At 38.0% G+C, this 273,405-nt stretch overlaps 37 protein-coding genes and 3 pseudogenes across 56 annotated transcripts; 23 read left to right on the forward strand and 17 right to left on the reverse strand.

The window, feature by feature from the left end:
• Window positions 1-254: 254 nt before the first annotated feature.
• Window positions 255-5,926, reverse strand: LOC131790394 (uncharacterized). 3 transcript variants are annotated; one of them, XM_059107600.2, is made up of 3 exons: window positions 5,686-5,926; window positions 4,433-4,895; window positions 255-3,966 (listed from the first exon to the last, which is right to left on the reverse strand). In XM_059107600.2, exons 2-3 carry the CDS (start codon window positions 4,848-4,850, stop codon window positions 1,802-1,804), a joined length of 2,583 nt encoding a protein of 860 aa, XP_058963583.1. In that variant the 5' UTR covers window positions 4,851-4,895; window positions 5,686-5,926; the 3' UTR covers window positions 255-1,801. The 3 variants fall into 3 exon arrangements, with proteins under 3 accessions (XP_058963583.1, XP_058963584.1, XP_066022264.1); XM_059107601.2 differs by having other exon boundaries at window positions 5,678-5,926; XM_066166167.1 differs by having other exon boundaries at window positions 5,455-5,926.
• Window positions 5,927-6,160: 234 nt separating this feature from the next.
• On the forward strand, window positions 6,161-7,636 carry LOC131790309 (ras-related protein ORAB-1). Its single transcript, XM_059107497.2, has one exon. It carries the CDS (start codon window positions 6,398-6,400, stop codon window positions 7,019-7,021), a length of 624 nt encoding a protein of 207 aa, XP_058963480.1. The 5' UTR covers window positions 6,161-6,397; the 3' UTR covers window positions 7,022-7,636.
• A 196-nt stretch (window positions 7,637-7,832) lies between these two features.
• Window positions 7,833-8,875, forward strand: LOC131790312 (ras-related protein ORAB-1). Its single transcript, XM_059107502.2, has one exon. The coding sequence runs from the start codon at window positions 7,955-7,957 to the stop codon at window positions 8,591-8,593; it is 639 nt and encodes a 212-aa protein (XP_058963485.2). The 5' UTR covers window positions 7,833-7,954; the 3' UTR covers window positions 8,594-8,875.
• A 174-nt stretch (window positions 8,876-9,049) lies between these two features.
• On the forward strand, window positions 9,050-13,485 carry LOC131790350 (uncharacterized). The gene is made up of 11 exons (XM_059107551.2): window positions 9,050-9,234; window positions 9,639-9,690; window positions 9,875-9,933; window positions 10,115-10,194; window positions 10,616-10,689; window positions 10,856-10,926; window positions 11,318-11,424; window positions 11,767-11,831; window positions 12,148-12,242; window positions 12,319-12,377; window positions 12,481-13,485. The coding sequence occupies exons 1-11, from the start codon at window positions 9,174-9,176 to the stop codon at window positions 12,586-12,588; spliced, it is 831 nt and encodes a 276-aa protein (XP_058963534.1). The 5' UTR covers window positions 9,050-9,173; the 3' UTR covers window positions 12,589-13,485.
• Window positions 12,661-18,715, reverse strand: LOC131790349 (ubiquitin-like protein 7). The gene is made up of 9 exons (XM_059107548.2): window positions 18,507-18,715; window positions 17,970-18,083; window positions 17,013-17,095; window positions 16,826-16,910; window positions 15,668-15,725; window positions 15,344-15,497; window positions 15,093-15,264; window positions 14,573-14,742; window positions 12,661-14,088 (listed from the first exon to the last, which is right to left on the reverse strand). The coding sequence occupies exons 1-9, from the start codon at window positions 18,637-18,639 to the stop codon at window positions 13,969-13,971; spliced, it is 1,089 nt and encodes a 362-aa protein (XP_058963531.1). The 5' UTR covers window positions 18,640-18,715; the 3' UTR covers window positions 12,661-13,968.
• A 102-nt stretch (window positions 18,716-18,817) lies between these two features.
• Window positions 18,818-28,228, forward strand: LOC131790354 (PWWP domain-containing DNA repair factor 3A-like). Its single transcript, XM_059107555.2, has 15 exons — window positions 18,818-18,937; window positions 19,490-19,566; window positions 19,921-19,997; window positions 20,477-20,548; window positions 22,157-22,717; window positions 23,053-23,117; window positions 23,496-23,569; window positions 23,663-23,726; window positions 23,911-23,998; window positions 24,195-24,242; window positions 24,596-24,716; window positions 24,838-24,886; window positions 25,276-25,407; window positions 25,685-25,780; window positions 27,367-28,228. The coding sequence occupies exons 1-15, from the start codon at window positions 18,869-18,871 to the stop codon at window positions 27,562-27,564; spliced, it is 1,791 nt and encodes a 596-aa protein (XP_058963538.2). The 5' UTR covers window positions 18,818-18,868; the 3' UTR covers window positions 27,565-28,228.
• Window positions 28,229-28,802: 574 nt separating this feature from the next.
• On the forward strand, window positions 28,803-30,452 carry LOC131790384 (activated RNA polymerase II transcriptional coactivator p15). The gene is made up of 5 exons (XM_059107590.2): window positions 28,803-28,944; window positions 29,040-29,117; window positions 29,712-29,820; window positions 29,947-30,045; window positions 30,244-30,452. Exons 1-4 carry the CDS (start codon window positions 28,882-28,884, stop codon window positions 30,027-30,029), a joined length of 333 nt encoding a protein of 110 aa, XP_058963573.1. The 5' UTR covers window positions 28,803-28,881; the 3' UTR covers window positions 30,030-30,045; window positions 30,244-30,452.
• A 906-nt stretch (window positions 30,453-31,358) lies between these two features.
• LOC131790385 (SAFB-like transcription modulator) lies at window positions 31,359-33,358 on the forward strand. The gene has a single exon (XM_059107592.2). It carries the CDS (start codon window positions 31,371-31,373, stop codon window positions 32,814-32,816), a length of 1,446 nt encoding a protein of 481 aa, XP_058963575.2. The 5' UTR covers window positions 31,359-31,370; the 3' UTR covers window positions 32,817-33,358.
• Window positions 33,359-33,495: 137 nt separating this feature from the next.
• On the reverse strand, window positions 33,496-37,317 carry LOC131790386 (survival motor neuron protein). Its single transcript, XM_059107593.2, has 10 exons — window positions 37,253-37,317; window positions 36,767-36,841; window positions 36,432-36,481; window positions 36,081-36,138; window positions 35,435-35,665; window positions 35,170-35,342; window positions 34,913-35,054; window positions 34,685-34,777; window positions 33,929-34,057; window positions 33,496-33,731 (listed from the first exon to the last, which is right to left on the reverse strand). The coding sequence occupies exons 1-10, from the start codon at window positions 37,292-37,294 to the stop codon at window positions 33,597-33,599; spliced, it is 1,128 nt and encodes a 375-aa protein (XP_058963576.2). The 5' UTR covers window positions 37,295-37,317; the 3' UTR covers window positions 33,496-33,596.
• Window positions 37,318-37,545: 228 nt separating this feature from the next.
• LOC131790320 (pyroglutamyl-peptidase 1-like) lies at window positions 37,546-40,850 on the reverse strand. 2 transcript variants are annotated; one of them, XM_066166179.1, is made up of 7 exons: window positions 40,770-40,850; window positions 40,156-40,208; window positions 39,897-40,013; window positions 39,419-39,545; window positions 39,015-39,120; window positions 38,688-38,899; window positions 37,546-37,980 (listed from the first exon to the last, which is right to left on the reverse strand). In XM_066166179.1, the coding sequence occupies exons 1-6, from the start codon at window positions 40,801-40,803 to the stop codon at window positions 38,737-38,739; spliced, it is 600 nt and encodes a 199-aa protein (XP_066022276.1). In that variant the 5' UTR covers window positions 40,804-40,850; the 3' UTR covers window positions 37,546-37,980; window positions 38,688-38,736. The 2 variants fall into 2 exon arrangements, with proteins under 2 accessions (XP_066022276.1, XP_058963496.2); XM_059107513.2 differs by lacking the exon at window positions 37,546-37,980 and having other exon boundaries at window positions 38,025-38,899.
• Window positions 40,851-40,853: 3 nt separating this feature from the next.
• On the forward strand, window positions 40,854-43,630 carry LOC131790318 (DNA-directed RNA polymerase III subunit RPC7-like). 2 transcript variants are annotated; one of them, XM_059107509.2, is made up of 7 exons: window positions 40,854-41,007; window positions 41,335-41,464; window positions 41,661-41,723; window positions 41,833-41,898; window positions 42,259-42,323; window positions 42,965-43,078; window positions 43,488-43,630. In XM_059107509.2, exons 1-7 carry the CDS (start codon window positions 40,885-40,887, stop codon window positions 43,572-43,574), a joined length of 648 nt encoding a protein of 215 aa, XP_058963492.1. In that variant the 5' UTR covers window positions 40,854-40,884; the 3' UTR covers window positions 43,575-43,630. The 2 variants fall into 2 exon arrangements, with proteins under 2 accessions (XP_058963492.1, XP_058963494.1); XM_059107511.2 differs by lacking the exon at window positions 41,833-41,898.
• A 524-nt stretch (window positions 43,631-44,154) lies between these two features.
• Window positions 44,155-48,825, reverse strand: LOC136280614 (uncharacterized). 2 transcript variants are annotated; one of them, XM_066166174.1, is made up of 13 exons: window positions 48,569-48,825; window positions 47,920-48,037; window positions 47,784-47,816; window positions 47,640-47,666; window positions 47,367-47,423; window positions 47,129-47,236; window positions 46,872-46,907; window positions 46,582-46,694; window positions 46,418-46,472; window positions 45,890-46,070; window positions 45,156-45,415; window positions 44,713-44,819; window positions 44,155-44,377 (listed from the first exon to the last, which is right to left on the reverse strand). In XM_066166174.1, the coding sequence occupies exons 1-13, from the start codon at window positions 48,637-48,639 to the stop codon at window positions 44,155-44,157; spliced, it is 1,389 nt and encodes a 462-aa protein (XP_066022271.1). In that variant the 5' UTR covers window positions 48,640-48,825. The 2 variants fall into 2 exon arrangements, with proteins under 2 accessions (XP_066022271.1, XP_066022272.1); XM_066166175.1 differs by lacking the exon at window positions 48,569-48,825 and adding an exon at window positions 48,177-48,367.
• A 2,821-nt stretch (window positions 48,826-51,646) lies between these two features.
• On the reverse strand, window positions 51,647-56,701 carry LOC136280422 (mitochondrial import inner membrane translocase subunit TIM44-like; annotated as a pseudogene).
• A 137-nt stretch (window positions 56,702-56,838) lies between these two features.
• On the forward strand, window positions 56,839-58,420 carry LOC136280613 (uncharacterized). Its single transcript, XM_066166173.1, is given in 14 exon segments — window positions 56,839-57,015; window positions 57,017-57,137; window positions 57,140-57,211; window positions 57,214-57,245; window positions 57,247-57,562; window positions 57,565-57,711; window positions 57,714-57,830; window positions 57,833-57,868; window positions 57,871-57,962; window positions 57,964-58,078; window positions 58,081-58,152; window positions 58,155-58,196; window positions 58,199-58,309; window positions 58,312-58,420. Coding segments are annotated over 14 exon segments (1,530 nt in total). The 3' UTR covers window positions 58,392-58,420.
• Window positions 58,421-59,529: 1,109 nt separating this feature from the next.
• LOC136280615 (RNA-binding protein 8A-like) lies at window positions 59,530-62,838 on the forward strand (annotated as a pseudogene).
• Window positions 62,839-66,684: 3,846 nt separating this feature from the next.
• On the forward strand, window positions 66,685-72,996 carry LOC131790400 (betaine--homocysteine S-methyltransferase 1). The gene is given in 12 exon segments (XM_059107610.2): window positions 66,685-66,753; window positions 66,755-66,836; window positions 69,697-69,815; window positions 69,912-69,983; window positions 69,985-70,104; window positions 70,346-70,493; window positions 70,908-71,060; window positions 71,063-71,110; window positions 71,393-71,523; window positions 71,792-71,807; window positions 71,810-71,888; window positions 72,316-72,996. Coding segments are annotated over 12 exon segments (1,221 nt in total). The 3' UTR covers window positions 72,500-72,996.
• Window positions 72,997-73,420: 424 nt separating this feature from the next.
• LOC136280616 (dimethylglycine dehydrogenase, mitochondrial-like) lies at window positions 73,421-82,078 on the reverse strand (annotated as a pseudogene).
• A 251-nt stretch (window positions 82,079-82,329) lies between these two features.
• On the forward strand, window positions 82,330-89,148 carry LOC131790313 (S-methylmethionine--homocysteine S-methyltransferase BHMT2). Of its 4 annotated transcripts, none has more exons than XM_059107505.2 (7): window positions 82,330-82,533; window positions 83,719-83,857; window positions 84,290-84,951; window positions 85,318-85,457; window positions 86,001-86,131; window positions 86,230-86,327; window positions 88,560-89,148. In XM_059107505.2, the coding sequence occupies exons 4-7, from the start codon at window positions 85,409-85,411 to the stop codon at window positions 88,567-88,569; spliced, it is 288 nt and encodes a 95-aa protein (XP_058963488.2). In that variant the 5' UTR covers window positions 82,330-82,533; window positions 83,719-83,857; window positions 84,290-84,951; window positions 85,318-85,408; the 3' UTR covers window positions 88,570-89,148. The 4 variants fall into 4 exon arrangements, with proteins under 4 accessions (XP_058963488.2, XP_066021753.1, XP_058963486.2 ...); XM_066165656.1 differs by having other exon boundaries at window positions 85,318-85,618; window positions 88,560-89,147; XM_059107504.2 differs by lacking the exon at window positions 82,330-82,533 and adding an exon at window positions 83,594-83,646 and having other exon boundaries at window positions 85,318-85,618; window positions 88,560-89,147.
• On the reverse strand, window positions 86,168-94,108 carry LOC136280461 (polyunsaturated fatty acid 5-lipoxygenase-like). Its single transcript, XM_066165654.1, has 11 exons — window positions 93,978-94,108; window positions 91,704-91,970; window positions 90,609-90,946; window positions 90,159-90,315; window positions 89,933-90,042; window positions 89,228-89,417; window positions 88,521-88,885; window positions 88,154-88,260; window positions 87,582-87,663; window positions 86,917-87,135; window positions 86,168-86,740 (listed from the first exon to the last, which is right to left on the reverse strand). The coding sequence occupies exons 1-11, from the start codon at window positions 94,063-94,065 to the stop codon at window positions 86,507-86,509; spliced, it is 2,157 nt and encodes a 718-aa protein (XP_066021751.1). The 5' UTR covers window positions 94,066-94,108; the 3' UTR covers window positions 86,168-86,506.
• Window positions 94,109-98,257: 4,149 nt separating this feature from the next.
• LOC131790368 (SH2 domain-containing adapter protein F) lies at window positions 98,258-107,891 on the reverse strand. Of its 3 annotated transcripts, none has more exons than XM_059107572.2 (6): window positions 107,755-107,891; window positions 106,404-106,890; window positions 101,540-101,946; window positions 100,518-100,949; window positions 100,101-100,220; window positions 98,258-99,836 (listed from the first exon to the last, which is right to left on the reverse strand). In XM_059107572.2, the coding sequence occupies exons 2-6, from the start codon at window positions 106,761-106,763 to the stop codon at window positions 99,614-99,616; spliced, it is 1,542 nt and encodes a 513-aa protein (XP_058963555.1). In that variant the 5' UTR covers window positions 106,764-106,890; window positions 107,755-107,891; the 3' UTR covers window positions 98,258-99,613. The 3 variants fall into 3 exon arrangements, with proteins under 3 accessions (XP_058963555.1, XP_066021969.1, XP_058963556.2); XM_066165872.1 differs by lacking the exon at window positions 107,755-107,891 and adding an exon at window positions 107,533-107,667; XM_059107573.2 differs by lacking the exon at window positions 107,755-107,891 and adding an exon at window positions 103,494-103,557 and having other exon boundaries at window positions 106,404-106,686.
• A 21-nt stretch (window positions 107,892-107,912) lies between these two features.
• Window positions 107,913-114,338, reverse strand: LOC131790367 (dolichol kinase-like). Its single transcript, XM_059107571.2, has 13 exons — window positions 113,346-114,338; window positions 113,021-113,087; window positions 112,783-112,898; window positions 112,530-112,682; window positions 112,022-112,185; window positions 111,801-111,884; window positions 111,407-111,477; window positions 110,655-110,808; window positions 109,636-109,857; window positions 109,014-109,188; window positions 108,574-108,672; window positions 108,400-108,477; window positions 107,913-108,058 (listed from the first exon to the last, which is right to left on the reverse strand). Exons 1-13 carry the CDS (start codon window positions 113,446-113,448, stop codon window positions 107,913-107,915), a joined length of 1,632 nt encoding a protein of 543 aa, XP_058963554.2. The 5' UTR covers window positions 113,449-114,338.
• LOC131790371 (probable UDP-sugar transporter protein SLC35A4) lies at window positions 113,603-119,050 on the forward strand. 2 transcript variants are annotated; one of them, XM_066165873.1, is made up of 13 exons: window positions 113,610-113,719; window positions 114,378-114,434; window positions 114,904-114,999; window positions 115,325-115,433; window positions 115,569-115,733; window positions 115,907-115,965; window positions 116,081-116,143; window positions 116,493-116,638; window positions 116,952-116,977; window positions 117,224-117,335; window positions 117,659-117,708; window positions 118,419-118,608; window positions 118,830-119,050. In XM_066165873.1, the coding sequence occupies exons 2-12, from the start codon at window positions 114,397-114,399 to the stop codon at window positions 118,605-118,607; spliced, it is 1,053 nt and encodes a 350-aa protein (XP_066021970.1). In that variant the 5' UTR covers window positions 113,610-113,719; window positions 114,378-114,396; the 3' UTR covers window position 118,608; window positions 118,830-119,050. The 2 variants fall into 2 exon arrangements, with proteins under 2 accessions (XP_058963559.2, XP_066021970.1); XM_059107576.2 differs by lacking the exon at window positions 114,378-114,434 and having other exon boundaries at window positions 113,603-113,719; window positions 118,419-119,043.
• A 363-nt stretch (window positions 119,051-119,413) lies between these two features.
• On the forward strand, window positions 119,414-120,504 carry LOC131790369 (transmembrane protein 163a-like). The gene has a single exon (XM_059107574.2). The coding sequence runs from the start codon at window positions 119,658-119,660 to the stop codon at window positions 120,441-120,443; it is 786 nt and encodes a 261-aa protein (XP_058963557.1). The 5' UTR covers window positions 119,414-119,657; the 3' UTR covers window positions 120,444-120,504.
• Window positions 120,505-121,821: 1,317 nt separating this feature from the next.
• LOC131790370 (transmembrane protein 163a-like) lies at window positions 121,822-123,601 on the reverse strand. The gene has a single exon (XM_059107575.2). It carries the CDS (start codon window positions 123,159-123,161, stop codon window positions 122,376-122,378), a length of 786 nt encoding a protein of 261 aa, XP_058963558.2. The 5' UTR covers window positions 123,162-123,601; the 3' UTR covers window positions 121,822-122,375.
• A 1,598-nt stretch (window positions 123,602-125,199) lies between these two features.
• Window positions 125,200-143,423, forward strand: LOC131790351 (scavenger receptor cysteine-rich type 1 protein M160). Of its 2 annotated transcripts, none has more exons than XM_059107553.2 (16): window positions 125,200-125,489; window positions 129,799-129,972; window positions 130,398-130,663; window positions 131,198-131,456; window positions 131,844-133,669; window positions 134,029-134,197; window positions 134,348-135,064; window positions 135,594-135,947; window positions 136,223-136,477; window positions 137,801-138,006; window positions 138,122-138,245; window positions 139,262-139,564; window positions 140,147-140,416; window positions 140,889-141,188; window positions 141,586-141,873; window positions 142,206-143,423. In XM_059107553.2, the coding sequence occupies exons 1-16, from the start codon at window positions 125,408-125,410 to the stop codon at window positions 142,505-142,507; spliced, it is 5,895 nt and encodes a 1,964-aa protein (XP_058963536.2). In that variant the 5' UTR covers window positions 125,200-125,407; the 3' UTR covers window positions 142,508-143,423. The 2 variants fall into 2 exon arrangements, with proteins under 2 accessions (XP_058963536.2, XP_058963535.2); XM_059107552.2 differs by lacking the exon at window positions 125,200-125,489 and adding an exon at window positions 127,825-128,113.
• A 1,141-nt stretch (window positions 143,424-144,564) lies between these two features.
• On the forward strand, window positions 144,565-159,874 carry LOC131790311 (nephrocystin-1). 3 transcript variants are annotated; one of them, XM_059107500.2, is made up of 27 exons: window positions 144,565-144,770; window positions 144,915-144,976; window positions 145,490-145,550; window positions 148,049-148,123; window positions 150,324-150,385; window positions 150,977-151,063; window positions 151,321-151,399; window positions 151,654-151,748; window positions 152,002-152,071; window positions 152,292-152,361; window positions 152,587-152,626; window positions 152,959-153,004; window positions 155,193-155,277; window positions 155,556-155,647; window positions 155,959-156,034; window positions 156,470-156,528; window positions 156,617-156,691; window positions 157,067-157,130; window positions 157,277-157,314; window positions 157,407-157,489; window positions 157,586-157,662; window positions 157,976-158,075; window positions 158,227-158,339; window positions 158,584-158,657; window positions 158,927-158,974; window positions 159,293-159,409; window positions 159,539-159,874. In XM_059107500.2, exons 1-27 carry the CDS (start codon window positions 144,687-144,689, stop codon window positions 159,665-159,667), a joined length of 2,061 nt encoding a protein of 686 aa, XP_058963483.2. In that variant the 5' UTR covers window positions 144,565-144,686; the 3' UTR covers window positions 159,668-159,874. The 3 variants fall into 3 exon arrangements, with proteins under 3 accessions (XP_058963483.2, XP_066022093.1, XP_058963484.2); XM_066165996.1 differs by lacking the exon at window positions 145,490-145,550 and having other exon boundaries at window positions 144,699-144,770; XM_059107501.2 differs by lacking the exons at window positions 144,565-144,770; window positions 144,915-144,976; window positions 145,490-145,550; window positions 148,049-148,123 and adding an exon at window positions 149,220-149,401.
• A 2-nt stretch (window positions 159,875-159,876) lies between these two features.
• On the reverse strand, window positions 159,877-169,724 carry LOC131790310 (CST complex subunit CTC1). Of its 3 annotated transcripts, none has more exons than XM_059107499.2 (22): window positions 169,587-169,724; window positions 169,195-169,450; window positions 168,584-168,714; window positions 168,362-168,455; window positions 167,382-167,520; window positions 167,029-167,085; window positions 166,730-166,808; window positions 166,335-166,421; window positions 165,766-165,864; window positions 165,407-165,574; window positions 165,090-165,151; window positions 164,785-164,884; window positions 164,543-164,620; window positions 164,135-164,253; window positions 163,892-163,930; window positions 163,229-163,556; window positions 161,863-162,887; window positions 161,319-161,581; window positions 160,792-161,194; window positions 160,520-160,691; window positions 160,297-160,441; window positions 159,877-160,121 (listed from the first exon to the last, which is right to left on the reverse strand). In XM_059107499.2, the coding sequence occupies exons 1-22, from the start codon at window positions 169,641-169,643 to the stop codon at window positions 159,970-159,972; spliced, it is 4,053 nt and encodes a 1,350-aa protein (XP_058963482.2). In that variant the 5' UTR covers window positions 169,644-169,724; the 3' UTR covers window positions 159,877-159,969. The 3 variants fall into 3 exon arrangements, with proteins under 3 accessions (XP_058963482.2, XP_066022091.1, XP_066022092.1); XM_066165994.1 differs by having other exon boundaries at window positions 169,605-169,688; XM_066165995.1 differs by lacking the exons at window positions 167,382-167,520; window positions 168,362-168,455; window positions 168,584-168,714; window positions 169,195-169,450; window positions 169,587-169,724 and adding an exon at window positions 167,562-168,304.
• LOC131790348 (scavenger receptor cysteine-rich type 1 protein M130) lies at window positions 169,586-182,365 on the reverse strand. The gene is made up of 16 exons (XM_059107547.2): window positions 182,263-182,365; window positions 180,866-181,051; window positions 179,805-180,070; window positions 179,340-179,598; window positions 177,243-179,056; window positions 176,997-177,168; window positions 176,106-176,822; window positions 175,373-175,729; window positions 174,833-175,090; window positions 174,547-174,752; window positions 174,280-174,403; window positions 173,743-174,045; window positions 173,267-173,539; window positions 172,784-173,053; window positions 172,015-172,308; window positions 169,586-171,557 (listed from the first exon to the last, which is right to left on the reverse strand). The coding sequence occupies exons 1-16, from the start codon at window positions 182,345-182,347 to the stop codon at window positions 171,307-171,309; spliced, it is 5,835 nt and encodes a 1,944-aa protein (XP_058963530.2). The 5' UTR covers window positions 182,348-182,365; the 3' UTR covers window positions 169,586-171,306.
• A 448-nt stretch (window positions 182,366-182,813) lies between these two features.
• LOC131790353 (uncharacterized) lies at window positions 182,814-187,510 on the forward strand. Its single transcript, XM_059107554.2, has 9 exons — window positions 182,814-183,187; window positions 184,561-184,731; window positions 185,178-185,252; window positions 185,475-185,562; window positions 185,700-185,762; window positions 185,972-186,018; window positions 186,132-186,320; window positions 186,660-186,726; window positions 187,062-187,510. Exons 1-9 carry the CDS (start codon window positions 183,060-183,062, stop codon window positions 187,209-187,211), a joined length of 978 nt encoding a protein of 325 aa, XP_058963537.2. The 5' UTR covers window positions 182,814-183,059; the 3' UTR covers window positions 187,212-187,510.
• A 6,242-nt stretch (window positions 187,511-193,752) lies between these two features.
• LOC131790391 (nuclear receptor subfamily 2 group F member 1-A-like) lies at window positions 193,753-197,238 on the forward strand. The gene is made up of 3 exons (XM_059107598.2): window positions 193,753-194,113; window positions 194,940-195,452; window positions 195,789-197,238. Exons 1-3 carry the CDS (start codon window positions 193,834-193,836, stop codon window positions 196,064-196,066), a joined length of 1,071 nt encoding a protein of 356 aa, XP_058963581.1. The 5' UTR covers window positions 193,753-193,833; the 3' UTR covers window positions 196,067-197,238.
• A 2,467-nt stretch (window positions 197,239-199,705) lies between these two features.
• On the forward strand, window positions 199,706-202,372 carry LOC131790326 (extracellular calcium-sensing receptor-like). The gene has a single exon (XM_059107524.2). The coding sequence runs from the start codon at window positions 199,706-199,708 to the stop codon at window positions 202,370-202,372; it is 2,667 nt and encodes an 888-aa protein (XP_058963507.1).
• A 1,420-nt stretch (window positions 202,373-203,792) lies between these two features.
• LOC131799348 (uncharacterized) lies at window positions 203,793-205,902 on the forward strand. Its single transcript, XM_059117066.2, has 2 exons — window positions 203,793-204,240; window positions 204,469-205,902. The coding sequence occupies exons 1-2, from the start codon at window positions 204,102-204,104 to the stop codon at window positions 205,629-205,631; spliced, it is 1,302 nt and encodes a 433-aa protein (XP_058973049.2). The 5' UTR covers window positions 203,793-204,101; the 3' UTR covers window positions 205,632-205,902.
• A 249-nt stretch (window positions 205,903-206,151) lies between these two features.
• On the reverse strand, window positions 206,152-218,930 carry LOC131799354 (structural maintenance of chromosomes protein 5-like). The gene is made up of 32 exons (XM_059117075.2): window positions 218,751-218,930; window positions 218,517-218,578; window positions 218,118-218,197; window positions 217,687-217,739; window positions 217,393-217,495; window positions 217,016-217,078; window positions 216,853-216,915; window positions 216,656-216,727; window positions 216,224-216,364; window positions 215,923-216,084; window positions 215,386-215,457; window positions 215,131-215,192; window positions 214,857-214,932; window positions 214,230-214,347; window positions 213,907-214,061; window positions 213,135-213,248; window positions 212,805-212,899; window positions 211,904-212,036; window positions 211,649-211,696; window positions 211,371-211,432; window positions 210,811-210,877; window positions 210,613-210,714; window positions 210,018-210,209; window positions 209,625-209,747; window positions 209,317-209,442; window positions 209,116-209,211; window positions 208,886-208,939; window positions 208,674-208,735; window positions 208,338-208,443; window positions 207,344-207,529; window positions 206,956-207,051; window positions 206,152-206,707 (listed from the first exon to the last, which is right to left on the reverse strand). Exons 1-32 carry the CDS (start codon window positions 218,900-218,902, stop codon window positions 206,573-206,575), a joined length of 3,231 nt encoding a protein of 1,076 aa, XP_058973058.2. The 5' UTR covers window positions 218,903-218,930; the 3' UTR covers window positions 206,152-206,572.
• Window positions 218,931-219,029: 99 nt separating this feature from the next.
• Window positions 219,030-234,777, forward strand: LOC131799353 (leucine-rich repeat serine/threonine-protein kinase 1). Of its 3 annotated transcripts, none has more exons than XM_059117073.2 (26): window positions 219,030-219,187; window positions 220,133-220,808; window positions 221,133-221,414; window positions 222,379-222,682; window positions 222,809-223,051; window positions 223,194-223,426; window positions 223,762-223,871; window positions 224,074-224,177; window positions 224,289-224,432; window positions 224,524-224,694; window positions 225,239-225,496; window positions 225,692-225,851; window positions 226,293-226,516; window positions 226,600-226,749; window positions 226,858-227,112; window positions 227,278-227,416; window positions 227,702-228,146; window positions 228,417-228,618; window positions 229,123-229,347; window positions 229,745-229,969; window positions 230,202-230,371; window positions 230,706-230,869; window positions 231,031-231,239; window positions 231,418-231,561; window positions 231,932-232,102; window positions 232,390-234,777. In XM_059117073.2, exons 1-26 carry the CDS (start codon window positions 219,178-219,180, stop codon window positions 234,049-234,051), a joined length of 7,080 nt encoding a protein of 2,359 aa, XP_058973056.2. In that variant the 5' UTR covers window positions 219,030-219,177; the 3' UTR covers window positions 234,052-234,777. The 3 variants fall into 3 exon arrangements, with proteins under 3 accessions (XP_058973056.2, XP_066021927.1, XP_058973055.2); XM_066165830.1 differs by having other exon boundaries at window positions 220,133-220,308; window positions 220,531-220,808; window positions 226,600-227,112; XM_059117072.2 differs by having other exon boundaries at window positions 226,600-227,112.
• Window positions 234,778-236,289: 1,512 nt separating this feature from the next.
• Window positions 236,290-238,502, forward strand: LOC131799356 (trace amine-associated receptor 13c-like). Its single transcript, XM_059117078.2, has 2 exons — window positions 236,290-236,590; window positions 237,543-238,502. Exon 2 carries the CDS (start codon window positions 237,553-237,555, stop codon window positions 238,420-238,422), a length of 870 nt encoding a protein of 289 aa, XP_058973061.1. The 5' UTR covers window positions 236,290-236,590; window positions 237,543-237,552; the 3' UTR covers window positions 238,423-238,502.
• Window positions 238,503-240,036: 1,534 nt separating this feature from the next.
• LOC131799351 (trace amine-associated receptor 13c-like) lies at window positions 240,037-242,820 on the forward strand. 2 transcript variants are annotated; one of them, XM_059117069.2, is made up of 2 exons: window positions 240,037-240,162; window positions 241,277-242,820. In XM_059117069.2, the coding sequence occupies exon 2, from the start codon at window positions 241,302-241,304 to the stop codon at window positions 242,181-242,183; it is 882 nt and encodes a 293-aa protein (XP_058973052.2). In that variant the 5' UTR covers window positions 240,037-240,162; window positions 241,277-241,301; the 3' UTR covers window positions 242,184-242,820. The 2 variants fall into 2 exon arrangements, with proteins under 2 accessions (XP_058973052.2, XP_058973053.2); XM_059117070.2 differs by having other exon boundaries at window positions 240,078-240,167.
• A 708-nt stretch (window positions 242,821-243,528) lies between these two features.
• On the reverse strand, window positions 243,529-247,685 carry LOC131799350 (large ribosomal subunit protein mL37-like). The gene is made up of 2 exons (XM_059117068.2): window positions 247,067-247,685; window positions 243,529-245,224 (listed from the first exon to the last, which is right to left on the reverse strand). Exons 1-2 carry the CDS (start codon window positions 247,668-247,670, stop codon window positions 244,677-244,679), a joined length of 1,152 nt encoding a protein of 383 aa, XP_058973051.1. The 5' UTR covers window positions 247,671-247,685; the 3' UTR covers window positions 243,529-244,676.
• Window positions 247,686-248,533: 848 nt separating this feature from the next.
• Window positions 248,534-250,582, reverse strand: LOC131799352 (adenylate kinase isoenzyme 6). Its single transcript, XM_059117071.2, has 3 exons — window positions 250,370-250,582; window positions 249,673-249,818; window positions 248,534-249,088 (listed from the first exon to the last, which is right to left on the reverse strand). The coding sequence occupies exons 1-3, from the start codon at window positions 250,559-250,561 to the stop codon at window positions 248,908-248,910; spliced, it is 519 nt and encodes a 172-aa protein (XP_058973054.1). The 5' UTR covers window positions 250,562-250,582; the 3' UTR covers window positions 248,534-248,907.
• Window positions 250,583-251,344: 762 nt separating this feature from the next.
• Window positions 251,345-258,982, reverse strand: LOC131799347 (NADH dehydrogenase [ubiquinone] 1 alpha subcomplex subunit 9, mitochondrial-like). The gene is made up of 12 exons (XM_059117065.2): window positions 258,903-258,982; window positions 258,495-258,535; window positions 257,501-257,618; window positions 257,197-257,294; window positions 254,758-254,849; window positions 254,174-254,315; window positions 253,501-253,603; window positions 253,303-253,373; window positions 252,679-252,755; window positions 252,252-252,347; window positions 251,939-252,005; window positions 251,345-251,742 (listed from the first exon to the last, which is right to left on the reverse strand). The coding sequence occupies exons 1-12, from the start codon at window positions 258,934-258,936 to the stop codon at window positions 251,560-251,562; spliced, it is 1,122 nt and encodes a 373-aa protein (XP_058973048.1). The 5' UTR covers window positions 258,937-258,982; the 3' UTR covers window positions 251,345-251,559.
• Window positions 258,983-264,436: 5,454 nt separating this feature from the next.
• LOC131799355 (forkhead box protein D2) lies at window positions 264,437-266,290 on the forward strand. Its single transcript, XM_059117077.2, has one exon. The coding sequence runs from the start codon at window positions 264,465-264,467 to the stop codon at window positions 265,557-265,559; it is 1,095 nt and encodes a 364-aa protein (XP_058973060.1). The 5' UTR covers window positions 264,437-264,464; the 3' UTR covers window positions 265,560-266,290.
• The last annotated feature ends 7,115 nt before the right edge of the window (window positions 266,291-273,405 follow it).

The raw sequence follows: 273,405 nt of genomic DNA on the forward strand, positions 1-273,405 counted from the left end.
TTCCGTTCATCAGCTCCCCATAGTTATACGATGTTTACGGTCAGTTGTATCTTACGTCATGAGAAAGTAATTGTTCTGTTGCCAACACTTAGATGTCAACACTTTCTTCAAGGAGTTCGTACGATCGTAGAAAACTCGGAAGTTTGTGGGGCACGTGGTTTAATTACCAAGAAAAGTTTACTTTGGCGAGATCTCAATTTAGCTGACGTTTTTATTAGATTTCTTTCTTAAATTATCATCTTCGTCCTGAATAATTCAATCTATCATTTCTTAATCCTTTTAATGGAATCCCTCTACTTTAAAAGTAAAACTTTAAAACTGTAATACTACAATAGAGCATAGATTTAGTTACATACTTCCGAAAGGCTGGCTGTGGGTTAAAATGTCCTGCCTAGGAAAAAAAAGAATTGATAAGAATTGACAACCTTGAGACAGTCTGCGAGTGCGGTGGCTCAGTTTACACTGAAGGATCATCTCAACGTTTTCTTCCTGATTTGCAGCCCGATATTTTCCTTCAGCGAACTAGGAAATTTTTAACTTCAATCTGCAGATCTGCAGACTGAAATTAATTACTTTGTGAACCGTATTGTTTAAATAAAAAAAAAAAGTGGGGAGGGTGGACAAATTACCTTGCTGATTCTTTGCACTATATCAAAGAAATAATTAGCTTTTGGATTTCAATTTATTGGCAAGATTGTGCGTACCTTGTTACAAATTCAAGAGGAATTTTTTCGGATTTATCATTATTGCTGTATATTCATGGCAGATGGGGAAAGAAACAACTAATCAAGATGTTTTCTTACTGGTGATTACACCAAATTTTCGACGATCAAGGTTTGTACGGTTTTTCAAAAAATGAGGGGGAAATGGTAAAGTAAGACTTGTACTTGATGCTCCAACTGAGCTCAGGATCGAGAATTGACCAAGCTGTTATAGGATTCAAGGAACAGTTGATATCGATCCCATTCTTTGTGGTACAAAAATGCTCCATAAATTAAAACGCAGCTGTTAACCTGCCGGCGATACAGGGCAACCAAAGTGTATCGCAGACAATTAAAAAATTCTAAGTATCGTTCAAGCAATCTCGATGATAGAAATATTCTCACAAAGAAAGAAAAAAAACACGTTTACAGAGGGTCTCAATAGGGTTAACCGTGAGCCGGAAAACAGCCAAAAATTAGCCGTCAGGTGTAAGCAATTGACAAATTTAACACTATAACCCCTAAGAGTGACTAACATCTTGATTCTCCTTACAAAATCACCCTTGAATCAAACATTAAGGTCATGAGAATAAAGGAAATGATCACCAACTAAAGAAGCTCTTGATAGTAGAACAAATTCTCCTTGACAGAACCCTTGGAAATGTCTAGGGAGTAGTAAGGAGAATACGGATACTGATGTTAGTCGTAAAAAGAAAACAACCGTAAAACAATTTATGGAGACAACAATGGGAAGATATCAACCGTTAGCCCAAAATTGGCCAAAATTTTAACCGTTAGCCGTAAAAGCCATCACTCCATTGAAACCATCTATATAGTCTTAGATATTCGTATCTTGATGGAGTTATTTTTGCCCGTTTACTAATTTGCGCCCATCAATTGAAAAAGTTATCTACAGCTGCTTGATCTACTAACTACTGTTACGATTGAAAAACGTTTTTGAAAGTTACGCTATATAAACGTGAATTGCATAGCCCGCGAGAATAGGTAGGTTTCCTAGTCAATTTTACGTTACAATGAATCAGTCCACTTCCCATTGTTTGAACTGAGCTGAGCTGATGCATAAAAAAGCCTTCTTGTCTCTATACATCAGCCAGTTTTAACCATTTTTCATACAGTTCATCCTTTTCTTTTCGGAGCTCTGCCATCTTCACTCGAAGCTCACTCAATTCTGTTTTCATCTCATCACAATCTCGTTTTATCTCTGCCGCTTTGTCTTCATTAATTGAGTCAATATTTTTCTCTGTGCAGAGTCTGGTGTCCAAGAGTTTTTGATATTTATTTCCGTCAGTACGAATATTCTTCTGGTAATTCTTAATGAGCGATTGCAACGACTGACAAGAATTTTGCAGCGCGTGGGATTCTTCCTTCAACTTACACTCCGCGATGTTAAGGAAATGTATGAGTGCCTCTACGCTATCGATGATTATCGCACTGGAGGGATCTAGTTCACATGTCCTACGATAGTATTGAACAAGAAAACCAAAATCACCACGAATTTTGCTCAGTCTTGTCACTACATCCAAGAAACGAGTGAGCTGATCACATGCCTGGTCTAGTTGTTTCTTTCTTTCGCTTGAACTTCCACCTTGAGGAAATTGAGTCCAGGGTTTTGGTAATATTTCCTTATGACTATTCCTTAAAGGAGCAGCGTCCGTGTTGACGGGGGCGGCCCTGTTCTGATTCAGACTGCTGCTGACTGACTGAGCAGATGGCTCAGGAATATCAACGCTGTTGCTCATAGAGGACCCTCTCACAGTGGCAAAATGAAGACGTTGCACCAAGGGATACACAGGAGTTGGTTGTGGCGCCACAGAAACACACTGAATGCTAGGTTGCTGCCAGCCTGACGGTGAAATGAAAGGGATTGCTACTAGAGGATAAAACCGCTGGAGACTTGCTGGGGGTGTTTGAGGCGGCACCGTATTCACAGTAACAGAATTTCCTGATTGTGGCAAACGGCTTTGCTGTGCGTTGACAACTTCTACTGGCCTGACGTTTGAAGACGCCATACTGTGGGATGGTGGAAGATTACCTGAAGGATGCATGTTTGGGCTGCTCAACGGCACGACGATGGAATTCCCTGTATGTGCCGTGGTTATTGCAGGCCTGACATTTGAATACACCACACTAAGGGATGGTCGCAGATTACCCGAAGGATGCATGCTTGGGCTGCTAAAAGGCATGACAATAGGGTACATTGTTTGTGCCGTGGTTACTGCTCGCCTAACGTTTGAAGACGTCATATCTGGAGATGTTCGCAGATCGACCGGAGGAAACAGTTTGGGGCTGCTCAAAGGCATGCAGACGGAATCCCTTGTACGTAACGTGGTTACTGAGGATGACAAACGGCATTGTTGTTTTTTGACGTCTTCCACTTTTACTGGCCTCACGTTTGGAGAGGGTGCTCTAACAAAGGGTTGCAGACTATCTGGGTTGCTTAAAGGCGCGACAATGGGATTTCCTGTTTGCACCGTGGCTATTGAGGAAGGCAAACGGTAATGTTGTGCGTTGGCGTCTTCTAATTTGACAGGCCTCACGTTTGAAGACGCGTCACTAGGAAATGGTCGCAGATTGCTCGAAGGATGCATGTTTGGGCTGCTCGATGGCGCGACAAAAGAATTTCCTGAATGAGCCGTGGTTATTGAGGATGGCGAATAATACTGTTGTGCGTTGGCGTCTTCTACTTTCACTGTCCTCACGTTTGGAGATGCAGCACTAGGAAATGGTCGCAGAGTTGCCGAATGGTGCATGTTAGGACTACTGAAAGACAACGAACTCATCTCTTTTACAGTGTTTATTTGAGTAACTACATCATGAACCTTATGAGGCACACTATCTGATGCTGACGTCTTTCTGTAATTGGATGCCTCAGAAGAAACACAAGAAAAAGACGATTCTTCATTGGCCGTAGCTGAAAATGTCCGGTTACAGTTATTTTTACTCGCTTGTTGAGGTATTACCCCAGGTAATAACAAGCCATGAGAGGATCTTTGTTGTTTCAACGGACGGCTTGGCATTTCAGGAGGAACTGCGTAACGCTGATTACTATCTGAATGGCTGGAATTTTCACCACTGCCAGTTACCAACCTTGATGAGAGCGTAAGGCAAGGAGTGGCCACTTGAGAAGTCGGTGTTGCCATGTGCATTGGCTGCTGCAATTCTCCCTCTCCCAGGAAACAAGTAACTTTGTCTGCAGGCATGTTCGAAGACACTTTACCTTTATTCAATGCAACAGGCATAGAACCTAGAGAGAAAAGAGAGAATAGAAATGTAAAGTAAGAAAAATAATTCTAAATCAACAAAAGATATCATTGAATGGGAAGAAGAACCATAGTAAATAGTATAAGAGAGATGGTAACTTTTGAGGTCGGTAAAGAAATAGAGAAAGATGTTTTTCGTCTTGTCACGAGCGTGGGACAAAGAAAAAATTCAGAGTCCCCGTGAGGAATCCAACATCAGAGGTTCGCATTCCGCGCACCTATGCTCTACTACCGAGCAACAGAGACTCTAATGTGAGCGAAGCCTATAACGAAGTTCATATGACACGAGTCCTGCATACTGCTTGAATCAGCATATGTCGATAGCGTCATGTTCGTAAATAGAATAAGAGAGAAGAACCACAGTGCCCTTAAATCCTGGGTCAAACAATTGAGTTAACCAATTGGAAAATAGTACAGTCCATTTTAAAAAATATCCTTTTCTCTACTGACCAGGACGGGATCTTGCAAGATTCTTCTTTCTTCCAGCGCTAACACTCATTCTTGCCGCGTTCTTTACCCTTGGATCACGTCGCTTGACTTTATCGCATCTCTCTCCACTTGTGCACCCAAGACAGGTACTAGAACAACACCTGCTTGTAATCAAAATTCGTCTAGATTTCCTCTGTGTGGAGTCTCCTGACACATCATGACCCACTCTCTTCTTGCCAAGGTGTTTTGCAGCAGATGGCAAATACTGTATTGAAAATCCAACATTCCCTGGCAATGGAATACACTTTCCAACATCAATTTCATCCAACACAACCTTGAAGTCACGTATCTCTCGGTTCAGACTTGAGCGCAATGTGTTCTGTTTTATGAAGGTATCCACAGACACGCCTTTATCAGCTTTTTCCCTTCTGCTGTTCATTATTGCTGGACAGTCTGTCTACCCAAGACCTAACAGGCTTTTTAACTGTTGAGTGTAAAGACAGTAAATGAAACAAAAACCAATTTGAATAATAATAGTACTAATTATAGCAATAATAATGTTAATGGTAATAATTTTAAAAAATGATGATAGTAAAAATAATAATAATGATAGTAAAGGTAAAGAAAATAATTACAAAAATTATCATGATGATAACAATAATATCACTTAGATTGATTTCTAATCATCTGTGATGGTAATGGACTAAGTGGAGTCTAATTCGGTCTGAAATCATACCAGTGATAACAGCTGTATAACAATAACAGTATTCACCATTAATATTAAAGGTAAAAATAAACTGTCATCATTCATTTACTAAGAGAAATAAGCTTCGAAACTGTTGTTGTAAATATGCGAAAAATCTTATAAGTATTCTTATCATCCAATTTATTACTATGAGAATAGTGTAATAGGGTTTTCATGGGGATGCTTTTAAAAGATTTCCAAGCATTTGAAAGTAGATTTTACTAATAAACAATACTTATACATTGTAGGGAAATAAGATCGAGTAGCTATCGTATATAAAATGAAATTACGTGTGCACCTTTCATTTGTCCCAAACTTCGAGAAAAAAAATACATCTGGTGCTGGTCCTTCGAAATTAAAAAATGCTGTAGGGTTTTTAAGCATATCTTTGCGATAACAAGGATTCGATCGCCTGTTTAGAGATTTGGTCACTCGCTTCTGTCGAACTACTCAACATAATAAACTCAGCAATACAAAGATTTTTTCTAAGTAATACGCAACAGCTAATACTCAAGACATACTTACGCACCAAATACTTCTCGAGACTACAATAGCCATTTGCGAACCATTCGAAAGGATCGACAAGATATATCTATGCTTCTGGATAATATGTAAAATGGCGGTCAAAACAGTTTGTAGTTCCCAGGAGACATCGAGGAAAGCTCGAACAGATGTCAAGGGTGCCTTTGTCACGCAACACAACAGGTCACTTTCTCACCACCTCTAGTAGGATTTGCAAAATTTGATTTGCCTCTTTTATTTTTAATTCAGACTGAGTTCCTATATGAGTAAAAAAATAAACAGGTAAATCAATTAAAAAAATCAATCAATCGGTGAATACAGCCGCGGTGTCATGACAGAGTACTAATTTTTCCTTTGACTTTACATCTGTTTTTTTGTTGTTGTTGTTCGTATGCGTTTAATATTGCATGTGCTCAGCTTGTGTGTCTCCTGCACTCACAAATCAAGCAAAAGAACTTACGTAAATGAGAGTTACAATTATCTTCCCATAGTCCCGTATAATTATACTAGCAACGTGGCCTCTCTTTTCTTCTGACGTCACCTTGCGCAACAGCAGGTACCCTTAAAAATTTCAACAAAGCCAACATGACAAATGAAATTTTATTTTCATGGATATGGAAATTAGCTCATGATTTGCCACAGATAAGGCAGTTACAACTAAACCATTGAAAAAATATTGCTTTAACGAGCAGAGTCAAGCGTACTTATATATTTTCCTGATGAATGCGGATTACGATTATTTGTTTAAACTTCTCCTGATAGGGGACTCCGGCGTTGGAAAATCATGTCTCCTGATCCGCTTCGCAGACGACACGTTTACGGACAGTTTTATAAGCACAATAGGAGTGGACTTCAAAATAAGGACCATAAATGTTGAGGGAAAAATCGTTAAGTTACAAATTTGGGACACTGCTGGACAAGAGCGCTTTCGCACGCTAACGACAGCTTATTATCGAAGCGCACACGGGATCATCATGGTATATGATGTGAATGAAAAGGAAACTTATTTACACATCGATCAGTGGCTGGAAGAAATAGAAAGATATGCTTGCGGCGGAGTGAACAAACTTCTTGTGGGAAATAAATGCGATTTGTTGGGTAAACGCCAAGTTGAGTACGAGGTGGCCAAAAGTTTCGCGCAAAGACTTCAGATTTCGTTCATTGAAACAAGCGCAAAGGACAGAACCAATGTTGACAACGTGTTTTATACAATGGCGGAAGAACTAAGAGAGAAGCTTGGGTCACCCCTGACTTCTCCCGATGGTGGAGGTGAAAATTTAAGCTTGAAAGACAGTACTCCGGTTAATACAAGTAACTGGCCGAAATGTTGCAGTTTTTCATGATTGAGTGGTAGTACTTGCGATTGTTACGAATAATAAAAAGGCTCGATATTTGCTCATAAACAAGACAATCACTTCAAGAGAGATTACGATTAAAAATATTTGTCTTCAAGGAGTATGGTGAAACTGTAACCTGCATGCGCAACCACTAGGAAAGTGTAGTGTTGTATTCGAAGTAAGGGACATTGTAAAATGGGTAAAGAAACACTTTCGAAAGCTTCCATTGGAAAATCAAAATTCTTGAGAAAGACAAAGTACTATTCAATACATAATTGTGGAAGGAATATGGCTTTCAAATGTTATATGCAAAAAGGGAAAAATTTTTAATTTTTGGACAGATACAGTTTGATTTCAACATTTTGGGTAAATTCCAAGTGCGTATATGTGTTTTTATCATTGTTATTATTATTAAAAATAACAAAAGATGAAAAGTAGGGATTCAGACTGACCAAGTTAATATTTTGCAGCTTTAATATTGGGAATTGGAGGAGGTCTTTTATTCCCAATTAGAACGAATCTCAAGCAACAACTATATCGGAAAATCTAGAATTTACATCGACATGAAAGTACTGACGCTTTACCTTGCATGATAGTTGGCCGTTTTGGTAGGCAAATAAAAAAGCAAAATATGCAATGTCAGGAGGATTTTTCCAAGGGTTAAGGCTCTCCATCTCTCTTAGGAGGTGCACAGGAGTTAATCAGTTGGAGGATATAAGGTTCAAATGATCTTCTTTTTAAGGGCCTCTGGGCTATATAAATTTGCATGTGTGCATATTATATTGTGGCACTGGACCGCAAAATATATTCACTGACAGCCGGCATATAAATCGGCAAGAAGCCAGTGTTAAGGGCTATTCAGTTTTCAGTTATTTCTGGTTCAGATGAACGACAAACCCTAACGACTGCGTTCAGAGACAAGATAGATATCTCTTCGTAATGAATTCTGATTACGATTACTTGTTCAAAATCCTTGTGATAGGCGACTCTGGTGTTGGAAAATCGTGTCTACTGATGCGCTTCATAGACGACAAGTTCACAGAGAGTTTTATAAGCACCATAGGAGTAGACTTCAAAATACGCACCATGAATGTGCATGGAAAAATTGTCAGATTACAGATATGGGATACCGCAGGACAAGAACGTTTTCGTTCGATTTCGGCGACTTATTACCGGAACGCGCATGGAATCATCTTGGTCTACGACGTCAATTGGATGGAAAGTTTTTTGCACATCGATCAATGGCTAAAAGAAGTCGAACGAAACGCAGGAGCCAGAGTAAGCAGACTTCTTGTTGGAAATAAATGCGATCTGGAAGGTAAAAGACAAGTTGATTATGAAGTGGCAAAAAATTTCGCTGATGACATTGGGGTTTCGTTCGTTGAAACAAGCGCGAAAAATGACACTAACGTCGACATTGTTTTTAACACAATGGTGGAAGAACTTAACGAAAAGTTGGCGAGTGGTTTACCTTTAATGGCCACTTCTCCCAACAATTCGGCCAAAAGTTTAGGTTTGAACGACAATCAGTTACCTGCTGAATCAACTAGTCGGCAGAAATGCTGTAGTTTTTCCTAATTTTTTACATAGTAGATCAGTGGTCGAATAGGAATTACTGTATTGTCTTAAATATTGTGAGATGCCGGTCAATGATGATCGATGAGCAGATGTTTTCGACTCTCGCACATGATGCTAAGTGTTTCTTGACAGCCAAGTAAAGCCCTCAAAGAGGAGAGCTGAACACAGTATACTACATACACTGTATACAAAAATGAGATAAATGATTCGGTAAAAAAAGTGAATATATTAATAAATATACAGATAAATAAATAAACGAACAAATAAGTAAATAATTAAAAACCACCGCGGCAAAAATTTTAGTTCAAATTATCTTGATCTTCGCCGAGCTCTATATTGACTCAGCGTATTCCCCTTGATCTGCGTCACGATTTGCGTGACATCTGCGGGTTGTGTTGAGCCTTTAAGAACCAAAACATGGCTCAGCGGAGTTAAGTTTGGCTATGTAACATGCACAAATAGTACACTCCACGTGAGGGAACAGGGCCAATATTGACGTGAAGGCTTTCGGAAGTAGACGTCTGGATTACACTCTTTTTACCTTTGAGATTGCAAGACATCCGAATCGTTTCTTCGAATAATGAGCGATATTGTAGAGCTGCAAAGTCCTGATGGAGATCATGCAACTATTCAACTTCACGGCAAGTGGATAATTATGAAAATTTTGTGTGCTGTTCATCACGTGAAAGAACTCCTTAGGCACCATCTGTCGTTTGTTGCTCCAGTGAAATATTCGTCGGAGAGAGAACTAGCTGCGAGGGGAAAGAGAATTCCGCGTCTCCCAAATTCCGGATGAAAAAAAAAATGGACTATACCCTGACAATCAAATCAGCGTATTCCAGACTTGAGTGGAAAGCTTCCCACTTAATTTAACTCCGGTTTTACGTTGAATTAACTGTTTTCGAGAGAGTTTTTTCTTTCTTCTCTACGTTAAGTTTTCTGTCCTAGTAACTTATGTTAATAGGTTAATATCAAGAGCATTTCTTATGTCAATCTGCGACTTGTAGCTAAAATAATAATGATTGGGTTGGTATGATTTCTACAGGTGCAACTGTGACGTCATGGAAGTGCAAAGGACGGGAAATGCTGTTTGTAAGGTAAATAATTCAAATTCTTTCAAACCTTTCCATCTAGCGATACCAGCAGACTGGAAAAAAACTTGATTAGCTCTTTTTTAAAATATTACCAACGTTTGACTGAAAGAAAATAAAAACTTTCCTTTAGAAGCCACTCATTGCGACATGTTTTATAATCGATCTTTCATAATTTATTTTTTAACAGTGAAAAGGCGGTTTTTGACAAGAAGAAGGCGATCAGAGGCGGAATTCCAGTAGTGTTTCGTAAGTAATAATCGTATATTGTGAGGACAGGAATCAGCTGCTATATATTGGAAGCTAATCCAGTCAGATTTTACGTGAAGGATATAATGCTTTGAAAGAGCCAGGATCAAGATTGCGATATAATTTATGCTGTTGCAATATGTCTTGAGGAACGAATCCTAGAATGGTTTCTGTTCAACAGCAAACTTTGGACCATGGAGTCTTGGGCCTCAGCATGGATTTGCCAGAACTAGCCAATGGCACATCAGCCAACATCCAAAGGTTTGGAAAAAAATCAAATGGGCCTTGCAATTTAAGCTAACCCTCTACACTAGAACTTCAGTATGTATATTCTCCATACCATTCGCTCGTCATTTCCTAAGGTGCTGACAGGGAGAATTTGTTTAACAATCAAGAGCCTCTTTAGTTGGTGATCATTTCCTTTATTACTTTGACTTTAATGTTGGATTCAGGGGTGATTTTGGAAAGAAAAGTTAGATGCTAGACTTACTCTTAGGGGTCAAAAGGGTTAATTCACTTTCTATGTTAAGCACAGATGTAGGGGAGATATTTGGAAGACTGGATGGCTAACAAATTGTACATCAGTTTTAATCAAAGGAGATGGAGGTTATTTCCATAGGTATCAGGATAGGTCTGTGGTATCTCAAAGGATTTAAATTCATTAGGTGCTCATTTTTTCAAGGAAGAGAATGGTGAAACAAGAGCAGTGTTTTCTCTAGAGGACAGTGAAAGTACAAGACAAATGTGGGATTATAAGTAAGTGTCCCACTCTTATCATGGACCCAGTAAGGTGCTTGGGTTTGTTGTTGTTGTTGTTTTTTTATGGCAGGTGCAAATATTTATTTTGGAATCTGGTAACTTTTAAAATTTTTTTTCCCTGTGAGACATTTCTCTTAAAATTCCACAATTATTACTCTTGAAGGTTTAGGGTTCTGTATGAAGTGACTGTGGGAAAGCAGCATTTAAAAACCACCATCACAGTTGAAAACAAAGGTAAAATAAAATGTTCTAGATAAAAAAAAAACCAAGGATACAAATACAACATTAGTAACATATTTTTACTTAGTTGTCTAGATTAATAGCTACCGCCTGTTATTTTTCTAAGCATTTATTTTGTCCTGGATTAAAAACACTGTTGTCAAAATCAGGTCAGTCAAATTTTAAAAATATTTCTGAAGGTGACAATGATGTTGGAAACCTTGGAAAATATGTTAAGTTACATTGAAGGAACTTTGACCATTGGTTTAACTAATTAATTTTGATTAATGCTGACAGAAGTGAAGGAAACCATCTTTGTTAGACCTATTTAATAAATATTTTAGGATCTTCATTTGAATTTTTTATGCAATTCAAACTAGACAGTTTGCACTCGTGATCTTTGCAGACGAGAAAGCCTTTGCCTTTACCACCCTTCTACACACTTATTTACGAGTTCCTGATGTTACCCAAACTACAGTTTCTGGATTAAAGGGCTTAAACTATGTTGATAAGGTGGGTGTTCCAACTTTAATTAATGCTTTTTTGACCTGAGTTTAACAGGGAATGTACACAGCCTCATGTCTGAACCCCTCTATTTCCCAGTGATTAACATGTAACTTCTCCTTATTGTATCTACACACTATCCAGCAAACAGGTAATGAGAATACTCAAACTTATCAGGTGGAAGTTGTTATCTTACTCTGACATCAAATTCTTGAAACTAATTTACAAGGAAATATGTAGCAGCTAGAGGAGAGAATTAACAACCAGAACTTGGGTTAACCTCTCAAGTCCTAAGAGAGAATGTTTATTTTAGTGTTTTAGTGCTGAGTACTCTGAAATTATTCTTTGTAGGTTCTTGGTGGAAAAACATTCACAGAAAGCAATGAACCTGTGAAAATCAATGGGTTTACAGATAGGTAAATAAATGTAAATAAATGTAAATAAATGTAATTTTGCCTAAATTATCAAGTTGAAATTCAGACACATTGTATGCATAATTTCATTGGCAATTCTTGATCAATTTTTTTTTTTCAATTTCCATAATTTGAAAATCTAGTCATGACTAATAATAACCTGAATAGAACATTACTTAGAATGAAAAGGTTCATATGTGAGCTGAGAAAGTATTTGTTATTACATCATTTGATTAAAGGCACTCATGCTACTTGTCTAACAATTAGGCTGGACCATATGGGTGAAAGTTTTCTTTTCTTTTCTTTTTTTTTTTTTTAGGGTTTACCAGAACTCTCCAAGTGAACACAAGATAACAAATGTTGGCTCTAAAAATTGTCATGTAACTCTCTGGAAGGAAAATTTTCCAGATACAGGTGACATCAAAAAATTAAATTGTAAGCGACTTAATTTCTTTTGGTAGACTAATGCATGTTTTTGTTTATTTTTCAGTTGTGTGGAATCCTTGGGCTCAAAAGGCCATTTCAATGGCTGATTTTGGAGATGATGAGGTTTGTTCCTCTTTACCACAAGTTGAGTACTTTGCTGCCCTTGAGGGACAAAGAAAATGATTTGGAATGATTTTTAAAACTATTTCCTTTTCATCTCTTGTAGTATCCCAATATGCTATGTGTTGAAGCAGGATATGTCAGCAAGCCTTTTGTACTTGAGCCAGGAAAGAAATTTGAAGCCCAGCAAACATTTTCATGTTCTTGTGTTTAGCCTTGAATTTTCATACAATAGGTAGTGACCAAAATCAAGTTAGAAATGAAATTAATTGGTAGCTCTGATAGCATTAGTGCAGTTTGAAAATAAACTACTACCAATAAAAAATGTAGGGATGGTAAAAGATAAGACTAATGATAGATGTGGGTAAACAGGAAGATAGGATTAGGATATTTTTTGTGAACTAATAGATGTAATGACTTTTCTGTACTCTACCTGTTTAAATCAATTTTAAAAGGATAGGGATTGTTTTTATCAGTTTATAAGGGTAGTCAGAGTATAATATACTGTAAACCGTTTTTCTAATGTAGGGCTAACACTCCAATCATCAGCTTTAGAAATCCTTCATGGGGGCCAATTTACATAATTAACTCAGTTGAAAAAAAAAATCTCTGTTCAAACTATGTACTGTTATACACCAATATGAGTGATGAATTTTTTTTCTTCAAATCAAGATTGTATTCTACAAGCTATTCTCAAATTTCCAATACTCTCAAAAATTTCATGTCTAGGTGTATAAAACAAAGTAAAATATCAGCCTGGAACTACTAACAATAACTGTTCAAATAGACTAGAAGTGTGTAGAGCCAATGAACTGAAATCCAAACAACAACATCGATCTATTTGTGCATTCAGTTAAAATCATACATCACTAGAAAACTGTTACAAAGACAGTTTCCTTGCATTGTATAAAAATAATTAAACAGTAAAAGAAATTGCATTCTAAATGGATATTCACAATGGTAGTAAAATAAAAAATGTTATTTAATTATCCTGAAATATTGAATAACAAGGATATAATATCGGCTTATAAACTAAGGATACCAGCTGGGAAAAAAGACAGCTTGCTGCTGCAATGTTGTGTGTTATTTCTAATAAAAAAGTACCCTTGGAGACTGTAGTTTTTTTTTCAGTTTGAATTACTTGTCCTTTCTTACTTTGAACATTTTCTTTCTCCCTCACCTTCAATACTGTAAGTTTTTCATATTTTAGTTTTTTGGGGGAATGATTAACCTGAGAGGATTAATGCCTACAAATAATATGCGTATTTCACAAAGTCACAAATAAAAGTGTCTAACAACTCACACTTTTCCCAACCATAGCAGCTTAGGTGACTTACCTAAGCTTCTTTCTGTAATCTTTTTAACAAAATTTAAATAGTATTCAGTGTCATCATACATTCAACCTGGTAAAAGATAGCCTGTACTTGACCTACTACAGCTATAACACTGGCTTCAGCCAATACTGCATTCCACAAAAGTCAAAAGAATAACTATTTTGAACAAAACCACTTGAGTAAAGAGCAATGAGCTTTAAGTTCTTTTTTCTGAAATTCAAAAGACATGGAACTCAGACACAGGAGTGGGACATGTGGGTTTATAATCCTTCAAATATCAAGTCAAGGGCAGCTTGGACGTTACCACCAGTAGCAGTGAGAGCCTGGATACTGAGTGCATCATCTGTGATTCCCATATCTCTGAGTTGCTGCAACTGTGACTGGAAATATTCCAAAAATGGTTATCACTTATCTTTATCAACTGATAGATTAATAAGTGGCTCACACATATGTGTGAAATAGTATCAGTTCCACTCATTAAAATTATTATGATCTAAAATTAAAAGTTATAATAATTGTTTCAATGACTCAAAAGGGCTGGGATCTGAACAACCATATAAGTAAATTTGTTGGAATGTGAACAAAAATTGGAATACATTTAAGTTAAGGAGGTCTTGATGGGAGTTAGAAGGTGACAAATATCACTTAATGAAGTTGATATAATTATTGCAAAGAAATGTTTAAAGTCAGAATGATGTGATGCAAAAGTTCACGAACCAACAGCAGTGTCGGATAAATTCAATAGAGATTATTCCTTTCTAATTGAATGGATTCACAAGTAACAATCAAGTTAAACAGAAAAAAATAACTTAATATCGATATTAGTCCCCAGAATGTCAACAGTGAGATCAATGAGTTTCTAACCTGAAGCTGAGATGATTGCTGAGAAATGTTCATGACAGATGCCACCGCTTCACTGACCATATCTCTTGTTATGGTTGGTCGTGAACTTGACGCTCTTGTACCTCTACTTGTTGATGGGATGACTGGTGAGAAAGCTGATGTTGAAGCACCTCTGCTTGTGGATGGCCCAGCTAAAAAAGTGAATTACATTTCCCTTAAAATACAATACAGTCAAGCCTTTATGGCCAATCCTATGGAAAATATTGACTTCTAGTGATGCCAGCAATTATGTAGTGGAAAAAATTATAGTTTGCATGGAAAAAAGGAGTTTCTTCATCCTCTCTTCCATAATGTAGTTGTTGTTTTTGTACACATCACATCTTCTTGATAACAAATAGTGTGCATGCCATCAGAATTCAATGTAACCAACAATCAGAGCTCAAAAGGATTATTGTGTCAGCACACTGTACATACATGACAGCATAATTTTGAACTTATACCCTCACTTACATCTTTTATTTACAAAGGACGCTGCACAAACCTTCACTGCGTGTTGAAGAACCTGGAGAAATTCCTGCATTAGCTAAAGCCGATGATAATAATGATGATGTGACTGGTTGCCGAGATGATGATGCTCCTCTTGAGGCCGCAGCAGATCTTAATGCTTGGATACTCTCTTCATTTGCTGCCACCAGTTCAGCTTGAGCAACAAGCTATGGATGAAAGATAATACTCAAATTAACATCTAATAAAAATTTTAGATGTGATAGGACACAAAACATGATATCTCACCCCTGGATCCATGCCTCGCAGTTCATCATCAGAATCATATGTGTCACCAGCCATGTGACTCCTGGTGGAATGTTTACCTACCCCTCCCTCCTTGGCAATTGCTGCAGCAATGTAGGAAGCTGCCTGAACCAGGCTTGGATGTTCTCGCATTACCCTGTAAAAGATGATTACAAAAAGCTTCAGTTGGTAACAATTTGCACAGAGAGTTCAAGATCACATTCAATTTATGGCTGTTATTAAAACTATTGAAAGGTTATTGTAAAACAAGAAGACAGAAATTTGTAAACAGTGAACAACTTAGAGAGAAAAGTTAATTTCACTTACGTCTCAACGTTTGCTGTCTGTACAAGTTGTTCAAGAAGTTCAGGATCTTGAAGAAGAGCTAAGAATTACATGGAAAAACATATGCACATAAAGTGATTCAAATGTTTAACTTTATTCTTCAGTAGCACAGAAATAAAAAGAAGTAAATATTAAAGAAGAACCACAAATAAGTAAATTACAGTAAGAGAAAAAGGATTAGCATTTGGGCAGAAAAACATTTAAAATATCTCTGACGAGATCATTAACCACAAGGAAGGTCAACAGATGTATATGTATGGTACATGAATAACAACCTATGATCAGAAATTGAGAAAAGTGTTTTTTTGTCTTGTCGTGTGTGTGGGACAAAGAAAGAATTCTGAGTTCCCTTGAAGAATTGAACCTGAGACCTCTGATGCTCTACCACTGAGCCACAGAGACCCTACAGTAAGTGAGATCTATTACGAAGTTCACATGACACACATCCTGCATACTGCTAGGATCAGCATTGTCAATAGCATCATGTTTGTAAAGAATAAAAGAGATGGTAAGTTTTGAGCTTGGTAAAGAAATTGAGGAATATGTTTTTTGCCTTGTCACAAGTGTGGGACAAAGAAAATAATTCTGAGTCCCTGAGTTCCTGTTAGGATCAGAACATTAGAGGCATTATGCAGGACACATGTCATATGAACTTTGTAATAGACCTTGCTCACTGTAGAGTCTCTGTGGCTCAGTGGTAGTCTAGTGGAGCATCAGAGCATGAAATCAGATATTCACCAAGCTCAAATTCTTTACATACAACCTATGATGTACACAAATATTACATAGAATTTACATTTGGTTGATAAGTAGTGAGAGATGCTGAGGCCATGTGGTTGTAGTGTGTGGGCTTGGATCACTAAGTCCAGGGTAATTCAACCACTAACTAGGTTCTTAAGTTGGATTCTTTGGTAAGTCACTACTGTCAGAGGATATTTCTCCACCTAGGATTATCAATGGGTACCTGAAAACTGTTTGGAAAACCTGGCAAATTAAAGGACAAGGGGGGTGACTTTGAAATATGCTGGTATCTTGTGCAAGGGTAATTAACTATACTATCACAGCATGAACCCTCTGCCTTATAAGCTGACATTATGTCATAAACAGTTATAACAATTCATTGTAATCAGAAATACTCACTCATAGCAACATGATCAGATGATAATCCTGGAGTGGCTACAGTCAGTTGTTCAAGCATGTCTGGATTGGTAAGAATTTTTTCAACCTGACAACAACAAAAAAAACCAGTTGAATCAGAAAAAAAATACTTTTTACTCCTAAAGTTTTTTATGAAAAACAGCAAATTTTCAAGAGATCTGAAACTTACTGTATTTCTGTAGGAAGGGCTCTTGATGGCTGCCTCTAAGACAGGGATCACTTCAGTGATTGGCACATCATCTGAATCAAGTTCTTTTGGGTGAAAAATTAAATGACATTAAACAAAAACCATGGATGTGTTTGCTTTAATTAACAATACTATATTAAGAAATTGAACTGAAAAAAATTAAAATAATTAGGAAGTGGCCTCTATATACCAAGCTATAAAGAAGAAGAGACATTCACAATTAAAAGTAGAGAGTCTACCTCTGTAGCATTCTTTGTCTCAGAAATATTCAGAATTTACAATTTCTGACCCAAGATATTTCATAGCATCCAATATGAATTAAGTATTAAGTCTATTCTAACACTAGATGAGCTAAGGAGCTCAAGCGCATAGCAAAAAGGTCCTATTGTACTTGCTCTGTACTTTATCTAGTTAGGTGATCTTGCCTCACTTTTTTGAAAGGGGATAAAACCCTCTCCACTGGATTTATTACTATCCAGCCTAAAACTGTCCACAGAACAAACCAGATAGCAATTGATCTACTGCTTGTCTAATCATCAAACAACTTAACTTGGATGACTGAATTTTCCAAACATAACTTGATACAACCTGACTTCCTGAATAACTGAATAAAGGGGGTAAGTTTCTAAGGAAACTGTGGTGCTGCATCAGTGGGAGAGTATAGCAGGTAATTTAGTGTTGACAACTGAGTTGAAAATGTAAATTGGTCACGATAAAGAGTGAAAAGGCTGACATTTCAAGTATTAGCTCTTTATTAGAGTGATTGTCCCCAATTCCTCCGACAAAGGGCTAATGCTCGAAACATCAGCCTTTTCAATCTTTACGGTGGCCAATTTATGTTTTCAACTCAGTTGTTAACACTTAATTACTTACTTCCTGAATAACTGCCTTTAATTTGGCAAGCACATATATTCTAAAAAACAAATGCGTCATTTTCACCTATGGGTTCTGGTTCAGGGTTCTTTATCATCACATAAATAGTAAATCCATCTTTGATTCCATAAGAGTCCAGAGTTTTCTCGTCCTTAAGCAGTTCTCCAGCAAATATAAAATCTAAAGAAGACAATTTATAGCTTCAGTGAATCTATCGTATGGGTCAACAAAGTATAAAATATAATTTGTAAATCTTACATCTCAATACTTAAAATATCTGATAACCATCTTAAAATACAAGGGATCTGATATAATATTTCCAACTACTTGATGAGCTAAAATATTTTCAACAAAATAAAAAGATTTCCTTCGATCGAGTGTTTTCTTTGGCATTTTTACAGTTTCCCGGCATCCACGACAGCTGCACGCTTGTTTCACAATGATGTGTTCCTTGACTTTTCCTATTGACCGCTTTTAAATGAAAGATGGCAGACTGGTTTTTTTTTCAAGCATCAAATTGAGAAGTTTTATGGAGGAAATGGGAGGATATAGTGGTAAAAATAGACACTTTTATGGGTTAAAAAAGTCCAATGATCATCTCACTCTGCTGGTCAATCGGTATGTTCGTCTTCGCTGCTGCCTTTTCCTTCAATTCCTCAACTTTGCAACTTAACTCGATGTCATCAATGATATGCTTAGTATTGTGATAAGCTTCTTTGATTCGAACACACGGCATTTCTTAGCGTTCTTGTAAATATGTCAATGACTTTTTTGCCTGCAGACGTCGTCACCTATTGAAATTTACCTCACGGCTATTTTTCGCAAGGCATCAAAAGTGTCGACTACTTGGAGAATCTGGAGCTAGCGATTTGATTGGATAATGGTAGCTTCTAAACTTCGCGCGTCTCGTTAGACGCAAATAGAAATCAACAAGGAATGGAGTTCCTTAAGTAAGTTGCCATCTCATGGACCAGTTCCCAGCTGGATCAATCGTATGGGCAAGTGCCCGTAGAGACATTTTTTGGCCTGGCGTGGTAAGTTTTCATTGTCATCATTTGTTTCCTTCCGTGGTCTCAGTAGTTAACGTTCTTTATGTCCTTTGATCGTACGAAGTTGCTGCAAACTTGGGAAGGGTAGCTTAAAGTTTGAAGAAATGAAGTTAAGATCGAATTACTTTTTTTGTATGGAACGCTTAGAAGCGAGGTAACCATATGGCTATTGACTTGCAACTATCATGAAACGAGCAATTGCCCTTGCATTCTGTCAGAGTCTTAATACTGTACTCAGATAATCAGAGTATTTGACATGATCCTGCATGGTCACAACTGTAACATCAAGTTAATTTTAATTAGTAGGTCAGATGCCCAGATTTGTTAAAATACGTCTTTTAAGTCAAGCTCAACGAACTCCCTCCCCTTCGCCTCTATAGCTCACCAGAAAAGACCTTTGATTTCAATGTAGTTTTTATTGTTTTTCTTTCTGTCATTGTAATTGATTGGTACGCAATAGCTCTGTTACACGCAGTACCATTCCGAGGACAAGTAAATAACCCACAGTGTCATCTTGCCACTGTCAATGTATTTCAGGTGGTTGACGCTAAGGACACTGCACCTATACCAGCTGAAAAATATGTTAGCGTAAATTTCCTGATTGAGGATTCATAGTAAGTACCTTTGTTGCTAGGTCAACTTCCTCTAATGTCAATTCTTGACCCTTACAATCCAAGGAAGGACCAAAACTAATATATATCTTCAATGTCAGTTTTATATCAAGCACACAATTGACAAGAATACAGGAAGATATGAACTAGGAGATTATTTTTTGATCAAATGCAATAGGGTTACTTGTTTTGGCAACAAAATTTCTTGTTCGGAATTTAGTTTTGTACCTCAAAAGTTTTAACTATTCTGCATGATTGTAACTGATTGGCAATCTATTGGGTATTTTGATCAGTGCACATTTTAGGATAAGTTCATTCAAACATTTAATCAAATTTTCCTCTGTAAATATATTGCAGTGAAGACATCAAGAGTCCCAGCAAGATTTTCTTGTGGAACTGTGAAAAACAAAATACATTTATTGAAAAAGGCAGAGGTAACAAATTATTTTCAACTTTTTCACTTGGGCATTGGGTTTTCAGATTAAGATGTGAACGATGAAGTATGTGAGATTAAAAAAGATTATGAACTAAAAAAAAATACACTGGTTTTAAAGCAGGTGAACTCTGGGAAGATTAATAAATCAACAAAAACAGAACATTACTATCCTTAACAGTTTACATGAAAAATGAAATATTTTATGCATGTAACCAAAGTTTACAAACCTTTGTTCTGTAATCCAGGTCTCCAGGATTAACATTTTTCAAAGGCATTATTTGGTGAGCTAAGATCACAATATGGTCATGGGAAATAATGTAGTTGTAGTACCCAGGAAAGATAAAAACTATCTAAAACTACACTGATAAGCGGCTGCTTGCCATATGACTGCCAAATGCAAGTCACAAATTTGTTACTTTAGTTGCAAATAACTGATAATTGTGACAATATATGTTTATTTTTGTTATCATGTCACAGCGTTAAAGAGTGAAGAACGAAAAATCATTTTTAATAGGGCTGTCGCAAAAGCAGATAATCTGTTGAAGCAAGGTGAGATTAAGTGTTATGGTCATAGCAACATCAACATTCTTTGACCCTTTGACCTCTTAGACTGACAAGCATCTAATTTCTCCTTACAATGTCACTCCTGAAACACATTGAGGTCACAAGAAAAAATGGAAGTGATCATCAGCTAAAGAAGGTCTTGGTTTTGAATGAAATTCTCCTTGTTAGTAGTCTTGGCCAAAAAGGACGGACAACTCATAGTTTATACAAAATAAGTCAAAAGTAAAGCCTTTATACAGGCCCAAGTGGCCCATGGGGCTCTTGCTTAACTTCGGTTTCAATAGCATGAAGTAGCTAGGAGTATTGCTACTCCCTCCTGGATGGGATGCTAGTCCGTCACAGGGTTACCCCCAGCATATTTGCTGTTACCCATTTGTACACCTGGGTGAAGAGAAGCACTGTGAGAGTAAAGTGTCTTGCCTAAGAACACAACACAATGACCCCAGCTAGGGCTCTAACCCGGACCACTCAATCTGGAGTCGAGTGCACTAACCATGAGGCTACCGTGCCTCCACACAAAATAGGGTATTGTGCATAATTTTACTCTTCCTAAGTAATGGTTGTCTGGTTGTGGGTCACTTAGTTTATAAATGACAATGTTCTGCTGTGATATTTGTTGGTTGTAGTCATCTTTGTTTCATGCAGTTTAACTGCAAAGTATTTCTAAACACCATAACAGACAGAGACCAGTTTTGGCAGTAGACAGTTTATTAAATGTATATATCCAACATAAATAACACACTAGATTGTTATATAAAAGATATTGGATGAATACACTAAACCGACAGTCCAGTAATCGGTAAAAGTGAAGAACAGTTCCCAAAAGATACTGTTGGCCATCTGTCAGCCAACAGTTGGCCAACTGTTGGCTTACCATTGGCCGACAGATGGCTGACAGTTGGCCAACAGTTTTCATAATGTTGCAGACAAAAGTGTCAGCTGACAGTTGGCCAATAGTTGGCTGTCTGTTGGTGACCTGTCGGCAATGTGTCGGTAAGTTGTGTGCTGAAATGATTGCAAACAGTTACTTATTTATCGCTTCAACAACTACGTCGAAACAGGAAAAATTAATTGAAGAGAGATAGTTAGTATGGCTATTGCCTAACTTGCTTGCATTGGCTAGTGAAACATGCCTGTATTAGTTCGATTTCATTTGTCAGCCATATTGAAAATTTTTCCTTGTTCCCAATCCCCTAAACAAAATTTTGATGTCCTGCCTGCGAAACCCCATTAGGATTAGTTAGGAAGTAGGTCCAATTCCACTTCACAGTTGCTACCATTCTGCTCCAACTTTCTTAAAGCTAGAAATAATTGCTTGCTTGCTAGATTACTAATAAGACATGCACAGATACCTTAGCGGTAATATACTAAAGTAATTTCACAATTAAAATGCATTAGCATAGTGAATAGCCATTGGCTCTACCCAAGTCATATGACTTGCATGCTGAACAAATTGCTCAATCTTAAGAAAAGAGAATTAGTATTAATATGCACCCTACCTGTACCCAGTCCAGGCCTCCCAGTTATCAATGTCTAGATTCATATTAATAGAAATTAATATTCACAATAATTTGTTATTTATTGGGATTTCAGACGTGGAAAGAAGAGTTGTAAATTCCTCAGAAACTCAGAAGATTCCAAATGTGACAAATAGAAGAAGTACGATGAAACAACATTTGGAAAGTCTGGATGGAGCATTGGAGCAGAATGGTAGCAACTGTGAAGTGGAATTGGACACAGCTAAAGCAAATGAAGAAAAAGGAATAATGAAAAGTCAGAAAGAACATGTGTTGAAAGGGCAGTCAAATTACTTAATGTCAGAGGCCAGTGAAACCAAAGAGCACTCACAAGCCTTTCAAAGACATCAGAGCTTGTCAAAGGAAAAAAGAAAACGAAAGGAAAAAGACCCTTGCAAAAAAATATTACCAGCAAAGAAAGCAAAATCAAGTGATCAAGTTGTACCAAGTGAGGTAAAACCAGAGCAAAATGAAAAGAATGTGGAAGAGTTGGATCTGAGGACATCAACTTGTAACAAAGATAACCTTGTTGCAAATGCAATCGGTACAAATGGTAATAGTAGCATCACTTCAGAAGGGAGCTCTGATGATGAAGAACTCATGTCTGAACTATTTTCTCCAAGCCAAGAAGCTGATAGTAAGTTAAATGTTCTTGCCTTTAAAAGAGTTCTTTTTTACCAGCGTGTTCAATCTTCAAGTAATCTGTTGATCCAACAAAAGTGTTACGCTTAACCAGGAATACTAAATACTTTGTCTTAAGTTTTAAAAAAAAGGTAATGCATGCAATGTTGTATAAATTAAAGAAGATAGATGATGATTGATAATGACAATAATCTGAACAATAATGATAATGATAATGGTTTCACTTTAACAACAAAATCAGTAATCTGTGGATTGTAAGTGAAGTCTACATTAAATTTATTCACAAAATTAACGGCAATCTCATTAATATTGTCTCCATTTTCTGTCAAGATCATTTTTCAGTTGGTGATATTGTTTGGGCAAAATATTATCGTGAACCTTATTGGCCTGCTGTGGTAAGTTTTCCTCATTTATTTGAATCATTATATCATGTAATTACTTTTATGAAAAGAAGAAATTCCTCCATGAAGCTTTCTATACAGACCATGTGAAAAAAAAATAAAAACCCACTTATTTTAAGCATGTCTTTGTAATAATTTTACGTTTGCAAACATGTACAAAATTTTGAGTTCACAGACAGACAGTAATGAACATCATAGTTGTGTGTTCATATAATTTCACTAAAGTGCATTTACTCAATACATTGAAAATGTAATATTTAGAACTTTAAAATGTGTGCAAGAAACTGAACATTTTAAAAAACGTTTGTGTGATATTTTGAATTGTGGTCATAATTGTATTTTACACTTAAACTTTTATTATTGACATTGCAGGTAAAAAAAATCATTGGAAAAACAAAAAAAGAAAAGAAATATGTTGTGAAATTTCTTGGCTGGAATGATGACCTGTAAGTTTCAGGAATGCCCTAGTGGATTTATAGTATAATTGATATTGATTTAGTAAATAACTTCACCTGTTACTTGTCTTCAAATATGTATAGGTTCAAAGTCCAACCCAAAAAGTTAGAACATTATGCTCGGGATCAAAATCGAGAAAAATTCATGGTATGTCAAATGAAGAGTGTTTAATATTTCAAGTACATTAAATTTATATCTTACTTATTGAAAGTATGTGCAGTTTGGATTTGTCTTCTTACATTACATTTTTCACATTTTAGTGAATGATGCACACATATAGAGAACTATGACATGGGGTGAAAATAACGGGTGTGTTTTTAACTGTCTGTAGCCTGTCAGAGACACCCTGAATGATAAGGACTTGGTAGTGCAGTTTGATCTAGCTGTTGATGAGGCTGACGATTTTCTAACAAGGAAAGGTCTGAGATTTTTGATAATTGTTATGCACTTCTTTGTATTTAATTTTTGATACCCAAGTACTTGAAGTCAACTGTCTATAGCTGCTGTTAATTGCAGAAGTATTATATCAGAATCATTTGACTTGTATGTGTTGTATAACAACGATTTTAAGATATTTGGCACTATTTATTATTTTGTTTAAATCTGAATCATTAGCACTTGGTGAAAGTCTTGATGAGGAGCTTGATTCAAAGATTGACAAAGGTGAGCTGCAAATATGTAGGACAGATTCTACTCTTGGGGGTACCTCATAAGTATGAACACTGACTGGTAGTTACACCACGTCAGGTTGTGAGACGCATGTAGCTAGGTCAAAGGTGAAAAGTTGACAACTGTATATACTATCCAATTAGCCCACTAGACGGGAGATTACCCAGCAAGCTTAGCATGATACAACGTAAGGGTATTGCTATTCCAATTTGAGGATATGCCCAACCATTGTAGGTTAGCACAGTGATTGTTGTTACCAATAGATAAGAACCATACAAGACATACAATAGAAAGGTAGTGACTGTTTTACACCGCTCACAAACGATATCTTGGTTTATGTTTTCCAGACGAAGAGGAAGAAATTGAAGAAGAGGATGAAACGCAATCTGCTGGTGATGGACAAGCAGAGGAAGAATATCTACGAACTCACAATCCCTCTGAACGTAGGAGGTCATACCGAAAAAAAAGGTAAGTTTAGGCGACTTTCTTTCACGCCATTGCTAAAAAAGGATTAAAGTGACAAAGTGCAGGGCATAATCGTTACTTGTCTGGCAATATATAAATGACGATCTCAATATTATTTTTTTAGGCAAGTGTCGCAGTACGGGGACATATTATCGTACATCGGGCAGGCAAAAGTGAGTATCAAAACGCAAAATAATGAGCAATTATGTCATAGATAATGATATGATGTTTCAATTTCAAGTGGTTTTTCATTTTGGTGGTTTCCTAAACGGCCTTAAGTATGGCATACATGTGAAAAAGAAAAGCTTAAAAAATGTCTTAGCTTGTGAAGAGAAGCTGTTTCGGTGTGAGCTGAAGGATGTTCACACGTAACACCGAAATATGTTACAAAGACTGAAAGCAGATCTTTTCTTTTTCAGAACTTTTTACTTTAGGGAATCTAAAAGCTTTGTGTATAGAAAAAATATATGCAACTTCTCATGTAACATGGTAACTATGATTCCAGCTTTCCGTCTGAAATAGCTAATTAAGTTGACTTTTTTGTTCGATTACTTTTGTGCAGCCAATCTTGAAACAGATTTTAGATGGCAAAAGATCATCCGAGCGCCATATGACTTTCATGAGTGGAACAACTAACGAAAGGAATCAGTTAAAACACCGAGCAGGGTTTGGTCCTATCGGGAATGAGGCGGTGGTAAGATTGAATTTTTTTTCCATCTCTTTATGCTTCTAAATTATACAAAAAAGTAGCTTATTTTGAGGGCTTGATACGAACGTGAGTAACGCGCGCAAGAGAGAGCAGACGCGTGCGTGCTTGACGTTTCTCGCGTGTTTTACATGTAGTCTAAATCATCAGCGGCTAGTTGAAACGAGCTTCTGCTTAACAGGTTCTGCAAAAATATAATAGGAAATATTTTTTATTTCTTTATCCATTTTTTTGTTAATTGGTTTTGTTTCTTTTCTTTCAACAGCGAAATCAGATTATGGATAGACTTGTGGAATTCTTCAGAGAAATAAAAGGAAACACGCTGGGTATCTCTTACGTATCAGAGGTGTGGTTACCTGAGGTACGCACACGATTTGTTATTTTATTAATTGTATATGTGAAAACAACTACGCATGTCTGAGAGGCTGAAAACAAGCGCATGTAACACTATGGCAGTGTTGTAACACGAGTGCAAACTACAAATAGCGTGCGCTGTCAAAATTTCGTCTGTCTCGGCTGTCTGTGATGCTTTCTTCATGTAAATTATTAAAAAGTAACGACATGATTTCGAGTGCACTTTGGTGTTAATAGGCACTTGTAAAATTTTTCAGTTACTACAAAATTGCACTCACCCCGTGGGCTCGTGCATTTTTATTTATTACAATTAAATGGCAATAAACAAAATAAAATAATTACCTATAACAAAGGAAATGCCATAAGGATGGTCTGTAAAAGAGTCCAAGACCCCATCCTCAGACAGACCACCTAACTAAATATTTATTTTAAAAGTATAATTAATATAATTAATATAAATAATTAAAATCTGATTTAAAAAATTCCAAAATATGTGACTATGAGTTATTAATTAAGAAGTTTCTCACGCCACGCTTAAAACTTGAGATACTAGACACTGATCTACTTGAAAATGGGAGTGAATTCCACATATCAGCAATGCGATTAAAAAAACTAAACTTGAAAGTGTTTGTACGGGCATAATTCTTCTCTAAAGTAAGTCCATCTTTCTCTCTCAAAGGGTACCTAGCAAAATCAGAGTCAAATTGTACAGCTGAAGAGATTTCAGTGTCAACATAGCCATTCAAAACTATGTTCCAAGGACAGCAAATTAAGCTCAGAGTTGCGAGTATCGTAGTCATCTTCACATTTTGTAATAAACTTCGTAGCTCCACGTTACACTCTTTCCAACGTCACGATATTTCTGGTAGTGAAGGTTGACCATACAACAGAGCCATATTCAAGTTGAGGCCTAACTAGGGCGCAATAAAGAGTTCTAAGCGTAGAAATATCTCTCAAATCTCTGCAATTTCTTTTGATTAAACCAAGCACCTTATTCGCCTTGCTGGCGATCTTGTCTTTGTGAGAGTTCCGGGACAATTTGTAATCAGTTAGTAAAGCAAGATCAGAGAACTCAGTGGTAGCTTCAAGAGGAGTACTACCCAGTAGTAGCGGAGCAGAGATTGGAGATCGTTATTAAAGCTCCTTTTATTTTTTTGAGCCGAGGAGGCCAGATTATTGAGATCGTCCTGAAATGATTCATGATCGTATGAACGTTGGATAACTCTTTGAAAAATTTACTCGTGCTTGATGACACTAAACTGCTCTCGAAATCATGTCATTACCTATTCTAATTAAAAGCCAGAAAGGGTAGCTATTAGTAGTTTAAGGTTCAAATTCTTTGAACAGCATGAAAAAATCCAATTTTCAGAAGGGAAGCTTTTCTTACCTTGACCATTTGCGTTACTTCTGTTTAAGGTTTAAGGTACTAACTGCTCTGAAACTTTCATCTATACCAATAGTAAATTAATAGCTATGTTAAATTTATATCCCAGGGTGGCGCGGCTTAAAATCCTAAATCTTACATGTTCGGTTTTTTTTTCTGTTAATAACTGCATGTACAAGAGATTATGTTATCTTTTTACCATCCCACAGGCAATAATTTGGTCAATACAAGAGATCAATCACGTGAACAGGGAGAGGGCTGAGGAAATGTTTCTGGAGGGAAGCAAGTCCACTGTGACAAATGCTGAAGTCGAAGAGTTTAAGTCGACGTTAAAGAAAAAAGGGAGAGTAAACAGAGAAGAAGCAGAAAAGAGGATAAGGCGGGCAGAAAGAGCAATGGCTTGCTGAAAGCTGAAGATCGCTGTACCCGTAGTAAATCCACGCTCCTTTGCGTGAAAGTCTGATATACTTACGCCGCGTTTCGGTTGTTCAGTAGCCGTAGCAACGTCTCTACAAAAGAGATAACATGCACTTTCAGGATATTTTAGCGCTGTTCTAGAATGCAGAGTAGATTTAAGATAGTCTGACAAGTGGCAGATTTTACTGATTAAATAGCCCTTGCAATCTGTAGGACATAGCCACAGTCTCTAATACTCTTGGGTATAAAGTTGCCAAGATGAACAATAAATAGTCAGTCATAGGACAAAAGAAATTTAATCAATGATAAGGCTCACCTTATTGTGAGATTTAGAAAAAGTCCCTATAGGGTGTGTCTTGTAGAAATATCGCATCAAATGTGTATTTTTAAGCAGTCGTGGTTGCAAGTATAGATTAAGTTATCTTTATTATAGGATTGTGATGAAAAAGATCGAGTTTGGAAAAATTCAATTTCATTCTGCACCTTACGTTAGTTGACTAACACGACTAAATAACTGAGCACACTCTTACAATGAAAAGGAACAGATTTCCTTTTTAAGTGCCATGGACCTTTAGTTTGTTAACTAACAAAAAATTAATGTTTTATAACAAGGGCATTTTATCCTACGTTACGGATAATAAAGGACCTACGATGACGCAACATTCTTGACTTTTTGTGTGTGAGATGATTGCCTTTCAACTGTTACTGAGTGAGTGAATCCAGAAATTGAAGAAAAGCTCTCTTGTGTATGTACATCATTTGCCGAAAACCCAACAAGAACGTCATTTTCATCACTCATTTGACATAGGCCTTTTTTTTTTATCTCAGTATTTTGGAATACTCTCTCTGAAATTCATCTTGATAAGGAGGCTTGGGGCTGAAACTGGTTTTCTCACGTGAAGATTCACTGACGTTATTTTTCGCATGAACGAATAGTTGAATGAAGGTAGGATCTGCTTCCTCAATGTGGAAGACAACAGTTTGGATGACAAAAATAACGAGGTGTGAGATTTTTATTTATGTTTTAACTCCTGGCCCAGGCTGTTCCCGACCATTATTTGAGCCTAGAACACCAAACGTATGTTGTAACGTGGACTAGAATGTCGAGGTGGACTGGATTCCTATTAGAGTTAGAGTTATGCTGAGAAGACGCATAGAATGTCGTGACGGTCCACGGTTGACAAAGACTGGGCTGGAGTGGGAGGTTACCTAGTTATTCGCGCGCATTTTCTTGGAACCCAGACAGACTGAAATAGGTGAACTGAGTTGCTGTCCTAAGTCCTTGTAAAATTGCTTGCTTTCGCATTATGTCGAAAAGAGTTACATCGAAGCCAACTGTATCAGATAGTAGCGATTCAGATGAAGAAGAGGTAGGCGCTTGTAAGAAAGAATCAGTTGATTGCACAGTTTACAAGTTGTAAACTCAGGGTTTTATTTTTCATCTTGGCTACATTTTCTGTCTCAGATCAAACCAAGAAAGAACAAGCCTAAGAAATCGAAAAAGGAGAGTGGTACCGAACATACAGAGCCGGGTGTGTTTGAGGTTAGTTTAGACGTTTTAATACGTAGCAATGCTTGCGCTGTCCATCGTACGTAACATCGAACTAAGTGGGATTTTTTGAAACTACTGCTATTTGGCAAACAGTTAAAATTTTTCTAATCGTAAGAAGAGAGATTGATTTTTAGATTTGGGTGGAAAAAGGTTGGATTTCCTTTCCCTCTTCTTGCCTCACGTGAAGGCATCGCTGAGCGAAGGTATGGCTTAGGGAAGAGAGGGTGGGGTGGGGGAGTTTTGCGTGAGAAATTGTATGCGTTTTGAGGTTTAGGGATTAGGGTGACTTAAAAATGAATAGAATTGTTATATTCTCGCCCAAATCTAAGACAAGTAGAAAGTGGAAGTTATTCTAAAATTCCATCAAAAGCATGTGCTAAAGATCCCAAGGTAGGGCTCACTGGGTTTCAATTGAGTCTCTTAACCTTTTTGATGTCAACATTCAGGGAAATGTACGCCAAGTGGATGTCTTTGATGGCATGAGTGAGGTGATCTAGCATGTTACACCCAAGGTTAACTATCATACACCTTAGGCAGGTTCTATAACTAAACACAGTTTTTTTTGTTGCTGTTTTCCTTTTTCAGTTAACTAACAAACGTAGAGTAACTGTGCGAGAGTTTAAAGGCAAAATCCTGGTTGACATTAGGGAGTTCTATGAAGATAGCGCTGGTGAAATGAAGCCAGGAAAAAAAGGTAAGACAAGAATATGGAATCTGAGTAGCTCAGAACCAGTTGTGACTGTCTACTGAAAGATAAAAATCCAAGAACAAAATTAAGCTCAAAATGTATTAAGATTTAAATAGTGCTTTTCATTATTAGGGATATCACTGCAGCTGGATCAGTGGGAAACTTTGAAGAATCATATAGCTGATATTGATGAGGCAATAGAAGAGATGAAGTAATATTTGTTAGTACAAGGTACTGTGTTTGAAATCAGCCAAATGGCTCATCATTAGTGCTTTAGAAAGCTTAGCCATTGATTATCTTGATAGGAGTTAACAATCCTAGACAGCTGAAAGACTTAAAAAGGAATAAAAATAGGGACTAAAATTATTCAACTCAATTCAAGTGCTAAATTAGCATGTAATTTTGTTTGTGTTTTTAATTTTTTTCCAGGTCTTATATCACAGCTCAATGTGACATTGATGTCAACAAGTCTGGATTGATACCTAGATTATCACCTCTTTCATTTTAAGACAATTTTCAAAAAGTGTATCAAATGTTGTTTCACAATTTGTTTTGTTCAGGTATTGAAAAGTCCTCTTATTGTGACCTTGGATAGTGTGTGGCTTTTTTGGTTTTGAATAAAAAATGTTAAACCAATAAGTGGACAGATTTTGCCATAACTTACACTCACTGTTGTCCACCTCATATTCAGCACTCACACCTTTGGGGTCATAGGTTACTTAGGTGCTACACATAAAGAGCCAAACACTCTTGAAAGCCAAGGAGTATTGAAATCTTAAAACCCCATCATTAGACCTTGCATGTGTATGGGAGGAGGGCAAAAAACTTGAGCATCAAAGGTACTCCTTCCCTGATCTATTCAAAATTGACCATTTTTTCCTGCATCAAGAAATTTGTTACTGCTCCTACACTTCTTTGGTTAAAACATTGTCAAAACATTGAAGATGGTAGTTCAGGAGGTGATTTATGCTTATCTAAGATGCAAGGAAAGAACTTAACATTATTTTCCTAATATTAAATCCTAATTTAAAGCTAAATGTCAGTTTTGGGGAAAGACTTGACAGAAAAAGTATAAACCTCAATGCAAAGCTGTAATATGGAATAAAAAATAACTGAATATTTCTAATTTATACTCTGGTTTAGAGAATTTTTTTTTAACAGACCAGCTTAATAGGCCAGCATAATATGGAATAAAAAATAACTGAAAATTTCTAACTTATACCCTGGTTTAGAGAATTTGTTTTGAACAGACCAGCTTAAAGGAGCACATGCAATTGATCTGTTCAGATCTAGTGATAAAATTTATTGACAGCCCTGTCAGTAACTGAGGTCCATAAGTAAAATACTGTTAAAGGAATACATAAATAAGCACTGTTGTGTTGGAATCTTGAACAAGATTAAAAGTGCAATGAAATGATACATAGTCACGACATTTTAATCCACGATTGTTTGAATTGACACGAATGTCACGCCAAAAAAGTTAATGTTCTACTGAGGAAATAACCGCTGACCACCTACTCTTGTTTTTTTGAAATTTCAACGGTAAGAAGAGCGGTATGAACATGGCAGCTTCTATCGAGTTTAGAGTGCCTCAAAACAATCCAATAAGAGCGAACCTGCAAGCAAAGAAAAAGCTGCCGCAGAAAACGCGATCGAAGGGACAACTTGAACATCGATCTTCTGCAATCTTGCCATTTTCGGCTTGGGTAGAACCGCATCGTGGACCAACTCATGGAAGCTCACTTGGAGCCCGTGAAGAAGAACTCCGACTCAGAAAAGTTATACAAGAAAAAGAAGAAAGGCTCAAAGAATTCCAACAGGTGGTAAAAGCGAGAGTCAGAAATATTGAGCATATGAAACGAGAGGAGCAACATGGCATGTCGATGGAGGCTTTTGAAGTGGAGCGCAATGTTGTGCGCCAAAGTTCTTTACCAAGTACTATCAGACGGGACAATTGTGTTTATCGCGACCAATCTGAGCTCAAAATCCAAAGGAGCGTGACTCGAGATTTCACAGCAGTAGATACTGCAAGTCAGCTATTGGATGAACATGCGAAAAAGATCAGAAATTGCTCGAAACATGCGAGGAAGGTTCTCAGTTCCAAAAGTCTTGGAGCAGAAGTTGAGCACTATAGTAAACTCCTTCCTGGAGGCTTGTGGCGGACGTCTCCAACTAAAGACCATGGTTTATCCAGGCAGCCAGTTTCTCACTCAGAACAACAAATTCTCAGTAGTGATTCACTAAAAGAAATCGGTGATTATTGGATTGGAGAAAATGCCATACAAGATCAAAGTTTGGACAATGATCACTTCATTCCAGAGAGAGGTCTGCCGGTAAGTGGAGACCAGGCATCACCTGAAAAACATGTTCACTTTGAACATGGCGAGAATGCAGAGATTGAAAACCAGGACTGGAAAAGCCAGCTTCAAAAGATTGATGATGCATCGGTCAAGAAAAAAGACAATTATGTTGAAATGCTCTTACAGCCCTCTAGGCTTTTGGAGGAAAAGAGGGCACATGCAAAATCTCAAGTTGCTGTGTACAGGAGGCTGTTTATGGACATTGAAAGGGAGCAAGTGAGGGAAAACATTCGAATGAGGGAGCATCGTAAAAGAATGGAAGCTCTGAAAGTTGAAAAAGAAGTTGAACGCCTTGAGGTGGAGCAACAGGAGGTCAACAAGCTAAAAATGCAGAGAGTCAGAAAAGAAGAGGAGTCTTTTCTCAAAGCTCAAAAGGAAAAGAAAAAGGAAATGGATTTGGTTAGGAGACAAAAAAAACTTCAAAAAGAGAGGGAAACAGAGAGATACATTGAAGCTTTACAGGCTGTTTTAAGAGACAAGGCCCAAAGCAGGAACATTGTTCTTCCCCCCTTGTGTTCCTGCGGGCTAACAATCTGGGACACGAACCCTGATACTTGTGCTAACAACTGTGTTTTTTATAAAAACCCAAAAGCTTATGCTAAAGCTTTGTCCACAGTACTGGCATCCTCAAACCTTGATTGATTATAACAAAGAACTCACAGAAATACTGTTATAGGCCTTCATTACTCTGACATCTGTAGAAGATCAAGAAGTCAGGGTTTTCATTAAGAAAAAAAGAAGCAAGAGAATACTGTAAAACAACTGGTGAATGTTCTTCCTTGCTAAATGAGGAGGAGCTTATGCAATTAAAATTTACCCGGCAGATAATTTTGTCCAGCAGATGGACAATTTTCCAATCTTTAACACCCAATGAACAGCCAGTCAATGAGCAGTGGTATAAAACTAGAAATCATCACCGGTTTATATTTAATTACCAAAAACTTCAGGTGCAGAATGATGTTGTCTGTGAGAGCAAAAAACTTTTTCAGCAAACTGAAAAAGGTGTCTGCTCTCAAGAGTAGAAAAAGATGCAACAGCAATCAAGTCTAATTTCTACATTATATCCAAGTAGACAAATGATCATCAACATCTCCACTCAATTTTTCTAATCCAGGTAAAGGTAAAATTCTTATATGTAGCTTCGCACACCTTTCACCAACTTGCTTTGATTGCTGGCCTGATCTATCGGGCAAAGCTGCTTGTCTACCTGAGCCAGAGAAAGCCTGCTTGTAAGCTATCTTATACATTCTCTTTGTCAACCAATCTCTATCTTTTAACCATATTTGTGGGTAAAAATGAAATATAATGAGCTTACCCAGCAGTTAGCTAATAAATTTATTAGTGATTAAATGTTACAAGTTCATAATTTTTTTCATTGCAAACATACACTCTAAGAAATAAACTACAAAATTTAATAAAATGTCACAACTGCTGTTTTGCTCCAAAAGGAAGTTCATCTGTAGTCTGTTCACTAGTATCTGCATCACAAGCATCACTTGTAGATACTTGAGGTTCATTAGATCCAGGGTTAGAGCTGTGACGCAGATTTTGCATTGCCTGTGAAGTATGCAAAACAACTAACATTACAAATAGGGCACTAAATGTTTTTTTTCTGTCTTTGAAAACAAATAAGTACCACTTATTTTAGTCCAAGTGTTTAAAGAGTGCAAACATACCTTTTGGATGACTTTATGTGACTGAACTATTTCTTTGTAATTATTGAGTGAACTTCCCTTTGCAAGTTATCCACTCACCTGATAATAACCTGTGTGGTAGCCACTCAAGTACCAGGCCATTAACATACTGGCTAGTGCATCATTGTCATGAGAAACATCACTACTGTTTACTGGAGCTGGAGGAGGAGGCATAGGTGCATGTGGAAACTGTTGATAAAGAAGAAGTACTAACTGTAGAATTGACACATTTAAGTAAATTTGCGAATAACTAGACTTAAGACCTAGGCATACAGGTTTGTGATCTGACTGACAGAACATTACTGATTCTTGTCCTTAGGAAGGTTGGCACTTCTCCAATGTTTACTATCCCATCTATTTTTCCTTTCTGTTTGCTCTCAGTTGTAAATTAAAGGACATTCAATTCTACACACATTCTAGCTCTATTGGTAGATGGAAAAAGCCCTTGGTAGATGGCACAGGAAAGAGAGAGGAGTAAACTGAAGTAGAACTAAAGAAAAGGAACAATGTGGTTCACTCCTATGTTATACCATTAGTTGGACAACCCGGGTTCTAGTCCTGGCCAGGGCAAGGTGTTGTGCCCTTGAGACGTGTGGGAAAAAAAAATGCGAGGTCTGCTTTTAGGCTTGGCTAAATCTATATATTTAAGTTTGAAAATAGTGGGTCAAAAAAATCTTGAAAAAAAAAAAAAGATAAACAAGTAGCTATTACTCTATTATAACTTGCCATTCCTCACTGAATTTAGCACAGTTATTTCATAGATCCTGATGCTCTAAACACTTGTATGGGTTACAGTGCTGTTAATGATCTACTTACGGAGTTTGTAGGTACTGAGGGTTGTGATCCAACAGGAGGAAGGAGCACAGGGGGAACAGGAGGAGGAGGAGGACATGGTGTAAAGAAATTCATCTGAGAAAATGATTTAATAAATGGTAAATATAAGGAACAGTAGACAGTCAGTATTTGGAGTCATTTAAAGATCTCTCTTTCTCATTGGTGAATAAAAATGCAGTACTTTTCTCTTCTAATTCACTGAATACTTACAGGAAACTGATGGCTGGTAAATGGGGCTCCTGACACAGGGTATCTTTGGTCAGTTAAGTAAGGATGATGATGATTGTGATGGTGGGGGCGTACTTGGCGCGACGAGTGTGAAGGCCTCAGTGTTGATAGGTCTACATCTTGTCTGAATAGTAAACATTGAAGCTTATAAACTCAACCAGTGCTACTTTACTTTTCGCTTGGTAAAACTTTGATACTGGAGTCTTTTTCAAAACTAATACAAACATGATGGTTCTAACCTTTGTCTGGATCTGAGGAAAGTGACCTTGCAAGTGTATGGTGTTGGAAAAGAGTTAATAACTGCTTCATGTAGGTGCTGACTTGGTTGTTCTGGAGCTAGACACAAGTCACTTACTTGCCATCTGATGGGTGACTGGCCCCCAGTACTCCAGTCCATTTCATTATCACCACTCTAACAAACAATCACAACGAGAGTTATATTGAACTAGAAAATGTAGAGCACTGTGTACCATCAGTAAACTCAAAACTATGGTTAACAATTACATTTTGTTCAAGGGAAGCCAGCTGAGCACAATGATGTCCACTTTGTCTGGGAGACTTAAAATCTCTTTTGGATGGTGGCAAAAGATCATCTAAGTTCTTTTCTTCTTCATTACCATAGCCAGAAAACCTGACTACACAAGTATTGGAACTGCCATCAAGCGAGATTACCACTGCATTATAAATCTGTTCATCTTCAGAGTAAAAAGCCCGGCATTTGTCACCAACATGCCACTGAAAGAAAAGTTTAATACATCAAATTTACACTTAAATGTATATAAGATTCATTTCTCAAACTCTAAATGATATAACATTTTTTACATATCAAAAACTTTATCAAATGCATTTGTACCTCCTAGTGTTAGGATGGGTTACTCTACTAGTTCTGTTGGAACTCACACATGGATATTGAGACTTGACATTAAGTTATAACTGACTCCATCTCCATTGTCATAACAAAGTTAGCACAGGAGTATTTAATTCTCCCTACCAAAATTGAATTTCTTGCTTTTCTAACATTTGTCCCAACTTTACCTACCCTAAGATTGTCTAAAAAAGTCTAAGAAATCATCCCTTGCACTTCTAAACATTTCCTAATTACTATTTCTTTCTTAGCATTCACAAAATAATTTTCAAAACTAACTCTTGCCTCAATTGTCTGCCCTGTTGTTTTATTCTTGTCCTTTTTCTTTGAGGACTGTTGTTTCCTAAAAAGTAAAGTTTGGAAGAAATAATATGTGCAACACTTAACATAGAATGAGGAATCCTCTGAAACAACACAGGTGTTTAGGAACATCCTGAAGGAGTTTAAATGCAACTGGATGAATTTCAAAGATTATCAAAAGCCTTAGTTAGCAACTTGTTAATAGCTCTCTACTTTAGGAGCAACTTCAGCTGTTATTGTTGATATCATTCTCACAGTTTTACATATTTTCTAAACAGAGTTTTCATCTCTCCCCTGATGATGAAAACAGAATTTCTACAATTTTTTAACTTGTACCTGTTTTTACCACCATTCTTTCCTTTTGTGCCACTATTCTTCCCTCCATTCTAGTTGATGAAACAGTCATTAAAAAAGGGATATTACTGAACAACATGCCATACATTAAAATCACAGGCAGAAAAGAAGAACATTGTTAACAGAAAAACCAATGAAACTTAGATGTATAGCAAATTATAAAACTAAATATTAGTAATTTTACCCATTATAACTGAGAGGTTAAAATCAAGCTGAGCAGAGAAAAGTAATCTTAAGAATTTATGAACACTTGCAACGAAGTAATAAGTTAAGGCTTCCCACTGTCATAGAGAAAGTAAAGAACAACTTGCAAATACCTTAATAGCATTTATTGCTCGATCGTATGCCTCTATTAGTGCGGTGTCATCCCAGATGTCTGACGTGTCAGCCTGCTAGAAAAGTTGTCAACAAACTCAAAGATTTTAGGACACATTCTCAAAACTAAGTCTCTTTCACTAACCGTAGACGATCTATGACTAAACATTTCTGGAATAAACGTTTACGGTTTGCATTGGTGATGTGGATCTAGGTATGAATTATAAGGCTTCCAAAGGTATTTTCTTCGAGTTAAGGAGAAAAAAAATATGGTTGTATTCTGTCAAATAGCCAGGGCATTAAAGATGGTCAAACAAAATTGCATCCAGTGCTGGTATCAGCTGACGGCTGTGTTGTAACATCTGTGTTTGAGACGGTAGCCTTGAATATACAATTGTTTCTGAAGAGATGTAAAATCACTCAAAATAAAATATTAACATAATAGACCTAAAGTCCCGAAGATTGTTTAAAACGTCGCGCTTTCATACCTCGCCAACTCTGAAAATTACATCTCCACTCTTGGCCGCCATTTTACAATGACTTCAGTACCAAGCCTCGCGCAACAGTTAGTTATTGGGAAAACTTGGGAAAACTGGCTCTAGCAGCACGTGGACTCGCTAGACTGCGAGCTATTATTTTCTCATTTTGCCACTCAGCTTTCTGAGATTTTGCTTTGATGTTCACCGTCATCCTCAACTAATGTGGGTATTACTTAAGGTGGTGAGGATCTGGTAATAACAGTTGGTCATATATGTGATTGTCCGGGTTAGGGTATCATGGGTAGCTCTGAGAAGGTTCGTTGTACAAGAAAGTGACGAAGTTTTAACCAGTTTCACCGGTCTTCATCATCAAGAAGAACCGTCAGTTAATGTTCACAACTCCCGAAAGTCATGTGGCCTAAAGTCATGTGGCCTGGAACCTGAGTCACGTCAACCGAAATTTTAGTCATGTTACTTTTCACTTCAGGCGACACGACTAAGATTTCGGGAGACGAGACTAACGTTCCGGGCAAATTGACTTTCCTCTTCCTTAGCTGTCATGCAAAATAGCAAAATTGTAGCAGCAACGGTAGTACTCCATTGCAGACAATTTAATAGTATTATAATAATGTGATATCAGCTTTGTATAACTGTTCTCAATTCTGTTTTTCTGCAAGATTTTTTTATAATTACAGAATAGAAAAATACAATGGTATTGTTCAAGATGTCCAAACAACTACCGTATTTATTCGCCTATAAGCCGAGCGATTTTTCCAACAAATTAAACTGAGAACAGGTAAATTCTCGCCAAGGTAGGGGGTTCGGCTTATAGCCGAGTATTTTCGCCAAAAAAAATTTACGGGTGCTTAACAAGATTCGAAATTTGACAACATGAAAAACTGGCCAATCAGAAGCGGTCATTCCCACGGTTTGTGTAAACATTGCAACACGATCTGACAGATATCAGCTGATCGAAGCTTTTCATTGTTTTAAAGAAACGAAAGACTTACCTTGACTCCTTTTCTCTGAAAACCAGTCCAGTAGTGTTTGATCCAATTCAGGATACTTTGGCGAAAAGCAGCCCATCGTCTTTCGCTTTGCTGACATTTTAAGCTCACCATTAAACAGGTTCGCTTGATCTTTTCGCCAGCGACGCACCATCGATTCACTGATTCCGTAATCTCTAGCGATCTAGAATGATCTATGTTTATTCACAACCTACTTTTTGGTTGCATGTTTCCCGAGAGGGAAGCTCCTTTTGTTTTCGGTTTATGTTAATTCATCTCAGTTCACGACACGCGTGGAGTACTTTGCAATTATTAGGTCTCGGCTTATAGCCGAATGTTTTGTGTTTATTTTTTATTTCAATGCAACAGCTGCTGACATGAAAAAGTTTAGGGTCTCGGCTTATAGCCGAGATCGGCTTATAGGCGAATAAATACGGTATTTTGAGCAATCCTTCCCCCCTCAACAGGCTTGAAAGACTAGTTCCACTAGCTGATTTGCTTTAGCATAGCAAAGATAATAAGTCTTAGTGAGATTACTAGATCCTCAAGGCTATAGGGTGAGTCTGCACGGGGTACATGAACAAATGCCACAGTGCCCCTGCCATGTCCAAGATGAAGAGATTTGTAGTACGAATAATCACACAAGAACCTGAGAATGGAAAGCAAAAATACACATGATTAATACATCAACACTACAGAGCTGACAAATCATTTTCCAATGCTGTTAATGTTTCTGCAAACACCAAACAAAAAAAAATATTAACCTTCCTGCATCATCAGAAGTTCCTACAAGACATGGGCTTTTAGCTGTCATCACTTCAGAGCACAGTCTGTCCAAATCAAGAGAAGTAAACAGGCACTCCTCTCCTCCTGAACAAATCACATTTATTTTAGTATCATGAGGTATCACAACTGAAACATTTACAATCTGTGCAGACACAAAGCAAACTTTTTAAGGCCTCCATAGCTATTTGCTGACTCACCAGAGAAGCAGAAGAGGACAAGGAAGCCTGATTCTAGGGGTGATCTCAAGGATGAAGGCAGTGGAGGGGGGTTGGGGGGCAGAGGCACTGTCATAGGAACATACTGAAAAGTCAGGCTTTTGGTGAGAACAGCTGTCAACCCTTTTTGTTGTCTGCAGTCAACTTAAAGAGGAAGAACTACTCACCATCAACACAGCAGCCTTTTTCACATTTTTTGCCACTCTCATCAGGTCTGTCGTAGCCATAGTTATGACCACACATCTCCAGTTGAATGCTGTCTGCAAGACCATGGACACCCACATGTACACAGAGCTGATAAAGGGAGGAAAATCAGTGCTTTAAGTTACCCAGTTTTGACATCAATGCTACAATGGTGTAAATAGGGTTGGGTATGGGTGGGGATCCCCAGGGGCATGCAATATCTCTTTATAAAGAAAATATGATAATATATATCTTCACTGTGATAACAGTGATCTTTAGCATTATTGTCATCATCATCATCATTACTGTCATAATTTCTTTCCTGAAGCAGAGTTGTTGCACTGTCCTATTCTACATCCTCTTATTCATCAAATTATCTAAAATCCTCACTATATTTGAGGTCAACCCTCTGCATGCCAAGAAGAGGTATCTTCTAATGATGATAAAGATCTCTGAAGTTACCTTGGGTTTTACTTCATTCCATAACTGAGGAACCTGTTCATCCACTGCATTGTACTCCACAGGAATCTCCTTTATCACCAAATTGACTTCTTCTGCAAGATCAGTGTTTGGTAATTCCTAAGATGTTAAAACAGATTTACTGAACATGGAGATCTCTACTGTCACAGTCTGAATATGGCCAAAATCACATAAACTATATGTAAGTATAGGAATAATAAACAGTATGATAAAAGGAGCATTTAAAAGCATCATGGTGTACCTTGACAGCCTCCCAACTGGTATTAACTTGATGCAAACCAAATGGACCAAACCCTGCCAGATAATAGAAACACAAAATGATAGTGACCCTTATTAGTAAAAATAAAATTGCCACAACTGTTTACTAACATGAGGCCCTAACTTTGGAGAGATTCTGGGTAGACACCATACTTTAAAAATTTTCCTTCAATAAGCCAAAGCTCTTGTAAATAAATTCAATTTTTTTAAATGGATCTATCTTAAAACATGCACGCATTATCCTGAACCCGAATATTTACATAACCCTTCTATTCCGAGTCGGCCAGCGATTATCAATTAAAATCCATAGGTCACCACCAATTTTTTTCAAAATCACAACTATATAATGTCATACGAGTAATCGTAACCTGGTAGAAAAAAATAGCCCGGAAAGGTTTCTGCATAACCCCACACTATTCTGAAACAAAGTATTTGTCCCAGTCCAAGTCCTTTTTAGTTTTCATTTGCTTTTATTAAATACCTGTATGCATAATCAAGCAAGGCTTCATACAGAATTCTAGTACACATACCTTTGCGAAGCAATTTTTAAGTGGGAAAAACGATCGATCTGGTAGCAAATCATAACATGTGCCTCACCTGTTACTAAAACCGTGGCTTTCTCTACGGCCATGTTGACAAGTGTGACCGGCTGAAAACTGAGAAGGAATAACGCAAAATTCGTACCCAGTCTCTCATCCAAGCCTCTTCCAAGATGGCGGGTCGAGGTCGAGGAAGAGGCAGAGGACGAGGATTTTCCTTTGACGTAGGAGTCATTGGCTTTAAGCGTGGGGAAGCTTTACCCGCTACAATACAACAGCCTCCTCCACTTTACCCGGTTGGTGAATTTGTTGTGTCTTTCTTACATTGAAATTACACCGATAATTAATTCAATCATAACGGGGTTCGGGCTCTTGTATTGTTAAGGAATGGTTATCGAGGCCATTTGTAAGGTCTGCGTCAGACACACTCTCCACTCCCATTCACTTCCATCTCGCTGCCCCACACTTAGTCTGCAATATACTACACAGCTGCCTATTTCTCTTATTTTTACCATTTCCTTGACTTTGCTCTATTTTCCCGGCCGAACGCTGTGATGATGACGATGATGATGACGATGATGATGACAACGATACCTATATCACCTGATCTCTGAATATTTTAGCCTTTAGATGTCAAACCATTGCCATTAAGACAGACAGATGCCGATGAATACATGCTTGCATTGAAACAAGAATTAAGAGGGTGTATGCGTGAACTACCTTATTTCGTGAAAGCAGAAATTAAGTCCAAAGGTAAGAGGCAGTTTTTTCGAATTTCGCTCCTTTTTTATTCAGTAAAAATCATAAGCAGATTTGGAATAAAACACTCCATCAAATGACCTCGGAAACATGATTGTCTCTTTGGCTGTTTAAAATTGTCTAATCTGAATTTCAGATCTTTTTTTACAAAAAATAATAGGTTTCTGGCGTTTTTCTTTTTCCACATCAGATATTGAGAGGTTTTCAGACAGATACAGAGAAAAGAAAAAGGAAGAATTAGAGTGGCAACCAGGTAAAGGCAATTTTCATAGGGTTTTAGGTTTAATGGTGCATGCAAGTATACAAGAATATTTATTTTGGAAATATATGATCATCAACAAAATTTGTCTCTTTCATTCCAGACTGGAGATTATTTCCAAATGAGTTAAAAATAAGAGTGAAAAAACACAGGAATCCTAGCAATGCAAGTATGAATAATTTAAATCCTAATCAGAAACAGTCCTCAAATTAGCCATTCTCACTTATGCCAGCCCTTTCCTCTCATTATTTTCTCTTCACTTCCAAGATCTGGGATTTAATTTTCTCAACTCGTGAACCAATCCTTTGTTGTTGGTCAAGAAAAAGACTTAAGTTGTACATCTAAACATCTTTAACTTTTGATGACACTGATTCTCAACACTTTTTCACTTCACTTTATATGATATTGAAAAGCATTCAATTTATATGTTATTTGGTAGGGTATTGTTAAATCCTAATACAAGAAAAAATATGACTGATTTAAAAGAAACATCTCTATGGGATTTTTTTTTTTTTTACCTTTGTGGAAGGACCAAGAATTGGCAAACCAGTTAAAAAGAATAGTGTTGGTGTGGAGGCTTTGAAGCAGCTTGAGGTACCAAAAATTTAAAATATAAATTCTTCTGTGTGTTTGTTGACTTATTTGTATACCTGGTTCTTAGCATTTAGAATGAATGGAAACATTTAAGAGGATAAAGTGTTATCTAGACTCACGGTAAAAAATGGTTCCATTTTTAAAAATTATTATAGCGGAGCTTGCAGAGCATAGCCCCATAATTATACAAAATAGTAGTAACCCATCAAGCTGAAAAAATTTGGATGTATGACCATACGACCATACAAGGTGCTACTTTTAACATGCGTGGTCAACTGTACCGTAGGCACGCCAACACCACAGCTTTGTTCAGTAGCCCAGTGGTCAGTGCACTGGGCTCTGAGTCGGATGATACAGGTTCTAGTCCTGGCCAGGGCAAGGCGTTGTGCCCTTGAGACATGCGGGAAAAAAAATGCAAGGTCCACTTTTAGGCTTGGCTAAATCTATATATTAATTAATTCAAAAAGTTACCTTCTGCTTTCATGGCAGGTGATTATTGTTATTGGGCAAATAGACTCACCATGCAGTACTTATGCCACATAAACATTGCTTATTGGAAGGAAATTTCACCAATTTGTTAGGGGGGGGGGAGGTAAAGTTATGGTGATTTAATTGATTCTGCATCTACATTGCCTCTCCAGGAAATGGTCCAGAAAGAGGGTGATAATGATCAAGCTAATGATCAAGAGGAAGAAGGAACAGAAGGAGAAAGTGGCGAGGAAGAACTGGAATATGACGAAGAAGAACAGGAAGAGGTAAAAAAAATAATCAACACTTGAAGCATATTTGTTTTCTTTTATCTTCACCATAACAAAAAATCATTTTTGGATGGTATGGGTTTTCATGAAAAGATAGTGGTAGGAGGAGAAAAATGTTAAGGAACAGGTTTATTTCCACATCTGAATAAAACATAGCTTAGGCCATTGAAATTTAGTCTGATGGTTCTACTTACTAATAGAGGGTGTAGAATTCTCTGATTTAAATGCTTAATGAACACACTTTGCCAAGCAATAGCTGATGCAAGCTTGAACAAAACTAAATATCTGCCTGAAGAGTTCACTTCTCAAAGAAGTGTAGTACACACCCCTTTAATAAAACATACTGAGCCATATCTCAAGTAGATACCACTGACTGACTGGGTTTTACATTTTCTAAATCTTGCAGGAAAATGATTACTTGGTGTCACACTTTGATGATGATGAAGATGCCTTTATGGATGATGATGACATGGATGAAGGGCCAATCTACTGATGCTTAACATCATGAAGTGAAAGAAGAAAGCAATTGGGGACAGCTTGTTTAGCTGACCTGTCCAGCCAATTGAGATTGTAATAGATTAAAAAGAGGCCAGGAGGGAGAGGCATGCATCTTCACAAATGACTCGACAAAGGATTGACAATGGGCTCAACTGGAAATCAAGTGAAGGAAAAGCACAGTTGGTATTGTGTTACTACTGCTCTTTCACATAAAAAAGTCTTCTATCCCTTTCTGAGGATTCATTTTTACATGGCTCAATGACTGCACAGTATCTTAATGATCAATCAGAAAATGATAGATGGCAATCTTTATAAAGAAGAAGGAAAGTCACGAATACCAAGTATACAATTTGCGTACAATGCACCAGAAGATTTTGGACTATGGCAAATAAAAGGTGGTTGAATGTATGAAAACCAATGATAAAGAACTGATGGAAATGTCTTTTAAAAAACAAATCATCTGATAAAAGGAAAGGAGAAGCATTGATCTTGCCTATGTTGTGGAAAAGTGATGACTGAACTCACTAATTTTTTCTTACACCTTTTGTCTTTGATGCTATTTGGCATTCAGAGTTCTACGGCGTGTTCAAGTTGATTGCCCTTGCATAACACAGCTGCTGGTCTGTAGGAGAGTACTGAATTGCTTTGTCAATTATATAGAGATTGTCAATCTCTACATTGGTTTTCAATCCATTATTTCCACTCCACCATGTTCCAATTTGAGTTTTTCCACTCATTCCATCATAGGAACTTCCCCCTTCCACAGAGTTGTCTTTTTTACCATTGACAAATATTTTTCTGAGGAGATTAACAAGATTGGTGTAACTAAAATTAATAGTTATTTCTCAGTTAAAACAAGTTCCTTTTCTTGTAGACTTGACAAGGACTTTCTGGTATAATAAACAAATATAAATAATTATCAATTGACCAATTTGGCTCTCGCTTGCTTTTAATGAAAAGAATTCCTGTAAAGAAAATTCTGCCATGAGGGCCTTGCCCACTGTACAAGCAGGGGCCAGAAAAGCTGCACAGCCCAGCATACTAAAAAAGAGGAAAGAGGAAAGGAAGGAAGAGAACAAGTAGTTGTCACGTGACAAAGTGTTTATAAAGTGAGCATAGAGCATCTATCTCACCGCATTCCATTAGCTTTAGTCCAAGTCCATGTGATGTGGTACCATCTTCCATATTCAAGTGCATCTTTTCCCATAAGGTCATTTGTATAGAATCCAAACACAACATTCTGGAGAGTGCAATCCATTAACAAAAGAAAAAAATACATTTTTTTTTCAATTGGGCAAATTTAAGTCACAAAGCAAATAGTAAAGGAATCTGAAACCTTCCTCTTGGTCATCATTTTACACAGAGAAGCTTTCTAATGGCAATTTTAAAACAAACATTATTTATCTTGAGGGTTAATTCGTGGATATCTTTCATGGTGAGCCTACTAGTTATGGTTCTTTTTTATTCATGTATCTTTGCCCACTTGGCATAACATCAACATGAGAAAAAAACAATAGAGGTTTCACTCAAAACGGCTACTTTGCTGTTGCAAAGAGGTGTGGCTGTCAGATTATACCTTGTTTTTCAATCCGAGGTGAAAGCCCTTATTTTTTGCTGCTTCTCCATCTCCAAGTACAAGAACCTCTTTGTTAATTCCTAGAATGCCATCATCGTGAGACCTAAGTAAGGCCATAACAGACCATTCATCACCACTCCAGAAATCCACTGGGATGCCATGTAAATTGATGTATTCCAGGCCTTTGAGCCATACTGCTTGACCCATTACACTGGTGATATATTGAGTGATGTTTTGCCCTCCAGCATTACCTAGGTACTCTAAGATTAGAGATATAGATGTCTTTATCCTAAATGATGTGTTACAGTAATTCCATATTTATTTTAATTGAAATCCATTACCATTTTGCATTTTTTTGTATGTTGATTACTGAACCTTTCACATTGTCATTAATTTAGTATTCATATTCTTCACACTGATCTCTTTACATTTCTTATGGTTCTGTCAGGAGAAGTTGTTTGACAATCAGAAGCTGCTTAAATTGGTGATTCAAGGGTGATACTGTGAGAAGGAAGGAGAAGTTATAAGCCAGTCACTTTTAGGAAGTCAGTTATTTTAACAAAAGTAGAGAACATTTGCAATGTAACAGAACTTACATAGTATCTATTACACTTGCTAGCAAACACCTCTTTATGCGCTTCCTGGGTTCTAATCACTGAAGAGTCATGTAAGGTCTTCACAACTTACATCTTACTGCACAGAATTGAAGGATATGTTTTTACCATTAGATTTACCTGTAGTGATATTATTTAAGGTTGTGTTAGGACTGAGATTTACATCCAGATTTCCATTAAACTGTAACAGCAGGCCAAATGTTGAGCTTTTAAAAGCTTCATGGTTTATCTGTGGTACATTCAGCCCTTCACACACACCTCCCTGATATACCAGCTTCTGCCAGCCTAGTTTAGTGCAAACCTACAGCATGTTTGAGTGATTGTTAGTGAATTTTGCCAAATTATATTTTGTCCTTAAGAGGTCACTACACTTACTTCACTTTCAGAAATATTCTGTAATTAACCTTTTATGACTGATATATATTCCTAATTTTGATCATACAATCATGGATGCCGTTTAATTTTTTGGCCAAGACCAGAGAAGAGAAGTACCGGTACTGGTAATATTAAAAAAAAAAACATTAAAAAAAAAATTCGTGTTCTATTCACCTAAATCTCTTATGGTCTGCAACTACTTGACTGGACCCATCAATTTATAAATCAGATTATTTGTTATTTTGAGTTAATGAAAAAACATTCAGTAACTACCTGAAGAAATCCTGATATAAACCTAACTGAGCCATGATCACTTGCATTTTCACATCTGAAAAGGATACAGAGACAACAAACATCACATGGTTCCACCAGAGAATAATAAAGACTAATTATGTTGTGATGATATTTCATCCACACTTATCAGTAAAAGGACCTACCTCAAAGTGGTCTGATTCGAGGTGTTCAATAATGACCCTGGTGGGCCATGCTGTCCAGGTTCTCCTTTTGTTCCTTTTGTACCAGTAGCACCCTGAATCCCTTCAGACCCATTCTATCCAAAAAGTGTATATACCAACAGTTTACTTCCAGATGATTTTTCATGTTCACACTACTTCAACACACCACTCTTATTAGTGTTTGCATTACATTTCCCTGCATGCAAGTTAGGAGAACTTTTAATTAAATAAAAAATTAAAATCGACAATTTTGCATGAAGTAAACCTTATACCTTCCCTGGTACTCCTTGAATGCCTGGTTCACCTTTCTGGGTAGAAAAATTTAAAATAATTAAAAAGAAAAAACCAGAAACTTAAAGTCATAAGGGGTGCATTAAATACAAGTAGATAGTGAATCACACTAATTCTGTTGAGACATTGATTGAATCTAATCCTAAATATTTTCTATATTCTTTTTTGTCAACAAACGGGTCAATATATTCAATTTACAATTTTTGTAAACTGAGGTGATATAAAATTGATTCATTACCTGCCCTTTGGTCCCATTTAGACCTGGATTTCCTGTCTTGCCTTTTATTCCCTCGTCTCCCTGTTCTCCTTTTTGTCCAGGAAGCCCAGTCATGTTTGCAGTTCCATTCTGATTTATAAAGACATGCAAACTTGTGAAGGGATCTGTTGTTATGCAATCCAAACTATCAACAGTTTCCAGTGTTAAAAATCAACCATACAATGTGATTGATGACATTGACAATAATGATGATGATTACCATAAATGTTGTTTGTCCTGGTGGCCCTGTTTCTCCTTTTTCTCCTTTACCACCTGCCTACAGTTGAGAAAATTATACCACAATGAATAATTTAAGTGACTACTATTAATATTAATTTACACAATGATGTAATGTTTTCCCACTTTTTAGACTTTCAAACGTTTTATGTAATTAACACTTATTTTGGAATAATGAGTGTCACTAACTAATCATTGAACATGAAGAAATTAATTTTAAAATCAAGTTATAGTTTTAATGAATTATGTTACTCACAGGTCCTTGACCTCCTTGATCCCCTTTCTTAAAAATTCAAACAGTTTTGAGTTAGTAATAATATTATACTGCTAATCTTATGTAATTTAAGTCGTTATTCATTATTAAAAAACACCAAATTTTGGAGTAAAATTGTCAAAATACCTCTCCTTTAGCAACAGAGACTCCAGACATATTCTACCAAAAGATGACAAAAAAAAATTATAAGTACTCAGATAGATTAGCTACTAAAGTAGGACGGCAAAAATCTAAGGTTACCAAGAGAAAGATCATTACTTACCAGTGCATTTTTTCCAATGAAGACTTGTTTTCCCTGACCTGGTTCAAAAATGATATCACCTTCTTCACCAGCTTTTAAAACCAGGCTGCCATCTTTAGTAACTATTTTTGGAGGATTCCTAAGACAGTGAACGAAATGAAGAAAAGTCACATCTATTATAATAAACAAGATTGTGCCCTGGAGATTAAGTTATGTGGAAACAACAGTAATTTGTCTATATTTTTTTCCCACACTGTGCGGGCATATTTATTTCTTACTGGTATGAGGAGAGTTTTTTTTTTGTCCTTTTTCGCTTTAGCCTTCATCCACTCGACCACTTTCCTAATAGTACATTCCTCACTGTTCTGAATGACTACGAAAAGTTTCCGTTCACAGTTGTGTGGTTCCATTACTGAAAGAGCAAGCTACATGTAGTACGATAGGAAGTTATCATGTTAATAAATATGGAGTTTGTGAACAACGCTATTCTGATCATGAACGCCCACTTCGTTTATTATGCGTCAAGGTAAACGAAGATTTGCATAATACTTAACCTACTTAAACCTGCAATTAGCTACAACAGTACACCTGGCACAAAGCAGACAAAGCTGTCTGTAGATCTCAAGAGCAGGCGTCATTCACATGTCATACAAGTGAAATCTTAACTTACCTTTCGTTGTTTTCTGCCAAACAACAGATTGCCATGTAAACAAATACGACAGGGAAAAGTTTATTAGCCATAATCGCGACCGATTTTAGCTCGATTTGTAACAGACAGCTGCAATCCAGGGGCGTTCTTACGGTATTTCGTTTTCACAGCAGGAAACACGAAATTTGACCTGTCCCCACTGGCAAAGATTGACGGGTCAAAAAGGATTAAAGGATATCCTCCGAGACATCTCTGCTTCCAAAATAAACAAGTCAGGATTTTTTGAGCTGCCAAATGAACTGTACGATGGTTTACTTTGGCACAATTAGAGAATTATATTCGGGTGGATAGATAACAGACATTCTCGCGCGCAATTCGCGTGCAAAGAAGCCCCAAATTGATGCGGGAACGAAATTGCGTGACTTCGGCTACCAAGGATAGGAATTCGCAAATAAATAAAAATATTTTCGTCATGCCGCAAGATTCCGGTATGAAAACTACTGCAGCTGAGATTTGAGTGCACTTATATCCGTGGGGCCTTGAATTTGACTGAGGAAGGAGGAGGGGAGAGCGCCACATAAAATAAGGAAAAACTCGTAAACAAAAGTTATGTTCTTTATTGCAGTATGAAAAAATAATCCAAAACCAGCAACTACGCTGAACTTGTCTGCAGGTCTCACTCTTAGTTCTAATTCACAAGGATATAAGCAAATGGATAAATCTTCAAAGGATTCGACATACCATAGCAATCAGTTTAGTTTGTTCTCTCTTGGTAAAAAACAGTTCACTTTTCTTCAGCAGAAAATCACAGGAGCTTAAAGGATGTAGTAATTTAGTCATTACATACAAAGTTGCATTCATGCAAAAAGTGGTTTGAATACCAGGTACTGATCAGGAAATGATCCCTCACTCCTATGCAAAAAAATTAATTTTTACAGGTTTTGGACAGATAGACAGATGTGTCCTAGAGCATTTGATCTCCTCTAGCAAAATGATTAGGCCATGATAAGGACACATTCAACATTTGTGAATCACTCTCTCTTTTTCTGCTTTGGTGGAGCCTCTGCTAACAGTGTTATGAAATTGATTACAAGCAGGATTGAGGAAACTGCTCCAGGTACAAAAACAACAGCAGGTTTTCCCAGCCAATAGAGTCCCTGCATTATCATTGCCATGATGATTAAAAGAATTACTATGCCTAAAAACTTTAAAGGCCTTGGTGCAGAATACAGAACAAGAGCACAGATTACTTCCAGGTAGCCAATAACAAGACAATACATGTCTGAGTTTACATCATGATGAAACCACACCTTCAAAGGATTTACCTTTGCCAGGTCAGCAAAATCACGTTTCTGGTGAGTTGAAAGAAAACACTGTCATAAATACCATGTTCTCCAAAGAAACATAACAACTAACCCATTAGAGGCATTCCAGAAGATTAATGACCCTACCCCCCAATTTGATATCTCTTTGAGCCACCTGAATTGGGGTTAATGAGGTGATTTGGTCTGACCAACTGAGTTGATAACGTAACTTAGCCGCTGTTGAGAGTTTCAAACCTGCCATTTTGAGCATTAGCCCTTCATCAGAGCAAATGAAGTTATTTCATTTAAAGTTACCTGAATTGGGCTGCAAAGGGTTTATACATGACAAAAGGTTTAATGTTAGAGCTAGGGACATGTGACATGTGATTTTACAGGATTACAAGATAAGGTGCAATCAGAAGTTTTCCTTTTAAAATGAGTGGCGCATGAAAAACTGTGTGAACGTCAGCTGTAAATTCAAGCGTGAAACAGGATCAAGACCCCCCCTCCTGCTGTTTGCTAATCCTGATTACTGATTTTTTAAACATTTGACATGAAAACCCTGCATGATTAAGAGAACCAGTTATGTGCAATCAAGGAAAAGAGGGGTGAACAACAAAGCGTGTACATTAAACACAAGCTGAAGAAGTAATACGCTTTGTATTTTGCAAGGGCTAAGTTTAATTAATGTAAACAAACGAAAAGCGATATCAGAAATCAGTTATTCACTGCTAAATATCAACTTGTACTCTTGTGTAAGTTTTGGAAACAACAGACTTCCACGATAGCAAAACTGCTCCTGAAGAGCTGGTATAGTGCTTATCAAAACCAAAACAACTCAAGGGGATTGTCTGAGATTCGCGTGATCGCTGTTCGGGTCGTGGAATAACAATTTTAATGAAAGCAGAAAGGGCTACTCAACATCAACAAGACGGTAAAGACGAGGGTAAGTGGTAAATTAATACGTAGCAATAAAACAAGAAGACATTAAAGCATAAGGTGTGAGTTTTAACTAAACTGTATTCCCTGTAAACGCAAGATAACTTAAATTTTAACAATCAGCACCTGAAACTTAAGGATCGAGCCTGCTTACCATTTGGTGGTGGACTTTAGGAGAAAGTTTGTCTGTGATTTTCGCGATGCCTGCGAGGCAGAAAGCAATCACAAGAAGCCCCGTGACAGTTTTCTTAATAATTTGACTGACCATGTCTTCGCACGATATTATACCAAGACCAAAGTGCAAATACTGAAAGACTAAGCCGCGACCAGGGAAGAACCGTCACGTGACGTCAGCTCGCGCACAAATAGAGGCTCGTCGGAAAGAGGTTTGAAAGGTTTCTTGCCAAGTTCACTGTTCTTTTCAACTTGCAACACAGGAGTAAGCACAAGTAAGAGTGTAATGTAAATTAAGTTGTAACTTCCAAATTGAGATCCAGCTCTCCCACGGTTCCCTCACCCAGATGAGGCCCATAGTACTTTTTGCACTCGATACGGTGGATAGCTCGTTGCGTGACATTTTGGGGGAAAAAAGGTAAATTCAGACGAATCTGGTGCTACACGTTCAAGATTAAACATTTAAAATCGATCGCACCATAGGTAAATACAAATTAAAGAGCTGAAAATGTTTTTCCTTCTCCCTCCCCTCCCATTCTCATCCCCTCACCTCATCATCCTTACCCTGATTCAAATTCTTACACCGTTCTTAAAATAATCAAATTGGCTCAACTAGGAGGTCTAGGTACCTTCAAGAAAACATTTTATCATTACATTTGGTTCACAAAATTCACAACACAACTTCAAATACATTGTGCCTCAGATGATGGTAAACCAAGACAAACAATGTTTATTTCAGTGGCATTCATATCTGCTTTCATAAATTAACTCTACCCAAATTGGTCACAAATCCTACTAGTAGTATCATTAATCTAGATATTACAATAATTGTGAACATAAGAATGCATTCAACATCATCAGGCATAATGTATGCCAAACTGGAAGCACCAAAGTATAATAGTCAATTCCTCATAAAAACTGTCCAACTGTGCATTATATTTACAAATCAACAATTTGATAGACAACCAAACTGAAGCTTACCACAGGTACTGTATTCTTGCTGATTAAAATAATTGATTCCTGTTACTTAAATTTGTTTCTCCAGTCTTGAAGAGCAGGTGAAATTGAGCCTTAAATAATCTCTGCTCACTAAAAATTGGTTGAGCAACATAGAAGACCACTACTAGATGGAAGATCATTATCACAACAGTGTCCATGCAAAATAACACGAGATACATGGTGATGCAATATGTTAGCAAATATTTTTAATAAAATCATGTAATAAAGACACACAGCAACAGGCAAATAAGAGGACAAAGTTGTCAATGGTTTTTGTTTTTCAATATTTTGTACAATTGAATTAAAAGAAAATGGAAGTTCCCCATTCTTCAATTTTGGGCTTGTCAAAGATAAGAGCTGCTGTTCTGAATTCCAAACTCTAACACCCTCCACGCAGATCTGTGATCCAATATGCTCTGATCACGACACAGTGCCCACACATAGCTTACATTTTCAATGTTATCCTACAAAAAGAGAAACAACAATCAATAATTTATACCCTACACCAAATAAAACCTTATGAATATTTCCACTCCTCACTTTCAACTTTTACTTACTAGATCCATCAACAGATACCCCTGAGAGACTTCGATGCACAGCTTGTGCTTGTAATGCCACTATAGACAATGAAACTGTTTAAGAAAGATTTCTTACCTCACCACCTTCAATAATATTGCCAACAGCATCTTTAAGGATCATTATTTGCTGAACCATAAAGGTGAGAACTAAGACTGGTCCTTGCTCCATGACTTTGGCCATTGCCACCTAAGAATGTAATGTAGAGTTACGATTATCAGGGCTTTGCTTCTTGGTAAAATACTCATCTTTATCAATCTCTCAGCCACAGACATATTAACAACTAAACATGTCACTAGAGTAACAAAATTGACACACACTTCACTACTTACATCAACATCTCTGACATCAAGGATTTTTGCTTCCAATTTCTGTCCCAGTTGTTTAGTTTGCTCAATCTGTGCAGCTAAGACATTGTACGCCTGGACAAAAAACAAAATTTTCTTAGGTTTTAGACTTCTTTGAGACACCTAACAGTATACAAAGGGTGTTTTAATTGCTGCAAGTATGATTGCTCAGAATTCAGAACAAAGGCTTGGTTTTACAGTGTCATAAAATTATCATCTACTACAGTTTTTATCCGAGGAGTTGATAAATAACTTACCGGTTCATGGCACCAGTCTTTTAATATTTCCAGGTCACCTTTTAAGAAAGCCTTGGAAACAAAAGAGATAAAACAATATTTTTTATAATTGTATGTAAAAATATGACATGAAACCATGTTTATAAGCAAGTAACACATTTTCTCACTACAAAAGCCATCTGATCAATTACCTCAAGAACTGATGGAATGATTTCAAATTCACACTCTTTTAGGAAGCTGTCTTTGTTAAACTGTGGATCAATTCTTGTTATTTCAGCCATTGTTTTTGCTGTATCCGACTGGGAAATACATCACCTGAAAAATTGGGAAATTATTGAGAACTTATTAAAAACATGAAAACTTTACTATTTAAAGTTGCTATTAATACAATTTATCTTTGTTATTATCCACATGAAAACTATTCAAAATCAATCAGTACCATCATGATCCTTATCCTAGTCATAACCATCAATACTTCTTTAAAATTTTTTGTTACTAATTCTGGTGCAACATCATTTGAACAGAAGGAGAGAGAAAGTATTCACTGGCTAACAAGCCTTCTTTACTATGCACTTTTCCTTTGTGGACAAGTGTGTTAATACTGTTTACTTACTAAAAATGTCTTGCAGCTTATCTGTCACAACTCTTGATGCTCTCACAGCCACATTGTCACTTTCATCATATTTTGTTTTAAGATTAAAAAGCCCTGATGAGAGACCAATAATATAATCACATTATATTTGACAGCTTAAAAATCTCAACACTACATCATGAGGAGGTATGAAGGATGTTACCTGTCACAACAGGATTGTTGTCTTTAAATTCTTTCCACTGCTGGTACCATTTTGAATCCTTGTGAAGCACCACTCCTGTTGCATCCCTGCAAGGTATGACAATTGTTATTAGTAATTACCATTATTAATAACAATAATCATCTGTTTTTTATAGACGCCGCTGCAAAAGAAACACAACAACTTTCACAACAGCTTGTTCCTTAGTTTGATCATCTCTGTAAATTGTTGTATGGAAATTAAATGGAAGTTTCGTGTAAAAAACCAAATAATATTTGATCAAATTGTGTTTTCAACAGCTGCCTATGAATACATAGATACCTACTCATTTGCTTCAATTCTCCTCTCTTTCTTCATGACACCTCCTTCTTCCTGTTCAGTACGCCGTCTTAGTTTCTCTTAATAATCCATGAAAAAATACATATAAATATTAGTCATATGAATATTACCCCAAAAAGAACGAAAAAAGGTGTATGTACACAGCACAGTCTGCCAAGCTTCATCAGCTTGACCAGTGCACTGATTACAATGATAGCATAGTTTCTCAAACCTGGTGTTCTATATGGCTTTGATTTTTCAAGTTCTTCATCAAGAACCTCATGCTTGAAAGTTTTAAAACCCTGCAAAGAGGTGGGAAAGATTCGACAGAGGCAAATACTGAAATAACAGCAAGTTAAAGATAAATTTTAAGTTCATCTAAATTTCCAAACAAGGTTATCTCTGAAGTAATATTCTGAGGTTTTTAAGCCATCTCACCAAAAAGAGTCACAAATTACAGAAAGTGGTACAGTACTTTATATTATGAGAAGTAAATCCCTCTGAAGACAATAAAACTGCTACCTATGCAGTTTACTCACAGTGGACACAGCCTTAAATGCTTCTGTTTTTCCAAGGATTTCACTCTGTTCTTGGACCTTTGAAGCAGCTTCCTTAGCAGATTTTGCAAACTAAAAAACAAGAACCATATATTACAATCGTATACAAGATTCATGCTCCAATCATGTCTGGTTTGGTACCTGCTTATTCAAATGGTCAGTGAATCTGTCAGTTGGTCAGTCTGCCTAACAATCACTCAAAATGTTGCTCACTAATAAGTAAGCCTCTGACTGATGATCAATCATTTCTAGTATTTCCAGTTATTGTGGTTGTTGTTTTTCCTTTTTACTCCACATACCTCTTCAGTGACCTCAATTCCCTTTTTAAATGCTTCACTTGATGTTGCTTCATCGTATGCCTGACGAAACCAATTTTAACACTTAGGTCATTTTTATATACATATTATTAAATAACTTATCAAATGATGAGACATTTCTCTAGGTAACAACACATATCAAGTTGAACCAACGAATTCTCTCCAATCAAACCCTGCCAATAAATACACACTGGTGTACAAACAAACCTTTGAGACTTTTGTTGAAAATGCTCCTGAAAAGCTCTTCACAACTGCTGAAGTTTTCATTGATGCCGATGACACATTATCCTAGGAATGACATATGCCACACCTTCTTGTCATCACATTCAACTTTTTATAGATTGCATAATGTAATATAGTAAAAAGGTTGAACCTTTAAGTAACAGTTACTTTATCACATAAACAATGACTTCTTAGCTGGTAGATGGATAGTCAGTCAGAGCATCATGAACAGTGCTCTTAAGGACTACCCTTATTCAGATTACCTCACTTACAATGGAGCTGTAAATTACATTTAGGTTACTTCAAGTGGTGCAGTTTGTGGCATAATCCTCTGTTTAAAAAGTACACCTTAAGACTCACCTTAATCTTATTGACAAGCTTGACTCTCCCTGACAATGTCTCTGTCTGCTCATATTTTTTGTTTCTGCTTGAAATTTTCTAATATTTTCCTACATGATGAAAAAAAACCAATCTTTCATTTTCGTCTTAAGTAATATTCACTGTATACAAATTACAAATTTGACACACTGAAAACAAACTCAAACTTTGAAATGATTCTTACTATATGAACATATATTTGATAACTTTGACTGAACACATTCTTTGAACAAACCTGCATTTCTTTGTTTCTCTCAAAGCCTTCCTTGATATTTTCTATAAACCTTCCAATTAACCCAGGTTGTTGGTCTGGTCTTCTGTAAGCATACCATCTGATCTGTGATGTAAAGGCATCAACACCATCATCACCTCTTTCACTCCAAGGAACAATCTTTTAGCACATTCACCAAACAGTCTTAATGTATTGTCTCGATAGAAATTAAAAATTCTCATTGACTGTCAACTAGAGAGATTAGTTCTCATATCATGTGTGTGAAATTGTCATGTCACACCAGATGTCTTGAAAAAAAAACCATGAAGATTTATACAATTTACATACAACTTCAAAATCAGTCGTTCAAGCAGCAAGTAATTAATTTATCGTGAAATACCTGATGATCATAGTTATATAATCGCCTAATCTACTAGCTAGCAACGTTACACTTCCAAAGGACTGTGGCGCTAACTTAATGCGCTACAACACACAAATCTACACTGAAAACAGTACCTGTTGAGAGTTGCATTCTCCTTGTCGAAGTCTACTTGGAAGAATGGAAGAACTCACAAGATATTGATTTGCACGTGTATCTAACAGACCAACACGCGCAAAGTTACGACAACTTTGACAGACTTACCTTCCGAGTAACATTTGCTGTAGCAAACAGAATCAAAAGCAGAATTTTTAGCTTATCTTCCGCTAGGGTGATGAAGCTTGTAGAGGAAAGGAGACAATCTAAGGAAATAAAACTTAAGTATTTCATCACTAACCTGCGCCATCTTTAAATTTCGTGACAACTCGAGGAAACATCGAAGCAATGCGCGAATGCTCAAGTGCAACCTAATGCGGGCTCATGTGCCGAAGGATTTGAGCTCGTGGCGTTATAAAATTGCTGCTTGATCAAAAATCCCTTAAAATGAAGATCGCTGTTGAAGGTTGCTGTCATGGTGAATTGGACAAGATTTACGAAACCATTGCACACCTGGAAAAGAAGGAAGACATCAAAGTTGACCTGCTGTTGTGCTGTGGAGATTTTCAAGCTGTTCGTAATGAAGATGATCTTTCTTGCATGGCAGTCCCTCCAAAGTATCGGCAATATGCAAACATTTTACAAGTACTATTCCGGAGAGAAGAAGGCCCCTGTACTTACAATCTTCATAGGAGGGAATCATGAGGCTGCCAATCATTTGTGGGAACTACCTTATGGAGGGTGGGTACCCAAAATATCTACTATCTGGGGTATGCTGGGGTGGTCCACTTCGGTGGTATGAGAATTGGTGGTCTGTCAGGCACTACAAAAGTCATGATTACAACAAAGGACATTTTTGAGAGGCCACCATACAACGATTCCACTGTTCGCAGTGCATATCACATTAGAAGTTTTGATGTCTTCATGTTGAAACTTATTTCACAGCCAATTGATATTTTCCTGTCACATGACTGGCCTCAAGGAGTTTATCACCATGGAAACCTTCAAGAATTATACAGGTTTAAGGACTTTCTTAAACCAGAGATTGAGAGCAACACATTGGGAAGTCCTCCAGCAGCAGAGTTACTGACTTCACTGAAGCCAACATACTGGTTTTCAGCACACCTGCACACAAAGTTTCCAGCCTTAGTACCACATGAATCCCAAGAAGGATTCAATTCACCAAGTTTCTTGCCCTTGATAAATGCCTTCCAAGACGAGAGTTTCTGCAGGTGATTGATGTTGGTCCTTCGCAAGCACCCCTAGAGCTGACTTATGATCCTGAATGGCTTGCAATAACAAAGCTTACAAGTTCCCTTAACATTCAACACCAAGGACAACATTTATACCAAATGCAGAACAAATATCACAATACATACCTGATGGTCAGATGGTTGATGAAGTTGTTAAAACATTTGGAAGCCCACCAAAGATTACAGACAATTTGAGATAACTACCACTCCATACAATCCAGATAAACAAAAAAGGTTTACATGGCTCAAATACTGGCTGTTATGAACCCTCAAACTGAGACTTTTTGTGCTAAACTTGGAATTAACAATCCCTGCTGTTTCTGAAAAGTCTGTTACTCCTTGCCCCAATCCCGAAGAAATAGAGCTAAGTGATGGAGATGAAAATAACTCCACCTTTCTTGGTAATCCTGATGAAATTATCGTTGATGATGATGAAGTGATGTGACTGAAGCAGAACCCAACATTGATTCATCTGTTGTCAGTATTGTTCCAACTCCTGATGTGAACAACTGAATCAAAACAGGTCTCTTTTGGAACTTCCAAAGCCTGTGAATATTTTACTAAAAGTGAAGAGCACTATGCATTGTGTGAAGATGACTCTCCTCACACTGAGGGTAGAAATTGTGAGCATGAGGAGGTAACTCATGACAGTTCACGTTTAGAACCTCAAAAAAGGTTTTGAAAATTATGAGGAGAAATCAGACACTCTACGCTTCAAATGACAATGATGAAGACAGCGATGCTTGATTCTGAAGCAGGGACATTGTCACTATTGTTATTTCATGGACTAATTTTTTAACCATTATCATTAAACTGCACTTCTCCTTCTCCTAGCTGCTTGTGAACTATGATCTTTATGAACTTGTTATTTAATACAATAACTACTAAAACAAAGAAAAGATGTACTACAGTAGATCATTCTGAAGAAAAATAGGAATTTCTGTCAAAATATCTTGTGAGTGTAACTTTATTTGAAAAGTGTTGTGTGCAAAAATGCAACCACAGTACTGTTTATAACTTTTATCACAATGCTGCAAAGGACCTGTACTAAGTCAGGAGACATGGCTTGAAACCTCTCTTACTCATCCTGCTCTCCAGCTTCCTTTACCAATAAGCCCTATGTCCCATCTTTTTTTCACCAGACACAAAGGCCAACTGAAGTCTAATCAAGGTTCACAATACACTATTTTACAGATGCCAACCTGTGGAGATATGAAATCTGGATTTTTCCTTTATGCTACTACAGCATCAACTCAGCACCACCCCTCCCCCCAACTTTAAAATATGGTTCCCCCCCCACCCCAAGAAAATGGATCTCCCTTCCCAAATTACAGAGATTGCTATGTTTGAGTGTCTGTCAAGATGTGGTTGCATGAAATGCTGTAAGAAATGGTAAGACAAGTTTGAAAAACCAATATTGGTTTGATTTGGGTAATCTGGGGATACAATGTTAGTCTACAGTGGAGCATAATCTTTAAAAGCTTGTTCATCCCTTTCACACAGGAGATTTGGTGAACCATATGGGGGAGACCGGGGGAGATTCGCTCTGTATCCGGGAGACTTCCACGATAATGGTATTTCCTTCCCACTTCACACCCCCCATGAATGTTGTATCTCTTCTCTCCCCATTCCCTTAAGCTTTGCGTGCCAGTGCCCTTCCAGTTCACTGGTCCTCAAAAAAGATTTACATGAGAAAAAGGCTCTTCATAATCCTCGTCACAAACAGTAAAAAAAAGAATTTAAATATGACAGAAAAATCGTCTCATTTCTAACAGGGGAAGTCAGTTTCATTGGTGGGCCGCGTTACCCTAAACTGACTAGCGTTGCGGTTATCATCCGCTGAGCATGCGTTTGGTCAACTTGATGACCACGCTTGAAGAGCAAAATGGCAGGATGGTTTCTTGATGTGGATGTGGAAGTGACAAAGGTGGTTTTTCAGAAGACCGAAGGCGATGGTAAGCAGCTTTTATAGACGATCAGACAAGAAAATAATATTAAGGTTATGCGAGTTTCAAAGGTAATTTTGTTATGATTTGTGCTGCTTTGCAGACGGAATTCAGAGATTGAAGTCTACTGTCACAAAGCGCAAAGGAAGAGGATTCCCCAAAGCGAGTATTTAACAGAACAACTTTTCGAGTCAGTAACGTTAAGGTTTGAGCCGTGGTGACTGTCAAAGAGTAAATCAAATTAACACTTCGTAGTATTTGAGCGGTCTCGATATCTGGTTCGCGATAAGCTCACTGGACTTCAGTTAAGGCGTCAAAATGTACAGTCATTATTCCTAAGGATCGCTCGAAGACACCAATCAACTGAAAGAAAACTTCCTTTTGATAAGGAGGAGAGAAACTGCTATTTGGCACATTGAGCCGAGATATTTTGTCCTGTACAACTCACCGCTAACACAGCCTTTACTGGATTAAGGTCCATGCATTGCTGACTTATCTTTGTGGTCAAATATTCCAGGTGATTCAGCCTCACGTGCCCAAGAACAGTATGAATCCCATGAAACTGATGAGGCTAGTGGAACAGGGCCCCAGCAGGATGTCTGTTTTCTTTTTTTTAACCATATCTGATTTTTAATGAATTTCTAAAAGAAACTTGACTCAGCAACTGTCAACCTACCACTCCCAGTATGCATACGAATGCTCAAACTATGGGAACAAAATAATAACTTATCAAATTATAAAGTTGGCTTACAGAATTGGTTTTCAATCATTTCCAACTGCACTCATGCCCTGAATGTAGCAATAATTAATCACATTGGAGCACTTAAAAGTTTTTGCATTAGTTTGCAGAGACTTCACCGACATATGAATAGAGACATATAAAGTTTTTTTGAGATTCAGCAAACAACATATATCTTGTTGCTATGTTGGCAGTCCTGCTGGCCCTGTTCAGCATAATTTCGAATGTTGTAGATCTTTTTACTTAAACTTTCTTTATCTTGGAACCTTCAACAAATATCTCTAATTAAGCAAACTATGAAAAAGAAAATTAAAGGACTCTACAAGTTTGCTGTTTTCTTTCAGCTGTTTAGGTTGGATGCTGTTTGTTACCAATGTTCACGAAGAAGCTCAAGAAGCTGACATTCATGACTTAGTCTCTGATATGGAGAAATAAAAAATCTTCATGCCAATTTGGATATCAGAACTGGCTTTCCCTGAAGGTCCATCAAAGAGTGTTACTGAGTACAAACATTTAGTGCAATTAATCCTGTACTCTCTGATATCAATATGCATATTAGAATGTCCATAACTGTTTCATTTGAATTAATTACCACTGCTGTTTGCTAAGCCCCAATGTCTTGTTCAAAGAGCTGCACTTTCATGGGAGAATTTGGACAAATGTTGGCATGTTGGATAGGGTGCACATTTATGTGCAGTGCCTTTTTGACAATCGATTTCCTTTGTTGTTTGGCTCCCCCTCCTTGCCAAGCCATTGAATTACCATTTGCTTATGCATTTCCTCAGATACTGACAAGGAGAATTTCTATGAAAATCAAGAGCTTTTTTAGGTGTTGATCATTACCTATATTCTTGTGACCTATTGTGGTGATTTGGGGGAAATTGGAAGGAGAAATAAGATGTTAGTCATTCTTGAAAGGTTAAAAAGGTTAAGACAAAGTAGATTATTATACTCCACGTACTACTCAAATATTTATGTCAAGAAATTTGGGTGCGTCCTTGAAACCCCTTTTGCTTTTTTACTTCTGCGATGTTAGATTCTCTAAGGATATACTTCTTGGTAAGTTGAGTATGTCACTAACAGATGAGCTTGTTCACTGTACTGTAGGGTTATGCACTGGTGGAATACGAGACATTCAAAGAAGCCGAAGCGGCAATGGAAGCCTTGAATGGGTCAGACCTTCTGGAGCAAAAAAATATCTGTGGATTGGGCATTTGTGAGAGGGCCAAGAAAATCTGCAGGGTAGATGAGTACTTTAGATTTCTATGACTGTCTGTGTCTATTTCAGAGTATGAACTATTGTTAAGCTAACATGATTGGCTAAGTGCTTTTGAGCTAAACAAAAATACTCTAATTTTTCATTGTCATGTTTCTTCTATTGCACCTGCTCTCTAAGAAGGGTTTCTCATTTAGAACAAGCACATCATAGAACTGTTTTGTGAATCAAGTTGAGATCACTGTTCATGTATTCCCCAGCTAATGTCACCATTTAAGTATTAAATCCTGCATTGTATCTATTGCAATTAGTGCAAACAGTTTGTCTAGCATGCAATCAAAACCTGCAAATGGAAGACTTTTTTAAGGCTTTGGACTGTTTTTCCAAAATGTATTCTGTTTCAACTCATTGAACAATGTTTTTTGACAAAAGTTGTTACCCTTCCCCACCCCCAAATTTAGTCTGCCCTGTTTATCAGTGAGCCTAAAACCTTTTACAAGTTATATAGACCGTTTTTGTTTTGTCAGGTATGATAATTATTCTCTGAGGTGCTTGCAGAAGTACTTGTAGCCAAGGAAGGCTAATTTATATGCATATGAGTCAATAGCAATCAGCGCTAGGATTGATGAAATACATTGCAAAATTCAGAATATATAACTAGATTTTAAGGGATATATCAAAGTGTCTCTCAAGCTTACTTACTCCTGATGTATTGTTCTTTTTGTAGATCTGGGAGAAGGAGAGACACAAGAAGATACTAGACCATTGTTTAATTTCCACCTAAAGTACTGATTAGTTTGTTTTTCTTCTCATGTGTTTTGTAACAAATGTATCAACTGTACAAATGTGATTCTCACATGTTACTACTGAGTAGGGATATTGATTTAGAGTTGCACATCTTGATGCTTAAAATATCATCACTAAGGTACATGAACAAGGACTGAAGCTTTTTGATATCATGAAACATTATTAACTCTGTCTCACTGTGACCAAATATAAGTTTATCCTTTAGTTATGTCTTCAACTTCGATTCTGAAGCCAGACTATGGCAGTCACAAACTAAGGTGGATAAAGAAAGTGCAGTAGAGCGCATGAAAAACAAAAGAGTCTTATGGAAACTTGTTATTCACACCCAACTGTATTTTAGCTCTGATTGCTGTTATAAAATTGTTAAGTATCATACTGCAGTTAATTACTCTACGCATTTTATTATCTTCTGTCGTAAATCTTCTCACATAAAATATATGCTGGTTACGTAGAGATTTTAAATTACTTGGAGAATTCACTGCTTTTAGTTTTTAATAAATTTCTTGGAGTTAATTTGGGAAACTAAACTATTTGTGCAACTAAACAAAAAAGCAGACAATTTGTAAGAAAGCCTTATTTCTTGCTGTTAATCTGGCCCTCGTTGATCTCATATTGAGCTCTGTAAGTTTGTCCTATTTCATTTACAAAGTCGGGAGTTATTATTAGCTTTTCTATTTTCTTCATGATCGTTGATACCGTTTCCTCTAAAGCCTCCCTTATTTCCTCAGCCTTTATAGCCTTGGATGTTTCATCACATGGTGAACATTTTGGATTAGTCCAACTCGTTTGTCAACCCTGTTGCGTATGTTCTTTGGATTCCTGAGTTCAGACGAGTGTTGGGTTTGTGTTCTTTAAAAACCGCGCACCGGCGAAGAGGAAACTTACCAATAGCAGTAATAGCATGTATTTTTTCCAGGGGCTTAATCATTTAAATCCCAAGATCTGATTGTTAACTCTCCTCTTAAACTGTTACATATTTCCTTGTAAATTGATTGCGTGAATGTGGTTTTTACCTCTGTGGATTTGTTTTTTCACCTCACTATCGACGTCGAAATTTCCGAGTCATCCATTACAGACATTGCATGACACGGTGACGCGAGCAGCGATGTCTGTACTCTTATCGACAACGGCCAATTGACCAATCAGATTGGGACATTACTGCCAAATGTGTTAAAAATATATATATTTTCTTTGTGGTTTCTCCAAAATTATTTCCGTCTTGAGCAAGGGGGGTCAGAGGCAGGAGAGCTATTTCGATGTAAACGTCTTTAGGATTTAAGTACTAATTTCTCTAGCAGATGCAATGACTTAAGGGCAGTCTAATTGTCAAGTTGTCTAGTCAAACTAGTTGAGCTTGTTTTGAACTCGATAAAACAAGTTTTTGCTTAGGGTTAGGGCTACTTTGTTTTTAAGCTGAGCATAACTGAAAATTTTTAGAATCATTGCGCTTGTTCTCGTTTTCCAAAATAATGTTTCGGTTTATGCAATGTCTTCATCAAAGAGAGGGATTTTAGAGCGTCTTGATGCAAGCGAGGTTATTGTAGGAGATGGGGGCTTTTCGTTCTGTATGGAGAGAAGGGGTTATGTTAAAGCTAATTTTAAATAAGCTCAATCAAGTCCGACCGATGTATTAAAAAAAGCCGAAGTTCAAAAAGAGAAAATAAGAGAAGGCAAGTGAAGAAGGCAAGAGAAAGTAATGTTCTATCATGTTTTATTGTTACTTTTCTGATTTTCAGGGTTCGCCGATTTCATTGCCCACTAACGGTCGGCCGTTCAGTAGCACTTTGCGTGAGCTGGATTCACAATGGGGAAATCTTTTAAGATTACTTTAAAAAGTGGCAGACAAGACCTTGATTCAGCAAAAGACTCTGACTATTAACGAGGAACCACATAAGCTTGCCTGCTGCATACGCAGAAAATCACTGAACCATGAAACTGAGTGTCAGTATTCTGTTTGCATTAATTAGGGCTTTTCCCAAGTCTTACTTTCGATGTCACAGTATTGCTGAGTCAGCTTGCTAATGACGTACTGTGTGCTTGTATTTTGGTTTAAAGCTCGGAGGTGCCAAGAGACTTTTTTGAAATTTTATTTTCTTCAGCGATAAGTTTTTGTTATCAATAGCTCTGCACCAAATTTTGCAAAACGGTTTGTCATAATCTAGGATCTGATCCAGTAAGTTACTGGGAAAGTATAATTATATTTTAGTTCGAATGGAATCTTATTAAACCTACTTAGATACTTAGCATAAAATAATGGAAGCGATACAATGCCATGAAAGTTAGAAAGATCTTGTTGTGCATTATAAGCGCTAAAACGTGTTATCCTTGTAATGCAGGGCTTGTCGCATTCTTTGTGCACTCTTGATCGCCATTACAATGAATTGAGAATGAAAACGCTTTGATATACTAGAGTTTCAGGCGTGTTTTCCATTATTGGACTGTTGGGGTAGACCAGCTCCAACATCCACGCGCAATCGGGAGGCACCAGGAGTCTGATCCAGAACAGTTTATTTCACTCTCTGAAACTGTCTCCTTCCTCTTTCTCTTAAATTCAGCCCTAAGTATATGCTCTTAATTACCCTACTGGTAGGCATGTTTTGAATTATGGGACAACTGACCTTGGCAGAGTACACATATTTTTAGAGCGCTAACCGAAAACATCTCACAAGACATTCGAACAACAAAGTATTTGAAAAACACCCAATCTTCGAGAACTAAAACCAAATCAAAACTTCCTGTGAGGATTCTGAGCAAGGTCAAAGACAAACCCAAACTCGACCAGCAATGACGATCATTGTACGAGAATGAAGCCTCAATACGGTCAAGGACACATCACTCAAAGGTTAAAATAAATGAGTGGCCTTGCAGCAAATAACAAACCAAGGCTCACAAGTGAGACTCGCATAAGGATTTCAAGATAGTGTAACTGGCCTAAACAATTCCTAAACATTCAGCCCAGAACATTCCTTATTTAAGTAGTTACCAAACACTCGTAATTTTAGTAGTTCATGATACGATGTTATTTGCGCGCATAAATGTTTTTGTAGGAATGATATTTGTCTCTTTTTTTTTTTTTTTACCCAAACACTAATGACAGAGGTCCGTGTGACCTCTTGACGTAGGGAAATTGAAATCCAAGATGACTTTAACTCGGGTAAATTCAGGTAAATAACTATTTTATGTGGGTTTCCGTGAATGATTATATTTTCCTTGCATTTTCTCGCTCACAAAACATTTACGTTCGTCTAGACAAACCACCGCATGAAATTCTGGCTGAATAAAAAAGAAATGGACCTTATTCTACTTGGAGAACGAGTCGAGTATCAAGTTTTTTTTATACTAAATAGATATTTTCTCTGATGCCTGTCATTCCGCGTTTTATGATACACCTCTTCCGATACCTAACGCTTTCGTGGAGGAACATAATGGTATTTTCGAATGATAACGATTTTATGCTTAGCTGGAAGATAGGAAAGTGTACCTCTCATGCTAAGCAGGATTGAAGTGGGTTTCGCGTAAATGATAGCCCACTAAGTATGGCCAAATAGTGCCGACGCGAAGGAGGGAGGAGAAGATTATTTCAAAGGGGTGAAAGCTTGATCCTTTGACGTTATCGATTTTTCCGTTGCACGTTCACTAACTACTGATGAGATAAATGTTTCAACGCAATAAACCATCATTTTCCTTTAAATCAAATAAATCATAGGGACTATAACATGTTTGTTCACATTGATTAACAGTTCATTTTTAATATTACTGATTAAATTTGGAAATCTGAACATTGTTTTTTCAATTGACTCAGGTTGCTGCGTTGCGCTTCATGTTAAGTTTGCATGACCAAATCCTTCTCTGAACTAAACATGGAGATACGGGAACAGTTTCCAGATTTCCTTGTTCCAGCTTCAAATTTTCATGATTTGCACTGTTACGTGTTGACTGGTGCGTGACACAGAAAAGACACAAAGGCGTAAAATACATTTAGCCATTATTATTAAGTTTGACTTTTATTTTTGTGGTTTCTTTCCTTTCTAAAAGTATGTTGTCTCCAAAGTTATGATGCCTTCAGCAAGGTGACTCAGAGGGAAGAAGTTCTCTGAATATGTATGAGTTTTACTCGCTTAACAACGTTTTGAAATCACTATCAATATTTTTGGTGCAAATGTTAAAGATGCAGCGAACAATCTGGTTTACATCTGGTCAAACTAGTTGCAACTTGTTTTGAAACTGGAAAAACATGACGCTTTGATTAGCTACAAATTTTTTTTTTCATCTTGCGCTTGTTTACTTGAAGCGTAAGAACACGTTTTCCCAAGTAACAGTTCATTTTATGCAATGTCTTCATCAAAGCGAGGGATTTTTAGAGCGTCTGACTCCGGCGAGGTTATTGTAGGAGATGGGGGCTTTTTTGTTCTGTATGGAGAGAAGGGGCTATGTTAAAGCGGGAGTGTGGACACCAGAAGCTACAGTAGAGCATCCAGAAGCAGGTAAGATCTATTCCTTCTGTTTTCGAGGATTGATCGTATGTGTCGAATCAATTTCAACACAATGCCCTATTTGCATATGTATAGTGGAAACCCTAACTTTAAATGCGACCAGCGTCGATCTCAGACACCACATTCCATCGCCACATACAATCAGGAGTGCGTTGCAGTGAGTATAGGAGGTGAAAAACATAATCACTTGCGAAAAATAAGAAACATCAAGGTTTGGCCTGAAGTGACCTTATAAGTAGAGGGAGAGGGTCCTTAAATATAGTAAACTGATAATTCGAACCCTGTCTAGATGCTACTGGATCCTTGGAATCAAGTGTAGTGATACTATGGGTGTCGGACTAGTATACTGAAATAGTGAGCTCAAGTCTGGCTAAGGCATACACCTATTTCAAAACACAGGCATGCTCGCATGCAAGAGTTATTTTTTGTAGGGTGGGTGGATTACTTGAAACATTGTTAGTGGTCTACATTTACAAAAGGAAAGAAGAGTATTAACGCGGAAAAGAACGAAATGTCGAATTACCTCACACACAGGTATTTTGTGGTAATTATGTGTGTTGCGCGAATAAATGTCACCAAAAAAATAAACTGTATTGGTGCCACGGATACCTGTTACTACAAAATGCAGACAGCAGACTGCAGACCGGATACAAAATATAGACTGCAGACTGCAGAGTGGGTACAAAATGCAGACGGAGAATCTGAAGAGTTTTTACGTCTGGTATATAATAACATGTCATCTTGCAGCTTACCGAGCGTCACGCAATCGCTTTCCCGCGATCAGCCTTCACCATTATTTGCACTATTGTGGAAAATTCCTGGCCCATTTCTTGATGAAAATCGATCGTAATATAATTTCAAGCCTTTAATATAGTCTTCTTACTTTGCGCGCGAGTTGGTTGGTGTGATGTCTGTACAGATTTTACCAACGTAATAAAAGTAGATGACGTGAATAACAGTAATGGTAAAGCAAGCTTAAAACGGCAGAAATCGCCAGAAACTACAACGGATACACAGGGTATGAGTAATTTTTATTGATTTTATGAGAAAAATGTTTTATTTCGAAATATTTATCGTTGTAAATCGACCATATTTCGTTCCCTGTACACTGTTATCGTAGCTACGTTCCCTGGCATCAAGTGAATCCAACATGCCGTCTTTCTTCACTATCAGTTTGCATCCGTTAGAGTTTTGTTCTTTAGTCTCACGGTAAGAGTGTTGTTCAACAGATTGCATAGAGTATATGCAGTTTGGTTTCAGATTTTGCTTTTTACAACAAGTGTACGTTTTTCAACTAAGACATTGGCATACTTGGCATACTTGGCATACAAGGCATTCAAGGCTTTCATGGCTTTCAAGCGTTGGCGACTCAATCCGTTCGAAAATTACCGCTCAATAACATCTTTTAGCGTGGATTGGCCGCGAACAATACGACTTGTATATGCGTCTGTAAGTATTTTGATCGTTTGCGCCGTGACACTCCGGGTGATCGTAATCTAAATACGTTGAAATATAAAACGACTGACAAAAGAGTTTTATACGTCAAATACGTATACTTTTATACGTCCCGTGGTTCGTCATGTGATCCGGCCCTGTCTGTGCATGACAACGTCAATCATCATCAAGATAACACGCGTGATCAGCATGTGAACACTTCATTGGATCACAGTTGGTTGTCATGGTGTTGAGAGCCCATGACCACTGGGTACTATTGCACAATTTTTCCATTTTGTGGCGGAGGAAAAAAAAAAAAAAAAAAAAAAAAGGCAAATGACTGGGCTACCACAGGTAAAAAAAAAAAAGACGACAAAAAAACAAAGGCATTTTATGACTGGGCTACCACAGGTATCCCAGTAAATTATGACTGGGCTACACAGGTCTCCCAGTAAATAAAGGGGTAAGTTTCTAAAGAAACTGTGGTGCTGCGTTCAATCGCTCTGACGAAAGGCTAACGCTCGAAACGTCAGCTTTTTTACCCTTTACGGTGGTTAATTTACGTTTTCAACCCAGTTATTAACACTAAATTACCTGCTAGTTGTTAACACTAAATTACCTGCTAGTTGTTTACATTGGCGCGAGCGTAATGACGCAGATAAATGTAATTTCTGAATATTCTTTTGTAAGAGCATCAAAAAACTTGTTCAACCGGATTTTCAAGATAAGTCTGTTCAACTACACCATGTTATCATATGGAAAGAGAGAACCGATGAACTGTAGAACCGAGTAACTGAGGAACCTGGGGAACGGGCAAAGGAGAAAGAAGAATGGTGTTCGGAGAACGGGATATGAGGGTCGGGAGCAAGAATTGGAGTACAAAGAGCGTAAAGGAAGGAACGGGGAAAGGGAATGGCAGGGGGTAAATGGAAAATCGTTGAAAAAAATGGCATCTGTGATAATGTCAGTTATAGAGGGGCAATCAAAATTTAGAAAACGAGAAATGGAGAGCGTGTGTGAGAAGAAGTTGGAGCGAGAAAAAGAGGAATACAATGTCGAGACTACAGAAGGAAAAATCCCTATTGGAGGTTGGGAAATGTAGAATGGGGAATGACGAAGCGGAAATGCTGCGCAGAATGGCTGCGAGAGAATGTGCAATGGAAAAGGCTGAATTGAAAATAAAATAGGAAACAGAAAATAAAGAATAAGGACCGGAAAATATGTATTGGCATGGAAATTCAAAATGTCGAATGTCAAATACGAATAAAAAATTTAAAAGAGGAGGAAAGACATAAAAGATAAGACGTAAGGGATGAATTACGGGCCATAAAAAATGAGATGGATGGAAACCGAGAGTCTTTTTTGTTCCAATGGTTAAAGGAAGAAAATAAATGTTTCTTACTTCTGTTTTGTTTAGTCTTGCAACTGCATCGAGAGTTTCTTCGGGCAGGCGCCGATGTGATGCAGACGTTTACTTTCTACGCCAGTGATGACAAGTTACGCAATCGTGGTAACACGGCTTCCGAGAAGATTGGGGTAAGAACAACTCAGTTGAAGTTTCTTTCAAATCGATTTAGGGTAGTGATTTAAAAATAAACTTTGATCGAGTTGTTTGTCTTCGTTCTGTTTAAGTGCAAGCGCATCAATCAAGCTGCGTGTGATCTCGCGCGTCAAGTGGCCAACGAGGGCGACGCCCTCGTAGCAGGGTAACATCTGCCAAACGCCCTCATACATGTCAGGACTTGGTAAAGAAGCCGTTCAGAGAGAGTTTCAGGAACAAATCGACATTTTTGTCAAGAATGACGTGGATTTTCTGATCGGAGAGGTAACGTTACATCTTCCTACGCTTTGCATTACTTGAACACTAATCAGTACCGTAATTCCGCCCCAGTAACTAAGCAACACAAGAGTTTCTGTTCATAGTAATTTTGAAATAACTTTGGTTTACCCTTTTCACAGCTTTCCACATCGCTTTCACATCGAAATTATCCTATGTGCAGCATATGGCTTGTTTCATGAACTCTGGTTAAAATAGGGAATGTGAACTGATTAAATGTCTTCGTTAGTTGTTTTTCTATGTAGAGGAGGCAGAATGGGCCCTTGAAGTGATGAAAGCCACAGGAAAAACAATTGCCATGTGCCTTAACATCTGTTCTGCCGGAGATTTGGAAGGAGTGTCTGTTGAAGAGTGTGCTGTGAGAATCGCTAAAGCAGGTAACAGTTATCTGAAGCTCTGCTAGCCTTCCTTCGATGCCTTACTACTTCGATGCTTTAAACCCGCCCAAAGACTGGGTTTGTCTCAAGTGTTTGTCTCATGGGAGCTATACTAAGGCATGAGTTTCTCAATTTAGTTGAATGAATCTGCGTCTGAGTCTGGAACGAGATTTTCTTCTCTAACAGCCGAGGAAATCACGCTGGCTTTTTCCGCACACGATCACGGGCTCAAGCGTGAATGAGCAAAATATTATACGCATTACGTCTGGAGCAACAAGACACAATAAACGGTATCATGCATGTATATGCAGTTATCTGCAGGCCACATTCTAGGCTTAGCCAAATAAAAGGAAGAAAAAACTACCATGAATTACAAAATGATACAATTTTTTTGTTTTTCTTATTTTTCGGCAGGTGCCGACATGATCGGTGTGAATTGTTACTATGATCCGGACGTATGCTTGGAAACCATGAAGATTATGAAACAGGCCCTGGAAAAGGAAGGACTCAAACGTCATCTGATTGTTCAGCCAATGGGTTACAAGACACCGGAGTGTCTCGACCACACTAACCAGCCAGACGAATGGGGATTACAGGACTAGCGGAGTTTCCTTATGGTGTGATAGTTAAGATACTGCAATTTTTAATTGACTGTCGAGAGTGATTTGGAATGCGCGTGGTTCTGCTTTACTTTGCTCTCTATTTTTTTTTCGATTTATTAACAAACTGTGAAGCCTAGAACCACCTTGTTAACCTTGAAAGTGCCACTTCACTACTCCTAAGTAATGTAATTTGATTGATGTCTAACTCACTTACCTGAGAACTATTATTTCCGGGATATTTCCCCGTTTGACACGTTCTATTGGCGCAAACACTCTTTATTTTCCCTTTTCTTTTAGCTATGGAGACTCGTTTGCTCACTCGGTTTGACATGCACAAGTACGCTCGTAAAGCTTATGATATGGGCATTCGATACATTGGAGCATGCTGTGGAATGGAGCCTTATCACGTTCGAGCCATAGCTGAAGAGGTCTCTAGTTTCATGTCATGAGTAACTAAGATAAATTAAAGTAAAATCCGTCGTCCCACAATGTATCTACTTGAACATTTTTGCAGAGAAAATACAAAATGCATCAGCGAACAAAATGAATGAAACGTGAATGAAAATGCTTGGGTTTGCAAGCTTTCTTTCAATCTTTGTTGTGGATCGTGCATGTTTTTGACAAATAAGAAAGAAGAGATATTCAAACTACAATCAAAGCTCGACATATCTTTTTTTTTATTGTTGCTGTTACCAGCTTGCAAAAGAACGTGGTAATTACCTCCAGCTAGCGAGAAGCATGCCCCATGGGGAGACGCCCTACGGCAGCACACCCATCCTTGGGTTAGAGCCAGGTAAGAGAACCCCTCAGGGATTAAACTAAGCAAAGGTTAGTTGTGATGAAAGGCATAGCCTATGAGGAGGAGAGGCCTTTCGGCAGCACATTCGCCGTAATTTAGGGCCAAATGAGATATTACCCCTGGGATCTGACAAAGGAAACGTACAGTACCTCTGATGACAAGCTTGGTTTATAGGCACTCGCAATCCTGCAGCAAAACTAAACCCGAGGGTTAAAGATCGAAAAAAAAAAATTGAAATCCCAGGGGTAAAGTAACTAATGCTAATAAGTGATGCCTTCGATAATTTGTTCGCAAATGCTGATCCAAGAATGAACATTTTAGTCTTTAAGCCAAATAAGTTCTGGCAAGTGCAACTGATACAAAAAAATTTAAAATATGCCGAAGTTCCAAAAAACTTTTTTTTACCGTTAATGATTTTCAGGGCTCGCCGATCTCATTGGGAGAACTTGCAGCCCACTAGTGGTCGGCCATTCAGTAGCGCTTTACGTGAGCTGGATTCACAGTGGGGAAATCTTAAGGTGGCAGACAAAAACATGATTCAACAAAAGACTCTGACTACTGACGAGGAACTGCATAAGCTTGCTGCATACGCAGAGACTCACTGAACCATGAAACTTGAATGTTTTGTACTCTGTTTGCATTATTTCGGCTTTTCCAAAGTCTTCCTTTTCATGTCTTGAATTCTCTCGCTAAGTCATCGTTTAGATACGTTTTCAAGGGACATTCAATGACACATTGTGTGATAAGATATTTGTCTTAAAACTTGGAGGTATCAAACGACTTGTTAAAATTTTTTTTGTTAATTGTGGATTTTTCGTTGTCAATCGCTCTGCACCAAAAAGAGTTTGTCATAATTTAGCATTTGATCCTTAGCGTTTCTGGTTATAGATAATTCAATTAGGAACTACCCCAATGGACTTCTTCATAAACTAACTTAGCATAAATAATGATGGTGGTGTCTGAGTAACCGACCCGCCTTCGGCTCGCTGTGGTTGTTTGCGGGTCAGCCAATGTGTTGATATCAGAAAATTAGATTAAAACGAATGAACGTGAGCTGTAAAAGTCAATAGGATGCATAATAAACGCTGACACCTTTCTTTTGCTCGAAAGATTTATCTATTCACAAGCCCTGAGGCAGGTTGAAAACTATTACAATGTTCTTTTAACATCACAACATCACATTTTTAGTGTGTATCTTAAAAAAAAAAAACCATAGGAATGAGTTCTGATCAATGCGAACTCAAAATCACACACTGTACAGAATATGAACGTGTTAGGTCATCCAAACCGTAATGGGTTTCGATGTATAGACACGAGAAGGAAGGCACAAAGCGTGTTCTATCTGTCAGGATTAAATCCTCTAAGGAAGGCTTCTGATCGGAGGGGTGTGTTGCTGTATTCAATCTTTAGCTTCCTCTTGCGAAGACAAAGAGCCGTGTAAACGTAATGAGTTATTTCTTAGAACTAATGAATAGGAAAGGGAATGTCTAATGAGAGGGGAGGGGGGATGATAGTGCTTTTTGTCTCCTTATACATTATAAAGCAGCCTTTCCTTTGATTAATTTGGCAGCTTTTAGTTGCCGTCTTGTGCGCACAGGTTCTGTATCGAACAGTGGTTCTTTTACTACTGTTGCGGGGCATTTGGCTCCCAAAAGCTCCACTTCAACCCGGGATCCAAGTTCCGTCAGTTCAAGAGGTAAGTAAGCCATTGCGATGCTCTCCTTAAGTCTGTAACTGTACGCTCCAGATGTCGTGTTACCAACAACCTGCCAAAGAGGTTTGCTTTAGTGTAAAGTTCACAGAGGTACGATTCCAAGGAATATGATTGGGAATATATGGTCAGAGAACGGATAGGGTGGTGAACGAGTAACATGGACTCTGGGTTTTGGGATGGTGGAGAAGGGAAAAATGGAGCCTGGGATGGCTGAAAGGAAATGGTGGAGAACAAAAATGACGAGAGAAAAGCCGGTAGAAAGCTTGTCAGACAAGGACCATGAGGCAACGCGGTGAATTAATATGTTTCAAAATTTTTCGGCTGTTCTGTGAGCTCATAAAAAATGTTGAGGTCGTAGTGATTCCTTTTTTCCTTGATTCAATAAACTTTAACCGATGGTCCTGAATTGATAAGGTGCGGCTGTAACTTAAACTCGTGTGATCATGAGTTCGTGAAATCATATAGAAAGATGATTTTACCATAAACAATTTTGGAGGTGTGGAAAAGGAAACGAAAACAAAAGCAGAATAACAAGTAACATACTTTTCCTCCAAACCAAATAGTTCATTTCCTTCAGGATCCACATCAGTTGTGTCCCACTGTTAACATGCAGAGTTTCTTTTTGATTCCATTCTCCTTGTGTTGTAAGTAAACTTTTGTCGCACCAATGAAGGTCCACGCCCTACGAACAAACTACGAGCGTTGCTTTTTAAGCTTGAGTTCAGTCACCAAATGTAATAATATAAAACGTTCAGCTATGTCAGTGTTTAGTTTGACCTTCTCAAATTTGATGAAATAATCCAAGCCAGCCCTCCAGAGGGGTGGTGTCCATTATTCATCTATTGAAAAGTGAGATATAATGAATATATTTTTCCCAGTCAGCTCAAATAGAATGTAGCCTATTGAGTTTCTACCCTGTGCCGGTCTGAAAGGGTCCAGCGGATCCGGAAGGTGGGGCGGAGAAAAAAAATGGCGGGATTATTACAGCAGAAAGTCACATGGAAGAGAGAGAGCCTTCTGTCTTCCTCCTCTTATTACTTTCCTCTCGTCTCGCTGACGTGCAATCCCGATTTCAGTCAAGTCTTTTTCATAGGACGTAAAGAGGAGAAGCCACAGAGATCTCAAACTAGGCGAGGACACTCCACAAAAAACTCACCAAACGAACAACAAGGATCATCAGATCAACTTATCACGCCTTATATCTATAGCTTGACCTGAGGATACTCGGCTTTGTGAGAAGATTGAATTGAAAGACACACGTTACCTCTTGTCCCCAGGCCCTAAATCCTGGTGTTTCAATCTCAGCGGCCGTCCATCGGCATAAGTACCAAAGTCTCCAATACCAAACTCCTTCCCCAGCTCTCGGGAGAACAGAGCTTCGTACAGTTCAGCTGTGTGTTCATTCTTGTGGTATAACTCCCAACCGAGTTCACCTACAACCCAATGAAAATATCAGAAGAACACTTGTCATTTTCTAAATAATGCAAAGTGAGTCGCTAAGAGGTCGAACCTGGAACATACTCAAAAAATTTATGGCCAAGAAATCAAGACCAGATTTCCACTACCCAAAGTTCTACTCACCCGAGTACGAAATTCGCATAGCACGCACAGGAAGACCAGCTAGTTCAATGTCCTTAAAAGTCAAGAATTTAAATTGGCTGTTGCTCCTATCAGTGGGAGTAAGTTTGGACAGGACGCTGCGGGAGTATGGCCCTGCTATACCCAACAATGATATATCATCTGTTACATTTTCAATAGTGACATCAAAATTCCCCTTCCTGCATGGTCTTTTAACCATCTACAAAGAATTGGAGAACAAAAAAATAGCATTTAACGAACATCCCGTCTCTCTCCTCCCGCAATGGAAAGAGCGCAGATTACAATTCCTGTTTATAAAAAAGAAAGGTAAGGATTAGTGAGTAGGGAGTGGTGAATGATAACGAATGTAGAGCCTCTACCACATGTCAAATTGTTGCAGGTAAATTTGATTAAAGTCTTTTTTTATGAGAGTCAAAGAGGCGCGTCACAAAATACCGCACTGTGCATCCTGTACTTCGCGCATCATAACTTTTGGAATTAAGCGTAATTTGCAAAATTAAGATGGAGTCCCATCTTGCTGGTTAGCTTGCTTGGCATAAAACGGAAGTTTTGTGAAATCATCATTTGAAAAAAGACTCGACATTTGTATAAAGGAAGGAAAAGAAAATTTAGCATTGGAAGTGACGGTCAGTCAGAAAAGAAATACGAAATAGAACCACAACACAGGTAATCGGTGGTGCACAGTTGTGGTGGATTCCCTCAGCAACGGACACGTACACTATATCATTCATTAAGTTGTTTCAGAATAAAAATTGATAATTACGTTACACAGTTTTTTTGGTTGATGAATGCAGATGTGTTATGTACACAATGTACAGCAGTGACAGCAACTTAAAGCGTCGCACTAACCTGAGATCATGAAACTCTGAAGAACTTCCTGTCAACAAGAAATAATGCTCAGGTGACACAGTGGAAACAGTCAGCTCAGCATATACTCGGCCTCTTGGACTTAGCATGTGGCTGATGTTGGTGCAGCCGACCTGAAAGGAGCAAAAAAACTTAAACCTTTTTTAAAGTTCTGTTTTCCAAGTTCTCTATTGCCCAAAGACAGACCTTAGAAAATGCTTACGGAATTTGCTCGTTCATAAACTCAAACTTAAGTTTATAGATTTGTTTCACGTGAAATTGGCATGTTTTTTGTTCTGTTAAAAGACAACAACACCTCTAGTCCTTTACCTTGGGTAAAACATTAGCCACCACTTATATCCATGAATTTTGTAGCATCTTCCTTTCACTTCAAACTTTCCAAATGGTGTCAGATCGATAACACCAACTTTGTTGAGAACTAATTCGTATTCTCGTCAACTGGTTCAAACCAGTTTGTCCTCCTAAAGCTCGGCTTATAACCACCATCATCACCTGACAGAGCAAACCAGTTTGGCTGCTCCCAACCCACATGGAATCCCATTTCTGCTCCTCGTTCTACAAGACGCGGCAAATAAATAAAGGGTTCTTAAAAGTTTGAAAGGTATAAAATTATTTATTGGTTTGTGCATGTTTATCAACCCGAAAAATTGAAGATAAGAGAAATCTCGTCTTAACACAATACTTGAATACTATCGAGCAACAAACAAATGAGCATCAAAAGGAATCCGGGATATAAACACTTTTGCTTCAGTAGCCTAATACGTCTAAAAAACTTAAACAGCTACATTTCCCGTGTTTCAGGCAATTTCTTGTTTTAATCTGTGTTCTTACTGGTTCCTCGTGATGACTTCTTTTCCTCTGATTGGCTTCAAGTCTAGTCAGACTTTTAGATCTAAAGACAGACCTTACCTCAAAAATACCATTCTTTCTGACTGGTAGTCCTGCAGGCCTTTCTATTTTAGGATGACCAATTTGGTTATTTAAGCCATACGATTCCCTCGTTTTAGCCATCACATACTCCTGGGATGTCCAGTGCCATAGCGACCCTGATCTAGTTCAGTCAAATCATAAGGTGGCTCTCCATCTATCATCCAGTCCGCAATGTATTTACCAATGCCACCTTATATTAAAAAATCCAATGCGTTGGTTTGAGGTTCATGTAACTTTATTAATTCAGGGGTGCTATTAAGCTGAGATGAAGACGCACAGGCCCATTGGTTAGTGCGCTGGACTCAATCTTAAAAAGTCAAGTTTGAGAACCTGCCAGGTCATTGTGTTGTGTTCTTGGGCAAAAGTCAATAGCGTCACGGAGCCTATCTCCAGCCAGGAGTATAAATGGGTACTAGTGAATGGGGAGGGAAGCCTGTTAGAGCAGCAGATGGAGTAGTCTCCCATTCAGGACAGAGCAGTGATACGCCTAGTTGCCTCATGCTAAGGAAAACTGGAATAGGTCCAGCTGAGGGCAGGGCCTCTTGCCTTGAGTAAAGACTTTACCATTTTTTTAAACAGGCTTAAAGTACACAAGAGCTCATGTGTTTCAACTAAATTTTCAAGAGTTAAGAGCCAAGAGACTGTGAGTTCAACTAAGTGAGTAAACATGTGGTGACCAGGCAAAATATCTAGGAAACTTATAGCAATGCTCATGTTGCACATATAAGCATGCAATACCTGCATGGATAATGCCATAACCAGTGCCCATAGCCAGCCACATATTGGGCAGATCAAATGCAGGCCCTATTACAGCACTGACATCAGGACTGTAAACTTATAGGACCAGACACAACACTTGCAATATTGGCATCTGCCAGAACTGGAATGCGTTCCATTGCCATAGCAACATTATCACTAATTCTGTCCAGGTCACTTTCAAACAGTTCCTTTCCAAATCCTGGTGTCACACCATCCCACCTGATAAAAATGTAGATAATCATTTAATTTTTCTGATGTTGATATTACCACTCATTAAAAAATTGATGCAAGTTGTGAAAAGCTGTGGTTCTTCATTATGGTGAAGAAGAACATAATGTTTTTGGTTTGATGACTTCATTCATGTAACTTTGAATGGAATATAAATAATGTTCATCAAGGAAAAGTTGGATTAATGTCAGTATCTGGGCCACAGTGTACCCACCCCTCCCCTAGCTCAACATTAACCCCACCTGTTATATATTAACCTTTGTTGGGTTAGGGGAGGGGTAGGTGCACACTTGCTGAGATACTGACGTTTAAATTAAATCTGAAAATTTTATGACATAAAAATCATATTGCTTTGCAAGAGTTGAGCAATTTAAGTATAAATAGGATACCATTCATCTTGCAACTTCATCAGGTCTGCATTTTCATATGGTCCAAATAACAAGCCTTTTCTCTCTTGTCGACAGTAGTAAGATCCTTCAAGATCCCTTATAACAGGTACTTCATGCTCTAGAGCTGCAAATTCAGGAATGGTAGATGTGACAATGTATGATGGTGAATGGCAACCATTGGAAGCTCATGTCCTGCCATTCGACCAACTTCGCGACCCCCGAATCCTAATGCAACAACAATAAAATTATAAGTAGCATAAAATAGAATAACAAAAATAAAAGTAGGTAACCACTTGATGGTGTTTACTATCATGCTGTAAATGCATTACATTCCAAATTGCATGCATTGTGACCTCAGACCTCACCAAATTAAAGTGGCTCTGCACCCTAAAATACTTACACTGAGAAAATAATTAATATTGTTTTGACAGACAATATATCAGCTGACCATCATAACGAAATGTCTTATCAAGCAACTTGAGGTGTAAATTTTATGCAGAGATTAGGAATTTCTCGCATACTACTAATTTTTGCACGTGTGAGCCACCCTAACCATCAACACTTTAACATCAGAATGTATATTCTCCATACTGTTCTCTATACATTTCATAAGGTGCTGACTAGGAGAATTTGTTTAACAATCAAGAACTATTTTATTTGGTGATCATTTCCTTTATTCTTACAACGTATGTTTGATTCAGGGATGATATGTTTTGCTGAGAAATAAGACAGTGGTCACTCTCAAGAGTCAAAGGGTTAAAACAACAATTGCAGATGTTGAGTACTCTGAAGGAAAATGAGAAAATGTAATTTCATGTACATGACTTGCAGACATTCTATTTTCATTTTTATTACCTGCAGCATTAACCACTTGCTTGGCTTTGATGGTTCCATGTTCAGTGTGAACATCCCAGCTGCCATCAGTTCTATGGTTCAGCCCTGTGACAGGTGCTGGCAGGTAAAGACTGGCTCCATAATTTCTTGCTCCAATTGCCAGGGCTTGTGTCAGGGAGTAAGGATCAATGTGGCCATCATCTGAAGAATTTTAATATAAAATAATGTTACACTACTATAAAATTACAGCCTTTATATCTAGCCTGACACACCTGACTATCACCAGATCTAAATAAATGTAATACAAGCAATTGAGCATGCTTATCTGCCAGGTTAAATACAGTCAAACTCATATTAAGTTATCACCCACAGAAATGGCATGGTGACCCCTTAATACAGGATGAATGCTCAATAAAGGTTCCATAGAATAGGGGTAATATAAAAAAACATGATTAAAAACATCACATTTTATGCCATTTATTTTCATAAATTTTGCTTGAAAGATAAGTCTTTTTAGTGGTTCCCTTTGATTGGCTCTTACAATACATGTAGAGGACAATACAAAAAGCCAGTTGGGACTCCGGAAATGGTGACCATAACTGCTTAATTAAAGTGAAAATTACAGTAATTAATGGGTAAATATATCTGGACTTTGAAAAGCGCTGTTAAATACAGGGTTCCACAGCAAATAATTTTCAGATATACTGTAGTCACTACAGTAAAACTAACCAGGATTAAATAAGCCACCCAAAACATCATCCATTTTAAGGAGTGGATGCATCTTTGCAATTTCATCAGGAGTAACCAACCACTGGGGTGCCTTATGCCATCCTTGTCTCTGCATCTGGTATTTTGCTTCATCCATGCGTTCAGGTGTTGTACACAGCCGCAAACTGCCTGGAGTATGGAATCCTACATTCTATGAGAAATACCAACATAAACTTATTACTTGTTGTGTTCACAAGAGCTAAGATTTCAACATTTCCAACCTTTCATCAATATTTTCAAAACCCATTTCATTAAGTAAGCCTTTTTCCCCATACTGTTCTCTATGTAATTACTAAGGTGGTGATAGAGAGAATTTGTTTGATAATCCAGAGCCTCTTCACTAAATGATCATTCTTATTATTCTTGTGACCTCAAGGTGTGATTCAGCAGTGAAACTGTAAGTAAAAGTAATTACAAGCTTGTCTTTTATAGAGATCAAAGGGTAGGGACAATTTTATTCAAACAACTAACCAAAAAGTATATATTACCAAATAGATTCCAAGTTGCCGTGCTTCTGTTCAGTAATAGATCACAGATGACGTCAAAATGTGGTAAGATCTGTGGTAAGTGATCTATTACTGAACAGACGTATGGCAACTTGGAATCTATTTGTTTTATATAATAAAGAATTAAAAAAAAAGTTTTAATGATGATGTCATCTATACGCCTGTCCTTCAATAGATCATAAGTGAGAACCAATCAGAATGCGTGCATAACTGAGCTTATTATATAAATATATATACACTTTTTAATTACCAACCTCTTGACCAAAAAACTGAAATGTGATAATGTTGACCAAACATTTATAGTTAAATCTTAATTACCTGCCCTGTTTCTTCTTCTAAGTTTGAGTAAAGCTGAATGCTGTAATAGTGAAGATGTTTGACATTTATTCCAGGGTTGAAATATGTTGTCAGCCCAGCCTGTTAACAGATATGAAAACAGAAAGATGTTATTCAATCTCAAGCATGAGTTCCCCTGAGGATTCAAACCTAACATGTTCAGATTTTGCAGTCAGATGCTGTCCCATTGAGCTACAAAGGACCTCTCACTGAGATAATGCCTTGAACTAAAATTATATGTGTCAGATACCTGTGTGCAAGAAGGCTCAGCCATGCCAGGAGCATAAACTGAAGAATGATGGTATACTATGGCTAGATTCCCTATACTCAAGTCCATGTACATCAATTTTTTGCTACCCAATGTGTAATTACAGTTCAACATGCAATAATTTACTCTTGCACAAATATGCAATCTACTTACTGCATGCCACGTCGATCCTGCTGTTAATTCTGATTTTTCTAAGAGCACAACATCCTTCATGCCTTGTTTGGCCAAATGGTATGCAATACTGGTGCCCAGAACACCACCCCCAATGATAACAACTTCTGCATCTTCCTTCAAACGTTTGCTCAGTTTAGAAGAGCTTAAATGGAAAAATTAAAATTAAAGTACTGCACAACACATTAAAATAATATCACTTTTTTTTTTGTATACAATTTAATTTTTTTCCAATTTTAGTGAAGCTAGAATGTCAGATAGCAATGTTCCTACCAAACTTTTAATCAAGGAAAGAAAAATTCTATTAATCCACATTTAGCTGAGGCGATCGCAAGTTTTGTATGCTGCACTTCTTTTGTGAAGTCTTCTCAAACTTTTAGAAACATTTTACTTTGTGTAGGTGTTCATTCAATAATAATGTGCAATAAAATACAAAATTTTTATTGAAACGTTTCACTCTTAGATGCGATGGTCATCGTGTAAATATTTCGTGAGTTAAAAACTAAACTTTCACTCGAATCGATCTAGAAGGTTTGACGACAATTTTCGTAAATTAATAGAAAGACATGGAAATGTATGACATTGACGTGACCAGTGATCAGAGACTCTCTACGTGCCTGTAGCAATTTCGCCTCCGCGAAGTTTTGAAAGAACGAACCATCTACCTTGAATCTGAGCTTCCACGGCGTCGCGAAATAGAAGATAGGTAAGCACATCGCCTTAAACTGATTTCAGCGCAACTACTTCGAAATATTCCACGCAGTAGATTACCAGCATTGAGTACGCTCGCCATATTTACATCCTCTGCTCTGTTTCCGTAGAGCAAGTTTTTAGCCAGTGTAGTACTTGATTGGATTAAATACCGTCATTCATCACAGATTGACCAATCATGAGGGATTTCTAGAGCATCAACCAATGAAAGCATCGCTTTAATGAGAAACCTCAAAAACGCGCTAAACAAGACAAAGAAAAGCAGGAGTGGAAACCGGACAAACACGTACAATTGAGCATAAGTCAACCGACAAAAATTAACCAGCAACGTTTGCCCACGAGAGTCTTAGAAAAATACGGCTGTCTGTAGAGTGATTTCACACATGCATATTTATCCTATTCAGAAGTACGGAAATAAACGCAGGAAGCAAAAAATGAACTGAGCAGCCTTTCAAGAACAAATAGCAAAGTTGCACAAGAGAGTATGGGAGTAGGGAGCGGAAGGACTCAGGAGAAAATGAAATAAGAGGCAAATCACGACGAGTAGTTGTTATAACGAGTAAGATGAAATCAGAAAATTAACCATTTCGTCAGGCGTTGACTGTTCAAAATCTGTACCAGGAACGTATGCCCTCATTCAAATCCAGGCTTCAAGATTGTTGTTCGCGTGATTTGAAGCTGTTTTGTTCATTTTGGTTGATCTTTATCACAATCTCTTTTGGGCTTATTTTACACATTCAAGGTTTAAACCGAAAAACGAGAGGTTTCATTTTTTACCAGCCACTGGTATATGATGATAGCTAAACAAGGAAAATTATGAGCCACTGAGTCGAAAAAAAATACTCATTGGCCTTGCAAATAATCCATCTCTCTTATTGGAATTGCAAAACACAGCGTATTTTTTCGGTTTGCGCACTCTGATTGCGTTACATCATGGTCGTAACACAAAAGTGAGTTATTTGCATCCTGTCACGGTCGAGTGAACATTCTTGGTGGCTGCGAAGTAGCGTGAATATAAGTGGATGTAATAGGGATTCACTGTTTGTTGCCGTTTCTTCGAAAGTTTAAAGTGTTTTCGGGCCTGTGCTATCCCTGTCATTCCTCCTTGACTAATTCGTTTTTAGGAGGCAGCTGACGAGACTGAGAAAGAATCGAAACTGCAGTCTTGCCTAAGAATCTACACAAATGGCTGCAGTTACACTCACAGCCGATGGCTGTGTGAATAACAACAAATTCATACCTAAGCGCGAGTTATGTGTTAAAACGCATTACATTTCTAATCTTTGAAAGGCTTCAAACTATGACGTTCATCGAACGCTCGAAAACGGGTTTCAAGTTACAGAGTAAAAAACAGTGATTGCGTTTGTCCTTGAGAATTATTGAATACGCGACAAATACGTGCAAAAAATACTTCTACACATTCAGAATCATCAAATTTCTTGTAACTATGGTGAAAGGAAAAAGGAACAGCATAACTTTTACCGTCAAGTCAAACTCTGCCGATTTCCTTCGCGTTCTCACTGCCACATTGAAAAAAGAACGCTACCACAATGCAGCGCAAACGGAGTGCGCAAACCGTCCGTCTTGCATGCACGAAAATATTCACCGAATCATCAGAAGGTCAAACACCTTGAATAAATCATGTCAGCTGAGAAGATTCGCCTACCTTAAAGTAAATTTTCTTGTGGCGCTTGTTTTCACACTAAGATTTATCTAGCTTCTTATCTAATAATCCACCCCGCAGAAGCATGGAGTTCTGAAGAGATTAGACACTGTCGAGGTTGTCATTGGGGATGGCGGCTTCCTTTACTGCATGGAGCGGTGTGGTTATGTTAAAGCAGGCGCCTGGACACCAGAGGCTACTGTAGAACACCCAGAAGCTGGTAAGTAAAGGGAAATAAGTCAAATGTTACCCTGCCGTCGAGCCTTGAAGCTTGAGGTTTGATTAAGATGCAAATGACCTCATCACCTTCAACAAGAGGCGAAGGTGTTACGGCCCTTGCTGCCTCTCTAATCATCGGATCAGCAGACAATATGTTTCTCCTCTTTAGACTGTTAATCTTTGTTTTGACTTCATTGTACGAATGAAAAACCCTCGTGTATTGCCCTTGTCTTCCAATAATTTCACAAATGCAAATTTCTATCGAATCGTTCAGTCATGACCCCGATCAAGAGATTGTAATAGAACAAGAGAATATCAGCTGTTGATACTCTCTTGAATGTAATCTCTTGCCCCGATAGACGACGAGTAATTGATCTGGGGGAATGCGTGACCAAACATTTCACTGACAGGATGAATCTCTAATTTGTTGCAGTTCGACAGCTTCACAGTGAATTTCTGAGAGCCGGAGCTGATGTAATGCAAACATTTACATTTTATGCCAGTAAAGACAAGCTGGAAAATCGCAGCCATTCAGCTGGACAGATCGGGGTTAAAAAAAGGGTGTAACGCTTTAAAAACCTAATTCATGCAGTTGTGTGATTATTCCATTGTCAACCGGTTCTAAGCCCGACGATCCGCCTTCCCCATAAGATCAAACCATTCACGCCAAAAACAAAATAAATACATAGATAAATGAACATGTTAATAGATAAGGTAATAAAATTTAAGAAGTAAAGAACAGTGGGCTAAGTTTTAATCTTGGACCTAAAAATTTAAGAAAAACCTTTAGGAACTTTGAAAGAGCTTGAACCCAAACTAAACACTTCAGACATGACTAGCACATAGTGAAAGAACCGAAACAGCCAAACACCTCTTGATTCTGTACTCTACATATCTATTTGATTTATAGTATGAAGCCATAAACCAATCTGCGTGCGTACTGGCAAGGGATGTGGCCAGCAAAGGAGATGCTCTGGTGGCGGGGAACATCTCACAGGTGCCGGATTATCTAAGCGGGCCTGGAAAGGAGGTAGTGCAGAAAGAAGACAAACGGATATTTTTGTCCAGAATGACGTCGATTTCTTGATAGGGGAGGTATACAACTAAAACTTCCAACTATTATTCCCAATCGATGTGTACGCAGAGCCAAGAATTTCTTATTTTGGCACTATGTAATCGCCATAGACAATTACAACTACGTTATTTTTTGTAGTATCTCACTTTTTTATTTTTGTTATTTTGTTGTTGTTCTCATGGAGAAGGGTAGGGAAGGGGAAGGTGAGATCACATCAGAACAACATCTCTCCATTTCAACTGATAAGGAGAAATAGTTTCCAAAGCGTTGAGTTTTTCTCTTCTCTTTTTCAGTTGACTCTCTTGGTCGCACAGGAATGAGTATATTTCAATTTTGTTAACAGTTTAACTTGTTGTGGTTCATTGTTTCATTTATCAACTGTTTAGGTATGTTGAGCAAGCCGAATGGGCAACAGAAGTGATAAAGACCACAGGGAAACCAGTCGTTGTGTGTCTGTCCATCAGTTTAGCCGGCGATATGACTGGTATTCTGCCTGGGAAATGCGCTGTTAGAGTAGCACGTGCTGGTAAAATCCCAGCATTTGTTTAGCTGTCATGAAAGAAATGAAGACTGCTTTGGAAAAAGAAGGTCTTCAACGCCATCTGATAGTGCAACCTGTTTGTTATCACACCCCTGAGCTGACATATGACCGCATAGGATTGTCTGGTCTGCCTGAGTTCCCATTTGGTATGGTATAGTTTCCAAAAAATTGATAGTCGAGATAGCTAGGAGGTGAACAATCGAATGCCACATCTCAAGAAAGGCGTTGGCCCATGGTTATCGCGCTTTTTTTACGGATTTAAGCCCTGTATTACTGGTTTCGCCAGCTTGAAATGTCAAGGCATCTCAAAAATATATTGGGTGGTCAACGGAGATTCAAAGAAATTTTACCTGGTCTCAAAGAATAATATCATGCCTTGTTAATTAATGCCATGCTAAGCCGAGTTCAGCTCTGGTTTTGCAGTACGCTCGCTTTTCCCTCCTCTTTACTCACTTTTCCACACTTTCGTATGCTACTGATACCTATATATGATATCAAAACATCTTTCTTCATTCCCTTGCTACCTAGCTCTTGAATCTCGCCTAATGAGCCGCTGGGACGTGCAGAAGTACGCTCGTGAGGCGTATGACATGGGAATTAGGTACATTGGAGCCTGCCGTGGATATGAGCCTTATCGTGTTCGAGTCATAGCGGAAGAGGTGAGACAAATATCATTTGCCATCAGTTTTTTTCTCTTTCATAACTTTTAATTTAGTTCTACTCGGTATGTTTAACTTTTAATGTCACTTTTTTCAAGCTCACTAAAGGGAGGGGTAAATTACCTCCAGCTAGCGAGAAGCATGGCCTGTGGGGAGACGCCCTACGGCAGCACACTCATCCGTGGGTTAGAGTTAGGTGAGACAATGACCCATCGATATAGCTACGAATAAATATGGTGATTTACCTTAGAGAAAAGCCAATTATATTTAGAATCATATTATTTGAGAGAGACAGGAAGGTTTTAAGTGTCATACGAAAAAAACTCTCTAGCTAATTAAACCAAGTCTCTCCCAATCTCCTGAAGTCCATGCGGCCTACGTATGAATGCTATTAGCTATCCAGGCTGGCAGGAGATAAGGATAAGGCAGGTGACCCTCCTTAAATCTCTGCTTATTCCTTTGGGTTATTTTACTCGTGACTTCACCGTCCAGGTAGTCGTGGTATTTCTGAAGGACAGATTTTCCTTTTTCCTCCGGGAATTTTGGTACGAAGTCTAAGAGACGGTCGTAATGCATTGCTGCCAGAGTCATGGATAGGGCTGATTGAGTCTGTAGACAAAAAAAATTTAAAAAATGATGATCACAGAGTCAGCAACGCTCTTCAATCCTGAGTAGAGGCGCTCAGTAGCTGGGCGAATGAATCGGAAAGGAGCACACTGCAAGGACACGAGTGTTCAGCGTTGTCTTTGGTATACAAGTAGGCGACTTATGTAAGAAATACTCACCATACAAGTGAAACTCCTAGGGAGGTTAGTGAAGCCGTAATGACCCATGGCTGTCATCTTATCTTTGTACAGTTTTGTCGGCGAGTTAAACGTCAAAGCACCGTAATGATTCACGGGATAATTGATCACACTATGTTGTGCACTTGTCATCCACATAATGCGAACTAAGTGACTTGCTAGACAAAACTTGGAAGTAATTTTTGTTGGAAAGCCCTTCACCTGCGGTAAATTTGTACAGAAAGCAGAATACAATAATTTGTAGGAAAAACCAAGAGTCACAATACCTCTGTATGAAACAAATATATACACCTAATTCGATGGTTTAACTTATGATACGTGCGTATATTATGCGAGTCGAAGTGAATCAAGCGATGATCTTTTCCTTTAACTCTTGAGAAGATATGATACACATTCAAAAAGGTTTTGTAATAGTTCCAAACATTAAGGGAAGACCTAAACATGAAAAGACACACGAGAATATCTTTGACGCCCTTCGAGGTCCTTGGAAATGTTGTTGAAGGATTTGTTGTCAATGGAAATTTTAGAACTGACGACAAGAACGGAGAAGAAAGATCTTGAATTCATTGAATAACTTTCAGACAATTTTTTTCATTTCCTCCTCTATTTCCTTTTGCCATTCCTCCTCTCCAGTCACGTGACAATACCTTTCCAGATCCAACTGAGACATCACGTGCGAAATCTTGCAGCTCTTTGTCAATCATAACTTCTCTATTGGATCTGTAATACCTTCAACCACACCACGAATGTTAGAGATCGATGGAATAAAACTAGGAAATAATCCAGATTGACCTACTTCGATTGCAAACTGTACGCAGAAACCCCAAAACTAATAGTTGAAAATCCCCAATTTGATAGTTTCCATAGCATGGTGCTGGCACTTGGTATTTCGTTTGTTAGATCTCAGATGCAATTATAGCTTTTCCATCACACTGCCAATAAAACTGCAATTTCCTTTCGTTAGAATTTTAACCCTCGAAAATCAAGTTCAGTTATGAAAAAAATAGCGAATTATTGATTGCCAAAAACATCACGGTACAAGGACCTTAAAATTGCATTTGAATGTTCAGTCCTAAACATTAGCAGTGACACAGACTTTTGTACTTGAAACTCATACTAAACCTTCGTAGTAACTTCTGGAGGTGACGTTTAGAGATAGAAGGGCCTTTTTCCCTACCTTTTACCTTTTCCAGGGATGAAATAACCCTTAAAAACTTACTTCCCAACGAATTCTTTGACCATATTCGACAGCGAATGATAAATCAGAAGTCCATCATCTCTGTAGGGAAAGTAAGGCAATTTCTCCTTGTCTCCTAGGCCTCGTTTCTTTGAAAATTAAAAAATTTTTTCAGAGGAGTTTGGTGCAGTCTTGTTAGATTTGCTTTCTAGTTCCCTTTATTAGAAAATGTCTCCCGTAATTCACTATATTTTAATTCTCTTTTTTTTCTTTTGTTTTTTTTTTTGCCGTAAGTGCTTTTTACACTTTCTGCAGTTATCCACTACAACCGATTTGGTTTCTTTGTTACTATTACGTTTTAAGGAACAAAATTCTAATTAAAGCACCAGATAGATAACTCAGCACCAACCTTGATATTGACTAAAAAGTCTGTTTTTTCCCACGAAAGGTCATTATAGGCTCTTCTCATCATTGTCATAGCCCCTTGTCGACCAATTAACATGAGCTTATCGATGGAACCATTACCCGGTGCCATCAAAAATGGATATCCAAGCGCGTTCGTTCCAAGCAACCCCCTACAATGGTGCTTTAATAGCTGGTGAAGAGGGTGCAATTTTGACAGGCGCCGATGCACGCAGACACAAATGGGCTCCATATACAAATGAATCTTGAACAGATGTTCTACGATTTGAGTTTGAGCGTAGTCTGCAACTTGGAGCACATGTTTTGCCATCTGCCATAACTGGCTATCTTCTGGGGTATAAACTGGAGAGTCTAAAGGGAATACAATTAAGAAGTGATTTTTGCATGCCTGATCTCAGCAATGTAACAGAACACAGCTTGCTGAGGGTTTTCCCTATTTCCGCGTTCAGTGGTGTCATAAGAAATCTTGTCATGTGTTGAATTAACGACCATCATTATTTGGAACAAAGAATAGTAAATTATGGTCTTTATGGTTGGAACAAAGAATAAGACAAGAATTTTTTTTGCATATACTTTAGTAAAGTGTGAAATCTATCCTGCATCTTTGTTGTGATCTGTTGTTCGAAAGTTTTTCACAATTATTGCGTGGTAATGTAGTAACTATGCAAGTATAAAACTCTGTAGATATGATACCTGGAGAACTGTTTATCTGAATGGCCACTGGTTTTAGTCTATTTGGGAGCCGTTGATGACTGGGTTTAGATGCAAATATGGCGATGGGTGAGTTTGCCTCCATCAGTTCTCCAAAGGGATCGTCAGTTATCGGATTCAGTCCGTCGTATAAAGGATAGTGTACCACATAGATATAACCTCTGCGTATTGCCTGTTCAAGGTGCAAAAGCTTTTAATTAATCTTTGTGGCTGGCACATTTGAGACAAAACGTTTTGAACAAAATTTTAGCGCGCATTTCTCTGGATTCATACATTCATCGTACAAGGCGTTCTCTTTCCCCATTGGGGGGGAATTAACTCATTATTTCCGGGATTAGGCGGCCAGATACCACCGTTTCTAATTTATTGAATGTCGAGGAGGACATTTTCAGCTTTAGCGGTTAAAAATGGGAGTGATTTAACTTCTAACAAAGCTTCGGTCGTGACGCGTGCATCATCATGCGCACTCAATCTCGTCCCAAGCACTGAATTTTAGAGAGATGACACAATCAAGGGAAAGCACCTTAAGGTTGAGTTTAGCGGGCACCCCTAGGAAATGTAAGCCGCGAAAACAGGATTCGTTCACTAACCACGTCCAAAACCAACCCCATTCCCAGCGGAACAGAGCTATAAAGAGAGACGAAGACTTCAAAGCCCATAAATAATGTCCTAAACTGGTGCACGTACCCAATACATTGAAATGCTCTTCCCAAGCACGTCTTGTATCGCTCCTTGCCAGTCGAATGTTGGATTTAACTTTCTAAGCAGTGTTCTCCAGCTTACTCCTCCTCGCCTGCCTGAAAGATTCAAATGAAAAGGAATATCTGCGAGGTTGAAAATCCTCTAAAAGGAAATGATTAATGCTATAATCTCTATGAGTGCACATTGTAAGTTATCGCACAGGCCTAGTCACCTGAATCCAATGAAACCCTCTGAATGGCCATTGGATTCATGCCAGCCAATCGCTGATCAGTAAAGACATCATCATCTCTCCAAAGAGACAGATCAGATACATCTTTGAATGGGCTGGTTGTGTCTTCAAAGGCAAAACGAAAAAATTTTTGGTCTTCCTGCAGAAAAAGGAAATAAGCTCATTAGACACCAAGACAAAATTGCTGAAGAAAGTATATGTAGACGTAATTAACGTAATGAAATTATGACAGTCATAATTGACAACAAATTTAAGCTAGGGGAGCAACTCCTCAACAACATGGCACAACTTACTTCCTTTGGGGAATTTTAAAAGTCAGCTACACGAGGCCCAATACACAGGTAACTGCGGGTGATTTAAACTATCAAAACTCGATTTAAATACAGAAGCATTATCTAAATGTTTAAAACTGTCGCTTAAAGTGATCCATACCGGAAGAACAAAGCGTGGGTCTCGTTGACCTGCAACGAAGAACTTGTATATTTTGTTGTAGTCAATATCTTTTCGTCTAGTTAAATTAACGAGAATTCGGAAGAGGCCGAAGTTTTTGTAAATAGTTTGGTTGTATAATGAAATCCAGTGATTATCCAGGAGGTCTTTTTTCAGCAAGAGGAACACTTCCCTTATGTTCTTGTTAATGCGTGGAATCGGTAGGTAGTCATTGCCTTTGTCGAGCTCGTAGTCTTCTCTGGTTTTAGCTGTTTCTTGTTGTCTCTGGGACTGGCATTTTTTACTGGCCTTGTCGGAAGACTCAATTGGACAGGCAATGGCTGTAAGGGAGGAAATATCAGTTTCGAGAATTTCATGGACCAAGTTCTTTATTATTTAGAGGAACGTGTTTCAGTTGTTCCTTAAAAATATTCGTTGCTCAACACTTTTTCCTTACAATGAAATGTTTGTATAGCCATGATCTAGCTATGATAAGGAGCACTGAATCTAACTTGACTTTGGATCTTCCATCAATTCAGAGGCCATTTCCCACAGAATTACATAGTTAACCAAGGTAAGTTAGGCCTGGAAATTTCAGTTTTTCGATCTAAATTTTTTATATTCCTTCATACTAAGACAAGCAATACAACGTCGTTCCTAATCACTTTTCAGTTCCATTCTACCACTTTCTTCCTGTTTAACAATCATACTGACATATCTCAGGATAACCATAAATCCCACATTGAACTCGAGCCTTGAGAGAAAAGGCTAAAACAAACTCGTTTCAATACAACAACTCAATTTCACCAACGGCAGTTTTCAAACGTCAGTTGGAACAGTATTGGTTTTATTTAAGTTGTCACATGATTGATCTGGATGACTGGCGTCATTTCTTAACTAGTCAGATGCCAACTGAAGGCATCGCAATTTGGTCTCGCGAGTTTTCTTACGCTTTAGCCAGTCATGTGGGTTATCAGTTATCTTTGTTTTAATAGCGTGGTTATCGGACCCCTTCTTGCGATTATTATTATTTTGTTTATTGACACCCAATCAGAAGGCGCTTTTAACTTCGTATAGGAAAACAAACTGAATTCTGACCTGACGGCTTAAGCGAGTACAGTTCCACAGAATCCTCTCCTCCCACACCATCTCTGCAGGTTACAGAAGTTTCAGAAACTTTCCCTTGCAGATTGTCACCACCTTTACACAGACCTCCATGTAAAAGACCAAACTCGGCGAAACCCTTTTTTAAGGCAAGCTCAGCGCATTCACCGATATCAGAAGAACTAAAGCGTCCAAGATTAACACCAGCATCTTGTATTGACTTTGCTCCGTAGCAGCCTTCACTTTGGAATAATTGTGGCTCTAAAGTAAACGGAAAAGATTTCCTGTTTGTCAGCGGAAGTTTAAGCTACTGCTTTTGACTGTTTACAATGCTTGACAGCCTTGTAAAAATGTAAGATTACACAGGAACAGTAAGCGACAATGTCTCTATTCTACCACTTTGCATTATTTGTGAGAATATACGACGTGTTACACTTAGGGTTAAAACGAAAGAAATTATGGGCTTAATGAGGTGCACTGGCTATTTCTGGCCAGAAGAGCTTCTAAAAAACCTAAGCCTCTTCACTTCTCAGCAGTTACCATTTGAAAACTAATTTAAGATGGTGAAAAGAGCTCATGAATTTCATCAAAATTAACCGGATACAATTGTGTAAATAGCTCAAGAACCCCTGCCTTTTTTTAATCCAAAAAAGTTGTCTACTAATTACAGAATCGGTCAATTTGAAAGTTCACCATTTTCGAACCTGGATTAATATTTTTATGTTCCACTGACGGAACAATGTGTCGATAGTCAACTAAGATAACAATGGGGAAGTGGCCTTACCCACGAATTAAAAATTTAGTAAAAATTTATTCTGATTTTGATGTCAATGCAAATTATGAAAATGAAACTGATGTCCTTTCCGAAACATTCATGAAGTTAAAGTTGACGCACTGAATTTTCCCCAATTAGAAGAAAAAGCGGTCTGATTCAAGTTACATTTCCATTCGCAGGCTATGTCAAATTACCTCAGGTCTTGGAGAGGATTGCGGCAAATTCTCTCGGGGTATACTGTTAAACGTTCTTCTTGAAGAAGATAATGAACACCCACAAACATTTTGCAGAACTGTTTCAGTGAAATTGTCCACTTGCCGGCAGATGATATAAGGCGGCTTGTTATACTAGAGAACAGGTAACTGATGTTTATTCAAGTAATTTTGTCTTATCGAATGAATGCCAAGGCATTAAAAATTCACTAAGGAAACCTTGAAGGAAAAAATCTAAGTAAACTGTGCGAAAACCTGAAATTTTCAATGTTTGCCTTAAAAGTATTGTATTGCTTTTTAATTTTTTTACAAATTTGGATAAACGTGCCATTGTTCTGTGTTGAGATAATATGCTTAGTAATTGATTCTTCTGCTTGGAATCGTAACGGTAGAATTTATCAAAATCCAAAGAGCCGGCTATCGTTGCATGCTCTTTTTACGTGATTGCAGGTGACATTGGAGAAAGTTTCATGAAGTAGGAAGCAGTCACGAAAATTCAAAACAAGTATCTTTCAAACTGAGGGTGGAAATGATGGGACAAAAGGTCACGTTGGTCGCAGTTAAGGTAGACGTGTACCCAAGGAATATTATTTACAGTGAACAGATGCATCCAGCATGGAATAATCTAATAAAATATCATTTCTTAGTTTTCTTTGACCAACTGTTATTTCCAAACCGTTGATAATGCAAACAATTTCGGACAGAGACAAAGTCGGTGTTTTTCACTGTTACTATCTTTGAAGCACGAGTTCGACCCTTGCCTGTTGCGCATAAAACTCATTGCGGGTCATTATGACTCGAATGATATCGAGTGGGACTCACGCACAGTCTTCGACTGAAGAATCTGTTTAGTTTGATTTTCTTCCCCTACCGTGAACACTAACATGAAACCCGCTTCTGAAAACTGGTAATGCACGCAATAAATAACTTAAGCGTGACTTCTTGAAAGGCGACCAAAAGTAGCCGAGTTCCCGAGAATGATTTTTGGTATAAGTATGACTAGATATACTTTTGAAAATGACAGGCTTTCAGTCATTCACTAAACGATTGGAAGACAAGTAAGGAGAAATGCGTCAAAACGGGTTTTGAACACAAGGCATCATGAAATAAGATCAATTACAAAAGCGAAGTAGCACGTTCTGTTTTGACTCGTCCTAAAACTACAAATCATGATCCGAGATCGTTGTGTTTGGGTTGGTTTTCATATGCGTAACTAAGTAAAAAATTTGATACAATATGTTTTTTCCGTTATTGAAAAAAAAAATCAAATTCTCGTCTTACCCGAGTCTTCGAGAGCTCCTTTGTCGACAGTATCAGAAGTTTTTGTCTGGGACACTAAAATGAAAAACAACGTTATCTTACTTAACATGATGGTGGAAAGTAAACTGGAGCATGGAGGACTCGAGAGTTTAATAAAACTGTTTGCCTCTAGTGTTCGCTTTATAACTTTGACAACCTGTCAAGGACCAGAGGTACTATGAAAAATTGAAAGTAGACTATTGGTTTTTGTCGTCTCCTTTGTTTTCAAGGCCCGGCGGGTGACAAGTTTGAATCTATTTCTTGAAGAATCAGCATGTTTGAAAAATAATGAATGACTCTGCATTTACATATTTCCAGGCCTTAGTTTTGCAGTGCAGTTGTTATGTAGAATTCTGATGAAAGTAATAAAAGGTTTCCGCAGAAACTTAACAGTCGTACTTTTACTAAAACTCGACAGCGTCATTCGCTGTAGTCAGTTCAGCAAGAAATTTAGGGTAGCTTGTAGAGGAATTTATTTTTTTATTTGTGAGTATCTTGCGTGCCTCAAAAATCAGTAATAAAGCGACAGCCACCAACGTTTAGCTTTTTTTTCATTTCGCCAGCTGCCCTGTCATCTTCGTTTCTTTAACTCTCAGCAAACAAAGCAAAACAACATTTCAAAAATTAAGTTTATCGTTTCATGAACTATTTCTACTACAAGGTAAACATTACACCAAATTGTTACCACAGAAATTTCGCTAGCTCATGGTTGGACAAGAAATGATCACAAATCCACAAACTCTTTACATCTTGCTGGTCTGCTGCGATCCACAATTTAATATCACTTTCAAAAGAAAAGTATAATCGTTTGTCTCGCGATGTGGTCACTTCGAAAATGGATCACGACATTTCGACTGCATACTGCTGGTCTTTTTCAGGCGATGAGGTCCATTGAGCACACGTCACTTATAGATTGGATGGAATTCCATGTCTGTGGTTGGCGCATCTTCGGAAGGTTCCCTTAGCCGTGGAATTCCATCCAATCACAGCTGAGCACAACTCTTTATGGGTGACGTATGCTACTCCCCACGGTGTCAAATCCTCCATTTACCTCGTGAGACAAACGATTAAACAGTTTGATTTGCCTTAAGGTTACTTTCCACCTTCGGAGGCCGAAAGAGTAGCCTACGTGTAGCCGTACCCTCCCCCGCAAGGTGAAACCTACACGTAGGCTACCGAAAGAATAGATTTTTCTTCTATTTGACTAGACTGAATTCAAACATTCAACCTAAGGTTTCCATACAAAATTTTTCAGAAATCTTTAAAAGCGTCCGAGTTATTTAGAAAAACGTATTTTCAAATAAAAGGTAATCAATCTGAAGGTTGCCATCGGACCTGGGCGAATCCCCCTAAGAGAATTTTCGCAGCAACCGCTCCTGTTTGGGCACGTCATCATGTTATTTCCATACTTTGTTTACATCACGCACATTACAAAATTCACACGTGGAATGTTTGCTCATGGAAAAATCTTTGCTCATGGAGATCAAAAGGGGAAGAAAGTCCATGGTACAAAGAGAAAGAAAAAAAAACAGGCCCAAAGAAGAAAGAAAGTACCATTCTGTCAAGAAAAGAAAAAATTTCTTTGTGAAAGTGACTGGTACTGACGGAGCTCCACGCTGGGGTCCAGATTTCGAACAAAGAAGTCGCCGTCAAACCAAAACTTGCCATACATGATGTTTAAAATGAGGTTTCCTCTTCTGTATGCAAGTACCAGCCTTGAAACAAAATCTTTAACAATCACCTCGAATTGTGATTTTGAAAGCTGTATGGCGATTCGTTGTCTCGCCTCTCAACACATTTTCCGGTTTTACCATTTTTGCCGCGGGTTTTTCCTTTGCTTTTGGCAACTTTGCTCATTATTGTGTCGTCCTCCTCAACGTTCTTTGAGCGATCGAGATAAAACAATAAACGTGTCTGCTATAGTTACTTTTCCCAGGAAATCTTGATCCATCGTCATTGGCGCCAAGAGGTTCTGTTGTCCTCTTGGTTTGCGGTTTCAGGAGGCGAGATAATCTCCTGGCCTGGCGCTATTGTTTGCGAACCTTTATGAGGTAAAATCTCGCATTTCTTTTGGGAGGAATACAACCACTTTGAGCGAATTTATAGGATATATAGATTTGACCGATTTTTTCACATTTCGCTGAAACATTCTAGTAATAATGGCAAACGAAATTGTGTCGGGAAATTTTGATATTTGAAATATTTTTCCTGTGGCGTTTATTTTCGCAACACACCTCGCATATTTTTAGCTACTCCAACTTTAGATGCCCATATCTAGACAACTGATCAGAATACCGAGAAAGCGCGACGCACTTTCGTTGATTGATGCCTTGTGAATAAGACTGGCAGCCATTTTGCTCGTGCTGCGGCGTCGTTTCACGCCTTCCCGGCTCCTGACACTTTCTTAAAAGAAATGTCGCTTAAATTTTATTTTCATCATAAACTGCAGTCAATAAGCTTTCTTCTGATACATAGTTTGCTAGGATTCTAGTGAAACCAGCGCTTACGAATCTTTTCCCGAAGGACACCCACGAAGGTGGGAAGTAACCTTAACAACGAAATTTTAGCTTTTCCGTCTCTAAATATGCTGCCCTTTTACCTAATTATTTTGGTCCCTCAATTCAATTTTGTTTTTTAGCTTTCTTATCAAAAGACAAGAATAATGTGTAGAAATTTATTTCTCATCTAATACAGCAGCACGAGGCCCCGAGAAAACGATGCAACTAAATAGCTAAACAAATTTTATAAACATGGACGAAGAGTGACCGACCCATGGTAACCTATAAATTTCCCGCCAAACACCTAAATATACAAAGAACTGATCTCATAAAAAAACCCCGACCCTGGTGCGTTAGTCAGAATATGATTTCACACCAATTCATCCTCACAAATTTCATATTCTCAGCTAACAGTTAAAATTTTCGCTGACACTCGCCCGTCTGGTAAATTATACCACATTCACGACTTTGCTCGTAGAGTCTTTGATTGTATTTTCGATTCCCTTCAGGCTCGTTTTTAGGTTAATTGCATGTCAATTTCCTAATCAGGATAAAAATTCTTAATTTTTTATTCAGCACGTCCAACACCTCTTTCTTTTAAGGTGACTCTAACTTATACCATTTATCCTCCGCACTAAATTTGTTATCAGGTAAATTAAACGAACAGCACGTAGCTCTTTGAGGGGCGGTACCTTGGGTACGTACGCTATTTCTTTTCCAAATTCTCTTTTCATTCTGTTGTTATTTAACAGTCTCCAAAGGCTAGATATCCGTTTAAATATCTTTTTCGGTATGATTCTTATTCTGTCAATAAGTTCACTATAGTCTTTATATCACCAATCTTGTGTTTGTTTTACCTGAACTTAACTGAAAATGCAAGCCATTTAAGGTAGAAAGTCATTTTGAAAAGAGTTAATACCTCGAAGGAAAGTAGGGTTAGAGCAGAACTAGATCGCAAAGTTGTGCGTTGAGTGAAGTTGTAAAATATAAATCCGATATTAGTCTAATAGCGGGTGAAGAAAATGTTATTTTTCGTTATTCAAGTCCAGTATTTGAGAATATCTTATGGTTACTCATGAGATGAAGTGTTTTTTCAATTTCAAAGCCAACTGGAAATCAAATCCCCATCAAATGATGAGTCAATACCTTACGCTTTTTCATGTAATCTGCGTAAAAAATCAGAGGTACAGAAAGGAATTTTACATTATCATGATTAAGTTCCAACAAAATACGCTAAAATTAAGTTTTTCGTCAAAAGCTACCTTTCCTTTATTGCTGAATTTTGATTGCATCCCAGGCCTCCACCGGACAATCAAGTCGACATCCGTGTTCTCGTCGTCATCATTTGCAAAGGCCCTTTATCGACAAAATGCGATCTACATCCTCTACACAGCCTAGCTTTTGTGATGCTTCTCTTGTTAAGTCTTGCATGGAAAAAAGCGATCATTACAGCTTTAACCCTACTTTGACCTCATGGCATGATAGTAAAGAAAAAACTATCAACCAAAGTTTAATAGATATGGCGGATATGGATTAAAAGCCACTAGAAAGACAGATGCTGTAATACAGAATTAAGTGAAATCGCTGTTATCCGGGACATCTGTCTTCCACTTGCTCTAGAAGTCGCAGTCTTTCTGGATCTGTTCCCCAATTGATGGCGGTAGTTTTAATTTTGGAAAATGTGCGTTGATTTTCTAGCTGGTGTGATGTTGTGGTATCTCTAAAATTTGAATTACATAAACATCAAGAAATCTATCGAAGTCCAACAGTTAGTTCAAGTTTTAATATTCCAAGTTTCAAAATATACTTATTTAGCTTTATCAATATTCCTAATGAATTCGGGACTTTCGAAGACGAGAAGCCAGATTGGTGAAATTATCTCGAGAATGAAATCTTAGCTAGAAATCGAGGTGATCAAATGTCGAGAGAAGAATGACTAGTGATGATTACATGTAAACAAATTCCTACAGCTATCTAAAACCCGGTGTTTAAAGACTTCTCACTATTTCAAGCATGATTTTTACATTATTGCTTATTTCTATATGTTGCATAGTATCATATAGGGTCCATATTACATTAATTATATTTGAGAATTCTGGATTTTATTGAAATTCCTGGATCTGGTATGTTTCAGACGACTTTCAAGGGGTAAATTGTGTTATTATTACTAGCTACTAAAATGACCTTAAATGATTGCTGGTAACATTCCCAGAGTCAGTGTCAAAAGATTACCACTGCTACTTGATCCTTGATTTGAGAAACAATTCTACATCAAAACTTTCATTTATATTTCAAATGAACCAACTGCACAGTGTACTGCAGAACACAGACACTAGCACAAGTGATATATTTCAGGCCATTCATTTCAATTCTTTTCTAAAGAACTTCACCCTTTCATTAAAATGGTAAATTTCATTCATTAAAACAAAACTCAAAGGTTAAAAGTAACAGTTTCAATACCAAATTATTTCTCCACAACTACATGGAGCTCTAAGACTACTCCTATTGACACTATTATAATACAGACTTTCCTTTTTTGTACATTCTCCCTGATGGTCTGATGGTAAAACAAGATTTAACTAAATGGTAAATCAGTCGAAATTATCTTTTACCCACAATGGGCAATATGCAACACTAAAAACAACTAAAATAGCAAAACAAAGATTGCTCCTTCAAAAGGTAAAACACTATCAAGATAATAATTAAGTCTTGAGAAAAATCTAGAAATGAGCTTGCTACAACTGAAAAGTGTTCTACTATGAACACTACTATCAAGGATTACTTCAAAGTCAACTGAAATAAAATCGAACAATAATTCCACATGTGTTGGCAAACACTTAAAACTATAATACTTGTGTGAAAAGACTAACTCTACTCATGATCCTGCTTGTTTCATTTTTTTTTTAATGCCAACTATTCATATAACAGAATTTAAATGAAATTAAAATACCATTCCCTTAACGTTTGTCACTGATGATTAAAAAAAAATTTAAAATTAATTAGATTATTTTAAATTCACTATTTCAATACAGTGATCTCTGCACTTTGACTTTCCAAGGCTTGTCAGGAAAGCTTTTCCACCCATAAGGGCCTTCATGATATGATGCAGGAATGTGACTCTCAGCTTGCTGTGGGATATCCACCTGGCTCCAGTGTAAAATACTCAGGGGGAGGTACCACTGGGTGTAAGAGTTTTTTGTGTTCAGCTCCTCGAATGTTGAGCTTGTTTAGGGAATAGTAGTGAATCATTTCAGGTACAGTGTTGAATGGCTTACTAAATTGTCCCAAGATGTATCTATTGCCTTGGCAAACAATCTTTAAATGCATGAAGGAGTTGTTATTTCTAAACAAAAATAAAACAGAAAAATATTTAAAATGATGAAGAGGGCAAAGAGCTTACACTTGGGGTAAATCAAATTAACAAACTTGTTTAGAATTCTCTCATGTTCCTCTTGAAATAATGACTTTAAAAATGATATTAACTTTAAAAATAAGAACAGTAAATTTTCAGTTAGTGTGAAGCAAAGTGAATTCTTATGGTGTATTGAATGGATAAAGTTGTACTGAAAATAACAAATAGGCAATAATTGATATAACAAATCCTTACTTGACAGACAGAGAGAAGTCATTTTTACTACTCTCAGATTGTCGCAGTAAGAAGCTGCAGTCTTCAGCAGATTGTAGGAGTCTCTCTGCTTCCAGTCGCTTTAAAGGTCCATGATACCAGCTGTATTTCAAGATTTAAATATGAAAATTAATGATCAGGACAGATACAGTACAAACAACCCTCAAAACTTGCACTTCTTCTAGGCTCAAAGCCCATGCTTTCTTTAACAATCAAGAACTTCTTAACTTGGTGATCAATTCCTTTATTCTTATGACCTTAATGTGTGATAGAAATTAAAGAGTCAAGTCAAAATTTGGGGATGTCATCTACATCTACATGTCATAGCAAACACAACATTCACAACCTGGGGTTACTTTTCTTGTACATATGGAATAACAATTCAATTATATAACTCACCCCTGTCGTGACAGTGGCAAAGAAGGGTCAATGGGGGATCCATCTTCAACAAATGTTCTTGGTGGCTTAGAAGGGGCAACTAAGGCCATGCCCTGTGCCTCTCCTTCCCTTGGACCCTTCACCTTTGATGTAAGGCCAGATTTTGACCACTCCCAGGGTGCATCATAATCATCTGGATGCCGAGCGTCAATTTTAGGTGACTGAACAGGTTCCTGTTGTCTTGGCCCTTGTGTATGGCCATTCAGATTAATATTCTTGTTCCACTCCCATGGTTTGTCATAATCATCAGATGAGCGTGTATCAGTCACAGGAGCTTGAGGTCTCTCTTGGGGTAAGTTTGGAGATTTCTGCTGCATTCCCAGAAAAGATTTGCTTTCCCAGGGTGAGTCATAATCATCTGCTGATCTTTGATCCCTGCTAGGAGACTGTTGTCTGTTGAAAAATGGATATTGATCAAGATAAGATATTAAGTACAATTGTACACACAATGTGTTTCTTTGATTCAAAAAAAGGCAATAAGTCTTATGTTTCAACTTTACTATTTAGCTAATATAGGATTCTGACATGTTATAGTTTATCAAAACTATAACAAAAGCAAAAAATAATTTGCAATGAGCATTGAGTGACAAAATCAAATGAATGTGGCTGATTTTCACATGGTTTGTCATCACAAGTATGTTTGTTATTATGTAATGAAACTGACAAGACCACAAATAAGAAAACATGTTCAGTATGTGAATCTAAGAAATACTCACATAGCTAGCTGTAGGAGTCTTACCATGCAAACACTTCAACCAGAGTCAACATCTTTCAGACAATCAAAAAAACAGTTCCAAAGGAATTTAGGTTCAGTTGTTTTATGGTTCAGTTGGACTTGACAAAAAAAATTGTTTTGTTTTAAATTTGTCTGATGACTGGCCACAAATACTGAATGACACAGGCTGAATTTATTGCATTAAAAATTAAATGTACCATAATCTGATGCTAGAAAAGGACAATTAGTTACAGATCAAAATTATTACTTTTTTGCTCCAGTATCACTGTGTTTTCTGAATCTGTTTTCCTCCTGTTCAGAAAATGTTCCGTCTACAGATGATGGACGCATTCCCCTCAGAGACATTCTCTTAGCTTGCTCATCTAACAATGTGACTTTGCCAAGGTCATAAGGTTCAGAATAACTTTCTTCATCTGAGTCTTCATTACTCTGATGCTTAACTTTCTCAACTGTTACCCTTTCCACCTGTGTTTTTCCATCCTGCTTTGCATCCCAGGGGTCTATATAGTCATCTTTTGAAGTCTTTCTACCAGCCTTAGTGGGGTCAGTGAGTGCCCCTGGTTGGGTGTTTGTAGCATCCCAGGGATCGGAATAGTCTCCACCAGGGGACATTGCTTTTTTGGCATCCCATGGATCTGAGTAGTCATCAGGCATCTAGGAAGTAGCAAAACTTGATTTAAAAAAAGTGGTAGGTTAACCATTAATCATGTTGTAACAAATATTATCATTATAGAATTTTCAATGTACAAATCTTCAACTTCTCAGGATACATGGCTTGCTACAAAAAAATATTTTCATTGAGAACTGTTGTTGCAAGGAACAGATTAGAGTAACAGGAGAACATACTACACATCTGGATAAAAAATTAGAACTGAGGCCACATAAATTTAGCCAAAGAATTTTCTGATTTACAAAGCCTAGTGAAAAGCATCCTACCCAAAGATTCTTTTGTACAGGAGATTTTTGGTAAGGCAGGTGATTCAGTGAAGCACTTTGGATTTTCCTCTCTTCACCGACCAAATAAATATGAACAAAGAAAGAAAGAAAAGTAAAAGATGACCAATAGAGTCTATGTTCTTTTACACCATTTTACAACACACAAGTACAGCATAACACAACATGTGCTGTTGTAGCAAGTTATTCATCCTAAACATTAAAAAGAAAGCCACAAACACCTGCATAGCTGAAACAATGTTGTCCTTTGAGGAAAAAATTGTTTCTACAAGATTCCTATGCTTCCAACCAATAATTCTAAGAAGTAAAAGATGTGCCTAACTATAAAATAATTATCCACCAGTATCCATGTGGTTTTAAATTTTAAAAGGGAGTCAGAGTGGAAGCAGTAATCAGAGTAAAGTGCCACATGTTGTATGCAAATTATGAACAAAGCTCTTTGACATAAAATTATGGAAAAAGTCAAACAAATATTTGAGATCAACAAGGTCTGGCTAAATGGAAAAAATATCACACAAGCATGATGAATCAATTTTAGTTTGAGACATTCTAAGCAGATAAAAAATGTAGCAAACTCTATAGAGTATAGAGCAAAGAGATGAAATATAAACTAGTCAATATAATATACAAAATACAATTTGAACTCTGTCTGATAAAACATGTATGCATGCATATAATAGCTTCATGTATGGTCTTGAAGCAATAAACAGAATATTGTGAAACACTAGGTTCAATTGAAACCAGAGCCCCTTTATGAACTGGATTGAAAATACGAAACATGTAGAAATTTTTCACTCTTGTAAGACTAGGAACGTAATTTATCTGATGAGTGTAGGAAAAAGATTTATTGAAATCTCAAACTCAATTGAAAAATTTATGAATGAGATTTCATTTTAAGAGATAAAAAGTGTATCATATACAAGTAATATAAATGCAGCCAACTGTCACTAAAATATCATGGAGCTGCAAGTATTTTGTTTGTCACGGGAAGGTTTATTCAAAAAATAATTATTTTGAAAGAAATTAAATGACATTAGCCCCTGAAAATTTTGCCAAATAATTACCAACGTGCCTTGTAGTCCTATACTTTCAACAGTGGTTGAATACAAAACATCTGTGATTATAAATTACTACTGCAATAAAAATGTCTGCCAAAATGCTTGTGAATCACCATTTAACCGCCCAGAATACCCAAACAATTTTACCAGAATTATCATACAGAGAACCTAAATAAAGAATTCTTTTACCTTTTTCTTGAAATTTCTGTCCGATGTACAACTTCGCACACAGTTACATCTTTGAAGGAACATGCTGATGAAGAAGCCGAGAATCAATTGTCCTTCAGCCAGGGGGCAAAATGTATTGTCTCTTCTGAGAACACGTCCATCAATTAAATAACAGGCTATTTACATAAGGTTGTGGTTTCAAACTGAATTCCAATTACTAACAACAGAGGCTGGCTTGCTGCTTTCTCTGGTAAATTTTAACTCAGGTATGATCCAGATCTAACTACAGAAACCTTCAGGTACTTAAAAAGTATTTCTTTTAACCACAAAATGGTTTGGGAATTTCTTATTGAATGACTGACTGCTTGACATAATAAGTAATTAAAAATAAAAATAGTGCCACCTGAAAGAACAAATTTACCAAAACAGACTGATTTCAAATATGCAAATTTTTAGTGAAAAACTGAAAGTCAAATTCACATAATCTCAGTTAATAATGTAGTCCAAGCAGTTTAGAAGGGACAAGGAAGGAAGGAAATCCACAGAATACACAAGGTTTACTTTGTAAGTCTTGCTTTAGTAAAAATATGATATGATCAAAGATTTTTTCAGCTCAGGTTTAAAGGTAAATTTAAAGATAATGAATTCCCCTAAATTCAAAGTTATTCATCTTCAATCTCTAAAATTATCAGCTTTTGATGGCTTTTTCTGAATACAGGGTATGGTTTCATTAAGGGAAAAAAATTATCAAGAACAGAATTAACATTTGATTGGTAAAACAAGCTACCTAGTTGAAATTAATTTTTGCTACCATGGTAAAAAACTATAAAATGCTTATTCAAATATTCAGTGTCTCTTGAACAATATTTGCCTGTAAATTTATCATACTTGATAGAGTTTGAGTCAATTGTCAAACTACATACAGCTGTACATGTATGATGTAAGCTGGGTGTTGTGAAGCATGTGTTTATGAAAAAGCAACACATGTTGACGCAAAGACTGATACATTAATAAACTTTTACAAAAAGACTTATCACAGCCTACTCAGGTAACCTTATACACTGAGTATAATTCATGAATCCTGTCATTGCTTTGCCTGTGTTGGGTCAAACTGAAATAAATTTATGCTCACAAAACTTTACAATCAATTTGTCCACCATTAAAATAAAAAAAAATTTCCTGTTGAAAGATTTTTATTTCTTCTGGTACCCTCAGGAAGAAATATGCTGTTACCTGCATGACAATAGAATCTCTATCTTAATTTACCTCTGCAAAAATTCTCAACTTTTTCACTCAATAGTATGAACAACTCAAAGCAACTCTCATATCAAACATTAACTACATACCAGCGCAAGTCAAATATTTAAATATGGTTCTGGGTTTGAAAATAGCAAATTAAGGAAATGGAGGGAAATTTCCTATTAATTTATTCTGATCAAATTAAAAGTTTTACTTTTCTCTATTGTACTGTCACTGAAAAGAAGTTCTAATAAATATGTGAAATGCAAATCAAAAGCATCTTACTAAACATCAGTACCTTAAAATGTTTCCTAATTCCAAATCAAGGTTTGTATCTCACGCCAATAAAGAAATAATTTTCCTGTGAGGAAATAAGCCTTTATTATTCACTCAAGACGTGTTCTAAGATTATTGAATGTGGGAAATGGCATGTTCTTTCTCTCTTGTTCTGTCTCTTACCAAGTCAAGGGATGTTTATGGCAAATGTGCTGGCTTAGATTCTTTCTTTTCCAAAATAACCATTATTCCATGTAGTCTGCACAATTTTATACATGAAAATTTAGGTTAAGTCACACAGCATCCTCAAGTTGCATATTTTTTTCATCTAATCACTAACTGCTGGAAAATACATTGATATTTGAATAAGAAATTCCAATTTTGTCACTCCTAATAATGACAGGGTTAACTTTGTCCGTGGTGCAGATATCAGTATTGTTACAGTTAGTATATGAAATGTTAGGGCAAAAACTAAGGTGAACAGAGAGAAACCTTTGCAATAAGGGCTTGAGTTTTCATATGGAAGAATTCATAGCATGGTTGTAAACTGAGATCTTTAAAACTGGGCTAGCCATGGACAATAGCAGTCAGAGAGGAAGTTGCATGCCAAATCAGCCCGGTTGACACAGCTCAAATGCTGCAGCAATGAGGAGACAGGAAAGTTACCATTTCTACCACTAATCAACACCTAAATTGATGTATTTCAGGGGCAATGACAATGCAATGAAACTGAATTCATCCATATTTACATTTACAAAACATAGTCTGGAAAGCTTTAAAATAACATAAAAAATGAAATAAATGTTATTTTTAGTTGATATTTGTCTATGACTAAATATGTCAGTGGAAATACCTTTATATTGTGGAAATTTTCATATCCGTTTGAGAATCATTATCGTGTATAATATATTATAATTATAATATTATATCAAATAATGGAAAATAAACATCAACCTCGTCTGAAATTCGTAAACAGACACAAGAAGACAAGTACATCCAAGATGCATGTGACATTGAGTTGTGTGGAATGTTCCATTAATAGCTATATCGTGTGTGGAATCATCATAGGTCGTTGTACACATTTATAATTGATATTTACCCCCACATCGCCCACAAAAAAGTTAATGGATTAACTTATTTAAGAAGTGAATGTGTGCATGCTGAAATCTGCGAAGAGGTGAATATTTCGCAACTGCTCCATGATCAGCTATTCGTTCATCAAACTAAAGTACGCTACATGGTGTCAATTCTTAAAATATTTCGTTCAAACTTTACATTAAATCTCGCTGGGAAATTATTTACATTTGAATGAAAAAATGATGAGATCGAGGAATTAAAATAATTAAAATGATACGAGCAAGCTTACATAAGGCTTGCGGGCGGATATTAATAACAACTCAGAAAATAATTTCGTACCTTCGAGCCGAATCTTGGCCCAGGTACAGGCATTTTTCCCTGCTGCAAAAGCTCTGCACTTTGTGGTCTCTGTGATCTGGTAGGTTTAATCGACTGGCCAAACGTAACAGGCACTGAAGCCCTTTTTCCTGCATCGTGAACGCGGCGATTAGCGGGCGAATGGTTTGGTCTCGGAGGAGGGTAACTGGGCATTACAGGACTCTCATTCGGCGATAACGTTGGATGGACAGTGGCCGGGTCTGAATAGCTTTCATCGTCTTCAGAGCAATCACTAGAACTCCTATTCTCATCGTAATCCCTCTTCGGTGGCCTAGGAGGTCTAGTTCCTTTAATTTTGAATAGTTTTCCAATATTAGACATGTTTCACCCGAGCTCCGTGATCATAATGGCTACGAGAGGATGTGACGACACAAGCTCGAAAGCTGCCTTATCTCACGTGACTTTCTTGCTAACTTCCGGCTGACGAACTCTTGAAATAATGCTGCATCTATAAAAGGAATGGTAGCTTAAAAATGTGCAGTGCTATATGACGTCAAAGGGGAAAAGTCGTCATAACATACGTGCAGTTTCATACGTAAACAAATTGTATGTGAACGAGAAGTAGTTGAATAACTTTCGTAGTTTCTGAAGTAAAAATGACGGTTCCCCTGAGAAAGTTTTCGTTCAATTTCAGGTTTATTCTTGGACAAAAAGAAGCCTGTACTAAGTGTTCCATGAAAGACAATTTGTCTCTCTTTACGCTTGGTGAAATTTAATTTTTCAGTTTCCGTAAAATATTAACCCTTATAAGGAAATACGTATCGAAGTTTCGGATTCTGAGTAATCATGATAAGTGTTTTGTATGTTTTGTTGTTCCTTTTGGCGATCAACTTCCTGACTTTCATAAATAAGTGGCGGATGGTCAAATTTCAGAGGTCTAATGGTACGTTGAAGGGTATTGGGAATTTGGTTTCAATCGTTATGATTAAGGTTCTTAGCGTGAAATGCTACGCACAAAGTGATCTGAGAGACTGCTTCTACGAAAGATCCCAATGATGCATATTAAAAAGAGACTAATTGAACTCAGTGCAAACCATAATACAAAAACGAATGTCTGCATACTTAAATCTTTTATATTTCCATGGTTTACCGTTGTGACTTGTTTTCACTTTCATGTGCTGACCACAAAAGGATCAAGGTGCCTAGAATTTTGACTCATGGTCTATTGTAGAGTATCGACCATCGATCTATGAAGTCACAAGATAATTGGACACTTGGTCAAAATGAAATACTGTATGAAAGTGCCAACCTACATTAAAAAAAAAACAAACAAACACAAAAACTGATTTGCATCCTGCTATTTGGATATTACCACAATTTCAGCATCATCTGCCGAAAATGACAGCGAATATTTCACGTGAATGGTGAATGGGGATGGTTGGGGAAGTACACACATAAACAAACGCGTCTGTTTGTTATAAATATCAGCATACAACGTTCTGTTCTCCGCAGCATTGGTTAAACAATGTCCTATCTACATTTGAACATTAGAAGCGAGCATAAGAAAGGCGAGAGTACGATGTTATCAATCTGTGTTGTCCATCCCTCGAGCACAGACCCGGAAATTATCGCCATGGATACTGGTAACCATCGTTCTTCTGGTAAAAATAGAAAACCTGGAAAAAAAAACAAAAAAAAAAACATGATTTGCAATACAGAAGAGAAAATGTTGATATTTCCCGAAGGCGAGAGAGGGGTGGGGAACCTTGGGTAGCTCACTTACATTTTCTTTCGATAAGAACTTGAGGGCTCTAGTGGAGAAATCTCAGTTTTGCCTTCTTATTGTTGCGGAGAGCTTCATAAGTTTTATATTGCTTGTCTGATCGGGGCCTTAATCAGACAGGATTCGCCGGGAGAGAGAAGTTTATAAACCTCGCAAACGTCTCTAACAGCTAATATTAAGCAAAATACAAGAATTTAATGTCTGAAATATGATACGAAATAGATAGTGTTTAACCTTTATGATGGAGACTCCAAAGAAACAACATTTGCGATGCGATACCAGCTAATGTTCCTTCCACAGTTTTCACTCCACCTTAAGTGAAATAAGGCAAATTTTTAGCCCATAAACAGAAACAAAGGCGCATTTAAAGCAAATCTTAGCGTCTTTAGGAAGTTTTAAGATACTCACCCGGCCAGCGACAGCGTCCAAATCTTTTCCCAACAACGGATGCCATCGTGTCGCCAATACCAAGGGAAAGGATCCCAGAATACAGTGCAAGCTTGCAGCCTGTGATTGGACAAATAAATTCACAATAACCTGACGAGAATAGATCCCAGGCCAACCGCGCCCTAACAAGCATTAATGGAACTTCCATGTAATAGTGTAGTTTGATCGTCCGGGTGAGTGTAGTCCTGAGAAGGACTGTTGTCGGAGTGATGACTGACGTTTCTCAGGTTGTCCAAACGTCAGTCACCACTACCGACAACAGTCCTTCTCAGGACTACACTCACCCGGACGATCAAACTACACTATTACATGTTACCCCCGGGTTCAAACCATTTACTGTAATGGAACTTCCGTTCTTTTTTCCTCTATCGGAATGGATCTTATCGAGAAACTGAACTTACCAGTGGAGTCACTCTTCAGGTAATCGACAGGATATAACCACAACGGCACAGCAAAGCCCAGTAACAAATACAAGTGGGTTAGAATGAGTGGCCCAGAATCTTTCTCATCTAAAAACACCTCAAGTGCTGAGTGAATTGTTTCACCAAACGGTCCTATTCTGTACAATCGGATGTACTGGGAAACAAAATTCAAAACATGTTCACAATTTTTTTTCCAGGGTTATGTTCTGATATTTCACGTCCAACGTATTGGCCTTGACACACGTTATTTCGAGTTTGTTATGGAAAGGGGGGGGGGGGCGGTGACAATACTTGTGAGCCACAATTTGGGATAAAACTCAGTAAGGTTTGTGAAATTAATGTTACAAGGCAACAAGTAAGTTGAGTAACTATCCACATTAGATTATTCAAAGAAGATTTACAAGAGAGTATCTCTAGAATGAGAAAAAATGGATTTACCTCCATGTAAGTACTGAAAGATTTTTACCCGTTTTGTGACTGTTATCTATCTGAGCCCTGTTCTTTTGGATTCTACGTGAACGAAACAGGTTCTTAGCCGAGGATAAGTCAAGGAAAAGGTGATCAAGGACGGCACAACAAACCAACATCCTCCTTCACTTACCTCTATAAATAGAAAAGCTGCAACAGCGACGGATGAAGCTAAATGGGTTATGTTTGGCTCGTAAATCACGCCTGGTATGTAGATCGCTAACGCCAAGAGGTGGAAAACTTTACGAGTTATCGTGCCAGAGGCATTTGGCGATGATTGACGTCGCAGACTTTTCCATGCAACAAACCCTACAGCTACAAAAACGACACAAAACCAGTAACGAACTAGCGGCATCTGCAAGAAATACAAACACAAATTTAATTTTTTTAAAAAAATAGAAATAAACAAGATCGGGAAAAACTAGGTGTACTTTGGCATTTACGATTTAGAAAAAACGGTTTGAGGCTAAAACCTTGTTCTGTGTCTGTTTGAAAAGTCAGTACTAGGAGACAGTTTGCGATACAAAGTGATCAAAAGAGCAAACGCAACTCAAACTCCTGTTTTTCTTGAGACTTGTTTAAAACTTATGATTATTCCCCGCCTCATTGCTCTCCAACAACACAACGAACAAACGAGACAGTGAATCTGTTTGGGAATCTTAAATGATAAATTAATTACAGACAAGTGTGGAAAAGGAAGGTTTAGCATTGATTTACATAAATAAGGTCCAAACAAAGCCACCGACGCACCACCGACACACAGGCGACGCACCACCGACGCACCACCGACGCACCACCGACGCACCACCGACGCACCACCGACGCACCACCGACGCATCTTGTACGGAGGATAAACAGAAGGATAAACAGTGGCCAACGCGTCGGTTGGATCGGATTCTTTACCTTTACTTTTTTTTATTTTTATTTTATTTTACATTTTAATCATTCAGCTATGAGATTAGAATCACATTACATATCACTGTTAATAATTTAGTGATCATTAATTAGGATTAACAAAAATTCAAATTTAAAATGCTTTGTTTGTCCAAAACAGAATAGACTTTGTAAGATTTTTCATTGCAGTTCACATACAATGACTGATGGATACAATTATATTTAAATAATTTGTAGAAGTTTAACAGGCAGCTTTACCCTAATGTTCCCAGTGTCTAAATAGTCCCATAGCCACACAAATGGATTGATACCACCCAAAATTAGCACAGACCATGGCAACAGGAGAGCAAAGAATGTAAACAACAATACAGCATAGAAAGCCATGTAACCAGTTAATCTCTCCCAATAGTCCCTAGAAAGCAAACAGTACATGTGAATAACTGATCAAAAATCAAGCTCACCCCAGAAACAGAGGCCTGAACTACCATAAGGATAATGATTTACTGTGACTACTAAGTAAGATTATGTAAAGACAATCATCTATATGTGACAGTTACTATCAGGGTGACACATTTCTCTGTTCCAAAAGACCTTTTTTTCTCTCTCTATTCTTGAGATTCAGAAGCAAACTCAAATGAACCACACAAATATGATGCTTAACCCTTTAAGACCAGAGAATGTCTGGCTTCTCATTTCTCCTTACAGTGTCAGCCTTAAATCAAATGTAAAGGTCATGAGAATGAAGGAAATGGTCACCAGGTTAAAAGGCTCCTGTTTGTCCAACAGAACAGTGTGAAGAATATAAATACCAATGTTGGGGAGCAATTAAAATAACCTTGGACAGACTATCTTCCCATTCAGCACTAGAAACAGTACTTCCAGATGCAACAGATTTTGTATAGTAAGAAGGCTAATTTGATGTGCCTAAGTAACTTACCAAACCTATGCTGTTCCTATCACAAGCTTTTCTTTACATCCAGTTACAAATTTTACCTCATATCAAGACTCACCTTACTAAAGAGAGATAGTAAAACACTGGTAGAAGGAGAAGACCAGTTGTCAATGATCCAACCAATAAAAGCTGAATGTCAAGATAGAGATTATTGAGTATAGAGAGATTTCTTAAGTAAACAATTGACACATAAAAGTAATCAGTGGACACGATAACAATCGGTAGACTTGTCTGTATTCAGATTTTTACACAACCCCTGATCATCTGTTCTCCAGAAATAAATTTTATGTTGGGTTAGACAACCCAACCTATATTCAGAGGAAACTTGCCTTTGTCCTAAAAGTTTTCCCTGAATGGAGATTCCACTGTATTTAATTTGAGCCATGAGGATTGATTAGTACTAGTATTTGGAGCCAAGTAAACAAACACAACATGAATAAGGTATATGTTACCTGCATCCACAAAGTAAGAGTTCCTCTTGCAACCTCAGCATGAATTCCAAACAGATTATAGAAGGTTGGTGAAATGTATACTAACTGAAAACAGATGATTCTGAATTTCAGTATGAGCCTAAAATTCCAATGAAAAACTTTGGTCAAAACTTTACTTCCTACACATATAGCATTCCTAAAACTGTTTCTAATGACACTTAATCTTTTACTTGCATGTTTACCTTTATTCCTAGGTTTGCATATGAATCAATTGCCAACAAAACAACTGCTTGTGTCACAATCATGGCCTCACCAATGGTAAAACATCCTGGTATCCACCACAAGATGGCAAAGAGAGCAACAAAGTATAGCAACACACTTATGGACACCCACACAATATCAACATCTGTAATGAAAAAGGCCATAAACCTCATATTACAAAATAAATGCAGCCACTTTTGGGGATTACTTGTGTACAATATAGCATCAACACACATTTACTTACCTGACCCATCATTCTTTGCATTTTTCCCTTTTACAGTACCAAAATACTGCAATTGGCATTTGGATCCTACCTTCTAAATCTAATGTTACTTTAGATCTGTGTCCCAAACCCTCATAAGCAAGTTCAAACACAAGAAAGTTTTTGCCATGATTTACAATGTTCCTGTAAAAGGTTACCAGAGGATATACCTCAAATTAATTTTTCAATGCTCAATGATGGATAAACTAAAATTGAACTGTGCATACCCAGCTGAACACCTATTGTAGCTGCTATACAGGCCGTGACCATAAAAAAGAAGACTGATGACATCATAGGTTTCACATGATTTATAATCAGCAGAATGGAGGCAGTGAACATGCCCATCAACTGAGAAGCCAACAGATAAGATCTTTCCACCTCTAAGGGAAAAAATTTGACAAAAACCATTTATCAGTAACTTTGCAAAATAATACAGACAAGACTCTGTCAGATTATGTATGTGGTAAACTTGGTTGTTACCTGTGACTTTGAGATACATGTATTTACTGTCCCATTTCTCGAGAAATGCCATTTGACTTGTGATCACCATGGGAACTAGAAGTGAACCAATTTCCATGCCGTCTCTAGCAATTGGCCTAAATATTGTACAAAGTGCTCCTCAAAATAAGCGATTAAGATAAGATCTAATTATTCAGTTTGAATCCATGATCAAGACAGGCAATCACATACTGGATAAAAAACCAAGAGTGTTACTCACCTTAAATCAAACCATTTTCTTATCCCTGCGGTCCACTTCACCGATGGAATACAAGCGACCAAAAAAACTAAGACAAAAACAATGGAGAGCATTTAAACGCATATATCAGAAATTAAAATGAAAGTTAAAATTCTTCCGACTTAGTGAGAGGCGATTAAAATTTTATATATATAGGCCAACAGAACGACGAGATTTGTGATTATCATACTTCCCCATATATTTACTCATATGATCTTTAATCTTTAATCGAGATACTCCTGAAACAGTAATAACTATACCAGGAGGATGATGAGGGAATGCTGCTTTCACTCGGTATGACACTTACCTGTTACATGGAATAGGATGTAACCAGCGCTTTGTTTCAACTCAAACTGACTGCAAAACACGTATAAACTACATCCAACCACTACTGCCGACTCCCCAATCATTCTCAATAACTTATCGCTACCGAAAATCTAACGAAACCCGCAATTTCAATCGTTGACCCCTTGGATGCAGAATCCACTGGGCACATAACATCACCAAGGTTAGTTCCAGTCCAATAAGATGAGGAAGATCTGGGACAAGTGTTACACCGGAAGGAGAATGAGAATGGTTGACAAAGAAACAGGTGTTATCCTTTGGCTTGAGCATGTGTGTGGCTCTTCTTTAGATTGCGAACGTTTTTCTGAGCATTTTTCGGGACGTTTTTCTGCGAAAGTAAGTTACCTTTGTATTTACTCTCATCTGCCCTCTAGAGCGGGAAATCGGGAGAAATCGAGGTTCCAATGCACTTCCATGACTTTCGCCCGATACTTGCAAAAGTGTTGCAAAAAACGAGCATAGTTCGTGCATGTCACACGAGGGAATTACATTTCGGAGTAGACAGAGGGTTATGTGTGCTTGAATTTGTGTAAAAGGCCTCCCCCATTCCTCAGTAATCCTTAGCCAGATGCTTTAAGTAAATGTCTTCTATGTAATGTCGACGTTGAATAGTGCTGATATGGCAATTTTTCCACGGGTTAATTACGAAAATATGTTATCGCCTTTTCCTCCAACGATTGATTTTATCAGCACTACAATTAGGAGACTTCCTTGCTGGCGACTGGCTGATATAGTTAAAGTCTTAGAGGCCGATTTGCCGTAACTGTCGTTGCCGTTGACATGTGTCATAGTCATGTCATGGCAGGTTACCCTCTTAACAGTTACTGTACCAGTTCTCATCCTTAGTACTCCCCAGTTAGTTGCAATGACACTGTATTAGGGCCATTATAAATCATCCTCGAAACATGAACTGCTCCCAATAACTTTCTCCATGCAATACTTTGACACATTGTCATAAGCACTTTGTTTATTACTCTCCCTTCTACTCTTACAGGCTGTCATTGGTACTCTATATGTTACACACCATTCATGGCAGCACTATCTTAGCAAGGTGTCTTTCCTTAAAAACACAAAGGCACAATGACCTTGGCAAGAGTTTAATGAAGGGCTCTTGATGCAGATTCTGGTGTTTAATCAAATCATTTGCAAAGTTTCACCCAAGAGTGCATATACCCTATAACTGAGATGTTGACCTGTGATATGTGCATTCATTGATCTGATTACATATGGCATCTTGGGCCGTGCTATTTGAATCACAAATAGCGATTACCTAGATTTAATTGCCTTGGTAACCTGTGATTAATAAAGGTATTTTACTCAGGGTTTTGAATAGCAGATCTTAATGGGAGGGGTGCTGTACTTCACATCAAGAAAAATTGTAAGGACCTGTAACAGTCATATGGCAAGGTCGTTGGGGGTCAGGGTGAGTTTTAGTACCCCAGGATTAAAGGGAAACCTTCTCAACAAGCCAATTTGCTGTAAACACAGTTTGATTTTATTTATGCCATTGTAATTCTTAGATTGCTACAATTTATTTTGGTCATGATTATGTCAAGATCAGAGCAGTTCTCTAATTCTCTTATGAAAGTTCTATGGAAAGTCATGATTGTTTCAGGGTATGTTTTATCTAACAGTGATTTATTAATGTATGTATAGGTATGATCACAGTATTATCCACAAATGAAATTCTAGGCAGCCTTCACTTTGTAAATTATTCTCCTAATTTTTTCATTCTTTTCTTCTGTCTCTCACTCCCGATCATAAGTTTAACAAATAATTGAAAATGTTCCAACAGAGAAAAAAACCTTGCTGGAGAAAACCAGCTGAATTACAGAGTCATTTTTAGAGTGTCCTTTTTTTGATAGTCATAAAAGCGAATGGTGTAGTGATCTTTATGAATGTCGATAACATCTTTGTCTCAATTTATTTGTTTTTTTACAGAGTATTGATCTATGGATCTCATGCTATATTGATCAACTTGTGTAAAAATGAAAATGGGAAAATTCCATTCAGTTCTGCATCAGTGGTCTTGTTGAGTGAAGTCATGAAGGTACTTAATTGCATAGAACTGTATGTTACAGTTGAAGAAGCATTTTTCTTTTCAATTTTATTCATTAATGTTTGTCATGTTCATTGCTAATTATGTTAGCTCTGATTTTGTGAAATTTCCTCTTTCTACATGTAGTTTGTCTTCTCTGTTGCCTTCCTAATTCCAGAGATGCTGCGTGGTGCTGTGCATTTTCTGCCATTAAAAACCCTTGTGTTCTTTTCCATCCCTGCTCTTCTGTACTGCATCAGTAACAACACAGCAGTACATGTGCAAGTTTACCTTGATCCAGCAAGCTTTCAGGTATAGTTTAAGTATAATCCTCAAATTCTTCATTGAAGTAAAGATTTAGTATGAGATTGTAATTGTAAAAATGAACAATAATTCTCATTTGCCCAGGTTTATAAATTGTATAATTTTTTGCCTGTTGGAAGATGAAAAACATCTCCAAAATTCTTGAATTTGTTATGGTTTAGGTCCTGTGTAATTTTAAGATAGGAATCGCAGGCATTCTCTACTGGCTTGTTATCAGAAGGTAACTTTTAAGGAATATTTTGAATGTTATTATTATGCTCTTGTTTGTCCTCCTCATCATCAACAAATGAAAAAAAAAAAGTAAAGTAAAATCAAAATTTGAAACTTTTTATCAGGAGCATTTCAGAGAAGCAGTGGATTGCACTTGGACTGATTACTTTAGCTGGGTGTTTTAACAGGTCAGTTTTAACTAATTTAAACCTTACTTAACTTTTATGGGGTTAATTCATGAAGAAATGTGGTTGCAGCAGAGTGTGTTAAATAACAGAAGAATATTCTCTATATTTGAATAAAAATAGGTTGGCTCATCAAAATTCAGCTGTACAGTATAATATTTTGGAGTAGCCAGATAGTTCTGGAATCTTTAGTGCTTAATAAACCTCAAGTAAATCTTATTTTTAGCTTGGGTTTCATCTTGTAACCTATGCAATTTGAGTTAATCAACTGTTACAAGAGAAAAGGTGTAAACTTGTGATCTCAGTCAATCGTGCTAAATATTTCATGAGATAAGTACTTTTTCTTGCATAGTTATGGCGGACTGAAAAATGCTCAGGACATAATACAAGTGCGTAACAATGTTAAAAACAGTGGAAAGCAGATTAACGTTACTGTTACTGGCATCCTCTTGATGATATTTTACTGCACAATGTCAGGACTGGCTGGAATTTCAACAGGTTATTTCCATTTGAGTCATTAGATGCAATGTACTTATTTTATAATCATTCCATTGAGTTTTGTCCATGTAGCTTGCTATCATGTTAATTTTTTTTTTAAGTGAATATTTTTTCCCTTTCAAAAACAATCATACATTAGATTATAGTCCATTAATCATAAGTATAAAGTATGTGTTCCCTTTCCCAAAGAGAATTGGAATGACTGTGAAACTCACAAATCATGGCCAGTCAATTTGAGTGAGTGTGTGTGGATCTTTGCGTGTACCAAGTAACAACTGACATCCTATAGCAAAATGTTTTCTTTATCTATCAGAATACATCTTGAAGAGGCAGTATAAGGTAAGTTTGATGCTTAAGTTATTTGCATACAAGTTTATTATACCTTAATATTAAAGCCACTTTCATTCTACGTGTCAAACTACCTGTCATTACTAAGTATATGGATATAATTCAAACCGAAAAATCATAATTTAAAAAAAAAGATTAGAAAAGTGAAATTACTTGTGTTTTGGTTTCCAATATTCCAAATTTCATATTTCAAATTCCATATTTCCTAATTATAAGCATGATTTCATCTTTTGCCAGGTTTCTATTCACTTGCAAAACACTTTGATGTATTTGTATGGAATCATTTTCAATCTTTTGGCTTACACTTCAACAAATCACTCAGCAGGAACCATCTATGACACATCTGCGGGTCAGTTTTATGTTGTTTGCAGGTGCTGTGTTAACTAGTATGGCAGTGATAGTTTAGAGAGAACAAGCAGTGGAATCCAAATTTTTGAAAGATATTTTTTTTGGTTGCAAAAGTCAGAACTGGATAATTACTTCATGATAAAATTGTTTGTTCAAAGCAATTAAGAAATATTGAGAAAACCACTGAAAGTTTTGAATTGATTTGTCAATTCATATACTTTTTTTTTTTTGTTTTTTTTTTTTTTTGGAGAGATGGGTATGAACTCATATTATTTATTGTCCAAGCTTCTCATTGACGTTTTTTTCTGTCTTTTTGTGTGTTAGGATTTTTTCGTGGTTATTCAAAGTGGACTGTGGTGATCGTTTTCTGCCAGGTAAGTTGTGTAAGCTTTTACATGACGAGATTAAAGCAAACGACAAATGGATAAACAAATAAACAAATAGATAAAAAAAATTAATAACTTAAGTCAAACCAAGGGGCACTCATCAAACGTTTGTACAAGGATGTAACGCCTAAAGCTTCATATCGTTACTTACCCCTTTCTCCGACATATACCTTTCAAAATGTTCACACAATTACTAGCTGGTTTTTTCCTCTGGTTATGGAGAGAGAGCTTGATGCGGGAACAGATTAAGATGATGCGGGATGAGGGCTGTAAAGGGTGTGTCCTGGCCAAGAAGAAAACGTTTTTCTGCGGTCTCGACCCAGTCTCTTCCCGTTCGTGTGTCAACACGTCAATGCGTAGGACCGTGAGAGAAAAAGAAATAACCTTTTGTTAGTCAATTTAACTTGTAGCACATAAAAAGCAGGGATGAAGAGACGCGTTTTATCCAAAACTGAGAGATTTGTACTCACTTCTGTTCTGAGCACTCCTTTAAAAAGAGCGGTTGACCTTTTAAAATACATGAATGACTTTACCTCACGAAATCCTCAGCCTTGTAGTATGGCTGAAAAGGGTTCCACTACCCGGCCGAAAATCTCTATAGTGGAAAGGGGGGGGGGATGGTACCTTACAACTACGCCAAAGAGTTAAATGATGACAGCCTTTATAAGGAGAATAATTCTTGCTTCGTTAAATTTCAGGCCACGAATGGACTTATTTTATCAGCGGCTATGAAACACTCCAGTAACCTGATCCGTTTGCTAATCATAGCTTGTGCAATGAGCGTCAATACAGCCTTGTCCATGGCTATATTCTCACTACAGCTCAACCTCTACTTCAATGTTGCTTTCATTTTAGTCATTGTTGCTTTGAAACTCTATCACAGCTGAGGTAAGGGAGTAAAATTAACAACTTGTGAAAGAGAGTTATTTCATAGGGTGTGTTTCTTAAGCTAGTGAAAATAGCAGAGTAAAAGAACGAGTTTAAGTATCCGAGAGAATTCCTTAAACTGAACCATGCAACAATTTCTGATGATTAATTTTAATGTATTGTAATGTATTATAAAATATTCGTAGCTTGTATAATTGTTTTGTTTTTTTCATCTCTGTAAGGAAGCACTGTGAGCTTAAAGAATTTTGTTAACAAAAGAAAAAACGACTGTACTTCTTTATCGAAACATTATAGATGAGGCGGTGGAGTTCGAAAGTAGTCATAAATTTATCATTCTGTGCTTTTAGTTTGTACATATTTTGCCACTGAATTAGTGGATTGTATGATCTTATGTGATATAGTGAAAAATTTGTAATTATGTTCATAAATAAAGGTGTACAGTAGTTTCAATAAATTTAATATATTTAGAAGTAACGATTTGGTTGTGGTCGCGCTTTTCGTACTTCGTGACCTCGAGCCAAATATTTTACCTTATGCCGCCCTTCGTGTTTGGAAAAGAACAAAATGTTTAAGCTACAGAGCTAAGTAGAAAATTGTCCACGGGGAAATGATGATGGTGATACTTTTCGCTGTTGAGATAAAACAGTTTCTGAGACGAGGACTTAAGAAGGAAAGCTTGCTAGTTTTCTATCTGGATGACGAAAATGTATGTTAATTTTATCCCGCCCGTCGGTCACGGATCGCATATTGTTTAGTTAAGTTACCCGTGTGCATCTTGATAAGCTGATTGTAAAGACACCCCAATATTTATTGTTTTCTAAAATCAATATAGGTACAAGTGTTTCTGTTACTCGGCTGAGAGCAGCGTAGTTTGGTAATTCAAAGAATAACTTGCAGAAGCTTTCCAAGCGAATTAGAGATGACTATAGCGCATATTGGCTGTCCGGCGAAAAGATTATAGCAACGCGGAAAAACTGGAGTGAAATCATGCAAGGTTATACTTGAAGTCGTTTAATAGAGTTGTTTTCACAAACATAAGCTTGACGTCGATGGCAAAGGAAAGCCTCTTGGACAGTGACAAGGTCGTATACTCATCGGAAGATGAGGATGAAGAGACCAAAAGGGCTCGGGGGTGCGCTACTTCATATTTAGTCGACGAACGTGAGACTTCGGGCAAGTTGCCTCCGAAGTTTCGTCAGCGCTGGTTTAGAGCCGCTTCAATGCTGGCGCTAGTTTCATTTATATCGGCCGTTGGATTTAGCATAGCGTCGATTATAATTTCACAAACAACTGAAAGTTCAGCGGTGTTTGCAACAGGTTTCGACGCATTCTTCGCGGCTATAAATGTGGTAGCTGTCTGTTGGAGATTTCGTGACGAACTCAACGGAGAAATCGGAACAATGAGAGAGAAGAAAGCCAGTACAGTGATAGCGACTTCATTCATACTTGGTGGAATTGCAACTATTGTTATTGCTCTTCACAATCTCGAAATTGATGACCATCCCACCAAGACTGACGAAATGAAGGTAGTTCTTGGTGTGGGTGCTTTATTGTACGCAATTCTTACTTTTCTCCAGTGCTATGTTGCACAATTGGTAAACAGTCAGTCCATGAGAGCGCTAGCGGTGGATTCAGCCCAAGGTGCGTTTATGTCTGTTGGAGTGTTGGTATCTACTTACGTTTATACCAAATTTAAACAATTTTGGTATCTGGACCATGTAGTTGCGACAATAGTAGGTGTTGTGTCTTTAATATACGGTATAAGTTTATTTGTGGAAATACTTGGGTTAAGTATAAAGGAAAGATTAATGTTAGCTTTCCAGAGAGAATTTTAAGATTGTTTGTTCAGCTTTGATATAGTTGTTAAAATTTGCATTAAATAAAATTATCAAAGTATATTTTTAATCTTGGTCAGTTAAAGTTTTCTACTCTCAGAAATATTAATGAAACAACAACGAATATCTCGTAAAAAGTAGCTCAGAATTGCCTTCGGAGGTAAACTGTTGTTATCAAAAAATAACCTGACTTAATTTAAGAACGGCTATGGGAGACGTGCTTTTGTGAAAAACAAGTAGATGTTTTATGACTTTTGAACTCGGATACTCCTAATGCATTTAATTCGAACAAGTAAGTTAATAAGTGGATTGTGCCGGACACACATTCCACAATCACGTCTTTATCACATGTCTTTAACACATGGATTCCAAGATATAAGTATTGTCATATATATTTCACTTGTTGTGCCGAAGATGTATGTTCATTTTATTACAGCAGCAAAAATTTTTTTGTCACGTAATTCATAGGCGTGCGTTAAGATTTTCAGAGTTTTGACTACAAAACTGTGCAAAGTATGATCGCATCGCGTGTTTTGTGCCGGGGCGCCGATACCGCAATAATCAATGGATGGAAAATTGAAGTTACATTTAATTTGCACGATAGAAAAATTTTAGCAACAAATGCCCTCTGGGGCCTTTTACCTTATTCAAGTAAGTAGCAATTATTCGTCAGAAACTGAATATGTTAACTTTGTTTGTATGAATCAGGGCCTAAAAAAGTTAAATAAGCTGATCACGCTTTTTCCTTTTATTTATATGCGGAATCGGTACATCTTTGCCACTGTTCACAAAAATCATTACGCAGGTTTTAAATTATCATTGAAAAGTCACACAGTGACAATTTCTTTTAATCTGGAAACAGCCTTGCCGTAAGACATACGCAAAGACTTCATTTAACAATGAACAGGTTTTAACACACCACAAGGTTCGCCTCCTATGCTGAGATGTCTACTGAACTCGGAAGGTAGAGGTGAACAGATTTATGTGGCAAGAAATCTACTATGCACATAGCTTTGGTGCTATTCTCATCCAGGTGTGCGAGAAACAAACAAACAAACAACCAAACAACAATAAAAGCGATTTTAAGAAAGTCCATGTGAGTAATTTGCACGCACATTCAGTCTCGTGCCTAGACTTCTTTCGCTGCAAACAAGAAGGCGGACAGTTTAGCAGTTTGGCAACTCAGCTGTTTTGGTTGAGAGATCTTTAGGCCATCACTTCTCTTCAAGCCAGCCTCAGTGAAGATTTCTCCAGGCTATGATATGGATCCCACAAACACTTTTGAATCGCCCGCGCTGGGTAGTACTTGTGACTCCAAAAAGATTACATTTTAGTGTTGAATTGGAAACGTAATAGTTCGTTAAACCAGCAACAGTGCTCAAGTCTAACCATTTATTTCGAATCGCTTGTCCACAAACATCTCAGAACAAAGAAATACACGTTATTTATTGTGCATATACGATACATGATAAGACTTGATTTGCATCCTTAGCAAGCCATGGAAGCAAGAAAGACATAATTGCAACAATAAAACTACGGTACTTTTAACTTTTCATCCTTTTTTTTGAGCGACGATGCTGTAAACACAACAATTAACCTTGAAATACTTTTGCAACTCTCATTTTATAGAATGAGTAACTAGCATGTTGATTTAATTCAAGAATTTGATAGCGCGAAAATAAACAAAACAGTCCTTTCTATTGACCAGCTGAACTCGGAGGCCTGCGAACGCAGTCACCCCCTCTGTTCTCGTCAAAAGAACAAGATACTTCACATTGGTTATTTTAATTAGGTATCTGGATGTAAGGTTTACGCGAAATCACAATTTACCACAAAAAGGAGCGATTTCCCATTACATTTCATTGACACATAAGGAAAAAAAGGGGGCCACTGAAAAAGTAATCTTTGGAAAAAAACTCGGTTTTTCACTCTTCAACAAAGTTTTGGGTGTTTCGTGCAAAATGCTATTTGGACTATTAGATGGATGCCATATATGACGGATATAAAACCAATAAATACCGCCACTGAATGATCCAACATCCAAACGCTTTTTCCGACTTGCCTGTAGATGAACGTAGAAACCAGCACTCCCAGTGACATGCCTGCCGCAAGCCATGAATCGATAGCGAATGCTTTTAATGAGATACTCTCGAGTTTCTTGGCGATGCAGTCCTGAACGAGAGCAAGAAAGAAATAACATGTGAAACTGGAAGCTAGAATAGCAATAAGTTCGGCGGGTTTCTCAGGGTAGTCTTTTGCCATAAGATGTAGAATAGCAATTGAAGTGGTTGCGCTTCCACTCAACATGAAAGTTACTGCGATTCCAAATGCGGCGATCTTCTCTCGCTTTGGTGCAACTTCACCATTGGACGCATCTCGAAATCTCCATGCCACGGCCAGAGAGTTGAAAGCCCCCATAATCCCATCTAATGCGCTGGCAAAAATGGATGAACTTTCAGTGCTTTTGGAAGCCACGAACGAGAGTACACTGAATATAACAGTGACGAATAATGAAGCAATGGAAGCCATAAAAGCTGCACGACTCCATTTTTTGCGAAATTTCTGAGGCAGAAATGTTTTGCTAGGCGCTTTAGTTTCCTCCAGATATGACACGCAATGTTTGTCTTGGAGAGGTTGTTTGTCTTCTTCGTCCTCATCAGAGAATGCCTCCATTGTTAAGCTTCGTTGAGATGATGGAGAATCGCTGCCACTCGCCATTTCTAATTCAGGGTGGATTTTTAAATCAGTTGTTTCAATTCTTGTGCTGTTTTTCTGCTGTTCTCACCATTATGGCTATTGGTTTAAGCCATCTTTACCAGGAGGGTACTTTTAAAGTGGTTGCGTATCAACCTATTTCGGCATTCATTCACCTGAATTAAATCGACTCTTTCGGTTCAAGTGAGCGAAATTCTAGAGCCTCTCCGTTGTAATGCCCTTTCTATAGTTCCTCAGTTTCCATTAAATTGATCAAGAGCGGCTCTTTCAAACTTAAAACAAGCCAAATTTACCAAACGTCTCCGGTAATTTACTGTTTATATAGAAAACTACATCCGGCAGGCAGCCATGAGGGATGGAAATTTCGAGGGATTAATATTTGTTTTCGCCCAAGTCAATGCTAAAATGGTAAACATTTCGTCAACGTAAATACCCGATGCAAATAAGAAAGGCTGTGTGACAGGGTTGCCATCGACGCCCTTACTTTCAAGAGGAATGTTTATTCAATGCCTTCCCTTTTACAAAGGCATAATCACGAGACTTCGATCTGTAAAACAATGGAGAAAATGTGCTTTACACAGTGGGAAAATAGTCAATCAAAATACTCTTAAGAACTGGAATATTTAACTTAGATGTTGATCGCCTTTTTAAGCGCTCCTACAAAATGATAAAAATGGATTTAAAACTCGTCGTAAAATCATGTGTGGTGTGAGTTGCGGTGAAATGGCTGTCTCATTTGAATGTTATTTTTATACTAGCACCGTATATTTCCACATAGGTGATAAGAAAAAAGCTTCTCTGATTTTGATATTGCATAGTACGTTTACAGAACTGTACATTGTACATCTAACTTAGGGTGGGTGTATATATGTTGCGCCTCATAATTGGGGCTTCTGAACAGGTTGAAGAAATGACTTGTAATGATTTTTGCCGCATCGGGATGCTTCACACATCAAAGAAAAAGCGAAATGAATTGTTACTTGGATCCTGGATGAAGTACTTTTTAGTGATGACTGTAGTATGGATTTTATGGTAAGCTTATCAATCTCGATAGTTTAATAAAAGATAGAGCGAAAAGGCTGTGTAAGAATTAAATGCGGGATCTCACTGGCTTTACCGTTTATTTAAAAAAAGGACTGAAAACCAAATGCAAGCCACTCAAACCGCCATGTTTGACAGCCGCGCAAAGTCTTCGCTCGTCAGAGGTACGCCCCTGACGATAGGTAAACTTCCGAGAGGGTGTGGAGAGGGTGGAGAGGGGGAAGGTAATCTGCTCCCCTGCCGGGTGCCTAGCCGGGTCGAGCTTGAATTCATTATTTATTAACACGCACACGAAGAAGTGATACACTTTGAAAGTTCTACGATCATGAGTGACAATGTTTACAAGCAATCGAGTTGATAGAATTGCGTTTCACCCCCGGCAAACTCTCTCTGCCTGCTCTCAAGCCATTTGACGCCTATTTATGTAATAATTTAGATTTAATGATTGATTGATTGATTTGTTCTGTGGTTGATGAGCGACGTTAGCCTATTGTTCAAAGGGGCGTTTGAGGTTTCCCATTACACGGGTAGAACGAAGGTGTGCTAGAGCATGATAGGACATAATATGGCACAGTATTTTTAGTGCCGTGAGGACCTGGCGGTTTCTGTTTGTGCATTTAATAGGAAGCAAATAAAATCCTTTTTGAACTGATCATTTCACGCCTTGATATTGAACTTCACGGACGAAAATTTCTCAATGAATGCTTTCGTAAGGGATATTGGCGGTTCTCACCTCGTAGGCGGCGGGGATTCAGTTCAGTTGAATGGATGAACACTGATCGATCACGTAAAACACATTTCGAACTTGCTTCAGCCAATCTATTTAACCTGTTATAACAGAATTGTGAAGTTCACGAGATTGATAAGGTTTTTTTTAGGGTTTCCTTCCAATTTCAACTTATGAATAAACACTCGAAAGACATGTACGTCGGAAATATAGTGTTTACGTGATATTTTCGCGCCATAATTTGGAGATATTTTGACCAGCGGCGAACCTCTTGCTGACTATTCGCGCTCACCAGCAATCAGGGATCCGTGGAGTTTGATATTTTGAGTTTTAGCTGATTTGATCGAGTTAAGTGTTCTTGTTCACGCTGTTACACGTCTGGTTGTGTTTGCTGCTATTTATTTTGCCCTACAGCGACCTAAGTCCGCGAGAAATTGCCTCATGAAGTTTTAAATTCCGTTAAACTGCAATCGACAGCGAAATGCAACGTGCGTCAGTCATTCACCATGCTTTGCTCTGTTCTTTACTGGTAATATTTTGGGATCGCGGATCCAGTCATACAGGTGAGTTTTCAATTTACGATTCATTCTCATAACGGGATGTATTTCATCAGAGACATTTGTTCGGACTTGTTGTGGCGATCAGATCAGACTTGCTATCCATGTGTTCGCTTTGAAAAACGGACAGGTCCGTTCGATTCTCTGTACTTTTTTATGAAGCACAATGTGCGAATATGTTTTGTGCGCTACGTTGCTTGAAAGAAAAATCGTATCATCACTGTGCCGTAAAACGTATAGCTGTTTAGAGATCAAGCCGTGTTTCTAGTTGCATGGGATAATCAAGCTTACATAATATAACACAATTTAATTATAACGCTGTGTAATTTAACCTTTAATTGTGGTCAGGCAAGTGGAATAATTCTCTGATGATGAACTCTCTTACTTCCTTTCCAAAGCTGTACGTGTGCTTCGCGCATTAACGATGGAGTGGGACATTAGAAAGCATTTTTAACAGGGTCATATCTGTTTATGCAAATCAAGAGAACAAAACATGTGACTTCAGTCATATTTTAAGTGGTGCTATTCCAGTAGTTCCATGAATGAATCGCCCGATTCTAACCTTAAGTGAGGCCCTTTCTTATTGATCAAGTGTTCCACCGCTTAGATCTGACGAAGTTCGCTCGTGGAGTCTGTTAATGAATTTTAGAAGCATATAAGGCCATTTTAGTCGCTGAAATCATGCCTATGCTTGAAACAGGAGCAGCTGTCAATTCTCACGCTTGATTGATCAAGTGAATCGAACACAAAAACCTTCCGTTGAATACCTTCTCGAAGGATGACAATATTTTTTATTTCTATGGTGACATATGGTTTTCACATCCTGTCTTCCGGCTCACCTCACAAACAGTTAATTGTGTTTAATGGTTGGTATCTTAGTCAGTCGGGTAAGCATTTGAAGTTTCATTGTCTATTTTACGCTGATGTCTAGAGGTTAATTTGTCCCTTTAAATAGGGACAAACCGATGATAAGAAAATTGAAAAATGCCATGGTAGTGCGTGGAAAGGGAAAAAAGGTTGATTTTGTCGTTAATAATTTCCACCAAAATACAAACCACTTGATAACTTGGCGGAAACCATACTAAACCGAAAAAACCCGTGTGCCTTCTTTTTTCGTCATATTTTCTCGTTTTCGTGTCGTGTACTTCCTTTACACGCCGGAAGGAGATATCTACAAAGTTCGAAAAGGGCAAGTCATTTAACCAAAAACAGGACGAGTATGATGAAATAAGCATTTATGTTTACGAGATACCCCGGAGGATGACCCAAGATAAGAAAGGAACAACAAGCTTAGGGTTGGTGACCGCCCAAGCTTTTCATGTCTTTCTAAATTAATCTAATTAAGCTAAGATTAAGAGGATCTTTTATTAAAACTGCGAGAGACTTCAAGACTGGCTCTGTAGAGTGTGAAATTTGAACTGAAATGAACGGTTCATCGAGCTGTAACTCATCCACAGAAAAACCGCATGGCATGAGAGTAGCTGGAGAAACCTAGCACTAAGCCACTTGCCATATGCGTTGTAACAAAAACAGAAAAGAAGGAAGATGTTGTTTAAGACTGAAAAGTCCACACGAGTCCGTATTTTCGATTTGAAAATCCTCCCTTTTCTCTCCCGTAGCCATGAATCGTGATGTCACGCAACACTTTCTCAAATTGTATGACATCGTACGGTTTAATCTTGTCATTCTAACGAAGCCCAGACATTTGGTACAACCTTACAGTTGTATGAAAGAATTTAAGAGATAATCCTTGAGCACTTTATGTCCGCATAAAAACTTGAAATAATCCACCTTATCCGTAGCTAGGTATTATTGTAATACTGGAACTGAATAGAAGTGGAAAGGAATCAAAGTCCATCAACAGTAAATGCAGCAGCAGCAATTTACAACAATTTATGGATTTTCTATCTTTTAGTGATCGGTTCAATTTTTTGTGGGGAAAATTTTTTTCACAAGTCTTACAGTATCTAGGTTGTAGAAAGCACAAATTTTTTCTCTTCTTTTTGTTCAAACTGACCAGACCAAAGAAGAGGGAAGAAAAAGAAAAGTTAAAAGCTTTTAAAAAATAGAAATACCTTTTACTCGTGGGCCTGCTTTGTATTAAAACAAAAGCGACTACCGTGAACATTTACATTTCAAAAAAATTATTTTTATTGCGTTAAACGTGCCCCAGAGACAAGTAAACATAATGGAACAAATATGTGTAAATTTCTTTTGCGTAGGCGGCACCACGTGGGTTTAGCCGTGTTCCTTTCATGTCACATGACCATTGTTATTATAAGTTGTGTTTTTCGTTTTTCGTTTTTTGTATTTACTACTCTTGACTGATAGGAGTCTTACTCGATTTGTTAACATCGTCAACAGACTTAAAGTTTAAGAGCATTTGTTCACATTTAAGCAAAGCTTTTGTTGGTTTATCAAAGATCTAGAACAGAGAACAAAATCATACGGTTGTGTATGGTTGACGAATCACCGAGTTCTTTCAAGGCCTCAAATCCACTTACATAACTTAGGGTTTATCTGACACATAATGTGGATTTTTCCGAATTCTTTGTACATCTGCAACTTAGTCTTCCTTGTTTGGTTATTTTGTGCGAATGGGGACTCAAGAAGTCGACGGTCTCCAAGCGGTAAGACAGTGCAAGGTTTTTTTCTTTGTCAGTATTATTATTTTTTTTAGTTTGAGATGAAGTTTTCCAGCACGTGCTCTCTGTTTTGTCGCGCTCTGATGCGTGTATCCGAGTGCTGTCTGCTGAATACTTTTTTGTAAGACCTAATCTTTCCCGTTCAAAAATAAGACATTGGTGTTAACGCATTGTCGATCGAATGGTATGTACAGTGCATGTAGCAATAATTTTCCCCATCTTTGTTTCAGTTTCTTCAGCCACATTCAACATTCTCTAGCGTCGGTAAAAATATACTTCATGCATCTTTTGTGTTGACACAATCATTTGAAATTAATTATGAAAGAAAATAGCTTTCTTTTGCCAGCTGAGTAAACTTCACATTCACATGACGTATACTCGATATCAGTTGCCAAACTCTTTTAACATCTTACGCCATAGATAAACCAAAACAACTTGTCGGGTTGCGGTGGTTGTTTGGGTTTTTTTTTTTTGTTATCAAAATCCTGAATAAAGGTCAGTTAAAAATACCTTTACTCATTTTTAAGTGAAATTAAAAAGATAAATATCTTCCCGTTAAAGCCAATTGTAGAGACATGATTGATTGATTCGTTATCAAAAGAGACATTGAAATTAATGTGGCTACGAAGTATAGACATTACAAGCAGTTTATTATGTACGTAGTGCAGTTTGTTTAGGCCTCTGTTCGCAAATGTAACAGAACTATAACTCGCCTCAGATCATCAGGCAAATTCAAGAGGGAATCTAACCACGAACTGAAAATTTTATTGTACAAGGGAGTATTTTGTTCTTCTCACAGACGTTTTTAATCAGACGAGCTTTTTTTTTTTCCTTGTAATGAGCTTGAAAACCCATAATGATGTTGCTCCTACGACAAGGTGTCAAGGAAGAAATTATTATGCCCAAAAAGAAATGACAATATGTACCAATTGAAAAAACCGAGGAAAACCCTAAGAAAAATGAAAGCTAGAAAGCTTTTTAGGATATGTGAAGAGGCGGGCAGTGTTTTGTGAGAGATGTCTCTAATTTGGGGTTAAACGTTTATGGGCAAAATATTGAAGTAATTACCTGCAATTGTATTTCCTTTTGTCTGTTTATGGGTCGGTCTTTCCACCAGGTGTTTTTTTCCTCAGTTCATTTGGTCTTCTTTCTGTCCAACTGTCGGTCTGTTCGTGTTGAAATCAATCAGTCTGTGTTTCAGTCATCCTTTTGAACTCGTTTGTTCATTCTGTCGTTCGCTCGGTCAGTCGATCCATTCGTTCTTCTATCAACTGATCAGTCTGTCTGACTGTCCGCAGTCAATCAATCCGTCAATAAGTTAGTCATTCAATCAAGACTGTTCATCTGCCAGTCAGGCAGTCGGTCGTTCAATCCGTTTGAACTCTTTCATTTTGTCGGTTGCTCTGTGTGTCTGTCGATCCGTCCGTCGGTCCATCGATTAGTCACTCAATCAGTTAGTCTAACTGTCTTTCTGTCTTTTTGTATGTCAGTCTGTCTGTCAGATTAAGTCTTTGTATAGCATTGCCTTAGAGATCAATTAATCTCACTTAAGCTGAATCGGAGCTAAAGCCCAACTTGCAGGCAATATGATCATAATATGGTGAGGTATTTTATTTTGTTGGCCCTTTTTTTGTTTTTATCATGATTGTGTCAAAATAATTCTTTTTTAGCTTTGTGTAAGCCTGGAAGGTTTGTGAAGAACTCACTCTGCGTGTCGTGGTGTGGTTCTGGTTACTATGGCGACGACGAGAGTGGGAAATGCGAAAAGTGCGATGCCAGTTGTAAAACATGTATCGACGGAGCAAAAAAATGTACGAGCTGTTATCCACCGCTATACATCAAAGGTGAAGTAGCTATGAACTTTAATGAACTGTAATAAAGGTTGATGAGTTCTTACGCGGTTAATTTTTACCATTGACTCTTAGGATCTTAGAGTGTCCTTTTTATTGTTTAAATTAATTTGGTAACACAGTAAATGGGCTGTTCTGGTGCAGCGCCAGAATTTTAATAAGTTTAGTGCTCCCTGTTATAATTGGAAAGTCACGTTTTTTCCTCTCACGCAAGACTGCTGGAATAGTTAATTTTTGCTAACAACTTAAAGTTCAAGGCGAACAAAAAGTAAAATCGTTGCATTCATTTTTTGAAACTTAACATAACTGTTATAAAATTGCTGGTGAGAAGCGCAGCTTCCTGTTTACCTGAGACCGGGTCGGAGGTTAAACCCACTTTTTTCGTGACGTGACGTTTGATATAATTTCTTCCCGTTAAGGAACTTTATGTGTGCCGTCTTGTGGTGACCAAGTTGCTAAAGGACCTCCAGATCGCCAAATAAGGCTTGTTGGGGGAAATAGTCATTTTGAAGGCCGAGTAGAGGTATTCTATGACAACCGTTGGGGTACAATTTGTGATGATTCATGGGATATCAACGATGCTAAAGTTGTCTGTAGAGAGCTGTTGCTAGGTGACGCTTATGTGGCGGTCACATTTGGAAGACTGGGAAAAGGTTCAAGCAAGCAGCCCATCTGGCTTTCAAAGGTTAGGTATCCTGTGGGGTCCTCACAGCGGTTATGTATCTTGTAAATCTATTATCATAATATTATGACTGTAGAGGACTTCCCTTTTTGACTCCACATAACTTAACGCGAGACTAAAAAATGAAATTAAACCTTACTTCGAAAATACAACTGTACATAAAACCCAACTCATGATTGTTTGTCTTTGTTATTGGCATGGATTGACAAACTGCACAGGTTATAATTCCCGTGAGAAGCTTTTACTTGCGTCACTTTACTTATTGATATACAGAAGCCTGAGAATCACATAAAGTAGAGTCAAACACAAAAAAGTTGTTCATCCTTTATAGATGACAACGAAGTTGATAAGTTCTCAAACACAGCAGCTGACGTCATCATTCACTGCACTAAGGCCGATTGTTGAATTTTTTTTTAGTCGTAAAAACGTTTTCTCTCGTTTATTGTGGAGACTTCACTTTATTTAAATGAAGTCTCCTTCAGTGTTGTCTCTCAAGGATAGATGTTATATTTTACGCTCTTTTATGATCCCTTCCAGGTCAATTGCCTTGGTAATGAGACGCGACTGCACAATTGTCCGCATCCCGGGTGGGGCGAGCATTCTTGTGGTCACTTTGAAGATGCAGGGGTTCGCTGCGCGGGGCCTGATACTACACGGGAATGCACAGACCAGTGTGGAGACGGGTACTTTAAAATGAGGCTTCAAAATAAATGTGGAGTGTGCATGGCTTCTTGTTTAACTTGTGCCAAATCTGCAAGCAATTGTACATCTTGTGATAAACCCCACTTCTTGAAAGGTAAAGAATCTCTGGAGAAAAAAAATTCGAGCGGCTAGCATTGCAAAGCTAAAAATAAAGCGATGTTTTTGTTGGTGAAATGACACGTTTTGGCATCAGGTGAAAACCATCAAATGTGACGGCGACTAATAAGAAGTTGATTGAAAGAAGATGAATTCACCCCAGGTACCTTAATTCTAGAATTTTATCCTTTGAATTGGACAAGCTGATAACTCGCTTCCTTGATGAAAACGTCAGTTTTCAAGGAATCTACCGATCAGATTAGATTATTATCAACCAAGCGTTTCAGTTACTGTAAATGCAGCACTACGTAAGAAACTTGTAACTTTACCTCAAGAGAATTTTTGACCAGAACACATAAAACGATCATTTTTATCTTCGTTTTAGGGAACACTTGTACAACATATTGTGGAGATGGTTTCTATGGAGATCCCGCAGACCGAAAGTGCAAATTATGCAGTTCCAATTGCCGCACATGCGCTGATGGAACTTATCCTGACGTTTGCAAAAGCGAAGGTGCAACGCCTCACGACGTTTGCACTAGTTGTCATGACGACCGATACCTTAATGGAACTGACTGCGTAGGAAGTTGTGCAGAGCTCCACGTTGGGCAAAAGCGGCGAGTGCGTTTGGCAGGAAAGAGACCGACTGACCTAGAAGGTCGTGTCGAAGTATACCGTGCGGAAGCCTGGGTAACGATATGTGACCAGACTTTTGATTTCAGAGAGGCGACTGTTATTTGTCGCGAGCTCGGTCTGGGTCCGGCCCTAAAAGCTGTGAAGAGATCAGCATATGGTCGTGGATATGGACGAATATGGACGGACATTCTTAACTGCACTGGACGAGAAAGCACGATTTTTGATTGTCCGCTAGTCAAGCGAAGTTTTAGTTCTCGTTGTTACCATAGCAATGATGTCGGAGTGCAGTGTGCAGGGCCTATTGGAAAGCATCTCACAAATCGGTGCCAAAAAACGTGTGATGCGGGTTGGTTCAAAAATGACGTGGATGTTTGCACAATGTGTGCAGCTCAATGCTTGGAATGCATAGGTACAAATGTGCGCTGCACCAAGTGTGCAGCACCCAAATTTTTGAAAGATAATACTTGTGTAGATAAGTGTGGCGATGATGAATTCGGATATACACCGAAACGTGAGTGCCGAAAGTGTAACACTGATATCTGTGTCACGTGTAGTGATGGATCTGATGACAAGAACTGTACCTCTTGCAAAGAGCCAAAAGCGCTCAAAAATGGCAAGTGTGAAGACGATTGTGGACCAAATATGTACAAGAAGAGTGGTCGCTGCGTTGAGGATTGTGGGATTTCCATGTTCAAAAACCCAAGTAATTATTCGTGTCTCCCTTGCCCCAGTGACTGCATCACTTGTGAATTCCGGTCAGGTAAAGCTATTTGCACAATCTGTCACCCTCCACTTGTTCTCGACGAGGTAAGGGGAGCATGCTTACATAACTGCACCTCAGGGATCGCTGTACCTTCCGTCAATTTCACGTTGAAAATCACACCAACAGTTAGGCTGTCCAACGGCAGAGATTACTTAGAGGGTCTGTTGGAAGTTTATCACATGGGCGTATGGGGAACTGTTTGTGATGATGGTTGGGACGTGTCTGAGTCGACTGTCATCTGCAGAGAGTTGTATCTTGGAGGCGTCGACACCTCTGTGTCTCTAGGCCATATTCCGAAGGGAACAGGTAAGATGTGGCTGGACGATGTCTTCTGTACTGGAAAGGAGAAATCATTAAATGATTGTCGCCATCGTCCGTGGGGACAAACAAACTGTCAACACAAAGAGGACACCGTCTTGCGCTGCAAGGGTCCAGGAGTGCGTACGTGCAAAGGCAGTTGCCCAGATGGCTTCTATCCGATGGGAAGCGAGTGCTTGCAGTGCAATGCCTCGTGCAAAACGTGCAACGAGACTGCTGATAAGTGTCTCACCTGTGCAACGGGTTTCTTCAAAAAGAACGACTCCTGCGTGAAGGATTGTGGCCTTGGTTATTACCTGGACAGTTTTTGTAAAAAGTGCAGCATAAATTGTGCCGACTGCCAAGGAAAAGCAGATAACTGTATTTCTTGTGCACCCCCATTGTTTAGGAAGGGATCATCTTGTGTTAAAAATTGCACCAATGGCTTTAAGCCCTCCTCAGTACCTCTGATCCGCCTTGTTGGTGGCAACACACCGTTGGAGGGCACAATTGAGGTAAGGCCTCTAACATTCCGCCAGGTTTAACCATCATTTTAAGTACTCAGTTATGTCGTAAGGAATTTTTTACATGTTAGCTGCTGTGTTTTGTTCCCCTTTGATCTTTGATCTTTTCTCCGTATGCTGAAAAATGTCTGAAGAACAGTAAACATGAGAGTCTATGTCAATGATATTATCTATCTATTTTCTGAAGCTTGCAGTTTGCTCGAGCTTCGGTGTGGAAAACCTGTGTCCGAAGCAGATTGTCTATTGGAAACAATGCAAGAACTATGGGGGGGGGGGGGGGGCGCGGAGTTACTGTTTTTGTTGTTGGTGTTGATTTTTATTTTAACTCGTGTGCGTGGTTTTCGTAACAGATCCTTCATGATGGGAAATACGGTACAGTGTGTGATGACGCCTGGGACATTCGGAATGCTCACGTTGTGTGTAGGATGTTAAACATGGGAAATGCTTCTCGATCGGTCGAACGAGCTGGATTTGGAGCAGGGAAAGGCCGCATATGGTTGGATGAAGTTCAGTGCTTTGGTAAGTTATCCTCTTCTATTGAATTTCTTTTTAATGGCCATCATTTCCGGTGCCCAGGTCCTAAATCAAGACGTGCAAGTCTCTCTGTCTCTTTATTTGGTGAACCCTGTTAGTTATGAGTTAGCTCTCGACCCTTTGATCCTGTTTCAGGGAATGAGTCATCGTTACTTGCTTGCAAGCATCTCGGCTGGGGACAGGAAAATTGTGACCACAGCGAAGACGCTGGTGTTGTCTGTAAGGGTCCTGATCACTCACGTGATTGCTTAGATAACTGCTCCTCAGGGTATTTCATAAACCCTCTGGATAAAAGTTGCGGTCGATGTAGTCCGAATTGCAAGGAATGCTTTGGAACGCCAGAAAACTGCTCGCGCTGCGATGAGGACAAGTTCCTTAATAGAACTGGAAACTTGAGTTCTTGTGTCTCTGATTGTAAAAGGGGACAATTTGGAGACCCCATTACTAGAATATGTCGGGACTGCTTGCCTGTCTGTTCGGACTGCATTGGAGAGCCGAACAAATGCACTGAATGCCCAGTCGGGAAACATCTCTTGGAAAATTCATGTGTGGAGAATTGCACACGGCTGGCAAATAAAATTGTCAGCGGTGTCCCAAACATAAGACTTGTAGGTGTCAACTCCTCAACAGAAGGGCGCGTAGAATTGTTCTATCAAGGAGAATGGGGAACAATATGTGATGATAACTTCGACCTAAAAGAAGCTATGGTGATATGTCGACAGCTCAAATTGGGAAAAGCCATTGCCGTCTACCACTCTGCAAAATACGGACAGGGGACCGGGAAAATATTAATGGATGATATACAGTGCACTGGGAACGAACGGAAACTTCAAGATTGTCCTTTTGACACTGGTAGGTTGAATCAGTTTGCACAGATGAACAAGAGAACTCGAGAACCATGTCATTACTCTAATAGTTGGTTGAATATCAGCCGCCATGGAAGAGTATGAACAGCTGACGGTTTATTTGTAGTTCTGCTAATTTGTCTAATTGAGTAATTCGATTGATGTTTATTTCAAGGCGTTAAAAATAAGCGGAATGTTTCACTCGCCTTCCGACTCAACCAAACTTCACGGTGCGTACATCCACCGGAGAAATATCAATAAGTCGATCAAATGAAATATTTGAATGATAACACGCGTTGGATCAGCATACCTCCAAGGATAAAGTATTTTCCTGTTTGATCTGCAACAGAAACCAGCCCTAACAATTAGTTTTCATAAGAGTCCCATCCAATGGATGTTAACCTCAACTTTGTCTGCCCCTTCCCCCTCACCTGGCGGGTCTCCAACAAAATGGATCTTGCCGTGATTATCATAATAGTCCAGTACTTTTGTAACAGTGCTTGTTGTAGTAAACACGCCGCCAAAACTGTTTTCAGGTGGATTTGGGTCTCACAACTGTTATCACAGCGAAGACGCCGGAGTGAAATGCTCCGGTCCTGATCTGTCTACAAGGTGTGTATCCAATTGTGAACCAGGTTTCTATGATGACAAAAACACATGCAAACGCTGTCTTCCACAGTGTAAAGAGTGTCTTGGTAAGGCAGGGCGGTGCTCCAGCTGTAACCCGCCATATTTCCTGGAGTTTTCTGATTGCGTGAAGGAATGTCCGTTTAGTAAATTTGGCAACACAAAGAATCGGAAGTGTGAGCCGTGCGACAAACAGTGTCAGTCGTGCTACGATGGCGAAACCAACAACTTGTGCAAGTCTTGCCGTCAGGGGCTTTTCTTGAGTAAGTATTGAAACCGTTAATAACATCACTGTTTTTCATAACAAGAAAAACGCGGAGCCGAGGGCTCCATTAGTCTTGATGAACGAAAAGAAAAGAAAAACAAAAAGCTGCTGGAGGATTTAAGTTAGGGACAGAGAGAGAATCCCTATAGGGGGTTAAACTGATTTTCTTATTGAATGTAAAGAAGCCGTTTACGGGCAACTGACCTCTTTCCTTCACACAGAGTCGTCTTATTAACTCTATGTTCACGAAAATAATGTTCCCATTTTCGTCAGAGGGAATGCAATGCGTGGAGGATTGTCGTGAAATGAAACCCGTGTCTTCCCTGTTTCCGCCAAAGCTGAAAAAACCTTTGGTTCGTTTGGTGGATGGCAGTAGTAAACAAGAGGGAAGAGTTGAAGTTTTTTACGCCGGCATGTGGGGAACAGTTTGCGATGATGACTGGGACCTCAAAGAGGCGTCCATTGTTTGCAAAGAACTCGGCTTTGGAAAAGCGAAAGAGGCTCCCAAGCACTCGAAATTCGGGCAAGGTGAGTAGAAGATTCAGCAAGACTCTTTTGATCAATGTGGAACATAACATCAAGTTGGTAGGGGGGTTTTTGCCCTGTCCGAACTACGAAGTCAATTACGACCCATGCCCTTCTTTTGGATTGTTTACTGCCCAGGTAAACCCTTTGCGGGAGGAAAATCAAAGTGCTCTATGAGCAAACTCGTGAATTGACACATGATCTTTTGGATTATGTTTAATGTTATCTGGTTTAGGGAGTTTTGTGGTTGATTGTCGTATCTAGAGTACAAGCAGTAGTTCAGTGTTCGCTAATGTAGCAAAAAAACAAAGTAATTGAAATTGAAATGATCATGCTATTACATTTGACAATGTGGATGATGTCATGTGTTTTAAACGTCTATCATTTTTGTTTCTGGTTCAAAAGAAAAGGTTGGAAGTAAATGTGGGTGAAAAGTGAAATTTACTGTCTATTATTGTAAAAATTAGAAAATCAAGGCAATACTGTCGTAATGAAAACATTAACGATTCCCTCTTTATCAAATGAGACAGACGGGAACGAGTTTTGAGTGATATAACTAAGCCAAGACTGCCACCGTCATTTTGGATCTCCGTCTGGGTAGATTTTAGTCACGTGCTAGGCAACGTATAATCAATAACAAGATAGAATTTCATTTCAGGCCTATTTATCAATTTTGTGGTGTATAACTTTCACATTTTAGTACGTAATACGTATTTTGAAAACACACGATACGAAAAGTAATGATCGATTTTGTCCTCAATCTCACGCTATAACAGAAAAAATTTGGACATCTGTAAACTCTGTGCGCTTCGCAGTAAGTGATATTTTCAATTAATCTTCGGATTGTTTTCAAGTTCAAGGATTGTGAATTACAATTTTATGAAAAACGAAGGTTTTTCTGATATTTCAGTGTGAATCCTTGCATGCCTGCCAGTCGCTGGCGCCGCTTGTCGAAACTAAAACGAAAAAAAAACACTCTTTTAAGATTATCATTGGCTTCTTTTTCACCCCACCACTATTCTTAGCAACAAAGGTCGCCATTTTGTTTGTTTATTGCTCGCCAAAAACTATCAAATGCACTCAAAAGCCTAAAATCGAAAAGAAGTTTACAGGAATCGATCAATCGAGCGAGCGAGCGAGCGAATGCTATTCCCCTCATCGTATCTATAACTCGCTCTTGCGCATGCGCGCAATTCACGAGTTAAAAAGGCAGTTCATATTAATTTGAATGAAAATAACACTTACCTTTCAGTTTATGCATTACGTACTTTGACGGTTGTGGTTTGATTTTTATGAAAATCAAAATAACTCATTTTGTGTTTGTAGGAAGTGGCATTATCTGGATGGATAACGTGAATTGTCTTGGTTATGAGACATCTCTTACCCAGTGTAGACAAATTGGCTGGGGTCTGACCAATTGTGACCCATTCCACGGAGAAGATGCCGGAGTAGTATGTGATAATACAACAGTAGAGGAAATTAGCAATAACTACTGTAGAAGGGTCAACGACGGAAAGTGTGAAGATAAAAAGGTGCAAGACATTTCTTATTTTCATAATATTCTCATTAAAACTTTCCGGTGGGTTAATCTTGTTCATGTATATAAACTCAAAATCATTGTAAATGTTCATTCTCTCTGTCTTCCAGGAGTGTGATTCGGTCAACGGTGTTACTTGCGTGAATCTTAATTTTCTCGATCAGAACGGTGTAGAGGAGTCAGTTTGTCTACAATGCCCTGATGGTACAGCTGGCGATGGCAGAGAATGTCGAGGTACGCAGCATTCCCTCGTCTTCCCCTCCATTCCTCACCTCCATCCCTCCCCTCTATCCCTCCCCTTATCCTTCCATCCCACCCTTTCCCTCCCCTCCATCCCTCCCCTTATCCTTCCATCCCACCTTTTCCCTCCCCTCCATCTCTCCCCTTATCCTTTCATTTCCCCCTTTCCCTCCCCTTATCCTTCCATCCCACCCTTTCCCTCCCCTCCATCCCTCCACTTATCCTTCCATTTCCCCCCTTTCCCTCCCCTTATCCTTCCATCCCACCCTTTCCCTCCCCTCCATCCCTCCCTTTATCCTTCCATCCCACCCTTTCCCTCCCCTCCATCTCTCCCCTTATCCTTCCATCCCACCCTTTCCCTCCCCGTATCCTTCCATTCCACCCTTTCCCTCCCCTCCATCTCTCCACTTATCCTTCCATTTCCCCCTTTCCCTCCCCTCCATCCCTCCCCTTATCCTTCCATCCCACCCTTTCCCTCCCCTCCATCCCTCCCTTTCCCTCCCCTCTCCCTCCCCTCCATCCCTCCCCTCCATCCCTCCACTTATCCTTCCATTTCCCCCTTTCCCTCCCCTTATCCTTCCATTCCACCCTTGCCCTCCCCTCCATCCCTCCCTTTATCTTTCCATCCCACCCTTTCCCTCCTCTCCATCCCTCCCCTTATCCTTCCATTCCACCCTTTCCCTCCCCTCCATCTCTTCCCTTATCCTTTCATCCCACCCTTCCCCTCCCCTCCATTCCTGCTACCCTACCTAACCTTCCTCTCTCTCTATCCCTGCTACTCTTCCTTCATTTTTCCCTTAATGCCTTAATGTACTTACTACCCTCATCCCTCTCTCCGTCACCTTCTCTTACGTCGATCTCCTCGTTATCAGTTTCTCCCTTCATTACCCATACATGTCTCCATCCGTGACCCTTATCCCCGTCCGTTCATTTGTCACTCCATCCTTCGCCTCCCCTTTCGTTAATAGCACAAGCAAATAGTAAGTGATGTATTTTTCTTCCACATTTAGCTATCGCGTCCAGTCCTCCAATATTCGAGGATTTTCCACCGAGTAGGAAAGAAGCCAATGCAGAGGATGTGATAAGCTTACCGTGTCGCTCGAAACCTCCTCGGGTTTATCCAACCGTGCGGGACTGGCGAAAAGACGGAAAGCCCCTCCTAGAAGAGGATACAACTTCTAATCGTATCACCTCGAGTGGTGGTCAGCTGCTAATTAAATCAGCCACAAGGGAAGATAGTGGAAATTACACTTGCAGTCTTGTTAACAGTGCAGGAAATGTTACCAGTAACAGCTCTCAAGTCATAGTCAAGGGCAAGTCTCATTTTACTGACTGATATTTGTTTGTTTACACTAAAGGTTTCTATTTTCGTCACGGGTAGTAAATACAACATAATTCTTTCTTCTTTTTGCTGTTGCTGTGGATCGAGATTTTTTGACGAACGTATCTTTTATGTCCATTGATGACGTGGTGCTGTATGGACAACAGTAAACAGTTTAATGATTTTAGATATATGAAATTCATATATTTGCACTGCAGTGAAGAAACGAATTTACGAGATCCTCGCAGCTAAGAACACTACTGAACTAGTAGTTGAAATAGGACCTGAAAAAAATTCGGGCCCGTACGGGATTTGAACCCATGACCTCTGCGGTACCGGTGCAGCGCCCTACCAACTGAGCTAACAAGCCAACTGGTAGCTGGTCAATATGTTGGGTCCAAACAGTAAACAGTTTATTTGAATAGAATGCAGAAGTAAAATCAAAGAATGCATTCTCCCTCTTGGCCCCCCTAGTATAAAGATGTCGCTTGAACGGCTTCTCGTTTTGAGTTCTTCTTCATCACTCAGCGAGAGATTCCTTTATTTCAACTCGTATATTGTTCTTCCTTAACAGAGGCACCGCGAATACTTGGAGTCGTGTCAACGGATGTCAGAAGGGGTGATGATGCGCTATTGGGCTGTGTTGTGTCCAGTTTTCCTCCAAGCAATATAACATGGACGTTAAAAGGAAAGACTCTGGAATCCTCAGATAAATACGAGTTTTTAGATGACGCCTATACTCTTAAAGTGAAGGAAGTGATGTTTGAAGATGCTGGTTTTTACGAATGTTCTCTTATGAATGAATTAGGAGAAGCCCGTGCTAATGCTACCCTCACTGTGGGGCGTAAGTATTATTGATGTGTTCACTGAATTGTTCTGATGGATTTTACTCTCTTAAATGCCAGTTTTTATTCAGCCAGCAGAAGTGAACAAGTGCATCAGAGGGTAGAAATCCTTCTTTTTAAAGCTCGTTAGCGAGTACAGATTTGATATGGGCATGCGAGTGAAACGTAGCAGTAATTTCTAAGTACGCGCATTAAGGCAACATGAGGAAGCCTGATACAACATCATTTACTCTCGATGGGTATTGTGGGAAAAACCCACTAAATACAAAGTGGCTTGCACCCTTTCATAATCCTTTAACAGTTTTTTCAAAACCTGCTCGAAGCAGGTAGCATTCTAGTAAGTTGAATTTTTCTCTGGTCAGTAGATCCTCGCATGTATCTTTCTGAGAACACTCACCAATAGATCGCTTAGTGTTCAACGGACTGTTTAAAAAAATATGGAGATTTAAGGTCATTTTCAATCCTTTGTAGTGACTGTCGAGTTCCAAGTCTTTCCAACAAACACTGTCGCGAAAGCAAAAGGAGAAACAGAAAATTTCGATTGTAAAGTGACTGGAGTTCCCATCCCTCAAATTGCTTGGAAGAAAGATGGTGAATTGTTAATGAATGACAGTAAACACGCCATCACTACAGATATCTTGGTCGAAAAGAATACTGTCACAAGCAGGTTATTAATAAAGGACTTAAGCGAGGAAGACATCGGGATTTATTATTGTATATCATGGAATCGTGGCGGTATTCGTCTCACCAAGGCGAGCCTTTTGTTACCTGGTAAGTATCTTATGTTGGTGCTGGCAAAATGTATTATCTGTGACCATATGCATGTATCAAAAAGATAGAATGTACACCATTAATCTTCTTAACTCTCCCTCCCTTAAAGTGCAAGGATTACGTAACTGAAGGTAAGGTAAGGTAAGGTTGGAGCATTTTATTAACACCCTATGATTTAAGCAAGGCCGTTCGAATTTTTGAAATTCAGTGAAGGTTGTTAATACCTGAAGGATACTTTACCGAGCTTATACCACGTACTGTTGGTTGCAACGTGAACTGTATTTTGTCTTGTGCGAATCAGTATTTTCACAAACAATTCTCGAAGCGCGCGCCGGTAATGTTATTTGCTTGGTTACTTGTTTTTTATTTTAACATTTCTGTCTTGGCATATCCTCAGGTCCACCAATTATCACTATTCCTCCAGAGGACGTTCATATTCTCTCACGAGCTAACGCTTCTTTCTTTTGTGATGGTGTGGGTTTCCCAAATCCTTCGTTAACGTGGCTCAAGGATTCTAAACCTATTCAGCAGTCGAAGAGAGTTCTGATAACGGAGGAAAATGCACTCTGGGTACTTAGTGCTACTGTCGATGATGTTGGAATATACACCTGCGTGTATGAAAATAAGAATGGCGAAGTCAGCGCATCAGCTTCGCTTTTTGTAGATGGTATTGCACCAGGAAAACGTAAGTCTACAACTTGAGGGGTAGAATGAATTGAGTCGGGCTGGGTAGGGGTTAGATTTAAGGGTGGGAAGATAATTGAGTCGAGGTAGAGGGTGGAACTGGGCAAGTGGAAAAGATGGTATAGAATAGAATTGGCTGGGATGCGATGGAGAATGGAAGAGTAAGGTAAGGCCGCAGAGAAAAGTAAGTTGGGTTTGATTTGGGAACCGTGGACAGTGCAGATAGTGGTGACCAAAAAAAGGTTCTTGAAAAAGTTTGTTGTAGGGTCATAAGAAACTAGAAGACACTGGGTTTCTTACTTAATTTACCCAATCTTTTATCTGTTCAAACAGAATCCGTGTCGCCGCCTTTAGCATCCAAGCGACCGATCTCGACTGGGACAATAGTGGCTATTGTGGTGATTCTGGTTGTCGTTTTTGTTGTCATTGTTGGTATCGTGTTGTATCGCTACTGTCGAGCACGTGATCAGGCCTTCAAGTTTTCAGTGGATGATAGAAATCTGAAACCATCTCTTCGCTCACGGGTCAAAAAGGCCATAGGAAAGAACCACTCTGCCAATCTGTACTACAATCATAGCCAAGATGAAATTAATTTTGACGACAGTAGACCGTTTGCGGACCAGGACGAACTCTGATGAATTTAATTGGAAGAGTTTGACAGCTGTCACGCCAGAAGACTTACAAACAATATTTACGAATTGAAGTTGTGCTTACAGTCATCATGGAGAATGACAATAAGCAACTTTGTATATGAAATACTTGTTAATCAAACCCTGTTCATTAACTTTGTGTAAAATGTCTTAAATGTTTCGGATTTAGGGGTCACATTAACAAATACATTGTTTACTTGGGATATGGTAAGATGTACCCTAGAAGTTACGATTTCTTTGCCCCCTGAGGTAAAATTGAACAACCTCAGGTTTTATCACAAGTTGGGATAGACTAAATTTTATCCTTGGGGTTACAAACTGCACCTCATGGATATTACGAGGATTCGGGTTACTATGTGCTCAGGGTAGCAGACCAAACATTTAACCGGCCTAGTGAGGAAAGGGGTGAACCCTGGGAAGAAAAGGTTGGATGTAAGAGTTACAGGTACAATGTCGCTCGTGTATAGGACAGAAATCACAGGGTATGCGATCACTGTGGTACGGCTAGTAAAGAGTGAAGACTGATATACGTTTATTCTTCGAGGATGAGGGTTTTCTTATGGATAAAGGTGTCTTGATTCCCATCAGGACAAGTTATCGATGGCAGGCAGATAATCGCATTATATCATGATTTATCGATACTAGGTACTAGTTATTAATCTATTGTTCTTTTAGTTGAAGATTCATAAATTTTCATTCAGAGACTCGCAGATCATATTTACAAATGCCCCTTCCCCCTCGATAATGTCGTATGCGCGGGATTTTTGGAGATTTTACAAAGGTTTACTGACTGCTTATTTAAAATTAATCATTTTTGTTTGTTTGTTTTTAATGGCACCAGGCAACCAATTTACATTGTCACTGTACAAGTTGGCCGTAACAATAAATCTTCCGTGACCTACTGAAATCTCATATACATGTAAGCCGGAACTTAGCTTGAGAGCGACTCTGTCGTTAGGTGAATATCAAATGGCGGATATTTAAGTATTCTCTCTCGCAACTGCTCTGTATCGTGTCCCAAATGCACCCTGAAACACGTATAGGACCTACCATGTGAGGAGTAAGAACGCTTTCTTGTTCAGAGACTGAAAGCAATGCGTTTAATGATCAGCCTGGAGAACAAGTCGATTACAAGGAGTATAACAAGGTAATTTGGTATTATCAACAGAGTTGATAACGTAAATTGGCCACAGTTAAGACTTTAAAAGCTGACGCTTAGGGCGTTAGCCCTTCGTCAGAGCGAATGACGATGGGCTAACGCTCGAAACGTCAGCTTTGAAACTCCTAACTGTGGCCAATTTTGGTATTATCAATTCAGTTGATAATACCATATTACCTTGATATACTCCCACCGATGCAGCACCACAGTTTCTATAGAAAGTTATTCCCTTGATTACGAGGAGTAGTTTTGAATTAAAGATAAGATTCCACTGATGTAAAGTCCGCCTCCTCGTGGTTTATCTTCCCTCCGTCCTTTTAGTAAAAGGGTTGAAAGTCGCGCGGTAGTTGCCCTTTAAAGTCGAGCCCAGCACCATAACGAGCATTAATTATCTGATACACAAAGTATTCTGTAGCACTTTAACATTGTTCATACCATCAGAGATTATTTTTTCGTCCGACAATCCCGTTTGTTCTTTAATTGAACATATGACATAGTAATAGAAATGCTCAAGGTTTTAGGGAGAACTTGTTTAGAGAGAATCTCACAAGTCGAGAATATTGTATTGTTAGTTATGTCGTATTAGAATACAACTGTTGCAAAAATTTATCGTTGCAACTTTTGAAGAAAATAGACAGTTTTTGACATCATAACAAGTTTCATTTTGTTGTTGGATATTCAAGTGTCCCAAGGGGATCACAACCAACTCAGCCCTTAGTTTTAAATGGGTCGAAAAGTTTAATGGCTTTCAAGTTCGTTCGAAATTTTTTGTGCTACATGTTTTCGGATTCTAATGGATATAGTGAGAATGCAGGCTAACAGAAGGCCTGGCTGCTCGTTTGTATGCTTTTGGAGCTTGGTGCCTGGGTTTGAGTGTGAATAAAAATGGCGGAAACTTAAATATTGAGATGAGTGACAATTGACTCTTACTTCATACTGATCGCATATTGCTTGATTTTTGTTCAAATTACTGTGTTTGTGATGAATTAAGAACATTTGACTTAAATGTCTCGCAATAAAGCAAAAAAATCGTCGAAGACAGGCGGGTTTGGATCAGTGCAGAAGAGAGTGAATTCCATTTCTCGACGGGTAAGTTTGAGAAGATGTGATGGTCATTATGACTTTGATGTTTACTTGGTCCGATCTTACACTAAATTTACAACGCAATAATTTATTGTTTTCCTTGTTCAGAATATAATCCACAATGTGTTAATTAAGGGGATTTGATTTAAGGTTGAAGACCTGGATGTTTCGTCATCAATTACAGCACCAGAAAGAAAGGACAATTATGACAAGTGGGTAATACATTAAGGTTTTCAAATAATTAACTCATCATAACTTTGGACATTTTTCATTAAAAGCTCTTACAGTAGCTTGACCACTTGTCGAGTATGTCATAGCTATTGCTTAGAAGTTTTAGAGCTGTAGGTAGCAACTAAACTTAGCGTTTCTTTATAGTATGGTATAGTTCCTATCGAAGCTAACTGCAGAAATTATACATTTTCGTAACATGAGCTTCACTGTGGCATATTCTTGATAGTTTCGTGGAAAAGTTAGTGCATGTAAATTACTGTTTGAGATATGACACAAAAAAGGGTTTAGATTGTCATATGAAAGAAATTTCTAAATTATAAACTAAGGAACCCATGAAATTGTTCATACATTACCCAATTTTTATGCAGCTAAAATGAAAATTTGAAAACTACCGGTACACATTCAAAGTTTGGATATTCTGTGTGATACATGAACTTTGCTATTATGTAACATGATATTTAATTCTGATTTTTGCATTAATTATTTTCTGTCAGCTGTGTAAAATTAAAGGATGAAATTGAACAACTGTCCAATGAGCTCTTCAGTCTCTCCAAGGTGTGGAACAAAAATTCTTTGGTTATATTATTATTATTGTTATTATTATTATTTATATATTTTTTATTGCAATGTTTGCCATGTTTATGTTGTTGAAAAAAGGTTTTTCAAAATGCTTTACACTGTAATTATACACTATTATATGGCAACATGAAGAGGTTAGGTAATGACTATGTATGTTTTACTATTATTTAAACATCCTGAACCAGTCTAATTGAGTCTTTTCTTTGACATAAAGTCTATTGCTGCTAATGCCAAGACAACAGTTTTAAGAACTAAACTGGTTCAAGACATATATATTATTTGTTGGCTGGGAGGTCCGCATGGTGAAAAACTGTGACCGAGGTCTTGAAAATACTGCCCAAGGCTGAAGAGTGAGGGCAGCATTTCAAGACTGAGGTCACAGTTTTTCACCATACTGACCGACCAAGTTTAAAAAAATAATCAGTATGAAGTAAGATTATTTTTTTAAACTTGACAAAATTATTTCCAAAAGAACCCTAATGATTACCGGTTACCAGTTGCAGTAAATATGGCAAGACCCTTCATAAGCTGAACAATTTTTGAGCGAGTAAATGGTAGTTAAAATAGAGGTGATGCAAATTAAAGAGAGATGCCTCACCGAAACATTTTCATTTCCATAACGACAAAGGTGATTTAAAAGGCTTCCAAACAAACTTTGAAACATTATTTTTACAAGTATCTGTCACAATCTGACACCTGTCAATTAGAGAGCACGTAAGAAAAAAAAAGCACAAGAAGATTTGAAAATTACAGAACTAGTTTGGCAAGGCTATCACGACAATGTTTTCTTCAGTAACAGTCAATGATCTAATGGGAAGTATTATTCACTCTCATCGACAATTCATTCATGTACAAAGATTTACCTCTGTTCATGAAGTAAACAGCAAGGAAAGTAATTGTGAGTAAATTCAAATTTTTTATTTTGAAGTTGTGAGAGTTTGTTCATTTCTTTGCTGCAATGGCATGTGTAAATCTGGTCTTTCCTGCACAAAAACTCAATTCGAATGGCACACTCCAACAAAACACACAGGGATTTAATGCAGCCTTTTCTCATTAAATTCCTTCAGTTTTTGTTGTGCAATTTATGGTACAAATGTCCAAATTGAATGGAAAGACTCGCTGAGAGCATATATTTGTTGTAGAACTTAAAATTAAAACTTCGCTTGCTCTTTCACTATGAACAAATTGTTTGAGAAAATTCAGATATTAAATGAATGAAAGTTCCATTGTTCAGTTTAACTGTTACCAAATACTTCACTTTTTTACTTTCTATGTACTTTTTGTGAACGATTTAAATTAATTGCAGAAGCTAGCAGGTTTTCAGGCTGCTTGTCAACCAATGTAATGACACTATTGCTTATACAAATTCATTCTGAAACCAATATTTTTCTCTCAACCAAAGTGATTTGAGAGAGAGAAAAGAGAGGATTTATAAGTTTTTATTGGCTTGAGGTAGTGACCAACGTGTTTGCTTAAAAATACTGCCTGGCCAGAAAAAGTTGGGATGTACTCAGTAACTCACGAAAGCGTTACTGTGGCCCATGGGCAGAGATAGGAAAATTCTGACTGGGTAAAGAACCAATCAAGTTTAAGGATTTGTTACCATGCCCTCTAAAAAAAAATAATAATATAGATCATCAATAAACTGAGGCTAACAAATGCATTATATTCAGATACAGATAAGCTTTGGCCCAGTCTCCTTCTCCCCAGTTCTAGGTCTTATTGAAATTGTTAAAGGTTATGGGGTCATATTGTTAAAATATACTACTGTGATGAAATGTTATCATGTACTGTATTTCCTCAAATAAGTGCATGGGCACTTATTTCAAATCAAGGGTTAAAAAAAGGGGTGGTTATCAAAAGGAGGGTGCTTAATCAAAGGGAGGGCTTATTTCTCTCTTGTGTTGTTCTGGTTGGAGTTGAAGCTTAAAACGTTACAAATTAAGTGGCAATAGAAACAGGTGTTCCCTAAGAAAGTGAGTGAGGAGGGGGAGGCTTATTTGACAGGGACACTTGTTTGATTTTATGGCCTTAGGGGTGAGCACTCACTCAAGGGAGGGTACTTGTTGGAGCATGGGTGCTCATACAAGGAAATACAGTATCTCATGATGTTGTAACCTCAGATGTGAATTACAATAGAGTGATGACACACAACTAATCCTTCTTAGTGAATGACGTTCAATGGTTTAATCTTATTGTGCCCTGATCTGATTGATTGATTTTAAGAGCTGTGATTGCAGCATATGGACTATGTGTTCACCCATTGGTTTACTGCTGTTCAGCCCTGCTGTTGTTGTGTTTCATAATCATGGGCAACCACAATTCTGGGATTTATTATTGACTGTTTATTCATAATGATCTTGTATTGTGCAATGAGACCTGACAGAAGTTAAAAAAGAAGACTACTTTAAGCTTGGCTTGTTTCTGATATCAGTTTAGTTTGACTAATTGTCTCTTAATCATTGTGTTATCAGGCTGATAATGAAGGCTCCTCACAAGATTTTAATCTACAGAAAAGGAAAGAACAGCAAAAGTTGGAACATTTGAAGGTAATGAAAAACAAGATTGTTTTCAGAACATTACAGATCATATTAAGCTTGGGGTACTGTATTTGTAAAGTTATGCTTACAATAAAGTGTAGGTTGGGTGGGTCTTGTTAAACCTGTGATAGTTAACAATTATATGATATGCCCCTGAATGTGGTGGAGATGTTTCTTTAAATATGAAAGCAATCTCCACATGATGAACACTACTTACACAATAGTGAAAATAAGGCCTGAAAAGGAAAATTCAGGCCTGTACAGGATTTGAACCCATGACCTCCGAATCAACTGAACTGCAGATGAAGAAATGAATATGAAAGCGATCTTCACAGTAGCGATATGGCCTAAGATATTCCTTCATCAAGCACTCATGAAAAAAAAAAACCAACAGCATTTTCATTCACAAAACAACTCATCTTTATTTCAAGTGCCAAAATCCATTCACAATGAAATCTATAATTTTATATTTTTTATATGTGGATAACAATAAAATTTTACATATGAATACGTTACTGATATGTTTGCCAAAGGAAAAAAATCTGTTGATTTTGATTGAAATAGGTAAGATTTATATAGGCTAAAATATAGCAATAAAGAATTAAAGACTCATATTGAGAGATGTAATTAATTCATTTACAAATCATATTTTGTTCTTGATGTCATAGCGTTCTACTCATTTTGATATCAGTCAACTGTTATCTTTTGTCACTGTTCAAGGAAACATCTAGAACTTAAATTGAAGCAGTCGTTAACGTCATTTGATCAGCACGGGAAAACACATTTGAGGTAGTCGGGAGTGTTTTGTTTTTTTTCGTCGTACTTGATTGGTTGACAAATAAGCGCTTGTTTTCGGGACCAATCACAGCATAACTTATATCACAAAGAAAGCTATTTTAAGTTACTTTCGACTACTCGAACATTCAATAAATCAAAAATCATTAACAATAATAAATTTCCTGAAGTGTTTGTTTGAAAACAGCTGCATATCCCTAAGACAACAACTTGAGCAAATCGCAATTTACATCCCAGACGGTAGTGGCACTTATTGTTTGCATTCGTCTTTACCAATGTTTTTTTTTAGTTCCGCCAGAAACACTCTAAGCTCCAGATCCTTTCTGATATCAAAGTGTTTGCATGGATTTAGCAAGAAGCAATATTTTCAAGTGATATCCCTTAGCTTTCAACTGCGGTAGCTCAATTTTAAGGAGCTCTTACAACCACATGGAGTGAGGCATATTTGCTAGAAGAAGGATAATGCAAAAGTCTTTGTTTCACACTTACGAGGTTTGCAAGATTCAGTGTTAAAATTAATCCCACTGTTTTGAAGGTGTTCATTTTTAGATGCAAACTCAAACGACTTGCAAGATATTTTAATACTTAAAAGTGCATTCGTTCCATGCCCAGAGGAGATGATGTTTCCTTTTCCCCTTGCATTACGCCTTTCGATTAACCTGTGTCAAATATTTTGCGACAAGTAAAAACTCGAAACAATTAATTTATTCACGTATCGTTAAGTGTTAAGTTTAATTTTATTTGGTACAACAAATATCTTTCACTAAACAACATAGAAATTTTCGCCAACAAACTCCTGCATCCGCCAAAACACTATCGTTTTTTGTCCGAATTATTTTATTCTTAATTCAAGTTAACTTCGTGACTGCTTTGTTTAGCGTTTACGTTTTCGTTGAAGAAATACGAGTGCACTTCGATATAATATTTTAGCGAAAATCTTCACGTTGAAAATAATCTGTTGTAATACGGTTCGTACCAGTCTAGTAAAATCTTTCAAATGTGGGAGGGGTTTCTTTAATTATAATATTTCACCAAATTTCATTTGTATGTTATTGTTGTTACCATAAAACCAACGAGTGCGGAAACTAGCACGGCCTTTGCATAATTACTATGCCTTGTTTAGCCTTTGTGTTTAATTAAACTGAGAAAAATACTAATTAGTAAACATAAAATAATCCGGCTTAAGGAAAACATTTGAAATAAATGTATTGATGGTGTATTGCTAATTAACACACAGCGGCGCAAGCTCGAATAGAACAAAGATGTTTACAACAAAGTTGTCATGCGTTACTGAGAAATGTGTTCATTGTTCTTCTGCCAGAGTGATATCCGCCAAAAACAGTGTAACATCTTCGGATGACGGATGAGTCTTTCAAGTAACTGAACTATTTTGATTTTTGTTTTTGTTTCATAGAGCAAACTGGACAGAATATCTGAACAGCTTGAACCCGATGAAATCGAAGAGGATTATTTCAGGTGTGGAAAACATGTCGATTTAGACGTGCAAATGAGTATATTCAAACACATGTTTATTTCTTTTATTCCCTCCTGCCAACTAAAGTCAGTCGACCGTAATAAGGATTTGTGAAATGCTTCGTCAGTTGAACTATGTTGGAGCAGTTTTAAGCTACGCTTGGCCGTCCGTATCATTCCTGGGGCATTATTGTAGTAGTCCGCTAATTCAAGTAAATGCTATGTGTGTACTAACTCGCGTCATTAACATTTTGAACGCTGAATAGGGTCTATTGTCATTGTGATATAGGAAAAGTAATTAGAATGATTTATTGTGGCATGCCTCAAGAACACAACTTTCCCTTAAGCGCGAAAAATCGCTAAAAGGGATTAACGGAATCGCGATTGGTTCTTGATTGTAATCCGCTCACCTTGAATAACTCGATGAATGTTTGTGTTCAATCGAGTTACGAAAAAATTGTTGTCGGTCTTTTTGAATCAAGTTTTTAGAACAACTTTCGAGTCATTGTTGGAAGATAAAAAATTGTTGGTGTTCATCCAGTGTCGATGATTGTAATGATGATGATGAAGATTTTTATGTTATCAACTCCGCAGAAAGATGCAAGAAGGTGGTGTTGGTGCCTCCAACAGTGATTTACTGACGGATAAAGCTGATGATGATGACACGCGCATGCCCGATAGGTGACTCTCAAAATAAAATATATTTTGTAATGCGCCTAGAAGGCGATATTTGTCAATATGACCAATAGTGACTGCATGAAAGTGGAATGCGGACTGAATCACTTGGAGATGTTCTGCTTGGATGGATCACTTTAAAATCTTCAAACAACGACTCGACCCAAATTTCAATTTCGCAATGAAATTTGGAATGTGTACTTAACTACTTGTTTTCATCGTCTTTTATCCCGTATTGTCCTTTTTTTTCTCACAATCTCAAGTGAAGACGACGATGAAGGTGAAGAAGGAGAAGACGAAGATGATGAAAGTGAAGAGGACACTTCCTCCAACATAGTAATGGTGAGCAGTGTTAGATCACCTTATCTGGCAGGAAATGGTAAGCAGCACTTTTTCGAGAAGAAATTATGAAACACGAATAGTCAATGATCTATGCCGGCCTAAGGGCATTAGCCTGTGATAACATTTCTAAAGTCAGGAGGACACACAGATTTGTGCCCGTGAGAGGATGATCGAGTTAATGTACCGTTATGGTAAAACCCATCTAATTGTATCATTTCATCTGTCCTTAATTTGTTTCTCTACAATTCACACAGGTCCGCAAGGTCGAGGCTTTGAGTGATTTTACAGGGGAGCAGGATGGCGATCTCAGTTTTAAGAAGGGAGAGATTCTAACAGTCATCAAAACAAGGTACAGTTGAACTTCTCATAAGTTGTGCTCAATGCGCCCTGAGGTTTACAAGAGGAACATTTGACTTCAGGGGAGGGGAGGTGTATGGTGCCATGGCCTGATTGTGCTACAAATCTGTCCTTTTCATCAGATTTTCATGCGCACATAAAACTCGATAGAGTAAAAGTACAAATTGTTCCTTATTCGACTTGAGCGTAAATTCAGTGATTAATATGACGTATGCTTCCATCTTTGTCTCTTCTGTAAACGTCAGTGAAGATGGATGGTGGGAAGCAGAAAACACTGCCGGCAAACAAGGTGTTGTCCCTAAAACCCTTCTCAAGGTAATGAAATGTTTTCTTTTTCTGAGTAAACAACATCAGTAGTGGTAACAATGCATAAAAAACAAACATTGGCTTAAACAGTAAACAATCAAAACTGAAATCCAATTTGAAAATATCACGAACTTGTGGATCTACTCACGTCTTATTTTATGAATATTTTCTTGTTTTTTGCGTGTCTTTCACAAGGTTTCGCTTCGTTCAATTAAGTTCTCTTTTTTAGATTATCGAAGAAAACGAAGAAACCTCGCCAGTGAAACAAAGGGATGAGCAATCCGCTGAAATAAAGAAAGGTACGTTTGGTTTTGCAATAAAACCTTAGTTCTTCTATTCCTCAAAAGCAATCACAGTATCTAGTGTTTGCACACAAGTTTTTTTCCTCAACCCCTTGCCCTTTTATTTTGTAGGAAATGTTTGTTTAATTCATCCTTACAATTTTTAGCTGTAGGGGCACTTGTTAAAACCAGAATAACAACAATTCAGGTTTGATCATATTTTCTTTCCATCGTCGTTTGCAGAGTCAGCAGATAAAGTTCCGGAGCTTTCCACCAGAAAAAGGTGAAGAAATGATTATGGCCCTGAGAAGGATTTTGCTAACGAAATTTGATATAAATCATACGATTTTCGTTGATTAAAATGTCCTCGATGCTTTTAAAGATCTCGTCGGAAAACACAACCTCGTAGACTGCAAATTTGTCTCTTCCATGCAGGCGTTCATTTAAATAAGGAATTCCAATCCTCCGTCCTTTTTTGCCTTGCGCTGCTGTCGCGCTCAGTCTACTTATAAAACACCTAAGACAGGCTGAATGTAAATCAGTTACACCAGCAAAGACTTAGTGAGGTTAATGTTTTTTACACAACGTGAATTTTATTCTTTTGGAATTTTTTAGTGGATTGGATTTGTGGAAAAGTCTAGCCAAAAGTTCAACGCAACAGGTATTTATTCCGCCTTTACTGTAAAATATGAGCCGTGATGTTCGTTTGCTGTTTGTTTTGATCATCGTAGTATTGATGTCTGTTCTCTGAGAATTGGCCTTAATAAGTCGCTTATTTGAAAAGAGCAACTTCATGCGAGCTTCATACCAGACGAACAACAATGACACTAGCTGATGTAATATTTGGACATCGAACACTCAAGGAGCGCTTAATTTTCAAACTGGTTCTTAGTTTAAGAGTTAGCTAAAATAAGAGTGATAGAATAACTAGTTTTTCAACTCATTTTTATCTTAGCTATCTCTAAGAACACGTAACGCCAAGATTCAGTTTGTACAATAAGTGCTACTTAGTCTTCCCTTGACAAACAATTCCCAGTGTCTCTCTGTTTGGTATACCAGCTGGCCCTGATCAGTTACAACTGTATAAATACGAGGTCAAACTTTTTTAAAAGCTTCCGTTGTTCTTTTAGTGAGAAGAGATCATTTTTGTTTCCTTTAAAATGATGTGTCAATCGTCTAGGAAATTGTCGTAATGTTACTTCAAATAAAAGCTGATTTTTTAATTCAACGTCATGTCCATCTCGTTCAAAGAAATTACAGCTTTCCGCTTCTGTTTAATGTGCGCGCGACACGTTTAATTGTGACGTACACTTTTAAGCTCAATTTCAAAACAAAAGGTTTGTTTCTCTTCTCTCTTTTCGTCGGCTGCTTTTACAGAGCTAAACTTGGCTTTTCCTACAAGTATGGCAAATGGTGCTACAATTTATAAGTTTGAAGAGGTATTTAAACGCTCTTTGAATTGGTTTTGCGTTTTCTTCCGCTTAATTCAACCTCTCTGCTTTAGCGTAAAAGATTTAAATTTACGAGACGAACTAGATTGATTCTTTGGCTAATTGTAGTAAAATGAGTTTAGCTTTATTTTATTTACGAAGACGGCGATGTCGCTTTCTCTTTTTTTATTCTTCCTGGCCTTATCGTCTTGATATTTTCTATTAAATATCTCTAAAATTTAGCGCAATTTTCGTTTCGTTTGTTGTTATATTTTTGCTATGAATATGATCAGTAGACAAACGATGCAGTCTTCGCAGCAAAATGGGATATACTCTATTCGTTAGCGGACAGTACGACATTCAGCCAATAAAAGTAATGGCTTTTATATATTTCAAGCAAAAGATGTCTTCTGTGGTAGTGTCGGTTGCCCCACTGGAATAAAACGTCGGTAAAACAAACAATAAACGAAGTTAAACCTGTTTGAGACCCCAGTTCGGAATTCAAATCTTATTTAAAGGCATACTGAGAAAATGTCCCGTTATACGGAAAATAATTGTGTTAGTGGCTTTGCCTGGGCCGAAGTAACTACTAATCCTTAAAAATACAAAACAAAGTATTTTTTCAGTTCCAATTTAAACAACCCGTTGTCTTTACGTTGTCTCCGTGTAACTTTCTCTGCAATAATGCGTAGTACAATATTGTGATTTTTCTAATTTTGCCTATGGCCTTGGTGAATAAAATAATACAGGCGACTGATGTGATTAGTTTTTGAATTCCAAATCAGGGTTAGTGATATAAATGTTTCTGTATTCACAGATAGGCTTTGTTAATTGTTGCTTTCCCTGTCAATTATATTCAAGCGTTATTCGTTTAAATGTGTTAATTTATCACTCAAAAAACGATGAGTATCGAACTAGCAAAATTATCTTGCAAACTAATTGCGATATTTATGGAAATATTTTAATCTGCATTGATGACACTTGCAGGATAAAATGAAATTGGGTAAACTCATTATACTATGAAAGGGCTATTTCCAACGATTATTCCTGGTTGATTTTTTCTTGTTTTCGTAACAACAAAATGCAGAATTAATCTTGTCCAAGCTGACTTTCAAAGTCACGAGATGTTACAGACTCTACTTGAAGAAATTAGTCGATTCATACAACATAGAGTCTTTCTTTTTTATTTAAAAACGTTTGTGGCCTTTCTTTTAAATGTCGCGTTGCGTGACCGTTATGTCATACCTTACCGAGAAACCCTGAAACCCACACTCCAGCTCAACACCCATCGACATTCAACGTAACTAGTGTGTCACCTTCACGCATGAAATGGAAAGAATATAGCACGGAAACTCCCTCCCGTATGAAGTAAAAAAAATGAAAATGAATGTGGTGGTGAATTTGATTTCCTCTTCTCAGACTAGTGCCACAGACGTGTTGAAAGCTATGGGTGCCATGCCAAGTGGTTTCCGATCAACAACGCTTGGAAAACTGGCCAAAGAAGGCAAGCTGTTTTTAAGATTAATTCCCTGAGTTTAAATGTTGATTTCTGTTCGATTTTGCAGCACACGTCAAAAGTATCTAGTTTGTCACAGCGGAGCACTTACCTGAGGCTGTGGGGTTTTTTGATCTCTTACGTTATAAAAAACGTCGGAATGAATCAGATAAAGGACGAAGTAAACGAACGTAGCACTTACACTGTTGTTTACTCGCGTTTTATGTTTTTCTGGTGGATGGTTTTACTTCTAGTTACAAGGTAGGAATTTACTTTTGATCCCTCAGAAATCTGGCAAACAAGCTCTTGGGTGATGCCAAAACTAAGCCAGTCTAATGTAGCATTCAGAGACATAACTTGGGATCCCGTCAATAAACAGGTGAAAACGTAACTATTCCTCTGTTAAAGCTTGTAACTCTTCGAAGAAAGACGGCTAAAACGTAGGAATTGATGCAAAGATAGTGGTGTAAATAAAGTCTCCCCATATCTCCTGACTGATAGCCTCTCCGCTATCCAACTTCCAGGAGCCGAGTTATTGAACCCTCTCGAGAGGGTGAGATGGAGCTACTTTGATGGGGTGATCTGATTCTTATTATCTCTCTTTCGTTTTCTTGATTTTTCTAGAGAAGGAAAGGTTTTGACTTCCTCGATACTAGTAATTCAACCTGGCTATTTTTTTACCCTTTACAGCTGCGACCACGAACGGCAAAAACCAACAGGGTTCTTCAAGTGTGCAGTGCACGAATGATACCATCAATAGGATCAGGTCAGTCCCAGGCCCACTATGACGACTTGATGATAGATCAGCAGTAGAACTTAGCTCATTTATGTCAAAAATATAAGATTTATTCTTACATTCAAAAACTAATATAATAAGCGTAAGTGAAAAACTGCAAGTTTGGACAGGGGTCAATCTGAATTTCTTTCCCAACCCTTTTCTTTAAACCTAGGAACTGTCTCCTCTAATGCATGTTCTATGTCTGCTAAGAGTACGGCTGCTTAGGTTGGACTCAAATTCAGTTATCCTCATCACTTGTAAATTGTACAAGGCTGCTCTATTTTTTTGAGCTGCAACAGTGTTTCTCAGTGGTACGTATTCAACTGTCTCAAAGAGTGAATGAGTAAACGTTTCAGTTGTCATTAAGGTGACTCACTGAATCTTCTTCTAAACTTTCCTCCATTCTGGTATCTTGATTCTAAGGTGTTGAAGTTATAAGCCGACATGTGAGGATTGTGATTTGGGATAACAGCAAGAAACAGGTATAAAATGCACTTAAACACGCGATGGTGCTATTTTTTATCTCGGTGCTGCCAAAACCGTTCACTTACTTTTGATATTTATCATCAGCCTCTTAGCAATGTTCATTCAGTCCGCGCAACTACGACGGAAAAAGATCCAGCGTCATGGAACTTTAACCCAAAGGTAATACGGGCAAACACCATTTGGTACAAGGTCACTCTTAAACCGTGTTTCAAGTTTTCTGATACTGTTTGAAGGTCTATTTTTCCATCTGATTTAACCTTGGATATATTTCCTCAAACCAAAGGCGATGCTTTCATGGATATTTTTATTACATTGCGCCAAAAAAAATCAGCTTAGAATGAAGAGAGATTATGAACTGGAAAAGAAAATGTATATATTTATATGAATGATCGGAGTCAAAACTTCTGTGTGGGCACATCTATTTAAGCGCTCATGTCGACCGCCATGCACTTTTCACTTTAAGACTGTGCAAATGCCCGCACCGTGTCACGTACACAACCTGTATGAAAGCTTTTCATTTGATTTTACATGCAGTGTTCTACCAGTGTCTACGACTCTGAGATTCTGGCTCGTATTAATTCTAATGACGATTCCCAAGGTAAGTTCACGCTACCGTGTTGGTCTTGTAACGTGCTAGTGAATAAAACAAGAAACTTTCCTTCTCCTCTGAATTAATGTTAATGTTTTTACCATTACATTGATCTATTTCCATCTCTGATTCTCATTACATTTCTTTTCTTGTAGTTATCCTTTTTGAATTGAACATACTTTATAGAAGAACGGTAAGTGTTTATCTGCTTGAGTTCCGTGCACATTTGAATAAACGCAAGAGATGACCTTTTAACTGTGAGTTTGATATATTTTATTGTTATAGTCCACTGGTGAGAAAGGTGAAGTGGCATGTGGTTGGTGTGCAATTAAACTGTTTGAAGAAAACGGAGCACCGGTGCCTAACAAGTAAGAGTCCATTCACGTAACGTGTAGCCATTACCTCTTTGAGAGTTTCCGTTACAACAAAGTGTAATACCTGTGCTTTTCTTTTCTTTTTTACAGGACTTACGAAATCCATCTTAATGGTGGAACACCGTTTGACATTGGGGTCGACCTGGATCCTTCAGTCAGTTTGAAAGGTAAAGTTTCTGACAGGCAGGCATTACAAGTCCAATTAAAATACATTTTTAAATCCCTCATTACTGCTTTGTATGTTTTAGCCCTGTCAGAACTGAACAGACATACTGACACTGAAAAGAATCCCTTCAATTAGGTTTTTATCAGTGATGTCATCATAGACCTTTTTTAAAATCCATCAATGAAACCTGATGGGCTATAAAAAGATATTTTTGCAACATGGCGCAGTTCTTCGTGCATTTGACTCAAAAGTATGCAGAAATAACCGGTGGTAACTATACTTTCGTCTTTATTTGCTTGTATTTATTGTTTCAGCCAGCACCAGTCGCTTCCAACAAGTTGTCCGAACGAATCGCCAGCCGAGGTTGACAGTGAAACTCGTTTCTTTTCCAAGTCAACGAAGAGACATATACGAGTAAGCACGAATTTTTTTTTTTTTGTCCTCGGACAAATACCTTAACCCTAAGCATTTCGTGAATGTTTAGTTAAATGATAACTTAATTGTTGATGCCCAGATTTAGTCAAACTCAGTCACATGTTCAGTTCGGGTTTGAATCTCTTTGCAGCATGTTACCAGACACTTTATTGACATGTCACACATATGCTCAGTTCATTTCTTTGTACCGCCAATTGCTGACTGAGATTATCATGTACGAGTTGCGGGACAGTCAAGATGCAGGTATCTTGTGATGAATTGTTTGTACGTTAACTCATTGCCATCCTCTCCCAGACGGAGAAGACGTTAATCCGAGTATATAAGGCTTCTATAAGTAAAAAATGTTAATTTGAATTGAAATGGAAATCATAAGCTGCTGTAGTTCCCTCCACGCCTGACGTTTTAAAGCAAGAAGCTCTTTTGGGAAAAGTAACGGTATTACTTTCTTTCTTTCCTTTCCTTTCCTTTCTTCCATTATTCGTTTCAGGTTTTGTTATGGATCCTGTTATATCAACATTTCCAAAAATTCTCTATACTCATGATGTGATGGATGCTCTCAAGGTAAGCAACCTCCTAGACTTGATGTCAGCCCAAGTAAAGGACTTCAATGTGAGGTTTACTTGTTGACGAGTTCGAGTGGAAGCAATCAGTGTTAGGGTGCGCTGCTCCTTGTCGTCACAAGTGCCCACGTACTACCAGTTAGACACGATTCAATCGAAGCTCCCGCTTCTGCTGAGCATGTTGTAGCTTAAGACTTTTATCACGTTTAAATTCGTCTCTTAAATTATGCATCTGAACTATAAGTTGAATAATTTATTTTCTCGATATAGCGCTGCTGGGACGAGAAAAGCAAGCGAGCACTCAAGCGATCCCAACGAGTAAGTACTGAGTAACTACTCTCAAAAGGATCAACATTGGCTATAAAGAAATATCTTCATTTTTGTTGGTTTAACTCAAGTACCTTTAGTTATATTTACTCTATGAAGCTTGCAAGAGTAACGTTTTGTTCAACTGACGCACAAAAGCAAATCAACTAAAGCTTTGAAGCAAGCAATTCAACCGTTATCATGGATCAAGTGGATCAGGACCAGTGGTCTCTTAGAAGTGCACAGGTTCCTGTTTATCCCAAATGCTCCCAGATTTCCGATTTCCTGGCCAATATTCATTCCCACCTCTTTGATTGCCTTTTTCTATAGAGAGACGAAGCACACATGAGAAGATTCTTCAGGGAGGTCTACATGGACAGTGTATTTCCAATTTTAAACTCCACTGAATTACCGCCGTACATTTGGGGCAACGATGAGAGAGAAAAGGTCTAATTACACCAAATGTTTTATCACTCCTGTAATACTTTGTGAGCCTGTCTTCTCTACGTAGCTAAAACAGTTAAATAAAATCACAGGAATTCTAGTATTAAAGCTGGTATATTTTGTATATTTCAGGATAGACTTCAATGGATTATAGGCCACTGTGATAAACGAACAGCCGTGGAAAGTTTACTGTCACCAAACAGACTCTACAAACCGTTCAACGTGGACCGCTTTACTCTTGATATGTCTAAGCTAACGTGACACTGAAGTGTTTACCGAATCCTAACATGTTACAGTAAATTCAACTCTAAAAATATTTTCAGTGGTTGAAGCAGTATCTCCTTGGAAATAATTAACACTTATTTTCATATTAATTTATTGCCAAGTTAGGTGAATTTTTAAATTTGATGGAAACTGGACATAGCTAAATGAATATTATATTATTTACATATTAAAATATTAAAAGTTGTTGTTTGTTATTCAGTTGACTTGATATCCCTTCATGTAGAGAGAGATTACGGGTGTTTTCTACCAGGAACTCAATGGCTCACTTCGAAACCAAGTCACCGAAGTCCATTTCTTTCCTGTTGAAGCAGTTGTCGAATTTCCTCTGTTGCGCAAACCTCGGTAATGGATATAACTCTTAAGAGCAGTTTGGGTAACACGAGAGTAGAGTGTTCTGTGGAACCCACAGTAATACTACGAGACTCGTAACCTGGAACAAGAATAAGACATATCAGATAACAACACCGCTTGAAAAAAAAAATCTAATTATTTACAGGAATATTTCATGGCTGTTCTGTTCTCTTTCCGCACTTACCAATGTCACGTCTTAATAACTGCATTAGGCAAACTTTCCTTAAGAACAAATCGCAACATGAGTTTCTCACCTTGTTCCGTGTTGTTAGCCCCATTCTTCTTAAAGCGAAACAATTTACAATACAGCACGACTCGCCGTGAGACTTGAGATGAAACACAATGATTCTCCCAGATCAATTTGGCTCCTGCTTCTCTGGACAAGCTTCCCTCATTGATCTTAAAATTGAGAAAACAACGCGAGTTAACCTTCTTCCAATTTGTCAATTGGTTTTTCGACGAATTAAACTAATTTACCTTCGCACGCCCGCGTGCACCATACCAATGTCGCTGGTACAGTAACTCGCCAGTGCGCATAGCCAAATCCTGAAGATGACGCCACTGCTGACTGGAAACTTTCAATAACGTGGGCACCAGGTCGTCATACACGTAAACCTGAGCTTCGCCTGTACCGTCTTCTACAACACATCTGTGAGAAAAACAAAGTTAGAATTTCAATCACTGAAATCCTCTTAATATCTTGGCTCGTCCTTCGGTGGACTAAACGCGTTACGTGATTGAAACATTACCTGGCTTCAGCACTGAGCCTAGATCCCGAGGAGCTGAAGCAACAGGCGGCACACTCGTTTCTAGCTACCAGTTCACCGCATCGTTTACAAAGCCATCGCATGCTCGCCCTCTGCACAGCGATTACTTTGCAACATACACGTGAAATGGTCTGAACAAACCTCCCTTGTGCTTCGCTCTGAATGAGTCTGAAAAGACATTGATTTGGAAGTTCTTTGGTGCGCGCTTCACCAGATGCACATGCTGCAACGTTGAGTGAATAATGTGGGGTCGGCTGGATGCTGGTAACTGAGTTATTTGCTGCTCGTCTTTCCACGAAAATTGAAGAACAAGCCTCAAATGTGCAGTACATGTTTCTGGTTTGGGAGAATTTTCTCACCAACCTTCGGAATCGGACAACGGCGCCTGATGATAACAAGAAGAAAAACAAGATCTTCTAATTTTAAGCCAAAGATAGTGCAATGTCGCCGACAACTTCCAGGATTCGAAAATGTTGCGATTGCTATAAATACAAGTGTACAATACTTACCAGGTAAAATTCCATCAACGTAAGTGGTTCGTCTGAAGTCCAGGTAAACAGATATGGTATTTGATGACCGCAAATCACGCACTCTCAGCTGTATGATCTTGTTTTCTAACAGAGTAAAGCCCAGCTGTAGATCTTTTATAGCTGACATCTTAACTGGACCAAACTTAGGCAGTTCCACCAGATCATTTGGAAGCCGCTGACTAGGACAGTCTGACTGGCGCAGATCTCGGCTAACAATCAGCCCATGGAAACTCACTTGTGTGCTGCAAGGAGATAGGGTAATTTGAGATTATCAGCTGAGTTGATAACGTAAATTAGCCCCTGTGAAGATTTTTACATCGGATCTTTCGAGCATTAGAGCTATGAAGAGAAACAGAAAGACAGAGTGCTAGAAAAAATAGAATTGGCGTTCCCTGTCTAAAAACCCATCACGTTGAACAGCATTCGAGAAACCATTGATGAAAATCACTAACACATTTACAGAGTTGATGTGCATGTGCTGAGACGAAGTACAGTAGCTAAGCTGCATAATTCATTCTTATACCTTTGCTTTAGAGACTTCTCGTTGCCATTCACTCCCGTAAAGGCTCCTTCACCAAGAACAGAATCCACACTAAGCAGAGTATCTTTCTTCAAGAAATCTTCCTTCAAACCATTAAGTGCCTTGATAATATCACAGCTGCTTTCTGTTTTCTTTGGCGAGTTAAAGTCACAACTTTCACACCAGCATATTCTCTCCAAAAGCATATCAGAGCTAACACTAATCAGTACTTCTACGTCTCCATTTTGTATCAAATGGGACTGTTTTTCGTCAAGGACTGTCTCAGTCAAGACGTAGAAACATCCTGGATGAAGAACGTGGGCTAAGTACAAGCTCTTCCTCTCAAGTTTTAGAGCTGCGTTCTTCTTTTGAAGCTTGAAGTCCGAGAGAAATTGAGTGAAATTTGAACAGCAGGGAACGGCTTTTTCTGTCTCAGACATGTCTTGAGTTCTTCTTTTACAAACGGCGACAACTTTTATTTCCACACCACAAGGATAGCAAACTTCCTCTCTCAATCGTCGGAGCACTGCCACTTCGCAGTTCCTAACCATAAAAATAACCTTGCATATAAAACAATCACTTTTACTTTCAAGATTTCTGTTGAGCTCCCTTTCTAAACTTGCATCCTTTGTGCCAGCTTCAAATGTGTTTGTCCTTTTTCCATAATATTTATTCGCCTTACCCTTGTCTTTAGGAATCAAAGTTTCTGTATCGTCAAAGGAGAACTGCACGTATAATCGATTTCGATCTTCACCCAAATCTTCCTGAACAAGACCTCTCGAATGAAATTTCTCCATAACTACCTCAAACATATTGATTTGAATCGCTGCATTTACACTCCAGATCTGTGAATAGGGACAACGTGAACACTGATCGTCGACAACAGATTTCTGGCAACAGTGTTTTGTGCAGTCATGTTCGGTGAGTTTTTCGTCTTTGGATGCAATCATGCAGTTGATTTCTCCCGTTTGATCAAGCAAGCGCAACCTGCCAGTTTTTGAAGAGTACCCAAGACAACCACCCAGAATCTACGAACAAAAAGAGAACTCTATTAGAGACAAAAAAGCAACCTTCCTCTTCAGATGGAAAGTGCACCCTGCAATACACAGGGGAAATTAATGCAAGCGAGGATGAATGGAAAATATCGGTTGAAGAAACGCCTGAAGTTTTAATCTTTACTGCACTCACTAACTGCCCTGCATCTCCATAAGTTCAAAAACGTGGAGAACGCGAAGCATCAAACAAGACTTTTCGCTTCTATAAACACTTTGTGTGGCGCTGCCAATGCAAAACTCAATTCCAGGTTAGAAAGGATTCCCAAGAAAATATATAAAATGATATCTCACACACTCCTAAAACGTTATCTTACCAACGGACGACTGAAGCTTTCTTGACTCAAAATTTTGTACGTCCATTCTTCCTTCTCGGCCTGTGTCGATGATGTTGTTCTGCCAGGCAATCCACTCAACCAAGGCTTCTTACTGCTTATCTGACTAACAGTGTCTAGGAACTCTTTGATTGTGGGGAGCCAGGGGAAAGTTAGTAGACTGCTATGATTTGGGTGACATTCATGCGGCACCTCAAAGAACTCATCATAAATGTTTCTTGAAGGAGCATTTGCAGTAACCGAGTTGCGTTTTACGAAGGAAAGCAACAATTCCAATACACTCTCTTTCGGGAAATCTTCTTTTTCTTTTCTGTAGATTGTATAGCATTACATAGCAGAGAAAAGAAAAAAGCATCGTCAAAAATATTATTCTGCAACAGAAGTAGCCTATACAAAATACATCCTTTATTATAATCTTTAAACATCTTAAACGCTGTCTGTGCACTCTTTCTCGATTGAAGTTCGAAGGTCGACTTAACATTCTACAGTTGTTAGCTACACAATAAATAGGTCACGCAATAACTAAAACAATCAAACATTAGGGGAAAAAGTTGCCTTTTATCGCAAAATCCTTTCTGACCCTGGTATAGTAGTAATATCGTCCTTACAGCTTACGGTATAGAATAAAATGGAAAATCCACCTACCTGCTCTGTTTAACGGAGTAAGCGACAAGCTGCCTAGTCCTACAAAAAGAGACGCAAAAGATTTTAACGTTCTTCTGAGCGATAACATTTATTACAAGTTTTGCTCGCATTATATTCTTAAATCTTAGCTTCGTGATTTCTTTCAGAAATATCGTCTCGTCGCATGCGATCACAATGAATTCTGGTCACTTGCCTTTCACTGCTGGACATTAAACTCTAACGTTTGATATGACATAGTATTACCTGTAGAGGGGAGAGAATTTATCCAAAACTTTTTGGCACATCTCGAGCAGGTCCACATAATCACCCAGAGTGAGATTTTGTCCAAGTAAAGCCAAGGGACTCTCACATGGGTTAAAAGGCTATATCACGAAGAAATATGAAATGTAAAGGATTATAAGTTTCCAGTTTGTGATACTGCGCATGGAAACTGCAGAACTCGATACGCTGCACACCCCACCCTACCCCCTCCCCCACTCTTCGTGCTCGCATTTTCTCAACCCAAGTAAAATCTTGTTCCTGAAAACTGCCCTCCATTCAGGTCTTAAGACGGGAAATTTGAAAGTAGATCTGAAACATATTCTTGTCTTCAGGTAAATTGAAGGGATATACGACTTATATATAATTCAGTCTTTAAATATATACATGTACCTTCCAAGGTGAAGCTAGAGGAGAGAACTTCACCACCCGCAAAGTACTCTGTGTGCAGCAGCACAGGCCAAGAGTTCTCTGGAACGATGAGAAAATTAGGGAAAATGCAGCTTAGCTACACCTTTTTAAACAAAGTTTACTGATGCCCTTTAATGTGAGACCTCCCTCTTTATAAAAAAAACCTTTGCAGTTTTTGTAATCAAATTTAATAAAATGTTACATAGCAAAATGAAACAGCCTACCTTCCCTTTCTTACACAAGTGTACATTGTAAGCTGTCACGTGAGCCCCAACACGCAAACCGCGACCAAGATTCATAGAAGGCTGGTGACTTATATACAGCCTACAAAACGAAGGACAATTTTAGCTAATTTTTTAGCAATTTTAGCTAATTTCAAATTACAACTTCATTACGCATAAACATGTATCGGTGATTATGAAATTACACGGACATCACAGAAACGAAAGATAACAGGACTCGGTAAGCTGTCGAGCGCAATATTGTAACTCAAGTTGCTTTTCAAGAAGTTATGTAAAAGACCTTTTACCTTATTTTATTGTCCAGTTCAAAAACTCCAGCTTCACGGTTGATGCATCCTGTGATAACGCCCTAAAAGTGTTGAACAAGATCTTAAAGGAAATACGTCTTTTCAATGCAACTGCAGGGGGTATGAAGTACTGTATATGTATCTAAATTTCTTGAATGAAGAGCTTTCTTATTTTGCCCGACACATTTTATCTTTTTCCATTTATCTTTTGTCTGCTTCTTATATTCCTTTGAAGAGAACTAGAAATGACAAATTAAGAATGCCATAAAAATGTTCCCTTAGAAAATTCAAAGGGGCAACACCAGGGTACTACTTGCCGTGTACGTTATATTGACCGGTATCTTTGGTTTTTCTGGCTGTGAATTTCTTGCCTCAGCCGGGTTGGTTTCTGCTGACCTCATCGCGACGTTATGACTTGAAAATGTTCTACGGTTATTCGGGACCTCATCTTTTTCCTTTGAGATTCTTGGCCGCTTCGATGCTCTCTGAAAAGTTACCGTATTGGTGTTTATTATTCACATTAGCTTCGTTTATTGGTTTGGATGAATACCAGCTTTCAACTGTTAAAATCAAATATAATTTCTTTTACTTTTTACTTGCCATTCAGTTACTTTCACCTCTACAATTTTGTGCAGATTAAGTTTTAAGTGAAGCTTATTTGATTGTTCTTTAGTACCTGTTCGTCTTCGTGAGTTCGTTTCACGTTTCTTGGTCGGAATTTCCTCAAGTCTGAACGGCGTGTAGTGGCAAAGATCTTTCTTTCGTTTCGTGTTCCCTGTAGAAGACATACAGATCAGGCATCACGTTTCATAGTGAGACCTCTCCTTTTTAATATATTACCACGCTACTATTAATTCTATTCATAGGGCAACTTAGGAGGCAAAAATGTCAATTCCGATCGGAGAAAGTGGCTTCATCAACCTTTGTATTTGTTAACTATATTTAAGGAACACATCTGCTCAAGGGACACTTTTCGAGTCCCTCGGATCTCCCCTGAATTAATGTTACTCTGATGTACATTAAATGTACATGAAACAAACATGCACTTTTTTAAGTCCCTGGGATGCCCACGGAGTGAAAATTCTACTAATGTACAGTAAATGTACGTAAAACTTCTGTTTCTGAAACGTACTTTCCTATGTAATGAAGGAGACTTTCACGCACATGCATCAATTACAACAGTATTTTTCCAAGATCATTGATAAATCCCTTGGCATTGTATTACAAAAAACGTACTTAAAATACCTTGTTCATTGTAGTTTCTCTCAGGTTATGGAACACATACTGCTCATTGATTTGAAGGAAATTGTGCCACAACATAAACTGTTCACCCTAAAAGAAAATTCCTCGCCAAGTCAGCTCTGAACACCTCACTGCTTTCTTTATCAAGTCTGCAAAGAAAGCTTACATCATATCTTAATTATCAATATGGGAAGGAAGAAAAAGAGAGGAGACGGTCAAAAAAAAATATCAATAGTTGGGTGTAAATGAAGATAAAGGAAATTAATGGTAAAAAAAACTGAAAAATTACCAGTTACCCACATTTGTTAATCAAATGATAAAATCTTTGTTACCAGGCATAACTCTGCCTCCCCCTCCCCTCCCTCCATGGAAAAAAGAAAAAGGAAGGCTCACAGTACTTGAATCACCAAGGAAGTTGTCAGGCTTGTCTCAGTGCAGAAAATTTTGACCAAAAAGAAAGGCTTGCCAACACTCATGCTGTAAGGAAAGATTGATTATTAGTAACCAATATTAAAAATACATTTTATCAAGACAGAAAACAATCACTATCACAGACCATCAAATGCAAGTCAGTGGATAGAGAATTGAAGAGTGTGATGAGTGTCCAAGAAGACAACTTCACAATTTCATCACCTTTTTTGCTGACAATTTAACACCAACAAAAATTGCAATCTGGAACTAGGGTGGATAAAATTACCTGTGAATTGGGCTCAGTGCAAAAATGGATCCTTGTATATTCAAGTTGATTGTTGAGCTGTGGAGAAAAAGAAAAGCTGCTGCACAAATTGATGCAAAATAAATCAAAGTCCACCTTGGCTCAACTCCTTCCTTTCACAACCTCATATCAGGGCATCCATTATTCTACAGACTTAGTTTAAAAATGTTCTCCCTAATTAAATACTGATGCACAAATGGATCATTAACTACATGTATGGTCATTTTGATCAACACCTTATTTCAACTCCACCCATATAAAATAAGTAGATGAAATGTCTAAATTCTCTAAATGATCAAGGAATTGCCACCCTAATATACCATATGGTAAAGTACCTTCCTTGTTCCTGAAACTCTTTGACACTTAAAACATAACTTGTGGAGAGTTTGTTATCAGCTACATTTGTTTTAGTAACAACAATTGGTGTGCCTGTCTTGATGATCTCAAGGTAACCACCATGACCATTCTTTACATCTGACAATGAACATACAAGAATAAAGCAGAGTTAAAATCACCATTTCCACACATTAGTGACAAATATGCAGCACCCTGTAATAGGCAGTTGGTTGGTGAAGTCCCCAATTAATCACTGTAAGTTTCACTTCCATAAAGCAATCATCCATATCAAGCAGTCACATTCATCCTCTTCCAAGTCCCAAAGGCCTGTTTGTATTTCCATCCACCTCTATTGAATACCCTTTAAAGCCAAACCACTCAAAACAAAACTAATAACAATCTTGAGTAATTTTTAATCCATGTTTCTCTCTCAAACTCAAAGTTGTATTTTTGAGCTTGATTCTGCACAGTAAGTGGTCAGTTGTGGTATTGGTCTTTTATAATACCCCTAATCTGTGGAACCTGTATTAAGTAGTCACTCCACTATCCCGAGTGGGTAACCCTTTAATACAAGTTTTGACTGTATGCACTTTTTCTTGCTTCTAATGCCTGTAGCTGTTCAGTGAGAGAATACACAGGTACACTGATGGTCAATCAACCCTCAGTCAATACTCAACTGATAGCCAGCTGCTATCCCAACCCAGATCTTGGCCAGCTACAGGAACATCAAGATATTGGTCAGCTTACATTTTAGTCGTCAACCAGCGATTGACTATGTGCCAGCTATTGGCAAAATATTGAATCACTACTGATCAACTATGAATCCACTGACTATCCCCCAACTGATTTTATTTCCATTAACTATGGGCTAAGATAGATTATACAGACCAATACATAAACCAAGGTCACCCATAGAACACATGATCTGCTACATGTAAATAAATCTGACCATATTGATTGGCTTCATGAAAAACCTCACCTTCCTTAACTGCTGATGAAGATGATGAGGGAACATAGTTCCAGTGAGGGATGAGTAAAAGTTTCTCAAGGTAATCTTCACTGGGATTTATTATCTGGAAGAATTCAAATTAAAATGTAAATGAGAAGGAGCCATCAGCATAGGGTTTGTTAACTTTTGACATGTGATATTGATTATATACATTAATACTGCAATAATTAGAAAACCAAAAACAACTCCCACCTCGCAAACAACTGCAGTGAAGTTGTCCTCTACATACAAAGTGCCTGAAGCTTTTCTGGATTTTAAAGACTTGGGTTGTGAGGTTAAATATCCCAAGAGAATAAAAGGCAATTTAGAAGCAAACTTGTATTCTGCAATAAAGAATATGTATTTCTCATTACATATGCTACATATTACTAACTACATAATATTAATATCAAGAATTTCAGAATAAGTAGGTCATTAAACAGGAAAAAACGTAGGTCTCCATCCAAACAAGTTAAAGAAAAAAACAAAGGCATTTTCCATCACTGACAGTTTAATCTGACTACACACCAATATATATCCTTCTCATTCACCATGCAAAAACAAAAACTGTAAGAAGTATATGCTGCAATTGTAGGATATCAATTGACTGATTAGTATGCTCTCTAACAGTACTTTCGGTGATTTATAAGATGATAGAAAGTTATTTAGTTCCTTAATAACTTACGTAGCTTGACAAGTACAACTCATATACTTAAAGTGTGTCTTAATCAGTAAATAAAGAATGACTTACATCAATTGTACATTGTTGAACTACCCCCCCCCCCCACTCCCCTTAGTATACAGTTGAAGTACATTTCACTTGCCTGATATTGAACATTCTTCAGCTAATAGACTACACAAAGAACCTCCACACACATCATTGCTAAATAGTGTATTAAGAGGTACAACTTGCTGACTGACAGGAAGCCAGTCTGGATAATCTTCTGCATCTCCAACACTGCGTAAATCTTTGATTTGACGCAGCACAGCCAGGCATACTTCGACGAACTCTGCTTCGCTTTCATTTTGTCGGATGCATTTTTCCACATCATAATAAAACGTCCGCAGCCATTCTTTTTCCTGTCATTTACAATGTTCAAGTACTTAGATTTGCAGAGATTTGTTATGACAACACCATGATCGAATCACCCAATACATTCATATCAAACAGTTAGAGTTCATGTTGTCACCATACCGTATATATTAAGATACCTACATTCTGTGTTAATCCAACCCGGTAATCATCCCTGCAGCGCGTTAAGAAATCATTCATTTAAAAATGAGTTGTTCTTGTGGGGATCAGAAAAAACGGTGACATACAACGCGGAGAATTTCACCAAGAAGCAACCGATTCAATTATAGCGCCTTTCAGCAATTTCTCGTCGTTTTTGTTTTCAATTGGAAAACCGCTGACCGTCGCAGGAGGAGTATTAGTAAATAAGAAAATTAATAGTACTTCATAGAAGAACGGAAAACACTCACTTTATCTGATACCTCATTTAAAAGCTGTGCTCAAATCTGATCAAATTGTGACTTAATATATTCCAAAATCAACCTGTCTAAAGTTGATAGTTAATCTACTCGTTCTTCAGTAGATACAGCCTTGTGCACCACCGCTCTCTCCTTTGTATATATACCTTAAATACAACTAGCAATACCTAGTAAAGATATTGTAGACAGCTGTATCTGCTCCAGACGACGTATGTGACTCTTTTACTTACTCTAGATAACGTGGATAACTGTATCTCGCATATGTAGAAAGAAATATCTGCTTTACGTCGCGTAGGTAGCCGAGCTGTGTGGAAAGTTGTATCTTCCGTAGGCTGTGACCATAACTGTGTGTAGTGTAGATAGCAGTATCTGATGTACAAGGAGTAGATGGCTGTATTCATTGTGATAACTGAATTTTTTAGATTGTTTTAATGGCTGTATATATCACAATCAGCGTAAATAGCTTTATCTATTGTAGACGGAGTCTAGATTGCTGTAGCTACGGGAGGCAGTGTCGGTATCTGTATCTTTTGTAGGTGATATGGTTTGTATGTGTTGTGGACAGTCCGACTGAGTGTACATGAAAATGTTTGAGTATGGTCACGTATGAGTGTAGTATACATGGCTTATCTGAAACAGTCACTATATCATCGGCTGTTCCGGGCTTCCAGCATCAAACACGTATCAGTGAACGTCGTCAGTAGTTCTTTCCCGCCCATTGGATACTGTCTACAGCAGGGTTGCTGACCAATTTCCTTTCCGGTGGTTAAACTTAACATTAGCAGTAACATGGCACTGATTATTAATCTGGAGTCGAAAAGTTAAGCCCCGCATTTTGCATCTTTTCTCTCTGATCGTATTTCCTTTTGCCTTGCACCTCACCTCACCTTATTGTGTACATTTTTACCTTATCTCTCCCTTCCCTCTCATTTCGAACCAAACGCTCTTTAGAAACTTGCCTTTACCCTTTCAATTAAATAAAAAAAGGTATTTAAAAGCATTTTATTTGGGTCTCTCGCGATGCAATTGAAGCCTAACTGATGAAAGTTGTCTTGACTCTTGATTGTACTCCGGCGTTTAAAATAAAGGGAATCCCATGTTTTACTCTGGTGCTGCTAAGACTCCTACTTTGATCAATCTCTTGATCCTACAGACGAGCTGAAAACTGTTCAAGTATGCTAAGTTTTTCCTTTGGTGTGGTGATGAGCTAGCCCTAGTTATCAGAAGACACTTCACATAAAATAAGCGGAAATGGCTTAAATGTCGCGAGCGTGTTTCATTGTTTTATGTAAAGTTAGGCATACTGTTCACTCCAGAAGCTCATTTCTATTCTCTAAAAACCTAAGACCTTACTTGATGCCTATAATAAGCTGTTATTCTATCACTCTACTGTAAGGAACAGTTTCTAATTCACAGTGTTTTTTATGTAAAGTTTCCTAGTCCCTTTATAAATCAATGTCTTCCTCCTCTAAGGGCTCTGTTTTTGGTTCCTTGCCAAAAGATGATGCTACTCTCGTTTTAAAGTCAGAGAGCCATGTTGGTTTGCTCATCATAAGTCTGTCTCCTCTGTAATACGAAGTCTTTCGACACTTGAAGATGACTGCAACAACAACGAGGAGGCTGACAAGAACGAGGGGAACAATGATTCCCACCACTGCTCCAGTGCTGAGACCTTTCGCTGCCTTCGTTTTTGATTCTAGAATATAAAACACAAGAACGTTGTTGAATACACTTCCCTGCTTCTTAAAAGCCTATGAAACATTTCTGATGTTTCTGGTTCTCACGACCAACAACTAAGAATTGGCGTACAACACTTTCTTTAACGACGTAATTGTTAATGGTTTTGGTGCCTTTCCAAATGGGAGAGTAACCACACGCTGCTGGTGCATTAATCAAGCCGCACTTCCGCTTCCACCCATCAACTTGTGGTAAACTCAGGAAACGCATGCTCAGTAGGCCCTCTGTCTCACTTTCTTCATTTTCAGACATCTCGCCCATGATCCACATCATTTTAAAATTTGCCAAAATCTCTCATACCTCACATGCACACACTAACCGAATGGTAAAATCGCTGTTGTTATGGCTGCCATTTTATTCACCTTAACTATAATAGCATGGAGATGTTTTCTTTATAAACATACTTTACTACTGACCTGTCCCTGTTTGCCCGTCCACCGTAAGCGACGCCTCTCTCCTGGCCTCACCAAAACTATTTCTATAAATGCATTCATACTTTCCCGCATCTTCGACAGTCACCGAAATAATCTGAAGCTCTCCTGATCCCTGGACGGGATCAATTTTTATTCTGTGTGAGGTCTCAACGTTCACGGAATTTTTTCGCCAAATAATCTTCGGAGGAGGATCACCATATCCTCCACAGTACAGAGATACATCGGCTCCGGAGAGAACATCCTGATCAACTGGAAAAATGTCTATTATTGGAGGCCCTAGAACAGTTTTTAATGAGTTGGATAATCAAATTAGATTTATGTTTGCTTTAAAAATAAGGCTTATAGCAATGTTTAAGAGTGATATAATATATTGCCACTCATCCGGAAAGTACAACAAGCTGGACTAATCGTTAAACCGCAGAGAACGAACAAAAAACTCTCGGGTCATCCTCGGAAAGTTTATTGTTTGAATTTTATATACTGACGATTTGTCACCACTCTTGAAACAACAGTTTAAGGGGTATCAGAAAGTTCCTTTTCAGGGGGGTTACTAGGGAATAGCCAGCTAGCCTACGAGTACCATTCAGGGCATTATATCATATTCCAAGTCGCTTCATATCATATGACAGTCGACTCTTGGCGTATCATATGACGAGCCATGACCACCTAATGTCTCCGGCTCACGTCTTAGGCTTACTTTGCTGAACATCTTGCAGTGTCAAGCTGCAACCTACTTTGTTCAAATCCCTACCTGTTACAAACAAGAGAACATCCCTGGCCTTTACACTTCGTTTATTCCAGGCTATACAGTAATATCTTCCCATGTCCGTTGAAGTAAGTTTACGTATTGTCAAATATGTTTGAGTGACCACATGACGATCGTCATTCGTTACCAGTTCTCCATCCTTTTTCCATGCCATATTTGGAGAAGGGATAGCGCTTACAACGCATGATAGTGTGACATCTTGGCCCATTTTTTTGATCTTGGCCTCTGGTTCGAACTTGGTGTATCGAAGTGTCACTAAAAGAGGTGAAAATTAGAGACAAAACTTGTCATTTCTATCGACATTGGCTAAAGCAATGTGGCCATCGTCAATTAGTACATCAATCAGATGCGTCAATCAATCAATTCAACAGACAGTCAATTGGCATGGAAATGGTCAGTCAGTCAAATAGTCAGTAGGTCAATTAATCAACCAGTCAATGACACCTAAACACACACCATACCACTTACATCCCACTTCAAGTTTTGCATAAGCCACTGCTGATCCTAACTCATTCATAACTTCGCACTCGTAGTCCCCAGCGTCCTCAAATTTTACGTTTTTTATCTGAATAGAAAAGTTTCTATCATTGACGTTGTATCTAATGTTATCCGAGCCAATGATTTTGTCCTTGTATCGCCATGTGATGTTTGACGGCGGAAAGCTGGACACTAAACAAGCCAGAGTTGTACTGTCGCCCTTGGCAACGTCGGCTGATACGACGCCAGGGATCTGGGGAGGGACTAGAAGGAAAAAATGACATATATTTTTCTTTTCTTTACTCCTCTTTTCTATTGTATTCCTAATACCTCATGTTTTTATCGTCACCTACACGCCTTTACTTAATTTTCTGTCAGGGTTCTATACTGTTCAAAACCCCACCTGAGCTTAAATTTTGTTTCAGTTGATTGTGATTCTAACAACATGGCCGACAATTTGAACAAACCTTTTACAACAACCATCACCGGGTCACTCTCAACTGATCCGGCACTGTTCACTAACACGCATGTGTAGTTTCCAGTATCCTCTGCAGCAGCAGATCTCACTACCAAAGTCCCGGATATAGAAGTAATCCTCCTGGATCTTATGTCGTTGACAGAGAGTGGCTTCCCATCTTTCCTCCAGTCCCACGCGGACGGATATACCACTGGAGGCAAAGAGGAACACTGTAGGCTAAATGCATCTTGAAATTTCACGTTTTCCAACTTGTTTGGCTTCTTGTCAAATATTGGGGGCTTGGAGGCAATAACTAGAATGTAATTATGACAAAAAAAGAGAAATTGATTTTAAAAGGTTTGTCTGAATCAGTGTTTACCAGTTTCAAATGTTGCATGACGTGCCTTCGAAAAAAACCAGAGCACAAACCACAATGGCCTCACCCATCCCACCTGCGTTATCTAATCATCACGTCAAATAACATTTTGAACAAATGCAAGACAAACATTAACATCTAACATAAGAAGATGATGATCGAACTGAATACCTCTGCATTTCTGTCCGTCACCTGTGTAACCATTTGGACATCTCATACACACGGACTCTTCCTCTCCTTTTTGGTTGTAAAGGTCCAAGTCTACACACGTTACTCCCGCGTGACTGTCACACAGCTAACAATGAAGAATAGGAAAAAGAAGGAAATCACAGTCATCAATCAATGGTTTGCTTTTAATGTAAGAAGAGATCTTGTCGTTGTAAACGGAATGAGTGAGCTCCGTCAGAAGTTATGTCTTCAGTGGTTAAAGTTAAGTACCTGAAGATCAGCACATGAACCATCGTTGACCTTCCTACAAAAGTTATTGCTGAGTTCTTCTACAGTCGTGTTATCACAGATCACACCTGCATCTTCTGCGTGGTTTGGATCACAGTTACCTTCACCCCAGCCAACGTGACGACAGTGGGTAAGTGAGGACTCATAACCGAGACAGTTCACGTTATCCATCCAGATAATTCCGATTCCTTTGTGGAGGAAATCATGAAAAAGGCAGTTTTTATACCAAAGTCTAAATCAGGTTTTTCGAAGTGAAACACAGACTTACCCTTTCCAAAGCTAGAGTGTTTCGAAGCTTCTTTCGCCTTCCCAAAGCCAAGCTCTTTACAAACAACGCTAGCGTCGTTTATGTCCCAACCATCATCGCAGACAGTTCCCCATACGCCCTCATACAGCACTTCTACTCGCCCCTGCCCCCTGCTTCCTTCTTTATTTACTAATCTGACCACCGGCTCTTGTGGCCTTGGCAAGAATAATGATGACACGGAATGGAGGTCACCGCAGTCCTTGACACAGGCACTGCCATCTGAGAATACAAAACGATTGACGTTAGTGTGTTGTAAGGGAAGACTGTTCAATGCAGGGGCTGTCTTAACCTCGTAAATTCTATGACTGAATAAGATTTTATCGTGCCCGTCGAAATGATTGACAATCAAAAATACAATACGCTGTGTCAGCTTTATAAACGACTTCAATTTGTCCATCTTTACCAAAAAGGAGCCATACCGTAACAAGTTTGTTAAGTCGCATATCTTGGGTAGGTTACCAAGTTACAGTTTTGTGAATTAACAAGTAGTTTAGCACTCACTGAGGAACAATCCGTTTGGACAAGACCGACATTTATCTCCAGTTTCGCCATCTGAGCACGTCTGGCACACTTTGTCACAGGGCTTACACAAACGCTCTTTAGTGTCACCATACAAACCAGGCGGACATTTTCTGACACAATCTGAGGAAGCGTAGAAGTACGGAGAATCACAGCTAGTACAAGATGAGGCTGATCCATAACAATTTTTACATTTCATGGCGCATCGCTCGCATTTCTTTTTCTCTCCTTTGAAGAAACCAGAACCACATGATGTCACACATTTCTGGGACATGTCTGGACCTGAGCACTTGACTCCTGCGTCCTCAGTATGTCTGCAGTTATGACTTCCAATTCCCCCTGAAAAACAACAACGTAGAGACGACAACAATTACAAAATAAGGTATACTTGAATCTTCTTGAGTTAAATGCTGGCGAAAACAAATGAGTGTTCAACGAGAGTTCCGCCTAAAATACGGCCAGGCTATCTATGAACAGAGCTGCAGGGAGACTAAGACCGTTATTTCATTTTAATAAGCCATTTTTTGCATGAAACTGACTACTGTTTTTTTAGTTTGACTCGTTCTTTTCCGGAGGAATCCACCCAATCGGAAATCATAACCCTGTTAGTTTCTGAAAAGGGAAGCGTACTTATATCAGTTACTAAAATGAAAGGTGAATGTCCTTATTCTAACAAAATTTGGAATGTGCCTCTCTAAGATACATGTGCACTTACCAGCTTTCATCTTACAATGCCGGATATTTCTCTCCGTTCCAACACATCGTAAATCATCAATCCAAATCTGCCCGGTTCCCATACCATACTTCGCCCTCCCAAGAGCTTCGACTGCTTTTCCAAGTTTTAGCTGCCTGCAAATCACTTTAGCGTCCATCATATCGAACGAATCGTCACAGATGGTTCCCCATATTCCGTCATGAAGTACCTCCACTCTTCCTTCCACTGTTGAGTTTGCACCGGCTAAACGAATACCAGAGACACCTTTCACAGTCAACTCGTTCTCTGAACATTGATCAACACATTTTGAGTTATTAAGAAATTTCCCTGCACAGGCAGTACAGTTATCTTTACGACCTTCACAGTCTTGACAATTTATGCCACATGGCATGCAGTGTTGAGTGAGAGGATCTGCAAAGTAACGCTCTACGCATGAAGAGGCACAGTTGAACGTCATGTTGCCCGTCATATTGAGGAAGGTATTTTGTGGACATGTGGTGCAATTTTCGGGAGTACCCGAGCATGTTTTGCATTCACTGCTACATTTACCACACCCATTGTTTCTGTCCAAAAAGTATCCGTTACTGAGATTACAGCTTGAAAAACAGTCTTGACTGTTACCGGGACTCTGACAAATAACTCCTGCATCTTCAGAGTGAGTACAATCTTCAATTCCCCATCCATTGAATCCACATTCAATCAAAGAAAGTTCGTTCCCTAAAACCGGAACAAGATACCTTTTAATGTGATCTGGTTTCATGCTACAAAAACATTTTTTAAGCAACAAAGATATTTAACCGAAGACATGCGTGCTAAAACTGCTGCATGTGGCTAACTCTCTCGTTTATTCATAACGTCTACAATTGTGACAGCAAGATAATCAATTTTTACCAGTGCAATTAACATCGTCCATCCAAACTGGCCCGTCTTCTAATGATCCGTACTTTGCACGTTTTACAGCAGCTGTAGCATTTCCCATCCCTAACATTCTACACACAACGTTAGCATCTTTTATATCCCAGAAGTCATCACAAACGCTGCCATACCTGCCTCCGTGGTAAATCTGTAAGCAAAGAAATCAATCAGCAGTGAAACTTACATTACCAGCAGCTCTTGAAATGTGAATAAGACTGATACCTCAACGCGTCCTTCAAACGGTGTCGGTCCAACTAGACGCACAAATGGTATGGAGGATGGCTTGAACCCCGGCTCACAGTCAGTCACACATTTTGAGTCTTTCTTGTATCTAGACTTGGGACACGATGTACAGTTACTACGTGTCCCCTCACAGCTACTGCACGACTTATTACACTTCAAACATGTAATACCAGCAGAATAGAAGCCTCGACCACAATCAGCGACACATGTTTCATTCTTCTTGAAATAACCGGTCAGGCAGGTTTTACACTTATTAGGACCACCTTCGCAAGAGTTGCAGTTGATATTGCATGGGAAGCAAACCTTTCCCTTTTCGTAAAATTTGGCAGGACACTTCTGTTGACATTTGCGTATTCCTGGCCCTGTGCAACGGAGAACCGCATCTTCGTCGTGCCTGCAATTCGTTTTCCCCCAAGGACTATGTCGACATTCGTGCAAGGTTTTCTCGCTTCCCGTGCAGAAAACATCATCTAACCAAAGTTTGCCCTGCGCCTCCCTTGGCTGTTTTAGGATGTGGCCAAGGGATGCCGTTGTGTCAGCCTTGCCGAGGCCAAGCTCTCTACATACTACTGAGGTCTCTTTCGCGTCCCATCCATCATCACACACGGTTCCCCAAACTCCATCGTGAAATATCTCCAGCACACCCTCAAGATAGTCGGAACCGTTACTCAGTCGAACCAGCGCTGAATTCGGATATGAATTATTCAGAGCTCTTATTGGTACGGCCACCTTTGAGCCAGAACAGTTGATATGACAAACGTTGTTGTCGAACACAAGGGGTGGAGCACATATTGTACAATGAGGTAGACCCTTCACACTGTTGAATACGCATTGCAAACATTCAGGTGGACAGGGGAGACAAGAATAATTTCCAGCAAACTCATAAAATAAATCACCACATTTACTGACACAGACTCCCCTCTTATGATACATGTCAGGCCCACAACTCTCCGTACAGGTGCCATTCTTCAGCGCTTTAGGAGATGTACATGACTTACAGTCATTTTCATCGTTTCCATCTGCGCACGTCACACATTTTTCTGTGTTACACTTTCGGCATTCTCGCGAAGGAATGTGTCCATATTCTCCATCGTTGCATTTATCAACGCACGTATTGTCTTTTAAGAATTTAGGTTCCTTACATTTAGTACAGCGGAAGCTATTGCCTGAACATTCAGCACACTGTGATGCGCACAAACTACAGACATCAAAGTCATTCTTGTACCAGCCAGGGTTGCATCGCTTCAAGCACTGGTTAATCGGTGGCTCGCCACGCACTGGTCCAGAACAAACAACTCCTACGTCGCTGCTATGGTAACAACCCGAACGTGCGCGAGGCGTAGTTTTGCACTCGAACAGACTTAGTTCTCTTCCAGTGCATTTTACGTCTCTGGACCATATTGGACCGCTTCCAAGTCCGTACACAGTCTTCTTGACAGCTTTTACGGCGGATCCAAGCCTAAGCTGCCGACATACGACGCTTGCCTCAGGAAAATTAAAGGTCTTGTCACAAACCGTGCTCCAGGCGCCGTTTACAAAAATTTCCAAACGACCTTCCAGCTCGGTGGAATTTTTCCCTGCTAGGCGCATGCGTCGTCTTTGACCGACAAGCGAAGGTGCGCAGCTCACGACACACTCGTCTCCTTTTAAGTATCGATCATCTGGGCAAGTTGTACAAGCGGTGGACGAGGTTCCGTCTGCGCATGTGCGACATCCTGGATCACATGGTTTGCATTGTCGATCAGAGGTATCACCATAGAAACCCTGTCCACATGATGTAACGCAGCTTTTACCTGTTTAAATGAAAGATATTTGGAATCGATAGGTACCAGGTCCACTCATTATAAGTTTTAGTTTTACGTTTACTGCAGAATAATTGTTCCCAATTTTGGTTTTGGAGATTTAAGGTAATCCTACTATCTTCTCCCCTGAATAAGTAGCTTTCTTTCTCTAAAAGCCTCATTCTCTTGTGTCCTTGTCACATTCGGTGGGTTCTGAGAAGTGCCGCCCACTGATGTCCTCAATCAACCAGCAGGCGAATTAATTGCACCACTAACACCCTCTCCTAAACTGTACCTTTACGAAATCGGAAAGCGTCACAACTGGTACAGACTGTAGAGGAGCCTTCACAGGTAAGACAGCTCGTAGAGCATACACCACACTGTTTCTTTCCTTTCTTGCGGTAATATCCATCTCCACAGGAGCTGACGCATTCTCTGGATATATCAGGTCCTTTGCATCGGACACCAGCATCTTCAAAATGGCTGCATGAGTGATTGCCCCACCCATGGTGTTGGCATCGCTCCAAGCGTGTCTCATTTCCACTACACTGTACCTTTCAGAGACCAAATATAGGATACTCTCAGGGTATGAGGATAGGAATAGATTTCCACACTCCCCCCCCTGTCTCCCTTTACACCTGGTGAGACTAACAGGTGCCAAAGTAATACAGAGATAATTACTGTACACAAATATTGACTACTGTACTTGCTGCTGAAGAAAATATAGCCACTCAAATTAAACAAAAATAATCAACCAAACCTTTGATAGCCAAATTGGCTGTGAATCTTTTCCTCTACCCAGTCTTCCAAAAGATACAGCCTCTTGGGCCTTTCCTAGCAACAGTTCACGGCAAACAACATCCGCGTCACTAATATCCCACAAGTCATCACAAATGGTGCCCCAGATCCCACGGTGATTAATTTCAACGCGGCCTTCAAGATGACTACTTCCACCAACGAGTCTAATCTCTGTCTCAGGAGGACCCTTGGTAAGATAATTATCACAAGTCTGGACACATGTTGCTTCTATAAATAGAATTAAGCATAAAGATTAACGTTTGAATATAAAATGAAGAGCAGCATGCAATTGTTCTCGCAACCGCTGTCGGCCGGTACGTTGGGAAATCGGTTAAGAAATCGCTTAAATATTATGTTAGTTGGGTGGTGAGTTATGCAGTCTGTCACTTAGTCATCCTTTAGTCAGTCAGTCAGTCAGCCAATCAATCGGCTAGCCTCTAAGTCAGCCAGTCAGTCAATCAGTGAGCCAGCTATGCTGTCAGTCAGCCAGTCAGTTAGTCAGCTAGCCAGCCTGTCAGTCAGTCAGCCAGCCAGCCGGTCAGTCAGTCAGTCAGTCAGTCAGTCAGCCAGCCAGTCAGCCAGTCAGTCAGCCAGAGTGTCAGTCAGTCAGTCAGCCGGCCTGTCAGTCAGTCAGTCAGGGAGCCAGCCTGTCAGTCAGGGAGCCAGTCTGTCAGTCAGTCAGCCAGCCAGTCGGTCAGCAAGTTAACTAGTCAGCCAATAAGTCAACTTGCCTATCAGTCAATCAGTTAGTCGGTCAGCTAACTAGTTATACCTTTAAAAAGTTGGTCAGTCACTTAGTCAAAATCACCCTGTCAATCAACTGATGTATCAAATAATTCGGAAAGTTCAGGTGAAGCTTGACCGCGGCTAAGAAGGTGCGCTGTCTCATCCACTTGTCGGTCGTCAAACGAGGGAAAATTCTGATACGATGAGGCTGCCGAAACATGACAAAATTCCCACATCTATTCAATCGAGCGTTATATATATGTACATATGTATATTATGTATGAATAGTATGCATACTTTTCAGATACCAAGGAGGATTGCAACTGGAACATCTGTCGTTTCTATCACCATTCAAACAAGTTCTACAATTTGAGGAGCATTTTTGGCAGGTTCCCGTAAGTGTATCACCATAGTATCCCGTAGCACATTCTGGTACACAGATCCGCGCAATATTTGCGAACTTTCCTTCAGGGCACAAAGATTCTGAAATATAAAGAGAAGATTAAAAGGGTTCATATCCGTGTTTGGTGTTTCTAGGGGTCACCTTCATGAGACAGACGCAGGCTCGGCACGGATTAAAGCGAAAGTCACTAATTAAGCGGGCACTATTAAGATTCATTTGGGTGTTCGCTGAATACAAATATCACCGTATGGTTGACGATTTAGGAGAAGCGGGTGAGTTAAGAAAAATACCATTTTCTCAGAAAAATCCCGTCTGCAAAAAATAATATATATATATATATTGCACTGTGGTAGGTTTGTTAGTTCTCGCAGTCAGCTCAGAGAAAACTCCCTAACGAAGGCACAATATGATCATGATAATAATCTGGAGAACCTATTGTTTTTAGGTACATTAGTTACCCGACTAAGCCTTATTCCAAAAGCTCCATTCATGACACTTTGGTTTAACAATGAAGTAGGTCACGAGATTTCTAACTGCTAAATATATCTTGGAGTGGAGCATAGCTGGGATTTAAGATGTCTGTGAAGAGGTCTTGGAGGTTGAAAATTTATTCCGCTTACGATTTTGCGGCCAGAGTTGTGCTGTTATTTAGATTATATTCTCATATTACATGCTATAATATAAATAACATAACTAAAGTGGATCCGAGGTTATCTTGCTTTTTGAAAATTGTTTACTTCAAATCAAGACAGTCACACGTGAGTTAACACGCACAGACACAATAAAGAAGTTAACTATCGAGCTTAGGATTCTGTTATCATCTTTGTCGCTATATATTCAAGAGGTATTAACGAGTGCTTTTTTCGGATTTTTACAGATTTCCTTGTAATTTTCAAACTTTTAATTGCTTCTGATTATTTTGGATGTAATTCACATTTGCGATATTTTTCTTTTTGCTCCCATTTTTGCATAAGTTCGTTTTGCATGATCAACTCTATTCCACTCGATTATAATACTGCTTGCTTGAATTTCATCTGTAACTCTAGATCTCATAGAGTTGTACATCTGCTATTCTTTTTTGATGGCTTTTATTTCCCAGACCTTTATCAGTTTGAGCTGAGTTAAAAAGGCGGTTTCCCATCAGAAACGAAGTTTTAACTTGTTCTGCTGATTTCGAAAATATAACTCCTCCCGAGATGCAAACAAACATAAGACAATTATGTAAAGGAATAATGGACTTGTTCTATGTGCGGATAGCAACACATACAGGTCAAATAGAGTTAATACTTACCTGAATGACTTGAAGCAACAGAGTAAACCGAGAAAAGCAAAACTGCTTTACTAAGCAATGCTATCAGCCTAGCTCTTACCGCCATCAGGGTGTCGTTTCTGGTTGATGGGCTCGATCTCATAAATGTTGCATACAAATTATGTGCTTTTTACCACAACAAAGAATTCTTCCCTGAGGGGCCCCTATAGGGCTTTGTGTTGTGGTCATAATGCGTTTTAACTTGTGAGCTTACGAACTAATAATACTTAAGAAAAAACAAATACCCAATTTCCTTATACACTTCTGTCGAGTTTCCAAGTTTTTTCAGTTTCCTAAAGTGATATTCACGTAAAGAATTTTGGGAAATACTGTATACGCCGATATTTTTTCCACTAACTTCTTCCTGTCGACGGTAAAAATACAGAACAACAAGAAAGTATCAAAGACGAAAGCCCTAATTTAGTCTACAATTTTTTTCGAAACAACCAACTAATTTTCACAGATTATTCAGGAGGTCACAAGGTGAAAAAATGCTTAGGTATCATAACGGAAGACATATCATCCAGTCATCCTAGGTACGTCATGTATAGGGAATTATTTAATGTAGAGTATAGAACGTTATATGTGTGTGTAAAGGACATAATATGTATAGGGGATAATAATTCCCTATACATGACATAGTTACCTAGATCATTGTCTCCTCCGCTGACCTGAAACACTTGTTGTTACCAATCAAGCATGGCTGACGGTGTTACGTCAGAGCATGTTCTCGTTTTCCTTGAAGCGATTGGCTTTTTTTAGCATGGGATGTCCACTATATGCTCCGAAATTTTTGCTTTTTAACGTGTCGTCGAGTTCTTCACATCATGAGCGACAAATCGGTGGCAAAACAAACCGTACGCATCGCTACTTTTAATGTCCTAGCTCCATGTTACAATTGGTTAAGGTAAGCTCATCTTTTTATTGCAACACATCGTGGAATAACACAATTTAAGGTTTCTTTTGTACTAGTTCTTCGCCTACATCATATGTTAACGCAGGAAGACTACACTTTATGTTTGTGGTTAATTATTGTTGACATTAGAGGAACAAAATCTAAGAAGGTTATAAATAAAGCTTTTAATATTGCATATCTAACTCACATCTTGGTCTGAATATCTCTATGAAGTTAGATCGAATGTTTATCGATGCTTATGTGGTATTTTTTGCGCCCTCCTGAGCTGTTTGAAGTGTCTTTTTGCATATGTTAGACAATAGAACTCGCATAGCCTTCTACAATGGGCTAGTGCTGCCACACCTAGACTATGCCGACACAGTGTGGGGAGATCAACCCGGTCTAAAATCAGAAATGGAAAAATTGCAAAGTTTTCAGAACAAATTTGCGAAGAAAATTAAGTTAGGCAAGATGTCTTCTTCAGAAGCTCTGAAGTGTCTGAATTGGCTCCCTCTGGCTGGAAGACGTCTATTTCATTGTTGTACCACCGTAGAAAATGCAATCAAAGGAGACATTCCGCAACATTTTTAAAGTTTTAAATCGACATTGAGAAGTTTGCATGGCTACAACACTAGAAATGGCTACTTACCTAGACTGCCTAAACCCAAAACGGAATTTGGAAAGAGGGTGTCCTACTTCCGTTTTACAAATGACTGGATGTTCCTCCCAGTATTTTTAAGAAGGCCAATGCCATGCTCAATTTTTAAGGAAAAAAAAAAACTTACAAGATTCTTAATGGATAAATATTTTAAATGATGGATAAAAATGTTTAGATATACACCGTATATTTTATATTTCCTCCCTGAAAACCATGTATTTACGTGACGGGCGCTTCCTCCTTAAAGATTGTTTATTATTAATATTATCATAATTACTTTTGGCTGGAGGCCGTTTATAGTAATTTAGTAAAAAGACACTTCAAACGGCCCAAGAAGGCAAAAAAATACCACAAATACATCGGTTATAATTTCATTTAATGATAATGAGATATTTAAACTGAGATGTAATTTTGATATGCAATTTCAGAGCTTTATTTGTAACCCTCATAAATTTTGTTTGTCTCATGTCAACAATAACGAACCATGAACACATAGTGTGGTCTGCCTGTGGTGTTAATAATACTGTTTACTTACTTTGGAATAAAATGGCTAGTGTGTGATCATGGTTAGCAAATGGAATTCTGTCATGAACAGACTTACAGGCACGAAAATTCATTTATCACAGAGCTTTTGAAAAATGGGACATCACGAGCTTAGGATAATGCACATGATGGAGACTGCTATGATTATGTTAAGTGTATAATTATTTGTCTTGTAACATTTCAGTGGCTGGTGGGATCGCAGTGAAAGCAGTAATCCCAACCTATACATACCAAGATTCCGCGCCATTATTGATCTTATATCTAAACAGAAGCCTAGTGTGGACATTATTTGTCTTCAAGAATTTTGGTTTCATGGTGATGTCATGGAACTTTTTGATACACAGTTTGAAGAAAAGTAAGATTTGTTTCTTATAGGTTGTCCAACAAATTCATGTCTTTGATCTTCACTCATGTCCAAGATAATGTCACCCCATTCCTTAAAACATGTAAACCTTGAGGATTACAACTCATTATGCAATATGCATTCTACAGCAGTCCTGTTGCTAACCTCCTGAAAAAATTTCAAGCTGAATTAGACCCACTTAAATGTTATAGTTTTCATTTATTTTGTAAGTTTCAGTATTAAGATGTGACTATAACCATAATGAGTTACAACTGGGTAAAATGTGAGTTTGAGCCTGGCTTTGAATCTCAAAGTTCATGTGTCATAAGGTATTATTATTAAAGTGTGCCAGCTTAGATTTGATATAAATAATTTTTCATTGGTATTGGGTCAAGATGAGTTCAAATCATGTATAATATGCTTAATGTAACCATATTCATTTTACTTTGCTGTTGTAGATACAGAATAATAAAACTAAAGAGGACCGGTTTTAAGACAGATGGCCTCGCATTATTGATTGATCGCTCAATTAGGTAAGTTCTCTTATTATTATGTGGCTTCTTTATGATGCAAGAAAAAGTATAACTGTTACAAAGCATAGAAGGAGTTCCATTTTTAGGCTGAATACATATTGATTGTTACATAGAGACATTTGCTACAAGTTAATGTCTTCAAACTGAATGATTTTCCACTTTTTTCTCTTTCTTTTCCTGTCTTGTCTCTTTCTTTTTACTTTCTTTTTCCTTTTTTTGCAGCATACTGTCTATATGTCCTATTCGTTTCAATGATATGAATCGCAGAGTAGCTTTACTAGTCCACCTTCTGTTGCCAAATGAGCAAGAGGTATTGTGCTCTGTGAATGATCTGTATCTTGAAGTATATATCCAGTTAAATCTGTTGTCACTAAAACCTGTTATTGGTTAAAAACAAGCACTGAGAGTTAGTTTAACAGTAACAATTTTATTATCTTATCACATTAGATTGTGCTTATGACAACACATCTGACATATTGCTCAAACTTCATTGACCAATTGCTACGAATGGTGAGCACGCAAAAAATTTATGAATATTTGTTTGATAGTTAACTAGATTGCATGGTAAAACATTTAGTGAAGTCAAGCTTAACCCCATCATACTTTTCTCAATTTAAATATTTGTGGGCTATAATCATACTTAAATTATGAATTGGTTGTAAATGGAAGCTAATTATGTTGTCAGAATTTAAATTTTTGTTTGATTATTTTCTTTACAGTCTCAAATAAAGAAAGTGAAAAACGAAATTGAATCATATCAGCAGAAGTAAGTGTATTTTACTGTAGAAACCTAAAGCTTCAGTTGATAAACAACAGCTTTTACACTCACAAGTATGATGATTTAATATGTCTAACATTTAAGTCTGGATATTTTCACAGAAATAATGTAGAAAACATACCTGTGGTGTTAGCAGGAGATTTTAATGGCTGCCCAGAAGATGAGGTGTATGGCTTTGTGATTGAAAATGGTTTTGTGTCATCATACAAAACTGTGCACTGCAGAGAACCTCGTGTAACACACAGACTTTATAGCGGTGAAGAGATACTTGTAGATTATATATTTTACAGGTGAGAGTTCACATTTTAAGATTTTAGTTTAAAGGTCAGAGTGTGCCCAACAAATTTTAATTACATCACTAGAAAAGCTTCGCTGTGGTTAAGTTCTGAAATTAGAATGACAAGGCTTTTAATGATGGCCTTGTTTTGATTATAACATTGAAAATGATACATGGCCTTTTACATTAAGTGAAATTGTTAGCACGTGTATTTTGAAACTCTTCAGCTACTTTTTTATTTATTTGCATTGAAAGATGAGTTGTGTCAGTGAGATGACAGAAGCAAACTGTCAGACCTGACTCTATCCACTAAATTGTTTTTCTTCACATTCATTTTCTTTGTTTTTTGCAGAAATCCACCTCAATCTCAACTTGTTCCTATAAAATCCATAGTGTTGCCGGCAGAATTCACTGATGAAGTAATGTTTACTTTGCTACTATTCAGGGCTTTGTTAACCTTTTAGTTTTTAATTATTATGATACCACAGGAGTTGGTAGTGAGAAAAGTTTAATTAAAATACATGTAAACACAATATATGGCCGGCCTACCTACCTGTAGTTCCCAAACAAATAACGTGAAGTTCATTTTGTCTGTAGAGTAACTGATTGTGAAATCAAATGATCAAAGGATATGTAAAGCTGATACTAGTTTCTGCTTTGGGGTTCTCTGATCGAGTTAGTATAATGAAGGTTCGATTGACATTTCAGCTGCTGATGTACATTACTTACAAAGATCCTCTTTCTTTGTTGATAGGAGTGGCCCAAGGAGTTCACTTTGTCTGATCACAGGATGATAATGACGGAATTTGAGCTTGAGACTAAACAGGATAATCAACCTGATAGTCAGAAGAGCAGTGAGCAGTTGGATCAAAAAGTGATGTGTCATGACTATGACAGAGTTTAAGGATTAGAGGGTCTAAAAATTCAATTTGTCTTTCAGCCAATTGGTCGAACTGTGAGACAGTCAGACTGATTGGCAGTCAGACAGTCGGACACTACGATGCCTGCATTTACGCAGAATTTGTTTTTTTAGTGTAGTGTGCTGCAAGCACTTTGCTCTTGAGGATTCCCAGACCCAGTAACCTTAGCGTGCTATTCAAATGGGAATAATAATGTTACGTTAGTACGACACCGCGTTTCAAACTGTAAATTTCACACATCTTATAATAGTATTGTAAATAAAATGCAGCCGTTTGTAGTCAACACGCGATCGTAATGATTTATCTGTTGTCTAATCAGCTCCCGCTTTTTCCTATAATCTAATGTACCTCCGGTACATATGACTCAAAAGTAGTTTGCTGCACCATTTAGCAAATAATAATAAGGATGAAAACTTTTTATGTAGCACCAATAAGTAGCACGTTACTTAAGAGTGGTTTTAATTGGAACATTTCTTTTGAAATAGGGTGTCCGGAAATAAGTTAGTTTTTATGAAGGTTGAAGATATAGATTATATATTTTATTTCGTGAGATCAAGTTGCGTTCGTTTGTTTAGTTTGTCAAATAAGCTAGCGTTGGTCAGATATGTTCTTCTTAAAGCTAACTAATTCTATTTATTTACACAGTTGTTTTCCATGGCTGTTTGTCTTGAAGGGGAGAATTGTCGCTTCAATTGCCAGCATGCAATAACTTTTGACGGCAGGAAATAATCTGAAAGTCATGGATTATACTCGATGTCTTTATGGAAATATCAACAGGAAATAAGTACAATGCGTATATGTGCGCATCTATATCGGCTCATAGTTGTGCATTATTCTTAAGCTGATAGCGTAATACGAAAAAAATTGCGGGTACCCCATTTCTTTCAAGAAAAGATTTGTACTGGAGATGTCTTTGAGATTTTTGTTAATTTTAAACTGCGTTCTCAATTTCAACACTTCCCGAAGAGAATTATACCATGTTGGACTTAGAAAACCACTTTGAGCTTACAGCAGCCACCCTTTGGTCTCTTTATTCATTGATTCAAGGGCCCAAGGCATAGCTTGAACTACAACTTAGAGGTGGCCAAAACCTCTCTCTCATCCCTTTTCTGACAAATCTTTTTGTTTTCAAAGGTTACCGAGGTAACGATTGGTCCGACATCAGTTGTTATAATCACTGTTTCAGCTTTATTAAAAAAGAGAGAAATTTTAATTTTCTAACTGTCGGACGCTTAAAGCTGATAAATAAATGTGTATCATGAGAGAAAAGAAAATCACACCCAGCAAACATAATAATGACTACTCGAACGGTTTCAATAACCGCTGCTTCAAATATAACGTTATAGGAGCTTTTGTTCGTTTAAAACTTTAAATTAAGGTACCGCCTGGTAAAAACTATTCATTTTATTTTGACTGAAATCTTGTTCACTTCTGTTATCGTGATTTCGACTACGAAATGGAGATTTCAAAGATTTTAAAGTTGGTTAACGCCATCTTAATTCTGACTCTAACGTTCACTAGTACAACTGGTAACGTTATGATCTTAGCGGCGATATGGAAAACTCCCAGCCTACAAACTGTCACCAACGTGATGGTGTTCAGCCTGGCCCTGTCCGACCTGGGAATTGGTGTGCTTTCACAACCTCAGGGATTTCTCTTATTTTCAGGACTTGTTCATTACGAAGGAGCATGGATGGCGTTGCTTCAGGTTTTATCTGTTTCCCTCACAATCATTTCATTACTAACAATAACAGCGATCAGCGTAGAGAAGTACCTGGCTCTAACGCTTCATCTACGATATTGTGAATTAGTTACCACCAAACGAGTGATTTGCATTCTTGTTGTCATCTGGTTGTCCTCAATTGCGGCTGCTTCTACGTTAAGGTTGCACGATATACTGTTTTACAAGATGGCTTCTCCAGCGGTTTTAGTTTGTTTGGTTTCAAATATCTTGATATACCAAAAACTGTATCGTACCTGCCGATTGCATCATCTAAGGATACGTCATCAAGTTGTACAGCTGCATGATCAACACATCCATCAAACAGCCATTGCAGATGCTCGGTTCCGAAAATCTGCTAAAACTATATTTTTTATTTTATTTTTCATGATAATATGTTATTTACCTTTCTGTTTTTACACTGTGGCTCTTAGAATAATCATGAACGATGACGTCGAGAATCTTCCTCGTTATCCAATGCTTCTGACAGTATACCCCTTCACTTGGACAATGGTTTTTTTAAATTCCACAATTAATCCAGCCTTACTGTACTTCCAACTTAGTGAGTTTCGCATAGCTGTCAGAACACTTTTGAGGAAACTTTGTAGGTGTAGAAAACATAGGATAAGTTCGGGATCCATGAGACCTCCTGATGTGAAACATCAAATTTCTTTGCGTTTAACATTTCGATTCACTAAAACATAAAAAAGGAAACTTTTTCTGCGCAATACATTCAAAGGGAAAGAGTCAGTCTGAGTTGTTCAGACTCACAAAGAGTCAAGACGATACGAAAATGAGATTTATTAACATTTAAAGTAGATATGAATTCTCGCTTCCGTATTTGTCGCAAAAATCATTTCTTTTAGGGAACGTGGTCCATGGATATTATTAGGTCGCAAATGAGTGTTTTTTTTCCCAAAGTTTTTCTATTACTTTCACGGGCCAATCAAGTTCCACCAGGGATTAATTTGAAACTCAAAGAGAAAATTGGAAAAGACCCAGAAGCTGCACTGAGTCATCTGCATGTTTTTGTGTAAAAAGAAATCAGAACAATAGTCGATGTACATATTTATGTAATGTACACAGGGTCTTAAGCGCTACGTGACGCATGCAGAAAATTAAGGTTTACGGAGCCCAGTTGGTGCTATCTCGTATTTCTCATCAACTTTTTTTTCATCAATTCAACTTTATTTTTCATCACCTCAGTTTTTCCCGGTACGACTTCAACTTTCCGGCACGATTTCAACTTTCCTTCTCGACTTTAACTTTTTCGCACGACTTCAACTTTCCGGCACGACTTCAACTATCCAGCACGACTGTAACTTTCCGGCACGATGTTAATTTTCCGACAGTGTTACAGTAGGTAAATTACGATCGGCCGGCGGTGATCCGCCGCGTTGATTCTTGAGTTGAGTGTTCTGGTGGAAAAAGTTGAAGGTCGTGCCATGAAAAAATTGGTGCCAGAAAAATCGTACCGGAAAATTAATGTCGTGCCAGAAAATTAAAGTCGTGCAGCAAAGTTGAAGTCAATCAGGATATTTGAAGTCATGCAGGAAAGTTGAAGTTGATGAGAAATACGAGATGGCACTAACTGGGCTCCGTAAAGGTTGTCTTTTGTTGATTCACGTTTCATCAAAGAAGAATAAAAGACATGAATCAAGAATCAATAATTCGCGAGGAAATGTGCAGTTTTACTTGGGAGCGCCAAAATATGACATTTCTATTTGCTGGATGCTACGTTAAGTGAAACTGCAGAGAATCTAGTTTAACTATTAGAACAGGACTCATCCGATGGAACACCCTGATTACAGTTCACTTATCCCGTTTATTTTTTATGTAACATATAACAACCAACCAATCATTTCCAATTTGCCTAAAGAACAACAGAGTACATCAGTGTTAATGGATAGCACGCGCACGAGCTGACAGCAATTAGGCAAACAACCACGAATCTTGGTCTTTTGTTTGTTGAAGAGAATCATAAGTAACGTGATACAAAACTCCAAAGATTCAGTTGCTGTCAGAACAGACATTGCCACAAACAGACCCAACTGACCGCCAATGTCAGATACGAGGCTGCTCAACTAAAAAGGATAAAATTGAACACACTCATTAAGATAAATACTGAGGGAATTTGATTTGTGATCAATTGGCGTCACTGTTATAAATTTGGGCGAGCTCCGTACGTACCGTATATCCTTGTTTCTGTATGATATGCTCGCGAGTCATAGATGAGTAATGAACATCCATTCGAATAAGGTTTTTCCTGATGGGTGGAAAAAATGAATTTATTTGATGCTGTGAAGAGGCAAATACAAGGATTTGATCCCATGATATATATTGATAAAGTATCAAACTTTTATGTATTCCTGTATCTTTTATTACTTCAATGCGTATGCTTGTTTAAAACACTCCACACTTGGCAGTGTCTCAATTGTTTTTTGTTTGTTTGTTTGTTTTTTTTAATAATACTTGAATAAAGATTTTAAAGTTCCTCTGACCTTGTTATTTGACAATCCTTTAATAAGTGAACCTGACTGAAACTTGTTTGTGAAATTTATTTCATTAGTAGAATAGATATTGAAATAGAAAACCTACAGAAGCAGCAAAACTGAGAAACGGATGATTAAAATGAATGGACTCTTAACCCGGTGAAAAGTGTCCCGCTTTCACATCATTTTAGATCGAATAACTGTAAGGACATACAAGGTATTCCATTTTAATTTTCAAACCATTCTTCACTTTTCCTTTAAATGCTCTGTCACTCTGCAGGAAATAGTTTTTTCGAAGCAGAAATAGCATTAGTGAGTGTTTGGTGATCTCGCGGCGTTGACTTAGACCAATAATTAGTTTTTTTATGAGGAAATATTAAAGGCCTTCCTTTCTTGATTAATCTCAAATTAATAATTAAAGACTCATTGCAAGTAGCTTGATTGCTCCAAGTTGTGAACATTCCGGCTATAAGCCCGTCAGCAAGAAGTGCCGAACTCAGCTGGTCTTTCTATAAAAAGTTCTTACGAACAGTTTTGGCGAATGGTTTTCAAGCAAGGGCTATGGCGGATCTTATCGAATATTTCCATTGGAACTACGGCATTGATAGCAACGGAACATTCTTACGGACTGCATGCTGTCTGTCTATTCAACATCAGACGTTCTGCATTGGACAAGTGGAATACATAACACCGACTAACTACGAAAGAAGGCTAAAAACTGTAGTCGAAAGACTGAAACGGGCAGTTCACAGCTCTTGTTTTTATTCGCCATCGCCATACTCCATTTGCAAAAGCTGCTAATCGTCAATTAAGTTTTATTTCGCTGTCCAGCATTGTATCTGCCACGTTTTGGCATTGTCACTAAGTGTGTCCATTCTGTTGGTAAAGACAATGAAACCAACCAAAGCTTTTCAAATTACTTCTGCTGCAAACTGTTTGAAGAAGATATGTCTGAGCACAAGTGGCCAGGTTATGTCGCTATTTTTATTAACCCTGGCTGAAGTTCTTATGGCGATAATTTGGGCAGAAGTTGATTCTCCTTCTACGAAAGAATTTGTTATAATTACTTGCAGTCCTTAACAAGGAATTATTGGACTTTCATTGAAACTTTCTATGCTGACATATTCGATCTTTATAATCTCGTGTTTGTGCCTTCTACGCTTTTAAAGCTCGCACCCTTCCAGAGAACTTCAACGACGCTCGTTATACTGACTTTGCGACTTATGTTCTTCTTCTTTCGTGGATTGCATTCTTTCCTGTACAAACTTCCTTAGGGGGGTGGTACGTGGTGGTACGTGGCTGTGGTATCATGCACCATAGCTCTTGTGACCTCGTATGGTTTGCTGACGTGCATGTTTGCGCCAGAAATGTATTTTATATTTGGTAAACCGGAACAGAACACAAAAGAATTTCTTGGAAACGAGCCTAGGACAGCGAACGATATTGTGCCCGCGGGCCGATTTTGAATACATTTTGAAGATGTGATAAACAGCAAAAAGATATCAGTCTTACAGAACCGCTCTGCAATATTTAATTCGCTTTAGTTTAGCCATGATCCTGTCATTGTTGTGATATGACACTAAATCGTAGGGTAGGAACCCACAGACACGCCCAAGAAAGGATTGCTGAAAGTTTGCTATACAAATTGCCCTCTGATCACAAAGGTCGGCCTCTCTATCGGTAAATCATTTACAATCTTACTGGGGTAGTTTACAGAAACGTTCATTCATGTAGCATTTTATTTCTAGTCCAGTCCCTTAAAAGTAGAGTCACCCTCTCTATGGTTTCTTCAAGAAGTATTTTGCCTTTTGAATCACCTATTCATATCTTTGTTTGGCCAAAAGTCATTATGCTATGTGATTCCAATTTTCGGCGTTGCTTAGCGTGTTAAAATATTTAAGTATAACGATATTCAACTCCCTTATTCGCACATGAGTGAATGTTTTAGTTAAGTCTAAGTCCTTCCTGAGCCAAAGTTTGTTTTAAGTTGCCTCCACTGCAAACAGACTATTCGCGAACAGAATGTATTCAGTTTTACACTGGAAATATATCCTTAAGAGATAGATAATTTGTGAAATTGGCGTTTACGGTTCTCTAAGTTCCAGGCGAGAAAACCTATTCACATAGTTAAAAACGCTAAAAGGGGTTACAGGTAGAATAGCAGGTAGTGAAAAAGGTTTTCCTTTCATTGCACAACCTAAACGACCTTTTTACAATAAATATTTGACATGAGTCGAGCTTGTGGCTTGACCGGGCCATTGTTGAATTAATAATCAAGACAAATTGAATACAGCTGTGGCTGCTACTGAAACGACTCGGCTTTCAACCAAACCTCAATGCATGTTTATTTGAACTGAAAACTGCAAGTCATTTGAATCCGAAATTCATCACAAAATGACCGCATGTACTGACACCAACACCATAACAGAACTTTCAAAAATAAAAACAGAAGCAGATAAACTGGACTGCGCTGTTTGTGGAGACAAGTCGACCGGGAAACACTATGGAGTCAGCACATGCGAAGGTTGTAAAAGTTTTTTCAAGCGCACTGTCCGAAACAGTACATCATACACTTGCCGTGGAAATAACAACTGTACAGTGGATAGAGACAATCGAAGTCGCTGTCCATCTTGCCGATTTCAAAAGTGCCTCAGCACTGGGATGAAGAAAGAAGGTAACCGTATGTTTTTGTTATTCATATTCATAATCTTTGTGTTTAACATAATATTCTTTGTTTTAAAAAAAGGCTTTCGATGCTTGGTTTCTCAGATCTGTAATCTGTTTGTAATTTCTTTCATTTTTTTTTTTCGATTTTGCTTTACGTTTGACGGAGCTTTCCATTGTTAATTACTAATTGACTATCATACCAACTAATACTAACCCAAAACAAAATCTCGAAGGTTTTTGTGAAATTTCAAATCTCTGAACTGTTTATTCTTTTAAACAATGAATCGAACTCCAAACTTTTTGTATTCAATTTAAAAGTTAAAGAATAATAACAAAAACAGCCTATTCATATTTCCATGGATCATCAACAGTTTTGTTTCGTTTGCATCAATAATCACTTGAATGTCCAAATATAGTTACAAATAGATTTTCTTTTGGTAGTATTAAATGAGTTTTTTTTTTTATTAATTCTTCCATCGCATAATTTTAAGGCACTGCTTTCAATTAGTACAACTGATTCAATTTTTTGTACAATAACCTCTTGATCCACAGCATTTAACAGCACCATGACCTCGCTTTGACCCGATCAATTTTCGTCGTGTCATCAAAACCTGTCAACCAATCAGATAGTAGTCATTGGCAGATAATTGTTAGAAGGATCTCTTGTTACTTGAATTTAATTTCCCTCAGCTTTTGACCTTCATGAGAACACCCGAGTTACCACAAACGAATCAGCGACAGAAATTTTACCTCTCAAATTCTTATGGGTTACGAATTTCTTTTAGCCAGATACAAACCCTAAATTAGTAAATGTAATTTGTTCATTTGTGCAGCAGTACAAACAACCAAGCTACCCGCTTTTTCTGGTTTCTCCTTCCCGTATTTTGGAGATCCCAATGGGCTTTACGCACCGGGGCTTTTACCATTTACATTCCTTCAACCTGCGCTGTCCAATCCGGGGAATATTCACATGGGAATGTTCCCACAACCACAGGGAACTTCTGAAGTCGTTTATGAGTTAGCCGCCCATGTGCTCTTCTCTGTGGTGGACTGGGCACGAAAGCTGCCAACATTTAATAACCTGGTAGAGAGCGATCAAATCACGCTGCTTAAAATGGCGTGGAGCGACCTGTACGTACTAGAGAGTGCCCGCAGTCCAATTCACCTGTATATGCAGCAGTTGTACGCCACAGCGAACATGCAGGCCAGGCAAGTGTCCATGGAGAATATCCTTAAGCGGATGGAGCATGCCCGCTTGTTTCAGGACCAGATGGAGAAAGTCCGCTCGCTTGGAATGGATCTGACAGAACATTTTCACATAAAGTGCATCGTCTTGTTCAGAACGGGTGAGGAAGTTTAAATTTTTCTTCAGTTGGTTGATATAGTTTCCTTGGACTACATTGCATTGCATTCCTAGGGTACACTGATGTAAAACGTTGACACAACTAAGCAACAAACGAAAGTTTCCTCATCTCACCATTGGAACTCTTCTTACGAGCCCTTTTTTTTACTGCTGTAGGCAGCAGCGAAGATTCTACTGGATAACGAAGTGTGGAACTATGATGAAAAAAGACCTCATGTATTAGTGTGGCAATTTAAGTAACCGTTTTAAGATTCTCTTCTCAAATCACTCATTATGACTCGTGAGCTTATTAAGCAATTTTTACCCAATGTCTCCTTAGACGGTTCACCAATTACACAGCCCCAGCAGATTGAGATCCTCCAAGATACCTCCCAGAGTTCTCTGGAGCAGTACATCAGAACCCAATACTCCAGTCAACCCACTCGCTTTGGCAAGCTATTGCTCATGTTGTCATCTCTGAGGAAAATTGAGCCCACAGTTATTGAACAGCTGTTTTTCGCCGATGTTTTGCGCGGAGCATCGATGGGAGACGTTCTCAAGAAGATGCTAACCAGCAACTCGACAGCACCGATTGTTCATGGTTCCTTGATGGCATGAGAGGCACCCTATAACCAGTCAGTGGACCTATTTAAAGAGAAAATTGAATATTGAGCTAGCGAAATAATCAGTCGCCATGAGATCAGCCTTCTCCCAGTTTGATCGCTAAGCTTTCTGTGATTCGGGTTATCGAGCAATCAAAACGACCACTGATGACAGGCCGTGATTGCTATCAAAGTGGGGTGGGGGCGGGGCCTCAAAAATAGAAGTTCGATGTTAACCCTCACGAAGTAGTGATCCAAAATGATTGGTCGAACAAGATGATGCAACTCAAAAAAATTGTTTACATAGTCAAAAGATGTCAAAGAGTCGTATAAAATCATCATAACTTAGTATGCTCTTTATATATTATCTGCAATGACCCCTTTAAAAGAAGTTTGTCTTGATTTGAAAGAAACTTATATCGGTTTATTAGATAAAAGATTTAATTCTCTCAAGCGAATGAAAACATTTTCATGATACATACCAGAATAATACAAAAAAGTGATGCATACGAAGTACACCGCATAATACAAGAAAAATGCAAATATTCAGGTGACATGAGAAATACAATAACAATAATGATAACGGTGATGATAATCATTCTGATGACATGCCGAAAACAGCGGCGTGAAGCTCCAGGAAAGTAGCAGTGATTCCACTCACAATCTTTAAACCCATGTCACTGATAGCACGCATTTAATCATTTGCCAACAGTTATCTGAAGTGACTAGCAACACACGTATGCTCAAACATATTTTTTACCGTCTGTCTGATCAAACCCCTGCGCCTCAAATGATCTATGTCTGAATAATCTATACGTAAACACAATAACATACAAAAAAAAGTATTTTATCATGACAATTCTGTAACAATTTATAGGAAAATATCGTGTACCAGGACACACACAAATTAAAAAAATATGTATCAGTGTCCATTTCTACAAACCTCAAAACGAGGTTATTTTCTTTATTTACCTTTCGCGCGCTATCCTTCGAAACCTCAGTTTCAGAAACTCCTTATGCAGGCCAATTTGCATCTATCGACTCAGGGGATAAAACCAATTTATCTTGTATCACCCCCACCGACACGGCACCGCACTTTGTTTGTTTAGAAAGTTACCTCTTTTCCTATTCTGAGCAAATAATAGTTATAGAGCCTGGATTCACTGCTGTAACTAAGCATCCAAATGTTTCGAGACGAAAGAGTTGCGCGCCTTTAAATAAATACAATGTAATTCATTTTCGTTTCACTGGTCTTTCACTGAAACTACCGCTGTCATTTTCCAATTATAATATCTTCATTCCTACAATCCTCATTCGACTCTCTTTGAGCGGGTGCTATCAACCTTTCTACCAGGCCTCAAGGAAAAAGTAAAAGCATCAGATTGACGAATCAATTTTCAATTTTGGTGCTTGATGGTCGGTTCTTCCTTGCAACATTATATTTTTGTGTTTTTATTTTCATGCTCGTGGATTTTGGACGCCACTGCAAAGAACTGATGAAATTGTCGTCATTTTTCAGTACCATTCGTCTGATACAAAAAGGATTGTAAAATACAATTGTCCAGATGTTCAGGTCTAACGTGGATTCTGAGTTAGATCCGTCCACGAACAGGAAATTGATTCCTTTAGGTTACCGTTTGATATTGATTCTTTTGTTGAATAATTACAAAGAAAACTAACAAAAGCAATTCGCGATGCTTTTGTTTACGTTAATGGCTTTTCTCTTATCTTAATCATGAACGTTAAAATACAGGCCTAAATTGAGTTTTCTGGAATTAATGTTGACAGTTAGTGTCTAAATCAATTTAATGATGACAGTTTTATCAATAGAAGCTCCACGTCAAAAAAAAGGTACTTAAAGACATAATTTTGTAATGATAATAATCTGCTTTGAAATCATACTCTGTTTTAATTTTTTTCGTGATCTAACACCTTATGGACCCTTATGGTCAAACAATTATCAGGAGAACGTGCGAAATCTTTTCATGAGTGTTTCTGCCCTCAAATTAATTTTGTTTGAGGTGCGAAACTTTTTTAATTATTCTTAGAAAAAAACTGAAAATAACAACAAGCCGTAAGCCAGGGCGATGATAAACTGAAAAACTGGAGACAAGACACAAGCAGAGGTAAGGTGCAGATGACTCAACGTTTTACTACATTGTGCGTGGCTCAGTGAGAGATTTCTGCTCGTAACAGAAGGTTGTGGTCGGTTCGTAACCGATTAGTCATTACATCCTTTTTTTCCTCTCTTTATTAAGACGACAACATGTCCTATACCTAAATATAACGTTGAAAAGGACTACATTTCGAGGTAAAGTTTGTTTAATTTCGAGACAATTTATAAAGTCGAGCAAATTTTTACTTCTACCCTTTTGCATTCAGTTAAAGAACATTCTCGCTCAGTAAAAATCATTGAAAATACGTGTTCTTAGGCATATCAGCTCAAAGAAAAAGAAATCGAATGGAGAAGTTATGGAGTTGTAAGTGCTTTTTTTACCGGCCAGAAAAATCTCATCATATTGAACTTTCAATCGTCATGAATGCATCAGATTTGTTAATTTCTTCTCTGTTTGCTGTCTACCTCGGTTCCGTTACGTCGATCGTGCCAAGAACTGTATTCATTGCTGTTCTTTCAACTACGCACGAAGCAGAATCCCTTTCTTTTCAGTGTAATCAAATGAGGAAATATTACACCTTTGCTTTGAGCTGAGCCGAAAAGTTGGCGGGGATGCATCTTCACTAAATTCACAGTCGTTTAAGCCTTTTTCAAAAACGTAAATTGAAGCTTATGTCTAGAACAGCTCGCATACGGCCGAGACACTCAACGAAAAGGTTTCGGGTGTTATCTCTAAATATCTTCTGGAAATCATTTAGTTCATCTTTTCGCCCTGAGATTTACTAAATGTGTCGTAACTGAGTCAATAATCGCGCTGACCCTACTCCCTTCGTAGTTTGATTAACTTTGGGTCCATGCAAGCTTTATTGTCACATTATTGTCGCTTGTCACATTATAAAAGTACTTTGCTTAAAACCGGAAAGTTTGATAAGAATGGTCACTAAAAAATATAAATTAAGGTGGACCTTGATGCATTCAGTCAGAAGTTCGGGCGAATAAGCAAATAAACTTTTTGCTCAGAAGGACCCAAGCCATTAGCAAAAATAAATGAGAGCCGGAGAAACAATGCTTCCTTGCTTGAGCCAGCACAACTGACTTATGGACCCAAATAATCCCTTTTTATAAGACATAAAGTTGTTTGCATTACAGTTAACATGTTCTCATAACATCTTTAAAGCTTTTTTCTACCAAAATATATATGTAATTGTGGTTACACGTCTTCGCTCTTACATGAACTTCAAACTCTCAACACTGTAGACAACGTCGAGAATGTTGGCAATTTATAACGTCAGTGATTCGTGTTGATTTTCACTTTCATTACCATCTTAAAACCATTTACTCCATGAATTCATGAACTGTAAATTTATGGTAAGGGGTGCTATGCGTAAAAATTCGTCTACTCATTTCTTTTCATCTCACGCGCTCACCTTAATTTCTTTGCAGGCATCTGTTTTGAAGATCTTTGAAGATGTCCAAAACGTGTTAACCTATAGAGATAAGATGCTCTATTTACCCAATTCCTGCCAGAGATAGTTATCCATGGATTGCCATTTGGAGAACATGATATCGTCACTTTTTTTACTTAGCTGTATCTTATTGTCTTTATCCCATTCAATTTCGGAACAGTTGCAACACATTACTAGCACAAGCATACCAGGTTTCGAAACTAGCAACGTAACCCTTGGTGGCTTGTTTTTCCTTCATTACAAAGGCACTGACAATGAGGACTGCGGTGATTTTAATGCCCCTGGATTAGGTCACGCTCAAGCAATGATATTCGCCATAGAAAAGATAAACAACGACTCGAGTTTGCTTCCAAACATAACACTGGGCTATGACATACATGACTACTGTGAGAGTGCTGCGCTTGCAATGAAATCCACTTATCAGTTTGTCAAAGGTAGCGACTCACACTACGCATGCTCACAGGAAGCTATCAGGGCACTTGCAAGGAATAAAACAGCGACGCATTCTTCGAGTCCAATTGTTTCTCTGATTGGGCCAGCTGACTCCGGCAGCTCCGTCCTAGTTGGAAGCTTGCTTAAAGTCGCCGGTATACCAGCTGTCAGTTATGCTGCTACGAGTGAAGAACTAAGCTCGCCGTTCTACAAAAACTTTTATAGAACAGTGCCATCGGACAAGCAGCAGGCAAGTGCAATGGCGGATCTGTTTGAATACTTTGATTGGAGTTACATTGCCACAGTAGCTGTTGATGATTCGTATGGCAGATATGGAGTGTGGGCACTTGAAAAGGAGTCCTTCATAAGGAAGTCATTTTGCTTAGCTCTCTCTGAATACATTCCTCGTTTAAACTACATGAACAAAATTAAAGTCATAGTCAGCAAACTAAAGAGGCGCTCAAATGTCAGAGTGGTTGTTCTTTGGTTGTTTGGCGGCTATGGACGAACTTTCATTCACGAAGTGGAGAACCAGAATTTACTCGATCGCACCTGGATTTTAAGTGACGCCCTCGCATCAGAACAACCAAACCACATTCAATCACTATTCAGTGTCCTGGATGGGGCCTTGGGCATTCAGCCATTTTATCATCACAATGAAGAATTCAAATCTTATTTGGCAACAATTACTCCGAAGGACATGATTACGAAACGTACGTCTCAATGGTGGGAAAAAGTTTGGACGAAAGAGTTCAATTGCTCCATAAAAAAATCGCTTGAACTCCGTGCGTGTGGAGAGAATGCGACTCTGACTCAAAATGTAGTTCAAAAGCTCTACGACACTTTTCTTCCTTATGTAATCGAGGCAGTTTATGCGGTTGCGCATGCTCTCCACATGATGTATTTATGCAGGGAACCTCATGGTCTACTCCCAGAGGGGAGATGTCCTCAAATTCATCCATCAGTGAGGCCGCTGGATGTTGATCAGTACCTGAGGAACGTTTCTTTTAATGGCATTATGGGAAAATTTCTATTTGATGAGTCAGGGGACCCCGTGACCTCATCCTATGGAGTTATTAACTTTCATAGACACGAAGAGGGAGGGGTTACACAAAATGTCAAACAAATCATCGGATCTTGGAATAGGAGTTCCAGAGTAAGACTTCAGCTTGAAGTCGATAAGATCAAATGGAGTAGGAAGTCTTCAAATGCGAGTGTTCCACCCACATCAGCTTGTTCCGTGATATGTCCTCCAGGCACTGTGCAGTCTGTTACAACTGCATGCTGCTGGGAATGTGCAAGATGCCCTCTGGGCTCTGTTAATCCAGACTCTGGGTCTAGAAATTGCACAGAATGTCCTGCGGGTCAGAGGTCAAATGAAAATCGTACAGAGTGCGAAGATCTACCGATAGTTAACATCCAACTGACAGACACTACAGGTTACCTAGTCACTGGTTTTATAGTTTTCGGTGTGCTAATTACGATATTTTCGTCCCTTGTTCTATTGAGACATCGAGAGACACCGCTCGTGAAAGCTTCAAGCCGTGAACTAAGCGCAATCTTATTGTTGTCCATCACCATGTTCTTCGCTCAAACGTTCCTAAGTATCATGCAACCTACTGCTCTAACTTGCCGTTTAGCTTACTGCTTGAACTACAGTGCGCTCGGTACGTGTGTTGCGACACTCATGATTAAAACTCTTCGTATTCTAAGTGCTTTCCGTGATGATTTCATCGGCAAACGAATGAAGCAGTACATTCTGACGATAAAAGTTCAAGCCACCTTGGTTTTTTTGTTGAACTCGGTTGTATTTTTTCTGTTGACTTTTTGGCTTTTTCTGGACGCTCCCTTTATGACACGAGTTATACAACGAGGCGAGTACATTTTTCTGACTTGTCGCCCACACAGTTCTTCTTTGGGCTTCAGCTTGCATATCGCAATCAACGGCTACCTCGTTTTGATATCTGCTATCTGCACCATTCATGCTTTCAAAGTGAGAAAGTTACCTGAAAACTTCAACGAAGCGAGGTACATCGGTTTTGCAATGTACATTCTCCTTCTTTCCACCATAGCTTACTTCCCAGTGGACTTTGCAGGCCTAGAAAGCCAAAGTGTAACCATCGTGACTTGTGTAACTACACTTGTGAGCTCGTATGGCTTGTTGGGATGTATGTTTGCTCCTAAGTTGTATGTGATTCTGGTTCATCCGGAACAAAACACGACGGCAGCTGTCAGATGCCAGGTGTCAGACTACACTTTTAGGCAATCATTACCATCCCAATCACGCAATGGAGAGGGAATTACTTAGTGGAGCTAGGAGCCCTGGTGCCAAACTAAAAAGAGGCATATTTACCTTTTCTGACAAAATAGAAATGAACACAGATAAAGTAATGATAAAAGGGTGTATTCTAGTCTGGATGGATTAGCTACAGAAGCTTGTGATTTCGTCCTAAGTTCGCCCACCCTTACAGTATTCTTGTGTCTGAACGGGAATGGACTGGGACGAGCAGGAAGTAAGAGGTCTCATTAATCATCAGTCAAATCTTATTCTGTTGCATGTATTCTTAATGAGGAAATGAAGTCTTAAAATTGTCATTTTATCGGCACTCATTTCTAGTTAGCTTTAGAGGAGTAAGATAAATTATCGGTAGTCATTTTCGTTCACTTCTTGTTATTTACGAGGAAATTAGATTTGAAGTTCCCTTTTTCGCGGCCGTAAAACCGTCGGCTCAAAAGGATTATCAGCGGTTGAATGTGACGTCTGTGGTGTGGAAATAAAACACTCATCTCAATTGCAAATGCTGCTTAGCAGCGCATATTATGTGCAAATTTTACATTTGTAGGTCTCTATTTCACAAATATGGGTGGCTTATAACCCTTCCAGTTATTCTCCAAGCGAAGAAGGCATCGAGGAAACAGAAGCTGCGATTGATTATTTTACGAGAGTCGGAAACACTGAATGAATGGTGTCTTTGGAGAGGACATTGCGAAGCTATCTTACGGCTGACGAATGTTTTTGTTGTCCAGAGTTGAAGGACATTCAATCTAGATCTTAAGCACCCAGAGCTTTTTCCCACACATTTCTACAAAATCAGCCCAGTTATAAACTCACCTTCAAATTCGTAAGACTCAACCATTTTTAAACTTAAGGAACAAAAAATTACGGCGAAACACACTTCGACAACAAATTATAAGTGAGTTATCATACCCTTCACGTCACATTGCTCTTGGTCCAAAGAGTATAGAAAGTTGCACCATTACGAAAGGTTTTCCCAACAAAATTTATTTTAGCCATGCAAAGACCAAATAAATAAATAAAATAAAATAAAGAACAAACAAAAAAAGAGAAAATCAGGTAACCAAACAAATTCCTATTTTAGATTAATTTCTAATGCACAAGTTCAAAGCGGCCTGATTGTTCGCAAAGCGAAGAAACATCTGAAGACTCACTTCATAACAATGACTAAAATGAACATTAGTTGCATTTCTTGAATTATCCTTCCTCTTGAATCTGTGGCGTAAATATTGGTTTATTCACCTCCTGTTTGGACGAGTACAAACGGCTTGAACGGCCTAGTCGAATAAAATAAATAATTTATTTGGTTTTCATTGTTGATAAAATCAACACATGATTGGTCAAAAATGACATCACAAACTAAACTTACGCGGCCTGTGATTGGTTCATGTTGACGTAAGTGAAGAATTATAGCACAACTATTGCACCACCATCTGAATAAAGAGTGCAATAACTTCACAAATTTTATCTTCAATTTTGTTTTTCCTTGTGAGGTACGTCGAGGAAATTTTACGTCTTCGTCGGGTTTGGTCTGCGTTAGATCGACAGCGTTGGCGCCGCTTTTAGACGAGTCGGCGCTCGAAAACATTCTCTACAAAGTTCAGGCTTAAGCCACACAACGGCAGTTTCGACTGTTAACGAATCTCTATTTCAGACGTCACAATGCTTAGTAAGTTCGCTGTCGCAGAAATCTTCAACATGGTACATTCCGAAGGATCCTTACCTCGAAAAAATCGACCGCATGGAAAGCGGCTCGATCGAAGTAGAGGAAAAAAATCGATACATCGGCAAGAAGGAAACGAAAATGGAAACACACGAAAACAATGGAAACAAACCCTGGACTCTGAATTCATGCGGCCTGTTTGATGATCTACAAAATGGTAAGGTTTGAATAGTTTTATCTTGAAAGGCAGTGATTTCTTCTGAAAAGTATCGAACAAAGACAAAGTATTGAAGTTAAGCTGTAAATTTCTTTGTTGCCGGCATACCTCTGTCCATCAGTCAAGTCGTAACTCCTCTTGAAAGCAAAACTTAATCGCAGCTGTAAAGTTAATTTACCATCTCATTCGTGTCAAACAATTCTTAACGTTTTCTGTTTTCGTTTCTAGATAAATTGGAAACATTGGAGGACACTGGAAGCTTACATCAGATTGATGCTGAAGATAACGAGTTCATTGCCCTCGAGCTCCTTGATGAGTTGAACGCCAAACCATCAGAAACAGCAAAATATCCAATAGAAAGTTTATTGGACTTTTGTGAGTCACCAGGCGGTATGGACAATCCTTTCTTCGAGCAATACCTTGATATCGACGACCTGTTTCCAGATCTCCCACATCTTGACACAATGGATCTAGGGTTCGGAGTGGAGCATACATTGCCAGTCTCCACTTCAGACATCTGCCAGTCAGATGTAGTGAGGATGGAGACTGCTGGAACTACTGAGTACTCAGATGTGGCTTCCCCTGGTAGTGATGCAATTGATGCTGTCTCACTAGGTAGTGATTCTGAGGTCTTCTCATCTGCTGGAGACTTGACTGACATGGCACTCTCCCCTGAGAGTGTAGTAGATGTTGTGTCTCTGGAAGAGGATTGCAAAAGTCTTCTAATGTGTACTCATCAACTTACCTCTGATTCTAACGGAGAAAAAATGGCTGATACAGCTGCAGAAGAAATCACAGTCATCCAAACATCAGATGCACTGACTCTTCTCACTCAAGAGCTGTTACAGTCTTCTGTTAGCATTGTGCCTGTAGCTTCTCCAACGTCGGTTGAGAATGTGGCCAGTAGCTCTGAAAATATTTCAACTGTGACTGTGGACATTGCTGACATTTTTTCTCTTTCTGATGATCTTGGACATGCACACAATGTTAGTTTGCCAAGTGAAGGTGGTGTTTGTACAGTTAGTCAAGAAAGCAGTGCTCATGTTCAATCTAATCGGAAAAGAAAGAGAGTTAATTCTGCTGATGTTTGTAAATCACCATCTAAGAAAGTAAAATATGAGAATTTAGACAAGGAGAGCGATTATGATGAATTTATGAGCATTTCCAGTACTCTTGACAAACAAACAGTGAGACGATTAAAGAATAACATTGCTTCAAAACATGCTCGTGCTGCCAGAAGGCAGAAAGAACAAGATCTGTTCCAACAAGAGGAGGAACTTGAGAAAAGTAATGCAGAACTGCGCAAGCAGGTGCAAGAATTAGAACAGCTTACAACTACATTAAGGAAAGTTCTTGTTGCGAAATTGAGTGGGGTTAATTGTCCAGCATAAAGAAAACATACTAGTTCTTCAAGGTCCTACCAGTTTTAAAAAAAAAATGTGGAAAAAGTATTAGAAATACAAACTAAAAAAAAAAGTTGAGTATAATTAATCATATCCATTGGCATATGTAGTCAAGAGGATCAGGCAGCTGTGTATGACATGGGACAGACTTAATCTTTTGTACTTATTTGTATCTTTAATCTTGTTAGTTAATCGAGAATTGCTGTTTGTATTTTATCAAGGCCTCAAGAAAAGTGAATAAACCATTTAACACACTGTATTTCTTTTGAGTCCACATCTCAATCTGCTATCAAAAAAGTATTGTCCATAAACCTTAGACAAACTAAGACTAGAGACAAATCATAACCACTAATCCCAATGAAAGAACCATGACAGTGTTCAGTTCAGTTTTCAAAGGACACTATAGGCATCTACAGTACTGTAACACTATCACTAGTGGGAAAAAAGAGAAATTAGTGCAAGTACAAACAATCCCATGTACAAATCCCAACTCGGAACAGCAAAACTGTTTTAAATTTCCAACACTTTATTCATAGGTACTATTTAATTTGCACCTCATAGCAAAGTGAGTAACTAAGGCTGTAAGATACATTTGCTGACTCCTTTACAGCAGCAATGCACCAGAATATACCAAATTCCTTTCTGTGGAAAACAGGACAGCCAAACTAACATTAAGAATGACAACACAAAATGTGTATTTATATGCAAATAAAGGAAAAGAGAATTTCTGCATAACCACTCACACTTTATGGCAGGTTCATTACCCAATACAATTTTGTAACCTTTAACCATCTCTGATTTTGGCATCAATCATTCTTTCATAATAACAAAAACAAATAATTCCAAGCTGTGAATATCAATTCTCTGAAAAGTCAACAGCAGAATGATGTATCTTCAGTGGCCCTACATCAAACCCAATACAATGATATCTAGGTTTGACTTTGTAGTGCCTTTTTCCTTTGAATAAATTTCCCAATATTCCAATCAGTATGTGGCACCATATAGTGACCATTGAAAACACAGAGGATAGTCATCTTTTCTTTGTATGTCAAGTCTGGAAGTAGCTGAAAAAGAAAGAGAGTTTACAGTTAGATGAAAAATTAAACTTTCCAGAGAAGTACTGACTACAAAATTATGCTACTGAATCACTCTACTGGTACCAGTTGTGGATATGTGTATGTGTAAGTTTTGTTTAAATGTACCCTGTGGATGTACATGTATGTAGAGAGTAGCAAATAAATACAGTGTACATGTATAAGAGGTAGTTTTTATCCTGCATGTCAATTTTCTCATAAGGTGTTTTTTTCCATACCTTGGGAGTTATTAAGAAATACTGAGAGGTATAAGGTCGACAAGCTGTCTCAACCACAAGTTCAAAAACTCTCCTCTCATTGTTAGGATCCATGCCCTAAAAAATAAGATCATCTTTTATAACCATCTGAAGGCATGCAACATTAAAAGGACCTAAAAATAACATGCAGTGCTCATTAATGCTGATTTATTTGATTCAAATCAGTTATGTAGTGCATCCTTGGCACAAAGTTTGGAAAATTGCTAATGGTCACTTGAAAACATGAGTGTGATTTAAAAATAAAATAATTGTTCAGGTTGCTGACCAGCTGATACAGACCTCTCTGTACACAAGGATCAACTGTGTTTTCGCACTAATTATTTTGATGGACACCATTTATATCTGATACCTGGTTTATTTCATCCACCACCCTGAAGGGACATTTAGTAAGTTCTTGTAGGGCCATTAAATATAACATGGTTGATACACTTCTCTCTCCACCACTCTGATGGAATGGAGTCAGAACATGGAGACTGTCCTTTGCACGGAATTTCACCTTAATCTGGATACCATATTTATCAAAGTTGTTTTCACCCTGTCACATAAACAAAAGAGATGAGAAGCATTAATAATCATTACATAAACTGTGGTGTTATACAAGGATTTCCGGCCCTGAGAAAAGCCGTAACAACACATGTGAAAAAATATCGTATTTTTTCATGTGTGTCAATATAGCCAATCAGCTGCTTACACACCACTCTGTCAGGTTGATGAATGAAAAGCAAAGCCTTCACGATTCTCAGTACAAGTTGTCTGTTGGAGCTTTCTCAAATTATGGCAGCTCAACACTAACACTAAAACACAAAGACTAAAAAACCCATGTCACTGACAGACAATGAGGTTCAAACTTTCCTAGAAGGAGAAGAAAATCAATATTCTAAAAGAAAAACTGAAAGTTGCATATTCAGTGGCTATGGTGTTAGCATTTCTCTTGGCTGAGAATGAAAATTGACAACTGGAAGATTTGCCACTGGCTGATTTAGGCTGTTTACCTGAAAGACTTCTTCTGTTGGTAAGGACAAAGTCAATAAATGAGAATTTTGTAAATTGAAAATTACAACCATTGTTGTTTTTGTAATCATGATCTGACACATTTTTTCATCTTATTATTCAAGGATTGTCGATTCATTTATTTTCATTCATTAATGAAGTCAGCTTTTCTTCCCAGTAAAGGGCTATTGTGTTTATATGATAAACAAAATAAGACATGTTTGCTTGTAGATATGGAATTTCTCTTCTCGTGTTCAACTCGAAGAGAAATTCCATATTTATGCACACCATGTATTATTCTCTATTTAACCAGTCCTGCACACCCTTAAAAAAGAACAGCAAAGCACACAAACCTGTTCTGTTGAAAGAGCAACTTCTCCTGCACAGCCCATCATTCTAAAAAACTCCCCAAACTTTTCATTAATTTGTGAAACTAGTTCTTGCAAAGGTGTCAGCCAACTTAAAAGATAAAGAATGTTAGCAGTACATAACTACATAACTATATCTGTAGTTTGTAAACTTCACTTTATTTGAGTGCCATACTTTAATGGCTGTCAAAAATGTAGTTAATGATAATAAAATCAAACTTAAGTAAAACTTATCAAATTATTATACCAGCCACAATGTTGCTTCTTTTCAACATTCATTACCTTCATTAAATACCAGCCTTCGTTTTGAGCACTTTTTACCTTTCTTTAAGACTTGTTATTTCTCTTTGCTCTGTCTCTAGGTCTGTTTCTTGTGCCTGAACCTAAAGTAGTACATACAATGCTAACCATATATTTTGAATGAATGCCCTGACAAATTATTAGAGGTGGGAGTCACAGGATGTACCACATGTATGTGTAAGAGTTTGTGTGCATTTTTTTTTTTCATTTAACTCAAACATAATAATTATTACCTTCCCACTGAGCACATTTATTTCCTTTTTACGCCTTTCATAATCTTTAATCACCTGAAAAAAATACATAAAATAAAAATGTTCAGTGCATCCAAACTATCTTCTTTGCATGGCAGTAAGTTGATGCTAAGAGCAGATAAATGTGTGACTGGCTGACTCTGAGGTCTATTTCCACCAACATTAGGGGTATTTGACTGATTGCCAGTTATGTAACAGTATTTACACTCTACCTGTGGGTTGCTCTGGTATTGGCATTCAATTCTAGCTTTCTCATCATGGATCATCTCATCTATTTCTTCTAGTGTATCAGGATACAGCTTAAATGCCTTAAAAATTAAAATAAAATATTAATTTGAGGAATTTAAAGATGGAAACCTAACTAGGAAAAGAAATTGCTTCCATCAGATAAATTTGATATTAACTTCATTTACCTCTTTAAGTTTATCAGGTATATCTGCTCCATCAGGAATTCCAGTTTTCTCATGAGCAACCTTTTTCAGGTCTTTAGCCAATTTCTTTTGCACATCTAAGGTGTTGTTTATTCTGAGATATTCTCCCTTAAGAATCACAGGTAAAACATACAAAGTTAGAAGCATCGACTCTAGTTTACAGTGAAAGGATAATGACTACAGAGGACAACTAATCTGTTTTGACACATTTTCATAACATTACAGCATTATGACCAAAATCATGTCTTATCCTCTTTATATATGATGAACCACATATGGTCCAAACAAACCTCAAGCATGTTCAGCTGTTGTGATGATTCCCTGAACATCTCTTCCACTTTGGATTTCTCAACAGTGGTTTGCACCTGTTGAAGACTCTGTACCAGTTTCTCTTTGGAAACTGTGGTGCATTCCTAGCAAGTGAAGCAAAACTATGTTTAACAGTTGCCAATTTTTTCACCCAGCATTGAGACTGTTCTTTGAAAAGTTACTTACCAGTAAAATAGTACATATAACCATTTCACCTACATGTACATTAACATTATTCACAGCTCATTTGTGTAAAAATTGAATGCTTTTTGTTTCATTAGGCAGTAGTCACTAACTGTCATCTATACATACTACACAAAGTTTTAAGCTCCTGTTTCCCTGCTATCAATAATAAGAGTGTGCATGATGCTTACACGGACAAAATCTTTATATTCCATAGCAAGTTGTGCTCTCTGGTGATTAATCCTCACAATCTGTTGCTGAATTGTTTCTGCCTTTCCTTCTAAGTCTGGTGTTGCTTTCTGCATTGTTTCCAGGTTCTTTTGCTTGGCTCCCAGCTGGTTCTCTAAATTTCTTCTCCTTTGTGTTTGTGAAGTTAATTCTTTCTGTTATGGTCGAAAAGAAAAAATGGTTCCATGGCAAAAAAGGTGTTCATAAAAATGAAATGTTACCTTTAGCAACAATCATTTAACAAGAACTAATATACAACAGATACCCTGCGAGTACAATGACCCTGCTGGAGATTATGATTAAGACAAACTGTTCAAAACTGTAAATTCACAATAAACTTTTCTGTGCAGAGTTACTCTAGCCCCTAAAACATGACTTGTGTTCTTTTACTTGTGTGCATACCCTGAGTGTTTATCTGTGACAAATTTTGGTACTTTATTTTTTCACTTTAGTCTTACATTGTATAAATATGTTGTGAAAATGACGTATTTTGAAGTTAGATAAACAGTTATTCCACAGATACCACATAGAGAACTTGTCTTTTAAGTGACCACAAACCTTCTTATTTCTCAGACTTTCCAGTTCCTTATGTAAGCTGTTCTCTCTCTCACTTAAGCTTTCATACTCTTCATTTTTTTGCTGCACTTGGTGGCTGACATCCTGGAATTGACCATTAACTTATGTTATATAGAACTGCGTAAAATAAAAGTCAATGAGGAGAGTGCTCAAATAATAGTCAAAGAGTGCACAATGTACCTGTTGTTCCAATTCAAGTTGTCTTTTCTTCTCTGCATCAACAGCAATGTTAAACAACCTGGCATCTCTGGAAAATCAAAATGGCACAATGGTGATTCTAGCTTTACAAATACCAGTAGAACACATACCTAATTGGTGTATATTGGGAGCATTTCATCAACTGATCAATGCAAACTGTACACATGTACTGTACCCATGTGCTATACCCCTATCATCTGGTATCCAAATTACTGAATAACTTTCAAGATAATTTGGTTTTAATCAACTGAGTCGATAATATAAACTGACTACTGTTAAGGGTTTGTAAAGCTGAGGTTTTGGGTCAGAGTTTCTAAAGTTGCAGTTTGGGTATCTTTGTCAGAGCAAAAGGCTAATGCTGGAAATGCCAGCTTTAGAACCTCTTTATGGTGGCCAGTTTACATTTAAAAACTTAGTTGATAAAACCAATTATTTTGTAATTCCCCCAATGATGCAGCACTGCAGCTCCTTTAGAAACTAACAGGTACCTCCTTTATTGATTTGTTGAATAACTGTCAGTTTGGCAAGACAAAATTCCCTACCTTACATGATCAACTACAGTTGATCTCTCCCGATTGCCATATAAGGACCGCTTCACAGTGTACTAAGGGAGAAAAACACACAGTTATGCCAATCTAGAAAGCCATACACATTACTCATATAATTATGTACAGTCCAGATAACTGTAACACTTCTTGGTAATAGGAGCAAGGTAATTAAGGGCATCCATAATTAAGTGATTTCATAATTTTGTAAAACTATCAACCACCTTCTTTTGGTAATAAACTCTAGATGAATGTCTTGTCGATTGTGGGCTTACCCTTGAAGTTAAGGTGTAAAAACTTGTAACACCTGATTCGCTAATCACCTGAAACAAAATATGAGTAAAATGTTTAGAATGTGATTTCATTTATCAGTACATTGTTTTTAAACTACCCCAACATTAAAAGGTCCATTTAAGAGAAAAAAAAAGTTCCCAATTGAACATTATTACAGCACAACCATACTACTAGGTTTAGATATACACCATTATAATACATCATGTATCAAAATTTCATTGTGGGAATCAACCCACCTTATCTGCATTCTTGGTTGTCCAATCATTCCCTAGAGGAATTTCATGAAGACGATATTGATGACACAGATATCGCATCACTTCATCAGGAGCAGTAAACAAGTCTTTCAGATAACAGTGAAAACCCCACTTCCTACCGTAACATGAACATAAAAAAGGTTTCAAAATAGCCACAGGAGGTACATAATAACGGAATTCTCACTGATTCAATTGAGAGTCTCATTTTGAAAGTAACAAAAAAATCTAAACAGTATCCCACTTTCTTTCTGCAATTTATATGAATCAGTTCACTTGAACAAAGCATAGAATAAAGTTTTAGATTTTAAGAGATTTCCACAATCATGTGCAGTATGCAAAGTTTCAGTTGAGAACTAAAAGTCAGCAATCACGTGACAAAGGTATGGTGAGTTTGTATATTGACCCTTTAACTACCATGAGTGACCAAGACAGAATTTCTCCTTACAATATCAATACAACATCAAGCAGACTAGTGATGAGAATAAAGAAAAATCTTAATTAGGGGATTATTATTTGATCCAACACTAAATTCTCCAAACTAACATTACAAGAACTATATAGCAGACAGTAAGGAGAATTACTAATGAGATCTTGGGAGTTAAAGGGGTTAAGGGCTGATTAAAAAAAAAAGTCGTGTTGAGCACATGGCTGTTGTGCTTGTGCTGTTTGTTGTTGCACTCCTCCTGTTCTGGCAAATGGTTCACTTCAAAAATACTGCCACATTGGTTTCATCAACACTCAATACTGTGGGCTGATCATATAGGAGGGGTCCAAACCCAAAAAAAATTTGGAGGGAGAGGTGGGAGTGAAGGGAGAAAGTAGGAGGGGGGTGGCCTAATGTTCAGAGGGATGAGGCAAAATAATGTATCTTTTTTCCACAAACCCTAAATCCTTTAAAGATCGTGATGACATGAAGCTTTCCAAAGCCTCTTCTGGTGGTGCAACCCCATTGACCCTAAGCCCTTGTTTGTCACGCACCTGCAAAATATATTAAGCTTTAAGAGAGTACTTATATAATTATGTAAAATATATTTAATTTAGTATTATGCTGAGTCATAAATCCAAAAAGAATCTTCAATTTCTAAGTGTGACCTGAACACTATCATTCTTACTTTCAAGTGGTGACCTATACTGGAAAAACTCTCCAAATTACACATAGTGAGAGATTTACTATTTCAAAATTAAATTTCATTCTATACTGTCTATACTGTACCTCATCTAGGAATAGTCTTAAGTCATCTCTGTTGCTGCATACAAAAGCTCGGAGATCATTCTGGTTGATAACACTTTCAATAAATTTAGCATTCTTCACATCTTTCATTTCAACCTAACAAAAGATCACCATTAGACTCATAAATTATGTGTAATTACTTAGTTTACAGATAGGTACTCTGTGTTCATACTCTGGATATGACAACCTGCAATGTAAAATCAAAATACATTTTTATGAATGATAAGACCAGGGTGAGATAATCAAAATGCAACATATTCTATCTACCAGTATGATTATAACACAATGTTTTCCTGCAAAATGTTCTCCATGTGTAGACTTTTCTCATGTGAGATACTGGATACCATCCAACATCAGTAAAATACCAAGCATCTGCTAGTTGCTCATTACCTCTTATTCCATAACATCCCTTTCAGCCCCCTTTCAACCTGATAACTCATCTTTGTCATTTACTCACCTTTTCCCACCTGCAGGCTGCATCAGGGGAAAAATGGCCTCAGTCTTACCTCACACTTGATGCAAATTTGCTTGTTTCAGCAAACAATAAAAATGATAATGATTTTGTATAAACATGTTTCCTTTTCTTTAAGTACAATGTGGGTCAATGGTGTAAAATCCGTTTGGAGAGACAGGAGAACTAAGTTATCTCTGAAGTGAATACAAGGCCTGGATGACATGAAGTTCCTTGTAGAACAATGTACTTAGTAAATGATGCAAAGGACCTTCTTGATCAAGCTATGGGAGCACAACTTGCCTGAAGAAGAATTGGTTCATGGATAGGAGCATGAAACTTGTGTTGATTTGCCCGCAACCAAAGTACAGCATTATAAGTATCTTTATATCTATTCCGCAAATGCTCCAATCGACGATTCTTCATGTCTTCAAGTTCAGAAATTCTGCTCCTTATGTCTGTGTTGAAAAAACAGTGTAAGATTGAAACACATTCATTAAACTTTACTGGCAATCAGAAAATGAAATCTGCATAATTGTTACAAGATAACTTGCATAGGCGCATCATTATCCTGCATAGAAAGTACAAGGTATGTATAATAGTAAAAGCTTCTGTTGTAAAATCACCTTGAACCTGAGCCTTCAAGCTATCTGCCTCATCTCTGATGCTACGAGCTTGCCCTTGCATGGTCATCACTTCACGGTTCTTTTGTCGAGCTTCAACATTGATTTCATCGATACGAGGCTTGCATGGACAGGAAAATCATGTAAAAAGTTTAAAATACTGAGTCTGAAATATTGTAAATATCAGATGCTTCTCAATCTTTTAGACATAGACAACATGTCTGCAATGCTGTAGAGTCAAAATAAATTTGTCTAGAGCTTGTTAGCACATGATTAGTTTGCCAGCCTTGTTTTGTTCTCTTTCATTTGTTCCTTTCTAGCATAAATTAGGTTTGTGAAAAGATCACCAGATCACGAGATCCTTTCTGTCTCATTATGCCACCTTAACAGTTACTGTAAAAATGTATTTCACTTATTTTGCTGTAACTAGATAGTTATCTCAGGAGTCAGAGGAATTTGGTGTACCAAAATATAATGTAATATTTCTGCATGTGACTAAACAACAATTTGGATGTAAGCTACTCCTCATATAAAGTAGGAGAGGCCAGGCGGAGACAAAATAAAGTTAAATTTAAATTAAAGTTAAATTAAAAAAACCAACAAACATTGAAATTTTCCAGGAGGGGGTACCTGCAAATGATATGGGTCTGGTAGGTTGTCTAGTTCATTCCTCAGTCCATCTATCACCCTCTCCAAGTCATTCATTCTATACAAAAGTTTGGTACATGAAGTTATGACTGTTAAAAGATTTTCTTTAATTGCTAAACCTGTAGAGTTTTTCATCTCCTGTTTGAGTTAGATTTGCATACACACAGTCTTCATGCACCCTACATATAACTGAACACTCACAAGTAATCAACAAATGATAATTATTACAAACAGTACATATCTGAAGTGCTATTACCGTTTTTGTCTCTTCTTCTCTTCTTCCTTCAGATCTTTTAATTCTGTGCGTAGTTCTTCTATCTACAGTGTACAATGCAACAGACATTTATGTTTGAACACTGTTGTCAATGGTGTTGTCAATGATGTTTACTGACTAAAGGCCAAGAGTTTGTCAAAATTCCTTGTTGAGAAGCCTCACAGTTCTTGATATTTAACTCAAGTAAAATAGAAACATGTCCATAAACTGTGACGGTTATAAGGTTGAAGCTGTTACCTTATCTCCTTTCTTTTCAATCTGCTCACTCTTTGACTTGGCTCTTTTCAACACTTCACTGCCTTTCTCCATCTGTGTAAAGTTGACAAAAAGTCCACATCAGAAGGATATAATTTATGAATTTATTTTGTAAATGCCCAAAGATACACTGCACATGCAAATGCACATCTTGTAGTCTGTTAATTTAACCTAAACATCCAGTTTATGACAGAGCCTTGGATATCAAAGCTAAGCTGAGTGTTTCAGGAGTGTTACCCACATGTAAACTTTACAACAATTTTCTGGTGAGGCCACTGAAAGGCAGGTGAAGGCTTCTATCAAGGTCTGGAGGCATGCCATTTATAAAATCTATTCCATTCATGCATAAAAATGGAGCTCCCCCAGTCCTCAGTTCAGCTGTTCCAGATAAGTCTTCAAGATGCTTCCCTTCTCAGGCAAACACTTGAGAAATACATTTTTACAACTGGACATTGTAGTGAGTTAACGGTAACCCTTTACAATGAAGGTGAAAACTATACATTTTAAATGTTCACTTACTAACTCTCTGGTGGAGTTTTCAAGGTGTCTCACTTTTCTTGTTATTTCATCAAGGCGTTTCTGCATTGGTTCATTTTGTTTTCTGACTTCATCAAGCCTCCTTTTCACCCCCTCTTTTTCACCTTTAATTTCTACAAACTTTTTTCGGGCATGCTCATATTCCTGAAATAGATTAGTAAATCATAAATTAAACAGTGAAAGAAAGACTCCCTACCTCTTTCTCTCTCTCTCTTATGAACAGGAATGACAGTTTAAAAGTTTGTATAAAAATGTCATTCTCTACATAAAATTTCTGACTTACAGCCCAAGGTCTTTTCTTTTCCAATATTTGCACTTTTTGTAAATGTCGCTCTCTCTCTTGATGCCTTTTAACCTCATGTTCCAGACGTTCATTTTGCTGTTCTAATTTTTCCAGATGTTCCTTATCGTTTCTGAGGGAAACCTATTCATACATGTATAAAGGCAAACATAATAAATATTTTTTGAGTAAAAAACATAATCCATTCTGAATGTGGAAGGTGAATGATGGAATTTTGAATTATGATGCAATTTTCAACAAGTGCATGTCCATGGACTTAAGAGGTAAAATAGCAGAATTGTGGAAAAATTGAAAAGCACTCTAGCTGTTTACTTAGGACAAAAGACCCATAGGTTAAAAGCAAGTGTGTAGAATACTCATGAAAAATTTATATTCATCAGTTATGTTGCATCCACCGCTCCAGGCTCAAATAACCTCTAGTTCTTTTTCTTGTTTCCTGAGTTCAATGAGCTTTTGATGGCTATCAAACATTTTGGGTGGTCCAACCTATGAATAAAGAAACTTATAAGCAACACTCATTTTCCTACATGATTGTTTACCAAAAATTGCATGTATCTTTAAAGAAGAAGTACTTCTGTTGAATGCTTAAATGCCACACTGGTTACACTCACTGCTTTCTCTGTGGCCTCCAAAAGCTGCTGCTGAGACATCTTTGCAAATTCTTGCACTTTATCCTGTGAGAAGGCATTTTGAAGAGAAAAGGAAAGATAGTTAAATCAATTACTAAATGAGGATTGTGTTTGATACTATCATGTGTGTCGTGCATTTCAGTACCTGTGGAAGAAACTGACAAAGGTTGCCAACTTGCACATTTAACTTTTTGGTCAGCTCTTGAACCTAAGGACAGGCAAAACAAAAGACTTCATTATCTTTCAAGGATAATCAGCTGAAGCTTTGCATGAAATAGATGTTCCACTGAAAAAAAGAAAAAAAAAGAAAAAAGAAAAAAGAAGTACCTAAACACACTTACCTTTACATTGCAACAGCATACTTTTTAGTTTCTTTGATACAATGGAAACCATTTGATAGGCCTTTCAGTTCCGATTTAATTTTTTTGAAGAGAAAATACACGCAGTTGCACAAAGCAGGAAGCAGTTTATACAGAGTCAATGACTACTTTCAAGTCTAATACACTGAACATGTATGCATACCTCTTTCATTGTTGATCCCTTTCCATTAATTTTCCAGTTGGATCTATTCTCATTTCTGTACATTTCTCTGGTTATAATGTGATTCCTTTCATTTGAATTGTGTCTACAAGATGTGATTATACATGGATAAACAAATAAAAAGAAAATAATTCAAACCTAAATATATTACAATGATAGGATGTCTGCTTGAAATGAGTCAATTTCCCACTACTGTTAAAAATCATGTAACTGGGTTTCTTGTCCCTCACCCTGTAAAAAAATACACATTTTAATAAGGGAAATAAAGCTCCTTACAGCTCAATCTCTATCATGGCTTGAGATGCTCCATGTTTGATGAAGTCTCTTACCTAAGAAGATATTATTATCAGCAAGTTAATAAGACTTAATAACAGACTGTCAATTGTACTCTAGAAGTCTCAAATAATAATTTCAGCCATAGGCACTCAAGACGTTAAAAAATTTTTCACCCCCTAATCGCACATAGTGCCAGACAAAGTAAATACTGTGTATACCAGATTTTCACACAAACAAATAGACACTATATGGAAGATCATACAAGTGATACAGGGTTCACCAACATGTAAATGTAGCTCCACAAACTCTAAAATTCATTTAACCAAATTGTGGTGCAACCCTGTTGAGTAAACATACAGGAATAGAGAGTACTAAATGTACATCAGATATATATATATATATATGTAAAATTTCTAGTGGTTCACACCTACCTCTGTTGCACGGCCAAGCAGCTTGGTAGAACCAGCAAGCCCCAGGCAGATTGCACAGACTATAGATGATTTGCCAGTCCCTGTTGACAAGAGAAGCCCTCCATTCATTTCACAACATTATCATTGTGTCTAAGTGTATTCAAGTATACATTCATTCATGAAGCAACAGTCCTGGGAAATAGTACATTATTTCATCATCTTTATCTCTTCCATTTTTCTTTTCTCCATTTCCTCTTTGTTTGTTCCTAGCTTCAAACATATCTTAAATTTGTCCTGACTGTCTCTTATTCACTCCATTTCTCTACTATTCTTTAAATCCTTCTGCCCCCCCCCCCCCACCCCCTCCCCCATGGTTCCCGATATAGTTCATTTATAAAACAGCAGGATGTTGGAACATACCATTTGGTCCAAGAAGCACATTTAAATGTGGACCCGGCTTAAACTCACAATCTGCATACGTCCTAAAACAAAATTTAAAGTTAAGAAAAATCTTGGATGTGTTTAAAACATCAAAGACGAAATTAAAGAACATCAAAGGTAATTATGATCTTCGAAAGAAGCATCACTCACACATACACATGATAATCAGACCTGAAAAACATAGTTACGCGCTCCTTGAGATTGAATACTTACACAAAATTTCGCATCTTCACACGCACTATCGAACCATCAACAAAGCTGGCGTTTTCATCTTCTTCATTAGACTGGCCTGCAGCGGCAGATTTTCCTCTTTTGATCAAATCAAAGTAACCTCTTTGGCTGGAATTTGGCCGTTTGGACGCCATTTTAGTGAAATTTCCCGCGAAATGTGTTTTTTGCATACGGGATTTTGTATTCCCAAATATAGAAAAATATTCCATATTTGGAGTACTCTAGAGGTACGAAGTTGCGGAAAGATATGCAGATCTTTCTTGGAAACAAGAAGCATTCACGGTGTCTCTGGGTAATCCATAATAATATAGCCGATGATATGATGCTGATCTTCCATTTTCAGTCGAAAGCTGTGCCCAGACAGAGAGGGAAAAAGGATTCCTGGAAGATGTGCATAGATTAATACGCTATGAGCAAAGGTAAACATAGTTTTCGCAGAAAATGCGGAAACGTGACAAAACATGCTAATATAATGCTGAAAGTCTTAATAACAGCTGTTTTTGCTCTCCTTCGAGTGTTGATGATTTTGTTAGGACCTGATCTTTGATGCTCCTTTGCGTCCACCTTTTAATCTCGAAGTGAAGCGCTTTGTCTGCTTTCGTGAACGTAAGAATTAGTTATCGTGTGCGTTTCCTGACACTCCATTGCAATTGATGACAAATATGAGGGATTCACGATCGATCCAGATCGAAGCAATATGGAGAGCCATTTAAGTAACAGTAAGTAATTTGTGCCTCAGTAAGTGTGTCGATATCGCAGTGATTTTGTTCCTTGAGGCGCCCATTTCTTTGTGTCGGTACACCAGATTTCGATTGTCTTGTAATTAAAGAAATAATTAGTTGTTCGTTTCTGGCATTCTTCTCTAATAATACCTACAATTCTTGGTTAATAGAAGACAATGGCGACTACGCTTTGTTTTTGAATTGTACGGGGTTTCCAAGTGTTAAAGAGAAATCGTTCCGTTGCAGTTACGACCGAAGTTCGTTGATCGCGTTTATGTCATCTATGAAAATAAAATGCATATTTACTCAGCTATTTTTTTTATATTTCAAATACAGCATGCACTTGGAATAATTTTGGTATCATACCTGAAATGGTGATCACTTTGTGTTGTAAAAGCAATTATTTGTAAAAACATGTTAAAGCTGTAAACTATTGTATAGTATTGGAGGAGTTTTTGACTTTAGATTTGTCTCCTGATCATCCCTTCCTAACTCTAACCCAACCCCTAACCAACAGCTAAGGACATCTCCCTTTTAGTTACATCCAGAGATAAGTAACATCTATCATGACATACGACTGCTTCTACACTGTATGCATAAAAAAGAGTTATCTTAGTTCAGATTTATCATTTCTGTTTCCAGGTGTTAGGAAACAGTTGTTTGAAGCCTGCACAACAGGTGATCTTGACACACTACTACAAGCCATTTACCACAATCAAGATGTAGTAAAGGAGCTAATTTGTGGAGAAGATGTAGCTAGCTCAACTTTGCCCAGAAATTTTCTTCATGTGGCCTGTGAAAATGGTCATTTGGAAGTGGTACGTCAACTTGTAGCCTTTGGTGCTAATGTCAATCAAGCTGTTGAAGAAATTGGAACTCCCTTATGTGTTGCATGTATAAAAGGATATGCAGACATTGCAAAATATTTGTTAAAAGAAGGTGCATTTGTACATAATCCTGTATTTGGTCATTTGTCGCCAATTTTACTTGCCTGTAAATCTGGAAAACATGATGTGGTGGAATTTTTATTATCTGAGCAGCCCAGTCTCCTTGGATCCCATGGACCATTGCTACTCTATGAGGCATGCAGACTTGGGCATGTCCAGCTGGCAAGACTGTTGATCAGGAGAGGTGTTGATGTGAACCCACCATCTACATCGTTAGACTCCCAGGGAAGGAAATCACCAGGCAGTCCTCTCAAAGGTGCATGTGAAGGTCATCAGACTGCTGTTGTTAATTACCTTATTGAAAATGGGGCCAAAGTGACCTGTGATCTTGTAGAGAATTATTGGGAACTTATTGGAGAAGCTCTAATGAGGTAGGATACTAAAATCTTTTGGAGTATTTAGTTTGCTGGGTTTGATTGTAGCACAAACAAACTTTGATCACTGTCTGTCTCATGCACTTGGAGACAGACACAGGAGATAATAGATACATACATGGACAATAATATTGCATCTAACAGGAGGACATGGGAAGCTTGCATGTGTTGGCATGGCTCTCACACTTTGATAATGAAAATAAAATTTTGAAATTTAATATTTATATGTAATTTCTGAGAAAAATTTATTTGATAAACCAAGGTATCATGTGGCAACCTTGATGTGCCATGACATTATTTGTATTTTTAATTTGGCTGCAGATACACCAAAGAAACTAGGAACAAACGCAAGACAGCACTTTCTTTTGAAGTTGATCCAAGTGTGACAATGTTTTCTGCTGCTTGGAGTAAAAAAAATTTGTACGCCATTCATAAAGCTTGGTTTGTTAACTTGTCAGCAAGACTTGTGAGTATTGACCTGTCTGATAACTGCATTAAGGAGCTTCCAGAAGAGCTGTTTAATATTCTTCCAGCCCTTGAGGAGCTTGATGTGTCTAAAAATCAATTGAAATATTTACCAGAAGTTATCAGCAGCTACACAAGGTATAACGCCATACTGTATGGAAATAATGTATTTGTTATTTGTAAAACGCTTTGTCCACAAAAAGGTGAAAGTTTTATAATCTCATTTACATGTGCCCTTTGAGCGTTAAAACTAGGACCCCAGCCTATTAAGAACTTAATTTTACCTTCCCGACTTTATTTTCATGTCTACATTGATGTTATGAGAATAGGTAAAATCGAAGCTTCCGGCTTTGAGTTAGACAGTAACTTGATTATGACGGTTTTTTCCCAGCAACGGAATTTTCTCGGAATGACGGTCTCTAAGTTTGCTGTTATAAAATAACGACAGGGTGTTTGGTTATTGTTCCTGAGTATCACATTTCTATTTTCGTGGAATCGAGATTCTGTGAACCCTTTGCAAGTCGATATAGATCTAATTCGTCCTCTGCGTGACTCGTACTGAGCATCAACAAGAAAATCATTGACTGATATAAAGAAGGGAAAGTTACTTCGATTCTGAGGAGCAAGCAAATGAATTGCGCTACTTGATCTTGCATTTTAAGATTAGGAAACTGACGTTTAAAAGAGACGTTGAAAAACTGTAACGACGGGATCGGAATGAACAAACTTATTAGTTGTAAGGAACCCTTGTAACTTACCCGTATTAATCAGATATTATAAAATCCAGGTACATCTTCGGACATACTTAGTGATTAAAATGTTCAACTTCTCACGCCGTTTCTCACCGTAATTAATCTTCGAAAATAAAACCTCACTCATAATGACAGATATAGAACGTAAATCCTCCAACATCCTGCGAGCAAATTTATATATTAGCCAGTCTGTCTCACAAATCACGTTTTCTCACGGAGTCAGCTCAAAATAAATTAGTGCGAAGAGGCACATTTCTGAAGCCGGTTTATTTGATCTAGCCACAATGGCATGTCTTCTTACGTGTAAATGCCTCATTGAATGCAAATTTAACATTCACTTTATCCAACAGGATACAAAAGCTATCAGCTTTTGATAACCAGCTGACATGCGCCCCTGTCTCTTTGTTTCAATTACCCACAATGAAGAAACTAAACCTCGCTCAGAACAATATCTCTTCCTTATTTGGCGAGCTGGAAGAGGGCGAGGAAGCTGATAGCGACACATGGGGCTGTACTGCACTGAAGGTTCTAACATTGTCATTCAATCAACTAAAAAGTTTACCTAACGGTATTCAGGGAGCTGTCGGGCTCACAAAACTATATCTGGATCACAATAATCTACGAGACTTTCCGATGGCTTGGAAATGCCCCTTGGTAAGATGAATGTTGTTGTCGTTTCACTGCGTATTCATATGTTTATTAGAATTGATATGTACAGTTTCTGTTTGAGAATTGATATGTAAACTCATTGAATACGATTATTGTCTTCTTGGTTCAAAGGAAATCCTTGACCTTTCGCACAATAAGTTAACCAGTTTTTCCTGTAACATGGAAATGGTGTGGGACACCTCTCTGAAGCGTCTCTATCTTTCAAGCAATAATCTGGGATCCATTTCTTGGAACTTGTGTCAGTTGTCAGGACTTCAAGATCTAGATATGAGTCACAATAACATTCGAATGTTGCCAAAGCCAGAATTCTGGACATGCAGCACTTTGCACAAGCTAAACCTTTCCTTCAACAAGGTAAAACGGCTAAAATAAGTGAAAATTATTGTTGCTTTTCTGAGTGACGAACATCTGGAGGAAGGCGCTTCTCTTATTCTACCTGGCTGACTGTGATCTGTGATCGATCTTAATTGAATGAATTTGATTTTACTCTCTACAGTTATCCGCCAAACCACTTGTCGAGTCACAGATGGGTTCTTCAACACTGAAGCGTTTCCAATTTTTCAAAGCCTCCAGCTCAGAAGATGGTCAAGAAACAAAGACTGACTGTGAATTTCCTACAGCACTATTTTCTCACACGCTAGAGACACTTTCTGTAAACGACAACAACTTACAGTCCTTACCCTTAAGTATCTGCGGATTGATGAGCCTCATCGAACTGGACTTAAGCGAGTAAGAATTATAGTAATGTTTCAGGGCAGTACTAAGTTACGATCTTATTCTCTCCCTCACCCATCTCTTTCTTGTCTTCTTCCCTTAAATACCCTTTATAATGTAATTACGGGTTGATTATAGTTGAGGTTTAATTCAAGTTGCCGCTGGGTGAAAGCGAGCAATTAAGGGCTCCAGTTATTGGCACGTATCTCCTTCCTTAGCCTCGTTTACAGTAATGAGAAGATAGCTGGAATCTAATTCGAAATGAATGATTGATAACTTTCACTCACATTCTCTCCAAAGTTAATGCTATTTTTTTACGTAATTTATTTTGTTGTTTTGTTTTCATGCAGTAACCCTGAACTGCGCACACTTCCTCCTGAACTTGGCAACTTACGCGATTGCTGGCAGCTCCGATTGAACAAACTAAATCTTTCAGGCATTCCTAAACACGTCAGACCTGGTAAGTGACCTTGGCGTTGACCTGGACCTCTAATGATGAATTTCAATTTAAAGACGGAAAATTTGCGTCGCGAGAGAGAGGAGGTGGGAAAAGGACGAAGTCACTCTACGATTGCTAAATTTTCTTTACTCGTTCTTCCTCTCTCCTGTCTTATGTCTCTGGGCGCTCATCCATAAATGCCGTTTGTCTCCGCTCTTTTCAGGTGAGATTGGTGTCCGACCAAAAGACACGCTGGCATACTTACGAGCAACTCTTCGGAAGTCTGTACCGTATTACCGCATGAAACTGATGGTGGTAGGTTTACAGGTAAGAAGTACTTTCCCTCTTAGTTACGAATTATTATGGCCTAGGTTCTGGGTTTAATATTAAAGTCGTACAATCAACCTCCATTGATTACAATTACATCTACTTTTTAAGGGTCGAGGGAAGACAACTTTGCTGTCTGCTTTAAAAGGTCAAAAACTGCCACCTAACCTGTCCACTGTGGGAATTGTGATTGACGAATGGCAGGTTCAGATCGGGGCCAGTTCAAGGTTTTCATTACAGCGCTTCTTAACACAGGTTAATAAATGAATCAAACATTTTCATTAGAATATTAGAACCTTAAGTTGAACTGAAATACTCTAGATTCTGACCTTTTTTCCTTTACCAGAGTGACGCACCATTAATAACGTTCAGCACTTGGGATCTTGCGGGGCAAAATGTTTATTACGCGGCTCATCAAATGTTTTTGTCGCCTAATACTCTGTACCTGGCCGTGTGGAACGTGACACATGGAGAAGAAGGAGTGGAGAGTCTGAGACGTTGGCTTCTCAACATACAGGTGGTGATTTAAATGCTGTAGTCATTTTACTGGAACAAACCTGACTCGAATGTTTGTCAGGTCAGCTACGCACGCAGCATTAGTTAATCTTCATTTTCACCCATGGATTAGAAAGATTCACTGTTCAGGATAAATTACATGAAGAGCTTTACGATTGGGTGCGGCAGTAATACAACCAAAGTAACCACAATGATCAATCAGTGCAAAGTAAATGTCACAAGGCCCCAATGAGAACTAAAAAAAACAAGACAAGTAAAAATACAGCCTGATGCGTGGACATGGCCAAGTATAACGATTGGTTTTTGTTTTGGACGTGATTGGTTGAGAGAGTATCACGAATCTTTAAGGCCATTCTTAAAACAAAGGGAAGCGAATCCCACGCAATCCCGGATAACGTTCGCCTCTCAATTAAAAATTGCTCCAAGGTCGCCTATGATCGACGTGTTTCTTATACAAAGTGATAACCACATTGTCCAAAATGGTATACCTCCGGTGTCATGACATAACTAGGGTTCTGAAAAATTTCCCCTGTGTTTCCTTTCAGGCTCGTGCACCGTCTTCCGAAGTTTTGATTGTCGGAACACATCTGGACTTGCTTCCGAAGAAAAATCGACAACACCGCGTGGATGCACTGAAGCAAAGCATCGCGCTGAAGTATTTGGACAACCAAGGATTTCCGAAGATTGTCGGCAATATTGTTGTGTCGCCGACGACTGGCGAGAACATTCCGGAGTTGAAAGAACTGATTTACAGCAAGGCGTTAAAAGTCAAGGATCATGGAGAAAACATCATTGGCCGAATGGTTATTAGTTTTTATTGTTTTCCTTTCCTATTTGATTTTCGAAACAGCCGTGATTTATGATGAGATAGACAGAACGTCAACATTGTTCTTCCTTTATTTCATTTGCCTCCTTCATCTTTGTTCAGCTTGAAAAAGTCAGAGTGCTAATCGGTTGATGACTTAATTGTTTCTTACTTCTCTCTGAATTCTCTTCAGGTACCACAAAGTTACATCGACCTCCAACAAGCTGTTATACAAGAGGCTGAGCGCCGGAGAACCACAGGCGAACCACCCTTACTCTTGGAAGATGAAATCTTGCAACTCGCCAAGTGCAGTCCACAGAATGACATCTTAGATACTGAGGAGCTAACACTAGGTAAGTGAGCTTCCATCATCGAACACGACTACAAGTGTCACTGGCGTTATCTCACCACTGATATGTGGGAATGAAGGTGATTTTTTGTTGTTGTTGTTTGTTCAGACCTCGGGTTCGTTGTCGCGTTTCGGATTAACTTTGCATTTTTTTTTGCTACAGTTTATGGTAATGGGTAAGAATTACCGTCATGAGGATAAGAAACCTTTCGCGAACTTCTTAAGATCTCTCTGACTTGGTTCACGTCTTAGCGTTTTCGGAGAAACAAACGAACAATAATAATAATAATAATAATAATAATATAAAAACAAAAACAGACGTCCGAGAGATGCAATATCAAAATTCAGTTAACGACATGCCTATCCACCAGTAACTTGTGAGCTGAACGTATTGTGGTATTTAAAAAAAACTAATTTTTCCTGGGCGTATTCCGTCTTCTCTTAGCCACCAGATTCTTACACGAGAATGGTGTGTTACTTCACTACAATGATCAGCTGCGGGGCCTCAATCATCTTTACTTTATTGACCCTGCTTGGGTCTGTGATCTTATTGCGACTCTTGTCACCGTCCGAGAGAGAAATCCTTTTATTGTTAACGGTGTCATGAAGAAGAAGGATTTGCAGTTGGTGTTGAGAGACCCCAAATTCCCCCAAAATTTTATACTACAGGTGAGCCTTAAAGTCATATTTTGTACAACACTGACCGATCAGCCGTCTGATGGATTTATTGACTGAATAATTACTTGTTTCAGTATCTGCAACTAATGGAGCGTTTCGAGATTGCTCTCTCTATAAACGAGGAACAGCTTTTAATTCCTTCAATGCTACCAAAAGAGAAACCAGGACTGCAGCTTCACAAGCTTCAGAAGTTGATGGCCAAGAGAAAAAAGTCAAACGAACAGGTGTGGCTAAATTACTCACGTTCCTCACCTTCACAGTACTTGAACTTGAGTAAAAGTATGCACTCTTATAATATTTCTGACTTACTATTGTATGTTACTGATCAACAGGGCAGATTTTCCAGTAGTCGTGGCAGCAGCTCACTAGACAATTCAAACATCAACACAGTGTGTAGGAATTACCAGATGGCCTACACGCCGAGCGGGTTCTGGAGCCGACTCATTACCAGGCTTATTGTGTCCATTCAAAGATGGCGGACTATTGAGCAAATAAAGGAAGAAAGCTATTCTTTGGTTTACTGGCGGGAGGGGATTGGTGTCGTGTATGAGGGAGGTTACTTCAAGGTGGAATCATACCAAGAATTGGTGCGTGACTTTTTGTATCGTACGATCCTTGTGTTACATGACTCTTCTTTTCTGTGACCCTTAAGTGTTGCATTGATTGCTATTAAAAAAAGTCAGTTCACGTTACATGATGTTTTTGTTTGCCTTTGAAACTAACTATTTTTGACTCTGTATTTCTTCTTCAAGATCCCTGTAAATCAAGGAAAGGCCGTCTTCCAAGAAATCAATGGTGTCGCTATCACTGTATGGTCAGAACAGCGAGACTTTGCTGCTATTGGATTCATTGTCGATCAGATTGACGCTCTCATTTCGGAATGGTATCCGGGTAAATGAAAATACTGAAGCTATTTGCTTAGGGTTAGCAATCACAATCCCTGTGAAAAATAAGTTATTTTTTGAGAATCGATACAGAAGCAATTCTAAAAAGAAAACAAAAGAAACCCGTGAAATAGTCGGAAAAATATTGTAAGCCCAGCTCGTTTAGAGAAAAAATAACTTCACCTAGTTATCAGTGTAGCTGTGGCTGGTTTGCTCTGAGAGTTAATTTGGTTGAGCCTCCTTTGTTAAATACCCACAGTCGATATCTCACCTTTAAAATAATTGGTTGTAGGTCTCGACGAGACTGACATGTATGGGTTGCCATTGGTCCGTCGTTTAATTCCGTGTCCGCTTTGTATCAACTGGATGACTCACCGCAAATCAATGAAACGATCTGTTTCTATGGAGTTTCCATCCACTCTTCCCTCTAATTTTCTTATGTTGCAAACTCTTCATCCGCACAATTTCACTCTGACGGAATGCGCAGCAACTGCGATGCGTTTTTCAACTATCAGCTGTCCTTCCCATCCGGATAGAGTGGTGTCCATATCGCTTCTTATCCCGGACTTGTTAATGGCAGACCTACCCCGGCAGTTACTTGTGGATCAAACTCAATTCAAGTTCGACCCGCGAGAATCACATAAGATTGGCGGTGGTGGCTCTGGTGAAGTGTATCGTGGATCATATCGAAACGAGACTGTGGCGGTGAAAATATTCCACTCTATAGGCCAAACTGGGTAAATGTTTGAGAAATTCAAATTTAACTTTTCTGTTATGCTCTTCTTATAAGTTGAGTTGTTAACGATCATGTTCATGTGCTTGATGCGTGTCGAAGGATTTTACAACTAACTGGTGTTCAGACATCATGGTTTGGGCTTCTGTGACTAAGGACTCAGGCACTTTATCATTACACGTTTGGAATACATATTATCCTAAATATTATTCATTAGAAGAGGTAAATCCCTTGCGTGACATTTATGGTTTCTTTGACTCTTCCCGATGTGCAGCTCTCTCCTTGACAGCGGACTTGGAAACACTGGGCCCTCTCCTGGATCCAGGACTTTAAGTGGATCCTGTTATAGGTCCCATGTGAGTGAGGGCTCAAGTGGCCGGAGATCTGATGTGTACACTGCCAACACTGAACGTGACATGGAGGAGGAACTGGAAAGGACTAAGGTTGTCAAAGCTTTCTGGGACTTACGTCAAGAGGTAATAATAAAGCAACATAATATCAGTTTCTAATCTTTTGTAATAAAAGTAACTAACAGTGTCATATTTTTCTTTACCCTGCCCTACGCCACCCTAGTCCCCTCGTTTCACTCCCAAGAGCTTTTCATTTGCATTACAGACTACACATCACTAACGGGTCGCTTATTTGCAAGTAAACGCTCGAGAAGTTGTTGCTCTCACATACCACCATTGTTTCTTAGTTTTATAACACACCCGGTAAGAACCTCCAGCCCTTCTTCAATCTCCCTCCACAAAACCAATAATAATGAATAAATGACAGAGATGGGCATTATTCATAAGAAACTAAGTTCAGCCATATTCCCCAAATATGCGGCAGATAGCAAATGATTCAAGAGTATTAAGATGTTCTTCGAACAGTTAATTTTACTTATTTTCGTAATGAATTAGGTTGTTAATTTGCTTTAGTTGATAATTTTGAAATTGTTAGAGTAGCAAGGATTTTCTTTGTGATCGTGTTTTTAGGTAGCAGTCCTTTGCCGATTGAATCATCCATGTGTTGTCAGACTTCTTGCCGTTTCTCTGCGTCCACTATGCTTTGTTTTGGAGCTCGCCCCTTTTGGTAGTTTAGCTACAGTCCTTGACGAGCTCTCATCAAAGCGTGAAGCTCGAGAGAACGAAGGCAGCCAAGTTTCCAGGAGCAGGGAGTCAATTCTTGGGCGTGAATTATCCTATAACATCGCTTTTCAGGTATCTGTCACGTGTAGAGAAATAACAGACGCCTTAGAGGATTACCTTGGAACTAGAAGGTGTCTAAAGGTACCTCCAAGGTTTAGCTTTAGGATTGTGACGATGTTGACACGTGATTGCTTCTTTCTCGTAAGTTTTCTTACGTATGCGGTGACTTGAAACCGTTTGCCACCATAAACCGCTTACTTCCTTCCTTAGACAGGAAAACAAACAGACAGCCAACAAACAAACAAACAAGAGTTGACCTGTAGCAAGTACGAAAGTCAGAACCCCTCAACAGGCATCCGTGTGTTGCCTCTTGTTTGCTTTTGCTCTTGCTTTCGCACCAAAGCTCAAAAGAAAAAGACAGCATGTTTGCAATTCCTTTCAACGCTTTTAATTCTTTTTATCGCCTCAGGTCGCCAGTGCCCTTTGGTATCTCCACGACTGTAACATTATCTATCGAGATCTGAAAGCCGACAATGTTTTAGTTTGGTCCATGGATGAGTCCGCTTTATTGAACGTCAAACTATCTGACTACGGAATCTCGTGTTTCGCCACACCTCAAGGAGTTGCTGGAGAGGAAGGGACTCCAGGATATCAGGCTCCGGAAATTCGCACTGGAGTCGGTTACGATGAAAAGGTAATGAAATCACAGACTTAGTGATAAAAGCAGAAAGGTTAAGCGATATTGTGCTACCTACAAGTAAAATTGTCAAAGTGCATTAGTTACGAGCATCTGAGCGCGGAATCTGAAGGGCTGAGGTTTCGATTCCTCATGAGGACTCAAAATTTTTTCTTTGTCCCACGCTCGTGACAAGACGAAAAAACATCTTTCTTTAATGCATCAGTTATGTTTCTTTTTTTTGTTCCAGGTGGATATTTTCTCCTTTGCAATTTTTCTGTTTGAGCTGCTGACAGGATGTCGTCCTTTTAGTGATTATCGCAATGTCGTGGACATCAAGAAAGCGATTCGACGAGGGGTGCGGCCTTCACCTCAGCTTGAATTAGATTCACAATTACCAAGATTAGAACGGCTAATGAGGTAAGAATTTGTCAATGATATACCTCTGCTTCACACACTTAATACCCTTGTAAGATTGTCCACGGAAATTCAGTTTATTGATAGTGCAAGGTTTCTTTGGGATAATGAAACCACCTCACAGGAGAAGGAAGGCGGGAAAAACTATAACTGAATGAGTTACCCACCGCAAGAAGATATTAAGTACTTTTTCTAAATGTGGTGATGCATGTAAAATTATTATAGAGGGTTTGGATCATGTGGGTCAACGCTTAATTAAATCCCATTCACACGTAATTCTCATTCCCACTTTACCTTGTAACTTGCATCATAACTTATGTTGCTTTGCATTCTTTAGATCATGCTGGCATCAGTTGCCAGAGAAGCGTCCTCCTGCAAGCGAAATTTTAAAAGAGATGGAAGATCCAGCTTTCTTATGTCAGTGTCGACTGTTACCAGCCACTGATGAAAACTTGTTGGAGAAAGTTACAGCAATTTATGCCTTATCAAATGTTGCTTCTGGTAAGACTCGACGGCTTATCGCCATTGGATCATTTAGTATAAGTGCGCGTGTTGCTTGTGTCTTTATTATCTCTCTCGTTCATTTGGGTCTTTTCCATCCGTAAAAGATGTCGACTTTGCTCATGTACTCGTCAACTTATGTTACCTGCGCACTCTTGCAGGCAATCCCAAGGTCCCTGAGGCTATGGAGGGTTCTTCAACTGAGATCGCTTCGAACTTTATTCTGATTTGGAGTCGTGAACGAAATGATCGGTACTACAGTATAATCAACTGTGAGACAGGAGTGTTCCATACACAAGGACAAAACTGTGAGGGACATAGAGTGCTTTGCATGACGAGAGTTGAAAATCGAACTTGGCTTGGCACGGAGGTAAATAAATTTTGTTATTAATCGCAAACAAGCTGAAAAGAAAAAACTTCTTCTTTGCAGTACTCAGGAGTGGATATGATTAATTTCGAAACTGAGAGAAAAAAATTGTTCTAGTGTTGCTTTTAGTTTATTTTTAATGTCTATAAGAGTGTAAATCTGACAGGGACCATTTTTGTAGGGGTGCACTATAGAGGTGTTCGGACGGACGTCCTGGCGTAATCCCTCAATTCTGTGGTCGTATACCACTAAGGCTCCAGTTCTTGCGCTGTTGACGGAGTATTTTCCTACAGATGAGGACCTTCCTGAAAAGGCAGAGCTTGAGGTATAGCTACAATGTTTTTTGTGTAATATTGTCACTATGATATAGTTGCCATGGTTTTGTGTTTTGTATTCGTACATTTGTATGTCGCAGCCAGCGTTAAATTCTCTTCCAAGGGAGCTTCCTCATTATGCACTAGTGGTGTTTAAAATGGTTCCCTTCGAAGCTACATAGAGAAATGGACACAAAGGCAACTGAAGTAACCTCGCTAAAATGTAACAATTCCAGTACCTTTCAAAGGTGAATGGGAAAAAATACCTTTGGACGGAATTTGGCCTGGATCAAACACGTCCATTTAGTTTTTTAACTTCCAAGATTAGAGTATCTTGAACTTCACATTTAATTGAGGTTTCTGTCTTTTTTCCATTAATAGAGTGGCACAAGAGTTAAAAGTGTATTTGCTTCCCTTGCCAATGGTACCCTGATAGTGTTCACTCCTAAAACTAGATTAGCACGAAGATTTTCGCATGCTGATGTCACTCTAGAAACGAAAGGCGAGGATGAACGGTTGAAAAAGGAAAGTGACAAGTGGTCTAACTTTCAGGTTTGTTGTGTATGTTGTCTTTTTTTTCAGTTGCGAGAAATACTAAAGGAGAAAGACTTTACCCTTTGTCACATTAGAAATGAGAGATTGAAACAGTTTGTTGTTAACGATTGCACGTTATACTGCGAACATGGTATTACACATAAGTTCACAACATGTACACGTCTAACGACAATGGATTATTCTTGGTCAAAATTCATTTACTTCTTAGCCGAAGACCATTCTGGTGGCACTAACAGGTTGTGGGTTACTCTTTAGTGATACATAGCTGTGTTCACTTATTGTAGGTTGTTAACCTTGGTCAGTCTGGTATGCCCACCAAATGTATGGTTCTCGTATTCAATAATAAAGAACTGTGGGTTGGATGCGGCAACAAGATTGTGATAGTGGATACCAACACCTTGGTCATTCTGGACGAGATTGCGGTGTACCAAACGCAAAGGACGCATGTCCGGATCATGGTAACGGACGGAACACGTGTTTGGTGCGCGGACAGGAGGTCATCGAAAATTTTACAATGGGAAGTTAGCAGTCGTCAGCTGACCAATATTTTTGACTGTGATGTTAACAGTCCAGTTGGAAAAGTTTTAGACACAAACATAGTAGAGTCCCGCCGTTTCACTTCAAGAAAAGGTGATGATGAACGCTCTTCCCGTCGTGACAGAACAGTCAGTGACCCACCTGATATGTGCGAGCCCTCTTTCACTGAATCGATGTTTAAAGAGGCGATGGATCGTAGTATCAATGAAGAAGGCGACGAAACAAACTCTTTGCGTAAAGAGGATTCACTTCCTCGTCGAATTGGTTCTGACTTTGGTCGAAATACAACAGAAAATGATCGTCATGAGGATTCTAAAAATATGGATTCTAAACAGGTTCAGGCATTTTCCCGTTCTCTGTCCCTACCAGCGGAAACCGTCTCCGATGAGGGTGGAATTTCTTCTTTTTGTAGCACAGATACAACGAAAAGTATCACAGTTCTTGCTCAGGCTAGCAGTACCCCGCAGGAGTCTCACGCTCAAACCGAAGATTTTCAAACAAACGAAGATTCTGTTTCAGTAATTTCCGAAAATGTTCCAACTTTAATCGAAAAAACAGCGACAATCGATAATATTCGAAACTCCGGCGAGGAAGTCATAGAATCGAGATGCGACGCTACTTCCAATCATGGCAAAAGTGATGCATTATCTATGACATTATCAGTTGAAACTATTCCTGAAATTACAATTGAAGCCCAGAGACAGACAGGAGACAACAATGTTGAAGATGAAAAAGAGACCGAAACAGTAACCAGAGAAGCTGTCGACAAAAGGGAAGGTGCAGATTTTGAGCTCGTTGACCGCGAAGAAACTCGTCAAGCTTTCATCGAAGGTGCACGAAAAAGTTTAGGCTCTGAAAGCTCGATATCCCGTCCATGTGCTTCTATGACGTCGTTAAGGCAGCCTTTCAATTCACCTTCTCGAACTCCCTCGCTTATGAGTTCAACCAGGAGAAAATCTCAACGGCGACAGGAGAAAGATGAAGGCAACAAGTCACCACTTAGTAAACCGTGGGCAGCGAGACCTAGGATACGAATACTTGCTGGCACAATTAATCGTGTGACAGCACTTTCGTTAGTGAATGGCACGTTGTGGATTGGACGAGGAGTTGGTGACGTGCTAACACTGAACGTCAACTCATTTAATGATGATGTTCCTTTGGGTCTTGTGTTCGCTCAACTCGAGAGTGACAATCTTCTAGGTTACGAAAATGGTCAAGTGGATGAAATTGTCAGCAGTGGCATGGACAAGGTGGTCTGTTTGCGTCGGCTGGAGACTCCAAGAGGTAGCGTGAATACTACAGAACGCGGTTTGGAGCGCTATCAGTTGGTCCTGTGGGAGGCCTGGGGAGACACGGAGTTTAGAAAATTTAATTCGCGGCTGGAGGAGTTTAACTCCTTGATTCCGTAATCAATGCTACTATATTATAGCATGTTAATATGTTATAGCATGTTACTATGTTATAGCATGTTATTATGTTGCCACAAAATCCTTTAAGAGAGTTTCTTTGCATGACTATTCCTCGTGTTCGTACTATATTTACTTCCCCTTCTGCAAAAGTTCGAAGGAAACTAATTTTACAACACCACTTAATAATTCCTATGTTATACTTATACTGAAAATGATACGTATGATAATTATATTGATGACAAGAGGGAGATGAGAGATTTTTCTAAACAAAAAGGGCTTAAAAGTCCGTTAAAAAGAGGAAAATGATGACTTTTTATGTACGAGTTCCTAATGTACACACTACAACGTTTATCTCTCTCTGACTACAACCGTGCAAGTTGTTCATGACAGTACCAACTGTCACGTGTGTTACCATGTTTCGAGGACTTAAAAGTAATGAAAATGGTTGGCTTTTACTCCCATTTTAGTTAGCATTGTAATTTCTAAGTTGTGAGCCATTAGTTTGATTTAATGCGACGTTAGCGTTATTTATAGTACAGAATACACAAGATTGTTAAAAACTAGTTTTATTTAGTCAAGCAATTTTACAAGAAGTAGTAATTTTGAAGATTCGAAATGTATTGCTCGACGGGTAATTGTATTTTAGACTATTAGTATTTAATTTGAGCTGGTTTTGGTTTTTCTAGAACAATTTTTATCGAACGAATGAATTCTTCGAAGTGTTTAGCGTTTGTTTTGTGATTGGTTGTTGCTTAGCGTAGCTGCAGTGTGTGGCTTTAAAACAAGACGAGATGTCTGAGAGAATCTACCGCATAATCACATATTTCTAATAGTGGGAAATTTGTGGGGACAAATTTGGTTTCAACGAATATTTTAAGTCTTCAATGATTGCCATCCCTAGCCTAGATCTTTGGATTGCTTGTTTAAAAAAAAATGAACTTAAGAGTAACATTATAGATTTGATACCTGTTGGATTTCATCTCGTGATTTTTGTTGTATTCAAACTCAAAATATCAGTCACGTTACGTAGTGTTTCGTCAGCACATTTGTCAGCACTTTGAGACGATACCAACAAGCTAATGGTAGCTTGATGCGTACTAACCCAGTAGTCTCCAGGCTTTTAACTGCTCTCCTTCATCAGTAATTACACAAAGCCAACTTAGATGTGAAGGATAAAAATCTAGATGGCCAATCCAAAAGACAGACGTAAAGTGAGACTAAATTTGCTGGCTAACAGTTAGAGAGAGTCTAAATCGTGTCTAAGACGTGTGCAATAGCTGAGACCTTATTAAAATTACTGTTTTCTGACCAATTTTGCGATCTTATTGCGAATTCTATGTTTAAAATGTCATTTTGTTTTATTTTATTTGTCGGGTGTGTTATCCCGACGATTACGTGAAGGCCTGCTTTGTTAGATTTCATTGACACAAACGAGTGGTCATTTTAATACCTCATGCATTACACAGTGTTTAAATCAGTAACAGCAGTTGATTCTTCAAAAGGTGGTAGGCCACAACCACGCAATTATATTGTTCACGGGTATTGTTGGTCTGATATCAATTTAAATAACTGACAATATACCTATTTTTGCGTCGATTACGTTATGTAACATATTTGTTTGGTTAGCGGTTGCTTTCGTTTCTTGACGCCTCTTAGTCATAAGCTTTGACCTTGTATCCCTCACTGCTTTCACTGAAACACACATAAAGATAAATATTCTAAACTGGCTCCTGAAAGTCAACAAGCCATGATCCACTCTTATGGTGAAACGTTATCGTGCGAGGAAGAAATAGCATTGCAATATAGCAAACCTCCTAAAAATCAACAAGGGAAACATTTGGCAATGCTAATTGTGAACCAAAATAGTTCACGTGATAAAGGTCATGAATTGTGGTAGACCAAAATAAACTGGCATGAGTTGACATGAACTTATTTCATTGTCAGTTCTGAATAGCATCACTTCTGGAAAATATTTCATCCTAAACCGGTAATAAAACGTCGAAGGATACGCTGGAAAAGGCTAATATATCAAGTGTATTTCCTTTACACGCACACACATGAACTTCATTACTTATTAAAACATTCCAATGTAATTAGAAGGATATTTTTATGCGTAGTTTAGTGACTGCATATAACCCGGTTGAAGCGATGGAACAGGCTTCGCAAAGGCCACCTGATATGATGTTTCCGGAATTATATGCGATATTGCCGTAAAACAGCTCAGTTCGGTTCAAACTGTCGACCAGTCGTGTTGTTGGAACGTCATATGCCCACTCTATCAAGCTCTGTTGTGCCTGCGGTGGCGCAAAAGATTGTATACAGCGGCATATAGGAAAGATCGTCAGCCAAGCACATCTGGAAACAAATTTTCAGTGTCATACGGTTGTATTGTGATAAACGGTTTGTACTGGGTTTGTTTAGGTGTTTTCTGTTTAGAACTCGAGTCGCGTGTTTTATTTCTTGAGTTCACTGCGGAACTACAATTGCTGTCAGAAACTGAGAGCAAAAGATCATTAATCGTGGTTTTATTCCTGCTTAGGTAAGTTCTCGAACTTAACTCTTCTGTAGAAACTCCTTTAATTTACTAAAGTGGTAAGTATTTTTCTCAAGTGAATTTTGCAAAGCTATCAATGAAGAATAACGAAAAAGTAAATCACGGGTGAGACAGTTGAAAGTACAACTTTAAGTGATAATAATTTGGTTCATTTACAAACATTTCCTTAGGATTTCAATTCTATTTTTTTCCGAGTAGTTTATTTACCGGGTGAAATGTCGCACTAAAGAGTGGTAACCTCTAAAAGATGTGCAATAGGTATGGTTATGACAGAGTGAAATTTTCGAAACGCAGCAGATTCAAGAATGAACGGGAAGCACGAAAACTGTCGGGGATATCATTTCTTTCCTTTCGGTATACTTAGAGTATATTGCATGAGGATTCTATCGTAGAGTACTCGTTCAAATTGTCAAAGCCTTTCAGCAAGGAGAAAAATGGACAATGATTTCTCTGTATGGAGAACAGTCAGCAAAGAGACTAAATTGACTAAATTATGTTTTGACAGCTAAAACCACTTATAAATATTTACCAGATCCTTCAACAGTTGAATTGCTCCAAGGGTGACTGATATTTTACGAGCGTTTTAACATAATAAGGAGCACTAAATAAGGTTGTTAACATTTGTTCCCAATCGGAAGTTGTACAGTGATGAGATAAAAAAAAAACTTATCGTACTCACTTCATCATCGTCTTCATCTTTATGAACATCAGTAAAATTATTTTTAGCTCTTTCTGGAAGGGGGAAGCGATATTTGGCAATGGAGGAAAGCCGCCCGCCCAAGATGAACATCATCACTATGTTCCTGTTGGTGGCTATCCATTCACATACTCTTGCTTTAACGTAATGACATTCATAACATATTTGTCGAAAAGACCAAAGCAATAATCGTATTCTAAAGTGATTATTAATCATTGTTCTGTTTACAAACTTCCAAAGGAAAACCACGATGACAGCAAGTGCGAGCCCTTCGGTGACGCCTCCAAACCTGGCCTTAGTTCTATCAGCCGTCACAATAAACGGACTACTAATTATCTTGGGTACACTGGGTAATCTACTGGTACTTTTGGTGATTTTTTTCAACATTCGACTTGCAACACCATCTAACCTACTTCTTGGAAACCTGGCCCTAATTGATTTATTAAGTCTGTTTGTCGTCTCTCCTGGTGGTATCTATAAATATATGTGCAGGAAAGGTTTTTGTCACGTCCCAGAAACGTTTGTTGTGGCAAATCGTGGACTTTCACAGTTTATCGCGCCTGCTGCAGTCTCAAGTTTATTATCGATCGCTGTAGACCGTATTTTATCCATTAAATATCCATTCAAGTACACTTCTATGATGACAAAACGACGTGCTGTCGTCATTATCTCCCTTACGTGGCTGTTAGGGGCATTTATATCAGCTGTTTTTATGGTACTAAACTTTATATATATACAGCCTGCATACTGCACTGTCATCATGTTGGTGACAATATTTTTGTACATTCATATCTTCCTGTTTGCTCTGAAAAAAGAAAGACAGATTGCCAGCTTGCAGATTTCAAACGTGCAAAGAAATACAAACTTCTTACATGAACGAAAGTCGACGAGAACAATGGCAATAATTCTTGGTGTATTTTGTGCTGCATGGATCCCAGCTCTTATATTTTACTCAGTAGTTTTTCCAAGTGATCCACGATACTTCGACATACAGAACTGGATTAACATAATATACTATTTAAATGCCTCTTTAAATCCATACATCTACTGCGTACGAAGCGCTAACTTTCGGAAGACAATGAGAAAGATGGTGAAGTCTTGTATGATTCGTTACAGGTGACAACTGGCCAGGACTATGCAATGACTTTACGGAGTTTTCGAAGAGCCTTGTCACGGCATGGAACATGACACGATAGCCGACAGGAGAAAGATTATATTTGTTATAAAGCTAAGAAAGTTTTAAATTCAAAATTAAACTATCTTTAAATTCAGATATATGCAAAAGTATTTTTTGAAATTTACTGTATGATTAACATTACAGCAATGGTTTCGGAGTGAAGTACATCGCAGGAAAGGTTTCAGAGATCTCTCACCTTTTTAACGAAATCAAAGGAAATCGGTCATAAATTATACCTACTGCGCTCCTTTTCAGCTTGGTTTTCCTCTAAAATTGCCCTCATGTGCCTCTGATCACGAGCCCGATTTGAATCAACATAAAGAGTGCCAAATAATACAAGTACTTTATACACGAACCCGAGGAGCCAGTCTCTACTGGTGTATTGTTTGCTATGAGAATGACCTAGTCCAACCTTTCTGGCGACCAAACACCTAATAATATGTCAGCGGATAAAGAAAAAGAAAGAATAGCCACGGCGAGACAAAAATTGTTACTTTAGAGAAAGTACAAGACCGAGAGAGCTTTCAGACCGGTCTTTACATTGGAAAAATAGAGAAATTCAAACCTGAGTGTCAACAAAGTACCATCAGCTGAGTTGATAACGTAAATTTGCCGCCGAAAAGAGTTTCAGAGAGTAAAGTAAAGAGTTTTACTGTAAAGATTTTCACCGTTAATTGTTTTTTCACCTCTAAGAATTTGTCAACAGGGGTTACGCGGCAGGAAGAGATGACCCGGCCTGTCCACTTCAGTTTATTTTGTCTCTTTGTACGACCCCTGGTTGATTTGTTCAAGTGCATGGGACGAATCACTGCAGTAATAACCTGGAGGTTTGCTTTCCCAGGCTGCACTTGGCGTGGTTTACCTCGAGACTGACCCGGGTCAGTATTTTTGGTGACCAAATACGTCAAAAGAGGAGAGACAATAGTGGTGATAAAAATTATTTCAAACTCGAGTACGACGGGATAGTTGTGGTTCCAGATTTTTGATCTCAAGAAGCCTGAAAAGGCTTCTTGAGATTATGTTTACACGACAAAAATTGATTGAACCTCAACCCTTTTGGTCAGGTCAATCCCGCGTCTTGACAAGGTTCATCTGGCGAGCTGCACCTAAACATTAGCGAATGATGACGGAACATGACAACTGATCTCTGTGTTCCGATTGGTTTGTTGGGTAAAACGGACAGTCAGTGTCGTTAGGTATTGAAATATGAGCGCAATATAAGAATTAACTTTACTTACGCCGTTTCATTTACCACAATAAGAAGTGATCCTTCAAACACTCATAAAAAATTTTCAAGCCCTACAGACGAAGACTTTGGGGTGAGCGGAAGGCAATCTTCTTGAAATATATGTATCTTTTTCATCTTCAATAGAGATGAGTGAGAGATATGTTCAAATCAATAAACTTCGTAACATGTGTGTCAATTGTCGGCGTACAGATAGCCTGGGAATCTTAATGAGACAAATATATAGGCGCAGTTCATTCAACCATGTGAAAATTTACAATATTGTTCGGGCTTGTAATGAGTGGGTGTTTCACTTAATGCATGTGGAAAAAAAACAAGTTGTTATTACATTCTTTGACTACCTCCAGGCAGAGAAACTACTTCACCACGAATTTCAGTCGAGTGAACGTTCAAAAGCGGAGCTGACAGAGGTTAACTGTTCACAGTTGCCAAAGCAAGTAAGGTAGAATCAAACACTAAAGCGCTCTCTTTATCTACAATATTTTCTGGTTTGCGTATAGCAACACTGGTGATAGGCGATTGGGGCCTTACTATTGGAATAAACGTTTTTTACAAGAAACAGTTGTCGTTAACCCATTGGTTGATGACGTTTTTATTTGTTTAAGATGCTATACCAGCTAAGAATGTTTTAAAACAGAAAGCAATTCTCCTATCCAAACGCTGGCTGAACTCACAGCCTGAGCCGCTAAGAATTTCGTCACATCGCGTCGACTGATTATTTAAGAGAATTATTTAAAAATATATATTTCTACATATCCAGTCTCCCTCTAGCAGCTACCAGCCACGGATTTTACATGGCGTCCTCAATAGAGCAAGCCAGTTAATGATATTTTAGCTACGTTTTTCTATCCAATGATTTGTTCTATAAATGGTGAATGTACTATGTTCTTTGAAGATTTCTAGTTATATTCTGTTATGATGAGCTGGCCACCCTCTTACTTAGATTTCTAACCTGTACACTGAAAGTTTGAGAGCCCCCTAAGTATTCCACTGTGGTCTCCATTGGAAGTCAGTTCAAAACCAAGAAGGCCATGATGACCTATGTACTGGTCATCCAATTCACAGATGGTCAAATATTTGATAACAAGCTGCAGAAGAAATCAGTAATAAAAAAGTGACCAATATCGAGATTAACAACAAATATTTACACCTCTCTTTGAAGACGAAGTTAGGAGCAAATAGAAATTAACCATTCATCTTCTATGATAGTTTGACGACTATGCATATATGCCCGCTTCGAATAATACCTGATACTGCACCAACAAATTCGAAGGACATGTGCTCAGTTATTGGTTGTAGATTTTCCTATGATTGGTTAATTAAAAGTTTGGCTTCAATTATCATAAGTCAATGGGCGCATAAAGCGCCAGGAAATCTTGAACAATATCTATATTTTAAATGGTATGCATGAAAAAAGATTTTTAAAACCATGAATGACCACTTAAAGTTTATGCTTTTTTTCTGATGGTGCTAATTGTTAATATTTCTTTATGTGTGAATTACGAGGTTCATAACGTGTTTAAAATGCCTTCCATTTTTCTCTTTTTTCAGTTCTCCACATCGAGTGTTAGGCAGAATGTATGAAAACACCACTCGACTCGCCACTTTAAATTTAAGTCGTCAAACACCGACCATCTTAACTGATGCGACAGGTGGAGCTGTTATTGCGCTTGATGGACTCATTTCCATATTTGGGACGTTAGGAAACCTTCTCGTATTAGCAGTGATTTTTGTTGCGCTTCGTTTCTCAACAGTTTCCAACATCTTGATAGCGAACTTGGCTTGTGTTGATTTACTGACCGTTACCGTGCTGATTCCAGGTGATATTGCACGTCACTTGTGTGCTAGAATGGGACTTTGTCACGCGGACAGGACATTGGTGTTGCTGCACCGTGTACTGGCTCAGTTTATTGTTACTGCTGCCTCAACAAGTTTATTTTTTATCGCATTGGAGCGTTTCATAGCCATTGCTTTTCCATTTCGTTACAAGTCCCTGTTCACGAAGACAAAAGCTACAGTGTGTTCTTTCCTAACTTGGACCTCGGGTGCATTAATTACCGGTATTTTCCACGGTTTAAATATCATTTACGTTCAAAACACCTACTGCATCTTGCTACTTTTGGTTACATTCATACTATACTTTTACATGTTCTTCGTTGCCTTAAAACACGAAAAGAAAATAGCTTCAACGCCGGCTAACTATAATATGCGGCCGACTCAACTCCTTTGGGAGAGCAAGTCAGCCAAGACAATGGCTATTGTGTTGGGTGTGTACGCACTTTGCTGGTTTCCCTCAGTGATATTTTACTCAGTGGTTCGACAAACTGATTGGTTGTACCCAAGACTCCAAGTCTGGATAAATACAGTGTACTATTTGAATGCTACCTTAGACCCGTTAATTTACTCTGTGCGAAGTGAGAAGTTTCGTAGATCTGTTAACAAGCTTCTCACATCGTGATTTAAAGATGCGAGGCTCAGTTTGCCTCATAAATAAAGGGGGTAAGTCTGTAAAGAAACTGTAGTGCTGCATCGGATGGGAGAGTATAACAGGATAATTTAGTTTTATCAACTGAGTTGATGACGTAAATTGGCCACCGTAAAGAGTTTAAAATCTGACGTTTCGAGCGTTAGCCCTTGGTTGGAGCAATTGGAGGAATTGCGGGTTGTGCGTGTTTATATAGAGCTACGTTATTGGTGGAAATATGGTGACAAGAAAACAAGAATAAATCAATTGAATGAAAAGCGCTCGTTGATACCGTGGGGATTAAGAGTGCCGATTTGAGTGATATATTTTTGTCTTAGAGTTTTGCGGCTTTCCGAACTACCTAGATGTATGGAAAGGCCGCAAACTGCCATATGTTGCTTAGAATGGTTAAGGAGATTTAAGTGTCTACCGACTGATTTGGATGCGTCCTTGTCATTTCTTTCTACGTCGCGAAGGTGTTCTCGGCCACCTAGTCGTCTTCTTGTTTCATCAATGTATAACTTTTTGCAACAAGTGCAAGTTATGCAGTAGGTGACATTGGCGAGGGTGCACGTGAAGTGATCAGTGATCTTTATCACATCTCTTGGGTCTCAACTTTTTCTCTTCGTTGTGACTGAAAGGACAAGTTTTGCATTGTGAGCTAGAGCATTTTAAAGTTCCAGGTTGGTCACTGATTTGAAATGAACTTCTGACCAAAAACTTGCTTATGTTTTTGTCACGTTTGAATGAAATTAGCGGAGTTTGCCTCACCTGTGTGGAGACAGAGTGGCATATCAGTGGTATTAGATTACAAACAGTGTCCACAAAACACGTCCTTCCTCTTCACAATTTCATTTTCGTGATAAATTAGGATTTTCATTGAAAATGGCGTAACTTGAAGTTTCCTGACAAAGCATTTGGTTTTTTTAATGCGTTAATGTTTCCCGAAAATATTTGCAGGTTTAGAATTTATTTATTGTCGACCTAGTTCGGGGCAAATTTGATACTTCTTAATACTTCTTTTCGTCATTCCAACTCATGGTTCAATTCCTGTAATGATTGTGCAGTATGAACCTTAAGATATCTAAAGATAAGGCCGGCTAGTGGTGGAGAAGTGCAGGCTCAATATCCGACCCCCCCTTCTCATACGGGCACGTACCAAAACTGACCCCGATCCATATTATTGGTTCTTGGCTAACATGGAAGTACAGGAAGATTCACTTAATGCCAAATACTGTTCTACGGTCAAGATAATTGATCCATCTTTCATAAACTCAATTTTAAGAAGTTCACGGCTGCTGGTTTATTTCAAGTTACCGAAATAAATAAGTAGGCCATATTTGATGCTACACTTGGGTTCCGATTAAACAGGTAATGCTCGTGATCAGGGCTCATGCTATCAGTCCGTTTAAGTCGCCGGCAATAACAAACTATGTTATTTCGTACCAAGAATAAAAATAGCACCCAACACATTCTCATTTGCAAACGTCAAAAAAGTTCTTCTTAAATTTATTAAAAAGAGAAGATTTCCAATCATATAATAGATCGTGATTGTCCCTCTCGTGAGGCCTGGAGGACTCATCACAATCAGTTTGCTTCCCAGAATCATATCCTCACTTCACACAATGCTTTCTCTTTATAGAATTCACCCATGAGTCTACGTGGGAGAATGTATCCAAACGGAACTGATGTGAGTACATCAAATCACATGTTCCGAAGACCGTCTTTGATGATTGCTATACCAGTTATCACATTGGATGGGCTCGTTTTGATTATTGGAACTCTGAGAAATCTGTTTGTATTAACGGTGATATTTGTTCACACAGTGGTTCAACAAAATGATTAGTTGTATCCAAGAATACAACCCTGGATTAACATTGAATGCTACTTAAATGCCACCTTAAATTCATTTATCTACTGTATGCAAAGTGAAAAGTTTCACAATTCTGCTGCAAAGCTCATTAACGGTACATGTCATTAGCTGCTGCATCTGATCTATGTAGAGCTGCATATTTTCCTATCATTGGGTCTAAGGACAAAGTATATGGCGGAAGAGTGATTCAAACCTCTTTTTGTATTTAAAGACTGAAGTAACCTCCATCTTGCAGAAATTTTGATGAAAAACACCTTCAATTTTACAATCAACACATAACACAGGAAAACAGAAAATCAATGACTTGACATATAAATCTCCAACTGAGTGTAAAACAGTTTTAACCATTTAACAGCCCTCCTGACAGTTTTCAAGATGCATTACATCTAAATTTTGTTCTCTCCTCTTTTAAAATAGCAATTTTTAGTAAGTTCTTATTGAATAACTGCAGTACTTGAAGATAATTATTTAGTTATACAATTGTAAAACTAATGTACAAACTTTAATTACATTATAGAGGCTAGTGTTGCCCACCTTGACATGTGATTGAATGTTCATCCAGAAGGTGAAACAAATTTTAAAATTTCTGTAGACAATATAGAAACTAAAAGGTTCTAAAATGGTTCATGACTCACAGTTTCCTTGCAAAGGAAAGCTAAAACAGTTTTGAAACATTCATCATTAAAACCACAAACTTTGTTGTCCACATCCAAAGTCTCAAATAAAAGTGGTTTGTGTTTAGCATTTGTTACCTCAAAAAGGTTCATGCTGTGTGAAACCCATGCACAATTCTTGATTCCAAAGTCTTCCTGAAATGAGAGTGTGTTCAGTTGATAGCACATCAAAGTGCACTGGATTCCATCTGTGATAACACACTTAGTAACAAGTGGCTTCTGCAAGTGTTGACCCATCTGAACACCATAATCCATTGCCAGGGCAACCAGAGAACCAAACATGCTCATGATTCCATAAGCTTGCTGCTGATCATACGTCAGTTTGCTTATGTTTGTCAGAAACATTACATGATTGTAGGGGTATTTGTAAAATGCACTGTTCTGAAAGCCTGGTTTGTTCTGTAGATGTAAGATGGGATGGCGGAAGACATTGATGCTGTAGTTATCAAATGGACCAGGGATTGTTTCCAAGGATGTTTTTTCTACATCTGTAGGTAAAGAAAACAAAAATGAGTTAGATTAGTTTTGGCAAAGTGTAAGTGTATTTTTACAGTAAATATGAAACTCCATACCCTGAATGCTGGAAATCATATTTGCTAAGCTTGATAAACGATAACTATCAAATAAGACCTCATAACCTCTACACATACCAAGCTTGGATTATCACTGGTGAACTGCTGCTTCCAAGGTTGTAATGTTATTAAGCAGCAAGGGTGGATTACTCTCTCTTAAGTGGTGTATGCCTTAGTATAAACTTGTGTCTATAGTAGTAGTTAAAACTTAATTTACACAGGGTAGCCTATTCAGCTCCAAGGCTGGTCTCCATAGGGACCCTGTACCTTTAAAAATCAATTTACATCAATAATTTTCATAAACTATCACATTCAAAGAGCCTAATACAAATACAACAACAGAATTGATGAACTACATTAAGAGCCTAGAAAGTACAATGCAAAATCACTTTTAGAGCCTAAAATATAATAAAACATCAAATTCATGATAAAAAGAAATGTCTTGCTTGGGGGCAGAACATCTGAGGGTTTTCACTCTTCAAAATGTTTACAAGGAGTTTGTTAAAAATTTTTGCACCACTTAAAAGAAAGGTCCTCTTCCCAAAATTCTGTTTCATGTTTGGTAGGGATAGCCTCATACTTTGCCTTGCAGAATAATTGTGAATGATCAAAAATCTAGTAAAATATAATGAAAAATAACTAGGGACTAATGAGTGAAGACAGAGAAAAACGAGTTAAGCCTAATGTGCTCAGAGCATCTACTGGAAAGAGTTGGCCAGTGCAGCTGCTCTATTGCCTCAGATGAGTGAGAGCAATGCGTGATGATCCATGCAGATCTATTCTGTGGGTACTGCAGTTGATCTATATCTCGCTGTAGAAGGTTACTCCAGGCAATGTCACAGTAATCATATAATGGAAGAATTAAAGTGTTGTGAACAAGTGTTGCTGCCCCTTTTGTGACGAAACTTCTAACACAGCCAATGATACTAACTCTTGACACCACCTTCTGTATCAGGTAGACTGTCTCTCTCAACTATTGGATGATCCATACTTAAGAGGGTCTACAGCAAGTAAAGTTTGGGAATGGGGGTCCTGCAGGATTTTGCTATGAAACAGGGTAAGAGGCAGAACTGCCTTGGAATTCTGCTCTCCAACTTCTTTTCAAAGTTATCTCAGTCTATCTTTCCTATAGCGATTATAGCCACAAGGCATCATGGGCTTGATATCAGTGCTTTCCTTCACCTACGTTTAGGTCTACAGTTCACTATAATGGGCCACTCAACCTGCCTATACCATTTGGCAGAAAATGTCAGGGAAAGAATTACACCTTCAGAAGGCCATAAAAAGATTTAAGTTTTCTGAAACCATGGTTTCCATTAAGAAATGTAACAGTAGGAAACAGTGTAAAGTAACAAGAGAATACACTACACAACAGCTCCACAACTGAATAAAAATATAGTTGGGCCATTAAAATTAAGCCCAATAAAATTAATATCGTAGACATAGTATTCTCAGATCACAAACTATGTGATAGCACTTTGCAAATATCTTTTGTTCACTGCTTGACCATTGAACAAAACCAAACCACACTTGGAGAACAGAAAACTTGTTTTTGCTGTTTGAACACACTTAATTGAGTTTGGTTGTATTGTGATTTTTCCGTTTTTCATATTGATTACCTACTTAGACAAGTATTTCAAACACAGACCTCATACTCCACTAATAAGGTGTAATAAGAAATTTCTCATCAGAACTACAGCAACTGAGTTGATTTATACTGTCAATGTTCCAATCAAAGAGTTAAGTTGTTTCACTTACTTGGCTCTAGAAGTTGGGATGGTTGTTTTGTTCGAATAACAAATGCCGGCTCTTGGTCCAACTGGTAAAAGTTATGATGTCTGGCCCAGTGGATCCTCATCTTGGGCTTCAAATCAAGAAAACAATCATCCAAATGACGATGTCGATCAGATAACGACCATCCAAACCTAAGCAAATCTTGCAAAAACCCCATGGTCATTTCCTCTCCTCTTCGTCTAAACCTGTGGTTAGCACTAATTCCTTCTTTGCGGAAAGCATGATTTTGTAGGATGGACTCCTTAAATTTTTCTCTCAGATGTTCATATTCTTTATCATCCAGGAAATTGTCTACGTTTGAAAAGGGAGCAGGTAGTCCCTCGAACAACTTGGTTTTAGTAAGCCACTGATATTTTGAGCTGGCTTCAAACACACTTGTTGTCGAAGGATGCACGATGAAAGCTTTGGCGATCACATGTTTTGGGACTATCAATGGAACTCCAGTCTGACGAGTTTCTTTATGTTGTTGTTGTACGGCTACAGCGCAGAGTTGACGGCAAACAAACCGCCAGGTGCAGCAAATTTGTTGATTGCTTAACACACGTTGTCGGAGAAAAGTAACGGCCATGTTGGATTGCTTGTCAAGCTGAGCCAGCGATACCTAAAACTTAACGAGACCGGATCTCTGGAAAACCTTTAGTAAAACCGAAGAGACTCTTGGCCCAAGATTAAAAAGGTAACGCCAAGCCACACAAGGTTCTGTCCCTTGAATGGAAATCTTCAACACCATGAATAATGCAAACTTCTGCTTATGAGACCCTCTCCCCTCCTATACAGCCCCAAATAAATTACACCCATTTAAAGCACCTCTATTTCTAGATTGTGTTCAAAATATTGAAATAAATTTTATTTACTTTATTTTTGTAACGTGACCTTTGCAACCATGTGCTTTTGAGAGTCCACCATCTTACCAATAAAATTGTTGTGGTCCTGGATTCTTGTGTGTTTTCTTCTCTCGCAAAGCTACTACAATTTTGAAGCTTAATTATAACCAAAAAAAAAGAAAACACATTTCAAACTCTCCTTAGGGTCATTCCTAGGTAATTTTCACTCTGTTTACCCCCATGTCTTCCCCTTTTATCATTCTTTTTCACTTCCCATACAAGTTTACCAGCCCATCAAAAGCCTTTCACGGAGTTGCAAGAATTAATTGTCAGTCAACAGTCAGAGGTGGAGAAAGCAAGGTTACAGTCCAATTTCAAATGTTAGAAATTCACCAAAAGTATTAAATGAAGGGCACCTAAAACTCCTTTGATGAACTGATGACAAATTTCATAATCTAACTATATTTCAAAGGAAAAAAGGGACTGGAAGTAGAGAAATAATTGGTTCACACAGGAAGTAATGGCCTCCTGGATCACATTTCAAAATATCAGGTAGTGTTAACTAATAACATAGTGTTGGCTGAATTGAACATCACAACTACTCACATTCCAACACATTTCATTGCATATATTTTCTTTTATTAAGAATCTCTTCTGCTACGTTTGAAATCAAAATTGACACAAAACACATTTCATTATGATGGCTGACCATGACATTTGGCTCCTCACAGAGTGCCAAAAGAGACCATTATATTACAGCATTGATGAGCACTTGATATTGCTTGTTATCATCCAACACAGTTGAGCCTGTCCAGTAATGCCTTGCGATGAAGTAACACCTCTTTATTGCACCCCTTTAGGCATCTTTAATGCTTAATAGTAACATAATTCAATTCAGTTTTCTTCAATGTTTTAAAACCTTAGTGTTTCCACAAATTATCAATGTAAAAAATAAGTTAAGTTGAAAACAATCTATTACTGCTAGGTGGACCACTGTTGAATCCAAGCTTCTATTTGCTCAAGATTTGTTTCTAGTTGTTCAGGAGAGTCACTTTGCAGTTCATGAACTATTTCGTTTCTGTAACTTTCCCTAGCTTCTTCAAGTATTGTTTGAAAAATTTCACATTCCACATTTTCAGTTAACTTTTTCCCTTTGTAGCCCCTGAGGAATAATAATAAAAAAAGGAAAAAATACCATATTTTACTTTGCATTACCTCATACAATGCAAAATCCTCTGATTAGCACTTGAATGCTCTGACCACTGAGCTATGAGAGACTCCAACTATCAATTAGCTGAATGTAATTATAGATCTACCTTAGCTTATAAAACAATTCACTTGTTCTACTTCTGCTTTAGCTTCCACATCAGTTGTTATGTTACAATGAATCAACTTATAGTGAGTGACAAAAGTGGTATAGAAGTTTTCATCACTACTAAACTGCATGTTTAATGAAAAATGCATTCAAAGATTGTGTCCATACAGTATAATGAGGACAAATAATACTTTATACTATGCAAAGCTACATCAGCAAACATCCTTCACACTGCTGGAATTTTATAAATTACGTGAAACACATTGAACTTTTAAATGGATGAAATCTACTGGGAGAACACTTCAATTGTTTAAATGGAATCATTCAGCCCTGATATATAGGTTTATGCTAGGCCTAATGCACACAGTAATTAATAATAGTCAGAGAAGCTTAAATCTGATATCATTAATAAAGTTTAGAAGTAAGTTTACCTTTTTTCAAGCCTTTCATAAAGTATTGTGTTGTTTGTTCGTAACACAAATACAATATCAAACCACCTCTCTGGAAAAAAGTCACAACCATGATAATCAACAATGTTACCGCCTTCACTCATCTGATCCTCCAATTCATCAATCACCTGAAGTAAATAAACAAATAAACAAAAACATAATAATAAAAGAGCTGTGAAGAGATTAGGTGGTGAGGAAAGGGAGTTCATTTCCTTAAAATGGAGGGAGCCATAATGGATTTGATACTTCAGCCATAGAGTTTGGGAATGGAGAGGGTAAGTGGTCTGCCTGTAAGTAAGCTATAAATATATTAGATAAACTAGACAATTATGGTTAGTTACTTTCAAGAAAGTGGGGGGAGGGGGGGGGGGGGGTGGAGGAAAGTATTTTTATCATCAAGGTTTGTAAATCATTAATGGAGGGGGGTGGTTCTGAGCAAATAAACAAGATCTTAAAGAGTGAAGAGGGGTGAGGGGATGCCCACAAAGAAAAACAGTTCGAAATTATCACTGCCGTGCTTATTTTATATAAGTTATTAGTAGCCCTCCCACAGAGGTCTAAAATTCTACTGGCTAAATCAAAAAATGTTTATGCATGACTAATTGCTGTCCTGTTGTCCTGTAGACAATAATTCATCAATCTTTGTGTATAATACATTATTAACCATTTGTGTACCTACCCTGTCTTCATGCAGCACATGGCACCCATATTGGTCATCCCATCCGTCATACAAGTCTTTCTCTTTCGCCAAATCGCCCACATTAATGTAGTTCAGTCCTGTCTTTTGTGCCAGCTCACTCGCCGTTACAGTTTTACCAGTTCCTGGAGTTCCCGTCACCAAAATATTTGGTCGAGTTCTAACTGAAGCCATGATCGATTCTTCATAGCAACCCAGCCTTCCTCGCATTGGATATTGGGCCTGGGCACAAGGATCTTTATTTTTCCGTGCTCTAGATGGCATCTAAGGGCTAAAAATCGCGAAAATGGAAAAGATGAAACGTGAAATTAAAGAAGAATGTCTGGTCCGATTAGTTTTGTAAAATTCATTGTTTCTTTAAGTCAATTGCCGGCCTTTCAATACGCCTCAACAGCCTGGTTACTGATTCTATCCACTGTGTTTCAATTTTGAGAAAGATATCTTCCAACCTGTGATGGCTCGAAAAAAGGAAACAGTTTTTCCCGTTACAATACACAGAACTTATTGCTTCAAAATGATGACAGTCAACGGTGCTATTATCAAATTTGTATTAGATACAACTTTTCATGAGCGATGTTTGACTGCTATGAATTGGTAACGAAAATTCACCTTTCTATTCGCATCACATTGTGGGAGAATAGCATTACAGTATTGTTGAAAGTAAATGTGATGGTAGTATTACACGGTCTCTCATTCTTACGGAAATCCTCGTCATCCTGTAACGCCTCCCTCTCAATGTAGAGCGTTCTTTAAGTGCCAGAATTTCTCGCGAGAAAAACCGACAAAGAGAAAAGGAGGAAGATATTTTCAAAAGAATCGTACCAAGGTCCACGCCTTTTTTACGGTTGTCACTGCCCACTGACCGACTGAGATTACAACTGTGTCTCCCTTCGGTTATTCATTGCGTTATATCAATAGAAAACTACATGATCAAAAGAAACCAAACCACACTTTATTTAGTGGAAGTACCATCTTTATTCATCATATTTAGGTCACCATAACAACTAATAATGAGGAAAAATAATAAATTTCAAATATCCAAGCCATGTCCATGTCTTAACCGAGGACACAAAAAGTAGCAAAACCATCTTTAAAAGAGCACGGAGAGTGTGCTGATGTAGAAGTCATTATATACAATTAAAGCCCTCTTCACTCAAAAGAACGGACAATGTTTATTGAGTTGCGTAGGAGCTGCTAGGTCGACACGGTTCCTCACTATCGATGGAATCCTCAAAGAAATAGCAGTCCCTGTGGCGCCGAAGAACCGATATGGCGATATCTTCAACTGAATGAGGTTCAACTCCCAGATCTTTCAGTCCTGGTAAACCTGGTGTAACCTGGTCTGATAGGAACTCCTGATAAAAAAAAAACCAGAAAAAAAACAACTACAAAACTTGAATAAATCTTAGTTACAGTCAACACTGGTAGACATTGATTACACTGACAAGCTGTGGTTCGGCTGTGAGGTTTCAGTTATAATAAATACACGAGCCTCGTGACCGACCAATCGCAGTGGAATAACGGCAGGAAATTACATTACTCCATTCTTACCCTAAACAGCATATCTCGTGTAAGACGCGGGTTGAATATGGACTGCTCCATGACCCAGGCTATAAGGCTGGAAGGTAACACAATAATCAAACAATAGAACTTTTTCCTTAAACAGAATAAGATGAGAAGGCAAAGAAAAAAAGAAAGCAAAGGGTAATAGCCTCAGATGATAAAAGCTATAATAGCGTCCATGAAGTTTATTTTGTAATAAACAAAAAATCACAACAATAATCACACAATTCATAACATGTCAGGTAAACAAAGCAATAAGAATAATGATAATAGACTAACGGATTGTTCAATCACAGCTTACTTGTACATATTTCTTGGTATGTTGTAGTAAGGAAGTTCTTTCCTAATCAACCGATAGATGTAGTCCAGAATATCAAGCAAGTAATATTCTTCTGGGCTATGAAAAAAAATAAAAAAGTAAATTAAGAAACAAACAAACAAACATCCCTACCACAGTTAACAATTAAATGTGGGGAGGCAACAGAGAAACAGGTATTAGCTTCTGTCACATACATTTATGTAAGCAAAAACCAACCAAGTTTTGTCATGAAATCATTTTGAAGCGAGTTCTGCTATGAACTGTATTTATATTGTCTACCATAAATATTGAAAAAGTAAAATTCCATGTGCTTGTGTATCTGTTCAGGTACAGATCAGAAATGAAATCAGTGTGGTAAGAATCAAATTCTGACCCAACTCATAACATAAAATGGTATTACAGATCTTACCCTGTAAGTTCAAATGTTTGCCCTATGCTCTCATCATTATTGACAGCATTTACTATTGCTTGGGCAACATCAGCCACCTGGAAACAAAATGGAAAACGTTTTTATCAACAATCACATAAAGAGTAAATCAACATAACATAATCATTGATTTAGTTATACTATCTTAATGCCTACACACAATCAAGCTATACAATCTATCCAGATACCCAATTTGCTCCAAATTTGATGATTTTAAGCCACATAAGACAAATAAACCATGTTAAAAATGTTTAGAAACTATCATAAAGAAATTGGGGTAACTTCCTAAATATTATTTTTATACACTGTCTTGAAATCATTCCTTCACAAATCTACAAAACCACTGTTGATGCCACACCTAAGTATCTATTTTTACATTCCTCACTACCCTTCTTGCAAACATCCCACACAAAGCCTCAAAACTTTTAAAGAAACTTCTATACTGTACCTAATACCTGGATTAAATGGAAATTCTCATGATCTTGCAGATGGGTGGTGGTAGCCCACTTCCATGAGATGACTACATGTAAATATAGTTCACATCACAAATTTTTAGGTACTGCAATGCTGCTCTGCTCATGAAAGTTATGCTTACAGTTCACTTACATAAACAGGCCTTTTAGTTGTGTTCATGCCTCCATCAATAAGTGGAATACCAAAAGGAATATTACCAAGATCTTAAAGAAGATAGAGAAAATAACTCAGTTAACAAGTCAAATTTTAAATTAAATTTATCATTAGGTTATATGTTAGAAAGTGTATTGAAAGCACACCATTGGTAACTTATCTTCAACATGAACTTACACACATAGTAGTTCAAAAACTGATCTTCATGGCCAAAAAACTTTGCAGGTCGCACAATGGTAGCATCAGGAAATTCTTCTCTAACAGCAGCCTCCCCACGAGCCTATCACATATTAAGTAAAACACAAAGTTGTTTCAGTACAGAAGAACTAAGGCAATATCATATTTAGTATTATGGCATTTTTTAAGAGAAGAATCTATCTAAATGTGAAAGGAAAAAAACCATAAAGCTCCACAAAAACATATGTTAAAACAACTATCAAAACCAAACGAGGAAAACTCACATCTGCTAAATCTGAATAAATTAATTGTCACTTCAGTCTAAAATTCAACCCCATAGAAACAAATTTCATCATATGGCTTTCTAAAGAGAGGTTTTAAATTTTCTATTTAATTAAATTTCTAATTTTTTTTATAATTTCTTCCAAGTGTTAAGTACAGTTCCCCGGTAAATTTCATTTTCATGCTACACATAGGAGAGGAAACCTCTCTAAAGAACACAACACAGAGGCTAGGTCACATATTTTCAATAACACATACCACAGGCTGCCCACAGGCTAAACAATCATCGCAGGTATCTAGACAAAACTACAATTTTCAGCTTTTTTTCTGTTCTTAATCTATGGCAATAATTGCCATAGATTAAGAATGAAAATGTGTGACTGTGATTAACCTTTGACTGTAGAAAATTTGATGGACTATCCTCACTGGCATTAAGTGCTGACACATGGATTAAACGTTTGACTCCTGCTTCCCGAGCAGCTTTGGCAATAACCCTAGCTCCCTCACAATGGGCATCCTCAAATGTAAAGTTCCTGGGCAAAAAATATAAAAAAATAATGCCACATTGTATATGATGAGTAAGAATGTACAAGTAAATTTAAGTAAATGAGGTATAGGGACAAAGCTAGACCCCACGCTTGAGGTGGCTCTAGCACAGAGGTTGAATTATGTTTTTCAATTGAAGCTATACTTAGGTTTGGATTCTTTCCTCTGAGAAGCTATCAGTAAACACCTCCTGTACCTCTGCAGTTATCATACACTGGTAAACAGGTATATTCTGTATTTGTTATCAGTTAAGCACCAAAAAAAAAAAATAATAATAATGCCAACTCTTGGGAGGAGGGGTGCAGCTGGGGGATAGGGTCATGGCTAAAAATTTGTTATATTTATAACTTTGTGAACTGGTGTAAATTACACAAGTCCTTAAACATCGTTTCTACTCTAATGTCTTTTGTATTGAAGTCAGAAACCCACCTTGTTTCAAACTGTCTGCCAATCAAGTTGATCACACAGTTGGAATGTTTCAAAACTTTGGCCACAGAATCAACATCTTTTAGATGATAATCCTTGAATATAAAAAAAGGGAAATTGTAACTTTTGAATAGTCCAGCAACAGCAATTTTTAAAAAAAAAGAAATTTCAAATTTGGTCTACATATTATACATATACATATTGTACATTCAAATAAAAACTTCTCCTGCTTTATGGTATCACCCTTGATTTTACTTTAGGAACCATTTGGTCAAAAATCATTCATAAAAATATAACCAATTGGTAATTGAAAACTACCAGAGGCTCTTCCTATACAGAAGATACATGTATATGATTATGTTGACTGGTTCAAGTGGAAACTTTTAATAATGATTTGGCTCATCTAATTTAAACATACATTCCAATGATGGTTGATATAATTTGCACCAGGGCATGCATGAGAAAATTCTTAATGTACTTTAAGCCCACCAGCTGAAAGTATAATACTCTACATGTAACAAACATCCACCAACTTATATTGACATCATTTTTCAAATTTTGATGAATTCTACTATCAGGTGAGAGGACTCAGCAGTTCTTTATCTAGAAAATACAACCTTTACATGTTCACTGTATGTTTCAAACTGACCCTCACTGAGTTATTAAAAGGAAAAAACTCTCTGTTAACATATTAAGCAGTATATTACTCACACCAAATTTAGGTTTAGGTTACTGTAATATGTTGTGATGTAATTAACACCAAGAACGACATATTAACAAAGAATTGTCAGCTCATTTATCCAACGTAATGGGTCACGTCCTAGGACGGGACTTCATTTATGCTGCAATCTTATTGGTGCGAGATACATACCTAAATGCAGCAATCTGATTGGTGCAAGCAACATACCGCTCTACATACTAATAAGGGTTTTTTTCTTTTATTAAAAAAAATTTTAAAATTGTGCAAAGCATTTGCATCAGTAAGAATATTTGATTAATAACCTTGTTTTTTCCTTGTGATTGCTCTTTTCATGAAGGTCGAAAAGATCAGAAAGTCATATTTACTTACTGCTTTTAAAAGTTCTTCACAAATTACATCTTAAATTTAAATGGTATTTTCCCAATACAATTGTCACTATTAACTAAACTTTCTTGGATGAAAGCCATTTATCAGTGAACAACCTACACTCAATGACATGATCCTACCTCACTGAAAAATTTCACATGGAAGTAAATGCTACTGTAAGTCAATCTTCCATGCAATTCTCACATGCTAAGATATTTTCTCCCAGTCAAACTGATAATTTACTTTTATCGCATATTCAGCACACATGGGGCAAAGTCCAGACTGGCAATACCCATATAAGGAGACTATGTTGTTATGCCCTTGTGAAAGTCTTTGAAATATGAAACTTTGTCTCCATTCAAAGTATTTCAACTTGTCTGCAAAATATCTTGGGTTAGAGGCTATTGGATATCAAATAGAGTTTTGGTTTAATTCCCACAGCAAAATTACTGTAAACGTCCATGTATAAGCCGCACTTTTTTTCACAAAATTGAAGCCAAAAATCAAGGGTGCGGCTTATATCTGTGTTTGGAGTTCTCAAAAACCTAATATTCATAAAACTTCTTAAGATGCCAAGAAATAAACAAAAGAAACTGAAGCCATTTGTGTCTTCGAGTGTTTATCAGCGAATCTTGCTCTCCAAGAGTTCTTTCAAGCGATTAATTTTCGCTTACTACCTTCATGGCAAATTTGTCGACTGCATTATCAGGCTCCTGTTCTGCATGAAGTTTTTCACCTATTGCGGGTTTCCAAACATCTTTATACAAGTGGTATCCCCAAACAGCTGAGTCGAAAGGCCCAGACTCCTCCCAACATTTAAAGATTGGCTACTAAGCACTTGTTTGTTATTTTTCAATGCCGAAGGAATTTCAACTTTATGGTATGCTTTGTAGTGATAATCTTGAAAAATCAGATCAAAAGAGCATTTTAAAGAGATGGTGTAAATTCCAATGAAAAAGACGGTACAACAAATGAAATTTTGCTTTCTTTAGACTTGATAAATGTGAAAGATAGCCACAACTTCTATGTCGGTGTTTCGAAACCTTGATTGTTTGTAGCAATACAACTCTACTGAAACTTCAAACTGTATTGTTTTTATTTTTTCCAAATTCTGTACTTCCAAATTGGGGGTGCAGCTTATTTACAGATGCGGCTTAAACATGGACGTTTACAGTATATGGAAGAATATTTTATGAGGCAACTAGCTGTAACACCAGTGAAGATAGTCTTAACATGCTCTCCATTGAACAATGTATTCATTGGATTCTTTTGAAAGTGAATGCACCCTCTCCTTTATAAAAATACAAACATCAGTTTCTTAATGCCCCAAACTGTAACTCACTCATCTTAGCTCTGGCCTTAAAAAAAACACTTACAAAAAACATGATCTGCCCCAGATCCCCCATCATCCTAAGGTTTCGGTAGTCATGTTCATCTCCACGGTATGGTACAATGATCTGGTTTCCACGACGACCTTACAGATGAGTACATATCATTAAAATATAGTTTGACAAGTGAAAATTACCTCTCTAATTATTCATGGAATACACAAATTTCAAAAAGTCACTGTTAATATTTACAAAATACTTACCTCAACAATCAAATTGTCAGCCTTGTCACATAGATAAAGTGAACTATGAAGTTGCAAGAGTTAGTCATATTCCTTTTTTTTAATTTTACCTAATCTGTTGATGACATATCTCCCAAGAAATCCAGTGGCACCAAACACTGTAGCTACCACTCCACTGAAAGATGACCTTCCACCTGGTCCTGCTTTAGGCAAGTAACTCACATTTCGCTGCGATGACAAGACTTTGTTAAGTAAGAGTATACATTGAAGTAAATGTATCACTTAACATTCACAACATCAGATACCTGTTATACCAGTGATTTTAACAGTATAGATGCCACTAATTAGCAATTAAATGTACAGTGCACATGTATACACCTCATGTAAATGAGAGCAAATGCATAAGGAAAACAAATGGCAAATTCTTTTAAAATATTAGCCACAGCATGGCATTCTGTTATGCCTTTAACCACAGACATTACTTCATTCTTAATATACTTATGGTATTTTACTAGAGAAAAAGTGACATAAACTGATACATTGGTGTACAAACAGTACTGCTCAAAGGTAAGTTGAGTCTTGACTCGATACTCAATCCTTGAAACTACTGAGAATGGAGGATGGAGAATGGAGGCTCAAGTATTAAGCATCAAGGATCAAGAATCAGGGATCAAGACACTTGAAGAACTTTTCAAGGATCTTGAACTGCAGTATTGAGAAAACAATTTAATTATTGCAGGGAAAACAATAGCAAAGGACAAAGCACTTGACAAGCAGCTCTTCTTTACATGCCCTGTCTTAGTGTTGAAGATACTGAATAAAGCATGCATTACATTTACATCTACAAAACTTAATTTTGGAACACATGAACTTTGAGCTTACAAGTGCCGGCTTCGAGGGTCTCGACATGCGACTTGAGCCAAAATCCTCGAAGTTATCGAGTATGGAGGGTCGAGAATCAAGGTTCAGGGGACTGTCAACTTACCTTTGAGCGACACTGTACATTAAACCCTCGAGTGTTGCCACTTGAACATAAAAAATTGAGAATGCCAACGAAAATGATAATTAAAACTTTAAACACTAGTAAGAAAAAACCGTGCTCACCTGAAAAGATAGTGTTAGTCCAGCAAATCTTGCAGGGGAGCCTAAAGATTACCAAAAATATTCTCTCATTTCAAGAATAAAGAATTAACCATACTCATACCATAACCATAATTTTAAATTAGAGTTAAACACCGACGGCGCAGATCTCAGAATCGAAGGTAAGATTTTGGATTCAAACATTTAGCTGTCACCCTGCACTGATAACCAAGAAAACGATCATAGTACCAACAGTATAACTTGTCTGATCAGAAATTGAGCTCATACAGGCGTATTAACATCCAACATCCTAATCGTTCAATACAAAAAATGGGGTACACACAGATGCTTCGAAGTAACCTCTACTCTCTAAGTTCACATACTACTATTAAGCCATAAAACTGGTTGAACAACCTTATCACAGCTACTCACAATTTAACTTTCCAAAGCTTTGGGTAACCAACATGGCGGCGGTCTATTCGGCAATCCAAGCCCGCTCTCTCCTGCGGTCAGTTAATTGTATTTGTATATATGTTGTATATAACTTAGTAAAGTGTCAACCGTTACCCCAGGCATCCCAAACAGCAGAATAACGTTATTATGATCTCATCTTTCCTAAAACAAGATGTGTTTTACACTTTTCAACTTTTTACTGCGAAAATTTTCAAACTATGGAATGAGTTGAAAAATTTGTTTTTGCCATCGCGCCCACTTTTTTGCTGACCTTGGGGTCAACGTAACATCAGAAACAGAAACTTATGATCACCCATCATCATTGTCAAATTATTTTATGTTGCCAGGCTACATTACAAAGTGTTCATATACATAGCTTTTTAACACTAGACTATGACGCCAGCAATGGTCTGACTCTTAATTACATTTCTTTGATATTAAGTCACAATCCTTGCTGCATTAGTTTGTGTTTTAGTTTGGCACGTTCCCTTAAAGCTTCCCATTCAATGAGTTATTACCATCAAATGAAATCTACATTTCCAGTAATTTTCCAGTTGTAACGAAGATCATGACAAGCCGCAGAGTTACATTCCGTGAAAATGCCATAAAAAACTAACATTTATCGAATTCTAAAACTGTAAGAGGTTAACGTTGAAAACAATAATGTTTCTTCTAAATGCTTAAACCCTCACGAAAGAGGAAAGTCTCAGTTTGCCAATACAGCCAAGAAATTCAATTTATCATCTTTCCTTAAAGGACTTATTACAAATTTATTCGTGAAGAGGAAAAATGCTCGATTCAGGTAACGTTTTAATTAGAACTTCAATATTACGTTAAATAGTTTTTAAAACTGTTTAACATAATATTGAACCTCTTTAAAAAGAGTCACTTGAGACTTACAAACGTCATCACTCTGCAACAAGTCCTGTGTTCATATTAGGCGTGTGAGATCACCATTAGCGCCATTAAAACTGGTCAAAGATAAAGAGTTTAAGTAAGAAAGGTCAGTCTTAAAATTTTCTTGCTTTCTCTTTATCATTTATGGTCAACCAGAATACGGAACAGTTTATTTGTACAAATTGTCTGAAAAAAGGGCTTTTATGGTTAAAGTGTATGAAACTATGATGAAATGTATGAAAACTGGCTTGTTACAGCATCGTGTGAGCATGCACACTGTAGAGAAATCATCCGCAATTGGAAAAGCTCAGATGATCGAGGAAAACATCTTTGGTGAAACCGAAGTACCGTCTCCAGGACGACACAAATATCACTGTTGCTGTGACAACAAAAAGATAACGTCCAAATATTGGTTTCAATCATCCGATAAGTGGAACAGTTCAATTTATTTTGAACAGATAATTTAGAGTAAATTTCAATTTTAGTATCATCATGTAAGATAAAAGATGAAACTATAAGCAAACTTGTTCATTTATATTTATTCTCTTCTTATATAGCTGGAAAATCTCAAATCTTTATGTCTTGTACTGTACGTGATGTCGAGACTTATCAAAGAAAATTGTTACTGTCATGTCGCAGGCAACACCCTTCAGGCCCTCCCCTCCCCCCCTACTCCCATCCTGGCCCATTCGAGCTTGATCATTGGCATCATCAAAACGTTGCCATTTTTCATTGTAGCTGAACATTATGATTACCAAATATCCACGAACTGAATTTTCAAAAGTTATTGCAAAATTTCAATCGCTCGGATTGTAACAGCAACTACTCGGTTCAAGATAATCGTCTATGTCAGTTACGCTTGCAACTGCAATAATTTTGATAACATGAAAATCCGACAAAAGTAATTGTAACGATTCAGAAAAGAACAAGTCAGGCCAACTGGTTCGTTTATGACTGAAACAAAAAACAGAAAATCGAGATGAGCTTAACTAGGATGATACTTTGAGATATCCATTGATGAAGCACAAATGAACTTGCTTTCTCTCTTTATCACCGAATCGCTCACAAAAAGAAGCAAAAACGGCTTAAAGAAAACGCTCCCATGTCCATAAGTCGAACGAGCTTTAATTTACGACCGGTAGCTGGTGAGTCAGTAATTAATTCGCTGCCAAGTAGACTCACTATTTCATAATTGTTTTTTTTTTCTACAGCCGAGAGTCGGCTCAAATTTGTTTCCAGGAAGCATTAAAACCGTTTAACTAACTTCACAATACAACTCAATTGCAAATGAGTTCTCTATCGTTTATCTGTGATATTGAATTGGCTTTGTGTCACCTCATGAAAACGATATTGCTTCCTGTGAGTCTTTTCATCGTCAAAAAATGTCAGTCAAAGACAACAACGATTCCGGCGAGCAGAAGAATAAGAAAAGAGAATGCTCTTCACGAATATCAGACAAACCTTCTCAACAGCACATATTCCGTGAATCAATCTCTGGTAAAAAATATTTCATGCTGTATTTCACTTGATACTAAAAAGGTGAATTTTTTACCATTTTTGTCCGACTCAGTGCATGACTCTTGTTCACTTTTTCTTACGAATGTTTACTGGAAGCAAAATACATCAAACAAAGGAAGATAAAAAGAAATATCACCTCACAAAGGAAGTTTTCTTGTTCGTATAGAAAAACCGATATTCTATTGAAAGAGATTCAATTAAGCTCAGTTGGCTTGCAGCTGTCCTTTGGGGGTGGGGTTGGTTTTCAAACAATGATGCTATAATGAAAAAGACAATAAAACAAGTTGCTAATCACCTTAATTGAGCTAATTAATCATTGCCTGTCCATAATCCACTCAATTTCTAAATACGATAAACCAGTTGAGAATTATGTGTACATGTATCACTTTCTATATATCCATGTGAGGATTTATTCACGTACGGCTTGCAGTTAGGAACACGTAATTACTAATCGTGGTAAACTTAATAATTCCCACTGCTTATAGTCATGGAAACAAACCGAGACTTATTCATTGACTGTATTGACTCTGGTCCGAATAGCAATCCGAGAGAAATGATTTGAACGACACTTTCTAATGGCCATAAATAATTAAGTTAAATTGTCTTAAAAAGCCAAGATGATTTATCTGGCATAACCACAAAAAAGTGTTTTAATGTGAAATATATTTGCCAAGCAAGCAAATGTGCTCTAAACCAGATGTCAATTTTTACAATAAGGGTACTCGTATATGGACAAAAAGCAAGAGTATTTTCTTGTCGCTATTCAGTCCAGAAACAAGCTTTAGACATTATTCAGAACGCGTGTGTCTTGAAATAATCAAAACACCTTGAACAGTGTCCTATACATAAAGGTTGGACTTGGACGAAAATGATTTATTTCATCTAAGTCAGAGTACCATTACTTTTCTTTCAATTAGGTAATAGTCAAGAAAACATTCCCTGAAATTTATTTAAGTCATGTAAAATGCACTTTGGGCTACACGCGCAAACAAGTCAAGTCAATATGTTGTTTGCCACACACATTTTAAATTCTTTGTTTTGTAACAACAAACTGCTCTGTTCTTTTCATAAACGCGGTAGAAACCAGCTGGAGACTTATCAAAACTGATCTTTGTGTTTTTAGATGCCATGCTGGGAGGAAAACAAACTTAAATTCCACAGTTATATCGTGGCTTGTTGAGCGCTACTTCTGGAGAGTTCCCTTCATGTATACACCGCAATCGCACTGCACCACCTGAGTAAAAATTACACAAACATATCTCTGTTGATAAAAATCGTCATTTGCTGATCAATAAATCAAGGAGGAATATTTCTGAAATTTTAGCAAGCGGCAAAACGCAATTAACAGGTGAATTCTTTCACCAACAACTATTTTATCGAACAATAGAAAAAGTTGGAGGAGTATCCAGTTATCTACATTCCCATGTCAAAATTACAGACTTTTTACCTGCTTAATTTGCAAGACAAGTCAGCGGGCAAATTTGAAAATATCAAAAGAATGTGATTTCCCTCCATGTTTTCGAAAAAACGCCTTATACATGTCTTTCAATGCTGAGAAGTGTCTAATTTCATGTAGTTTTTCCGACCATGTCTTCTTCTGAATAAATTTCGTGATCGTGTAAGCGGAAGGTATATATACAGGCTAACAATTTTTTTGCGTGTGTGATTTTACTTCAATTTTACCCTGATATAAATGTATTTTAACAATAGTTATTGTGGGGCTAATCAATTCATTATTTTTTGGGTGCCAAAGGTTTTATCAAACCATAAAAACTATTTGGCCTCAGGACGAAAGGAGAGGTTTAATTTGTTTGAAGTTGATCTAACATCAAAACGATACAAGTTTCCCAAACATCGCAAACTACGAAATAGAACCCATAAACCAGACATTGCTGGAGACAATTATTGAAAAGAGATGAGGATGATTTTATTGTAAACAAGGAACACGTTTTCGAACTGCTAGAAATGAAATTATGGACTAAACCGCATTCATTTGTCAGCAAAGAAATATAAACATTAATCCCATGTTTAGTAGATTTGTGAGACAAAACAACTGCTTTTGACGCCTTGCTCTGTATGCATTTGGAAACTTATCGACCATCAACATTTAGATCTTAAATTTCTAAATTAGGTGGTACTCTGTCGGATATTACAATTTTATCTTGAACAGTTTTACATAACTCTTCAAAGTACCTCCAAGACAAATACTGTATCTGAAGAGTTCTGACGTGTAAGTTCGATCGCGCTTAGTGCGGGATATTGCTTGCTCATGCCATTTGGCGCGTTAGGTGGAATAAAGGTAAACATCATCTCTTTATCTGTCGTATATATAAATTTTCTTCCTATTTATAAACCCGAAAAATAACAACAACCTTTGCTCTACACCTGCTTTAAATCTACCATAAGTTGTTTCGTGCAGATTGTCAACGGAAAACTTGGCAAAAACAGATAACTTTTGGTATTTATCACATCGACTGGTGGTTACAGGGTCAAAACGATTACTTTATTGTCGTTAGTCTGTTAGCGAGGAAAGAAAAGATGCCATCTGTCTCTAGCGACTTATATTTTATAGAAAGCATTACTTATTGGCCAAAGCTTGTGTCTTAGTGTCAATGTAATGTTCAGCCAATCAGCTTTCTGCTTGTAAAACGCGGTCACTATTAGACTGCGGACCGGGTGGTCGATCCTGGCAATGGAGGCGGTGCTTGCAATTACCTTAATCACCTTGTCTACAAAAGAACTTAACAGTCAAGAATAACATGAAAGAAACGCGGTGAAATCAAGACCTAAAATTACCAAAAAACTGATTTTATCTATCGGTATAGGTATTTTATTGGAGCTAAGCAATTTCGTGGCTTGTAAAACGCTCTCCTTTGAAAATTTCCTTGGATTTCGTGTCGCGTTCGGCTCAATTTAGCTGGTTAGTTTTTGGCTTTGTTTAGCCGAGACAGAACAATTTGCAGTGAGGTCAATATAAGCACTCATGAGGGTGGTGATAAATATATGTCAGCGACCTGAAACCAATCGGAAGCTATTGTTTGGCACGGTATTTGTTTGACTAACTAAAAGTATAATAATTCATAATCTGCAGTGGGCCGTAGAAAGCATACACGGCAGTGGTAATTCATGAGAATACACACAGGAGACATGAGCGAATTTTTAAGTGATATGGTGGTTGACCTTACAAACTTCGGACAACTTTCGACTGCCGAGAGCCACAGTGAAATGGCGTTACTGCCTGAAAACAAAGAAATCGAAGACACAGAGAATGAACATGTTATTTCAGAGAGTGATCATGGAGCACAGAACCCTGAAGAATGCGTCCAAAACTTTATAGAGGACTTAGACTCGGCTACGATGGACCGAAGCGAGTCGCCTGAAGAAGATGGCAGCCATAAAACTGACTGCAACGATCCAGACGTGAAGCCAACCCATTCTTACATTGCGCTGATAGCAATGGCGATATTAAGCTGCCCTAACAAGAAGATGATACTGGGAGATATCTACCAGTACATTTCAGATAACTTTCCGTATTACCGAAATAAGGACAAGAGTTGGAGGAACAGTATCAGACACAACCTGTCTCTAAATGAGTGTTTTATCAAAGCGGGTCGCAGCGAAAACGGCAAAGGAAACTACTGGGCTATTCACCCGGCCAACCTTGAAGACTTTGCCAATGGTGATTTCAGGCGTAGAAGAGCCAGACGGCGGGTGAGGAGAAGCAACCCTTTAAAATATGGAAGCAGTTCCTGTCCCTCGGCGTATTTCCGGGGACTGAGTCCTCTTTCAGCATCTTCTTCTTTCTTTCCTTTTCGCACTGACGACTGTCGCGGATACCCAAACCTAACATACATCCGTCCTACCAAGAAAAGCTTCGCCATTGAAAGCATCATGGGTTCTTACGATTCCCCTTACCTCTACAGTCCACTATCTGTTAGGTCGTACCCTTCTCTGAATCTGGTTGGGAGTCGAGAATTTCGTGGCACCTCACCACCCCACTCGCTTCTTTTCCATACCTCACCGAAGCTCGTCTCTTGCGTATCAAAATTGGGAACAACTGCTATTCCTGGGTGTGCTGCAACCTCACTAGAGTCGTCAGCGTTTTCAGCTTACCTCGGATCAAAAACTGTTGTCACACAGGGCCAAAAAGGCTCTGCACCAGAAAGCTGGCAAGAAACTCTATCTAAATTACAAGATCAACTGAGAAAAGTAACACCCTAAACCAAAAGTGGCTTCGTAAAAACTTACAAATGCCGAGGTAATGTGGGAATTAAAACTCGGGCTGCCTAAGGAAAGAAACTTTGCTGTTTCTCAGTAAAACAGAAACATACCTGCCAAGGGTCATTTTAACGAGAAGCTCAAATGAAATATATCACAAACAGACTCGTGAATGAACAAGTTTCTCGTTCAGTTGTGCATGAATTAGACGAGAACTGATCGGCATGAGGGGAAAGCTGTTTTTTAACCATTAGAAGGAACCTGCGTTAATATTTCTTTGAAACGAAACCATAACATAACTCAGTTACCAAAAATGATGTTTTTAATTCCATAAACAAAGAATGTTTCATAACGTTCAGTTTGGAAAAGATGACCTAAGGTTTAAAAGAGATTATAGAACCAAAATACCAAATTGCATTTGATATGATGCGTCGACATTTCCACTCAATTAGCCAACGGATAAGTCAATTTTTAACACTTGGCGAAATGGTTAAGTAGATGAAACACTGAATTAGAAATATAGAGTAAGTCGTCTTATTTAATGGAATGTTATCGCAGTAAAGAAATCTCAATAAAATGTTGAGTAGAAAGAGAGCTTTCTAATGAGTGAATTCACCTTATAGAAAATCTTTTGTAAAACTTGGTTAGCTTCTTTTTTCCGACGCACTTTCAAAAACGCGTTCAGTAGCACGATATTGCTAGAAAGAGGAAAGCAAAAAAGGGCAGCTTGTGAACGTGGCATCAACTCTTAAACCCATTCATAGTTGACATGGTTACTTAGTGTATCTCAACAAATTCATATTAGTCTTACATATTGGCGAATTCAACCATCGGCTCCACCAACTGACAAAACAAGATAACTAAATCGACATCTAAGAAAAATTAGTCTTCCGAAGGAGTTTGTTTCTTTCCTTACGTATCCCTAGCATATTTATTTTTTTTACAAGAGGCTTAGCTGTCCGAAAGAACTGCAGTCACTTAGAACGAGTACATATATTTTGGCTTCAACTCGATATACGATCAGCCAAGGCAGTTAGTGCATTATATTATAAAAAATTATTTTCGGAGCCGGGGTGATGGATACTCAACTCCGCTCATGCCCGAAGGCTATTTTTCAAAGCAATTTACTTACATTTGCTGTTTAATATGATTGCGCCGTGCAATAAGCTATCTATGAAATCGGTATAAAAGGTATGAATGATGTACCGAAATAAAAACATCACACAAAATTTTCCAAATAGACTTGCTTTGTGGGGGAGTAACTAATTTACATAAATAATGATGCTTCTTGACTGCTACAGCAACAGCAATCGTTGAGCGGTAGATGACAAAAGCGTTTACCTCAACCAATGTGCGTCAGTAACATGGATATTCTTTAAAGCTATCTGGTTCCTTTAGAGAAAAAAGCCGCTCTCGGAAGATTTTCTTTCAAGTCATGAATTTTTTATGCGCAAACTTTTCAATTTGGGAATTTTAACGTGCTCAATGTAGGTTATAATATAATGTTTTGCTTTATTTAATTTATCATTTTTGTAAATAATGAAAGGAAGTGAAAGGTCGGTGACTGTCCTCTGTGTGCGGTTGGATATGATATATGACTTTATAGTGTTCTGCCGTCTTGTTAGTTTGACCGCGTGAAGACAAATTTAACGAAATTGATTTTGCGTGTTTCGGCAGGATTTGTTACAAAAATGAAACAGAAAAAAAGATCTGTCAACCGAAAATGAGAACAAAAATATCTCGGCCGATATGAAAAAAACGAGTAATTATACCCGTCTTGGCTGGACTCTTATGCTACATGAGACTAAGAAACAATTCCGCAGTTTGCAAATCCTCAACATTGTCTTTTGTTCTCGTTTTGAACATTCATTTTATGTTAAAAGTATGGAGAATCTTTGCTAGGTGAGTTGATGCAGTTTGCGCCGTTGATGTTTATGGCAGTCCTAATTAAAGGAAAATTGATTTGTACTTCGCTTTAATTGTTATTTTTTACCATGTAAAAGATGTCACAACAGCAAGGGGAGTTTGAATAAAGTGGCGACAGAAAGTGGTTGGTATAAGAAAAAAAAGATTTTATTAAATGAAAGAGGAAACATGCCGCAGAACAAAATTGTATTCATTATGATCTGACAGCACTTAGTCTCAAATTTGATTATATTCCCCATTGCAGTAAAGCTCTTTTCATTGAGCTTTGAAGAAACCGCACAGATCCCTTCGTTGTGATAAACTCTATTTTCAATGAGTGCTCCTTTCTACCTCAGCAATTTTAATAATCGTTAGAGAGTAAGGTTACTGCTATTCATAGTTTTTGTTGACTACCGGAGCCATGTAAATTGCTCTGACAAGTTAGTTTTACATGTGTGTTGAGTCTGTCTGTAATGTAAGAGTTTTGGGCAGACTGCTAGATTAATAATTTAGCCTGTTGGCGTCAAAGACTATCAGAGTGATGCACCAAATGATGTAAGAGATGATGATATGGCTACGTGACAATATCAAACGTTTCAAACCTAGCAATGACAATTATGTTTCTTTAAGCCACGTTTGTTATATTATCTGACAAACTCAAACATCTTTCTTTGGATATTTATACAACTGAACTGTCTTCAAATTGCGAATGTGTTCGGTGGAATCAGTGGCACGCGTTTCTTTTTCTGATATCAATCTGACTGGGGAAGAGAACTTCATTTAAACTCTGCGCGACTTTTCGTCCCAGTTTTCCAGACCCAAAGTCGCCTTCAGAGTAAAGAATATATGTCATTGCCACGGCTGTAAACGATTATTTAAAAACTGTGAAAATGTGAACTTATAAGAGTATGACAAAAATATTGAATTTAATTCGAAAAAAATTGGTGTATTTGAGATCAAGAACGAAATCACCAGTGAACAATGCAAACTGTTCACCAAGATGGCCGAATAAAGAGCTCAACGTGCACTGACAATTTCCACTGAATCAGTCCACATTTTATGGGGACTAGTGAAGGATAGTGATTACAGTTTGCAAAAGAATGCACGAGGAACTATTCGTCCTAAAAGTAACTGTTATTGACATTTTCACAATTCTATCAGATTTTACAATTCTCTAAAGGAAGTTTTTTCGGAGTCTCGAACTTTGGTGAAGGCGGGTAGAGGAATCTAGAGCCAACACATTGAGTGCGCTGCTCGTGGTAAGTAAGGAGTGAGCAACTGAGACAAAAAGCTTGGCTATCTTAGCTTCAGTTTGAATCATATTCCACGCATGGTAACTATTCTTTTAAGGAACTAGTGACCGAAAGGCGGTTTCGAGTTTTTACTTTGGAAAATTTGTATTATCTAGCTCTTCCCTCCTCATAATGAGAAATCTTCGGACTCAGTGGAGGAGACATATTCTCCCTCTGAAGATTTAGATATATGAAAATTCACATATTTGCACTGCGGTGGAAAGATGAAATTAGAAGATCCTCGCAGCTAAGAACACTACTGAAACTAGTAGTTGTAAGTAGGACCTGAAAAAAATTTCAGGCCCGTACGGGATTTGAACCCATGACCTCTGCGATACCGGTGCAGCGCTCTACCAATTGAGCTAACAAGCCAGCTGGTCAATGAATTGGGTACAAATAAACATCCGAGTGAATGAAGATTTAGATATATGAAAATTCACATATTTGCACTGCGGTGGAAAGATGAAATTAGAAGATCCTCGCAGCTAAGAACACTACTGAAACTAGTAGTTGTAAGTAGGACCTGAAAAAAATTTCAGGCCCGTACGGGATTTGAACTCATGACCTCTGCGATACCGGTGCAGCGCTCTACCAATTGATCTAACAAGCCAACTGGGAGCTGGAAGATCCTCGCAGCTAAGAACACAACTGAAACTAATAGTTGTAAGTAGGACCTGAAAAAAATTTCAGGCCCGTACGGGATTTGAACCCATGACATGAAAAAAATTTCAGGTCCTACTTACAACTACTAGTTTCAGTAGTGTTCTGAGCTGCGAGGATCTTCTAATTTCATCTTTCCACCGCAGTGCAAATATGTGAATTTTCATATATCTAAATCTTCATTCACTCGGATGTTTATTTGTACCCAATTCATTGACCAGCTCCCAGTTGGCTTGTTAGCTCAATTGGTAGAGCGCTGCACCGGTATCGCAGAGGTCATGGGTTCAAATCCCGTACGGGCCTGAAATTTTTTTCAGGTCCTACTTACAACTACTAGTTTCAGTAGTGTTCTTAGCTGCGAGGATCTTCTAATTTCATATTCTCCCTCTGTTGTGCAAAATCTTAAACCAATTGACCTTACACCATTAGCCGCTCAAGAGCTTACCGTTAGATCGGCAATACAACTTAAGTTTCAATACACTTGAATATTTCGGGCAATCTGGGTCACTGTGGTCAAAAATAAAGATAAAGAAGAGGGTCTGAATGGGATTTAGTGTTTAGTGTTATTTGCCCATATTTTTTAGTGTTTACTGTTAAATTGACTATTTTTTTAATGTTTACTGTTCTGGAAAAAATACTGTTTAGTGTTTGAAAGAAGACCCCAAAGTTTTTTTTAAGCATTTTCATATTTTATCTGCTCTTTTAAATTCTGCAAGAAAATCAAGAACATCACTCGCGAACAGTGAGCCAAAGCTGAAATGCTCTTGTCCTTAGAACTGATAATGCGCCTGACTAGACCCTCAGTACTAGATGTACTTAAGGGGATACGTTTGATAATCCACACAATAGTTCCTGAAGAGTGTCGCTTCTGGAAGTCCAACCAAATTAGTGTTTGCAAAAGACCAATTGTAATTGAAATTGGGCCCCAAGGCAAAGTACTGGCGTTAGACTACGATTTCGACTCTCGATAGTCTCGTAGAACTGCGTTTACACCGACCAGTCGATGTAAATATTCGGAGGGAAGTACTCAGGGATGCGCAGGACCTATGCTTTACCAATGGCGTAGTCTTCGTTGCAGAGAGAGGCTCATCAGCAATCCGTTTCATTGAATTGAAAGGCGAAGTACTTTTCAAACCCGGACGCCTAAAATCGCGAGCTGATTTGCTTTCGCAGCTTAGTCGTTTCAGATTGTCACTTGAGGGTACAGGTCCAGTTCTACAGAAGCGGTTGACGACACATCTGAGATCTTTAGCTGCACAAGTCGAGAATAAACAAATTGTCCAGATTAACCCACCTTTAAGTAAATCAACTTCCATCTGTGCGGCAAGTAAGGATATCTTCTTGTTTGCAGATGATGAGCAGAGAAGCATAATGCAGCTGGAGTTAGAGTACAATGGAGTGCCTATCATCGGTAGTAGGCTGAGACAGATAAACTATTCCAATGACGTGACAAGTGTTGAATCTCTTTATGTTCTGCAGCAATCAGCATACTTGGCAGCAAATGGCGCAGCTGGAGGGTTATATGGTTGTAACCTCGATTCTGTCAATGTTGAGCGACTCTTGCGGAATTCTTCAGATTCTTGTAAGGAAATCAAGAGGCTGTATAGTTATGAGGGCAACATTGTTTTCACCGACAACAAAGATCAAAAGGTTACGACCTTTAATCCCTTAAGTGCAACAGTAGAGACCTTGTCGGGTACTGGCCATGAAGGAACCGTCGATGGAACTGAAGAAAGCTGCTCATTTACACAAGTGCATGCAATCTTTTCCTTATAGAAAATTTTTTTTGTTTCTGATATAGCTGATGAAACAATCAAACTAGCTTTGGGGTTTACTGGCAAAGTGTCCTTTCTTCGCAACCTCGAATGTCTCTATGATAGTTTTGGAATTGGTGCACATACGATCGACGCGGTCCAATTATCTTTTCAAGATGCTGTGTGCAATGTTTCATCTGTAAATGCTTATATTAAAAAACACAGTCGCTGAAGTAAGGCAGCACTATAAAATGAAAGAAACGGCAACAATAAGTCGCCCTGAAGGAACTGTTTCCAGCAAAACACAGGAGTCATTGGTGCTTCTCGAAAGAGGTATGGAACAGCTACGAGATAACGTTAAGAATGTAAACGAGGACTATCTTGGTGACATTGACCTGCGTACGCTGTTAACAACTTAGGTGGAGAACCTTCATGCAGTCTCCCACTTCAAAAACGAGACTTTCACCTCTCTTCAGTATGCTCAAGACTTTGGAACAATTTCAAAGGAATCTTTAGAGAGAACAACGAAGTGGGGTGCGAAGTACTTCATACTTGAGAAGTCTTATTATCCAGTGCCTAAATCCAGTGTGGAGTTACAGGACGTAGATTTCATGAAACCTCCTCCAGCTGATAACGTTGACCCCAACATTGAGGCAGCCATGAAGAAATTGGTTGACAGGTATCGACCTGTCAAGGACGGTAAGAAGCTAAGTAAGTAACTCTTCGGAAGTCTTGAAATAATCCCGAATTGTTGGAAAATGGCCAAAAAAAACCTCTTTGATACAATAAACATAGGCCCAAAATAGATATTTCCCCTTTTAGGATGTAGTTTGTTTGTTTATGGGAAAAAAAATGTTAGTACGAATTTTTTAATGTTAGTGTTAAAATGGCTGAAAATTAACTGTTTAATGTTATACACTCAAAAAAATAAGTGTTTAGTGCTATCGAAGTACTCCCATTCAGACCCTCAAAGAAAGTAACTCCTAACGCCTCTCAGTTGTCGCTGTTCACTGACACTGTTCAGTTGGCCAGGAGACTGTTAGGTGTACCGCTGTTTCTATGAGTGAACCAAACTGTAAACAAAATCGTTTCTGTTAAAAGGCAATTATCAAGGGAGTATTGCCTCATTGAAATGTTTAGCCTATTCCACGATATGCTTAGATGATAAACTGCAACCTGAAAATGATAAAGCGGCCGCATAAAATATTTAATTTATGCAATGAGCAGTGTTCACTTGCCTTTGTTGTTGCTGTAACAAAAAAGTCCATATCTTTGTTTTGCTACCTTTGATATACCCTGGAAAGGGTCAACCGCTTGACTATATCTTCATAGCAACGCTGAAACAATTTTTTGCCGACTAGGCCAGAGTGTGTCTAAGTGGTAGTAAAGGATTTTTAAGGACAAATCAAGTTACAACACAATTAAGTAACATTATATTTAGCGTTCAGCTTTTTCACCTCAAGTACAAAAGTGCTAGAAAGAAAAGGGCTCTTCTATAAATCAAATTTCCTGTTCATGTAAGGAGAGATAAAACTTAATCTATATATTATTTTTTAATTATATCTAGATACATTTCGATATAGGTATGCCGGACCAGGTGTCGATATTTTATCGTGTGCTGCTAAGTGAGTGAGTTAAAATAAAGATCTAAAAAACTGTAGAGATAGTGCTTCATTAGTTAGTTACAACATAACTTCTTTTTAAAAGACATGTATGGCGTTTCACGAGGACACGCACGCCGTGAACAAATTAAAAGCTCCATTACAATAGATTTTAGTAGATCTCGGTTGAAAATAAGTGAGTAAAACTTCCTAATGGCTATTCGCAGGAGGAATTGACGGTTCTTTTTAATAGCATAGTTATGTCATTATTTTTGTGTGCAATTGAAGTTTGGGGAAGCACATTAGAATGTAAACACCTTAGCCGAATCGATAAGTTCTGTAAACGTGCCCACAAATATAGTTATTTATTGAATTTTACACCCATTAAAGATATTCTTCGTGTCAGAGATAAATTGTTATGGGAACAGATCACGAAAGACTACGATCATTGTCTACGTGACCTACTTCCCATGCAGAGGGAAGGTCGCTCCGTTATTGCGGCCATAACTACATTTTACCTCGTATTCGTACGGAACGTTTTAAGCGAACTTTTATTAACAGATGTCTTTTTAGTTTTATCCAGATTACAACTAGTTTTCTCTTAAGTGATGAATTTTTGTAAACCTTGCACGTTTGT

Source organism: Pocillopora verrucosa, chromosome 4 (assembly GCF_036669915.1).
Source record: "Pocillopora verrucosa isolate sample1 chromosome 4, ASM3666991v2, whole genome shotgun sequence".
NCBI classification, from domain to species: Eukaryota; Metazoa; Cnidaria; class Anthozoa; order Scleractinia; family Pocilloporidae; genus Pocillopora; species Pocillopora verrucosa.

Coding starts and splice junctions, on each gene's coding strand:
- LOC131790349 (XM_059107548.2), bottom strand. CDS start 18,639: ATGCCGTGTGTTCGAATCAAAGAAGCTTATCACAATACTAAGCATATC. Junction 15,498..15,667: donor CAGACAGCAAACGTTGAGAC/GTAAGTGAAATT, acceptor CATCTTTTACAG/GGTAATGCGAGAACATCCAA. Junction 14,089..14,572: donor AGCAATCATCTCAGCTTCAG/GTTAGAAACTCA, acceptor GAATATTTCCAG/TCACAGTTGCAGCAACTCAG.
- LOC131799350 (XM_059117068.2), bottom strand. CDS start 247,670: ATGGCCGTTACTTTTCTCCGACAACGTGTGTTAAGCAATCAACAAATT. Junction 245,225..247,066: donor ATCCCAACTTCTAGAGCCAA/GTAAGTGAAACA, acceptor CTTTACCTACAG/ATGTAGAAAAAACATCCTTG.
- LOC131790385 (XM_059107592.2), top strand. CDS start 31,371: ATGAACATGGCAGCTTCTATCGAGTTTAGAGTGCCTCAAAACAATCCA.
- LOC131790394 (XM_059107600.2), bottom strand. CDS start 4,850: ATGAACAGCAGAAGGGAAAAAGCTGATAAAGGCGTGTCTGTGGATACC. Junction 3,967..4,432: donor TCTTGCAAGATCCCGTCCTG/GTCAGTAGAGAA, acceptor TTTTCTCTCTAG/GTTCTATGCCTGTTGCATTG.
- LOC131790367 (XM_059107571.2), bottom strand. CDS start 113,448: ATGATTGGGGAGTCGGCAGTAGTGGTTGGATGTAGTTTATACGTGTTT. Junction 109,189..109,635: donor CAGCTTTTCTATTTATAGAG/GTAAGTGAAGGA, acceptor TTTGTTTCCCAG/TACATCCGATTGTACAGAAT. Junction 108,673..109,013: donor CCTGAAGAGTGACTCCACTG/GTAAGTTCAGTT, acceptor GTCCAATCACAG/GCTGCAAGCTTGCACTGTAT.
- LOC131790320 (XM_066166179.1), bottom strand. CDS start 40,803: ATGGCCGTAGAGAAAGCCACGGTTTTAGTAACAG. Junction 40,209..40,769: donor AGCCACGGTTTTAGTAACAG/GTGAGGCACATG, acceptor ATTATCTGGCAG/GGTTTGGTCCATTTGGTTTG. Junction 39,121..39,418: donor AAAAGGCTGCTGTGTTGATG/GTGAGTAGTTCT, acceptor TGATTTGTTCAG/GAGGAGAGGAGTGCCTGTTT.
- LOC131790310 (XM_059107499.2), bottom strand. CDS start 169,643: ATGAATGATTTCTTAACGCGCTGCAGGGATGATTACCGGGTTGGATTA. Junction 165,575..165,765: donor GAACTCACGAAGACGAACAG/GTACTAAAGAAC, acceptor GTAACTTTTCAG/AGAGCATCGAAGCGGCCAAG. Junction 163,931..164,134: donor AAATTCTCTCCCCTCTACAG/GTAATACTATGT, acceptor CTCTTTTTGTAG/GACTAGGCAGCTTGTCGCTT.
- LOC131799356 (XM_059117078.2), top strand. CDS start 237,553: ATGACAGCAAGTGCGAGCCCTTCGGTGACGCCTCCAAACCTGGCCTTA.
- LOC131790309 (XM_059107497.2), top strand. CDS start 6,398: ATGAATGCGGATTACGATTATTTGTTTAAACTTCTCCTGATAGGGGAC.
- LOC131799354 (XM_059117075.2), bottom strand. CDS start 218,902: ATGGCGTCCAAACGGCCAAATTCCAGCCAAAGAGGTTACTTTGATTTG. Junction 216,728..216,852: donor TGGAGGCCACAGAGAAAGCA/GTGAGTGTAACC, acceptor CTTTATTCATAG/GTTGGACCACCCAAAATGTT. Junction 206,708..206,955: donor ATTTCTTAATAACTCCCAAG/GTATGGAAAAAA, acceptor TTTCTTTTTCAG/CTACTTCCAGACTTGACATA.
- LOC131799353 (XM_059117072.2), top strand. Junction 225,852..226,292: donor TACTGAGGAGCTAACACTAG/GTAAGTGAGCTT, acceptor GTCTTCTCTTAG/CCACCAGATTCTTACACGAG. Junction 227,113..227,277: donor TGGAATCATACCAAGAATTG/GTGCGTGACTTT, acceptor TTCTTCTTCAAG/ATCCCTGTAAATCAAGGAAA.
- LOC131790350 (XM_059107551.2), top strand. CDS start 9,174: ATGAGCGATATTGTAGAGCTGCAAAGTCCTGATGGAGATCATGCAACT. Junction 10,690..10,855: donor AGACAAATGTGGGATTATAA/GTAAGTGTCCCA, acceptor TTACTCTTGAAG/GTTTAGGGTTCTGTATGAAG. Junction 11,425..11,766: donor GCTTAAACTATGTTGATAAG/GTGGGTGTTCCA, acceptor TATTCTTTGTAG/GTTCTTGGTGGAAAAACATT.
- LOC131790311 (XM_059107500.2), top strand. CDS start 144,687: ATGTCTCGCAATAAAGCAAAAAAATCGTCGAAGACAGGCGGGTTTGGA. Junction 156,692..157,066: donor CATGGAACTTTAACCCAAAG/GTAATACGGGCA, acceptor TTTTACATGCAG/TGTTCTACCAGTGTCTACGA. Junction 157,663..157,975: donor TCCTTCAGTCAGTTTGAAAG/GTAAAGTTTCTG, acceptor TTATTGTTTCAG/CCAGCACCAGTCGCTTCCAA.
- LOC131790318 (XM_059107509.2), top strand. CDS start 40,885: ATGGCGGGTCGAGGTCGAGGAAGAGGCAGAGGACGAGGATTTTCCTTT. Junction 41,899..42,258: donor CAGGAATCCTAGCAATGCAA/GTATGAATAATT, acceptor CCTTTGTGGAAG/GACCAAGAATTGGCAAACCA. Junction 43,079..43,487: donor ACGAAGAAGAACAGGAAGAG/GTAAAAAAAATA, acceptor TAAATCTTGCAG/GAAAATGATTACTTGGTGTC.
- LOC131790370 (XM_059107575.2), bottom strand. CDS start 123,161: ATGGCGAGTGGCAGCGATTCTCCATCATCTCAACGAAGCTTAACAATG.
- LOC136280461 (XM_066165654.1), bottom strand. CDS start 94,065: ATGTTAAGTAAGATAACGTTGTTTTTCATTTTAGTGTCCCAGACAAAA. Junction 90,043..90,158: donor GAGGGTTTCATTGGATTCAG/GTGACTAGGCCT, acceptor TGAATCTTTCAG/GCAGGCGAGGAGGAGTAAGC. Junction 88,886..89,227: donor TCAGATAAACAGTTCTCCAG/GTATCATATCTA, acceptor TATTCCCTTTAG/ACTCTCCAGTTTATACCCCA.
- LOC131790312 (XM_059107502.2), top strand. CDS start 7,955: ATGAATTCTGATTACGATTACTTGTTCAAAATCCTTGTGATAGGCGAC.
- LOC131790368 (XM_059107572.2), bottom strand. CDS start 106,763: ATGTCTAATATTGGAAAACTATTCAAAATTAAAGGAACTAGACCTCCT. Junction 101,947..106,403: donor GGCCAAGATTCGGCTCGAAG/GTACGAAATTAT, acceptor GCTACTTCCTAG/ATGCCTGATGACTACTCAGA. Junction 99,837..100,100: donor GACTTCTCTCTGTCTGTCAA/GTAAGGATTTGT, acceptor ATTTTTGTTTAG/AAATAACAACTCCTTCATGC.
- LOC131790384 (XM_059107590.2), top strand. CDS start 28,882: ATGTCGAAAAGAGTTACATCGAAGCCAACTGTATCAGATAGTAGCGAT. Junction 29,118..29,711: donor CAGAGCCGGGTGTGTTTGAG/GTTAGTTTAGAC, acceptor TTCCTTTTTCAG/TTAACTAACAAACGTAGAGT. Junction 29,821..29,946: donor AATGAAGCCAGGAAAAAAAG/GTAAGACAAGAA, acceptor TTTCATTATTAG/GGATATCACTGCAGCTGGAT.
- LOC131799351 (XM_059117069.2), top strand. CDS start 241,302: ATGTATGAAAACACCACTCGACTCGCCACTTTAAATTTAAGTCGTCAA.
- LOC131790354 (XM_059107555.2), top strand. CDS start 18,869: ATGGACCAGTTCCCAGCTGGATCAATCGTATGGGCAAGTGCCCGTAGA. Junction 19,998..20,476: donor ATTTATTGAAAAAGGCAGAG/GTAACAAATTAT, acceptor ATCATGTCACAG/CGTTAAAGAGTGAAGAACGA. Junction 20,549..22,156: donor AGATAATCTGTTGAAGCAAG/GTGAGATTAAGT, acceptor TTGGGATTTCAG/ACGTGGAAAGAAGAGTTGTA.
- LOC131790313 (XM_066165656.1), top strand. CDS start 85,486: ATGAAAGAAATGAAGACTGCTTTGGAAAAAGAAGGTCTTCAACGCCAT. Junction 85,619..86,000: donor TCTGCCTGAGTTCCCATTTG/GTATGGTATAGT, acceptor CTTGCTACCTAG/CTCTTGAATCTCGCCTAATG. Junction 86,132..86,229: donor TTCGAGTCATAGCGGAAGAG/GTGAGACAAATA, acceptor ACTTTTTTCAAG/CTCACTAAAGGGAGGGGTAA.
- LOC131799347 (XM_059117065.2), bottom strand. CDS start 258,936: ATGTTGGTTACCCAAAGCTTTGGAAAGTTAAATT. Junction 253,374..253,500: donor GTTTTTGAACTACTATGTGT/GTAAGTTCATGT, acceptor ATCTTCTTTAAG/ATCTTGGTAATATTCCTTTT. Junction 251,743..251,938: donor CACGAGATATGCTGTTTAGG/GTAAGAATGGAG, acceptor TTTTTTTATCAG/GAGTTCCTATCAGACCAGGT.
- LOC131799348 (XM_059117066.2), top strand. CDS start 204,102: ATGGAAAGCGGCTCGATCGAAGTAGAGGAAAAAAATCGATACATCGGC. Junction 204,241..204,468: donor GTTTGATGATCTACAAAATG/GTAAGGTTTGAA, acceptor TTTCGTTTCTAG/ATAAATTGGAAACATTGGAG.
- LOC131790371 (XM_066165873.1), top strand. CDS start 114,397: ATGTTACACACCATTCATGGCAGCACTATCTTAGCAAG. Junction 115,000..115,324: donor AAAGTCATGATTGTTTCAGG/GTATGTTTTATC, acceptor GTTTTTTTACAG/AGTATTGATCTATGGATCTC. Junction 115,434..115,568: donor TGTTGAGTGAAGTCATGAAG/GTACTTAATTGC, acceptor TTCTACATGTAG/TTTGTCTTCTCTGTTGCCTT.
- LOC131790391 (XM_059107598.2), top strand. CDS start 193,834: ATGACCGCATGTACTGACACCAACACCATAACAGAACTTTCAAAAATA. Junction 194,114..194,939: donor CACTGGGATGAAGAAAGAAG/GTAACCGTATGT, acceptor TCATTTGTGCAG/CAGTACAAACAACCAAGCTA. Junction 195,453..195,788: donor CATCGTCTTGTTCAGAACGG/GTGAGGAAGTTT, acceptor ATGTCTCCTTAG/ACGGTTCACCAATTACACAG.
- LOC131790326 (XM_059107524.2), top strand. CDS start 199,706: ATGGATTGCCATTTGGAGAACATGATATCGTCACTTTTTTTACTTAGC.
- LOC131790369 (XM_059107574.2), top strand. CDS start 119,658: ATGGCAAAGGAAAGCCTCTTGGACAGTGACAAGGTCGTATACTCATCG.
- LOC131790351 (XM_059107552.2), top strand. CDS start 128,014: ATGTGGATTTTTCCGAATTCTTTGTACATCTGCAACTTAGTCTTCCTT. Junction 135,065..135,593: donor AGATTGTCCTTTTGACACTG/GTAGGTTGAATC, acceptor AACTGTTTTCAG/GTGGATTTGGGTCTCACAAC. Junction 141,874..142,205: donor TGGTATTGCACCAGGAAAAC/GTAAGTCTACAA, acceptor CTGTTCAAACAG/AATCCGTGTCGCCGCCTTTA.
- LOC131790348 (XM_059107547.2), bottom strand. CDS start 182,347: ATGGCGGTAAGAGCTAGGCTGATAGCATTGCTTAGTAAAGCAGTTTTG. Junction 180,071..180,865: donor TCCTCCTTGGTATCTGAAAA/GTATGCATACTA, acceptor TTCTATTTATAG/AAGCAACATGTGTCCAGACT. Junction 174,046..174,279: donor TGACGGACAGAAATGCAGAG/GTATTCAGTTCG, acceptor ATTACATTCTAG/TTATTGCCTCCAAGCCCCCA.
- LOC131790353 (XM_059107554.2), top strand. CDS start 183,060: ATGCTCCGAAATTTTTGCTTTTTAACGTGTCGTCGAGTTCTTCACATC. Junction 183,188..184,560: donor CCATGTTACAATTGGTTAAG/GTAAGCTCATCT, acceptor GTAACATTTCAG/TGGCTGGTGGGATCGCAGTG. Junction 185,563..185,699: donor TGTTGCCAAATGAGCAAGAG/GTATTGTGCTCT, acceptor TTATCACATTAG/ATTGTGCTTATGACAACACA.
- LOC136280614 (XM_066166174.1), bottom strand. CDS start 48,639: ATGGCTAATAAACTTTTCCCTGTCGTATTTGTTTACATGGCAATCTGT. Junction 47,667..47,783: donor TCTCTGTTGCTAAAGGAGAG/GTATTTTGACAA, acceptor TGAATTTTTAAG/AAAGGGGATCAAGGAGGTCA. Junction 46,071..46,417: donor TTATATCAGGATTTCTTCAG/GTAGTTACTGAA, acceptor AACATGCTGTAG/GTTTGCACTAAACTAGGCTG.
- LOC131799355 (XM_059117077.2), top strand. CDS start 264,465: ATGAGAATACACACAGGAGACATGAGCGAATTTTTAAGTGATATGGTG.
- LOC131790386 (XM_059107593.2), bottom strand. CDS start 37,294: ATGGCGGCCAAGAGTGGAGATGTAATTTTCAGAGTTGGCGAG. Junction 36,842..37,252: donor TAATTTTCAGAGTTGGCGAG/GTATGAAAGCGC, acceptor CAACTTTTCTAG/CAGGCTGACACGTCAGACAT. Junction 35,666..36,080: donor CAACAGGGCAGACAATTGAG/GCAAGAGTTAGT, acceptor CTTTTCTTTCAG/TGGCATGTTGGTGACAAATG.
- LOC131799352 (XM_059117071.2), bottom strand. CDS start 250,561: ATGGCTTCAGTTAGAACTCGACCAAATATTTTGGTGACGGGAACTCCA. Junction 249,819..250,369: donor ATGTGCTGCATGAAGACAGG/GTAGGTACACAA, acceptor TATTTACTTCAG/GTGATTGATGAATTGGAGGA. Junction 249,089..249,672: donor TATGAAAGGCTTGAAAAAAG/GTAAACTTACTT, acceptor ATTATTCCTCAG/GGGCTACAAAGGGAAAAAGT.